Genomic DNA, 221,534 nt, shown 5'->3' with positions numbered 1-221,534 from the left:
TTTTTCTTTCTTGCTCAGCAGCTACGGGGGTAAGTAAAAGTACTAGGCAAATTCACGGGTCGAAGGTCGCCGCCACCCGAGTAATGGATGCGATGCGATCGAGGGAAAAGGGTAGGGAGGGAGAATGGAGGGCACGGAGACCGAGAATCACTCCAGTAGAAGGGTGAGAGAATGTGTGGACAGAGAATTTCCCGGAAGGTAAAAAGGTTGTCAGGAACGTGAAATTCTGTAGACGGGATCGTGGTGGTGATGGGATTGGACTGGTGAATTATTTGATTCGAGAGGGCAGAGAGAGGGCAAAACCCGCCAAAAACAGCAAGGTAGAGTTCCAAAATGAAGGATGGGGAACAAAGGGCGCGCGCGCGAGAGAGAGTATACTCCGTTCTGGATGGTGGCAGAAGGACACGAGCGGGGAGTGGCAATAATACCAGGAGCAGTCAGAACAGTGGACTTTGGGGCGGATCATCCATCCCGGAAATAGATGGTGTGGAGAAGGGTGATTAGTATTACTTCGTTTCCTGTTGCTAGACGGGTGAACTACTGCTGCACTAAAGTCTTGATGGTTGGCAAATCTCTCGGTAGCGCCGGAGAACTACCCTAAAGATCCAGAAAGCACCAAGGGTCCATGTCTGGGATTCTGGATAGTCTTCGTGGATAATTAACTCCTGGGATTTACCATGGTGCAGTGACACACGGTATTTCTTAACTGTCCTTTGGGGTTCCTCAGAACCTTACTCTATGAAGCAGGTGGTCAGTCCGTCCAAGGTACTGCAAGCGTATGAAACCCAAGTGCTGCTTCCCAAGGGATGGGGAAGCTAGGTAAGGTTGTCTGTACCCAAAATAAAAGCGAGCTCGGTATGGTAAGTAATACACCGGGATATCCTTGATGTAACCCAACCCTAACCGGATCCTGGCCCATAGGGGACTCAACATTCAACCAGCGAGGGATTCTCTGCTGCACGTGTCGCCACTTCCTTGTGTGCATTTAGAGTTCTTTTGCTGTGTCTCCCGGTGAATGAAGCTGCCAACTTTAAAAAACCATATGGAGAGGGGGAAAGCTGACCGGAGCTTTAAGCTTCTTTGATGTATTTTTCAACTCCACACAGGTTTATGTTTTAGGTAATCCGAATCCACAGGGACTCCGTCCACTATCAACATTTATGCGTCAATGACGAGCATAAGTTCTTGCACGGTGTTACATAAATTACATACGAACAGCAACTGACAACAATTCCAGGTAGGCAACCTGATAGACGATTAATTATGCATCATGAACATAAAGAGTGCAGTACAGTAATACGACTCGTAGTAGTGTAGTTAGGCAACGACTCCACCAGGCCTCCAGGTAAAACAGCGGACTTAAGATCCGCACGACATCCAGATCAGGTGGACTCTAAAACGGCAATGGGAATTGGTCTAGTATTTGGCGCACATGGTGACCCAAGGTCCAGTCCAATCCCAAGCGCACGGTAAGTTCGACGGTCTGTCTACTAAAGGTCCATCACTGCTCTCACCACTTACCCCTGACGGTTAGTTCCGAGTCAACAATGGGAATGAATATCCGTTAAAACGCTTGACTCGTGCTAAATCTAACGGGTTGTTGGTGATCGGGATTCACTGATCCCCGTTGCCCGAGTCCTCGTGTCGAATCGAAATATATATAGTCAGACCTCGATAGATAACAGATAATCGGTTCACCGTAGACCGGGAACTCCCCACAACCCCAAGGCACATCTGCTCGTCATGTATATGCAACTGCGTCCAGGTGTACAATATATATATTATAGACTGAAATATATTTGAGATATACCGATAGGGGATATCTGACCAGAATATCCGCTGCACGGATCCGACGACACCCGGTTCCTGCGTTCCACCCGATCGGGGATTAAAGTATGAATCGCATGGATGTACAGCGTGTGTAGGTACTAGGAGTATGTGCCGGCGTCGGCTTTTGCAGTGGACGATGATACGAATACGCAATTCAATATAAACACGAACGTCTGATCATGCAATATACCGTAGGAGAACGCTCCATACCTATCACCATATCGAATCAGATAAAAGTCGAACGAGATCCTTTCCCCAGAACGCGCACCTCGCCTCCCCCAAGATCCAACCTCTTATTGCCACCCGCCTATCACCCGACATCTTTTCCCACACCCTCGCAGTCCTTTCCCAAGACGGGATAAGGATCCTCGCCCCTCCGCACAGACGTGACCACACACTCCATACCCAAATTCCTCAGACGGACCGGGGGGTTGAGCACCCGAGCAAAGCCTCATTCGCCGTTCCTGACAGGTAGCACGATTGCCACACTGGAATCCAGGCGGTTGGCTCCCCACAATCTCGCTTCGGGATCTGTCCAAACCTTAAGGCTGATGGTAGGGAGGATTCGGAGAGTTTGGCGCCAAGTCGAACTCTGCACTGATGACAGACAGGTACGGGCACTTCGGGGTTGGTCTAGGCGCTGGCACCTCCAGAGTCGAATTGCGTCATGCTCTGGCTTGTGATGCCTCGGCTAACGGAGATCGACATTCCTTTTCATTACAATGCATGCTTATCAGACCGCGCAGAATGGCGTTCAATGCAGATAAATTAAAGCCAAGTCGGATCATTGAATAATGTATTAGGGTAATAATAAAAAGGTATGAAATCTATCTATATGAGAAATATACAGAACATCTTCTTGGAACGGGCGTCCTGATCAGTCTTGGCGCTGACCCCCCGCGTGCTTCATATCATCCCCGGATTTAACAGAATCCGGAGAATGTCCACACGCCATGGACCCATTGACAGCTTTCGCAACTGCGGACCCAACGGTGGTGGCGCTGTGTCCAAAGTCCACTCCACTGATGAATAATTCACTCAGGAACTCCAGGACTGCCACGAACGTACACAGGAAACTAGCAATGCAGAAGTGACTAATGGTCGTGCCAATCTCCAGCCAGGATCCTTCGTCACGGACCATGTAGAAGAAATTTAACGTCATTACGTCTGAGATGGACATCACAACCATAAACAGAGCGCTGGGGGCCACCTCCAGTCTGCGGTTGAGGATGCCCAGGTTGGCGCTGATAATCGCAAATGGGATCAGAAGCTTTAAGATCAACAAGGCGCCCTGAGAAAAGGGGTTAAAGATCGGGATTAGCCGGTACACGCTATCCAGCGAGAAGGATGATACAGATGCGATATTTCCGGTACTGAAAAATCCCGACTGAAGGAGGAAAAAGAAAAAGAGTGCCACGCGGGCATCGGAAACGGTAAGTGTCCGGTATCGGTAGGATTGGCCTTCGACTACCACAGTGCTTCCTGGACTCGGCTTTTTCGTGGGGATAGAGCCATTGGCCACGCCATGATCCTGCTCCCTAGCTGGTGCCGCTGTATGAACATAGATGGCCTGCTCCAGCCGGACCCATGCCAGCAGAGTCATGCAGAAGACGAAGTAGAATAAGCCTTCGTAAGAGATGGTGAGGATAATGAAAATCGGAGAAAAGGTAAGGAAGATAACCATCAACCGGTGCAGGTAGTGACCATTGGGATACAGACGGTGGAGAAACGGCAGAAGGAGCGAAGAAACTACATTTATTTTGTATCAGTACTGGCATGTCCTTTGGTATCCGTCGCGGGTTTAGGCGACTGATCAAATAGCCTGCGAGATGGAAACAGCGAGACTGCACTCACCCAAGATAGACCACCCAAGAACCTGGTTCCCAAGAGGAAGGCCCTGCTTGGCCTGGAGAGATGCTACACTTGATTTGGTTACAATCAAGGCAAGCAGAATCATACCGACCTAGGCAGTCTTAGTCACAATATCACAACATGAAAGTCCAAGATCTAGTGTGATTGGCATTGATGAGGGCTTCCATACCTGCGCACCCATAATAGTTCGCGAGCCGCAGCTAGAGACAGCCGAGTTTTGATCGGAAGAACGCTTCTGTCCCAAGATAGAGCGTTCAAAGATAAGATATAGTAGACCCGTCAAGAACATCAACAGAGAACCACAGGAACTGCACGTAGAAGGTCAGAGAAGTGTATGCTTGAACAGAGGCGCCTTATGGGGATCATCTCGTACATCATCATCGTGTCCTCAACTTTGTTGGCGGGCAGGAGAGTAAAAATGCTCATGAGGAAACAGCCGAGCGCCCATGATGCAGAAAGCAACTTATGCCCGCCAATGAACTTGGTACCGTAGGTTACTGGCCAAAAGCCCCCCAAGATAAAGCAAACCGTGAAGATTTCCCGGTGGAAATATGATTGCACCTGTAGGTGGTACTGTCAGCCGTGTACTAATTTATGAGTGAGGGGCAGCTAAACGCACCAATGCCTCCAATACACCCACATATAGCAAGAGCTGTATGACGAATGCAAGGTACCCGCTTACAGAATGGACATGACCCAATAGTATCTCACGGCCAGCAAGCAAGGCCTTCCGCCGTGCGAAAACCTCCTCCCAGAAAAAGACTGGAAAGAGTGCATAGAAGTAATACCTCCATGAAGAGCCTTGATACATTAAGACAGAAAAGAGAGCAACGAGGATAGATGAAAAGAACATGATACTGAACGTTGTGCGATTCGACTCGGATTTACCGTGCAGGACATGCAGATCGATTACCGTCGTCAAAGCGTACGCAATCCAACCCAAATACCCTAGAGTGACGATGGTTCTCAGGAAGAGCCAATCATATGTTTGCAGGTACCGCAAGCCGTCCAAGGCCGTAACTAAGAGCTCAGAACTCAATTGAATGGAGGCGTCGTAAGACTTGTTCGAGATTAGGGTCTTGATCCTCTCAAGACGCACCTCCACGGATGTCTCGCCGCTATCCGCAAGAGGCTCGAACGGTGTATACCGTAATAATGCATCCCGCTTTTGCTCTTCCTTAACACGATACATTTCCAGAACTCCTTGCGCATTCGCAAGCGCTGCTAACGCCTTATCTTTAGGACTGGTATCTAGATAGCTGAGGGGCAACTGTCCAACGGAATTGGTGGGAAAGTCAAGTCCAACCAAATAGGCCATGAGGGCAGCGACGTCTGCTTGTGCAACATCATTGCGCTGGACGCTATCAAGGCCCCAGTCTGCTGACACTCCATCTTCGTGTCCTGATATGCTTCCCTCTTGTGTGTAACTGGGACCGGCAACACCAGAGCCCCAAGCAACTAGCGGGGTTCTAGTATTGTCAGGATGACCGTCCCCATGGCTTCCCCAATCGCTCATACCATGATCCGCGGTGAACACAAATGACGTCTTGCCATCACCGTAGAAATTCTCCACAAGTTGCGTGATTTCCTGCACACCCTTATCTACCAGCTTGATGTTGCGCAGATACTCCTTTGAATAGGGACGGTAGGAATGACCAGTAGTATCTAGACCAAGAAGGTGCAAGAAGAAGACCAATTTATCTTCTCGCAATTTCGCATCCAACTCCGGGTCTTTCTTTGCAGATGCGAAGAGCTCCTTCACCTTATCAAAAACCCAAATGTCAAGCTTGGTCGCATCTGCCGAGAAGTCTTCCGCTTCTTCTCCGTATGTGTCTGCGTCAATCCTTCCGGGAACGGCACCCTCTTTGAACATCGGAAGAATATCTGGGCTCCCCCAGCTCCATGTATGTCGGCTTCTATTGAAGACGCTATCGAAGTCTACTGGATTGAGTTTCCACCCCGTCGTCACTGCCGAAACATCTTCATACAACCCCGCGATAAGCGCAACATGGCCAGGTCTCGATTCGGTGGGAACTCGCGTATGGGAGATGCCGAAGGTTCCATGAGAGAGAGCGCGGGATCGAATAAAAGGCGCAAGGTAGATTGGTTCTTCATCCTCAAGATCTGCAGGCACATCTGGGTCAGGTAATGCTTGAAACGCCTTATCGGCGCGCAAGCCGTCCGCCACAAATAGGACCAGGCGCTTGGCCGGTGCCTCGGATTTGGTATCTCTTTCCACACCGAATGATCTCATGCCACTAACAATCGGACTGACAAAGTATATGTCAAAGATGGAATAGGCGTACATTAGATGGAAGACCACCGCGAGGGTGAGAAACCCAACGCGGCCGACACGCGCCATGGTTTCTTTTGTCAGCTCCGGATCAATTGACGGACAAGGGTCTGTGTAGAAGGATATCGGCTAAGCATGCGATCAGATAGGGACGAATCTGAAATGAAGGACAAGTGAAGCAATGGGGAGCTGACAGGCGACAGCAGCCTCAAAGTGATCTTCCGATGAAAGATGGCACTTTCCGCGTCCCTGACGACTTGAGGAACTTGGGGATGCCCGCAGCCAATCGGCGGTCCTCAAGACGGCACGGCAGCGGCTACGGTAGACGGCACCCACGGTTTCCGCAATTGCCCCTGATACTACTACTAGTATTAGAAGAATATACTACTTCACAAAGGGGCGTTCCAAACTTCTAGACGTCCACTGAGGTTCCCATTATTTCATACCCGCAAATGTTCATAATTGCATATGTAAAAGTTGATCATCCAATTTAACACTAAACTCCTTATCCAGATGCCTTGTCCAATGACTATACGCCGTTATATTGCCTTTACTCCAACCATGCAAAACGGAGCAAGGGCTGAATCCATAATCAAAGCAAGTTGGTTGCACGAGTAAAACCAATTCCAAAGGGACTGCGTATAGGAGCAGAGGAACGATCAAAAGCTATCAGTTACTAGTGCTCGTCCGCCGTTTTGTGAGAGCGTCAATGACTCTGGTGTAAAATTTCGACGCTTGTTGACGGACAAAAGTGATATCCACCGTTAAATACTCGGGAAGGATATCAATCAAGTCGCGATCTCGATTTTCATCCAAAAGTGGGATATACTGAAACTCTGCATTCTCAAAATTGGCTGACGAAACGTGCGGTACGGCGAGTTTGAAGTGCAGTGCTATCTCCAGATTAGAGTATTTCTGATGCGGTTGGAGGTATAGATACTCACTCCCGTTAATACCTGTCTGGATACAATCATAAAGATTGTCGGAGTCTCCCTTCTTCACATCACGAATAATCAGACCAGTAAGATCAGTGTAAAGATCTTCCTTAAGCTGTGCAAACTGAGCTGCTTGCGCGGCTTCAGCATTTGCTGCGGCATTAGCACGGTTGTTACTGCCCTTGATAGCGCTTCCAGGAACCTTGGCGGCGGCACTTTCCAGACTGGCTGCTGTATTCCGAGCAGCTGCAAGTTTGGTCTGTAAAGCTTTAACCTCAGTTTGAGCCGAGGAGAGCTGACTGGTGGCATTTTCGGCTTGCGATTTCAATTGAGCAATTTCTGCATCTCGCTCCTTCAACTGTTTCTGCAGAGTCCGGCTCTGCTGACCAAGAGCTTTCTGTGCCTCCAGTTCTGCCTTCAGACCAGCAACCAAGTTGTTTGATGCTAGAAAAGTGAGTATATCACTTCGAAACGATAGGGAAGTCGGGAGTACGTACCATTCGTCATTGCTTCGCATTGTTTCCGTAATTTCTCCATATTGGCATTTGCTTCTACCACACCTATCTCTTTAAGGGTTCTGTAGCGACTCTCCAAAGTATCGTACTTTTTTGTGAGTTCTCCGATCTTGCGCCTTAACTCCGGCTCCGCGTTAGGTTTCAGTGGCGAGCTCTGCAGAGGACGTTGAGTAGATTGTCTACGCTTAGTTGGCGACATGGAGATCCGGCGAGGTTCTACCGGCTCCTCTTGGATAAAGGTCTCCTCGACAACATCTGGCGCAGCCTTTTCATCTTCTGACACCTCCTCCTCTTCTGGTTCCGACTGTGGATCAGCTTTCCGTCGCTTCGTGGATTGTTCAGCCTCTTCATCGCCTTTTACCGGTGATTTATGCTGTCGCGTATTCCTCGGAGTATATTGAAATTCGCCATCAGTCTTGACTTGCTTCTCAGCAGTCGCCTTGCGTCGTCCGCGAGTGGTTGTAGGCTTCGCGGGTTTCGCAGATCTAGCCGACCTAGTAGCAGGCTGCGATGTGACTAGCTCATCGTTAGATGCAGGCACGCTCTCCGGTACGTGAGGACCAGCGTCTTCCTCCGCTTCGTCGGGTTCCTTCTGCTCTTCTATCTCTTGGGTAACAGATTGCAGTGAGCCCCTGCTACCCCTTGGTCTCCCCCTTCTTGTGCCCCTCTTCGGTGCTACCTCCGACGCCTGTGAGGGCGCAGCTGTGGTGTCATTTTTCGATTGGGTTGGTGGCTTGAGCTCCGTCGACTTCGAGCGAGGCCGCCCTCTCGGCTTTTTCGTAGGGCGCTCATCGTCGTGTGGTTCCTGGGCCTGCGTCGCGTCCTCGTCGTCAAATTCTGCTAAGTTAGAAAGCTTGGCCGCGGCCTTTCTCTTTGGTGGCATTGCGAGAATGTATATTTATATAATTTTATACAAAATAGTAGAAAGAAAAAGCACCGCGCAACACCAGTACTGTGCACAGCGATTAGCACGACAACAAACTCGGACGAATGATCACTGGCGCGTCAGTGGGACCTTCTCCGCCTTCGACACACCGCAAACCAACCAACAGGCAGTGAAGCATGTGACGCTGTCGGCAAAGCCACGGCTCCGATCAGCGCGCCACAGCTGCTTTGCCGACCCGAGTTAACATTCAGCTGGGTTCGTCGCATAATTTATCTTCATCCCGTTGTTGGCCTTGGGCACTTTGTTGCAGTTGGATTCCTGAAGCAGGGCCGTGCTCTATACCTTATAATATAAACAGTCGTTGGTATTGAGCGCAGTTGTATCATCATGGCTTCAGCGCGCGGTCCGAGATGGCAGCAATTCTTACAGGAATTGGTGATGGTTGCCGGCACTGTTAGTGAAACTTGATCCCCCGGTGTTGCTTGGGCTAACACAGATATTCTCAGTCGGCATCTGCCTACTTCCTCATTCGATACCTCCTATCTCGTCTTGATTTCGACCCGGAAAGCCAGAAGAAAGAGGAGCAACGACGTAAGTCGGCTGCTATTCTACGGAGACTCGATGGGGGTGAAGAGTCGGATGAAGATTCACCACGTAGAGAAGGCAAGCGGGGGCGGAGACAAAAGCGTGGAGACCTTGCCCTGAATCAATACGAACAAGCGATCGCAATGGATGTTGTTGCCCCAGACGATATTCCCGTATCATTCGAGGATATTGGTGGCTTGGACGAGATCATTGAGGAGCTCAAGGAGTCTGTCATCTACCCACTAACCATGCCTCACCTCTATTCATCTACATCGTCACTCCTTACGGCCCCGTCCGGTGTGCTGCTGTATGGTCCCCCTGGGTGCGGAAAGACTATGCTTGCCAAAGCTCTTGCTCATGAGAGTGGAGCATGTTTCATCAACCTACATATATCAACTCTGACAGAGAAGTGGTACGGTGATTCGAATAAGTTGGTTAATGCAGTCTTCTCCCTAGCCAGGAAGCTGCAGCCTTCCATCGTCTTCATTGACGAGATCGACGCTGTTCTTGGTACTAGGCGGAGTGGAGAACACGAGGCAAGTGGTATGGTTAAGGCAGAATTCATGACCCATTGGGATGGCCTTACCTCCGCGAATTCGTCGGGTGAACCTCAGCGGGTTGTTGTGATGGGAGCGACAAACCGCATACAGGATATCGACGAAGCCATTCTCAGGCGGATGCCAAAGAAGTTCCCGGTCGTTCTTCCTCCAGCAGCACAACGACTTCGAATCCTCAGTCTTGTACTTAAAGATACCAAGGTAGACCGGGAGAACTTTGACCTCGACTACCTTGTTAAAGCCATGGCAGGCATGTCAGGCAGTGATATCAAGGAAGCCTGCCGCGACGCAGCTATGGCACCAGTCCGAGAGCTTATTCGTGAGAAAAAGGCTGCTGGTCTTCAAATGAATACCGTCGATCCCAAAGAGGTCCGTGGTCTTCGAACAGAAGACTTCTTCTCACGTGCTGGAGGTGTTAGGGTTATCCCCCCGCCTACACAACTGCAGGCATCCATCAAGGCTAGCTCGGAGAAAGAATGGAGCACAGAGTCAGAGGCGACATCTGACGTTGAAACACGGCCATCCGCCGAAATGGCAGAGCCGCCGGAGTGAATTGTCTGATGAACTCGTGAACTTATATTTAGCCGCCTGTCTATGTTACTTGTGTACAGCACGAAGGGAATGGCGTTCTGTTTTTGTTGTTTGAGCATATTGCCAGATATTTAATGGCCTTGTCGGATATGGCCATCATCTGTGGCAATTTCCACCTCATCCTGGTTATGAAGTCTGATACTGCCCATAGAGTATTTTTCACGGCTCTCCTGTTTTTGGTATTATCTTTAGAGGAATCTCCCAATGGATGAAATGAACGAAGCTTCACTGTATATTTGGCAGGATAGAGTATATGCATATTGTTACGCAATGCGTCATGATAATAGTGTTGGCGTAAGCAATTGCACCGTAGTGGGAGGGAACTCGCCGATCCGCGGCCGGTCGGGCAATACGGTACCGTACGGTGGCCAACTGGAGGCTGCAAGGTAACCTACGCAGGATGATAAGAACATGACAAGATTGACTGGGAAAGGATCACCTCTTGGGATGCCGATCGAATATTCCGAGCACAATTTTGTCTTTCTTTTGGCGGAACGTCCCTTTTCTCCTATTCCTACTGCTGCTGCTTTTTTTTTTTCTTTCTCCCATTATTTGGTGGTCGCATCTTTTCTCTCAATTTTCCCCTTGGCAAGGTTCTGAGCGACCTATCTAATCTCAGCGGGCGCCGCAAAGTCTCCATTCTCTTGACCTTTTACATAAGACCTGGACCCGCCCCGCCGTGAGTGGACGACGTCTGGGCTTGCTGGGACTAAACTCGGGGAGTCGTCATCACAAAGGAGGTTAAACCACTAATTTACCCTTCCTGCCACATCCCGCACCCCGACTATCCACCCCCCATACTCCCTGCTCAGCTTTCGATGGTCTCCCTAGTTCGATGTCCCTGATTCTCTGGACTGTGCGTCATATCGGACCTCAACCCACTGTGCGAAGACCATCGTTTATTGGACAGATTACTGAATTGCACTTACCCTAGCACGTTAGAACGCCGCATAAGGACACAAATGCGATAGGGACGAAGACTGGATGACGAACGTTGTGCTATAGGGCCTTCCCATGGCGCTTTGCGTTTGGCGATCATTCACCCAAAATTTTCTTCTCTTAGGAGAGCTGACGATATTCTCTCCCCTCGAATATAATCGTTATCGTCGTCAGGGATGAGTTCCAGTACCAGCTTTGCCGACACCCTCAGCCCTGGGACAAATGGTACGAATGCCTCCCGTAGGTCCACCTCAACCGTGCGATCACGCCCTCGCCGCTTGGTATCGTTCACCGACGATGAAAGTGATAATGGAAGGCAGCTGGAGCCCTCCGGGTTGTCCACCACCCTGTCCACGGATCTCCCGGTACCTCGATCTCGCGGTGCCACCCCGTCACCCTACACATCCCGCGGAGCTTCGCCAATGCCCATGAGACATCCTTCCCGTGTCACGTCTTCGCCTGGCCGCGGAGCGAATAGCTCGTTAGGCGGGTTCAGCTATACTGGCAAGAATCAAGTCAATTTCGCGGAGTCGTCGCGAGCTGCCGCTGACTTTCTGGATGCGTCTTGGTCATCGTTACAGAGCTTGGCCTCATCGGTTTTGGGAAGTGATATTGCACGGCCCACCACCAATGGCACGCCACGGACACATTCGAGGAAGCCTTCACACCCCGATTCGTACACGGGGAACCCGTCACGGACTTTGACATCCTCGTCGTGGGGACCGGCAGCTCCATCTACCTCCGCAATTGGCGCTGGAACTAAGGAAGAACGGCAAGCATTTGTACAGGCTAAGAAAAGGGAAGCACTGCTACTGGCGGATACAGAGCCGAATGGAAATCTTAATACGAAACATAAACGACGCGATTCAAGTGATCGGACGGGCCATTTGACAGCAGGTTCGAACCCGGACGAGGAAGCTCTGGCGTACGTACATCATGTCCAGCCGACGGACAGTATAACGGGGGTAACGATACGCTACGGTTGTCAGCCTGCGATATTTAGGAAGGCGAATGGCTTTTGGCCCAGTGATAGTATTCAAGGTCGGAAGACAGTTCTTCTACCAGTCGATTCTTGCTCAGTCAAAGGACGACCCATTCGACATGATTTAAACCAGGTGGATGCTGAGATTTCCAGACGAGACTCTTTGGAAGATCCAAGTGGGAGCTCAATAGCCCCGAATTCGATTTCAGGGCCTCGCGATCAACCCGAAGCAATCCCGGACGCTTTTTCAGAGGCGGAAGCGGACCAAATATGGAAACACGAGTCCTGGGTCCAGATCGATGGTTTCTCTGCGCCTGTAGAGATTGGACGCGTCCCTCGCAGGGCGTTAGGCTTCTTTCCGCGCTCAAGACGGAAATCTATTTCCTATACTGACTCCGAGAGTCCTTCGTTATCTGGACGCGAGAGAACCCCGACATTATCCTCGACTTCATCAACCTTTGAACCTCAACCCTCGCGCGTTACATCTATACCCGGAAATAGACCTCACACAGACTCGTCAGGGTCACGAACATCAGCCAAATCTAAGCCAGCCGTGCGCCATCAGCGTCAACGCAGCAACATACAATTAGCCGGGCCGGGCGTTGGCACCCTCGATCGTGACGCAATGGCCCCTGGGCCGGCTCTCGACGGTCTGAGTAAATTCTTTGCCCAGCATCTACCGAACCTTGCCCCCGCTCCTACCCCTCCGAAATTTCAAGACTCCACGGAGTACACTTCAAATGCTGTGTCCAACACTCCCACCGGCTTGGACAATATAGGCGGTGCAGTCGAGGGCTGGGTCAGGAAGATGACCAGCCGAGCCAAGGCTGGGTTTAATGAACTGCAGCAAAGCACACAAGGCCACCAAATGAACGGCACAGCCCATCGACCTGCGACGCGCGGGGTGGGCGACCTGATTGAGCTTAATGATGGATTAGAATCTCGCGACGCCTCAAAGATACTGCGGCCCGAGTACAACCGATCCAGAACAATTCTTGGCGATGGTAGCTCAGTGAGAGGCCGTTTCCATAGTCCTTCGGCAGGGACGAGCAGGACTCGTACTACGTTCAAGGACGATTGATGTCGGGTATAATATTGCTACATGCTTTACCCTGAAGGCCAAGTAGCCATCCCTTTCTCTTTCTTTTCTCTTTTCGAACATTTTTTTTTTTATCTTATTTTGGGAATCCGTTCGGGCAGCGGCAACGATAGGGACCAGATAAAGTTTTGCGGGTCTTTGTGATATAAGATACCTTCCTTCCATGTACGCTTATAGCATAGCGCGGCGCAACAGGATCATACTGTTGGCAAGTTGATGATACGTTGTAATTGCTCCTTGGATTATACAATTGGCTATTCGGATCGGTGTCTTTGCTGTGGCCACGCATTTTTGTGTTTAGCAATTTAGATTCCTTTGTGCTGGTATACTTATGGGGAATGGGCATTCGAGGTAATTAGCCATAAATCAATATAACTGCCCGTACAGTCAACATCTATCGATTCCTGCTTCATCGCCATGGGTTGTGTAGAAAGTTCGGTATTGAGATATATAATTCATTCACTTTTCTGTGACGAGTTGGTGTTTATAGTACTCTCAAGAGCCAAACAATATATAACCGACGCTTCCGGTTTTCGAGCCCTTTCAATGAGATGATGTTTTCACCAAGAGGCGACTAGATAACCCAAGACAGGGTCAATTACTAGCACTTCCTAATTGGTCCGGTAACAAGAGGTCGAGCGATTGAGAATTGTTAATTGCACTCCTTTCTGACGACCGTAAGGTTTCCGATTATAGTGCTGCGATAGTAAAGCTTACCCAGTTCGAAACCTCAAGAATGATAATATTAAATACAATATGAAGCAAATTGCCTGATTGGGTGTTCTTTTAGGGCTTCCCACTACAATACCCTGGTCGGCCTTGTTTGTTTCTTAGCTGACTTGAGCTCATGTAACAGCATATTGCTGATAACTCACCGGAGATCAGAAATTGGGACCTCAGAGATTTCTAGATGCAAATTGTGGTAGTACGACCTTTAAAGTCGGTTTGAGGTGTCCGTCAAACCTTGACCCATCCGACAGCAACTACCCCATATCTGCTTCAACTCTCTGTGTCAATTCTGACACCTCTCGGATTATATCGAACTCTATATCAGCCAGGCCAACTCATCATCAACGACATATCTAAATCACTGAAAGCCCGGCGGGGGTACTTACCCCACACTCTTGGTCCGGACGATTTCTTCGTATTAACCAATAGATTTTCCCGTCAATCATGTTGCCGCTTCCATGTATCAAAGCGCAAGGATGTTGATGTATAAAAAGTACGTTGAAGATGTTAGCATAGAAGTAAGGCTGTAATCAGTGATAGCAACTGCCATCATGGTGCTCACTCACCTCATCCTTCTAGCTACTATAGCAAAGCTCGTAGCGGCACTGCCTTTGGACAGTAACACGGCGCCTCTGTATCGCTCAGATGTTCACTTCAACGTCCAGCAAGCCGCTGCAGGCGCAGTGCCGCTGAACAAACAGCTGATGGGGCTGTCCATTGAGTAGGCTGCCATTCCCCCCTTTCACTCAATAGGGTGCTTACCCACCATCGCTTCAGATTTGGGAACACGGTAGATTATTTTGGTGACGTGGACAATCCAAACACCTTCTCAAAACAACTTCTACAGAACATCGTCGATCGGTCTCGGAGTCCAGCTATCCTACGCATAGGTGGCAATACTCAAGATCGAGCTAGCTTCTGCGAGAACTGTGATCAGACAATGAGTAGCATTGTGCTAAACGACCCCAACGACCCCAAGGGTACTGAAGCAGTTGAGGTTACGTTTAACAAGAACTTATTTAATGTCCTGACGAACAACGTGCCATCTAGAACTCCGCTCATTTTTGGACTCAACTTTCGCAACAGTATGTATCCGTTCTTCCTATTCATGTGGTTTGCTGACAATTCTCACTATCCTACAGACAGCTACTCCCTGGCCCAAGCTGAGATCGACGGTGCCTTCAAATACATCGACCAATCTCTGGTGATGGCATACGAACTAGGCAATGAAGTGAACCTGTATGGTGACTTTCGACCAGCAGACTACGACGTGAATGATTATGCCTGTCAAATGCATGAATGGATACCACGTCTCCGAGCTCGCTCGTCGGCCACTTCCAGCTTCCAGTTTCCATCATTTGCAGGCCCGGAATTATTCAAGCCGGATATGAGTATCTCGGAACTAGTGAGGTTAGACGTGCCACAGTCTATTCCAGGGATTGAATATTTCTCCGTCCATGGCTACCCCTGGAATATATGCACGGGTATGGCTTTCCCCATGTATCTATATTTGAATAATGTTTCCTCTTTCCTGCCATTATTCCAGTTCTCACCTCCCTCTAAATTGAAACAGACGAAGACGCAGCCAAAGTCGACCTAAGAAACCTCCTCGACCACAAGCAGACCCTAGCCCTCCTTGATCAATACAGCGGCGAGATATCCGCCGCAAAACCACTGGGAAAAAAGATACACATGGGCGAAACAGGCTCCGTTGCCTGCCACGGGAAGGACGGGGTATCGAACACGCTTGGAGCAGCACTCTGGCAACTGGACTACGCGCTCGCCGGCGCCACAGCTGGGATTGATCGATTCTTCTTCCATAACGGCAAAGGCGACTTCTACTATTCTACGTGGGAGCCGTTGCCGACAGATACATCGCCGGTCCCCCATATTAACCCTACGTGAGTCTCCTGATCCGTCCACTTTGGAGACATTGTACTTCGCCCAGAACTGATGCGCAGAGGGGAAATAGATATTATAGCATGCTCTTTATTGCAGACCTCGTAGCAGATCTCAAGGTTCCCAGGATCGCGCCGATAACGTCGCTTGATTCCAGCTCTGCTGTACATTTTGCTATTTACGACAATGACCAGATGGAGAAGCTTGTTATCTTGAATATGGAGTATTTTAACGAGACAAATACCCGGTCGAGTAGGGAGTTCAACGTTGTCTCTAGCCTTGGGTCCAATCTAAGGGTTAGACGCTTGACGGGCCAAAGTTCCGATGCGAGAACCGGCGTGACTTGGACTGGTCAGAGTGTCGACGCGAGCGGGGGAATCATAGGTGACTTGAGCATCGAGAATATCTCGACTGGCCTCGTAACTCTGCTCGCTTCGGAGGCTGTCATAGTAGAAAGAGGGTAATACTGACAGCTGCTATATAGCAACAACCAATGAAATAGGCAATACAAAGCATATAACGGAAAGGGGGATTTGCTGGCAGTTATCAGTAAACTAGAATGCAATTTTTATCTAGTCGATTTGACTATCGAACGCTAGGTGCAGCCAGTGGGGTACCTAACTGAATTGAAGAAAAGGACGAGATGAGGAGATTCAATTGTGATCTAGATCAAGCTTTTGATGGGTGGAAGAAGTATTGACGCACGTTGTATAGACCAAGCCGTATGCTTAGCTGGATCGAACCTGGGGATTGATTTCACTGTCATGGCAAGATGACTTAATTGTTTATGCTTTCGGAAGTAGACGTGGATTGCTCCATAATTATTAGGGTTTTGATGTCATACCTATTGGCACTTGCCGGGTTTTGACGATCTGCATTCTGGAATGTTAAACCCGCCCCCAGGAGCTGGGTTTTCTCTACAATGCCAAAAGACTGTCACAGAGTATAGGATTCTTCCCACTCCTTAGAATCTCGAGGTTATCCGTCGTGAGCTGGACAACACGATCTCTCAATTCATGGTCGTGCTCTTCTGTTGAGCTGTATCCTTCTCCCATGGAAGAGTTAAATGAATCTCGATTAGGATTTTCCAAGAAAGATTTTTCAAAATACTGCCTTACTTTCATCTCAAGCCCGATGATCTGAAAATAATCACCTTTAGCGTACATTTGAGCGTGGAAGTTGGTTGATTGACCAAGGCTAACTCTCCAGCCGGCGGGCTGGCACTGGGCAGCGATGTTACTCTGAAGAGGATGAAGAAGACTTTCATTACGTCATATATCACATGAAGGATCATAAGGTATAGGTACTAGTTATATACCATAATTATGCATAAGAATTAAAAAAAGTAAAATAAGTAATTCGAAAGTGATCCAATAAGACAGGCGGTTCAGAAAGCCGTGCATAGAACTTAACAAACGGTTGTCGCGGATTGGCGGCTAGAATCCACCGAAGGGGGCCTTAAAACGACCAAGGGTGGGTGGCCTTGAACAACTATGGGTGGCCTTAAAGGACCTTTAAGAACGCCAGGACCTTTACATCTTTGGAAGTCCCCAACATCGTCTCAGCTCTTCCCCTTTGAAGATACACTCGAATCCTCCCGATCACGCTGAACTACGACCCAACATGCCTCACGAAAACATCGAATTCCAAACGGCCGACCATGTCACTTTGCGAGGATGGTTCTTCCGTTCTTCAACAAAGCCATCAGAAACAAGGCTGCCATGTCTTGTGATGTCTCACGGGTTCTCCGCCCTGAAAGAAATGGACCTTGACACGTTTGCGGAATATTTCACCCAGAACCTGCCCATCTGCTGTCTAGTATATGACAATCGAGGATTCGGCGACAGTGACACCAAGGCAGGCCAGCCTCGCCATGAGATCCTCCCGAGTCAACAGACAAGCGATATTTCCGACGCCATCACGTACGCGCAGTCTCGCGCCGACGTTGATCCCGACCGCATCGGCATCTGGGGCAGTTCTTACAGCGGGGGCCATGTGCTGTGGGTTGGGGCAGTTGACCGGCGCGTGAAGGCGGTGCTCTCGCATGCTCCGTTCGCAGATGGATGGACGAATATGAATCGGCTCATTCGGCCCGATATGGTGGAGGCAGTGAACAAGGGGTTTCAAGAAGGTATCAGTGTTCACGCACTCAACGGTGCTCGCTGACGCTCATCATTCGCTGATTGTTACACATAGACAGACTAGCCCGCGCCGCAGGCAAACCCCCTGTGATGATGAAAGTGGTGGATAAAGACCCCCTGAAACCATCTGCCCTCCCCACTCCAGATAGCTATCAGTTCTTTAGTGCGTGGGAAGCCAAGTCTAACTGGAAAAATGAGGTCACGCTGAAAAGGTACGTTCCCCTCTTCCTCTACGCAACCCGGCCGTAATGCTGACCTCTCTGATCAGTCTCGAGGCGGCTCGCGAGTATTATCCTTCAGCGCATATTCATCGCATCTCGCCAACCCCGCTGTTGATGACTGTGGCAGAGAATGATGTCATCACTCCCACTGACATTGCTCTGGAGGCGTATTCTCGGGCTCGGGAGCCAAAGAAATTGCATATCTTCCCCGGTGGCCATTTTGATGGTTATTCCGGTAAAGGCTTCGAACGCATTGCATCAGCTCAAGCGGAATTTCTGAAGGAGTATCTGGTTTGACACCTTGTTATTGTGAATTCGTGAGTGAGATTAATGGGAAATAGTGCAATGCTTCTCTTCTGGATGAGTCCTGAGGCCCTTCTAGCAAAACAAAGCAGAAGGGCTGGATAGCAGAGACAACAAAGAGACTACTATTCTGCACAGGTCATTGTAGAGAACGTAAGATAGATACAGTAGCGCCTAAGTCGAAATTGGCTTTTGTTTACAATGAAGTGGTTCTGGACCGCCCATAGTCCATACAACCATAATAAAATAGCTATGTTTATAGGACCCCTACGCCACGTGCCATTTCAATAGTATAGCACGAATATAGAAGATCCAAAGGAAAGAAGCAGTGAGTGGTACAGTACAGCACCATATATGGTGTTGCGTAAACAATTCATTGATGGGACCAAAGGAGTGTCCGCTCGATATGTATAAGAAATCAGAGTATTCATCAGGCGGACCAAGGCTTCGACACTGTCGACAACAGCACCATTCCTCCCAAGTGGTCGTCAACCAGTGTGAACTCAGAATTTCTCCTCCGGTGCACCGATCCTGGAGAGGATCTTCAACTCCAATACTAGCCTCAGTGCATCCGGATAGCCTGCGGTCCGACAGAGAGATCTACAGCAACGATCGGCCTGCCAAGAATAAGGCCACCTCCATCGTATATGTACGATGGATATCACAATGCCCCAGAGTCCGACCCTCGTCCATATCGTAATACATACGATTTTCCCGAATATTTCGTGTGGTATTCAATCGCCTTGGTCAAAACCGTAAAACGGCGAGGCATTGTATCTGATACACGTACTCAAATATGATACCCAATATTCAACCATGCATGGCGGGCAACCTACTTATTATAATGTTGAGTCTGCTTGTGAACTGGCGGATGTTGAAGCCACGGGCAAGGGATATCATCTCTTGTACCTAAGAGCACAAAGGTTCCATTTGCAAATAGCAAGACACAGACAATCGTCAAGATCAAACCCAGAACTATGCACCAACGGCAGCATCGCACACAAGCTTGATATCGTAGTTCAGCTCAAGACCAGCCTGAGGATCACCCGCGCGGGGCACAAAATCCACAACGAGAGAATTCTTGACCGCGAAGATGCAGTCGCTCTCCACGTTCTTGTCCTTACGGTCGAAGATTTGCGTAGTGAGAGAACGGTAGCCATTGTGCGTGGCCTACATACCTAGTGTCAGAAATGAACGTAAAGAGCGGAGGGAACGTACAATGATGTGAATATGAGCTGGCCGGAAGGGATGCAGATCCATCAGCTCGATGAGCTTTCCCCCAGGTCCTATCATCGTCAGTCGCCAACATAAACCCGGTATATCTACTATATAAAGAGGAGATTGGAAAAATACCATCATGAGGAACAGGATATGGCGTCGGCCTCAAGCAATAAAACGAATATCCACCCTCCTCACCCGTCTTGAACTTACCGCGCAGAATAAACTCCTCCTACTCGGGGTCTTGCTGCTTGTACAACCCATTCGTCGAAGCCTGCCACACTTCAACCGTTGCCCCAACGAGCGGCTTCTTGCTCATGAAATCGAGTACTTGCCCATGCATGAATGCCATCTCACCATCGGCCGGCTTTGTCTTAACAATATCCTCCCCGTTCTGGCGCCATGGCGTGTCAGCGCGGAAGAACGGGCCCCGGATTGCGGTGGCAGTCGGTGCGTCGTGGGCTTCGCCGGCGAGGGTGAAATGTGATTTCGTCGACGAGACTTTCTCGGTCCCAGTTAGCCAGCATTCCTGTACAGAACATCCCTGACTTGTATATGGTCATGAGAATGAGCTACCTCTCCAACCCAATCACATTCCACAGCAGTTGTCCCTCATTCCGTTTGTCGTCGCTCATCTGCCCGGCCCAGTTCAGCAGCTCCACGCCCGCCATCCACTCGTCCACCGTCAGCTCGTTCTCGCGCGCAAAGTCGTGCACATGCCTAACGAGCCCTGTCATCAGCTGACGCAGACGCGGCGGGATCTTGGGGCCCATCGCGTTGATAACCTTGTCGGTGAAGTTGGGGTCAAAGCGGTGCGTTGCCATCCTGGGGACACAGGAGGTGATGTTAAGCTCGTTAATCGTATAAAGAGAGCAGTCAAATATACTCAGCTAGTGACTCCTTTATATTGGTGGGCCAAATGAATCCGGCGGAACGTCTTACGAGACCACTCGCTTCTAGAATAGATCCTGTATTTCACATGAGATCCATTAATGAGCTTTTACTATGGAAAACATACCCTGCTACCGAGCGCGAGGAGCAGGATAAGATCTTTGAACATAGGCTCGCCGTCAATTATGCATCTGGCCACTTCTAGAGGTTGAATAAAGCAGTTGACGGAGGAAAGGTTGATTGTAGGAGTGACGGAGTGGCCGCTATTGCTCTCCGTAGTTGATCATCTCCAAGCAAGCCTCTTGCGTCAAGCATAAGTTGCACCATACAAGGTCTCCGCGACTAGCCTTGCAAACATTCTATCTGTTTGCAGTAGTATATCTGCGAGGTTGCCTCACTCGGCTCCTACCAATGCAGAATAGAATGCAGAGTTGTTTGCTATGGCGACGCAGGTTGTATAATCCCGCTTGGGCAGCGTTCAAGCCTATCCTTAATACAACTCTTGACTGCCTGGATATGGTCTTCTAAACGGAGCCAAGTCTGATTTTGCACAATTGTGGTGGGATATATTAGCTAAATATATTAAGGTATATAGCGAATATGTAACACATAACGACATCTATTTAAGAAGAATACAATCGTGAACCCGCAGAAACAGGCTTCAAAATACCTGCATTGCCCAGATCGTCCACCAACTCCGCAAGTGCCCGATCGCAGCCTCGAGCCATCTGCAGGCCGATTGAAACAGGGAGATACTCCTCATGCAGTGTGATGGTACTGTTGTATGGAGATTCGCCCAACGGGACCACGACTTCGGGTGTGCCTGCGTAAATGGCGATATCGTCGTCTGTGAATCCGAACGGGGGACCAGGGGGGTTGAAGTACCGGTTGCGGTAGTCTGCTGCTCCAGTCGCCCAGGCGTGGACGAAGATGCCCTCTGAGCAAGATTCATTGTCAGGTCGTCCGTAGCCGGACGTCGACCACCAGTCTCGGAAGATAGTCATATTCTGCAGGGCAACGTCGTATGATGCGTTTGCACCATTTGCTTGTCCCCATTCCCAGCGTGCTAGTGGACCGGGGTTAATGAATGGGCGACGTCCGTCGTGAGCCTGGGCATAGTCCTCAAAGAAGCCTTTGGCGAGATTATTCCATTGGCCGACGGAAACAAGGTAGGCGTAGGTGGTGTTGAGAAGGTTGATCAAAGAGGGTGAGTTGTGGGTTTCTGACCAATGTTCTGTCACATTGACGATGGTGCGATTCGCATCGAGAAAATCTTCGAGCTTCCGCATGAATGATTCGAGATGTTGGTTTGCTTCAGGCGTGGTGTACTCGTCCCAGTTGCTGCGAGAGAGATAGATTTGTTTGGGGTGGGATGGATAACTGCGGTTGAAATTGGGGTACCAAGCTTGGACAGTCTTTGACCACAAAGACGCGCTTCGGGCAAAGATACCGGCTGTATCGAGCGGGGGCGAGAGTGGCAAGGCATTCTCCATAGTAATAGCTCCAGTTGATGGTCGATTACCATAAACACCCTGAACACCGGCAGGTCCGCGCATAGAACCACCGGTGTCACTACCAATAGCCAGATCTAACCATTCATACGCGGCAATGCCAGCGCCTGAACCAGACGAGGAACCACTGGGATATTGATATCCATCTCCTCGTGGGTTAAATGGACAGTGCAGATCAACCCAGTCAGCAGTAGGACGATCACCATTTGCGAACTGAACAGTACCCATCTTTCCAACCATTACAGCACCCAAGTCGAAGAGCCGTTGTACAGAGGGAGTGGTAATATTCTGCTCGTCATAGAGGTAGTAGTACGCACGGCTTCCACCGCTGGTTCTAAGACCCTTGACGTGGAAGATATCCTTCACGCCTAGTCGGAGACCAGCTAAAGGCTTTTCAGCAGTAGGGGTATAGTAGAGACGGGATGGGACAGCGACATTCTTCGTCATAACGCCCTCTGTAACTCCAGTCATGGGGATAAAGCCACCATTCTCATCGCTAATTGCGGCCGAGATGAAGGCCAACGTGTCGTCAGAGTAGAGGCGATAAGCTCTGAAAACGTGCCCTGTACGGGCGGAAGCAAAGTAAGGTCCACTCGGAAGGGGCGTAGACAAGGAAGTATTAGATTCTGTTAGGAGCATCTGATTATCGAACTGGTGCAAAACCTCGCTGCCAGACAGCTCGTTGATTTTCAAGGGTTCGTCAGAAGATGTCAAATAGACGGTCTGAAGAAATGCAGATTGAAATACATCATCCTGCTGGGTAAAATTGGTAACTGTTTGACTCAGAAAACTACTATCGACGGTGCTAGAAGTCTGGATGACCGTAAATGGGAAGATGTCGACATCGCCACTTGCTTTATTGAAAGTATCGCGGGAGAAGTTCGATATCGGGATCCCACTGAGATAGTAGGGTATGCCGTTGAGGGTGAGTGTTTGGCCGTTGGGCACAGTTTTTGCCCCCACGGCCGCTGAGAAGAGGACGAGGAGAATAGAAGAACGCATTTTAGTTTTTTCTTTGGCTTTTGCCTTCTCTCATAGACTAGTAGAGTTATCTTTATTTATACATACTGATGGCAGCCCGAGGACAAGGGAGGGAGCAGGTTGAATGCTAAAGAAACAGGAAATCGAAAACCGAATTGACTCGCCAAGAGTTGACTTTGATCTCTTTTGGCAATGAAATGCATTTGTGGAACGGAAGATCTGTGGCCAAGAGAATTTATTGACTTGACGCTCATCGTTTAAGCGTTCTCTTGTTTCCGAGGTCTGGTATGGAGTGGAGAGGCCTTGTATGTGATATCTGATATATCACATGCGCTGTACATGGACATACCCCATGGATGGATCAGGCTCACTGATTTGCGCAAAAAGAACAGCAAGTGTCGCCGCATTGATGAAGGCCCCCATATTCATTAGCTGTGTCGAAAAAATGTGTCCAATATAATGTGGGTACTCGAGACTACCGGCTTGGCCGTTGAGGGATTTTCGGCACTATCTCTAACTATCAGGTTGATCTGATCTGAATAGTGGGGCATTAGAAAATTCGGTGAGATATTATAGTCGCCTGTACGCAGTAGAAGACAAAGTACATACTCATCTTGATGTTGGCTCTGCTGAATTTGGTGGTGACTGCGGATTGCAATTGTTGCCTGCAGGTGTATAGGATATTGAATATGGACTGATGCTCTGGTCGGATATGGAATTTAGACTTTGTCTAATTGATGGCTCGGATGACGTACGAAAATAGAATGCAAACAAAACAGCATTGCAATGAATATCAATGTGATGAGTTTCATAGAACTGACTCCATTGGCCAGTTGCATTCTGCATTGAGTGTCGAGCACTAGAACTCTATCCATAAGCGAAGAGTATTGTAAAGTGTAACTGGGAGCATACATACAGAGTGCAGCCATCGCCGCACTTTTCAGCCTTTAGGATGTGCTGTGTACTCTGCGTCGGCCAATTAGAAGAGATACTGCGCGAGGACTATACCATCAGCCATGAATTTAAGAGGAGGTTCAGCGTGGATATACCTATAGCATCACCACTGTGAAATGAGAAGACGACAGTTGGGAAACCGCTAAACAGCCAGGAAGAAATGATATGACTGTTTAAGATGGATAACCCCTGATCTTGATCGACTGGGAACGTTTCGACAGGAGCACCGCTGGCCTGTTGTAGGGTTCCTTGGACGAGTTGGTCCTTCTTGTAGCAGGACGCATTAACGCCAGTCACGTGGCCCTACAAGGTTCCAGTTCCTGGACGGCTATGCAGCATTAGGGATAGATCATAGGGTTCCCATGGACCGAAAGGCAGCCCCGTCATTTTTCTTTTTCAAGGTAATTTAACAATGAAACAAGCCCACAGACCTTGCATTAATTGATTGAAATAGGATAATAAAATGTATACAAATTACCACGAACAGGAACCGCCCGACCATCTGATCCTCCCCCGATGACGTATGCCGTGTGACATCCCATGACGTATGCCACCCTCCCGACATTCATATACCAAGTTAAGTATATCAACCACAACCCCAATTCTTCTCATGCGTGGTACTGTTCCTGAGCTACCAAATTTCCATCGTGTACACCCGTGGTAAAGCATTCCCATAAGGGACCAAAAACAACCCAAGGAAAGAAAGGCAAATGGCCACCATTTCCATCAACGCTCCGGGAGCAACAGGCTTCCTATACAACAACGCCTCCGGTAAAGCGCGATTGTGCATTTCGGCTGAAACACCGGATTTCGACACGGAGATCTTGCGGAACTGGCGTGATGAGGGCTTCGATGTGATCTATGTTCCGTATGATGGTGACACCAGGGAATATGTTGCCCGACTGAAGAGTGTGAAGGAGGGACTGGGGGTGGGGGAGAACTATGCGGTTATGGGTGAGTTTCCTCTCTCCTTTGCCCATTCCTGTTTGAGTATCGGATGCAGTAGGGACATAGCTGATGTTACGCTTTCCAGCCTTCGGAGACGCTGCTTCATTTTGCTTGGACTACTACCTCAAACCCACCAACTGTAGTCGTCTTTGCGCTTTGGTCGCCTATTATCCCACCAATATCCCCGATACGCGGTCGCGTTATCCGCCTTCTGTCCGGATCCTGACGCACTTGGCTGGTGCCACTGTTGACGTGACGACTATTCCGACTCTGGTGGGACTGCAGGGCAAGAAGAAGCGGAGTACACGGCAGATTAACCCGGGCATGGGGACTGGTGAGCGGTTGAACATCGGGCATACGGCATATACATATGAGTATGTACAGCCCGGGTTTGCAGAGCATGATTTAGACGAGTATGATCGACTGGCATGTGACCTGGCGTTTAGTCGGACGTTGCAAGTGCTCCGGAGAGGGTTCAACAAGGACGTTGACCTGGAGGAGAGATGGGAGGAACATCTTGAAGGTATGTGTTCCAGAAAGCAAGTCTTTCGTCGGTCCAAATAGATCTACTAATTAATCTAAACAGCCAAATTCTTCTCCATGAACCTATCTAACACCATGGAGCCATACGTGAGCCACGTCAACCCGGCGGTCACATACGTCCCCACGGTAAGCGGCGGCATCGGAAACCACGCTTTGCGGCGGTTCTACGAGCAGAGCTTCCTGCGCCAGCTACCGCCTTCCATGCGATTGCGGTTAATCTCGCGGACAATCGGGGTTGATCGGGTGGCTGATGAATTGCACGCGACATTCCAGCATACGCAGGAGGTGCCTTGGATGTTGCCCGGTGTGCCGCCTACAAATAAAGAGGTGGAAGTAATCCTCGTCAGCATTGTCAGCCTGCGGGCGGGTAGGCTGTACTCGGAGCACGTATACTGGGATCAGGCGAGTGTTCTAGTCCAGGTCGGATTGCTGGATCCGAAGCTTGTCCCTCACGGGGTGCATGGGGTTGATCGATTGCCCGTGGTTGGACGGGAGGGTGCTAGACGGATTTTGCAGGAGAATCCCGAGGTCGAAGGGAAAGAATATCACAATCGACTGATTCGCAGAGCGAGAGCCAAAAAGAAAGGCAAGGACGGTGTGACGCCTGGAGTAGAGGAGTCTGGAACAGAATACTTCAAGAGCGAAGCAGAGAAGCCGCTAGACAACGGCAAGGGCAAGGGAAAGACTGTTCAGAAACAGCCATTGGAGCATGGACCAGAGGGCAACGAAAGCCACAAGAACAACAACGCAGAGGACAAAGGGGAAGATAAGGAAGAAGAAGAAGAAGGACAGGATAGGGCTCAAACGCCTACCCCGTCCAAGGGCTCTGCATCGGTGGAAGATGCAAATGACGAAGAATGAGTAATTTCATGATATACCCAGTCAGCCTGTGCCTAATTAGCGTAATATGGGATATTTTTCACGAATTTCACGTTATTCATATATTTGACTTGCCGCAACATACTTCACATCCCCCTCATCAACAGCATAGTAAACATCAAACCGCGCCGGCGTAATACAAGCATGCTGACGGTAAAAATACACCCTCTACCTGACTGTAAGCCTCGCTACTCGTTTACAATATACCATGCTGGCTAGTTTCCTGGGTTGATTTATTAGCTCGGCACCATACACACTTGGACAATATATAACCAGGGTAGTAAACCCCGAAAAGCAAAGAGGTATAACAGAGAGAGATGAGACATACATCCTGCAACCCTCAACCCAAATTTCCCAGCAAAGAAGCCTCCACAGAAATGGGAGGTCATGATTTAAAGGACTGCACTATATTGGGGATATCGTAAGAAAACATCGATTCGTAGGTATATACTTTGCTATTTACAGTACATTTATGTCTATTGTGCCCCCAGTATCTATTTACACCGTCTCGATGTACCGCTTAAACTCCCTATTCACTGTTAGCAACTATCCACGTTTCTCACCGGGCCATCTACTTACCAATCGGTCACGGCCTCTCTCCACACTCGCAACTCATGCTCACGAGTTGCAGTGAAGAAGTCCACAAATTCCCCATCCAGGATCTCGCGTGCAATGCTATCCGCTGCGTTGAACCGCTTCAGAGCTTCTTCCAGAGTATTTGGTAGTAGCTCTGGACGCGTGTTATCCTTCTTCATAGCTGACACAGGAGGCACCTTAATCTCCAACTTCTTCTGTACACCACGCCAGCCAGCGGCGAGAATCACACTGAGTGCGTAGTGGGGATGCAAGTCCGCGCCGGGAATACGGACCTCGAATCGCGTCGCGCCAGGCTTGCATACCGGGGGTGTGATGAGACGGATCGAGGCCATTCGGTCTTCTAGGCCCCAGCTGACATTCACGGGCGCCCAGAAGTTCTCCACTAGCCGTTTGTAAGAGTTAACGGTCGGTGCGAATAGAGGCATGATGTCTGGCAGCGCCTCCAGAATACCAGCGAGGAATTGGCGGCCCAGATCCGACAGCCCGACAGCATCAGGCCATGGCGCGTTGTCGTCCGGAGTCTCTCGAGCAAATAGGTTCTTGCCGTCAAGATCGCAAAGCGAAACGTGGATGTGGCCGGAGCTGCCTGGTTGACCTTGGATCGGCTTGGCCATGAAACAGGGCGTGATGCCGTGCTCGATGCCTATTGACTTTGCCACGAGCCTTTGGTTGTTAGCTTATACCGGAGTACTAGGGAAGGGATGCATACTTGAACAAAGATGTTCTGTCGGCCATTTCGCGAACATCGCATACTTTGAGGGCCTGTCAAATAAGCGACACATTCGTTTAGTGCTAGTCAAGGTAACTCACTGCTTCGTATACGCCTGGTCCTCCCTCGGTATGCCAGCCCTCGATTCCACAGTTTATTTGTGCACAGGTATTGAATATGTCGTAAAAGTATTTTTTAAACGCCACTGGTCGAGTTGCGCTGTAGGAGAAACTGCCTGCAGTTATAGGGCGCAGAGATCCAGGGGTGTTCTTTTCGAGGAAGGCTGCGATGTTCTGGGTTTGCGAGCCACTGCTGTATCCGTCTTCTGAAGGGGTTTGGAAATTCATGAACTCCAATTCCACTACTCTTGTTAGATATAAACGAGGCGATACGAGCAGCGACAAGACGCTTACCACCTGCCATTCCTTTGCAATTCTCTGCTGCGAGCTTATCGCATATCGATTTGAGCATATTCCGGCCATCTGCAGAGATAGTCTGGCCGTTCTGAATAAACCGCACCAAGAAAAAGGGGATGTCATCCTCCCATGGTATTCTCCTGAATGTGCTCAAATCGGGGACCGCGATAAAGTCCACATACCCAGAGTCCTTGGGCGCGACGTTCGCATCGGTGGTGTAGAGGACATCCTGCATGTCCCAGCCGAAAACTGCAGAGCTGAACCCGAATCCTTTTTCCGCAATGCCCAGGAATTTCTCCTTGGACATGACTTTGCCGCGGAGGATGCCATCGCAGTCAATGCCAGCGACTTTGACTTTGATATCATCTGCCAGGAGACTGGAGAGATTTTCTAATGTGACGTTTGAGGCCATTGTTTCTGATTGTTAGTTTGCTTCACAGATTGGATCTGAAAAAGAAGTTGGCCGAGGCAGAGCTTTTAAGAATTCCGGAGAGGACTGCGGAGCCACCGAGCCTTGATGCGACGGCTTAGCTCTCATGGCGTAATCCACCGCACCGACGCTACGTCAATGTCCACCTTCTTCATTGTGCTGTCTTGTAGGAGAGTAATCGGTGCGATATTAACCGCGCCGCCGTTGGAGAATGTGGACTGCGGAATGGTTACCGCGGACCGCGCTGCGGGGGAAAAAAGACCGCGCTTATCGATAAAGCTAACGCCCCACTTACCCTAAATGGCAGCTTACTCATGGATAGATGAGGGTTCGTGTTTATTCCTGTTACAACTGTTCTCACGTATAATTGTATGCGCTGCCGATATCCAGACTTACAATGAATTACTTCTATCCATTAGTTAAGCCATCATGACACGTATCATCCGAGTTGCTATCCTGGAGACTGACACTCCCATCGACCCCGTCCTTGATCGCTATGGGACCTACGGCGCGATTTTCAACCGTTGGTTGAACAAAGGGCTCCAAGGGCTTGGAGTCACTGATACCGAGATTCAAACAACCAATTGGGATGTAGTGAACCAATCTGTATATCCCAAGCTGGAGGACTTCGACGCACTGTTGATGACCGGCAGCAGTACGTCTTCCCAGCTAAACACAAGGGTTTTCTAACAGGTCCAGAACACGATGCGTATGCAGACGTACCATGGATGAATGAGTTGACGAAATACGTCCATGACATACACGAGCAGCACAAGAAGCCCATTATCGGTATATGTTTTGGACACCAGATTCTCGCGCGTGCTCTCGGGGCACGCGTCGCCCGGAACGATGAGGGCTGGGAGGTCTCGGTCGAACCATTCCAATTAAGTGATACTGGGAAGCAGCTGTTCTCAAAGGAGTCATTGGTAAGCTATTTGGGGGGTTCTTAGTTCCTAGCTGACCGAATTAGAATATACATCAAATGCACACGGATATTGTGTACGACGTTCCGCCAGGATTCGTCAATCTTGGGTCTAGCCCACGATGCAAGGTTCAGGGGCTATATATGCCACAGCGTGTTCTGACTCTACAAGGTCATCCGGAGTATGATGAGTTTGTGACGACGGAGTTGATCAAGCTTCGACACGCGATAGGACGCTTCGATGACGAGCTCGCTAAAGATGGATTATCGAGAGTCGGGAACCAGCACGATGGTGAGCTTATTGCGAGGGTTGCTTGTAAACTTATTGTTGGGTGAATAATACACGGTGCGCCATTGGTAATTGGTGTGGCACTTAGATAGAGATACGTCGTAAAATATAATTTTTGACAAATATTGTGAACTTGATATAGCTGTCTATCATAAATCTACGAGTATAACGGGTACAAGATGTGCAAGAGACCACCAGAATCCTGGGGAATTCAAGTGAACTGTGCAGACTCAGACTAGAGATTCCGTCGGATCCACCATGGAGAATTACCGCGCCCACCCACTTTGCGCTGTCTGGTATCGGAGCGCGCTGTTATCGATAACGTTCTACCTATATCTGAGCTGCGTAGCCGACAAACCTCTTCGCAACACAATCTCCTCACGTATCTCGAAACACACATACAACACCCAAGATGGCAAACCAAATTCGCACACTCTCCCCTGCCACAAACAAAGTCATTTTCGAGCACCCGGGGACTTCCCTCGACGAAGCTCGGGCTATTGCACAAGCCTCGGACAATGCCTTCCAGTCCTACAAGCAGCTCTCTCTTGCTGAGCGGAAGGCGATCATTATCAAGGCATTGAACATAGTGGATGCCAACAAAGAAACACTTGCCAATGAGCTCACGGCTCAAATGGGCCGCCCTATCGCCTACTGCACAAAGGAGATTGACACCATGCGCAAACGCGCAGATTACCTCCTCAGTATTGCAGATGACAGCCTGAAGAATCTTCCTGGACAGGCAGAGAGCGGTTTCAGACGGTTCCTGAAGAAGGAACCCCTTGGCGTCACGTTGATTTCAACTGCGTGGAATGTAAGGCAACATGTCCTGGACTACATTCAGCATCTGGCCACGACCTAACCATCTATAGTACCCGTATCTGATCACAGTGAACACTCTTCTGCCGGCTCTCCTCGCCGGAAACACGGTTCTTCTCCGCACATCTCCCCAAACTCCCCTCCTCGGTGAACGGCTCGTATCATACTTCCAGGAAGCTGGGCTACCCACTAACGTCCTCCAACTCCTCCACGTCGGCTCCCTCGACGTCCTTGACGAAATAGTCAAGCTTCCCCAGATCAAGCTCGTTTCCTTCACCGGCTCTACGGCTGGTGGCATCCGCCTGCGTGAAGCAACGGCGCGCCGTGTCGTCCCTGTGAATCTCGAACTAGGAGGTAATGACCCAGCATACGTCCGACCAGATGCGGATATAGCCTACGTCGCCGCACAGGTTGTCGACGGGGCCGTCTTCAACTCAGGACAGAGCTGTTGCTCGATTGAACGTGTTTACGTTCACGCAGATGTCTACGACAGCTTCATTACCGAAGCACAGAAGGAACTGAGCACGTGAGTAGAGCTCCTGTTAGTCTATCTCAAAACATGTCATGAGAGACTAACAGGAAATAGATATAAGCTCGGTGACCCCACTGACAAAAACACCACAACCGGGCCTGTGATCTCCAAGCAGTCTCTGAAGAATATCCAGTCCCACATCGACGATGCACTATCCAAAGGGGCTATTGACTCCACACCTGCCAATGCCACATTTACGTCTTTGCCCGCTGAAGGGAACTATATTGCTCCTAAGCTCCTTACTAACGTCACACATGATATGGTCACCATGCGCGAAGAGACCTTCGGTCCTGTCATCCCTGTCATGAAAGTTTCTTCTGATGAGGAGGCCGTTGCGCTCATGAACGACAGTGACTACGGTCTTACTGCTAGTGTATGGACGAAGAATATCAAGGCGGGAGAGGCTTTGATTGAGAAGATCGATGCGGGTACTGTGTATATCAACCGCTGTGATTACCCGAGTCCGGTACGTTTTGCTTTATATGTCGTTATGCCACTTGGAAGCTTCTATACTGATGAAATTGATTTTAGGATCTGGCCTGGATTGGATGGAAGAACTCCGGCCTTGGATGCACGTTGGGACCACACGCGTTTGATGGATTTTATAAGTTGAAGAGCTTCCATATCAAGGAGGAGCAGTCTTAGTTATTACGACGGAATAATACGTATATAAAGAAGTCATCCTGAGCATCAATATCCACGTAGCCTTCCGACATTACATGCAAAGGCCTTTGCCATACATCGTTCTGCATACCCTTTCCCTAAGATACATCTATCGTATTGCGTCTCTAAGAATCAACAATATTAACTAATCGTAACCCACTCATAACAAGACTAAAAGCATTAGACAATCGAAAGCCCATATCAATACAAGGACCAACCAAACAGAGCCCACCAAGCAACTAGAACCGCCGTCCAATCTCACATCAACCACAACATACAACCTTCTCAACTCTCCAAACTCCCCAAAATCCACGAAAACAACCCCGTCTTCTCAGGAACTCTCCTTGAGCAAAACTCCCTCCACTCCCAGAACCTATTAGCACCCACACCGCCACCCGTTTCCTTCCACTCCTCCCGCGGCGGATACGGCGACTTATCAAAGGACAAACGAGCCCCGTACCGTGGCGAATCACTATATCCACCTCCAACATCTGACGCGCATAGAAATCGCCCAGCCTCCAATGTGACTGTGTATTCCTTCGGCAGGAACGCCGCATCCGTCAGGAGCTGTTCATTTATGACGCGACGGTTGATCGAATCTCCCAGTGTAGTAGGACGGCGTGTGGTGAGCGTCATCTCGATGTTAAATTGGGTGAGAAGAGACGGGCGTTTGGGTGGGGTTTACGGGTAGGTCGATGGGCTGATTGAGGTGTTCTGGGTTTTTGGGCTTCCACTCGAACTCTGCGGCGATCCAGACGACTAGCTCGAGGCGGCAGATTAGCTGTTGGGTTTGTGGTTTTTAGCCATTGTGGAAAGTTGGTTTGGGAGGTTAGGAGTATGCAGCTTGGACGTACTATGCCTGTGCCGTCTTTGTTGAATATGATTTGATTGAATTCATCTGGGTCCCAGGACCAAATTTCTCCTGTCAGGATGGAAAGTAGTGTTTCGCTCATGGTGGTACTCAAGGTTGTGTTGACCTATCTAGATATGGGACCTTCTGTGGGTGGTCTATATTAGGAATATATAAGAGGTATACTAGTGACCACCCTGTCCTTATGGTATTTGGCTAGCTGCTGGCTTACGTCATGAAAGGATACAATAGAGTATGCGAATCTGGTATAAAGCATGGTGCCATTAACAGAAGAAACGTGGCTAGACATGGTCGTTAAGACTCGAGTCTATGAGGCGTATTTGAAGCCGCACGCTACTGAGACGCTATCTGAACGTAACAGGTACCAATCAATAGGAATTCTTTTTCATTCTAATCCTCTTTCAGTCGACTTAGCGTCTGCCAGACGGATCCTAAAATAAATAACTTAGATCTATAAGCTGTGTCTGGCGGGTTACACCAGTACCCTCACCAGGCCGTGATAGCATCTTGTGGTCTTCAACCTTATTCAGTAGCCCCCTTCGCCAGTTTATATATAACGGGTATTGAAGAAGTATATACTTTAAAATCTATAATACTTCTCTGCATTGATTTTCCTATGTTCTTGGTAGGTAGTCTTACTATCTCATAGCCACTAATTTTAATATCTTCTTTATTAAGTAGTAGAGAACCGGAGATTCACTATTGAATCTGCAAGCTATTCTGGTCTACCATATCTAGACTCTAAGTACATCATGTCGAGTATAGAAATTGTTACATACAAACAGTTCAAGCAGATTACATAGATTAAGTAAACTGAGTAGAGAAAGTATGGAATTCAAGGCTAGGTACATTAGCAATGTGAATGAATCCGCTAGCCGAAAGAGTCAACAAGTGTAGTAAAATGTCTAAATGCAGCCATGGCTTGCCCTGATATGTTGTAGATCTGACTTCTAGGCCGTCTTTGCAAGACACGCTCGGTTAGTTAAGAGAGACCTCGGCAAGGACGACAGAAGGAATTCATCTCTATAACTGTGGCATATAATGGCAGTAACGTCTAAGTTATAAGGAATTGGCGAGCATATCTATCTAGCCCGAGATGATGGACGCGTGTGTCAGAGTACAAAGGGACGGGGACCAACTATCTCACTCACCCTGAGAACCTGAAACCAACCCTACTGGTATTCTAGTTATCTAGGAAACGAAAGAAATATCATTCTAGCTGAGGTTGTTCTAGCTGAATGGCGCTGACGTATGATTCAGGGGAAAACCTGGAGACACCCAGGATGAGAGGCTTGGGCCGGGCCTCAATAACGGGATGATCTGCTACGATACCGGGAGAGTCTGTAGACAGTTTCAAAGTATTAACAAGGATCTGATCCTGCCTCGTATTGCAGATTTGCATGCAATTTCAGCTGAACGCATCCATCCCGCAGCAAGTACACGTATAGCTATTACTATGAATTCATACTGCATATGTACCACATGATAATAACTGGATAACCCCTCTACCTTCTATCTTAACTTCTATCTATCTTTAGCAGTAGATACTCAATTATCAAATACCAACAATAGCCTACTACTACCTCTGCTTACGGCTGTACGTATAATTGTTGTCTTGTCGGTAGAGACAATCCCCCAACTGGGGGCCAAAGTAAATCCTTCTAGAACTCTATCTGTTGTTCCACCTCACTAGAATACTGTATCGGCAAAGCCGACGCTATGCACAAGCTGCCGCTAACCCTATAAATCGGCAACCAACCGAAGCATCGGCAGCAGCCGACGTACTGTCCCTGTCTATCCGTTGTTTTAGAACCATGTATAGGAATGTAACCTCCCAAAACAAGATGCGATTTTCAGAGAAGCAAACTCCACTGCAGGCACCCGTGGTGGTATTACCCCAGTCGAAAGGAGTGCCATGAATCCTGCCAAAAGCAACGATCATACGAGGGATGATCAATTGGCCCAAAAGATGACCGGCGGGTCGAGTATATGGGCCAAAGTGTAAGAAACGTGCCGCGATTGTAACATACCATGCAGCTGCAGATTCCAGCCATGATGATATGCTTCGCCCACGACCAATATAGCACGAATTAATATCACTACAGCGATTTAGGGAGTTGCATGTTTGACATCCGCAATGGCTATAAATACAGGCCAGAGGACGCAGGAAGTCATGGATGAACAGCCTTCATTCCTCAGATACTCCCTTACTACTATTGTCTGAAATTGTCCTTCCACAATGGTCCTTATCAAAGCTCACGCCCTCTTTGCGCTCCTCGCTGGAGTCGCTCTTGCCAACCCAGTGGAGATTACTCATGAAGAGCGTGCCGCAGTATGTAACTACTATCTCTAACCTGTTGCATGAACAGCATATTAATAACTTGCCTCAGGATCTTAAGTGCACTGTGGACGGCAAATCAGTTTTAATCTCCCCTGCTGTTCGCGACTGGCTCTATCCGCTCGTTCCACACCCCGCCACTTGGAAATACCCCCATGAATTCATGAACTTGGATGGTATTACATGGGGCAACCCACGTTGCAACCCGGCGGGTGGTGCTCAGCCCAAGCTCCTTGAGTTCCCCATCATGCTTGATGCCAAGGGAAAGGCAAAGAAGGAAGTTTACAACTACAAGCAAGCCAAGCCCAGGCCCGAGCCAGGTGCTTGCCGAATCGTCACCCGGAAGAATGGCGGAGACCTCTGCGGAGTGATGTGCCATAAGAAATATACTACCGCGAAGACCAAGGAGGATAGATTCTTCGCCGAGTGCAAGTAGGGTGGATTATGTGACACTAGGCACTGGGGAAGTCATTGGATTAGTCTGTACTATTTGCATGTGTTGTGGCTGAGCTGTATTCTAAATTATATCTAGACTACCTAGGGTTGCAGAATGGAGTGGGGGTTGCTTAATAGGGTTTGAGCATATGAAATTCGGGAGGACTAAATTAGTTAGCACTGTAGTTAATCTATTCCTTGGAAAGCCTATTCTATCTAGAACAACTGTATTTAACCGTAAAATACTAGTGTATTAGAGCGAGTGGGGTGGCTCGCTCTACGTATATATAGTTGAACACTGTCCTCGATTCTATAATCGACTCGCGCACATAACCCATCTCCAGAAAATCCTACCAGCGATCAGAATGAACCCAGAAAACCCACTTAATCTCCAACGGGAAGGAGTACCAGGAGAATGGGATGTCGAAGACAAGCTTTTCGAGATTCTCACCACCTATCTTCCACCAGTTTCGGACATGACAGCAGGCCAAGCAGCAGAACAAATCAACCGCCTTTTTCCAGCCAATCGCCCCGAAGGATCCGATAAAGAAAGCCCCGAGAGTTTTCTCTTTGAGTTCTGGGACTTGATGATCAAAGTCGCCTGTCAGCTCGACCATGAGGAGATTCCTATGCAGCGCTTTGTCAACCTTCTCAAAGCCCTTCGCCAACTTCCAGCCAATGTTGTGCTGGGAGACGGCACTCCTGCTTGGCGAGATCTGCCTCACTTCTCCATGTATCTGTCTGAAGAATGGAACAGTACGCTTTCCCCATTCTCATTCGCCCTTACTCCCATATCGTGAAAGAACGGGCTGACCGGTATAGGTTTCAACCCCCGCGAATCCGGACCGGACGATGAACGGTTATGCCGCTGGATCAACTTGAATGGACTCATGATTTATCTAGACAATGGGGAGCTCCTCGATGGTCTATCCCGTGCTCTGGTCACCATCTCGCTGTGTTTGGAAAGTGATGAGGGGAAAGCTCAAGCTTCCGTCATGAGCCTGGTCCCTGCTGCCGCGAAATGGTTTAAGTTATGCGGTTCCAAGATCTACAAAGCCAGTCAAGCAGGGGAATGCCGTGATAGTGAAGTCCGCGGGCAGCTCTGGAAAGGAGATCCAGGTTATTGCATGCCACGATGGGAATTCTGGAGGACGAGACTTGCACAACTCGCTGAATACCCAGAATCAGAACAGATAACGAAAGAAATGTGTCTGACTGCTCTCTCCGTAATGGATCAAGCTGCTGGGCATTGAAAATATTAAGATGGGGCTTATGACTTTGCTGAGAGATATCAGTATACTACGCAATCTGGATATAAGCTTGATAGAAATAAGACCTGTATATGTTGTGATTTCTGATATGATAAATTGATTATATACACTTCAGGGTGAAATAGTTACAATCTCTTGTTAAACAGTTTCCTATAATAATTTAGTGTCTAAACAATCACTGTCTTTCAGGCAAAAGAGATCTAATATGACACAAGAATATATCAGAAGAAGGAAATCGGCTCGACTTGGTCCGTAAGGCCATAGGGTTATTTGAGGCCGTTGAATTGAACAAGCCCTGCTAGTGTATTATAGTACGAGTAAATCGAACCCTGCAGTTTTCATTACTTAGGTAGTAGACAACACTGGGCTCCTTAGAATCTACGTGAAGCTCTTTGAATAATCTTGGATAAGGGAATAGAAGAACATAGGCTGCAGTTTTATATAATGTGGGTATACTAGATGATGACTCGAAACACAGCCCAGCAGAAAGTAAGAGAAATGAAAACTTGTGGGATGAATTTTGGCACGAAATATCAGTCCTCATCACACTCAGTCAATTATAAAGGTCCCAACAGGCCATTCCTTTTTGGTCACTTCACGATACGCCGCACCCTCTAGGAGATCCGTCATATCTTCCCCTATGTAGTTATCATTGTCGTGCTTATAAGGCATAAGCCGCAGCAACCCAACTCTGCGATAACGTTGTGGCCCCCCACTGTTGGCTTTTTCTCTCGTCTGTCGCTGTAAAAGGAGTAGATAGAGCACTGGCTGAGTCCCTGTATTCGTTTTGGCGAGTTGGACTAGTGTGAACTCCGTGCTGCTGCTTGAAACATTGACAGAGCCGCCGGTCGTCGTCGATGCGAGGTAGTCAGGCCTCATCAGGGCGACCTGTGCTAACTTCCTCGTCCTTGGCAACGGACTGAGTCGTGTCAGGACCCTCCGTACCACATTCATAGGATTCCACAGGGACTTCGAATAGCCACCGAGTCTCAAATAGAGGTGTCGATACGGTGCATCCAATGTTAGTACCGCGTCTTCAACGGGACCAAAGTCGCCGTGAAGCTTGTCGCGAACCTCAACACCAACGACCTTTGCCAGGTAGTCGAGGGTATCAGTACTCTGCGAGGGCCAGGTTAAACCGTCAAACGTGTCAGCTCCTACCCAGCTCCACGACGGCCCGTGATTTTTGGAAACACCAGTCGGTATTGTCCTAGCAGGTAGTCTAGGATGTTTGTCATCGTAGCCAAAGAATCGAAGCATGGCGCGTCGAAGAATTTTACCAGGCGGTCCTGAGCCACCACTGCTACAGTGAAGGCTCCATAGCAAGCCAAATAGGAGATCGCCCCTCCACAAACCTGCGCAATACTGTTCTTTCAACTGAGTGTGGAAGGACTCGGCTATTGCACCGATCGCCAGCAAATGGTCATTGTCGGATGTGAGATGCCGTCTTGCATATTCTCGCAGCAGCTCGTACCAAACTTTGTGCGTAGCTGCCACAGACTTTGTGGAATCTTCGAGTTTACCTGAGCCCGCTGGGAGGTGTTTTACTTTTGAGAACAAGGTGGAATTGGGTGTGGGTTCCTCTGCTGGCTCAGTAGCTGTCCCAGCGCGGCATTCCCAGATCATCTCTCTTTTTGTATAATACAAGAGTCGTTTCGACAGGAGCTCCTCCTGGAGCGTCCAGCCGCTCGTGGCCCAACGCGAATCCCTCGGCCGGTCCTTGTTGATCGGACTTTTGCTGCTTCGAAAGATGACTGGGTATGTTTTGACGCTATCGGGGTGATCGTACCGACGCCAAGGGAAGTAGCAGTTATAATGCGGTTCCCGTTTATCCAGAAACCCGTCGTTCACCGTTTCCGCACTCGTAGCGGCAATAGTGACTACTGCATTGCTAAAAGCGCGGCTCGTTTTCGAAGCTTCGACCGCCAAATCGTTGGGATCATCTTGAAAAATGCAGAGGGAGTCGACCCATAAGTAACGAACTCCTAGTGCTCTTGTCACGAGGACAGCATCCCGTAGACTAGGCGGGAAGTCCGACAGAGGCTGTCCGCTGCGAAGATTATTAAAAGATGAAGCGTTGAGAGTGAAGTCTGAGTCCTTGCCGCCGCAATAGCTCAGTGCCACCCATTTCTCAGTTTCGCCGTCCTCGCTGACATGTAAATGAGGTGGTGTGAGTGAGTTGCCGACGTCAATGACGCGTGTGGGAAGAAGGGCTGGTTGGTCTTTGTCTGTACCGCACTCTATGTGCTCCCGTGAGCACTTAGCCAGCCAGTCGGCCGCCAGGGTGAGACACGTCTCTGAGCGCAGATCTGCGGGCGTTTCATTCAGGGCCAGACGTTCAAGGAGATGTGTGTCCCCTTCCGGGATCTCTGCCCCTATTCAACATTAGTACTACGAAGTCTCGCAGCCATCGAGTAGGTACCTACCCTTTGCAATACATATATCCAACTGCGCAACCCACGTTCCGTCCGGGCGCCCATGTTTATCATTGTCTGACATGGCTACAACCATCAACTGGGCGTAAGAATCATAGACCCCTTGGTAGATGGCCAAGCGAAACGGCCCTTGATATTTCTGACACAGGCATTTATCGCCACCATAAGGTGAATGGTCGCAGGATCGTATTCTGAAATCTGCCCAGATCATGTCACACAATTCACAGCCAGCTTCAACGGCATTTTCAAGAGCCGTGACGCTGGTGTGATGAGCCTGGAAGTGCGCAGTGGAGGAGAGATATGGGTCTGGGCTGGTTGAGACGTTCACCGAGAAGGCTTTGGAGTTGTGGAAACCCTGCAAGAGGTCTCGGATATCAATGGTTTGGCAGACATCGCATAAATTCATTGTTCAGAAAACCCACGATGGACTTGAATGAGAACTGAAGAAAGATCCTCAGCTCAATCCGAATTAGGATAACTATTTTTTTTATAGTTCGTGAGGCCTTGCGTTACGTCAGCATATCAGTGGCAGCTCCCGCCAGCGCACCGCCACAACACCGCCGAATTTGATCGATCGACACGCGCGACGCGTCATTGCTGGCCCACAAGGCAGCTATGGATTGATATTTATCTCTTGAACGTTCAAACCTCAGCTACCTAATGATGGGTGCCTGTTACTGCCAGAGACTTGTCTCAGTGGCTGTGCCGGTGGACTCGGTTCGGTAGCTCGCCGACTTTATCGGCACTTGCAGTGGCTCCGGAGATCTTAGTTCGGTCCTCAATCTTTATATTGAAGGTGATGTCATGACTGCAGGAATAGAGGCTCTGATTGACTATTTGCTGGACTTTGTCTAGTGGGCAATTAGTGTTCAGTATTGATAGTGATATATGCTGCACTATAACATGTGGAGAAAGTACTCAAAGCTGCTGAAATTCCTGGGAAAGGTTCAAATAGAGCATGGGGATCTCTTCAATTTCTATTTCTTCATCGTTCTTCTTCGATCTAGCGTGGTCATCACTGCTGTCAAACCAGAGAAACACAGAGGATTGAGTTAATATAAACTCTATCCCAGCTGAAGGTTCCCACACCGACCTTTAGTCCTTTATCTTGATCCTCTATGCTTCTAGCTCCGTATATGATGCCAGTGCACACTAACCAAAGACCCCTCGGACAATGTCACAGGCTCTATCATAGCCAAATGACCGAGAGTGGAATCGCCTACATAGCCAGTACTTTATTCAGCTCGACTCCAGCGTCCTACAACTGGGGGGGCACTCTTAACGGGTCTTTCTGGAGTCTTCCTGATGACCCTCGCCGCCTTACGCGGCTGACACTTATCTCCGTGAAGCGCTATACTCACAGCACCTTGTCGTCGATCCAGGCTCTCCAGCTCACCTATCAAAATAGATCTTCGCACAATGCAGGATCCGGCTACCACTGGAGCACCTCGAGTGATTTTCACATGGATGATGAGAACGACTTCCTCCAAAGTGCGACATTTTCCAGGGATATAAGCTACGGCTTTATCTCCTATGTGCGTCTGGAAACCGCGAAGGGAAGAATATTCGAGGTTGGTAACAGACGTGGGGAGACGAAAACGTTCAGTGCGCCGAAAGGCTGGTCCATTGTAGGGTTTCAAGCCGACCATGGTAGGATGTATAGGCTCTTCAATGTAAACGCATATCTGACTGGCAAGTTTGGGGTGATCTATGGACCTCGTGTGTGCGCTTAGGCCATTTTCGGGGCGAATGGGTTGTCTGTTGGGATCTTCAAAGGCCATATGTCATGAATCGGAATTTACTTGAATACATTGTGTCGCCTCGTCTTCTGTTTCATTTTCTCCTTTGACCCGTAGATCGTATTGTCATTGCTCAGTTCCCTCGAATCAGCGGGCCGATACGGGCGCTGCCGGAAAGAGCAGAATGCACCCACTTTCACATTCCTCCAGGAGTCCAGTTGACGTTGACAGCAAGAACAGGGCCAAAGTACCCTCGGCATGTTACATTCCGGGAGATCACAACCCGTCGACTGGTGGACGAAGGCCGCGGCCGGTTCATCCAAGCAGGGATGGCAAGCTGAAGGGAGTGTCCTTTGCTCCACTCGGTGCATACCAAACACTTCCTGGGCTGGCTGTCATGTTCCATCAATATACTTTCTGGTGGTGGGCAGCGGAACTGTCCTTCGGCCCGCTCGGCCACTACATACGGTTTTGAGTATGATCGCCGTGCCACAGCAATGTAACCTATACAGACATGACAGTTATCGGAAACCCACCACACATCCAGATGGCCGCTACAAAAGAGCTAGGAGAATAAAGGGCCAATTCTACAGCAGATTTGTATGCTATTAGAGCAGCAATCATGGTAGAAAGAATAATGGTTTAACCAGCTCTGAATCTTCGGATTCAAACACGGCGTAAGGGTTCCGGCCCACCGGACATAGTCAAAAGGGTCAAGAACGTTAGTTAGCAGGTTTTGCTGCAGCTGGAAGTCACCGGCTGCGGATATCCACCGCACAATCGCTCAATATTACCGTTGTCCGTTCTCAGACTGATGACCTCCTGAAGACATCCGAGACATGATCTCATTCCGACTCGGATGTACCATCATCTGCAACGATTAGGGTGTCTATACTACTCTGCAACGCAACACCGGACCCACCACCGTCCAGCAGTGGGAATGCTTGGTTACTCAGGCAGAGGCAGGGGGGGGCCCAAGGGCCAGCGCTCTGCACTCTTTCCAAACATGACATATATGGGGCAATTTCCAAGGCTATTCTACCGAAATCTTTGTTGGCCAGGTGTCAATCGAGTAAATGGTCGATTTGTACCGTCGCATTTTGTCATTCAACATGGACGAGGGCAATACTGTACTTCCGTTTGCACCCCATTTCTTATGGCAGTTTTCTGCATGATATCATGGCTTTTCCGGCTGATGCTGGATACGATTGAGAGCGCCTTGTGGCTAGCAAAGTTTCAATAATGTTCATGCTTACCACAAGATCCGCAGTCTCGGTCAAGAGCCCGGTCCGAATTTATTTGTATATACTGTTTTTCTTCCATCACTACAGCGAAGCTAAAGGTGATGCTCGCCTAATTCCTATACCTCTTACGGAACAATAAGTCCTCGGCTAATTCTATTATTTTACTCTTGACGACATCGTCTTATCGGAGGATCCCTCTTCGAACTGGATAAAGTGTTGTCCCAAAGATACTCATTTCGATGGTATCAGCTGCATGTTAGGGATTCCCATCTTCTCAACCCCCGAGACTGCATATTTCAATAGATTATATATCTCCACGAACGCCTAATTACTATCAGAGAAAGTGGAATGACCAGGCTTGTGTGCCTATATTCCGCTCCAGTGTGCCTTGTCTCTATACCGCTGTCGAGATCTGGTTTATATCAGGAACACTGATCCTGATTGCAGGCCGAGATCTATGTTGAATGGATCGGTATAGCAATAAATAGCCGCAATATAACGAAAGTAATTTTGGAAGACAGTTCTGAATACTCCCCTTGGAAGTGATTGGGATACGGCGGCTGGGGACTGTATTGCAGGCCAACTGCCCTTTGGACACCAAGCCGGTGAACTGACTGCTGCTGTCCAAGTGATATGGCCTAGAATGGTAGTAGATAAGTCCAACGCGGACAAAAATCATTCAGAAGAAGCTATTCCCGACAGTACCCTGCAAAAAATCTAGAATTTCCAATCGAGTTGCCACATAGGCAGCGGTAAATTGAGTCCGGATAGATTTATTTATAACTATCGCCAGATAGTAATATACAGAGAAAACACTGTGATTAATAGGCCACTCTGCAGGTATACTGGTACTAGGTAGTAGTCGAACCTATCTCCCGAATACTAATCTGGTCAACTACCACTGCACCGCATCTCTAATAAAAGGCCTAAATATCAAGACCCCAGTACATTCCTAGAACAAGATCAATATATTGCTTTGAAAAGTCTGGAGTGTTCCCCCGGTTATACTTGAGACAGTACTCAGTATATAAAAAATATAATTGATAAAAACAGTAAATTATATCCGGGTCTACCTAGCTGGGACAGTACTGAGTGTATTAGACCCGGGAAATCTTGATACCCCTTAGATACAGCTTCTCCTGATAGCAAGTGTATCGAACTAAGCCCTTTGATCTATCCTCCAGGAACGGTTTGAAATGATAATATATATAGTATGAACAAAACTATCCAGCGTGACCAAGATATCTTTAACAGCGGTGATTGTGTCCATAATATACAGTCTAACAGGAAAAATATTAAAAATATAAAAGATGCCGACCCTGTCTGCCATCCCGGCTAGCAGTTTGACAAGCATAAGTGTACATGTGTGAATCCCCACTGTACCCCAGCCCAGAAGTATCATCACGGCCGCTGCATTCTCGCAGATGGGATTGTACCGACTATGAGCTCTGCTCTGTTTTCTGGGGCAGCCATGAAAACACTGCTTAATAATATTAGGAACGGTGGTCTAGATCCGAGCTACCAAGCAGCTGCACTCCATGCGCCCCTAGATTTCCAGCTCCGCGCAGAAGAAAAAGCCATAATGCGCACCAATAAGCACCCGTCGCATGCGATGCGACGTGCCGCAGGAGCATCCTCAACAATGGGCTCTGCTCAGGAATGCAATCTAAACCGAATCCAGTAATGTGCTTGAGCGCGGTCCGGGACCGCGCGAGGGGCAGCAACAGCCCCACGCTTATCACTGCCTTATCGCAACCGAGGCAATGAGGAATTAGCTTGTTGTGGATCGTTTTCTATGGTAGGTAATGGAATGTCGATAGGTAACCGCGGTGTGGAGCGGACTTTGTGCTGCTCACCGCATTGCTGGGTATCGTCGAGATGCGGGGTGAACTTATAAAAGGGGTTTTCTGTGCTTTTTGTGTCAAGTAACTGTCTATTAACTGTTTACATTGTTCCTTGAATTGAGAAGCTTTTATTATCTACTTTTCAACGAATTATACATCCAAAGAAAACACAATGGTTGGAAGATTAGCTGGAAAGAATGCCATCGTTACCGGTGCTGCTGGGTAGGTACAATTGCTGTGAAATAGACACGGTCATTGCTGATTAGGAATGCTCTGCAGAGGCATCGGTCTCGAAACCACGATCCTCATGCTCCGTGAAGGTGCCTCCGTCCTCATGACCGATATCAGCGGACCGGGCCTCGAGAAGGCCCTCGCGAAAGTAAACGAGGTGGTCCCCCAGCGCGACGGCAAGGTTGAGTACCGCGTGGTCGACGTCTCGAAGGAATCCGAAGTCGAGGCGGCAGTGGCACATCTCGACGCCTGGGGCGGCCTGGACGTGATGTTCAACAATGCCGGAATCATGCACCCCAAGGATGGGGACTCCGAGGAGACACCTGAGGCGATCTGGGACATGACGATGAACATCAATGTCAAGGGTGTGTGGTACGGAAGCAAGCATGCGGTGAAGAGCCTCCGGAAGCACGGTAAGAAGAAGGGTAGCGTGATCAACACGGCGAGCATGGTTGCGCTTGTGGGTGCTGCGACTCCTCAGCTGGCATATACTGCTAGTAAGGGTGCCGTGTTGGCGATGACTAGAGAGTTGGCTATTGTGCACGCCCGGGAGGGCTTCCGCTTTAACTCTTTGTGCCCTGCTCCGCTTAAGTATGTTCCTCCTGCTTTGCGCTGTGTGAGTTTGAGCTAACAGCGTTTAGTACGCCACTTTTGCAAGACTGGCTGGGTGATGATAAGGAGAAGCGTTTCCGTCGCGAGGTTCACTTCCCTAGTGGCCGTTTCGGTGAAGCTATTGAACAGGCCCATGCGGTCATCTTCCTGGCGAGCGATGAGAGCAGCTTCGTGAACGCCGCGGACTTTGTCGTCGATGGTGGTCTGACGAAGGCTTATGTGACTCCGGAGGGCCCTGCCACTGAGGCTCCCAAGAACCTGGGCCAATAGATGGAAACGGAGAGAGACCTTTCTTTGGTCGGGAGTTCATGAATCATGATGTATTGTATGAATAGAGCCTTTTAATCAACCCTCATGCGAACGAGATCCAGATTTGATGTTGCTGCATTGCCCGGCAAATATTCCACGGGCCTGCCTCGTCGAGAGGCATTTGCCACATGTTTTCCAGCAGTAGAAGTGTCCGTTGCATGTTTCCAAGACCGAATGTGCTTACCATTGTAGTCAGCCGTTGTCGTAGTTGATCCTGCTGTTCTATGTCATATAAGCAGGATCCAACCACCGCGATCGGCCAGCAGAGACCGGAGTTGATGCGAGCAGTCGCCGATAGCTGGTTCAGATAAGACATTGCCTCCGTAATCGCCGTGTTGATCAAACCCTGATGCATGCCATCCTCTGTTCGGGAGAATGACCCTAGAGAGGTATATAGATAGAGCAACATGGCCTGTTGGAAGACCCGACCGGCCAAAAAGACCTCAGGAGTCACGAAGGAAAATGGACTCCATCGCATAATCTGGGACTGCAAGGACCCAAACATGGCAATGTCATCGGCTGTTGGCATGGTCGGTTGGCCGTCGAGCATCATCCACTGGCGGCCCAGATCGAAGATGCACGGGATCATGAGCAGTAACTCGAGCCAGCAGCCGCAGAGATTTCCCACATACTCCGACTCAAGGAGCTGACGAGCTTTCTGTTCCAAGTCGAAGTTGAGAAGCAACTGATGGCTGACCCGCGCATCAATGGAGATCATGCTCACGGCGGCGGTGTATGTGTAATATTCAATAACAAAGTCTTTTAGGTCCTTCGGCACGGCGGCGTCGCTTAGAGACAGGAGTCGTGTTAGCAGTGAATTTGCGGCTGATAGATGATCAAAGATCGTCCCGTTCATGTCTCCCTTGGCTGTCTATCGCAGTGTTAGCTGCCTACTAGTTTTCTTTACGTAATGGGAACAGTACCTCGGTGAAACACATCACAAGAGCCCCAACCGTGAGCATTAGCGGGTTGGACTCTTTGCCATCGATAAACTCGGTAACCCCTTTCCGAAAAAGCTGCAAAGCTTTGGTGTAATGACTCTGAGCTACCTCGTCAGCGTCGTTGCGGCACCGAAACGCCCGGTGTGCCGCACTCTGTGTGAGAACGAGTTGCAGAAGCAGATCACTGCTGAATGCCAGCGGAACGATCTGAACCAGAAAAGGGTTGACGGGAGTAGAGCCGTTGGCCATGACATCGGCTGTTGTTGCGAGGTAATGGCTCAGCAGCTGAAAGGATTCAGGGCTATAGCCCGGCAGCATAGATAGGCTGCGGGGCATAAAGTTCCCAACGCTCATCGATGTGGGCGAGGCCGGCCCCGAGATGGAGCTTCGCGGAGTAGCATGAGAATAGCCCATTGGGACTAGAAGAGCTTGTTCATCCATCGGTGGTGAGAATGCCTCCGCAGCCTCGAACCCGTTCAACAGCGCGGATGGGGACACCGCGGATCCGGATGGTGAACTCGGTGACCCCGACGAGTCACGCTGTGTTCGTACTGTGCATGGACTTCCCGGCTGGTCCGGTACAGCTTGTTGACTGAAAGTATTTGAGCTATTTGGCCTTGTCGCACTGGCGGGTATGTTGACCGGCCATTCACAATTGAGCTTGTTCCGCACGCATCCTCCACACGATGGTCGAACTTCGTCGCACTTTTTCTTGCGACGTCTGCAAGTGTAACAGCCCGTCCTGACACGGACAATCGGCTCTGTCCGGAGCCGTTTATTGGGTGGCATGATGGTGAAATGAGAGGGGTGGGTTCGCGTGGACTATGACTCGGATAGGAGTCAACGGAGAGAAGAACAGCAGACGGTGAAACGGTGATACCTTATGTGGCCAAGATAAGACCAGGTGGAGTGGGTGGAGTCCCTACGATTGGCCCAGACTCGCCGGACGAATCGCCGGGCCACTGAATTTGTGGGGTTCCGATAAGATAAGGTCATCGCGCATCTCTGATCTTATGCGTCTACGATTTCTACTAGTCGTGCCTAGTCGGAGGATTGCTCTTCCATTGAATTGGTAGTTATTGCAGCACTAACAACCTGCTGCAAGAATGATATATAGTCAATCAGACATTTATATTCCATATGCACAAAGTGACCGCAACTTCCATAGGAGTATTTACTCAGTGATACCAGACTCGGTTTTTCCGTTCTTCTATTGAAAAGAATTACATTAGCAAAGTGCGCAAGGAGATGAAAGTTCAAAAGTGTCAGCGAGGGGAGCAACATACCAGCTTCCTGCTATACTTAACACCGACATTGTTTCCACTGACAGAGTCATACGGGATAGGGCTGGTGTAGTTATAGGTGGCAGTAAGACCCTTCCACGTTTGCTGGACAATGGGCAGAATGCCATGGCCAGCAGAGCAGCTCCCCTTGGTCAATGGGACAGGCCACTCCGGATCAAAAGTGCTGTATTCTCCAGATGATAGCGGACCTGGGTATGTCTCGTTCTGCAGTAAATTGCCGGTCTCAACCTCCCAGTTGACGTATCCGGTCTTCTCGGCCAGCCAGCTGAGCAAGTTGGCTCCGCAATCCCAGCGACCCAGCGATGGGAGACCCCAGTTGGCCGAAAGGGAGGCAATGATGGAGTAGTGAGTGTAGAAAGTGTCATCCTGCTTGCCCCGAAGGTTCTCTGGAACAGCACCTCCAAGGAAGAAACTGTAGATCCTGTTTTCAATCTCATAGGTATCACTCTCGTCGAAGGTCAGGAGAATAAGCGTATCCTTGGTGAAGTACTCATTTTCCAGAAGCTCGGAAAGAAAACCCCAAGTCCAAGAGCCAGAAAAGGTGATATTGGTGTCATGGGCGTCATTGGTCATGTTTGGGGTGATAAAGCTGTATTGAGGTAAACGCTCATTCTTCAGGTCATCATAGAACGTGGTGAAATTCTTGATCTGACGTAGGCGGGTAGCGTCCTTAGTCACCGAGTCGTACAAGACCATGGGGTTATGCTTTCGGACGTAGTCATTGGCACCCGTTTCTTGATTGGAAAAGTTTTTCCCCTGGTAGCCCGGATAAGGTAGGTGCTCCTGGTACTCACCCCAGGCAATATTTTTCACATCGAACATATCAGCAATGGAGGACACATTGGCAGGCACTTGATTAAAGTCACCACTGTCCATGCCAAAGGTGTCACCTCCGGCAGAAGCGCAGTAGTTGGGTTCCGAAGGATGTGTGACTGCCCAGTAGTTTGTGAGAAGAAGACCCTTCTCGGCAAGCTTGGAGAGATGAGGATCATTTGCGGCAGACTCAAAGTCCTGGAATTAAAGTCAGAATGATTCCCGGCCACGTGTCTGGGTTGCCCGCAAGCACGAACTTACCGTGTTTTCCAGCCAAATGTTGACAAAACGGTTGAATGCAAGACCCTTGACATTAGAAACAGGAGAATGGGGCAGAACGGTAGCCTGGGCAGCTCTGATTTCTTCTAATGAGGGGTAGGGCTCCGAAGATGTCTGGGCGGCGGCGAGAGATAGACCCCCGATGAGGGCCACGAGGGATTGCCTGGTAAACATGATGCCTATTGCTCTATTGCCTCGGTAAAAGAAGGAACAATACTCCGTACAATTGATTGGTATGTGACTTCCTCTCACAGGAGTTGAGGAAGGAGAGAAAGGAAGACCGGAGTCGGACCTGTCCCCTATTTATGCATGAAGGATACCCTTACATATGAGCCATCCAGAATTGTAAAGGCGGGGATAGGCGAGGATTGGCTCGGTCAAAGGCCTTGCCTGCATGGCCCATGCGACTTCATCGATAGTACTCCGGAGTAGTATCGGGTTCTTCCGTCCTACAAGGTACATGACAATCTCAATGTAACTTGAATTTGACGACGGCATCTCCGCAGGTTGTCAATGGATGGCCGCTCACTGGGCTGCGGGGGATCATCCACTGGCGCCCAAAGAGGAAGGCGATCAGCTGAGGTTGGCAGGTGATTGGACCGAGCGGGTCCGTCCTGGTCACGTGCACAATCCATGAATCTGGCTTGTTCGCCCGGTCGCGTGCCCAATTTCCTGAAATGTCTTCACGGGAGTTTTTGAATGAAAAAGTGCCGATACGAATTCGAGATTTAGTTGCTGCCGAGAATGCATGAAGCTTTATGACTGATCTGGGAGATGTTTCCAAAATACTCAGTACTAGTTAGAATTATCTATCCGAAGCTTGCTTGGCATTGGTTAAGCTCTATGGTTTTATTTGAAATGCTTGTCCACTTCAATACCAAGGAAATTTTATTCTTTGACAATTGTTATCCTCTAAATAAATCAGGCGAATGATAATCTCAACTTGTAACACATATGTAGGTAGAATATACGTTCAAGATCCCGAGTCTCTAGAGTATAGCTCAAGCATGGGCAATGAGCATTGTATATATAGCCTACGATACAACCGCCGTACAAAAACTGTATGGTTTGATTTACGGTCCCCGAGTAAACCAGATAGATGATGATTATTTCTGTACATAAATATATCTAGAAGCACATAAAGGTTGCCTTTCAAATCAGTATACGAAGCTCTGTCTTTCACTTTCACCTCTGGGCTGTGGTGATTCGCGTAGTTCTCGCCACTCCTGGTTTAGCCAAAGCTTTTGAAAATATTAGCATGTTGTTGCGTTATTAGCATTAAGAAACCCCAAATATTGAATGGTCGGGAACACGGCCAGTAGCTGGTCTGGGTCAAGACTCGAATACAAGTTCTCAGCAGTGTTTGGGTATAAAACTTGAGAGTCTGGTGGTACTCCGCAAATTTCCTTATATCATTTGATTTTATTTCCCCTGCAAGGTTGTAATTCCAAAATTCTCCCGGACAGTATCAATGAAAGTATCACCATAATTCTTCCATTGCAACGCCCTCAAGGCAAGCTCGACTAGACAGATAGAAGCTTCTAGCCCTGGCATAAGGTCTATGGCGGATGTGGTTTGATTCTAGACCAATATATTCCTGAGACTGACCCATGCTTGATGAACCACTTGAAATCGAATACAAATTTAATCCAGACAACAATTATGGGGTGCTTTTATACGATGTTCGTTTGCTTGGATATTAAAAACGCCCGCTGCTTTAGTGGCATGGGCCGCTGTTCTACACTCGCCAAGCCTCCTTGTTGTGTACACCCCTACGCCTGGTTCCTGCATCTCTGCCTCACCGTAGCTTTTGATATCTTGACCTTTTCAAACTGAGTTAGTGGAAACACTACCACTAGATGAACGGGCGAGATATTCTTTCACGAAGAGTCACGTAAAATGAACCCAACCAGACGCTTACTGATGCGTTCGCTTTCCTCACTTTGCAGAAAGCCTTTCCCAATCCCCCGTCCTGGGCCTCTTTTACCCCCAAACGAGCCCGCGGACGAAGAAAGATGCCCAGGATACTGCTCCACGGACTTCTATCCCGCGAAGCCTGGAGAAGTACTCGCCGATCGTTATCAGATCCTCGTCAAGGTTGGCTGGGGTACCACCTCTACCGTATGGTTTGCTCGTGATATGCGGGGGTATCGTCACTCTTATCATTTATATAAATGCAAAGATTGCTAAAACTACTTTAGAAATGAAGACGAACCGGAGGGCGTTGTAGCACTGAAGATAGCCAATACCAACTCACACGCAGCTGACGTCGCACGCGAAACTGAGCAGTACATCGCCGAGACAGACTCATCCCATCGTGGACGTGCAGTTCTCCGAACATCTTCAGAATCCTTCGAGATTACTGGTCCAGAAGGAAGACATGTGTGTTTCGCATATGAGCCCATGAGGGAGCCCCTTTGGCTTTTTCAGAGGCGCTTCAAGGATGAGATGATCCCTCTTCCGACTATCAAGGCCTATATTTACATTCTTCTTGTGGGTATCGATTACCTTCATACGGAATGCAAGACAGTACATACGGGTGTGTAATTCTGCCCCTGGTCGGTCCATCAACTAATGCAAGTCAGGCTTATATGTCACGTAGATCTGAAGCTTGAGAATATCATGGTCTCATTTGAAGACCCAGCGGTGATGGGCGACTTCATGAACGACCAGTTCGACCAACCAATGGAGTACAAAATAGACTCCATAGGCCGACCGGTATATCGGCGTCACAACGATTTTGGGCCCCTGAGACAACTCCGAAATATTATACCACAGATTGTTGATTTTGGACACTGTATAAGGCTCGATGATGATAGCTGTGGTTTGTATCCTATCCAGCCAGAGCACTATCGCGCGCCAGAGGTAATCCTTGGTTGTGGTTGGAGGATGAGCACGGATATGTGGAATTTTGGTGTTATTGTGCGTTCGCACCCTGGTGCTCTTTGCCAAATAACTAACAAAATCCTAGTTATGGGATCTGATCGAGGGGAAGGAATTATTCAGTCAAGTGCATGACGAGCACGGCAAATACCAGGCAAAAGCGCATCTCGCAGAAATGATAGCCTTCCTCGGTCCCCCACCTGAAGACCTGATCGCAAGATATCGCTGGATGCTCGACTACCAATGGTCTCATCCTATCACAACGGCGGACGGTGCCATCTACAAAAGCTGTGATCAATTCTTTGGGGGTCCGTTCTTTAATAGTGATGGTAATTGCATAGCCGGGATAGAGCCAGTTTATGGATCTTGCTAACAAGCTGATAGGAGAGTTCTTATACAAGGACTTGATTCCGAACAGAAACCTGGCAGATACACTCCCCTCCCTAGAAGAGAAGGAAAGGGAAAACTTCTTGTCCTTCGTGAAATCAATGCTTGCCTGGGTCCCGGAGGAGAGGAAGACTGCGCGTGAATTGGCCGAGCATCCGTTTCTTCGACTAACATAAGCAATGCGCTGGCGCAGAGCATATCGATATCAGCAACCACAGGTATAATCGCCAACATCTGATCTCCACTTCATTATGTACTATAACTAGGGCTACTAGCTCTTCTTTCTGCTCATCCATTGGTGTTAAATCTTACAACACGCGTCTCCCCACAGTCATCAGTGTCCTGACGTAATTTTTACGAGAAGAAAGTACATTTTGTATGCATGAGAAGTTGTCAACTCGAGGCCAACCCCCGCATTACTTGGCATCCACACAGGCAAGTCTACGCAGCGGAGGCTTTCCAAACCCGAGCTCGTATCAGCAGAGACGATCAAATAAGCTTGGAACAGACTCATGTGGATCACCCCGCAATAGATGCGAGATCATTTGAGGAAAGTTTATGCTGATAGGGATATCTTAGAAAAGCCGTGGCTTCGATATTCGATTATAAGGAAGGTGTTTGCAGGAACCCCGCAGATGAGGGCTATTTGACCTTCATTTATGCGCCATGCCGCTCTAATACCTTCAGAAACCTCCAATTTCTTTTCAAAACCATTAAACCACCAACATACCACACCTATACTCAAACCCCCATAATGGACGTCCCCGGAATAGCCCTAATAACCGGCGCAGCATCCGGCATCGGCCGCGCCTGCGCCAACACATTCGCGCGCGACGGCGCCAGCGGCATCGCCCTGCTTGACCTGGACAAAACAGCTCTAGAAGCTGTGCAAGCTGAAATCAACGCCCAACTCAGCCCCGATAAGACATCCCGCTGCCGCGTGGAGATCTACCCGGTCAACGTCACCGACGAAAACCGGGTAAATGAAGTAATCCAAAGCGCAGCGCAAACCTTCGGCCGACTAGACTACGTGGTCAACGCGGCCGGAATCGCAATGAAGCATCAGGGTGGCGCGGCATTCGCCGAAACGGCCGACTGGCAACGCATCCTCGACATCAATCTCACGGGCACGTTCTTCGTCCTGCGGGCAGCGGCGCGCATCATGTTAACCCAGGAACCGATCCGGTCGAGTATTGATGGGCGGCCGTTGCAGCGGGGGTCGATTGTGAATTTCTCGTCGATCCAGGGCGTCGCGGGCATCCCGTTGTCGACTGCTTATACGGCGACGAAGCATGCTGTTATTGGGTTGACCAGGACGGCGTCCGAGGATTATGCTAAGGATGGGCTGAGGATTAATGCCATTTGTCCTGGCTATACGGAGACGCCGATGACGACCAAGTCACCATTGGTTTTGCAGGCGATGCAGGAGAGGGTGGCGACTGCTGTGCCAATGCAGCGCATGGGAGAGCCGAGGGAGATTGCGGACGGTGTGGTGTATCTCTCTGGGGGGAGGAGCTCGTTTGTTACGGGCACTGCGCTTTTTGTGGACGGGGGGTATACGCAGCGTTAGTTATGATGCTATTGTTCTATGTGTTAATGAATGGGTATTAAGATATTCAAATGCTATATGCATGGCTGGCTGTTGTTATGACTTCCTATGCTACCCTAAAAGAAGCGTCCATTTTCATTAAATTGAGCCATGTTGCACTTATCCCATTCCCACAACGCTTCTCCCGCCAGATCCTCTCAACCCGAGCCAATGTCTCCCGGAACGAGGATAACCCACTTCGCCGTGCAGAGTCCTTGAACCATTTCGCAAACGACATCTGCAGCTCCACATCCTCAGCCTCACAGGCGGCGATAAACGCAGCCCAAATGAACCCAGCGGAGGCATGCAGCACACTGGGATCTGCACAGCGCCACAAACAGTCCCGCACGGCAAACACCTTCTGTTGGAGCATCGAGGCTTCCATGTCATACACCCTGCGGTAGAAGTAGATAGACAGAGCGTCATACATTGCATCGAGCATATTGCTCACATGCTCATCAAGCTGTGCCTGACTCGGTCGCTCGAGGTTGTTAATCCGTCTTTCGATTGCCTTCGCCCGGCTCGAAAAATCTTTCAGCGTAAGAGGATTCGGCAGGTCATGGCTCTCCGCGATATCCTTCTCCCGCCCGAGTCGAATCACCAACGATAGTAACAGGACCCATGGCTCTGGAACGCCGAAGATCTCAGGGTACAGCGTCGCAGAGAAGATCCCGGGTCGTTCGAGATGCAGATCATTTTCCCCATCTTCCTGACTCTTCACCTCCAGCATCTCCTGGTCGAGATTCTCCCAGCCACGCAGCCGGAAGGAAAGATCATCGCGACTGTACTGCGCCAAACCACTCGACTCAATAGACCGACGGAAATAATGCCGCTGTCGTGAGTTCATGCCGCCGGTGAAGGTGCTCTCGTAAAAGAACCGCTCGAACGCATAGCAGTGGTGGAGGAGACGGACCTTCCTGGATTTCTTCCGCTGGAGGCCTCGCAGCCGGATCAGTCGTTCCGTTTCCAGGAAGAAATACTCCGTTTGGTCGCGGTCGACCGAAAACATTGACACATACACCATTGTCAGAAGCGCGATCATCGTGGACTTGTACTTGGCTGCCTTGGGCACGTTGTACGCGGTCCGCAGCATCAGTTTGGCGTGTTTCACCGCTTGTTGCTTGTATGCGGTACCTTGGGCGAGCCACATCTGCGACTGCGAAAGCCCGCCCAGGCTGAAGGCGCTGATTGCGAGCGTGCCGTAGAACGCTGTGAGGCTCGCGTTGTCCAGGTCTTCGCCTAGCGTGAGCGCTGCTAGACACGTCTTGGCGTGCGGGATGAAGAGAATGTGCCATGGTGTTTTGGCGTGGCGGACGGGCGTCATCAGGCTGATGACTGTTGTTGTATAGTGCTTTAGTAGGAGCATCACATCTTGGGGGACGGTTTTGCTGGTCGTTGTCAACGAGAAACAGGGGTTCGGTGGCGGTATTTGGGGTAGGTCAGCGCTCTGCAGCAGTTCTTGTTCTGCTGTTATAGGAAATCCCTGGAAATCAGATAGAGGTGCATTATTGAGCACGGCGTCAATGCGACAAAGATCCATGGCCATGTCTTCAGTATCCGGTGATGTTGTGCTGGGCGTCTGCTCCGGGGGGCCAAATATTGACTCGAGGATTCTTTGAGTACGCGGCGTTAACGGGGGGTCCGATGGGACTGTGAAATCATCGTCGAACCTAACCACGTCCTCTGGCGGGCTACTGGCAGATGGATCTGGTGTTTCCTCTGAGACCATCTCCGGCGACGGCGCGGAAGGCAATGGACTCAATCTGAACGCCCCGAAAGGCCCGCAATCCACCTGAAGATCGCGGCAAGGGGCCGCCTTCTCGCACAGATCGTCGATGCGAGTCAGTAACTGCAGGGCCGACTCCGGCGGGACGCTTGACACGAGCCATTGGCTCATACGCTCTCGTTCGGCCTCCGTCAGCAAGGGCCGACGGAAGCGTCGTTCGTCCGTCGCTCCCTCAAAGTCAAAAAAGATGCCTTTCTCATAGCCCGCACACACGAACCCGAAGTACCGGCACATGGCACATGTGGGGCGGCCTTCGTCGCATTTCACATGTCGACTTCGACACTGTATACGATAGTCTGTCAGTTCCACGCAGAAGGACAGTGGCGGAGGCAATTGTTACCGTGGTGCACCCCCCGAATGACCGTGTTCGGGCGGGGTGGGCTTGTGTGCTTTGCTCGTCAGTTGCCGTGGCCATTCTGAGGGTGGAAGGTGTTCAATCGAGGTTAACTTCCTAATGCTCAGTGTGTGACTTGGTTATATCGTGTCGTGTCTTGCATGCGGGGGGCGATAAGCCATGTGGGGAAGCTGGACGATTAGGAAGGTTATTGCGTCTTAGGGCCAAAGTCTAGATCCACATGACTCCCGGAAACCTTCCCAGAGAGCATTCGCCAGTCCAGACATGCGAGATAAGCCAACATGACTGTAAAAATAAAGGGAAACCTATACCTGCGTTGGTTTCCCCGTTGACATGGTAGCCCCGCCATGGAGAATTCTGAAAGAGGGGTGTCTGTAATAAATTAATTGGAAGGCCGTAGATGATGTGAAAGAGTGTTTGAACATTGAATCTACTTATTAGTATTAGAGACAGCTTTCGTTATACTATTTGAGTAAAGCAGTATGGCATCTTTCGAAAACAAAGTCGTACGTATCAATGCAACCACCGATTGCGGCATGTACCACTAACACATCCACTCGCACCAGATCGCCATAACCGGCGCAGCCTCCGGCATGGGGCTTGCCACAGCGAAGCTACTCGCATCCCGTGGAGCCATTATCTCTCTCGCTGATATTAACGAAGCGGCGGTCAAGGCGGCTACCGAGTCATTGACGGGAAGCGATAAGCATATGTACACCGTGGTCGATGTGCGTAGCAGCCAGTCAGTTGACGCATGGATCAAATCAACAGTAGAAAGACTGGGCAAGCTGGACGGCGCCGTTAATATGGCTGGAGTCATCACACCAGCCAAACCAATTACTGAAGAAACCGATGATACTTGGGACTTCAACTTTGCCGTGAATACACGAGGTGTCTTTTTCTGCTTGAGGGCCCAGCTGAAGGCAATGACGGCCGGTGGTAGCATTGTACGTCTGTTCACAGAGTGTCCCATAGATATATGCATCTGCTAATACTCTAACCATAGGTTTCTGCGGCTAGCGCCTTTGGCCAAATGGGTTCGCCTGGGGTTGCTCCGTACTGCGCCAGTAAAGCAGCTGTGATTGGATTAACGAGAACGGCAGCGAAGGAAAACCAGCATATAAGAGTCAATTGTGTTGCGCCAGGTGAGGGCTATATTTGTTCTGCTGTTGTTCCTGACTGGTGATGATAGTGCTAACTCGACTCAAGGCTCTGTAAACACACCCATGTCTCAGGGAGAGAACCCGGAGGATGTGAAACGCGGTCTGCAAGCAACGGTGCAAAAGCGACGCGCTGAGGCCAGTGAGATAGCTACTGTGATTGTGCATTTGTTGAGCGACGAGGCATCTTTTGTGACGGGAACTGTTTATAATGTTGATGGCGGTTGGCTTTGCTGATGTACTGGAATTATGATTTCAAATTGAATATCAGACTATAGATGCGCATCTTGGATCTTCCTTTATGCATTTATGCTACAATTATTGACCTCAAAAGATGCCATTATCACAACAAGGTTATGTAATGATCCTGGATACTGCTGGGGTGAGGCCCACCTATTGACTTCGATTGTTGATTAAGATAGAGTGAGAAATGTAATGAACAGTCCAATTATTTAGAGAATGTTACCTCTTTTGCAATTCAAACACTGGTTACCAAGGGCTTTTTAACAGCAAAATCAAGCAGTGTGGTCATTTTAACATTACTGAGGACACAATTAAAGAAAACGATTCATATCAGGTATGGTCTCATTGAAAAACGCTACAACATCCTGCGGAAACCTAGAGTGGTCAAAGCGAATAACCTCGTGCAAATTTGAACCCTTCCCAACCAGCCGCTCGAGACTGCTGGCATCGTTTGCGATATTCAATGGCACTACCTCCATATCGTGCCACACTCCTAACTGTCTTTCCTGGGACATTCGTGTTTATTCCTGTCATCCAACTATCAATCTCGTTCGATAATGCCCCCTTACTACACTCGACCACATGCTCAGTCCACATGTCTGCAGCTTCCTCAGTTGCCTCAACTAAAGTATAGCCCTCATTGTGACAGAACTGCAATAGCTGATTCACAACTCGCACTGCGTGTTCAATACTCCGTGGAATATTTCCAAAAGGTTGGTGTGGGCCAAGCACCATGAACATATTCGGGAAAGAAGGAGCCATGAGCCCAAGATAAGTATATGGCCGATGGTCAAGCCAGACGGCACGCTTTCCTGTTTCACTGTTACTGCTGGCGATGAGCGGTCGATCATTCTTTCCATGCCACTCCACCGCGTTAAAAGCACCGGTGATTGCATCAAAGCCGGTCGCATAAATCAGAATATCCAGCTCATGTTCCTTGCCGTCCGAAGTGAGGATTCCATTCGCAGTGACCCTTTCGATGGGCGTCTTTTGCAAATCGACTAGGTGAACGTTTGATTGATTGAATGCTTCAAAGTATCCGCTCTCCAGTGGCACCCGCCGCGTACCGAAGCCATGGTTCTTGGGGATCAGACTCTCCGCCACGACGGGATCATGCACTCTTTCTCGAATCTTGCTCGCCATAAACTCAGAGTATAGTCTGTTCGCTTCGCGGTCGGTGTAAGTATCGCAGAATGTGCCTAGCCACTTAGAGAAGCCGGGTTCAGCATAGAGCTTCTCCCATAGGGCAATGCGCTCTTCCTGTGACACTTCGGAAGACTTGCGAGGGTCGGGTTGATGCAGGAAGCCGGTCGGTGTTGAGGCACAGCGCTGGAAGGTAGTGTCATATTCAGCTTTCACCTTCTCCATATCTTCGGGCGTGATCTTGGTGTTTCGGAGCGGGGCAGACCAATTAGCAGTTCGCTGGAACACGGTGAGCGATTCAATACTGGGCTCTTTGGATGTTTCTGTAATAGTTTGAATCCCGGTTGCTCCTGTGCCAATCACTCCGATTCGTTTGTCGGCGAAGTCGCGCTTCATGTCGAAATCCTTTGGCCAGCGCGACGTATGGAAAGACTGACCCTGGAAGTCTTTGATACCGGGGATCGCAGGTAGTGTCGGGTTGGATAGAACACCCAAGCAACTGATGAAGAAGCGTGCACGATAGTGAAAACCAGCCTCATCCACGAAAAGCCAAGTGCGTTCCGCATCCTGCCAATGTGCCGACTTGATTCGAGTATTGAACTGAATATCCTTGTGTAAGTCGTGTTTCTCGCAGACTCGCTCAATGTATTTCAGAGTATCCGGCTGTGCGGAGAAGGTCTCTTTCCAGTCCCATTCCTGCAAGAGCTCCTTGTCCCATGAGAACTGATAGGATATTGTTTCAGAGTCAAAGCGGGCACCTGGATAGCAATTCCAGAACCAGGTACCTCCAGCGCTTTCTCCAGCTTCGAGGACTTTGACGCTCAAGGAGGGAAGATTCTTCCGAACCTCGTGTAAACTGTAGATGCCCGAAAGGCCCGCGCCGATTATCAAGACGTCGTAGTTTTGCTCTCGTGCACCGATAGAACCCATTTCTGCTGGTATGTTTGACTGATGTTCTTGTGGTAGATGAGAAATTGCCAGATGGCCTGTTGATGCGGGGTCTATATGTTGTCTTTTATACTGTGGACTCTACCTATATTCCTGGCCCACACTGAGGAAACGGAATCATGTGGCACACAACGTCAAGTAGGTGTTTGCTTCCACAAGATGGTGTCTCCTTCACTTTCCATCTGGCCTTGGTTGGGCCAAGCGGAGAAAAGATAAGACGCCAGCTCTAATGATGCATACTCGCCCAAACAGGAAGGGCAACGCAGTCACGGGATGCGGAGACTTTCTCAACGCAGTTTGACTTTTGATTGGCCGCTCAGCCATCGATCAATACAGCGTCAATATGACAGTCTGGGGAAGGTCTTAGAAGTCATGTCCTTATCAAACAAAGATAAGGTCAGAAACAAGGCTGTTGCCTCATGATAAGCTAAATCTCGTATCGGTAGAAGAGCCAGAGAGAGTATCATGCGCAGACCAGTAGATTCCATTTAAATCACAATGTAGCCCGGTCAAACAGTCCGTTCTAGGGTCTTTGACACCTATCCCTCCTCTTTTGCCTGTTTGACTAGACGTATTGTACTTATCCCTCGCAATGACTGAGACCTCAGGTCTACCACACGCTAATGAGGACAACCTTGGGAAGAAAGAGGCCCTTGGTCTTGGAAAAGTCGAAAGTTGCTCAGCTGGCCAGCAATTCCAGTATGTTGAGCAAGCTGGGGTCAAAAGAAATATCAAGTCACGCCATGCTCAAATGATGGCCATTGGCGGTGCCATTGGCACGGGCTTCTTCGTTGGTGCTGGCCAGGCACTAGCAATTGGGGGACCCGGCTTCCTCCTCCTTGCCTATGGATTGATGTCTCTTCTTGTTTACGGCGTTTTCACTGCAGTGATTGAAATGAGCACGTACCTTCCCATCCCCGGGTCCTCGATTGCATACTACTGTAGCCGCTACGTCTCACCATCCCTTGGGTTTGCCTTAGGCTGGCTCTATTTCTACTCGTTCGGCATCATAGTCGCATACGAAATCACCGCGGCCAGCCTTGTCATCAACTACTGGCCAAACAACGTTCATATCGCCGTATGGGTCACCGTCGTTCTGGTCGTCATCATAGGTCTCAACCTCTGTCCAGTGGGTGTCTACGCAGAGGCCGAGTTCTGGTTTGCGGGCATCAAAGTAGTCATGATCATTGGGATGATCATCCTATCTCTTGTTATCATGCTCGGCGGAGCGCCTACTCATGACCGACTTGGATTCCGTTACTGGAACGACCCTGGCGCAACGAACGCTTATATAGTCTCAGGAAGCGGCGGCCGCTTTACCTCCTTCCTCTACGTCTGGGTCTGGTCCGGCTTTTCCTTCTTCTTCGGCCCAGAGCTAATGGTATTCACGGGTGGAGAAATGCGGAATCCACGCAAGAACCTCCCCAAAGCATCCCGCCGATACTTCGGCCGCCTCGTTGTCTTCTACATCCTCGGAACCCTCTCCATGGGGGTCACCTGTCCCTCCAACGCCGAAGGCCTCACATCGAACACGGGCGACGCCAACGCATCCCCATGGGTCATCGCAATCCGCAACGCCGGCATCAGCGTGCTCCCCTCCATCATCAACGCCTGCATCCTGACCAGCGCCTGGTCCGCCGGCAACGCCTACCTCTACATGTCGAGCCGCGCGCTCTATTCCCTCGCCGTCGCCGGCAACGCCCCCAAGATCTTCACCCGATGCACCAGCTACGGGCTCCCCATCTACGCCGTCCTAGCCAGCAGCTGTTTCACGCTACTGGCCTATCTCAACGCCGGCTCGCAAGCCGGCGAGGTCTTCAACTGGTTCGTCAGTCTCACCAACACCTCCGGCTACACCTCCTGGCTCACATGCTGCATCATCTTCCTGCGCTTCCGGAACGCCTGCGACGCCCAGGGTATCGTCATGCCTTATCGGTCGCGAATCCAGCCCGTCGCGGCTTGGATCTGTCTGTTTGTTTTCACCCTTCTGTTGCTGTGTAATGGGTTCACTGTTTTCTTCCCCGGCCACTTTTCTGCTAGTGGGTTTTTGACGGCGTATCTTGGGATCCCCCTTTTCTTGGCTATTTATTTCGGGCATAGGTTGACCGTTGGGAGGAAGGATCCGTGGGTGTATAACCCGCAGGATGTGGATTTGAGATCCGGTGTGGATGAAGTGAATGCTGAGGCGGAGACGTGGGCTAGGATGGACGCTAGCAAGAAGGAAAGGAAGGGCACGTCGAATGTTGTTTGGAGGAAAGTTTCGTTGATATGGTCGTGATTCGGGGGTGGTTCCTTGGTGTGGTGTTTGTGTTAGGGCTAGTGTACTACTTTACTTCTATTTGTAACGAGATATGAGATTAATGAATGGGTATGCAATTTTATCGGATGAGACAACGATTCAATTAGATAAATGATATATGAATGTAGTTAGGCATAGGATATACGGGGTGTTCTTTCGGAGGTTGGGTTTGTTATCAAAAGGCTGAAGAGGGCTATACTACGACTTCGGGACTGCGGAATGGTCAATGGGTCTATAACATTGTTTAATCGCTAGCTGAATGAGAATATAAGATGCATCAAAATCGTTGCCTCCATTAGTCTTTTGAAAACCAAATCTATCTATCTATAGATCGCTTTTAAGCTATGCCCCATATCGCTTGACGAGTCTCTCTAGCATGGACCCTGTGCTAGAGACGCATTATGTTCATGACAAAGTCGTACCTTCTAGATAAGTACTCTAGAAGTTCTTGGTCTCGCCCTCCTTGAGCTTACCAGCACCAACGAGCCTCTTGGCCTCCTCGGCGTAAACGTTCTTGACAGCAGCAGCATCCTTGCCAGCAGCAGTAAGACGCTCGGCCAGACCGGCAAGCTCCTCGGCATCAATCTTGCTCATGATAAGCTCAACGTCGGTCAGAACGGAGTCGACCTGGGCGGCGGAGGCCTCGCCATCAGCGAAGTAGTTGACCTCCTTGACGGAGCCCTTGACAACACGCTTGTTCTTCTTGGTAGCGTTCTTAGCGGCCTCCTTGGCCTTCTTGTTCTTCTCACGTTCAGCCTTAGCGGCCTCCTCGGCATCCTTCTTGCGCTGTTCCTCTTCCAGACGAGCCTTCTCCTTCTCCTCAGCCAGACGCTTAGCCTCAGCCTCCTTCTCAAGACGCTTCTTGTCCTTGTCAGCACGAGCAGCCTTGCGGAACTTCTTGATACGCTCATCCTGAGCAGCACAGTCGTCTACGAGTTTACGGAGACGAGCAGTGTCCTCGTTCTTGCGCTTGCGGCGAGCGTTGGCGTTCTTCTTCTCGGTGTGACGCTTCTGGTCACGGCTTTCGCCATCATCGGGCACATCCTCATCGAGGTATTCAAACGAACGCCAGCTGTCGAAGTTGTACCAGAAGTTGTAGAAGTTGTCGACTTCCTCGAAGGTGCTGTTGTCGTCACCCAACCTAGGAACGGGCTGGATTCTGGAGAAACGGCCCTCGGAGTCGAAGACACGGTTCCACAGCTTGTAAAAGTTACCCTTGGCGGCCTCCTTCTTGGTGGGGGGCTCAACATCGGCAGCTTCATCGACAGAGTCGAACTGACGACGCTTGACGGGGTCTGAGAGCACTTCGTGGGCCTTCTGGATACACTTGAAGAAGCTGTCGTTCTCGTCACGGTCACCCAGGGCGGCCTTCTTGTCGGGGTGGTGGCGCAGAACCTTCTTGCGGTGGGCACGCTTGATCTGCTCGGGGGTGGCGCGCCAACGGTACTTGGTAATACCAAGGACGGCGTAGTGATCTTGGCTCTGTGAAAGAGATGTTAGAATATTGAACGTAAAAGGTACACACAGGCCATTGAACATACCTTCCAGTCCTTAGCGTCCCGAGACAGCATCATGGGGTCTTCGTCCTCGGAGATTTCGTCATCCTCCTCCTCTTCAGTCTTCTTGACGTTCTGCTGGGCCTGGATTCTCTCATCCTCGGAGAAAGTGCGGTGGTGACGCTTCTAGAGGGTTGTTAGCACCGATTCGATATATCGATATCTAATAGTGAGAGCCGCTAGGAACTCAACCACCAAATTTGGTAAAGTGCACACATACTCTACGAGCGTGGGCCAAGAAGTGAGGGCCAACAGGCTCCAGATTCCGCTGGGTAGCACCTGAGAGAGTACCCACGGCCTTGAAGCCCCCCTCAGCAGACCAACCCTCAGAAAGGGCGGGCAAAGAGACGTTGACAACTTGGACAGAAGTCATTTTGACTAAATCGAAGCAATTGTCTTGGATGTGCTTCGGGGAATTTAGAAGGGAAAGATACCCAGTGTTGTGTGCTGGCGATAAGAATGGGGGGCTGATGGCAGAAAATTGAGACGCCGTTTTTTATTTTTTCTGCCCCGACTTCCCGCTTTGGAAACTGCCAATCAGGCGGCGGGTGTTTCGGAGGTCATCGAAGGCGATGGATTGACCAGGCCAGGAACGAAGAACTATCTCCTTTTCCCAACTTTAGATCCCAGAGTCTGACGCTAGTTATCGATTATAGCCTTCTTCTATAAACGGCCTTTGTCTTTATTATTTGGTTGGCTATCTGTGTCGTCGCATCGACTCAATTCCGTTATCGCCAAAATTTCGAATCATACTGCGATCGCCGCAAAGCCCGGGCTTTAACACAAAGAGAACTTATCAGACGATTATAGTCTTTTCTCGAGCAGCTTTCCATTCATAATACTTTATAAACAACAAAATGGCTGCCCCATCCCTTTCCGCCCGTGGCGCCTACCGTCAGATTCTCCGCGCTACCCGCATTGCCTTCCATGGTAAGTACTCTACTTCGCTTGATAATACTTTCTAAGGCTAACTATCGCTCTCACAGAGGACACTCGTGTACTCCTCGCCGCTCGTCAAGAGGCCCGCCGCCAGTTCGACGAACATAAGCGTGTAGGCATCGATACGCCCATGCAGATCAACCATGCCATTGAAGTGGCCAGCATCTTGAAGCACAACATTGTACAAGGAGTAAAAGAGGAGGGCAACGAAGCCGCCAAGTGGGGTATGTCGTACCAGTTAAATCGCACAGTGGTTTACATGCGTTGGATATCAATTGTGGCTAACCCTTACGGCTTCTAGAACTTCGGATTCACGATGATATTGAGCGTGGTGACAATGATTCGATTAAGCATGCGGGCAAGGACATCAAGATCCATAAGGCTTGTTCGGCATAAGTGTCGCTGAGTGGAAGTTTCCTACGAAGGATGCACATGATAACACCTGCATTTTTGCATTGTATTATAGTATACCCGACTTTTCTCTCCTTCGGCGTCTTTTGGGGTATTTCGATTGAAGATATAAATGTAACAAAGATAAATAGACACACATAACAACGCCTGCTTTGAACATACAAGTAAAGCCTCCTGATTCCCAAGAACAATATAAGGAGAAGTTATGGACATGTGAACGCGTAATTAATCACCAGACATGCTGGTATATTGAACCTCGCCACTACCTGGGGGCGGGGCGACAGCGTAACTCCGGGGTTGGCCCTGCTTGCCCAGATCCTCGCCAGCAGCGGTGATCGCTTTGTTGCCTGAGCCCGAGGCTCTCACCGTCGGAGCGGCCGAGCGGCCTTCACGGGCGTACTTCATACGCTCTTCGCGGTCCATGTTATCCAATGGCTTAGGCTTTCCCCAACGAATGCGTAATGGGCAGCCCTGAATGACAGCCTTGCCCTGACAATGCTTCGCAGCCGCCTCGGCAGCTTCGCGAGTAGCAAAGTTGATAAACGCCGAATGAGCGCGATGAGAGCAGACTAACGAGCGGAGCTGTCCAAACTGCGAGAAAAAGGTACGTAAAGTATGCTCGGGAAGGTCATCCTCAACACCGGTGGCAAAGAGGGACGTAACATTAGGATCCGCAGGCGGGAGAATATCCTCTTGGGAGGGTGGCAGTTGAGCCGTGCCGGGAAACGGACGACCACCACGGCCACCACGCATATTTCCGCGTCCTCGTCCAGGTAAAGTCGTACCCCTCCTGCTCTCAGCCGTGCGGATGGGTCCTGGGCCATTGCCATAACGGCTGTGTACCACCGGCGCGTCCGTCGACGGTTTCTCGCTCTCCTCATCCTGCGGCGCCTCGAGTTGCCGAGGCTTTCTATAATAGGGTTCGCTGTTTGCTAGTCTCCTGAGGAGTTCTCGCGCCTTCTCGTCTGTTTTCTCATACGCTTCGACCGCACCGCGTCCTTCTTCGATTTCCTTCTCGTGCTCCTGTGCATAGTATTCACGGTTGATTGTGCTTTCGGGGCCCGGGGCAACCATCTTCAACGCGGCATCACGGACGACAATCGGCAGTCCAAATGACAAATCGAGCATGCAGCACTGGCAACAATTCTTCAGACGTGCGCATGTTAAGCAGATCGCGGTTCTCTTGGTGCGTGCCGTGCGGTCCGCCTTCCAGCGAAATATGGTGAAAGGGCGAGTGCACTTTTCAACTGTTAGCACAGCAGGATCTAAAGCAATGCAGAGCTCTGCAACCGGAGCTGACTTACAATTTTGCATTCTGCGCCATGGTCCTCCTTCAGCATCTGTACGTACGGATTATCGGGTAGGCAAGTTTCGCAAACAGAGGGAAAGTCGGTTGTCTCCCATCCTGATCGGTTCAAGTCTTGTTTGATCTGCGGAGGAGGCATATTGATGTGCTGCTATCCTAGCTCAAATGGCGCGGGTACCCAGAGCAAGCAGGATGTGAAGAGTTGGTGGCGTTCAATGACTGGCAAAAGAATGATTATCGATAGCAGCGTTTGTTTTAACTGTGGCTGGGTGTGGCTCAGGTGGCTACTTTGCTGACATAACGGCAGAGCCCCACGTGATAGGCTCAACGGAGCACGGAAGTTGGAAAATTTCGAGGTAAATGCGTATGTGGGGAGCTGCTCATCGATAAGAATCTATTATTGAAGATTAAGTGTCCAAGCGAACGTTGTTCAGGGTCCACCAGCAGCTGGCAACATCAAATCAAGGTGGATTCTAATCTCCATCGACATCGAATACGCGGAATACGACGGTTTCTCACATGTTCCTTCTCGAAGGGGTTTAACGCGGTTCCGGAAGAAGGTGTTTCCGGCGCGAGGGCCAGAACCCCGGATGGTCCCTTTCGGCCTAGCCTGCCGCTGCGTGGTTGGCTGGCCAGCTGATTGGCAGGGGAAGTGTCAAATCGTCGCAATTCCGCCTCCTTTCTTTCCGTCGATCTTGTTTGGTTGCTGAATTTATTTCGCTGCTCTATTTTTGACCTCTTCTTTTCTCATTTCCGTCTCTCTCTTTTTTTTTTTGCTGCCTATCCGGCTACTTGGCTTCTTCCTTCCTTTCGTTTCTTCGTGAGTATAAATCACTCAGAAGTTCCCTGATCGGTCATTGCTGTCCTGCCGCATTCTCGTCATCACCAATCCACCCCTTTTTTAAACGTTCAACACAACTGAAGCCAATTGTTCATCACCATGGCCCCCACTGCTTTGGAACAAGAAAACCATACTCGTGACGCTGAGTTCAATCGCGTCCTCCATGGAAAATCCTCCCAGGCTCAGGGCGGCTTCGCTGCCATGCTTGGAGGAAAGGACGCCGCTGCGCAGAAGGCTGCGGTTGAGGAATACTTCAAGCACTGGGATAACAAGGATGCCGCCGATGAGACTGATGATATTCGTGCGGTATGGATTACTTGGATTGTACAACTCGTATACATGTGGTCTAACGATTTTGACAGGCTCGCCGTGCCGAGTATGCCACCTTGACCAGACAGTACGTATTCCAAGCCCAGCTTCATACCACTGATCTTTCTTCTAACATCCTTCAGTTACTACAACCTGGCGACCGATCTGTATGAATACGGCTGGGGTACCTCCTTCCATTTCTGCCGCTTTGCCCAGGGCGAGCCTTTCCACCAAGCCATTGCCCGTCATGAACACTACCTGGCTCACACCATGGGCATCAAGAGTGGTATGAAGGTCCTCGATGTTGGCTGCGGTGTTGGCGGTCCCGCGCGCGAGATTTGCAAATTCACCGATGCCAACGTGGTCGGATTCAACAACAATGATTACCAGATTCAACGTGCCACCCGCTATGCTGAGCGCGAGGGATTGAGCGACAAACTGAGCTTCGTCAAGGGTGACTTCATGCAAATGAGCTTCCCCGATAACTCGTTCGACGCTGTTTATGCCATCGAGGCTACATGCCACGCTCCTGAGCTCGAGGGCGTGTATAAGGAGATCCTCCGTGTGCTGAAGCCTGGTGGTGTGTTTGGGGTTTACGAGTGGCTTATGACCGACGAATATGATAACGACAACGCCGAGCACCGCAAGATCCGTCTGGGTATCGAGCAGGGAGACGGTATCTCCAACATGGTTAAGGTGTCTGAGGGTCTTCAGGCCTTCAAGAACGCTGGCTTTGAGGTCCTTCACCATGAAGATCTGGCTGACCGCCCAGATGCTATTCCTTGGTACTACCCTCTTGCCGGATCGTTCAAGCACATGACCTCGCCTTGGGATTTCTTCACCATCGCTCGTATGACATGGTGGGGACGTGGCATCGCTCATCGCTTCGTCGGCGCTTTGGAAACGGTTGGGCTCGCCCCCAAGGGCACCCAGAAGACCGCCGACAGCTTGGCGGTGGCAGGAGACTGCCTCGTGGCGGGTGGTGAGAAGAAGCTCTTCACCCCCATGTACCTGATGGTTGGACGCAAGCCCGAGTAAATGCTTCTTAGAATTTGCATTATGTGAAACGTCTGTACAAATACCTCTTTCGTACCAGCATCCCACCTACAGACGTGGCGGAGTATCTTCTTTAATTCGGTGTCTTGTTTTCCACTGTTGACTTACTTTTCTTCCCCTTGTCATTATTATTACATACCGCCGTGGGACGCTATGCTTTTTTTGTTTTCACCTCATGTGTTGTCCGAATTGGCGGACATGAGAATGCGCCATGGTGATGATCTTTTTCACTTCGTATTTCCTTATTCGCAACCAAAATTTGTTTCCATAGCCATTGGTCTGCCGCAGTAAAATTCTTATCATGTATTCATCAAAGATCTTGACACGGGCAAGTTCCGTTTAAAATCTACCAATTTCATACTAAGACTGTGTTCATTACGTATATCTAGAAACACATAGTACTTCACAAGTGAACAGAGGATTGCGGCGACCCCTATCCAATCATTATTTACGCGCCTCTTGTACAAGCGTTTGCAACGGTGAAGGGCGCTTGGGTCATGTATGTGTGGACTTCTCTGTACTTGATCCAGTTAGTGGTGTACATACATCTATGGCATTATTCAAACCCAAATAAAGATAGGATACTCGCGTGCCTATGGCTGAGATAGTTGGTTAAAATCGTTTAAATAAAGTGTTGACCTCGAAGTGGAGAGGTTAAGCCATTAGCTTGAAGTGTGGCCCGGGATCCAGATCTGTTCCGCCAAAATATATATTGAATGTTCCTCACATGCCCTCATAGATGTTTACAAATTATACCCACCTATCCACCCTGCAGCATTTCCCTGCAATTGGTATTCTTGTTTTGATTTATCGCAAAGACCTGATAGAATATGATATTATGTAGCGCGACCAGACGGCTAGGTGAACCTCATGTGTATCCGGAGCACAGTAACCAAAAGAATGCATGTAATCACGGCACCACTACGAGGGAACCTGCAAGTCTCCTGTAGTTCCTATATCTTAGATCTGAACGTCCCAAGGTAAAAGAGGTGTGCATTGACTTGTATCTGACAGATTTACCGTGATGTCGCGTCGGTAACCCGGTGCAATCACCGATCGCCGATAAGATTGTTGGCCTTCGGGTTTTGAAGTGGAGACCAAGGTTAAACATTTTACTTTAAAGTAAGGACGAGCCGTTGGGGTTATGCTCGATACCAGCACTTTGCCGCCAGGGTCCAGGTTCATTTTTCTGGGGTTCATGATCCTTTAGAATCAAGACCGTTGTGTCTTCATTACAACCCTCAATTTATCACGTATTATTATATAGCTTGTATAATTATAGCCTATAGAGCAAGTCGAATTGTCACGGGTTCAAGCACTTGGCAAATAGACTCTCAGTACTATACGAGTTTCAATCTTTTCAAAGCTATTGGATAACGAATTCTCGGTCATTCCTCGGAGATCCACCCGAATGTAACCGTCCGTAAGCGGTATAACGCCGAAGTCGGTGGTGGAAGTATACCCAATCCTTTCTTCACCTTGACTCAGCCTGAAGAGAACTTTGATATTCCAGAATATATCCTCTGAAGTGCCTCTCCCACTTGGTGTCTGGTTTACCAATACATCCGTTTCTTTCTCTCCTTGCTCGCCTCCTCTAAGCGAGCCACCGTCCACAATGTCGCAGTCAGAAACAACACATTCGACCATCTCCCAAAGGGCACAGAGCGCCCTAGTAGCAGGCTCAAAGAACCTGATGTGGGACGTGGTGAACGACCTATGGTGTGAAAAGACGAACCCGAATGGATACGTGAATGTCGGCGTTGCGGAGAATGTTCTGATGCACGATCACTTGTTGAGTTTCCTCAACCGGCAACTCGACTTGCCTGCTAAGCTACTCACGTATAATGATGGTCCTACTGGGTCAGCAAGAGTAAAACGTGCTGTGTCCGCATTTATCAACCGGCACTTTCGCCCCTTGCATGCGGTGGAGCCCAGTCATCTGTTCATTACCAACGGTGTTTCGTCGGCAATCGAGCACATGTCTTGGGCTATAACGGAACCTGGCGAGGGAATCCTCCTGGGAAGACCGTACTATGGGACATTTATACCGGATATTTCACTGCGACCTGGGGCAACGGTTGTCCCTGTGAGCTTCGATGACTGTGATCCGTTCAGTTTGGAGGCCGTCCAGAAGTATGAACAAGCACTGTTGAGTTTTCAGGAGACGACAGGACGGAAGGTAAAGGGACTGGCACTCTGCCATCCTCATAATCCACTGGGACGATGCTACCCTAGATACGTGCTTGTGAAGTTGATGGAACTCTGCCAGAAATACCAGATGCACTTCATTAGTGACGAAATATATGCGTTGTCCGTGTGGAAGAATACCATCGACGAGAGTCCGAAGCCTGTCGACTTCGAATCCGCCCTTTCACTCGATCTGACAGGCATTATTAATCCCCAGCTCGTTCATATACTATGGGGCGTGAGCAAGGACTTTGGTGCGAATGGTCTCCGACTGGGCGTAATCATCTCACAAGCCAATCGTGATATGCTAATGGCATTAAGAAACGTTGGCCTATATTCTTATGTATCGGGGGTCTCGGAGCATCTGGTATCTCTCCTGCTCGAAGACGTCGATTTCACAGATGAATACATTCGGTTGAACCGCGAGAAGCTTTCGGAGAATTATTCTTTCGTTGTGAAGCAGCTCAAGAGCAACGGGATCGAGTATTCAACTGGAGCCAATGCTGCATTCTTTATTTGGATGAATCTGGGGAAGAAGTACCGCGAACTCCACCCTGAGGTCAAGGGCGATGAGGATGTTAGCGAAACGGTCATGGAACTGTTATTGCAGAAGAAAGTCTTCTTAGCTAGCGGCTCTTTGTTCGGCTCGGAGCATGGCGGATGGTATAGAATAGTCTTCTCACAGCCCCAAGAGTATCTGAGCGAGGCTGTGCGAAGAATTATGGCCGCGCTAGAGGCCTAAGGTGGACTCATAACGGCGGCATTACCGACCACAGCAACATGCCTCTTAACTCAATACCGATTCGTCAGAAAAGAGCCGAAGTTGCTGATCTAGAAAATAGACGAAAGAGGCTACAGAAAACCCGCCAACTCCCTCTTGCAGGTATGATCCTATACTTCGGAGGAGACAAATACCAGAGTATAAGTTAGAGGCCTTGGATGCAATAGACATTCGCAGAAACATCTTTAAATGGTGATGACTAAAGTCTAATTGGTCTCTCATCGTCTTCGTGCTCAGCATTGGAGTATTTATCAGCAATTTGCAATACGATGAAAGTTAACCCGGGCCCTACTTTCTCAGAGTAGTGGATTATTCTTGAAGATATGACCGTGCATCAATCCAACTGCCACGCACGCTGTATTTGTAAAATAAATTTATAATTACTAATTTACTATTTAGTTCTATAGTATGAGCCCTCTGTGTATAGTTCTTGATGTTCTACTCGTCTAGAAGAATAAGAGTACTTCGTCGTACTGGCCACATCCAGAAAGCAGGTGGTAGGGTGGCGAAATACTGAAAGAGAATGTTGATGATGTTTTCCTCAGTGTGCCTGTGTCCACACCGCCGTTTGGGAGGCGGTTATTCCACTGTCGTCCTGCTGTCGGGAATGAGGTCGTCGACTTGTCGTGCGGCACGTACCAGATAAATTTCCGCCCAGCGCAAATCCAATTCTTACCCGGCATACATATAGATACACTCGTATGCCAGAACTGCATGTAGGTGGGTCCTGGGAGCTGGGCTATGAGGCTGAGGGATGTACAAGCCATTTCTAAATATGCAAGTATGGTGGGGAAGTTCGTATATCGTTGTCCTTCCACGAATCTTGTCAGCTGTACATAAAATATAATCAGACCTGAAGCCTCCACAGTGGTGCTGGCAGTTCCGCAGTCCCACACACGCACAGTAAATTATAGTTATAGTGTATGCAAGGTAAGGCCCGGTGCCTAATCGCCCTATCCTGGAACACATGTTCCGCATGGTGATTAGCCCGTCATATTGTGGCTGCATAATTCCGCCAGAACTGCCGCTGGAACCGGCGCTCTCCTCGTTTTGAATAATTTCTATCGCAATGAACTATGGACGGTTGTATTCGACCCCAGGCATGTTTGTGTATAAAGCCTTGTCCTTCGTTGAGTCTTTCCTCATATTCGTCACACTTCGATTGCCAGTCTCATTCTAGCAAAAGTCGGATCGCCTCAATTATATTTACCCCTCTTCCGTCTATCCAGTGCTGTCAATATGTCATTTAATCCTTACTGCAAGACTTGGGCAGGTCCGTGGGTTAATGGGAGTAACGGCGAGAGTCATACATTCCATACTAATCCAGATGCGTTCAACATTTCTTCATTCATGTCCACGTACCCCGAGAATGTCCCTTTCCTCCCAGATCTCAACGAACTTTCAGGCCAGCCTTCACACGAAACGGGGTATACTGTGTGCTATACCAGCCATAGTAGTGGCACAGACACTTGGCCAAATAATATCACGCCTTTGAACTTTGCAACAGCCGCTCCATCTGACCTTCAGGCGATCGGCAATGAAGATCATTTCGCGTTTAATCATCTTCCCATGAGCCCCAACACTGTTTCATCCATTCGGCAGCCTTCTATGACAGTGGCAGCACCCAGGACCCGCTCTCGAAGACCGGATTCCCGTCTTCGAGGACCGAAAGCAAAGTATATTTCCCTTTCCCATCTTGGTCCTGTCTAGCCCCTGAGAAGCCTAGCTCACTAGCAGCAGTGGCGTACGCCACGACGGCATTGTTAAATGCGAGTGGAAAGGCTGCACCTATACTGGTGTATTCACCCGCAAAGCCGAATTGAAGCGGCACGTCGAGACTCAGCATATCTCTCCCAATTCCTATGAATGTCCCGAGCCGACGTGCATGAGAACGTTCAACCGCAGAGACAATCTGGACGAGCATCTGCGTCGGACCCACTTCCAGCAGCCCTCAATCATTTCTGAGTGAGGTTAGTTTGGAACCTACTGGGTGGGTTGGGCAATCCAATTAAGCATTAAATCCCACAGGGGAAACCAGTGGGCAGGATGACCGCCCCTGTACACATCTGTTTGGTAATTCACTAGCATTATGAGCTGTCAGTCTATTGAGTCATATACATGGGATCCAAGACATCACTTGAGCCATATAGTGCAACCCTAGTCTCACGGCATTATTAATCATTCCTTCTTCTTGCTCAGTCCTAGTTCCCATCAAATACAATGCTCTTGGTGCTTAGCAGATGTGTAGTATTCTGATGTGATTGGGCTCGTCTTAGATATTGGATTTTTGTATTTCGCTTAGATAGCACTGCCGCCCTCTAGGCTTGTTTTAGCAATCCCAGTACTTGCTCTGGCCTTGTTTCTGTCTAACAGAGAACCTGGGCGTGTACCCTGTGCGCGAAGAAAACAGGATGTAAGCTTGGCTTGATACATGATAAGTACAAGCCTCAAAGCCTCAGAACAAATGCCACAATTGGTCAGGATGCCTGTCCTTCATCTATTGAGTTCTCAAGGCTCAACGCCAACAGCGTCGAAAATAGAGCCGAGTGTGAAAACCACAGACGGCTCCAATTATTGTGCATTCCCGGAAGGATATACGGCAGCATTCAGCTATAAATCCTGGTAACAACTCCGATATCGAGTCTACCTATACCCTGTCAATTAGCTCTGGACTGTCACTGTATGTCCTTTTGTTCTTTGTTATGTTTCATTGCACTCGAAAGGCATACCCTTTCGCATTCAGCAGCATGATCAGTAATGATATTTCTCCTTTTTATAAAACCAAGGCGGTACATCAACATCTGGGAACAGTTGTAGAAACGTATGGCACTATTGAAGGATCCGGCTGCACTGGATAGCCATCAGGTGGCCCTTTCATAGCCTGGAAGACATCTGTCGCCAGTGAAACTCGTTCACAAATGCCAGGAGCGCCTCAAAGCCACGGCATACATGTTTGTTCATCAAGTCTGGGAAGGGTTGGGTCCAGCCTCCAACCCAGTCAAACAGAATCACGTCGACAGAGCCCTGGCATTTGATAAATTGGGCTAGGATGTCAATACAATGAGTGATATGGGCCGTGTGCTGGGCATCTGGGTTGTTCCCAAACTCTGGGTAATAGTAGTGCTCGTAGGAGATCGCCTCGCGCAGTATATCAAGACAGTGGAGGAGATGGAACACTTCTGTTTGGGCAAGGCATGCATCTGACCCAACGCCGAACTCATCGGGGACTCGGGCTGCTATTACCGGGTCTTTGCCTAGCTTGCGGACTTCTTCCGCTGAGATCAGGATCGGAAAGACCCCGAGCATCTCCTGCTCCATTCTGCATTGGCTTCTTCGCCTTGGGTATGCACATAATGGAGGGCGTCTCGGAGTCATGTAACGAGCCGTTGGTCGTTAGCATGACCCGCGGGATATCAAATCTCTCTAGTATAGGCGCTGTAGTAATCATGCTTTAGCCTGGATTCCAGTTCGTGACACTCTTCAACGGCATCAGGTCACCATAATATGAGGTCGATTTCCATTTGTCCCGATCACTGAGATGACTGAGACAGGACCGGATGGAGAGTGGTGATAGGAGGAATAAAATTGAGGCACGGAAGATCAAGATGTTCAAACATATGATCCAAATATTCCAGCAGCGAGGTCTCTTCCTTTCAGTACCTGGGCAGGACCAACACGTTTCCGACTCCATCGGCAGAGAGTCAGTTAAAAGACCTCTGAATCTCTTTCGCTGCCACCCTTGCAAAAGTTACCCTGATCGACGGAAGGCCTTGCCGTCTGTTTGAGCCGGCAGTGCGACATGGTATGTTCTTGCTTGATTGAAAGATGTGGATTATAACAGAAGAGATCAACTTCACTCGTCTTTAATTGCCCAGCCACAGGAGGAAGATCCGATGGCGCTTGCTTGTTTATTCACCGCAGCAGAAAGGGGCCCAGTAAGCATTCAAGATCCGGACTTTGCATATGACACTGTTCAACTTGAGTAACAGGAAAGGGTTAGGTGACTTCGAGAAAAGTGCCTGTTGATTGTATATGTGGTTTTCATAGCGTCAGAATTCTTGTTATGGACGCTGGAGTAGCCATCCTATGCCAACATTGACGAAATCCAGCCCTGATGGCCTCGTCCCTTACGACTTCAGCATGCCTCATGATATAAGGAAGGGGAATGGCGATGTTACTGACAGCCACACCGGTGAAAGCTCGCCTTGTATTGTCTCTTGTATGATGTTGTAGGAAAACCAAAGAAGCAGGGAAGCTGCATGTACGGAGCGATCTTCAGAAACAGGGCTCGACAGACCGTGCCATGCTAACACGTCTAGAAAGGCAGATGACCAGAAAGGGTGCTTACCGTGATTAGTATGTAGTAATTGCTGTACCCAGTCTCACGTTGCTTTGTGCTCTTCGGGAATGCATGCCTGTAGACCTAACCCTAGACTATCTCCGTATATGGCCAGGTAGCTCATATGCACATTTGTTAGTATTTCCACAGATAGATCAGCCAGGAATTGTTGACCAGTGATATTCAATACCTACTTATTTGAGATCCGCCATCGGTTTGCGTTTGCAGTCCTGATTGTGATATGATTTACAGAGTACGTTCGTCATCACACTTGTCAGACATTGACTTGATAGTATCCCAGTCTATAGAATAGTAGCGACGTGGATGAAGACTTGATATGCATGCGAATCAAATATTGGTGGGCGTCAATTAGCAATGTCTGATAGCACATAATCTGTCCTCGAAATCTGTACATAGACACCGAAATGAGAAAAATAAAAACTCTGCCTTGATGGTATCAAAACACGAAGACGCGAACCCGCCACTCTGGAACTTGCATGTAGCCCATCCGATGTAGAGCTGAACCTGAAAATCGAATCATACCTTGTACGCACAGAAAGTAGAAGTTTAAAAGAACACAGCGAGAAACAAAAGAAAAGATAATCACAAGGAAGAACGAAGGCAAAAAGTAACATTTGGATAATTAGTCCGCGAAATTAGGTGGGGGCATTCTCAGAAAGCACTGACGCTCTACATCACCATTTGGGGGTCGCAAGCCTCGTATATTGAGAGATAGAAAGGTACTAGAGGAGGGTGCTTGTCAGAGGATGATAATGATCCGCAATATCTTATTCCCCCTTTCCAGGCAAAAATGGCCAAGCAAAGGGGGCATTCTAAGCATCAATCCCAAGGTGAGGGTTGATATTATTGCTACCCTTCTCCTGATACACTCATAATATGTTATTCAAATTATCTTCATATATCCTGAGTAAGTTCTGTACGATATCCTCGTCCCCCTCTGCAGCAGAATGCAACGGTAACCAGCCTGCTGCATCGACAGCGGTCAGATCCACATGCTGTCGAAGCAGCTCGCATACAACACTATAATGACCGGTCCTGACAGCTGCGTAAAGTAGAGTGGATCCATTTCCGTTTATAGCGTTGGGATTGGCGCCGCTGGCAAGCAGAAGGCGTACGGCTGCAAGATGTCAACGGCGAATAGCAATATGTAGGGTTGTAGTCCAACTTCTAGAGTTATTTGTAGTACTAGCATCGGTTGTTTCAATGATATAGCAAAATCCTACCGTCCTGCTGGGCATGTTGGCAGAGGGATTGATGATAAATCTGGGACTTTGATAGAGTAGTTTAGCGTCGGTATAACAGTCGGAGCAGGACGTAGGAGGAATATTAATTAAAAGAAACTGCCAGGAAAGTATAATGTGTTTGTTGTGCTAATCAATTCCGTTCCCTGCGTAAGCTACGTTGTTGGAGTGCAGATACCCTTTCCATTACTACTGAACTGCGTGTGGAATGCATAGGCATCCTTATCCTCATTCGATATTGTGGCCTTCATATTTAGGTGATTACAATAGCGACATGACAAAGGGGATTAAATTCCAATACATGGTTGAGCTCTTGCCAGTGTAGCAAATGGATTCTTGACCTACAGGACAAAATATGGGTCATGCATGGCAAGTATTCGCATGTCTTCAAATAGTGCCAAGTTTGCTGTTCGACTTTTGAGTCTGTTCAATCAATCACAATATGATGTACTTGTTACAAGGGGAGCCATGTCGAACTTACTCTACAGGGGGAAATCAAAGTAGTTAAAAACGTCGAGTTTCCCTTTACTGCTTTGCTACAACTCTATGAGCTGGGATACACTTCGTACACGCGGTGTAGCGTGTCGCAAAGGGTAGCTTCTCGAATTTGTACGTACTGATCGGTGAAATGTGCACTTCGGGGCGGTGATTGCTCGCCGTTGCACTCTGCACACCCGAAAAATCAATACTTCTTGCGTGAGACCTTCTTGACGCAATGAATTTCGCACCATTCTCAATTGCTTATATCGTTGAAGTGCTTTCAAAGCACAGTGGGGTTCCCGTGACTTGTGAGTTTAAGTGGACCCTTGTATGGCAGGCTAAATTGAGGTTCCGGGGACAGCCGCCGAGCCCTACGCTATTACAAAAGGGGGTTCACTATTCCTAAATGGACACACAGGCCAAAGCTACGGCCTGCCTTATGGATAAAATAGGAAGTAGTCAAATCTAACTTGTACTTAATCATTGAAACAAAGTCTGCGCTACCCCAGGCCCAGACCCCTTGATTTGGAGACTATACTTCTTTAATACCCCCTAATTTAGGCTCTATTTTACCGTTTCCGAATATCTTTACTAATGATAATTCCAATATATTATATAATAGTATTGGGGGTCACTACTCCAGAGTAGAGTATATTAGATAATTGAAACTACCGAGAGTGAGAAATCCCTGTTATCCAGGTCTGGATTAAATTTAGATCGCTGTACAAGGCTGCATTTATGCCCTCCACAACGGGGTTTGCCGGGATTTGCCCCCGTCGAACCCCCCGGCCGAGACGTCGCCGATGAGTTTACATCCGCCATGTGGCAGCTTATCGTGAGCCCTAAGCTAGTAGAAGAAACTGTGTAGATCATTCTCGACGAAGTACATGCATGCGGCCATTGGCGGCAACGGTTGCCGGCCAATAAAATTAGTGATGCGAAATTCTTGTCAGAGTCCGAGTCGTTAGTGTCATACGGAGATTATATCCAGGAATACCAGGGGCAGGCGTGTGACCGGGTGGTGAAGATCCCTGAGCACCGCCACGATATGACCCGTAGGAAGTAAATTAACCCCCATTGCTGTCCACCGAGATGCACTGAGACCTATTGTTCTCACTTTAGCTCTTTGTCCCCCCCCTTTTGTAACTTCTTTTTCCTTTTTTGTTCTTTCCTTCTTCTTTTTCTGCTCTTTTCTGGAATGCTCATCTCCTATGAGTGTATTGTGAAGGAAGGTGGGTCTACCACCAGAATCGTACCATACACAAACGCTCGGACTGCAGAAGTTCGACCCTTAGCATTTGACGAATTACTATTATTGAACCTTCTCCAAGCCATAAGCCATGACGTAGATCCAATCTTGGCCTGTGCCCACGTCTGCATGCGATTTACCTCCTCCACATACTAGACACGCATAAAGAAGTCAGCTTGGACGAACGGTCCCTTACTCCACTGGACTTTCTCGGGTCGGCAAAAGTTTGTGTACTCAATAGGATCATAAGCTTATGCTCATGATGGAAGGCTATTTCGGTCCAGCCCCTGCCAAACAATCCTCGTGACGAAACCCACTTCTCGGCTCCGATGAAACATTAATCAATGGTATACGGCGCTACTGATCAAACAGGAAGGAGACAGCTAGCTGGTTGCTCATTCATACATGCGCTTATGATCTTATCTTCATATCCCCTGTTCGGTGCTGATTCAGATGAATGCTATTAGATGTTATAGCTTTGAAGTTTCTGACGTTCACCCATGTCGTGCCACTCTCAAAAGCCTGCACGGTGCAATGCCCTCAGTCTCAGTGTCTTGTTTACTCAACCGATAAATTTAGGAACACTATCTCCAGCAGAGTAATTAAAAGCGGTATATTTGGTCGATTATTTCTCATCGCGGTCCAGCGCGGCATATAATCGGGAAAGCTCTGCCGAGAGCATGTGTTGCAGGCAAATCATATCATCAATAACACCGGACGCAGGTAGTCCACTGCCATCTTGCCTGTCGCGTATGGATGACAATGATTGCCCCGTCAGGGTCACAATGTGATGACTCAGCTTTGTTATCTATAACTCTAGGTCAGTAACGATACTGTCAAATAGGCAAAGTTGACGTACTTTATCCAAAGAACAAGAGATATCGGGAGTCTGCTGCGTTGGTGTTTTGAACTTCTGCTCAAATGGTGGTATGGTTAACTCATGCGCCAACTGGGAGGGGGCCAGGGCCAAGCAAACCATTGTCTCCTTTGCACGACCAGCCTGTTCTTTCAATCTAAGTGTGTCTTCAATGTCATCGATTTGCTTTCCCGTGGAGGAGTTTCTAGAGCATTAGAACAGAGCTGAGATGCGGGTGGTCTATGGCCTCAGCCTCTACTTATTAATAGCTGAAAGCTGACAGACGTACCCCATTCTAGACGCATACAGCCTGAAGCATATCTAAGCTTCGATGCGCAAGGAGTCATGAGGGAGGGGAATAATGGGAACTTATTTTGTCTGATTTCCCATTTCACTAGTGATAGGTATTATGTAGGACCTGCACATGTTGTTCCGGGGCGCCAACTATTGGTGAGGATAGGCTGCCAGGCAAACATACTTAGTCCATCTCTACCTGGGTGAGTGAAATGCCACTGAAGTCCACAATTGTTTCTTAACAACTGGATCTCATGAAAAAGGGGCTGTATTTACCAACAAGAATGAAGTCTCGTTACATGTTTAAAGATACTAAAGAATGTAAAACCCCAAAGACGTATGATGCCCTACCTTAGCAGATGGAAACTTGCCGGTGATCCATCGCTTTCCAGGAGCGTTCAAGCCACTAGAACCACGATAGTCCATTTCAATCAGGCTAAACGTCCTAAGAGGCATATAGATGATAATTATCCGTTCTACTAACATACTTTAGTGTAAACGATAAAGTGATTGGTGAATCCGGATATCCAGTAGGTAAGAATCCTTACCCATAGTATGACCTTTGCCAAACTCAGTTCGCGAGGTGGGATATAGGTACAAACGCTGAGGCAGGAAAAGGCTGTTCGTCGCAGAGGACGCACTATGGCCCCTTTCCCCGAAAGCTATTGGTGGGGTGTAGTTGGATGACCATAGTGCAGAATAATAGAACAAAGATATGCTCATAGTAGCGGGATAGAGTAGGGAAAAGTAGGTGCTATCACTGAATCACCCGGATATCACTTCCTGTTCAGCTATTATTGGAGAACCAAGCTGTTGGGATCTTCGAGAAACCCGAGCACCACCTATTTATGATCTCTCTTTGTAGAAGAACGAAGCGGAGACGGACAGAATCCACATCACATCTGAGCAATCGACAGATCTAGCCCCACTCAACCACGCGAGGGGCGAATTTCCAAAATATGGTTGCCGTATTACCGATATGCTTATTACAACAGACATGTTGCTTAAAACAGGGCCTAGTGATAAATTGATACGATCCTATCTCCGCGGAAATGGCCCTACGTCTGGAGGAGCCCGAGCGTAGTTAGTACGGCCGCCCGGCCAAAATTTCTTCGTTTGTTGTATTGTTGTTGTTTTTCTTTCCTTTTCCAGGGCTCGATCGATTGAGAGATATGATAGAACAGCTGGCCAATACTACTCGGTAATGTTACCGTGATAGATACGGCTAGTGCCAGTGGCCATGAATCAGACATTCGAACATGTGTGGATGGTATGTCGGAGCTGAAATCATGCCGCCGCTAGGACAAGACTGCAGAGATCAATGTCTTTCCGTCCTTCATGGTTGGCGGATGATGCTACCATCCGAGATTGCGGATCCACAACCGTGCGCTGGGATCCAGACATGTTCAAACCGTCCGTAATTGGCAGGAGATTTGCGGCCAGGGAAAGTGGGTATTTTTGAGGCCAGTCCCAGCCTAGGAAACGGCCGAGTCGTGGTGCTTGGATACCCTCCAACGGTTCGACTCGGCAACTAGGAGTGACAAGTCACAAAAATTAAATTAGACCAAGTAGGCTCCTATTGCCGTGGGTCTTTCACCACTCTGTTCAGCCCGAGTAACACTCCACCCATTGCCATATCTCTCGGTGGTAGCTGCATGCTTAGTGGGTTCTCGTCACGGCGAGGAACAAGATAGGCCACCAGGTGATGCCTCCATACGTTAGTGGGAAGATCTCTTCAGCTCTCCTAAAATGGATCGTCAACCATATTTATAGCTGATTATCGCTCGGTACAACACTCTCGAGTCATTTGCTCAGTGCGACAAAGAGGTTGAGAAGATGCGCTGCTATCCCCCTTACCGGGAGGTATACATGAATAAATTTCTGTAATGTATATCTCCCTGGATTCAAAGCGAAGTTGACCGAAAAGGAGGCAACGGATTTTCGCTTCTTTCCGTCAGCGGCATCCTTGCCCCTTATCTTTTTCGAATCGTATAGCCCCGGCTCCCAAAGCTTGCAAAATATAACCTAGATATCAAAGTACTACCGTACGCCAAATTTATGGTCCCATGCAATCTTACAGAGGTTGAAGTGAATAATTCGAAGCTTGTAGATGCTCTTCTGATGTTCTGGAATAATATTCGTGTATACAGGGATAAACAAAAGTGAATAGAATAGTAGATAACCAACCATACTTGACAGCATATACTATTGTACCTTTTTTTTTGGCACTGATAGCGTGTACTGTGTACTAAAAAAAAATATAATCTCTTCATTAGTTAGACTATAAAAGAGGGTTACGTACCAATCACCATAATTTGTTACATATATAAATTTAACATAAATTGATACTATTTCGTATACTTCGGGGAAGTGGCTAAATATAAATCCGGATATTATAGCAGGTTCTCGAAGACCACTTTCATTACCTCTAGACCTACTCAGCCTATTATCACCTATGTAACCGCCATGACTACCACTCGAATTGCAGTCCCCCACTCGCTGGCTACCCCCGATATCTCTCTCTAGGCCAAGTGCAACGAATCCCGTACCATTTCTCTCCTGGCCTAGACGTCAGAGCACCATTCTCCGCCATCCGCACTCTCTATGATCCCTTATCCTATAAACTCATGCTGTCACCAAGCTCAATGCAATCTATCCCCGCTATGACATTTCAAAACAGTTGCAACTATCAAGACCTCTTCAGACCAGAAATTCGTAATCGACTTCTTCCAAAGCGTCTCTCTCTTATTCCAGCCTGTCTCAAGCAGTCTCTAGCTAGACACGGTCTCAAAGACATCCTGGATTTCTCCCACCCGCTCAACAGTGACTATGCCCCATAAATACTCTGCTTTCCATGTATCATCGCTGGCGCTGATCGTCTAGCCACGCACAGTACCTACAATATGAACTTCTACCTTTACAATTACGACCCTATCCCATACTCGTCCAAGACGGTACCCCTGTTTTTGGGCTCGAAGATGCAAATACGCCTGGTTCGTGGGCCCCTTTCCGGGTGATGCCACTGTAATCCTGACTGCCTGGTGCGCGGTGGTCCTGAGTGGTGACCATACTACTCTAGCTAGACACCATGTGAGAGGTACACTTGGTGTTGGAGGGGAGTATCTTTTTTTCTGAATGAAAGTGGTAGCATCGGACCTTGCTAACCCAGGAGCTATCTGTATTTACTGGGTGACTCCTCTTCAAAGTAATGAATCAGGTTTGCGTTTGAATGGCACTGATCTCACTTGAAGCCTCTAACATACATATAATAGGGGTATAACCTCTGTGGTGGGTCTTAGGCGTCCTGATGAATTGTCACAACACAGTTATTTCTCTTTAAACCTAATACCTGGTCAGGAATAGGTGAATGTTGAACCTGATGAACGCATCAAGGCCACTCTACTATCAACGGTGTACAGAGGTCCAACGTTTGGCCCCCACCCGCATACGCTGTTCGATATTAAATGGAGGGGTTTGCTAGTCTAGTCGCGTTAGTCAGTTATTAGTCGACCAACTCTACTCCGCAGCTAGCCATGACGGTAGACTTCGGAGCCTCAGCCTTATCGATGCTTCGTAGCGTCACATCACTGCACTTTTGCAACCCCTCAAAGGAGTGCCGTGTCCCTTTCGCCGTCAATTGATATATCGTCCACGCATCTTCATCGTCGCTAACGCCTGTGGACAACTCGCCAGCTGTGCCGTTTCTACTTTAGCCCCTGATAGATATAATCTTTTATCTGTGGCCTATTTGACCGTCACACGCTAGAGCACCAATATGCGTTTCCAATCCACCCGCTCTTTGGCCTCCTTGGTCACCGTTACAGCCGCGGCCGCTAGCGATGTTGCGTCTTTCCTGTACCCGGAAGGGTTGTTTTCTGGCGATGCCAAACTCATTGGCACTGTAGGTACCCCTATTCAACGCAGGAAGTACACTTCTAATCACCACAACCAGACTGGTGGGCCCCTTACTACCTTGGCATTTAACTGTCCTGAAACTGCAACCCCCACTGCTACCACTGGTGCAGCTACCCGATCTACAGCGGGGTTTGATGATGAAGATGATGACCAGTGCTGGGTTCCAGATGGTGGTTACACCATCACAGCGGGCAGCACCACCTTTGAGTTTGCCTACACCACTCCAGGCTTGTAAGTATCAAGAACTTTAGAGAGTGTGGCCCAAGAACCACAGAGAAAAGATATGAAGAAACTAACAGACGTAGCACCATCTCGGCGGGCTGCTCTTTCGACAGCACCACGTACGCATCGTGCAAAGCCACTAGTACCTTCGTCTCAGATACCGGGGTTCAGAATTTCGAGACTAGTTCCTCCATCCCCTATATCACTGTCGCCATCACTGCCACTGAATCTTCTTCTACCAGTGCAGCGGCCTCTGATACAAGGTCTGTTGCCTCGAAGACCACCGCCTCCGATACAGGTAGTTCTACGGTGGGACCTTCATCTCCTCCCACTTCTACCGCTGTCACTAGTGACAACGCGGGTATTCCATTGGCTACTGGCGCTGCTCAGTGCGTCGCTGGCGGTGCGGTTATGATGCTTGCACTGGCGATGGCTTAGACATGGGTTTGGACTGCAAAAGTAGCTCACAAGGATTGCGTTGCTTGCTGTGTGAAGGGAGCTAAGGCTTTTATGATCAATGCATAGGCATACTGCTAGCATAGTATGATAAGAAGGAGCCTTCCTGATGTCTGTGTAGGTTACGTTTACTTATGGAGAAGTATTACATAAGCTTAATGATGCCATTCTCCCTTCCTATTCTTATATTCTTGTCTGACAAATACAACCTTGTTTGAATACCCGAGGTTGGGGCCAAGAATTTCGGCGTGAATTTCCGGACATTCGGACGAGAACAGTCCTCGGCCTTGACTAAATCCGAGATAGATCAATCGTGTAGGTAATGCAGTAAGCCGAAGTGGTACGCTTTATGACAGCAGCAAAGGTTAACTTAGCTCTGAGGATTCAATCTGTATGTGAAGTGACAAATATATAATTGAGAGTTCCGTAACAGCAGGAAACGCTGCTGAGTGGCGTGATTTTCATCACTGAGAAAGTAGTGAACCAAGGGCATGACAATGGAGGGATATATATTGCTGGTCCTAGTAGACGGAGCTTAACCGGAGTTTATCTCGCGGTACGCAAAATCCGTTGGATGTTAGAAATCCGACGGGATGTTTCGATAAGACGTTGCTCAGGAGGCCTTCCGATTTGCTATCAGATAAGATCGACACGTGCTGGCCACCCGACAGATCTCACGTGACTTGTTCGGCCTTGAGAACATGGCGAATGTCCGATCCAATCAGGGTCTCGGAATCTAGCTCGCTGCAAGTCTGGATATGCCCGATTCAGAAAATATCCCGAATGTCCATTGTCTCAAACCCCGAGTTTTCTTTTCTTTTCTTTTCTTTTTTTTTTACATCAGGCGGTTGACGTGATTGGCAATGACTTGGCTAATAAATACTACGGTATTTCGCCATACGTGCTGCTGTCAAAGCCCCGAGTCCTTTTGGCTATTCCTCCATCCCCTGAAAAGTCCTGAACGACAACTCCTTCAGAGATGAGCGAAAAGACGGAGATTGGCGAAGGCAGCGACAAGGCCGACGTGCCACCGACTGCTGTCTCCTTTTTTGACCCCGCGCTGAAGTCGGCTCGACGTCAGATATTTGTACAATGGGGGCGTACAGGTGAGTGGAAACACTTATATGCTCTGAATGACAATGGTGTGAAAACTTACTAAACGTACCGTCCTATAGTTCTCACGCTCTGCGTCTTCATCCTGTGTATCCTTTCTCTATACTGGGCCGTCCAGTTTCGCGTCGAACAGAATCTCCACTCGCTAACGATCTGGGTCGTCAACTTTGATGGTATGGTCGATCCATATCTCGATACGAAACCAATCGTCGGACCTGCCGTGATGGACGTCGCAGAGAAGCTAATCCAAGCCCCCGTAACTGGCCGATTGGGATATACGATAAAGTCTCCGGATGAGTTTAACTATGATCCTTGGGCTGTGCGACAGGGTGTGTACGATGAGCATGCGTACGCCGCCATCATCGTCAATGCGAATGCAACTACCCTTCTTCATGACGCTGTCCAGAATGGAAATTCCTCGTATGATCCCACTGGAGCCGCGCAGTTCGTTGTTATCACTGCTCGCGACGAAACGACATATTCGAGTTATATCATACCGGGATTGACGGCTTTTGCAAACACCGTTCTGGCAGAATTCGGACCACGTTGGGTACAGAACATTGTACAAGAGTCGCTGAACATATCGAATGTTCCCCAGGCGATAAACCCAGCGATTGGATTCAACACTCTGGATCTTAGGCCATTCGGCCCGGCCGCTGCAACACCATCTGTGACGATCGGGTTGATTTACCTGATTATCATCGCCTTCTTTAATACCCCATTCCTGATGCCGATTCATGCACAATTTCTCAAAGGCAACCATCCTCCGCTGAGGATCCCCCAGTGGCTGCTTTGGCGTGTGTGTTCCAACCTCGCAGCGTATTTCTTCCTGTCCCTTTTCTACTCGTTCGTGTCGTTGGCCTTCCAGATCCCATTCACCAACTCTCCAGCACCAGACACGGTTTCTGCTATCAATCCAAATGCCTATGGACATGGATCCTTTGTGGTGTTCTGGATGTTGAACTGGGTAGGCATGAGTGCTCTCGGATTTCCTCTTGAGAATATGGCCATGGTCTTAGGATTCCCCTGGAGCTCGCTATTCCTGATCTTCTGGGTCATCAGTAACGTTGCCACCGGCTTCTATGCGTTGGATCTAGCCCCAGGATTCTTCCGATGGGGTTACGCATGGCCATTGCATCGCAGTAAGTCTGTCCGTTCTCTGCATATTTACTCCTAGCACTAATATAAAGAAGTTGTCGAGGCGTTACGTACCATCCTCTTCGGGACCCATTCCCGCATCGGTCTCGATTTCGGCATCCTTTTTGCATGGATCGCCGTATCTATTGCCTTCTTTCCGTTTGCTTCCTTTATCATGCGCTGGAAGATGAAGCGCGGGCTGTAATCTGTGACTGATCATTCGTGATTCTCATTGCTTCTTCCTTTATGTTCTTTTATGTTCCTTTATGTTCCTGTCTGTTTCTGTTGTTAGAAGTATAGATTAAGCCCCATAGACTAGGGAAAAGTATAGATTAGAACTGTATAAACTAATGATACCAATGTCTCCATTGCACTTTGTTCAGTTAGCAGACTAATTCAATTATGGCTGGATTGAGTCGCTTGTTACTTCCTGACTATTGAGGAAGGGGACACGAGGAATAAATAATTATATTCGGAATGCATCATAACAAGTGTCAGATATACCTTCTGTGCCTACTAGTAGTAACCGTCAGCGATAGGAGCAGCCTTACGTTGAAGGTTAAATTCAGAACGCGTAGATCACTGAACTAGGGCTGAATGGGATGGAAATCATATTTCCTTAGGCCTTTAGCGTATGTGAACTTCCTTTCCTAACACAATAATTCAGTTTCTTTGGTTTCACCATGATGTATTTCCTAGGATACGAGGAGTTTCGGAGCCAAGGTCCGTGAATCAGATTAGTGGGGTTATCGAAAAACCTTGCGAGATCAGGTCTAGAACCGCCACTGGCGTTTCTACATAGTAAAGGGACAGCTCTGGGACGCCGTATGATGTAAGACTCAGAGAAGGCCACATCCCTGGTATTTGAGGATCTGTGAGTCATGCTCTGTTGATTGCCCTATAAAATTCTGGTATAAGCACATGTCCTGACAGAAAGAAAGCACCGTGTCCCATTATGCGGGCCGCAGCCCTATGCGTGGTATTTGTCGGTCGCCTTTGCTTAGGTACCGGCGCAACATCCGTGGTTCTACGCTGATCAAATAAGACTCTTAAGAGAGTTCCAGGTTTTCTCTTTGACTCATTCCATAGGCCACTCATGAATACGATCCATACTTCTTCAAACCCTCATCCATGTGAGGGCTTCCAATTCGCAAATTCTGTATTGATCAAATGGATGAAGTCATCGCTAGTATCATTTATCCCGTATTTATAGTCTATTTTGGCTTCCGCTGATAAAGGTCCCTCTTATCTCCCATACCACCGTTCGAAGCAACGACCTAGTTCTTTCACGGCTAAATACAATCATGGAGCCTGTGGCATGACTGGACAATTACGGATTGACCTCACGTCTTAAAGAAACCTTGATTGCATTGTTCAGGAGCTCCAGACGCCACGAACGTGCAACCTAGGGTTACTGCTTCCCTTTTGGGCAACTCCTCGTGCCTGCTCTAATCTTTTCATAGCCATTCATTAGGCCATGTGCATGTTCTATTGGTGGTGAGTGTAAGCAGATTGAGGCTGTTTACAGTGAAGTTATTGCCTCTTGCTTGTATCACTAATAGCGTTTCGTTTTTATATCGAGCTATATATACTATACTTTTCTCGCATACCTCCCCCGGCGCCTGTCATCTCTCATATCCCGACTTGAAAAGTCGAATCGTAGCATTTCAGTGCACGCGAGATGACTACTTTAACTTCTGGTGGCAATTCCGCCTTTCCCAACTACAATGCTGATTTGGCTCATACCCAGGATGCAAACGAACGTCGTCGTCTTGCACTTGCCCAGATCGACAACGCCCCCTTTGGCTGGCGGCACGCTCGGGCGGTCATTGTGGCTGGTGTCGGGTTCTTCACAGATTCCTATGACATCTTCGCCATCAACCTTTGCTCAGGTATGCTGGGCATTGTGTACTGGCAAGATGCCATTTCACGTCCTGGAAAGATTCCGTATCACTCTGACACCGCCATAAAAGTGTCAACCTCAGGGGGTACGGTCCTCGGGCAACTTTTCTTTGGATGGCTTGCGGATATTGTGGGGCGCAAGCGGATGTATGGAATTGAATTGATTATCATCATTTTAACGACCTTGGCCCAGGCTCTCGCGTCGGACTCTCCTGCTGTCTCGATCACCGGTATCCTGGTCTTCTGGCGCGTACTCATGGGGATTGGTATTGGTGGTGACTACCCGCTGTCCTCCATTATTACTTCCGAGTAAGTCATTACTATCAGTGGCTGTATGGCGACTGATGGCAGAATGCTGTAGGTTCGCAACGACCAGGCACCGAGGCGCGATGATGGGTGCCGTGTTCGCAATGCAAGGGCTTGGACAGTTTGGCGCTGCTATTGTTGCTTTAATCGTGACAGTGGGCTTCAAAGGATCTTTGGAGTCTGCAGCATCCGTAGCGAAGTGTTCAGGGGTCTGCCAACTGGCCGTTGACAAGATGTGGCGCGTTGTGATTGGATTTGGGGCTGTTCCGGCTTGTCTTGCTCTTTACTACCGACTCACTATCCCAGAGACACCGTGCTACACCTTTGATGTTGCTAGAGATATTGAAAAGGCGGGCGCTGACGTCCGTGCCTATATTGAGGGAAAGCATGAAGGTCACCCGGATGAGGTCAGGCGAATCGCTGTTTTACAGGATGAAGCTGTGGTTCTGGTCACCCCCAAAGCCGGCTGGTCGGACTTTTGGTCCCATTTCCTCAAGTGGAAGAACGGTAAGGTTCTACTGGGTACTGCGGGCTCATGGTTCTTCCTTGACGTTGGTGTGTATATTGGTCTCCTTTAAAGAGTAAAATGGCTAAGGGTTGCAGCTTTCTACGGTCTCGGTCTCAACAACTCGATAATTCTCACGGCCATCGGCTGGAACGGTGGTAAGAATATTTACGAATACTTTTACCGCAATGCAGTGGGAAATTTGATTCTAATCTGCGCTGGTGCGATCCCTGGATACTGGGTCAGTGTTGCGACCGTGGACTATCTAGGCCGCAAGCCGATTCAACTGATGGGATTTGTTGTTCTGACTATTGTGTTTATTGTCATCGGCTTTGCGTATGAACCTCTCAAACGGTCGAACAACGGTTTGCTTGGGTTATATATCATCGCGCAATTCTTCTTCAATTTTGGACCTAATGCAACGACATTTATTGTTCCTGGAGAATGCTTCCCCACGCGGTACCGTTCTACTTCGCATGGGATCAGCGCAGCATCGGGGAAGGTTGGAGCAATCATCGCACAGTGTGTTTTTGGACCTCTGGCGCATAAAGGAGCCAAGGAGGGCAAGGATTCATCGGATACTCCCTGGTTGAATCACGTCATGCAGATATTCGCTTTGTTCATGCTATGCGGGTGTTTCACGTCCCTGTTAATTCCTGAGACAAAACGCAAGACACTGGAGCTGATGTCCGGAGAGGAACTTGAAACATCGTCTGAGTCTACTGGGGAGTCTCGAAGCCAGGTGGAGGCCAGGCCTGCCCAACCGAAGAATGAGAATACCACCAGTGAGGCAGAGAGACAAGCGGAGTGAGCAATGGAAAATTGGCAGACTTGTATCTCGTTATTAGCGTTTAGTTATGTCGTTAAATTAGTTAGTGTACTATGTTCTAGTCAACATCAACTGATACTATATTGTTAACCAACCTGTTGGCGACAATCAGCCCCAATATGTAAATAATCAACGTTCCACCTAGTTCATAAATATTATTCAGACGGCATAAGTAAGTCACAAATATGGAAACTGTGCATGGCGTAACTATGCTCTCATCAGTGACTATCCTAAGGCCACCACCTACCTCGACTTCCGTATACCTTCACTACCTTCGTATACAAACACCAACAACCCTCGCCCACCACAATGCCTCCATCCAACAATCCAAACCAAAACCTCCCCCACCTAACAACAACCCTCGCCCACACAATCCCCGAAGAAATTACCTCCCTCCACCTGATCTCCGACAGCATCGCCCAACAACGGCAAACCGCATCCCGCGCCATCCTCTTCCACCCCCTAACCCTAACCTTACTCACCCTCACAATCCTCCTCCTCTCACAACACCTCTACCAAACACCCCCGGACTGGCCCCTCCTCCTAACAACAAGCACAGGCAGCATAGCCACCATCCTCCTATTCACACGGTACACCACAAGAGGCTACCTCGACGAAGCAGAACGCATTGGAACATGGAGATGGCTATACAGCAACAACCACCAGTCTAATTCAAACCCACCACCCAGCCACCACCAATATCGCACTTCCAAAGACCCAGAAACTAGTGCCAGAGACAGGGATCTAATTCTCATATCCAAATTCGGGGACAAGATCATAGGCACGCTGGTTCTAAGGGCTGTTGACACCCTTTCTGAACTGGATGAGCATGTATCTATCCCCGAGAGAACGAAGATGGGTGTTCTTGAGGCTGGGACTACGGTTGGTGTTATTCGCGCTTGGACTGTAAGGTTGGGGTATCGCGGCGTTGGGGTTGGGAGGGGCTTGTTGGAGGCTGCTGTTGCGATTTGTAGGGAGAGGGGGTGGCGGGGGCCGGTTTTTTCGGAGAGACATGCGAATTCGAGGGCGTTTGGGTTGGGAGTTGGGAGTGGGGGGATGAGGGGGAGGGATAGGTGGGCTTGGGGGGTTTTGGATGATGTTAGAAGGGGGGTTGGTGATTGATGTCTGGCTTTGGGTTGGTGGGAGTAGGGGTGGCTTAGTTAGGGTATTATATTGTTTGAGGTACGGTTGGACGTGTTATCGACTATGAAGTATGAAGACGCAGCGAAAGAGGTCGGCCTTGATATATGGTGGGATTGTGGCTTCAGGGAGAGGGTTCTGTGTTACACCTTGTTTGACTGATCCTGCACACCTCCGGTTAGCTGTTCTAAGTTCCAGGATTTTGATCTCTGTTTTCAACTATTGCATATGTTCATGCAGCTTCTAACACAGTGTCCAAGGTCACTGAGTTATACCTATATCCTGAAGAGGGTTCCTTTGATACCTTGCGACTATCTATGAGTCTCGCGTCTACGCCCTCCATACACAATGTTCCTTTCATGATATCAACATTGGAACTCCCTTATAGACTGTCATCACTTATTTACATTCTAGGCACCAAAGGTGGAAAACTTCAATCAAACTACATTTGCTCCTTCCTAGACGCATACATCTGAAGAAAAAGCCTCAAAGACTCCGTACAATCTGAGACCCCCATCATCAACTCCACCATACGCAGCCCCGGGCCGCGCTGAAAGTTCTCTCTCGACAAAACACCATCAAGCTCCCCCCACGTTTGCACCCTCGCAGTAAACACAGGATATGAATCATCAGAGGGAGCCCCAAAATAAGAAGGTGAGTCAAGATACCGCCACATGGCAATATCATTATATTCTTCATTCATCCCATGAATCAAACGCTCGATGGTGTAGCCGTCGTTATTAATCAGGAAGATAATAACACTCAGTTTCTTCCGAATAATGGTACTCAGCTCTTGTGCCGTCACTTGGAAACTGCCATCACCGATGAAGAGGATTGTCCGCCCTTGTGAGCCCATATTTCGTTGTGCTAGGGCTACCCCCTGTGCGGCACCGAGCATGTAGCCGATCGATAGCCAGACACTGGAGTTTATCATGCTCACGTCTCGAGGAAAGACGAAGTCCCGTCCACCGTTGCTTGCGGTGCCGGTTTCTGTTAGGACTATGTCCCCAGGCTGGAAGAAGTGTGACATGCGCTTGAAGAATATGTCTTGTGTCAGGGCACCTGTGCTGAGGACTGATGGGATGCGCTTTAGGGCAGGTCGCTGGTCTGGTAACTGTGGGTATCGCCAGAAGGAGAGCATAGTATCCTGGAGATGGTCGAGTACCCGTCTCAACACACCTTTGGGGAAGATGTTGTAGACCCTGCCATCGATGGTGATACAGGTCTGGTCGAACACAATGGACACGTTGGGATTGGGAATTGTGGTAAAACACGTGGTATTCACATTGCTGTGGACGGGCCCGAGATTAATAATCAGATCGCAGGATTCGACATATGGCACATACGTCCCTTTTCCTAATGATGCATAGATGCCGTGAAAATTTGGTAGAGTCTCATCTGCGATGCCTTTTCCAAAGGGCGTTGTAGCAGTTGGAAATCCCGTACTTTTGACCAGCTCATCCGCCTCATTCGCTAGTCCGTAGCGGGATGTGCCGGCATCTATCAAGATGAATGGCTGCTTCGCATTACTGATCCTCTCAACAATGATATCGCACACTTCCCGCTCAGCCGCCTGGTCGTTGACAGGTGGACTGAGATCTAAAGGAGAAGCAAGAGCTGCGCCAGGGATGGGTTCGGTAATCATGTCTGCCGGAACTTGCAAATACACTGGCCGAGATTGAATGACACATTCCCGGATCAGCCGGTCAATCTGGCCAGGGGCTGTTGAAGCATCCCAGAGATTCTCTTGTGCCACCGTGATCTTAGTGTACATCTCTGCAAACATGGTGAAATCGCTTGGTTTCCCACTGCACACGGAATGGTGAAGCTTAGCCCCTCGCATCTGCATTGCACGCTTCGGTGTCCCAACAATGTGAATCACCGGAGCCATTTCAGCATAGGACCCCGCAACGGCGTTGATGGCAGATAGCTCTCCTACACCAAATGTCGTGACTAGGGCACCAATACCTTTAACTCGCGCGTACCCGTCAGCGGCATAGCCAGCATTAAGCTCGTTGCAATTCCCAACCCACTCCAGCCCAGCTGGGACAATATAATCCATCATCAGAAGATTGTAGTCGCCGGGGACTCCATGGACAGCCTGTACGCCGGCCTCGCGGAGACGTCGGAAGAGATAGTCTGTTAGATGAATCGTGTCAGACATGGTCATTTAACTGGAATACGTGGCACTGATACAGCTTCACGGCAAAAGACCTGCGTGAAGGTTTTGAAGACTGCTCCATTTATAATTTACAAACTACACCGAGCATATCTCGGAAGAAAGAACGGGTTAATCCTGAGACTATCGGAGTCATGTTCCGTGTTCCTTTGATCTTCAAATCCGCCAAGGCCCCTAAACGTGAAGGATCGCAGTCCTACTGCACGGTGTATGGGCTAGTTCTGAAAGAGGAGCCGGTTTATATTCTAGATGTATGGTACTGACACGATCAGAGTGACTGCCTACAGCTTGGAGGGGTAGTAGATAGCCTTAATTATAAGCATGTTTACTCTATTTGATTGTATTCGGTGGCCGCCGTTTACCATTAACGTTTTATACATGTATTGCCCAGCCAAGCCGACAGAGAAACTGCAGTGCAGGAATACCTTCGCCAGTCACTCCATGCAATAGAACAGAATCCTCGGACATGAATATAAAAGATGAATCCATTTGCCCATCTACTTGGTACCCCCTAATAAGAAACTCACAGCCCTACAACATCCCCACTGGTACTATAGTAATATAAGCCCTAGAACTATAGGAATAATTTTCAACGCTCCCACCATACTATGTAGTAGCGGTCAGGAGCCCTACGGCCAAAACACTTTCGAATACCCCTCCCACTATCTTCGGAAGATTTTCGGATTTTTACTAGATAACCTGCTCCATGTCTTGAACTATACTCCATATAAGGTTAACAGGAACCCACGCTAAGTGAAACTAAAAATGTGGGGCCAACAACAGAGGCCCCGAAAGCAAGGGCAGGGTTCACACCTTGGCTTCAAACCATGTCTGTGCTAGCACTGGCTCGTGGGCCCGGCCTTGCTTCTCACGGCTTCGTCGGACGTCTTGACATCCTCTATCATAACGACTCCCCTTGGCGAGTTTTGCATCATTATAGTCTCTCCATCCACATATGAAAATGGGCTCCTCGGTGAGAGCTCCGTCGGCGGGGTACAGTCTGCAGGAATAAGTCCGGCTATCGCGCTAGTATCCGCACTCCACACTTATGGCCTTGCTTTTTGGCGTCGCATGGCATCGTATGGCATGATAAATGTGGAAGCTTGCTTGGTTTTTGGTCGACTGCGGTTGGGTTATTTTGATGGTTACAGTTGTGGGCTGTGGCTTTTGGTGGCCGACGGATCGTTCTATATTCTCGGCGTTTATCCCGCGAGTTTCTGTATTGTCTTTTTGTATAGTATTAGCTCTTGGCCATGTCTTTATTCGGCTGACTTATTAACCTATCACATACAGCTTCCCAAGAGAAAGCAAAGCAAGAACAGGAATACAGGCTGGAACACACATATTAGTGAAGACTGCAGAACAGAAGTATAGGGATGCCATACAAGACTAGTTACTGTGGACCTTCTTTAGTATCCTACTATGAGCTTCAGTTGATTATCATGCGATTTTAGCGCCTTCTTCCAGAACAGGCACCACTGACCAGTCGGGCAGACTCCGATAGCTTGGTCCCCACATGAGCTTGATATTATGGTAACAGGTCTTCTGCTAGTTTATGTTGGTCTAGCTGTGTTATCTGCATGAAGACAAATAAGGGATGTCACCCTAGTGTTTAACCTTCGAGACAGTGGCTTAGCTGCATTTGGCTGACCTGTTACTACGATAGCTTTCCATTATCTGAGCCTCACCTACAACTGTAGTGCATCGAGAACGTTTCTCTATCAATTTCCACTATCATCACTGTTCCTTTTTAATGTTTATGAATATAGCCAACACTTGATATATTTATCTCTCTTATGTAATGTTACATTCTGTAGTTCTCACTGTGGTTAAAACTTCGCACACTAGTAGGGCTTTACGCAGGGCCGGTGAGTGAGCATGGAGAGACCTTGTTCTACGAAACGTAAAACATGGCCATCGTTCTCACTGGCGATAGTGCCATATCAGATGACATAAATCCTTTCTATGACAACAATAGACGTACCACAATCGGGGTAAAACAGGTAGCCGAGCTTCTAGTACTAGAAGAGATCTTGTCTCACCATAGAACTACTTGTATCGTAATTTACCATATGGATTGGTTTTGCAATATAGGATAATGGTTTGATGTATGGCTAGTCCAAGTCAATCCTATGCTCTTCTCCAATTTGGTGTTGCACGGTGACGCTTGTGGGTAATTGAGACATTCGTTAGCTTGATGACTCAGGATAGGTTTTCGACTTCTTCTAGATCATCTCCAACCTTATCATTCAGGTAATAGTAAAGATACGGTTTTCTATGGTATACTTTGGATATTAAATTGTTTCTAGTTACTGATTTACTAATTCAACATACTACGTGAACAAGCTAAAAATAATTTAGAAGGTATACTCTCAACAACTCCGAAGCCCAGAAATTATATCCAGAAGACCAAGTTTAAAAGCCATTACAGTAACCCCTAGATGATTCTCTGTTCCTATATTCGATAGCCATACATCTAGCTATCGATCTTGACGTAGCTTTCATGGGGCTATCAGAGAGCAGGTCCAAAACTTCATCAAAGATTCGACCTGGTGCCAGCTAGTCATCCTCATCGGAACAGAATCTCCCTTCGTCCAAGACAGCCCCAACTGCCCAACTAATACCACCACCAACCACACTCCCATGATCCTCATCTTGATATTCCTTGACCCGTACTTTGCTTAATTGACCACTTTCTCGCAAATGATTCGCTAGCGCATCAGCGTTGTCTTTCATCTTTCTTTCCTGCGACAAGACTTTCACTCTCCGGTATTTATCTTCGCTCCAGGAGGGGTGGCACCGTCGCTCTTGTTCCAGGCTCCCATATATAATCATTAAAGAAGGCAATGTGGCATGTGGCTCTGAACCTACACCATCTTGACGTTGCTTCAAGAAACGCTCTGCTTCTCCTAGAATAAACTCATTGTTCCACCATATTGAAGGGCTAAGGGCAATGAAGGTATCAAAGGGTGTTGTATTCTGGAACAATGCATGTAGAGTGCATAGTCCGCCCAGAGAATGGCCGATAAGGATCTCCTTTATCACGGATAGACCACAGAAAACGTCTGTAAGCAAAGTGGTCCGTACAGTACCGACAAGGAATTCAAGAAAGCGTGTTGCGCCGCCGTGAGGTGCAGTTTGCTGTTTACCATCAATTCCGCGTGGTGCTACATAAGTATCACATGGTGGGGTGTAGTCATAATGTCTTCGCGGACTGTATGGCCTGTCTTCGATTGGATACCCAATCCCTACCACAACTGCATTGTCGCTTGAAGGAAGCGTTGCGCTACGGCGCGATGCTTCGGCTGTTGTGAAGAATAGCGCATTGCCATCAAGTACATAACTAGAATAAGTGTTAGGAGTGAGTGCACTTTTCGGATACCACTTCTGAGTTTGAGAATAGCATACATGATAGAGGCGCTATGGCCCGGGGCCTTAGGATCATCCCACGCTAGAGGCCACGCCACTTGAATCTGGTAGGTATCACCATCGGAGTTCTTCAGCTCCAGTTGCAGAGTATTGGGCGCATGTGCGAGCATGTTCAAAGGTTTAGATACGCGAATTGTCGCTTCCTATATCACTAGCATACAGTGTGTGTGTTTATGAAGTACCTTTCGCATGCAACCTCAAAACCAGTGGCGCTTCATGAGGAAGTAGGAGCCAGCCTGCCGGGCTAGGCAACAGTAGTATTGTGAGGGACTGCCACGTGCAAAATGCTACACTGTGTGTCAAGCTCATTGAATGGAATTTTAGCATCTTCTTGGCTGAGCTTCTTAGTTGCTGTCTTTGGTATATCATTAGGTAAACGGTTCTTGGCTCTCGTATCTCAGCCGTTTCGTCCAACAGAAATCGTGGCTCTATATCCACTATAAGGTAAATGGCTTGGCAAGGCGTTGGAAGTCAATCTAATCAGATCATCAGATACGAGGCAGTGGATTATAAGCCGCGATATCCGGATTTATGCCGACTACTCACCTCGACAAACAGTACCGATCATCGGGAAGAATTGGAGTTAGGTGATAGTAGGGATATGGAATGGTAGATAGAATCGGTGTTTGGGATAGTGGTGCCATTCCGGGTCAGAAAAGTCTGTCTACCACTGGCCCTAGCAGTACAGGTAGACGGCAGGTAAATGTAACTGGAAGCCGTCGCCTAGCTATATTATAACGTAAACACTTCCGTGTTTCATTCTTGTTTTTATTCTTCGGCTAGACACAAAGTTTTTTGTTCTTCTGTATCACTTCTATGTCACACAGCTCCTCCCTTCCCCAATACTTTGCTTCCTTTGTTATATTCCCGGGTTTGAACGTACGCCAATGGAACAGGAAACTATATCCCAATCACAACCAAGCAGGGCTCCGGATACAATATCCAACAGTAACAAACATACAGACGATCAAATAACCGAGGTCCTACCTGAGAAGCACGATGTTGAGACCGGTTCGACCGCCGATAGTGCCCAAGCAGGAGTACAGCGAGCAGCAATACTACGAAAGACGTGGTCCAAAAAGGGCATGATAATTACATTCATGGGGTATGTATTGATCGTAACGAGGTGAAAGAAGACTGTGAGCTAAAGGATCGCCCCCTAGTATCTTCCTATATACACTCGCGACACACTTTGGAGACTATTCCAGCCAGGTTTACATTCCCTACACCACAAGTTCCTTTAAGAGCCATTCCTCGATGAGTGCTGCAAGAGTTGCTAGTAATATTGCAAGTATTACTGCATACCCTATTATCGCTAAGCTTGGAGATGTACGGCCTTGTTCTCCTTTTGTGGATTTATCCCGGTCCATCCCAATAGAAATAGGCTCCAATATTAACATCGAAAACTAGGTATTTGGAAGAGGGGAGATGTTCACCTTTTCGATATTGATCACTACATTGTGTTATGTCATTTATGCTGCATGCAATAATATATCACAATATGCTGTATGTGAGATGAAGCCTCATCGGACACTCAAATGCCACTTGGAGGCACATTTGGTATCGTGAATCATTGCAAAGTTGACTTGTTATCACTAGGCTGCCGCAGTCTTCCACTCCATCGGTTCCACTGGCTTCGGCCTCACGCAACAAGTCTTTATTGCTGATGTTACAAACCTGATCAACCGTGCTCTATGGTCAACGTTGCCCGACTCAATATCCACCATCCCAACATTATACCTCGGCACGACGATTGGGCAATCCGTGTTGGACCACTCCACCTGGCGCTGGGGCTGGGGTATGTGGGCTATTGCACTGCCTGTTTGTGGTCTTCCCCTACTCTGTTCTGTATTCTACCACCAACATCGAGCAATGAAAAATGGCCTTGGAAAAAAACGCCTTGCTACTCAGCTCGGACTACATGCCTCTCAGCCATGGTGGAAACAGGCATATGAGCTATTATGGGTTCAGCTCGATCTCCCAGGTGCTCTTCTTCTCCTGGCAGGGTTATGCTTGACTTTGATCCCTATTTCCTTGACAGGCGCGAATCGAAGTGATCGTTGGCAGAGTGCTACATTCATTGCATTACTTGTTGTCGGTATCGTACTCCTCGTTCTCTTTGCTCTTTGGGATATTTTCGTGGCCAAGAAACCATTTATCCCGTACAGAATGGTTAGGAGTAAGACGGTTGCGGCTGCATGCCTATTAGGAGCGTTAGACTTTCTCCATTACTCCATGTTCACCGTCTTCTATAGTAGCTACCTTCAGGTGGTGGGTGGCTATTCTGCTGGACATGCAACTAGGATCGAGTTAGTACACAGTTCCTCCTCTCCAGTGTCATTCTCTAACGTGTACACACCATAGTAATGCCCTGCGCGTATCCTTCCAGGTCTCAGGCATCTTCGCTGGGTTTTTTATGAAATACAGCAAGCGGTCGCAAATCTGGGTGCTAATCGGAGCTCCTATGTGCGTCCTTGGCATGGGCATTCTCCTGTATTTGATCGATATGGGAGATGGCAGAATGGGCAACGAGGCGTCATTCGTCACGGCAAAAGCACTAATCGGTATCGGTCGAGGATTCTACCAAACCGCATCGCAGGTCTCAGCGCAAGCCGTAGTATCCAAGCAAGAGATATCTGTTGTGACCGCTGTATTCTTCGCATCGATGGGGGTTGGTGGGGCGATTGGTACCAGGTACGTATTGTAGTCATTATGCAAACAATATCCTTTGGTTATATATGTTGCAATTCCATCATGCGCTGACATATCCCGCAGCATATCAGGAGCAATATGGAGAAACAACCTTCCCACAAAATTGCGGACATATCTTCCCGACGAACTGAAGCCGCAAGCCATGGCTATCTTCCAGTCAATTGTCACAGCGAAGAAGTATGCCAAGGGAACGCCAGCCCGGGACGCTATCGATCGTAGTTATCGGGAGACACAACGGCTCCTGGCGATTGGTGGTTTGTGTGCCGTATCACCAATGCTTATTGTTATGTTCTTTCTGAAGAATGTGCATCTTGACCAGCGCGATAACGTGGTCGGGGACGAAGTAGAAATGCCTGACAAAGCAGAGGGTGAATCCAGAAAGCAGGCGCTTTGAAGGAACACATGCTTGTTGTTCAACGGTTCATTGCCTTTGTCTTCTCGGTGATAGATTATATCCCACCCGCAGAATTCTCATCTTGAATCCCATTTCCTCTAGTTTGTCCTTTAACTGACCTTGTGTAATGCTGACGGAGGCCCTAACGGTGTCGTGAAGCGCTCTAAAGCTGATAAAAGTGCACTGGTGTTGGACGAGGATGGAAGGGTTGATTTCTTCGGTGAGAAATACAGCCCGAGGCTTGAATACATCACTTGAGCCAAGACACCTTTATGTGTTGGATTATTTGGGTTTTCATTTTAGATCTCTTCCATTAGCTAGAAGTTGCCTCCGACCTGTGCTTCAATCACCTACTCCCAAGGTGAGGGGAGATCGATTGAACATCCCCATCCATTCACACTGACTGCCTCGGGATCTCTGAACTTTTCTCATTCTTTGTGTTAATTATCTATATAGATAATATACTGCATTCAGTTGTAGGTATGCGTCAATGATATACATGTATGCCTCCACAATAGTCCTGATTGGCTTCTCAAACTGCGGTGTTCGTTCGTTGCCGTAAGAGGTAGTAGAAACTGATGACAACCATACCCCCAACAAAAACATGGTCCGTATCTCATTAATAAACAATGAAATATCTCCAGGACGTATGTAGTAGAAGAGAAACTCTCATTCGGAGAAAAGTAGCTCAATCACCTACACCACAGCCTTGGCAATGGCGTCGTGAAATGATCCATGTTTGTTTGTAGTTCAGGCGGGTTTCGAGAATGACTAACGTAGATCACCTACCTAAGGTCTTGAGCGGCAGCCAGGGTACGTACGCTAAATCCCCCATCGGAACTCAAAGTCCATGCCCTTCTATACCGTACTTCTTTATTACCCAATATGGATTTATTGATTCGGGAAGCACCAGTAAAAACAATAGATACAGGTTTCTCCCTGTCTACTATACATAGGCAAAGAACTAGGGAGATGATCTATGATGGTCAAACTAGGAGGAAAATACGCTCCAAGGATGGTTGTAATTCTGGACTTGTGAGAGCCTCTGCGAAAATTATTCTCTCTCTAGTACCGAAGTAGCTCAGATATATATAGTCAGCTCTGTAAGAAGGGGTGATTAAGGTATACTGACTTTGAACGCGCTTTATTTTCGTAGATGATTCAAACATCAGCTATACTACCAAAATGCCTTATACAATCGAAGCAACTCGTTGAGCTGAAAGGAAAGGTCCTATGGTATACCTAATACCTATAACTTATGCGTAGAGTTAGTTTTGGGGCGGGTTCGGGTTCAAGATCTAGGGCCCGCTCCCGACCCGGCGCTGGATTGGGTTTTTGACAGGCACCCGCCCCGAACTCGCGCCAACTGAGGTCAATCCGACCCGGAAAAACCGGAAAAACTCGCTCCTCGATCCATGAGCTGGTTAGCGTTTACTTATTTAGATAGCTGACTAACCTACCCAGGCCTAGTACAACTCCCGTTCTACCCCCTAATCCGAAAAAGGAAGCCGAGAGGTATGAATAAGCTTTCAGATATACAACCGCGCAGGAGGGCGCCCGGATATGCGACAAGCTGATTCGGCAAGATTCACAAATCTGCTCTGAATCTTTGCGCTTACCTGCTCCAATATGTTTTTCATCGGATAAGAGAACACAGCGCCACTTAAGAAGCCCCCCTTTATCGGCAGACTGAAGCAACAACTTGCTAGCATTACCTACGCCAACGAGCGCCTGCCTACACATCACGAAATGCCGCCGAGGATCCATCTAGTCCGACATGCAGAGGTGCGAGCTCTTCGGATGATTTATCTGATCCCACTTATTAAGATATGCTGATAACTTAGGGGCTTCACAACGTCGGTCGAGAGTATTGGGATCTGACAGACCCTCCTCTGACTGATAAAGGCAGAGAGCAATGTCGACAGCTCCGAGATAAGTTTGCCTTTCACTCAGAAGTCGAGCTTATAGTCTCGTCTCCGTTATGTCGCGCCATCTCGTCAGCGGCCATTAGCTTTGGGCCGGTTTTTGAAAACCAACCCAGCCAAAACTTAATTCTCCTACCTGACCTTCAGGAGATCAGCGATTATCCTTGTGATATCGGAAGCGAACCGGAAGAGTTGATGCGAAAAACCGCAAATCTCAATATTCCGATCGACTACAGCTTCGTTGAAAGCTCATGGAACAGCAAGGTATGCTCAGAACCCTGGTCATTGACACGTTGTATACGATCTATCACAGAAAGACTGCGACATTGACGGTTAACATTGATATCGTGACAGAATGGCCGGTATGGGCCCTTGATTCCAGCAATTCAAGATCGGGCGCAGGCCGTTCGACGATGGCTAGAAAGCAGGCCCGAGAGGGAAATTGTTGTTGTCAGCCATGGTGCCTTCTTGCATTTCTTGACGGAAGACTGGGAAGATAGCTTTGTGGAAGAAGGTCAGTCTCTTGCGTCTCCGAACTCGGCACTAAAAGATTACCTACATACTGACATCCTCCCTGTTGGGATAGCAACCGGATGGGCTAATGCAGAGTATCGGACGTATGACCTTCACAGGCAGCCGAAATGCCACCTCGACACGGTATGTCACTTTAATGAAATTGCATTGGTTGAAACAAAGGAATCTCGTTCTGGACGTGGCAAGTCAAACCCAACTCCACCGCGAGAGGAGCAAAATAAACTACGGTTGGAAGCCCTCAAGGTGTGGGGACAGCAAGGGTACTTGTTTAGTGCAGCTGAAAGGAAAGTTTCGAACGGTATGGACTGAAGATACTATGGTGGGGCAGTATTAGAGTTTGTCATTTCCTGAAGTGTAGTCATGGCCCAGAATGCAGTTATAATATACTGAGATGAGATGGGTGTTGTGAAGCTCAAACCTGAGTGTAGTGAAGAATCTGAGGACTATTGTGCTAATAGTCCTCCGGACAGATAGGCCAGACTGGGTCAATAGTATGAGTAATACCAACGCTTCTGCCTGATATCAACTATAACTCCGTACAATAATTTGCCTAAAGCTCTAAGGGGCACTGCAGTAAGCAGAGGAGAGAAGTCAATGAGAAAGGTTGTGGTTAACAGAATCCCCGTGCACTAACAGGGATATTTGCTGGCTGTCAAGCGCTGACATTGACATGGAGAGGTTCAATATAGAACCACTTCTGGGAAAGACGGTTGTTTATATGTAGGCACAGCTCTCACTGGCCGGAAACCTCGTCTTGATATGAACAGAGTCCCACGCGCAGTCGAAAAGGAAACAAAGCTCCACCAGGACCATAAAATTGAACCGTGTCATCCAAGAAGTAAGCCATACTTTGACAGATCTTGACTGACAGTTCCAATGGATTGTCCTAGAACTGACGTACTAGACGGTCATCAAGGCACGTATGGCTCCAAGAAATTTTGTATAAATGCATTAGCTTGTCACAATCCGTGAGACAAATGATTTTGAAAGCCCAGAGAAAATACGAACAGTAGCTGTAATCATGTTAGGAATCCGGTCGACTTAGGGCTTGGACCAATAGGAGAGACATCACCAGTTGTCTTCAGCCAGTGTAGAGGCCACTGTGAACTACCTTGATATGACTGTTCCCATTCTTCCAGTCTTGGTAATGTTGCAAATACTGGCAAATTGATGTCTTTTGCCATAGAAACCGTTTGATCTGGCGTAGAGCCCTTAAATTCCATGCCCCACTAGATAGTTCACCATTTGCCCAGTCGCTTTACTTTCCCTGATCGGGAACTGGTGCCTCAGGCAATCACCATGACATTCAATTAACTTTGTAATGTTTCACCACGAAAAATGGTACGGCCGGAGCGGAAAAACTAAGGAAAAACTTTCCCGACCGTTTCGCCCACTCATCCGGCTGCGTTATACAATACAGTCAATCCAAGAACGAAATAGAGGCATTCACCCTCTGTCGTGAAGCACCCATGGTGCCCAGATCCAGTCAGTTGACTGTGATCGTCACGACCTCCCCCACCCCGTCAAACCCCTCTACGGAACTGATCTCCTCCGTACTGCAGTCTTTCCGTCGCCATTGCACGGACTTAATCAGTGCCCGGGTCATTGTGGTCTTTGACACCTTTGACCGCGTCGGACCTCGCTCCCGCCTGAAAAAGGGGCAAGCCACGCCCGAAGTAGCTGCAAACTACGGCGTCTACAAACAAAATGTCAAGGAACTGATGCTACGCGAATATGCATCCCCCGATGGCTGCTCTGACCACGTGATGCAAGAATGGCAGGACCAGGCCGAATTTGGTCTCAACAACCTCAGCAACGTGGTCGATCTGTCCATCACACAGACCGATGACAAGCAAGTGACGTTCATCGAGCCCGCAGCGCGTCTGGGGTTCGGTCTGGCCGTGCGCTCCGCCCTGCGGGTCTGTGAGACACCGTACGTCTGGGTCCAGCAACATGACTGGGCGCTCGTCGCCGATATTCCATTAGCACCGTTACTGGAGATCATGGAGTGCTCGGACGCAGATCAAGTCGCGCCGGTTAAATACGTGTCGTTTCCCTCGGTGCGCATGCTCTCGTATGCGACGCAGCCCTATGTGGTGGAATTCCCGGCCTTGCGGGCCTTGACTCAAGATCTAACGCGGGATTTCGTCCCGTCATCACAGCCGGAGGTATCTGTGCCGTTGACGCCGCTGTATTTCTGGTTTGATAAACCGCATATTGCCTCGACGGAGCATTACCTCATGCGGGTGTTCCCGAATCGGCTGACGATGCGGCGGGGTGAGTTTATTGAGGATAAGGTTGGCCAGCAGGCGAGACAGCAGATGAAGGAGGGCCAGTGGCATAAATGGGCTTGTTGGCTGTACTATCCGAATGAGGGTAAGCAGCTCTGCCTGGGGCATTTACAGGGTAGGACATGGAGAGGGGCTGAGGGGGAGTTATTGACGAAGTATGGATATTCGGAAGTCGATACCGACTCAGCTTGAGTTTAGATATTAAATCACCTTTTGGCCTCTTCTGAATTAATGAATATATGGATTGTGCATGGATTGACGAGGATGTGTGGAATACGGGGGAAGTCACTGCACAATGGGCGTTGTACAGTGCATGCAACGGGAGCGGCAGTGACTCGTTATATTGTGGGCTTGGGGACTCGCTTCTGCCTGATGAATTAGGAAGAGAACACCTCTGCTTGGCTGACCACTGCCGTTTTGAATTCCCCCAATACGATAGGTAAACTCGGTTATTCACGCCAGTCATAATATTATGTAAATATTTACGTATGTGGCGGAGTCCAAACCGGATGAATCACGGGGTATGGAGACTAAAAATCTGAAATCTGGGACAAAGAAAGGGACCCATAGAAGGGGTCCTGCCAATAATGTGACCAGTCTGGGGCGGAGTGTCGGAGACGGTCCAGCCGTGGAAACCTTTTCCCCTGCAAAATTTTCAGTCATAGATAGGGCTGCCAAATGCCTGCGTAGTACGTATGCAAGGAGGCGCAGACAAGAAACAAGAACAACCTTGTAGGATGTACCATGAGTTGTTCTGGTCAACCACCCAACAACATGGCACCAAGTCACCTGCAGTGTACTTTTAGTCGTCTTCGCGTGTAACTTCACCGGGTCAATATAAATAAAACCCAATCATGATGGAACAACCGAGACAGGGATTGCCGATCACCAATCGGGCTCCCGACGCCAAGCCAGAAAGAGTGAGTGGAGCAAGAGGCGAGAACCAGTTAGCGTTGAGCCTGTCACTGGTTGTCAGCCCATCGCTTTCTTTACTTGAGGTAGAATAATAAATATAAAGCTCGTTTTGACTTTCCCACCCGTCTCACCTTGATCCTTTCGCCTCCTATCTTGCTCCTATCAAGCTATTCTCTCCCCAGTCTTTCGTTTTCATCTCGAGTCTACATCTTTACTCGAATACACTCGTTCAACTCAAGACTCACCCAAACAACATCCTCCAAAATGTCTACCACCACCACCTCCGTCGCCGCCAGCGCCACCGCCTGCAACACCTTGTCCTACTGGCAGGTCCCCGTCGAGGATGCCGCCTGTGTTCTCCCCAAGACCGGAAACTACTCCGACGTGATGGACAAGTGCTGTACCCCCGCCAAGGTGACCGAATTCGACAACGGCTGCGGCCTCTACTGTCTCGCCCAAGGCCAGAGTGTCGGCGACCTCAAGGACTGCCTGCGCAAGGAGGGCGCCCAGGACGGCCGCGAGTTCTACTGCAAGGGCAACGATACCGCCACAGCCACGGCCTCCGCCCCGTCCTCCACCAAGACTGGCGACAAGACCGGTACTTCCACCGGCAGCGGCGCCTCCTCTACCTCCTCCGACAGCGCCGGCTATGCCATCCAGCCTGCTGTCTCCAAGGGTGGACTTGGTCTCTTGGCTATGGTCTTCTGCTCGGCTTTGATGGGTGTTATTGCCTAGATACTTTTTCCTGGTGGTTGGCTTCTGGTAAATAATGGGAGGGATCTGTCTATGTGCTTGTTTTCTCGGCGATTCGTCTTGCGATGCATCGGGCAGGACATATTTAATACCCTTATGATATGACCTGCTGTATTATAATTTTTTTCATGGTTTGGATGTCGGTCGGGATTGACCTGGGCTATTCTATTCTAATTTCGACAAGTGAAAATTTTGATCTTTTATCTGAAACTTGACGTACTCCGTAAATATGGAAACTCGAAACCGAGGAATTTGGTGTTTTCCAGATAAGGTATGATTGACGGCTGTCGAGTCATGGTCCACTTTTAGACTTGCCGACTGCCGGATCCTCGGTCGCATTGTCTTGTCTGGAATGGAAGATCTTTGTTTCTATGGAATTGTAGAGAGTCGCACAAAGGGTACATGCAAATGTACCTGTGATACTATTTTTACTGCATCAGAACATAGCATTGGTTACTCATTCGTGAAAATAGTGTTATGAAATTTAGTCACAATATTGCCGCAACTAATACGTCACGTATAGATAGTTCTTGGTCCTGCAACAGGTAAGACTCTCATTAGTTATTTCCGAATAACATAGTCCAGACCATCTAGGAAAAAGGGTTCGGAACGAACAAACTGTGAAGATACTCGCTGTTCGTGGTCATGTAATCAGGCAGATAAGGTCACTATCTTGATCTGGACACGCTACTACGCTTACTGAAGGGGGCTGTTGTGGTATAGAGCTTTTCCCCGGTTAACTTTCTGTCTTTCAGTATTCTATCCTGGTTCTCTCTACCTTTATTATTCTACTTTTTCTGTTATCTCGGTAGCCAAAGGTGATGATGTTCCTTCTCACTCATCTACCAACTTTCACCTCTTATTTCCGAGCCCTCAGAGAAATATATAATTACAGAAACAACTGGAATTACCAGGGAACAAATATAGATATACCTGTGTGAAACAGGTGACTTCTTTTCTGAATAGTTGGATTTGTCGATTAACTTTCCTCCGACTTGAGAACCGAAAAGGATCTCAGCATGACTGATCTCCTAGGGTCTGCTCACTTGCTTAACCTGTTCAAGCGATATACACTGCCCACTCGCTTCTCAACTGTGTTACTGCAGATCAGCATCTCATACTGCGTACAATCCTCTCAAGCTGTGGCACTCAAAACTTTAATCCGACGTTATTCTTTTCCTTGTTTAGGTCAAGTTCACTTGATCAGTCGAGAATGAACTTGGCTACATTTTTCCACATACCAAGAACATAGGCCCTAGGTTAGCAGATACAAGTAGGCTCTTTGAATATCTTGTAAGAAAATAAATCTAAAGAGCTTGATAGCACACAATCAGTCCATGTAGTGTTCATATCTAGGTTAACCATAGGTTAACCATGGACGGAACAATATATCTATGCGCCATTAACCTAACCTAACCTACTCTAGCTCTACGCTACTCTAGTAAAACCAGCGTCATATAAGGGGGCGGCTACCTGGAGACTCACGTAGGTGGAGTAATTGATAAGATGTGCCGGGGTCATGGATGCGGGGTCTGTTCATCCAATCGCCCACCCCACCTAACATAAAATATCAAGTATATTTGTAGTATCCATTGGAGGTGTAAATAGTGGAGCCACTATCAAGACAAGGCTTTTTCTTTCCTATGAGATTTTGGCTCATTATAAAACTTTAAATGTGGACTAATGTCGATTGGATGGATCACTAGTCGTTCACTATACCGATGGATCTAAACATCAATCAAGTGCCTAGATGATATTATGTGATTACTATTAGATGGCTAACTTGATATATATATATCCTGCAGCAAAGTCACTCATCCTTCTCCTCGATCTTCGCATCCTTGGAGCAATACTTGATAATCCAAGGGTGCTGGCGGACATTCTCCAGGGAAATTCTCTTGTCCGCATCGAGAACAAGAAGCTTCAATGCTGTTAGTTTTGCTCAGTGGGCTGCGGGACAACAGTTACTTTACCTTTCTGATAAGGTCCTTTGCTTCAGGACTGACGGAGGAAGGGATTGTCATATCTCCCTTCGCTATCCTTCTTTGTGTCATAATAGGTGTATCCTCAAATGGAGCATTTCCAACCAAGAATTCATACATTAGGATCCCCAGGGACCATAAGTCAACGTTTTGATCATAGGGCTTATCACACTTCCTGGGATCGACCATTTCTGGGGGCAGGTAATCCAATGTTCCACATTTTGTGAGCCGGCGGCCACTCGGCGCGTGGACACTCCAGCCAAAGTCTGACATCTTTAGCTCTCCATGGATACCAACGAGGATATTTTCGGGCTTAATATCCCGGTGAATAACATGTTTGTGGTGTAAGTACTGCAAAGCGTTCGCCATTTGCGCAATGTATTGTGCAGCTTTCCACTCTGGAAAACGGTCCTCTCTTTGCAGGTGCTTGTATAGCTCACCCTTGCCAGCATACTCCAATATCAAAATTATCCGTTTTCGGTCGTGAAAGTGACCATAGAGTCGAAGAATATTGGGATGTCGGAGGTTACTCTGAATCTCGATTTCACGGGCCACCTGCTTTTCTATCCTTCCATTTTTAATTTCATTCTTGTGGAGTACCTTCAAAGCACAAACGAAACCGGTGCTGCGTTCTCGAGCAAGATATACGCGTCCAAACTTCCCTTTCCCCAGTGCACGACCGACCTCGAACATTCCCAAATGAAACACTTTAGGCAACAGTTGCTTGCTAAGCCTGACGGGGTGCTGTCCCCCAGCGGTGTTCGGCGCTTGTGATAGAACGGAGAGAGGGTGCCGAAGTGGTGAACGTGATTGCTTCGCCTTTATTTGGGCTGCATCGGAATGAGGAGGGTCTTTGGCCTTGGCTTCTGGCTTGACATCTGTAGTCGCAAGCTCATCTTCTGATTCAACAGATTGATCTGATTCTTGCGACACAACAACAGAGAGAAGGTGTCTGGTCTTGGAAGGAGTTGTTGACGGATGTGTAGTAGACGTCGCAACCTAATCTCTGTCGTTAATTGTGCCCCAAAATTAACCACAGGGTAGTTGTAATATACGCACTTTGTTTTTTTCCTGCGCTTTAGCCACACCATGGTGATCGTTCTCATCCGCTATGGCCAGATGCCTGAACCTAGCCTCGAGCGCCACAGACCCCATAGTTGAATATCTTACCCTGGCGCTGCTTGCATATTCGACAGAATCGACGATTGAGGTGTATAGCGAGAGATCAGGGTATTGTGAGAACAGTGCCGAGGGAATTAGTGGGCAGAATACAGCATCAGGCAGGAGAGAATGATTATTTGTGACATTGTCGTGCAAGTCTGATATAACATGTCAGAAGCGGCTAGACGTTGCCTTGGCAACTGGCCGATCGACCTACCCCAGATTGATTAGATCTTCTACCCCACAGATCCACCCGCAAACAGGGCCTTCGAGAAATGCAGAACGATGCGCAGCCTCGGTATAAAAAGTGATGAACTAAGCAGTTGAGGCATTAATGACTTTTATCAATCCCTTAGTCATGGTGTTTCCCCTTAGTCGCACGGTCGCGGTTGGCCCTATGGTTGGCAGGTGATATGCTAACAGGCGCTGAATGGCACTCACCACAGGTCGTGGGAACTAGGGTTACATAACAGAAAGCACTTTCTTACCAATACTGGGCATAATTATTCTAGACCCCCTCGATACTCACTTCAAGTACATTTTCAGCCCTTCACATATTCGACTGGAGTGGCTATTGTTGCGGAACCATTTATTTCTCTCTCCTATTCTTGATGGATATCGAGCTTTTGATTTAGGTCTTGAAACCTATTTCCTCTGAATTCTGAACTCGTTCTCGACCTGACACCCTTAGTTATTGGATTTCAACATCGAAACCTCTCCTCTGTCTGTCCCTACTCTCTCGCGGGCCAATGTTGGCATAATCCAACATTTAAGATGTGGGTGGTTGGATTACTATTTGCTCTACAGCAATAACCTTAGTACCTAGCTGTTGTTATACTGCAAATCTTACCGAAGGGTAAACCCTCTGTCAGGGTAAAGGCCAGGGTTGGTGCATATGCTCTAGCCAAAGGGCAGATACGCTCCAATGAACATTGCCTGTATACTGTGTTTTGGGTGGCAGAGCTCCCACAACATGAAGCAAGCAAGATGCATCGTACAGGATCCAGAGTGTCAACAGGCAGCATTCGACGGGATGGTAATAAGAGCAGGGTATACAAACGCCAAGAACGAGATCCACTCCCTCAAGGCAGCTCCCTTGTGACGCCGCATAGTCAGGCATTCAAGAAAAGAGTGAGTGCTTCTATCTCCATTCTTTTTTCTCTGTTGGTAAGAGGTACACTCTATCACCGGCTTCTTTACCGCGCACTATAGTGTCCAGTTGACCTAGATACCTTGGTCTAATGGAAATTCTCGATTGAAGGGCTCCACCGGCTCGGTATAAGAGGAGCCTACAGATGCGCAAATCATGATTGGAGACTTGAAAAAATGAGAAAACACTAGTGTTGCTCGTGCATAGCAGTAAGGCTACCATGATGGAGGGTTTCAGGGATTATTTCCATCAGATATGGAGGTGAAGCTATTTCGGAGCAACTTTTGGTCCGTGGACCATCCTTGGCGCAGTGTCGTGTCGAACCAAGGCCCTTGGGGTTTAGACTTGCCGCAAATCCTGCCTTCATAGGTAAGAGTTGCGAATGTCCAATCCACGCCAATCCTGATGCTTGTTGGAAACCGGCCACTAGCAGGTTCCACGTGAAGACAAGCAATACATATCTAGCGATGTGCAGTAATATCGGCCCTCGGCTTTCGTGACATTGTTCAAAGTAGATTCATGTTAAAATGATCCTTTCTGCCCATGCGACCATGCCTTGATCTAGGATAATCACGAATATACTTTTGACTCACCATGGAACAACTTAAGAACCCGAAAGACTCGATGAGGTCGACATGGCGCCGATGGGATCGAAGCCAGTGGACACTATCACACAAACTCTTCGAACATGCAAACCTTTACCATGTTGACCTTGATAGAAAGGTCCCCGTTCATTCAAAAGAGGAAAAGATACCTTATGTTTCAGACTGGTCTCTCCACCGGTGGATTATCTTTCACGCTAGCATCCCACTCATCGTCCACCAACTTTTTGTATACCTTACCGGCCAAAACTTCGGCCCCATCGTGGCGTTCGGCTTCTACTATTACAGTAACAGAATATTTACCAGCCGAGAACTCCGAGGACTACGCGAGCTTGGCCATACCTATGGGTTTTTAGACGGCGACAAACACGAGCGTGATGGCATCCCCGACGTGGGAGTGTCCAAGGTACTAACATCTGTCATGCTGGCCAGCCTCGTTCGCCCAATGATGATAGTCTATCTTACCTACTCGGCAAATGAAACTCCAACGTCTATGAACTGGCGATGGCTCCCCCTCGAAGTCAGTCTGTACGGCATCATTCTTGACTTTTGGTTTTACTGGTACCATCGCGTCATGCACGATGTAAACGGACTCTGGAAATTTCACCGCACGCACCACCTTACCAAGCATCCCAATCCACTTCTTACAATATACGCAGACTCGGAACAAGAGTTCTTTGATATCGCAGGGATCCCCCTGATGACCTATGTTACAATGAAGTTCATGGGCTTCCCGATGGGCTTCTATGAGTGGCACATATGTCAGCTCTACGTCCTCTTTGCAGAGCTGGCTGGACACAGCGGTCTTCGCCTCCATGCATCGCCGCCTAATCCGTTGACCTGGCTCATGCGGATCTTCGACGCGGAATTGGTCATTGAAGATCATGATCTTCATCACAGAAAGGGGTGGAGGAAGAGTCATAACTATGGCAAACAAACACGCGTTTGGGACCGTGTGTTTGGTACCTGCTGCGACCGGATTGAAGGAGTGGATGCCAACATCGACTATACGAACACCGTCGAAATGAGCATCTTCTAGGACCTTTTATTTTTTGGCTACACTTGTCTGCAAACCTAGTCTTGGTCCCAAGCATTCAGTCTTCATTTTCAAAACTTTTCTTCCTGTAAAATGATAAAGCTCCAGTCTTGGACGCCTGTGAAATGTCTTTAACTGGTGGCTAAAATATGGCCCAATAGTTTATGAAGTAGTCTAGAATGGAAGAAATGGATCGCAGAGTGTGTGGAATGACCCTGCTTCAGCAATCTAGAATACTGATACTCGATACCATGGGTTGGGGGTGGAGAACCCAAATGCAGATGCTAAGTTTGTTTGTGGCCTCCTCATTCCGGACTCGGAACTCGGAACTCCTTCCAAAAACTATGACACAGAAAGGCTTCTTGTAATTGCACGTAGACGACCAATGATACTGAGATGTGGAATAATGCTGCCTTGCGGCGATGGGACTATGGGCCTTATTGCCAATTGATGCTGACTGTTTCTAGCAAAGAAAGGTTGTACGGCTAGATGCATCCTCGATCCCTGACGGTTCTTCTCCTTCTGCCGTAAAGAATTTGCTTTGTTCTCAACTATTGTAGCATGTACCTGCACTGTCTTTCTCCCGGCCTGTGGCGCCTGTTCTGAGCCCTAAAAGCCCTGACCCAACGAAGATCTCACCACCACTCCTTATACGAGTCCTGCCATTCAACGGGCCAGTGTGAAGGCCAGGAAAGAATCTTTTTACACAATTTTAAATCACGCACCTACCAACCAAAGGAGAGGATAGAGGACTGGTAGTTTGTGCTAGACCCATTGTAGCATCTCATGAATCATGTTCATCTCCTGTGCTAGAAGCCGTGCGCCGCCGTGCTTGCGATTCCCTTCGCATCTCTAGCTTCTGTAAATCACGTTTCAGCTTCTGTATCTCCTCGTCTAGCTCAGAGGTTGTTGCAAGGCGGTACTTGAGCATTAGTATGGCAGCAGAGAGTACCAAGAATCCAACAGAAACCAGGTAAGACCATTGCCCGACTTGCTGCGGCTTTTCCTGCGCTGGACCATCGTTGTAGATAGTCCACTCAGCCCATGCCACAAACGCAATAATGGTAAAGGGGCTGATGACCATGCTGAAGACCAGACCAAGGAGAATTGCACTATCCACCGCAACTCGCAGCAATGCTCTGAGAAATATGGCGCTGAAGAATGGTCGGGCGCGCATCCAAGGTGATTTTCGGACGATGGGATTGGGGCACGTTTCTGTTTCTTTGTTTTCCAGTTGCTCCTTAGCAGTCGAACGTGCTTCGCTTAATTCTCTTTTGAGTCCTTTGAGGATGTTCTTCCTTTCTCGCCAGATCACAACCAATTTAGAGGATGGAATTTGCGACCGATAAGGAAGGAACTTGTACGCCAAGTTGACGACGTTAAGCACTAAGCAGAGGATAATCAGGCTATAGATATACCGTCTTGAATAAGCTAGTTTCGTCCAGAACTTTTGGGGATGTGCAAGCTCGGAGTCCTTGGTTGCAACCCAGGATTGAAGAGAGGTGGGTTCTCTGAGTATTTGACTGGAGTTGAAGCAAGGATTGAAACAAATGTCGCCCAACTGGCCCCAACGAGAGAAGTTGGAGAAAGTCCCCCAAACACTGTCGTTCCACGTAGATCGTCTCCATGACGGCTGCCAGCCATCGCTGGATGTTTGGTCGAATGGCGGGAGGTCTGGATAGCAGAACATATATTGTGACGGGGCGCTAGAGTTCTTTGCTGCGTATACCAGTGCACAGATAGCACCGGCAAGCATCAGAACATTCCAAAGACTGAATAGCAGATTGCGTGCTCTTTGGTGGGTCAGAATTCGAGACCAGCATTGAAGCGGTAAGAAAACAAGGTATCCCGTCACGACGATTGCGACGACCGCATCAGCGTCGAACTCCAGAGAAGCAGGCTGAACGAGAACTTGATTTGTTTCGGTAATCAGCTGAGGGAAATCGTTCCATAACGTGGTGTTCTTGGAAATGAAAGGAATGGTGACTAGCTCCGGTTCTGGTTTTTTCTGGGGGCTGGCCAGGAGAATGAATGCCTCGATTGCTGCAGTGCCTGCATATGTGGCCGCGGCGCCTAAGAAAACGTCGGCAAGCCATCCTGTCCAGCGAGTGAGACAGCTTGCGATCAGCAGCGCATAAAAGAGATAGCGTGGGCAGGTATTGTAGATTGTGCTGATTTGGTAGAAACATTGAGCCTCCTGAACGACGAACAAGGGCTGGCTGGAGGTCATGAGGGACTGTGCCGCATCCCTGGGCTCATGCTTCAAAACCAGTGCCTTGGAATATCAATTCTTCATCTCAGCAGAGGCGATTTTTTATGTACGTTAAATTTTGAGAGTGAGTGACTTTTTGACTTTCTTGGCTGCCTAGACTGTCGCTGAATCGCTGGTTGGACGTCATAGACTTCCACACTGCATTTAGTAAGCCAGCCATGGAAACAACTGGCAATCCCCCTTTTACCTCAATCTATCTTACCTACGGTAGAACCAGTCAGCGTGAGGAGGGCATGCACATAATGCAGAAGACTGTGGATCTTTACATCCATTGCGTTCAAGATCACGTGATGGATCCATGTCGCAGTGGCAGCCTCTCATGCTGCCAGCACTATAGGCAGCAGGAAGGCAGCTGTTGTGGCTACTAATAGTTGTGCATACTTGCATCGGTGGGGGTTATTATCGCATTTGTACCCCAACCTAGGGCCTCAATTGAAAGACTCGGGGCGAATTCCAGTTGAACCCGGTTAAATATATCTTATATGTTCGTATAGCATCTCGCACTTTGCAACGTTAACTTTAAGCGTCGACAATTTAATGACATGCGTTCTACAGGGCTGGAATAATTTTGTTATAGATTGGTCTTTCGAATCATCCAAAGTTGGTTTGTGATACAATCTGAACCAGTCTCCAATGAATTCATCAATTTGGAGGGAAAAAGAAATCAGCGCCATGAGCAGGACCACAAAAGAGATCCATGATCTCCAAACCAGGAGTGAGCCTGCTGTCCGATAACATGAAATTATTCGAAGGAACTGATGACAAGATTTGAGATGAGTAGTCAATATTCGGCTGAGAGGCAACGACCTAGAAGCAGATATCGATGTTAGAAAAGCAGACTTCAGAACTGAAAGGTCTTCGGCGCTAACCTCCCAGGGTATTTGTTGGCTATGTGTGGATGGATCCACGCCCAGCATTTCTGTCGTGGACTGTTCAGAAGTAGTGCCCTTGTCACTGTTTTCATTGCTGACATTGTCCCCACGAGAGGCATGGGAAGTAGAGTGAAATTGCCGAGCAATAGAGGCAAACGGCATCAGCATGGAGCCTGGTAAATACCCATTCGTGGCATATTCAAGGGCGCTGAAGTAGCCAGTCACACTTTCGAGTAAGGCGAGATTGCCGTGAGTATCTTCGTGGTTTGGATCTTGGATGATTTGATCGAATAAGATGAACAAGGCCGTAAACGGCATGAAGAAGATAACGCTGCGCATTTTAGCAAGAGTACGCACAACACAGGGCACGTAACATACAAGAACGGTGTGGACGGTTCTTGCTGAATGACTCGAGTGATTTCAATTACGGCACGCGCTGAGTTCATAATGCCAGCCATGTCCGATGACGGCCGGGGAGCAATTTGGTCACGAGTAACATGCAGCTTCAAGCGATGAAGAGCTATCTTGAGCTCATGGTAGTGGTAGTGAACCCGAAGAGCGGCGTTAAGTCCGCAGGGATGTGAAAATGCCTGCGGTCGCAACTTAACACCAGGTCGGAATCGAGGTGGGATTGCTTGACATTGTTGCTCCAAGAGCTCTTCGAACTCAGATATTGTGCTGAGATATGTCGTCCTTGAATTCTTTGTTGCAGTTATAGAGAACAGCTCAGTGAATATGCGCGAGTAGAGTCTTGCGAACTTTATTGAAGTGAAAAACCAGTCAAAATCCTCGAAGATTGCCTCTTCAATTAAAGGTATGGGCGAGCCAATATCGCAGTCGACAATAAACTGTCACGCCAGCATCAGCAAACTATTCAAAGGAGGAAAGAAAAGGCAAAAATGGCTCTACATCTCTTACCGAGGTACAACCAGTATGAAACGATACTGTTTTTTCAATGTAATATACTACCCAGAAAACACGGCTACGAATTGTAGCGTCACTGCCGGTAGATGCTTTGTTTAAGAATGCGCGCTGGGCAACCCTTGCTGCCTCGGATAGAATTTTCCCTTCTATCTGAGTGCCCGACATGTTGAGACAGAATATGGCCTGTTACAGTTGTTAAGAATGCGCTTGGAAAGAAAGTGAGATAAACTTGAGATCTACCATGGCCGTAATTGACTACATAAGTTAGATCTACCCTCGTCGTGATGAGGAATGGATGAGAATGGATGACTTCGCTTACCTGAACTTCTAGAAGGTCTGTATTTAGTAGCAACACCCTTGGGTAAAGATCAAGTGCGACCTTGAAAAGACTCCAGGCTTCGCCTTCACCAGGTGCGAATGAGCCTCCACCATTGAATTCGCAACCTAAAGCTAGCACGGTGTGATACAAAGCTGCCCAAGCCACATCATTAGCAAGATCATCATCCAAAGTGGGTGAAAATGCCCTGGCCTCGAATTCGTGACGGTCCAGAAAGGGGTATAGAGGGTGGATATTCTCAAAGTAGACTAGAAGCCGTTTGAAGATCAGCACCTGCTCCCACAGTCCAATACATGGGATGGCCCACTTTCAATGAGATGGCGTGCTCTTCCGGGTGATAGAACGGGAATCTCGCCCAGTCGGTTCCAAATACTAGACGGTCTGAAGTTGCGATTGAGCACTTGCACACGGGAGTTGACCATGCCAGATATTCTCGAAATAAGAGACCTGAGTGCATTGTTACCTAGACATGCCGAAAGAGCGTCTAATCGGCTGTCGGAGAAGAAACTCATGCTTGAGCTGGCCACTGGTGGTACAAGATTAAGCAAGACCTCGCAAATGAGGACCCAGTTTTTCTGGATGACGTACAATAGTTCTCGTCGGCCTTGAATCTAATGATAAGTATTAAGTTCGGTGAAGATTCGAGAAGGCAAGCTTACTCCTAAGATAAACGAAGCGTTCTGGGTGCGTCCGGTTGACTGCCGAGTTTGAAGCAATTGGTCCACGTAGAGAGGTCGATGTGAGAATCCTTGAACGGGATCAGGAACTCGTGTCCAGGTTAACTCGTCTCTACCATCTTGTGAAGGGTTTCCGCCGGACGGAGCGGAGGACAGCGCCGTAGCAACTCCCAATGTCCTTGTCTCCGACAGATCACGGGTAGTCCCTTGAGATTGGCGCAGGTTCCGATGCCGTGGACTCAGATCTTGAGACTTGAATCTCCTCTTCAAGGGACTGTAGATGCAAGTATGCCCTTTCTTCTATTCCACGTGGTGAGCATTTTTACCATTGGGGGGGGGGGGGATTTGCCACCTACGTGACAATTATCGCAGCCCTCTGAATGATCCGATGTTTCTGCAACAATGAGTTAGCTCTTTTACCGTAGTAAAACATTTTACATGACACTTGCTCTTGCACCTAATCTTGCGCGCCTTGCACGCATCGCAAACATGCGAGAGCCGCGAATGAAGCATCGTGAGCCGAGTGTTGGAGAGAAGTGGGGATGGGAATTCGGCAGTCGCGTTTGGTTGATGAGATGGTAGAGGCATTGGGTCTCGGCACTCGGAACTCGGTAGTCGGGACCGCCCCATCGCCTGCGCCTGTCGCCCTTCCAAATCGAGCGGACACTAGTCAATGTCACGTTGTTGAAGTAGATCTCCGCAACACCGGCCATCATGCTGTAAACTTGCGAATATATCCTCGAAGTCTTGAAAGACACACAACGTATACCATCAATTTTAACGAAGATCAGGAAAACTGAAGCCAAGAAATAGACTACTAATCTCTATATAGATCTTTAGACAATGGGTCACCTAGAGATGTTACGATTGCCTAGGAATTACGGCGATTCGGAACGGGGTTAAGGGTTCCCTGCATTTGGTGGGTAGTTTAACAGAATCATTCTCGGCCTTCGGCTGTCAGAGATAATACTTATCTCTGGTTAAGATCAACGCGAAACAATGAAAGTGGCGATTGGGTGTGAAGTTTCACTCCTCGATGACTAGATCAAAAGGGCCAGGATAAGGCGTAGATAACTTATCTCTGTTTAGATCGGACGACAGTGGGTCGCCCGTAGATATCATGGTTACCTAAGAGGCCTCGGGACTCGGGACTTAGGGCTCAGGATTCCATTGCATCTGGCCCGGCGCTGGCTCGATGACAGCACGTATCCTCCTACGTCTACGGAGGCGAGTGAAACGAGCAGCAAAAAGTAAAAAGTGAAAATTTCTATGTCTGGCGGCCCAGAGCCTTCGCGTTGAATGTGCAAATGCAACTACCTCGCTGATTATCAGGCTTCTTGCAACATATGCGTATGTCCAGGTCGGTGACAAATCATTCTCACTGTCCTTTAGAGATATCCTTGCCGACTAGAGACCACTGTTAAAATATAAGAAGTCAAGCGGAATCCCTGGCAGTTTCGAGACTTGTGTTATGCCACTGCTCCCGCCGGCGTAGAGCCCCAGAGTCAACTAGAGTCAGTAGCAGTGGTGCTGGCAAGAACACGGCACTCAAGATCGCTGCAAACGTAAGAGACCAACGCATGTTATATGGCGGATTAGCAGAGGGCCCAGCGACCATTGCAGACTGAGCAATAATAAAGACTGCGCCGAATATTTGTCCACCAAACCAGGAGATCGTGCTGCCTATTTCAGGGGAGTGAGGAAATGTTATTTCGGCCAGAAGCTCCAGTAGGACTGGAAGGATGCTAAATGACGAAAATCCCAGGATTGCACAGACTACATATGTAGGCCATATGCCCAACGCGCTGGCCGGTGTGAAGATGAGCGCGATGTACATAGCACAGGTGATAGGAAGGAAGCTCCGAATGGTGCCCATATACCATTTGAACTTATCATTCAGTGGTGAGAGGATAGCTGCTCCCACAAGCCCAGCACCAATCAGAATGCCGCCTGCGATGCCTGCCTCTTCTTCGGTGGCACCATAAGGTATAACCGCTTGGTTGAGTAGGGTGATGGTGGAATTGAATAGTGCCACGTAGATGGAGAAGGGCAAAGAGAGAAGCCAGAAGTTTCGCTTTCTAGCTACGTCCTTGAGCGCAACCAACAGACCTGTTCGGTCAACTGCAGCAGCCGTTGAAGGTGGAGTCGGTGGCTTGGACGGAATGAAAAAGGAAGGCATGATGGCCAGCGTGGACTATTGTTTGGTCACAAAGTATTAGAATAGGATTCTGCGTAGAATATTGGCAGAGATCAACCTGACTCACGATGCTGGAAATTATCAGGATCATGCGGGGCATGTCATCTGGCGTTTTGGCGAGGTACGGATTCGCAAACTGCCCAAGAGCTGCGCCCAACGGATTGGCGAGAGTGGCGATCGCAGTGGCACTGGTACGGCCCTTGTCCGTAAACCAGCTCTCACTGAACTTGCTGGGTGTTGACAGACAGAACGGCTGAGCCAAGCCAATGATAATTTGGCCAAACATAACAACTCCATAGTTCTTAACCACTGAGACTGTCCCTGCATAACGAATCCAATTCCCGACTAGCAAGAGTACAGAGGTGATCATGTTGGATCCTCTCAACCCCAGACGCTCTACTGTTTGGAAAACGAATCTGGTAGAAGGCTAGCAGTCAGCTAAGCATACGCGGAGGCGTATCCTCCGATGGCAGGTCCGACAAACTTACGGTGCACTGATACAGTAGGCGAAGAGAGTGCCCGTGCTAAGCCAAGTGATTGCATTCACACTGACATTCAAGAATACCGCCGAGGTTACTGGGACTGCTGGGTATGTAACCCACTGAGCAGTTAGATTCTCTGTTCGACCATCGCTTGTAAATAACGACTTACACCCCAGCTGACAACGATGTTCAGGAGCGCCAGGTGAGCAACACCCATGAAGCGGCGTTTATAGACTGTCATACCGATTGGCTCCTGATACCCATGACTGAGGTCACAAGAAGATGGTCCAACGTGAGTTAATGATTTGCCAAACTCAGGGCTAGTGCCCTTGCTGATCACATCGTCGACCATGATCTCAGGCTGTCAAGATGACTAGGATACTCGACTAAGCGGTTCGATATAAGTGGTATTGTTGGTAGACACAGTGGATGGTGATGAGATCACAGACACTGAAGCAATAACTTTTAAAAGTCGAAAGAGACCACTGGGTGCAGTCCGATCGATTGTGATATATACATTCCATCAGTGATCTTCTATCAGAAAACAAAATACAAGGTTAAATCAGAACTTTAACCCCGCACTTTCGAAATCCGACTTCCGCCGTATAGCTGGACCATTTCGACGTGCGTTATACATTCCACCTAGGAAATATTGCTGCCTCGTGCTTATCGTACTCGTCCAACCCTGGTCTCTAGCCTTGATACGGCTTTCCCCGGATTTCGTTTGATTGGTACAACACTGGCAGCTGTATCGCAAAGGGAGTGAGATTCCAAGGGTAAAATAAAAGAAAAGATAACGGAGCATGATAATACTAAATACAAAGCTAAATATACGGCTAACTAAAAATGAGCAGAAAGTACCGCTCCCGTGCTTGGCTGGCCTCCACTAGTTGTTGGCGTCTTGTCTGGCTACTATAGAAGGTGTGGTCAATGTCATGCCCAGTTGCGGATGGACTTCCACTTGAAATGGCTTGATTGGAAACCTCTCTCCATCCACACTGAAGGCACCACTAGCCCTGGAGGGAACGACTCGGTAGGCTGACACTTTCTTATACTGGGTCTCTGGCATTGTAAGGTGTGTTCCGTTCGCGGCTTTTGTCAATAATTGCAAAAGCTTTCTGGCCCCTATCCCAGAATCCACCGTTAAGATATCCAGCAGTCCATCATTAGGCTTTGCGCCAGGGAACACCTTGGATGTAGCATCCACAAAAGGAAATTTACCGGCGAAGAACACCCCTAGTGTTTCACGATGCTCGAGCTTCCAACTGTCTGGAACAGGATCATTGACAGACCCATATTGTAGATTAGGCAACCCTTGCTGATTTGGCTCTTGCAGCTGACGGCATGGGTGGCCATTCAGAGATTCTCTTGAGCATTGGTTAGAAGCACTATAAGTCGCCAGACTGCACTCATATATGGGAGGCTTGAGAAGACGTTGCAGAAAGCCGACCTCAAATCTCTTACCACCCAAGAACCGCATTCCCTCAGTATCAAGATCACATTCGGCCAATAAACCGAGGTTCTGTGACAGGAAGGATATGTGTCTTTTATCCCCCTGCGTAATGGACATAAGATCCACAGGATGCTGAACCCCTTTGATGGTGTAGAGTGCGGCAAGGGAAATGCTGGTAGTCCCGAACATGTTGACACACAACGCATTGCCAGAACCTCCAGGCAGCTGAACAATCGGGACTTTCCTCAAAATATACCCAGCATCGTTTCTCAGTGCAAGGCCATTGATGATCTCGTGTGGTAGACCATCTCCAGAGCAGCAGACTATAGCATCCCACGAGTCAATTTCCAAGTCCTCTCTCACTAGCTCGCCAGCATGGCCGGAGAAAGAAGTCTCTCGTATGTCCACCTGGCACTGTGCTGCGGCAAATAAGGGTTCCGCGTATTTACGGTACAATTTGACGGCGGTACCTTTGCCGGAGCATGGATTCAAAAATATCTTCAGTTTCTTTCGTGATTTCGATTCACCGTAGGCGCGGTGCAGAAGCAATTGGATCCAGGCACCTAACCGAGCGGAAGAGGTCGCCGAATTGCGTAGAGAAAACACCCTCGTCATAGGTTCCACTATCTTTTTCCGCTCTCTCGCATGTTGAATCGTAAGCTCATCGACGTTAGTCTGAGCCCAAAGCAGGTGTAAATATCGAATTCTGCATATCCTTCGACGGGTAAACGTGTCTATAGCATGGTTAGCCGACAAACACATCCGTAGAGTGACTATATTGGGGTTGCCGTAGTACTTTGATCGGGTTTAATAGTCAGTCCCTCCTTGTCGAGCTCCAATATCGCACCTTCTACCCGAAGTGTGTCCTGGCAGCGAGCTTCTTTATTCAGGGGCTCCATATTCTACGACATGAGTATCCCGGTACGCAGTTGGACTAAGGCAATCATACGACTCTTAAACAAAGGCTTTTAGAACTTGACGGGGATCCTCGGTTAAACTAAGGGGTCGCCGATAGCTACCACGGATGACCGAGTCCCGAGACGACACGAGGCAGAAACGCCACTATTGACATATAGTTTTCTAGCTTCTATTAAACATGCGCGTAAATTGCTCTGACAGCTTTAGAAAAGGCCTAGTGCGGGATATAAGCGCGTGACAATGTTCATCGCTTCCAGTATTCCAATTCCTCCACCTCTGCCAGAGAACAACTCTTCTGTACCGTCCGTGGAAATCTCGAGTCAACCGCCTCACTCGTTTCTTCAGGGGCAAGCTCCAGAAAGTGGAGCTTCTGGATTCCCTGTTCCTTCACAAATTTCAACATCTCGTGGTACTTGGCCCCAACTTGAGCGACACCATGGCTATCGTCAGAAAGACAGAATCGCCCACCCATGGCCAAGAATTCCTGTCCCCTTTTAGTCCTGTAGTGATAACGCGAGTCTCGGAAAAGGAGATTATTCTTACTTGGCAGATCTCTGCTGAAGGATACGGCATATCGAGCCCCTTCCGCAGTGCAGCTGAATTGAGTTCCAAAAGCCCTCCGTAGTTTGAGATATACTCAAGATTTCTCACGACCCTCTCCCAAACACCCGGCCATTTGCGTAGCCCCTCTGTAGAGGACTTTGTACTATCATAATGAAGTCGAATTAAATCGAAATGACCGACTACCGGGGGCTTTAAACTCTGCAACATCTCGAGATGTAAATCAAAGTAGTCTTCGAACATGCGTTCGTCTGTGCCGCCGGATATGTCCCGCGCCTTCAAGTAAAGCTCTCGGCTCCAATCAATAGGAATGCCATGAAGATGGTGGACCGACCCAACGAAAAACTCCCAAGGATACTTGGACAGTGATTCGTGTATCAGCCTCAGTGAAGTATTACTTTCAATCCATTCCGATTCGAAGCCTACGAGAATTTTGATCTGAGAGGCGTATTTCTCCCGCAATTGAATTGCCTTTGAGAAGTATCGTTCCTCGTTACTAAGTAAAAATGAAGAAGTTACGCCAGCTTTGATCTAAAATCTGTTAGACTAAAGGCAATGCAGATAACGAGTCATCAACAAGACCTACTTCTTCGTCATATAATTCCTCATCGGCACGCGGCATATGCTCGCTCAAACAAAACACCCGCATACCTTGCCTAATTGCCTCCTGGATGACTTGTTCTAAAGAATCCTGTGCATGGCTGGGGCAAAACTCTCCAGAATGTGAGTGATGGGAGAAAGGCATCTTGTTGTTTCCTGATTGACTTGAGAAGGCGAAGTTGGGAAACGGCTCTGAGATATTTTAATAATAGTAAGTTTTCAACAATGAGAAGAACTTCTAAACGACTGCAATTTTCTTATGCCAGGATGAACTTCGCACTTTCTGACATCCCACATATTCGGGGCTCGGATATGGATAAAATTCCGTTGGCTCCATTCGGCTCTCGGCTTTCGAATGAAACAACAGAATATTCAGTGCGATGAGATCATCACGCAGCCAAGCCCACTTCGAGGTATTTAATCCATGGTGGACAGGGAATAGAGAATAATGATCTTTTTCCTATTCACTTTTGACTGACTAGAGCTCAAAATAAATTCATTGAGTGCCAGTATGTCTTCTCTTACTCAGACTGCAAAGTCCTTGTCGTTGCTCTTCACGCAGCCCATGGGAACAAAGTACGATGTTGTTTCGCGACTAGTCTGCGTCTTGTTTGTCCTCCAAACTCTTCATAATGTCTATGGCAGTGTCACTTGTTATGGTGTTATCGGAAGCATGAACAGGTTTCTGGAGCTATGCTGGGGATGGATTTCTCCGAAAAAAACACCAGCCCCTCGTATCTTCAAAAGGGTGGACAAAAGTATGGACCCAATATTGAACATGATGGCGCAAAAGTTGGTCCGCCAAGGGAATGCTGCCAAGAAGAACCGTTGTCTTCCAGAAGTGGGCTGGAGCTTCGAAGAAATTGAGGCAGAGTTGGAGGAACTGCAAAATTTGGACCATACGCGATGGGAGGACGGTCGAGTCAGCGGCGCGGTTTACCATGGAGGCAGCGAGCTCCTAGACATGCAAACCAAAGCTATTGGCAAGTTCAGCGTCTCGAATCCAATCCATCCGGATGTCTTCCCTGGAGTCAGAAAGATGGAAGCGGAAATCGTAGCAATGGTATGTGAACAAATGGCCGAACCTCGTGCAAGTGATTAACATAAGGAAACAGCTCCTAACCGCTTTCAATGCCCCCGAAGATGGTGCAGGCGTAACCACAAGCGGTGGCACGGAGTCTATTCTCATGGCATGCTTGGCTGCTCGGGAGAAGGCTACAGCAGAGCGCGGCATCACAAACCCTGAGATGTAAGTTACCGTCAGCATTTATATTTTTAATTGCCCTACTGACTAGACAGGATCATTCCGAGTACTGCTCACGCGGCTTTTTACAAAGCCGCCCAGTACTTTAAAATCAAACTCCACCTTGTCTCATGTCCAGCACCTGAGTACAAGGCATCGGTCGACGAAATCCGTCGACTGATCAATAGAAACACCGTTCTTCTAGTTGCATCTGCACCCAACTTTCCACACGGCATTGTTGACGACATCCCAGAGATATCAAGACTGGCAACGGAGAATGATATTCCATTCCATGTGGACTGCTGCTTGGGATCACTTGTCATGGCTTTCTTGAAGAAAGCGGGCTTTCCCTCTCCGTACGAGGATGAGGGAGGCTTTGATTTCCGACAGCCCGGAGTCACTAGCATTAGTGTGGACACCCACAAGTATGGTTTCGCTCCCAAGGGTAGCTCCGTCTTATTGTATCGCAACCGGTCATATCGAAACTACCAATATTTTATATTCCCGAACTGGTCCGGCGGTGCATATGCGTCTCCGTCGATGGCAGGGTCTCGCCCGGGCTCACTCATCGCAAGTTCCTGGGCTACACTTATGAAGATGGGCGTGTCGGGCTATATCAATAGTTGCCGCCAGATCGTGGGAGCAGCAAAGAGGTTTGAAACCGCTATACTCACACACCCCAGCTTAATCCCTCATATTGGAATCATCGGGCATCCGATGGCGAGCGTCATCGCATTCACGAGCACAAATAAAGAAATTGAAACTTACGACATCGCTGACGCCATGGATGCTCGGGGTTGGCATCTGAATGCTTTGCAATCTCCACCGGCTATCCATTGCGCTTTTACAATACCCACATCCGAAGCTGTTGATAGCCTCATCACCGACTTGATTGAGGTCATCGAGGAGATATTAATGCGGAATGAGGAGCGAAAAGGGGAGGGAGAACAGATTGTACAGCAGCGTGGCAAGAGTGCAGCGCTCTATGGCGTAGGAGGTAGCATTGACCATTCCGCAATCAGCCAGTTTACTGAAGGGTTTCTGGATACTCTTTACAAAGCTTAGATATCTTAGAAATTTACCACTCTCCACCCATCAACTGAACTGATGTATTATGGCTCAGCTAGTAGTATGACTACCCTTGTTGCTGTGGCCATCTCGAACCTCTCCTTTCGAGAAGTAGCTTACTTGACGAAGCAACAAAATCTGCCGTATTAAAGGGTAATGGCATTGAGTTTGGCGACAGCCGCCACCGTGAGAATCTAAATATTATGGGATATCCCAGAGATGCTACTAGTATTTATAGATATACTTTTAGAAGTGGAGCTACGGGTCAATGGAGATCATTATGGAAAGGGTTCGATCATTGTTACTGTGATCTCTCTCTGGACGGGTAGTCCTACTAGTCTATACTATACTCAATATGGTCACCACTGAGACGATTTGGCCCTAATAAAGTCTTAGGTACTGAGTCATGCCTCGCGGGTCTCGAGGTTGGTCGCATGGGCCCATACTATGAGATCCGAGTGCCGATATACTGAACCCGAATCCCGAAGGTCTCAGCAAGCCCGGGGAAAGATCACATGCGATCGAGGAGGAGTTAGTTACTAATTACACCGCGCGTTCTGATATCAGTTGACAAGTAATGAAGCTCGGAACACTCTACTTCTTTAATACTGGAGGTCCTCCTTGTGAATGATTCCTCTCTCAACACCCAGTCATTTTTATCTTTGGTAGACTATTTTGGAATGGCAAACCGCCCGCGTACAGTTTTAATCACAGGTTGCTCCAAGGGCGGTATTGGACACTCTCTTGCTTGCTCATTTCATGATGCAGGTAGGTGACGTCTTTAAGTCACAATTCTTAGGGGTTAATGAATCTGACCAATGAATTCTCGCAAAAGGGCTGCTTGTTCTTGCCACGGCTCGTGAGTTAAGCTCCATGGAAGACTTGGCGACGCGAGGAATCAAAACCTTCACTCTCGATGTCACGTCGCCGGAAGACATCCAGAGAGTGCGACAACAAGTCGAGGAGCTCACTGGACATGGGCTAGACTTTCTAGTAAACAATGCGTATGTAATATCTGACAAAGGTTCCCATCCCCTGTGGTGCCATATTTCTCCAATCTAATATACACGCACGCTACAGAGGCAAGAGTATGTATCCCTGATGTCTCAATAGTAGCTCAATTCGGACCTACCGCGCTCATGACCCGTGAGAAAATCCAAACTAAGAACATTAGACTGCACCGTTCCTTGTGTCGATATTGCGGATGACGATATACAATCTACTTTTGAGACAAATATATTCTCCGTGATGCGAATGGTTAGAGAATTCACCCCTCTACTCATTCAAGCCAAGGGAACTATCATAAACATCGGCTCAGTGGCCGCCGTTATTCCTTATGTTTTTAGCGGTATCTATAACGCATCAAAGGCTGCACTTCATGCTTACAGCAACACTTTGCGACTTGAATTAGCCCCGTTCGGTGTTAAAGTAATGATTGTGGTTACAGGAGGTGTGAAAAGCAGAATAACCCGGACTAAACGGACGCTCGGAGAGGATAGCATATATCTACCTATTTCCGATGCCTTTGAACGCCGGGTTACACACTCACAAGGTATTCTCTGCTTTTTCTTGTCAGTGGTTCATCATGCTTATTTGAACCGTCTTCAGAGGGTGCTATGAAAAATGAAGATTATGCTCGCTCCGTTGTCAATCGGGCTTTACATGTGAATCCTCCCCGTTGGCTTTGGCAAGGGAACAAATCATGGATCATATGGTTTTTGGACTCATTTTTTCCTAGGAGCATCTGGGTAAGACAAGTTGAAAGGTCACTTCGAAATGACCAAGTGGTACAAAGATCTGCTTTCACTAATTAGTGCACCAGGACTGGATACTGCCTTCTTTGTTCGGACTCACTCGGCTATACAAAAGGGATCATCGCTCATGAATAAACATCCAACAGAGTCGAATATAGACAGAATGTCATATGAATCATCGGTGTCTGCTCTCATCATTATTGTTTGCCGATTTCAGGTTCAGTAAACGAAGAAAATGGAGTGTAAGGTTTCATGTATGTCCTTTCCCACCAGCAGATTGTATTCAAAGTGTTAGATCAAATGAAGGTGAACCATGACAAAAGAGAGGTGCTCGAACAAAGAAACGGCAGGGACCGCAATGGCGTTGCTGCCTCCCGACTTATCGCCACCCGGTTCATCCACATAGGCCACAGAATATGACGAATACAGAGATCAGCAGTGTAGATAGTAGTCTCGCAAACCTGCGTCTTGTTCCTTGGCAATCTGCCGAGCTGCGTTACTCAATTAACCAGCAGAATCAAGTGCTCTGCTTGTGCTGTATGTTGTCATAGTAACTAGACGAGACTGCTCACAATGCCAGTGGCAGAGCCTGGTAAGTGTATGGACAAAGGACGGTAGAATGAAGAGTCCATGAGTAGGGTATACATTGTACCTTTCTCATCAGTCCACCGCTTCTCATCCAGCAACACATAAACAGGCCCTGAGGATGGTGTTGTCCTCTTCACATCTTCTATCAGCGCCTTCCCGCTTGTGACCTGGAAGATTATTCAAGGTATTACACTTTCAAATGAAGCACATTTGATAATTGCTAACTCAAAATTTCTAGAATGTGCGAAATCCTTGTGTCCACGATGCATTATCATGGCTGTCCGTCGACATGCGACACAACTTCAAAAACTATAAATAGATGTCTCCAAGCAAGACAGAGCGGCGTGGATTGTTCCGATCCTAAGGAAAAACCACTTGGTCTGTCAACATATCCTGACAAAGGCCCAAACCACCGAGATGAGGGGTACAGTCGGTGTTAGCTGTGCGGGAAAGGATATCCTGAATGGCATTCTGCACATGCGCCGCTGAGTCAACTTGAGACAACCAACATTGTTTGATAATTTCTCCACATAGGATGCCAGAGACATCAGGGAATTCCTTCTGTGTAAACAGCCTTTCTACCTCATCACTAGGAATCTCGTCGTAGGGACTGGTACCTTGAAAAATCTCGTACAGGGTCGATCCTAATGCGAATAGATCTGTAGTCACTGTGGGCCGATCGTGCCAGTGCCGTGGAAGATAAAAGCGGGTTCCCTCAGCAGAGGCTGGTTTCGACCCATTTAGCGAAGAGCCTGAAAAGTCAATGATTTGGATGTCGAAATTTGGATCTAACAGAAGGTTGCGCGGTTTTATGTCACAGTGGGTCACCTCGTTCTTATGTAAGAGGTCGACGCCCTCGGCGACTTGATACGCCCATTTCAATTTTAGTCTTGTTGGTATTGAATCATGAGCCTGGAGATATGACTTGAGATCACCGTTTTTCATATATTCGAGCACGAGGCCATTGCTGGAATGGCCCAGTAGCCGAACAAGCCTCTTATGTGGCCCAATACGATGATAGATGTCGGCTTCTTTGGCAATGTCCTCGATATGGCTTTGAATATCCGAATCTGGAAACGGTGCCTTGAGTACAGTTCCATCATCAAGAAGCTCCACAATCCCAGTGATTCCTCCGGATATAAATTCGCCTTCAGCGTCCCGTATATAGGAATAGCCCTTATCGGGTTCAATATTATTTGATTGCTCGCCGCTTGGCTTTAATTATATATCCCCCTATTGCTGAATTGTCAGGAAAAGTTTGGTGAACAGGTCGAGGGAATATATTATACCCTTTCCTCATCGTCAACATGAGGACGCCTGATCAGGCGTGACATTGAAGACCCCCAAGAACATATCCAATTCTTGAAATGAGACCATATCGTCGGAAATCGCCACATTCGCCCAACCCAAGGACTAAATGCCATTCTGAACTTGACACTTGTCGATGGTAGAGCATACGGCTGGCCAAGATAGCATGATGCAGCCAAGGGGGAAGTGAGACCCTGGCGGCACCGCAGTACAGGCTGCAGTACGGAGGCTTTGGCCCTCAGGGGGAACTGTTGTTCCGTGACGGGATGAAAGAACAAAACAATCCTGACCACGCACAAGGAGTTACATCACGCCATGGGCACAAGTACCGCGGACTAAATCGAGCGTACGGACAATAGATCAGATTTTCGACTTTTGAAGGGGAACTCGCTCACCTCACTATCTCTAGGGTACCCAGGGACCAGGGTACTAAAACTTAGAGGTGATCCTAAGATACAGTATTAGCGGTTAAAGTGACTCTCTAAAGCGGTACTATATTACCGCCTTAGATGCGAAGGACAGTGTATTTTACCGCACCATATGGGAAAGACGGGAGGATATTACCGCATAAAATGACGAAAACGATACAGTATTACCGTCTTCAATGAGAAGGACGGCATATTTTACCGCATAAACTGAGAAGACGGTAAAATCTCGGAATCGGACTAGTAGATTATCCGGGGCATTGAAAGATATTATGATTGGTTTAAATCTATAATGGGGCGTACAGGACAGATTTCATTGGTCAAGTGATTCGTTGATGGTCCGTTATATCCAAACCTCGATTTCATCCGCTGTACCAACAAACGGTAAAATCTTACCTACTTTAAGCTCTCACAGACCCAAGTCACGCTCATACCACTTTTTTCTCGTCGTTACTTCGAACTTCTTCACATTACTATATAACCATATATTCAGCCTAGGCATCCTTACATTATATATGAACCAGAATTAGCCTGACGGTCACTTCTCTCCACGTTAGCTGACATTGACCAACATACCGTGACGAAACGACTGGTTGTATCTCTCAAACTGTCAAACACCCGAATCTTCTTGGTCGATCCCATACAATTCATCATAGGTAACCCAAGAATCGCAGGTGTCCTGCAGGAGGTCATAATCAATATCACCTATCACCTCATCAGATCTCTCCAAAAATTGCAACGCAAACCCTTCAGTAGTATGCCAGCCAATATGACAATGCATCAACCACGCCCCGGGATTATCCGTCTGGAAAGCAAGGACCAGGTGCCCGTTCGCCGGCAGCATTGCCGTATCCCGGCGAGGCGGATTTTCAGTGCGCGAGGACCCATCCCAGGCACCCTGCCCTTGGGAAAGAATGAAGAAGTCATGTCCGTGGAGGTGAATCGGATGGTCTACGGGTATGCGAGTTTCGATATCCATATAAAACCACTGGTCCGCTTTCGGCAACGAGATGACGGCACTGGAGTTTGGAAATGCCGACGAGCCATTTCGTATCTGGAGTAGTGTGGGATCTTCCCATAGAATCTCCATTGTCGTGCTGTTGAGGTACCAGCGGAAAAGCCCCTTTGCGTTACGGCGGGTGTCGGCGTCGACCATCTCTTGCAAGTCTGGGGCAGGGACTGATTTCGGTACGTGTGGCACCAGAACCGAGGCCGGTAGATCGTAACATGTTTCATCTAAGTAGATATATGGGAGAGTCTCTGGGATACTCGGTGTCTCTCCGTAGTGCAGGACGCCACGGATGTTGTTGCCACGAGCATTTTCCGAACAAGCGTGTAGTGGTATCGCGCGTATCCAGAACGAATCTGCAACCGATGCTTGGTTGGCTGTAATTATTACATCGTATCGCTGGCCTTTTGTCACGGTTAGTATATTGTCAGACCATGGGGGTGGGAGTACGAACCCATGCCGATGGTTAGACTATATGTGGTGTATGGCTCGATGGGCACCAGGTCCATCGCGATGATGGTCATTTTATGATTATCGATCATGAATTCAAAGGTTGTATCAAGAGCTGCATTGACAAGCCTCAATCTATACGACTTTCCTTCCGTCACCTGGAGCTTCAGCCGGGATCCGTCGGTGTGGTTGCCGGTATCGAGGACGTTGGTTCCGTTGATTAATCCATTATCTAATTGTGGCGGGCCACAGACCTGTGCGAATTGATACATTTCATCTGCAGTGTCATGCGTCCAATCGCTCAGAATCATCACGCCGGCGTCCTCGTCATAGTTCGCCGTAGCAGGTCCATTGATGACAATGCCACCAAAGACCCCGTTCCAGGCTTGGAGACCAATATGAGAATGATACCAGGACGAGCCGTACTGCTCGGCTCGCCAACGATAGGTCATCGATGAGCCGGGGGCTATAGGACACTGGGTGATGGAGACAACCCCATCGTGTTCGTTTGTTCCTCTTTGCCACATACCATGCCAATGGATACTGGTGCCATTCTTAGCTTCATGGAGGTGATTAGTGACATGTACGACGACATAATCCCCCCAGTCCGCATAGATAGTCGGTCCAGGGATACTGCCGTTGATAGCCATCACAGTTCGTAAATAGCCATCTGGGGCGGCAGCGATCTCGTCAATATCTAGCCAATACTCCCTAGTCACACCCGTATCAGGAACAACCTCTGACCAGTCCGTGTCGATGTCATATTCACACCACTTGGAACGGTCCTCTGGCAAGTTTCCAGCACAGGGAGTTCCTGATGGCAATGCAATTGAAGATGTGGAGGTGCCAGTGGAGTTGCTCGCTCTCTTGGCCTGCCATTTGTTGTGGTACCTTGCTGTATTGAGTGTTCGAGAGGCATCAGAGATAGACAGGCCCCTTTTGTTGTTGTGATTAGGTTGGAGAAATATCGCCGTCCCGCATAATGCATATGCCAGAAGGAGGAAGCTAACAAGCATCATGGCTCGTTCCGTTGTGAGAGCCGCGTTCACTTATGACTCCAAGTTCGCACCATATTCCAGAGTATTGGAACGGAGTATGTCACCACATTTATAAGACGTCGTAACTCCTCGGAGTCCAAGTTTCCACTCTAATAACAGGGTACCCCTATGCAAAAATCGAGAACCCTGTCAGTGAGGCGCAGTACAGATTAGGTCGAGCAGCAACCAGCACATCGTATTCGTGAACTCGCTTCCTACCGGGTTTCGGGATTGGCTCGTCAACATCATACCCAATATCAAGCTACCAACCACACCTCTTTACTACTTAGGCAACACACAAAACTTAGACAACTGATCAGCTAGCCACGCAGTGGACCACATTCTGTGTCTGAACAGTATGCTTGGCAGACGGATCGGTTAGAGAGTCAGTGTACCAGGCGTCCCTTATAGGCTCGGGGGACCATTAGCCGCCATCATATATGACTCGTAACAGGGAGGCCTGAAATTTCAGCCTCGATGTAATATGTTCTTGGCACTTGCCTGGGAGGATAGGAAGTCGTACAGAATATCGGATTGTCGCAGATGACTCGCCCTTGGTTACGTGAGGCGTAAATGAGTGAGCCAGGTAAGAATATATCAACCTGATCAATCCTCGCCTTCTACTTCTTTCCATACAAGCAGACTAATTAAGTTACCGTGAGCGGCAAAAACAAAGAAAACAACGCAATGGGGTGAGCCCGGCAACATTCTTCGATGTCAGTAGGTACTAACATGCCAATCTAGTTGGTCTCTGATTCCTAGGCTCTTCCTGATCGGTTGCTCACTGGCCAACCTTGTCTATGGCCAAACATGTCAGCAATCATTCAGACTCTATGCATATGGCGAGGGTATTGGCGGTTTGCCCGTGTTCTACGCCGATGGTGAGTGTCGAAGAACTTGTCCCCCTTGAGATTTTAAGCAAGTGATAAACAACCCTGACAGGTCAACAGGTAGCGCCGAAATAGGCAATCGATCCCTCTCAACAGCAAATGAGACGGTTTCTATCTACTGTAAGACTTTCATGAATACACATCAAATGCAAATAGAGTGCCTCTTTGTACTCACAGTTACCGTGCGCAGTTACTATCCCCGAGGAAACGCCGACGGTCTGGCGGGCACAAGCAAACCGTACAGAATCCAGGAGTCCATCTTTTGATTCTATGGTTTTTACTTTGCCATCCATATCAGGAACATCTGGCGGGAACGTCGGGTTCAAAGATCCAGATGATTCTGCCCGGTTGGATACGAAAACGCTGAAACTCTACGGCAATTATGTTCTGATCGACTCACAGAATGCGAACTTCTTCACAACACGAAGCGAGAGTGGAGTTTACTCCCTGCAGTGGAGTGCAAACGAGACAGCCACGCCCAACAGGATTCCATTGAAGCTCAGGGCAATCCAGCCATCTACCGACTCCGTTTTGGCTGGCGGTTTTAACCCCCGGGGCGAACTCTAAGCGACGCGACGAACAATCGTAGAACTAGGATGTGGTGGGCGAGATCAGTGAGGAGTGGTAGATTAGAGGATCTAGATGATATGTCGTGACACGTCTAATCAATAGTGTGCTTTCTTTACCACACTTTCCAGGGCCTATAGCTTCAATAGATGTTTGATGTAGGGTCTAGCTCGGTGGCTGTGCTGCAGGGCGACATGTCTCGGGTGCCTAACTTTGCTAGGTTCTCGGCAGATCCAAGGGATTGGTAGTAGTTTCATGCCGGTATTTCGGAGGCTTTCTGGATACGATCAGCGCCCAGCCTTACAGATACACAAAGGTCAACCTGAGGCGTGATGCCGATCTTCTCGTATCCTGCTGTCACATGGGCTATGGAGATGCTGAGAGGAGTCACGCAATATTCACTACCGCACTTTCTTTTTAACTTTGTACGGAGTACGCCGATTGGACTTGTACTACTAAAAATATGAATTCTCCGAGGAGGCTGACAATGAAGGAGTCATCGTCCTTAGATTTAGAGTTGACGATCAGTCCTGCCCTACCAACAAGCTTCGCTAGGAAGTACTGTTTTCGGAATAGAGGATTTTACACTTGTTTTATTCGTTGGAACTGTTATGCTATTTAGAGAGCATGTTAGGTGTACTGTACAAAGGGTTGCAATATCAATCCAGTGTCAGGGAAATAAACGCTTTCTCAGGCTTTCGCGCCTTCGACAAACTGCAAGTACAGCTGATTTGCGTTCAGTGAAAAATCCATCCATGTGCCTTACAGCGTAATATAGCCACTGCGTCTCAGGCATGGGATGGATAAGCTTCACTACCAGCTCCAATAAGAGTAGCTGGTAGGCTTCCGATAAGATGGGAGGATATTTTCGTCTCCCCTAATTGCCCGCTCTTTGCTGATCTCGTACTGGCCATCATTCACCAAGTCCTTCATAGTCGCTTCTGTTGTCCTTCCCAGACTCTCGAAGTCACTCAACCTGCTACTTGTGGCCTTCAGTCGTTTCTTAAACCCGTCTTCAGAACACACGGTTGAGGAACGGGCAAATTGGGGTTGTATCGGCTACCGAAAGGCGCTCTGCATAAGCCCCGAATTGGCCCTTACAATGTCAATATCGTCAGTAGATACGATCCTCATCTGATGAAGCTGGTGGACAAAGTCTGCTCGGGTCACCAGTTCCTGGGCTTTGTGTAACGGGATACCAGGAAGCTCCGAGCATGGATGTTTCTGATCTTTCTATATCTTAACCAGGGCTTTGCAAAGCCGAACCTGGAATACATCGATATCGTCATGACCGTCCAGCATAACAACATCCCGTCCGTAGATGTCTCGCATTGAGTGGACCAAGATGCTCGTCTTCCCTGTGCCTCTTTCGCCGACGATGAGCCAGTAATGTCCCGTTTCGGTGCCACGTAAGATATCATCGATGAGCGGTTGCTCTGGGCGCTGGATGTAGAATTCATCTTTGTTGCGCGGTGTCGGAATGATGGCCGGTTGGTGAGATTTTGCTGGAGAATGCGTTCTGGATCTTCGAGAGTACGGAGTTCTGGTAGTATACATGGTATGTGTAACCGCCTAGGACGTGTATTAGGCCCGTTGTTAGTGTTGTAGCTGTGTGCTGTAGAAATCTTTGGGAAAAGTGTCCTGTGTTGTTCTTAGACTTGGGATTGTCTGCTTTGGTTGGATACTATTTGTGTATGACCCGGGAGGATCCAGGTTCTGTGATGAGGTGTTGATCTTCTCCCCGATATGCGAAGTAATGAAGCTGAAAATAATATTAGAAATGGATTTACAAGATAGTTTGGGAGTAAGGCAGGTTATAGGGTTTGTAAGGGGACGTGGCATTATAATGCTTATTTATTGGAGGGTCTTGTAACGGTGGCCCCCGTTGGTGTTCTGTATGATACTGCGTTTGTCATAAACACGAAATATCGAAAGTAGATCTAGAGCCAAAGAGGTTAATTAGTTAATTTAGGTCTGGCACTATGTAATTAAGAGATTGGTTGCTGGAGATAAGTTGTCCCGATCTTTCGCAGCTTATCTTGTCGAGTTCTGTGCATAGTGCGTTTAAGAGATGCGACAATACGAACTTATACATGAGAGTATCAGTATGAAGACCTTGCAACAACTCAGCAATGGTAATAATACCAGCCTCTAGTTGAATATAGTGCCGAATTGAAATTTCAATAGAGTCTAGATTATCCTCATGATATCAGTATTTCCATTTTAAAGCCCGGGTATAGCAGTTCCAGGGCTAAAATATATAAAGAGCAAACATCTATACGTCTGAAGTCCCATGCTGCTCTTCATCAACTTTCTTTGGTAACCGTGGGAGCCCCAACCATAACAACAAAATCCCAGCAGAGAGACCAATAATAAACGGCTGCAAGACTTGCACGCCTCGAGCCTGCGCAATGGCGCCCACTACGAAGGGCAGCACGGCGGCTCCGCCTCCTCCGAATGCCGCCGCAAAGCCAATAGCACTGACGTGTAATGATCGTGGGAGCAACTTGGTGGCAACAATGACAGCAGCAGGGAAGAAGGGACCGAGAAAGAATCCCTGGAACGAAACCGCCACGGCAGATGCATAGAAATTAGGCACAAGCCACAAGATGAGCCCACAGGCTATTGCGAACAGGGAGTACACCTTGCCAAAGTTAACATGTTAGTTGATCTGGAACCGGTAAAGAGATGAAAGAGGCAGAAAAGAAACAAAGACAAGAAAAGAAAGGGATACATACAATTATGGCCATCTTTTCCCCGATTCGCGGTGTGATGAAACCGAGTACCACTCGACCGCAGGCAATGCCTAACCAGAACCCCGTAGCAACCATCCCGCTCGCAAAGTCCGCTCCATGTCGTACTCGCATCATGAACGTGACGATCCATCCGCCCAAAGCCACCTCGATCCCGACATACCCGAGGAGGAAAAATGCGCAAATCCAGGTGACCCGGGCGGATCGCTTCGTGAGGGCTTCACGCAGGCCTCCACCAGGGCCATCCTCCTGGGTCGTAGCCTCCCGTAGGGCTGCTGCTGTGGAGTCCCAAAAGACAAAAAGACAGAAGGCGAGCTCGATAGCGGCACAGCCAATCTGGATCGCTGTTGTATTAGCGAGAGTCTCGACGCATCTGAGATAACGACATACCATGATATAGTAGAAATAATACCAGGGCACCTTTGCCTCGGTAATTAAAGAAGTCGCTACCAGTGGGCTCAGGACTGCACCTACACCATATAGTCCGTGCAAGAGTCCCAGGAGCTCATTGGCATTAGCCATGTTACCAATCCAAGCGTTCCAAGCTGAGTCGGCCAACCCATTTCCAAAACCTGCGAATATGAAGGATACTACTAGTACTGGGTATGGAGGATGGACGCAATTGACAATGTATGCCAGTAAATGACACCCTGGGGAAATCCAGGCCACTCCACGGCGGCCAAGCGTTGTATGGATTTTGTTATTGAGTAGGGCAGCCAGGGTATAGCCACCGAGGGGTGACAGGAAAACTAGAGAAACAACAGTATAGGACAGGTTATAATATTCCTCGAGCTAAGGAATTAGTGGTGGATCCCATAACACGTAGAGTTCACGCTTACATATGGAATCAACGGCTATAATTGTTAGCTATGTCTTTGATCAGCTGGCAAGTGATCTTACCCCATACGCGGCATCATTCGCTCCCATCACCAGAAAACTCCAGAATGTAGCCGCTGTCTTGAGTATGTTGGACCTGGGATGGTTCCATCGTTCTGTCTTTTTGAATACCGGCTTAGCCTCTTGTGCATACTTGTCAGGGGGTGGGTTTTGCTGGGCCAGAGCATTGCCTATGTCCGGATTGGTAGTCGCCATGTTTTTATAATTTTTTTGAGATTCAGGAACTGGGATCTGGGTCTTTATATCGACCGGAGCGAGCCAAGCACCAACCAATGAAAGGGTACTAGCATACAGACTAAATGGGCCCTACAAATACTTTTTTTGCCAAGTAACGTCGGTCCGACAGTGTGAGATATGATTCATGGGTCCATTGCCACATTAACCCAGCACTAATCAGTCCATATCCCCACAGCGGTGTGACAACAGGTAGATGAGGTGTTGATCTTTCAGCATTAAAAGTGCATGCGTGATTCATCCAACATATCCTCTATGGCTCCCACGTATGCCCGTGAGTCGTCAGACTGTTTAGAAATGCATTTCATAGCGCTCCCACGGTGTACCACATATCAAAAGCCCTCTTTCCTTCAAGGAAAAGGAAAAAGACGTCAACCAGCAAGGAGCATATGAATAGCAAAGGAGGTGCAACATTAATAAGAATTAGCTTCAGCTGCGAGAAGCTTACATGCGGTCAGCCTAGTGGGAAAGATAATCTTTGGAGTCTTCTAGACGTTGAAGTCCAGCCATTAACCTGCTGTTGTGGCAGATAGATGAAGGTTTTTGATGTCGTTAACATAATCGAACAGAATGAAAATGGAAGTGATCGGACCGCTGGCGAACCTTCCCTTTCCAGTTTAGTGAGGTACAAACCGAGATCTAATCTTATTGGACTTTGGATACATATACGAGATACACTATGCCTATTGTAGCAGAACACCCAACTCCCCCCGTGATTTCCACTTGACAACCAGATCAGTCGTGATCCATCACTCCACCTCGCGCAAAACCATGGCGAAGCTCCCTTAGCCCCTATGACAATGCCAATTTGTTGCTCATGTTCAGTGCATCCCAGTTGATCTTTGGCCCGGTGAACTTATGTCTCCGCTCGATCCACAGTAGCATTATGAGGCAATACACTCCCACCAGGACAGCTGACCCACTATATCCACATCAGTACCCCGTAGGATGCAGGTGGAAATGAAAGCAATGGTAAAAGCACTTACTAGTTCATAGACCCTGCAGTTGTGGGTATTTTGGTTGGGAAACAAAACAGTATCCCGCTGAAAGTCAACCATACAGTGGAAAAAATATTGACTGCGTATCCCCATCGACCCAGATTGAATGACCGTGCCGGGAGCTTGTCCCGTCCTACTGTCGCCAGGATAGCCTGTGGAACGGTGAAACTAATGTTCAAAAAGAGAATCGACATGTTCACGATGCAGTTGAATGCTGTCGAACTGGCGATATAGACAAGACCGTATAGGAGACAGAATGAAACGGAGAGGAACGTGGTGCGTACGGGGATGTTGAACTTCGGGTCGATGAAGTTCCAATAGTGGGAGAATGGAAGCCCGTTCTGTCTGGGTTAGCATCATACACCTTAGATTGTTGGTTACACCCTGACGCATACATCTCTAGAAAACGCCCACGCGATCCGACTCGAAGTTATCCATTGGCTTGGACCGCAGGCTGACCGGTTAGTATGGTACGAGACACCCAAGGGGCATAGACTCACTCCAATACAGGAATGTCATAAAGGCTTGCAGCGCTGTGGCGCCCACCTTACTTCCAGTCGCTTGATAGTATACCTCCATGCTAGGGATGAACGCTTTGTGAACTGCATCGATGTCCTGAATGCCGCAAAGCATCACAGTGACCCATGGTACAGCTGTCATGACGCCAACTAAGACTCCAAGGTTACTACCGACAGTTAGCAGAATGTCAATATCTATCTGTGGTCAATCATACATCACGAGAGGGATCCTCCGGCCCGGTTGGGGCATTTCCTCCGCGATATGTGTGACAGCTCCGATAGCCGCATAACAGTACTGTCCCATGGTGATGCTCAGCAACCATGCTGGGGCCGTGTCCCATCCACTGGTCCCCTGGAACGTTGTGAGGACTTCGGGGTGATAATGTCCCCGTCCTGAGGCGAGCACAGCTATCAAGACCAAGATCAAGCCGGTTATAGACAGGGTAAAGGTGGTTTTCGTCAGGTAGTCATAACGTCTCTGGGGAACGGCGAAGACAGGAACCACTAGTCAAATCAGTTACCATGTTAACAATCGGACCTTGGGGCCTTACACGTCAAGGTGACCACCAACACATAACATAAGTATATCTGCCACCTCTCATGCTGAAAGTCGGGATACCAGAACACTGCTATCCCAAACGCCGAAATCCCTGTATAGATGATGCCCGATGCTGCACTCACCCACCATGCTATGACATTGGTAATGCCAACTGTGTATGCGGCAAACTTCTTGTACTTTTGTGGGGCTAGTATATATGTGAAGTGATATTGACCCTGTATGGTGTCAGCGTGGCCGAAGCATGATTAGAGAAAGGTCGAACAAACCCCTGAAGAGGGCAATGCAGAGCACAGCTCGGCCAGCCCTAGCAACACAATCCACTGCGCTACCGCCGCAATCATCACTCCGAAGAGAACGGTCGGACCACCTCCATAAGCCAGGGGTGTTCCGAACGTTGCGCCATAACCTAACCATGAGTTGGCAATACTGTGCAAGTCAGTGAACACGATCCGACGCGGCTTATAGTATAGGGTCCAACCTGAACGACAACCCAATGGCTCCCACCCAGGAAAATGACCGCGCAAGCTCGGGCCGATGGCCCTGGGCCTGCAGGACGGCATCGTCAGGAGCAAGGCTCTCGTCGGATAGTTGTTCTACCACATACGGAACCTGCTTCTTGATATCTGCGGTGTCAGTCATCTTGGACTATGGTGACGAAGACTGACAAAATCGGCTCCGAGGTATGAGGGGGGGGAAAGGGATCGGGGAGATATTAGCACTACACATGTGAAATACGGTGCGTTGCACCGCATATTAAATAGCAGCTACGCTGGTGTTAGGTCACTTGGCTATCCTATCGAGCAATAGCTTGGACCTCGACACACCGAGACGGGAAGCAAGGATGTGGAATGTCCCAGAGTGGAACCAACAACGAAGGGGGTGGGTAGTCCACCTTGGATGGAATGTTGCTTATGAGAGCATCTCGAACGTTAATGGGACCGTTTCTCCAGATCATCAGCCTATCTCTCGACCTTGTGAGCATCTACAGCTCTGCCGAACCATGCATGTTGCGAAACTATGATGCATATGATGCAACCTCATGCTCGCGGCTACAGGAGAATAAATAAGCACTTGCTTCAGACTCATATACCGGCGGCTAACGTGCGCTCCTCTGCCCCCTTGCATTGAGGCCTCCGTTTTACTCTTGCACTGGAGCTCTCCACAGTAGAAATGTCGATCAAATTGGAGATCTCATGATATACCCTCTTGCCAAATTGACCAACTTCTTTTTGCCCTCGACACCTCACTGTAGCCCTATACCATGGCCATTGCATTCCACGAATCCACGATCAGCGTGCCTTCGTTTGAATCGATAAAAGCAGGAGATATACAGGATTTACCAAACGCCGATAAGCAGGCTAATAAGAGACTTTACCAAAGCTACGATCGAGGTATGTGTCTTCTTGGAAAGCCGAAATTGCCGGCCGAGCTATCTTATTAACCTTAAGAGGAAACCCGTCGAGCTCCCAGAGCTTTAGCTTAGCTCTCAAGTGGCTAGTGCTCCCTCCCCTCGAACCGATAAACTCAGTTTCGATTAGTAGCTCGCTGCCTTCATAGCTGTAGCATTGCGGCTCGGCAGTAGCCAGACCTAGATCCCTCACATCAGCACTAACTACTCGATTAGCACGTTAAGCGGCTTGGCGGCAAAATAAAACACGACCGTACACGACCAGTCCCTGCAACAACAATAAACAACTCCGTTATCCTGAGTATATAAAACGCGGAACCCCACCCGTAGATCCTCCAAGGATCCGAGCGATAACAACATTCTCAGACGCCTAAGCACCCCTCAACCATGGCAGAAGCCAAGTCATACGCAGGAAGTTGCCACTGTGGCCAAGCCAAGTACTCCTTTTCCCTATCGCCGCCGATTGAGGAACAGGAGGTCGTCCAGTGTAACTGTAGGTTTAACCTGGCTAATCCTATTAAATCTCACCGTCGGCGATTAAACCGAATTATGGCATGCGGGATTTCCCCCTAATTGTCCCGGACTGGGGCTAATTTTATCGTAAATGACGCAGGCTCTATTTGCCATATTAATGGCTATTTGCTTGTTTATCCGAAAATAGACGATTTTGAGTTTCCGAGGGAGGATACTGTGAAGGTTGTTTTCTTTTCTTTTCTTTTTTTTTTTTTTTTCCCCTCTTTTTTTTTTTTTTTTTTTTTTTTTTTTTTTTATTTTTTTTTTTTTTTTTTTTTTTTTTTTTTTTTTTTTTTTTTTTTGTTTTTTTTTTTTTTTTTTTTTTTTTTTTTTTTTTCCCCACTCTATCTTTCTTGCTTTTATCATTATGAATGCTAAGAATCCTTGTTGCGTCATTAATTGTGTCATTTTATGCAGGGTATTATCTTGACTAATTTTTGGGCTTCGCAGGCTTATCGTTTTGGATCCGAGCAGGTTCCCCATTATTTCTGTACGAATTGTGGGACGAGCGTTTATGCGAGAAGTACTATTCCGCGTTTCAGTCATATTGTTGCATTGAATGTATTACCCCCCTGGGTTCTTCTTTTTTTTTTTTTTCCTTTTGCTCCCTTTCTCCTATTATGAATGTGGTTAATGTGGTGTCTAGGTACGCACTGTTCCCGGCGTTGAGATTGAGTCTTTGAGAATAAAGAAGATGGACGGGAAGAGCGTCAAGCTTGACACGCAGAGTTGATCTGTTGAATCAATACTCGATTGGATCTAATATATGCTACCAGTCGATGGGTGGGTGGTCTATTGTGGTTCGGGGTTGGTGTTGTGTACACTCTTGAGTTGTTTATATATTATTGCATTTCGTAGACCCGGTTGAATGCCTGGAAGGGTTTGGTTTACGGTATTGATGGGGGTACATTAGTATGTCTCGAGATGAGCCTTGTACCTAGAATCTTGAAACTTTTATATGATAATCGAAGATGCAAACATGGAGCTGCAGAGTGTCTGTCTTCTAAGCTATCTTTGCTCTTGTAAATTCTCACTACTCAGTTGAAAGAAAAATAGCAATTAGCTGCATACATGCTGAAACTTCATTGCTGTTATATCCAGTAATCGGATGGCATCTGTCATCCACGTAGTCCATTACTCTGGTTAGAAATTCCAGTCCCTGTCGTTCGAGGTCTAGGATAATGTCGACATTGTCGTAGAAAGTATCTTGAATCGATATATGGATGCCTGGGGCACCAAATGACTCGTGCCTTCTAAACAGGATACATTCTCAGTACTATTCTTAGTAATCTACAGCCAGCGATCGGAAACTCGGAGGCCCCCAAGGGATGGTATAGTACATGGCAACCACGTAGACTTAGGATTTCATAGGATCTGCAAATTAGTCTTTTGATGCGAGCACCGGCGAGCAGGGAGGATCATACCTAAATTCTCGACAGAGTGGCTACCTATTTCGGCTTAGCGTCGACTTTTAGATTAGGCTTAGTGGACTAGCACTTTGATCCTCAGGGCGCTTACGTACTTAAGAATAAATAGCAAGGTAGTTACTGGATGTTTCAAGTAGGTTGACGAGTTGATCATGAAGTATATATAACTCAAAAAGGTCTTGTAGCAATTTCATACTAGACTCCACATGTATTAAGCCTGGGATACCTCACTCAATCCTCAACATTTGCACTTCTTGGTTGTGACTTGTCTTATTTAAGGCACACAGTGACCTTAGGCTATCTAGTGCACTCCTGAGTAGGTTCTAGGGCCCGAGATACCTCTCGCGGGCAATATTGGTCTTTTGGTAAAAAAGGGCTTTGTATCACCTGATCCCTAGATTAGGTGCCTTACATATCATGACTTAGTACAAGCCCTAGCTAGCTTGCACTTGAATGTACTTGTAGACGTTGTGAACAATCATACGCTCTTGCTCTTATTGTTCGGCGTATATGCCTAGGTAGTTACTCGTTGGATAGATATAAACTTCGTTGATTATAGCACCCACTACCACATTCGATAGACCGTTAGTCACTGATTCTTAGATGTTGATTATTTCGACACACAAAAACAAGATGGCTGGCAATGGCATGCTTCGACTGCTGTGGCGGTAATTCATAAGGATGATAGTTGTCAAGATATACGAGAGAAAGATTCTTGATGCTGGGCAGTAGGTATTGTTAAATATGGGCGTCGCAGTCCCCGCAATCTAGCTTATCCTTATAGTTGGCCAAAGAAGAGTAACATATTGAAATTGTGGGATATGATCTTGGGAAGGGTAGCCATTTTGAATGTCAGCGTCCACATTTCACATGAATAATGATGATTCGATCTTTCTGGGGTTGGCATTAGTGGACTTATGCAAGCCAACTCAAGGAATAGATGAATATAATTACCTTTGAAGAAAGATAAAAGCCACCCTGCGTTGAATTTCAATCTGTGTTGGTGCCTGATAGCTATCCGATATACTCCGGAGTAGCTTTAACCTTCCCCCTTTGGAAAATGATCCATGGGTCCGCGGAGCCTCTGAGATTACTCCACAATAAAATCAGAAAGCAATGATAATGATGATGACAGCAAATATGGGTCGTGTTGATAATGAATCGCATATCGGCGCTTCTGCGATACATTAGGGTAATTGGATCTCAGCCTGACCAGTACTTGATTGGCTCAACGAGCTCAAGGAAGCCTTGGAAGATCCGAAAAGAGTTCTAGCTGGGAGTCTAACATGCAGCCCATGTGGTCTCCACTTTCTAGCAGTAGTATCGCATGAACCTTCCTATTCGGTGTCTGCAGGAACGGGTGCTCTAAGGTGAGGGACAGGAGTGGCGTTCCAAACCTAGATATAGTGATTGGGGGTAGATTCCGTTGGATGCCGCCAATTTGCGCTGCACAGGTATATAGATATAATCACTTATCTCGAGAATGCTAAGTATAATCTATAGCAGGAGATGCAAGCGTGGTGAGTCCAACTCCCACGAGGATGCTATATCCATATGGATGTAGCATGTTGTGGAGAGCTCGGCGTCTAGGGCACCGAAAAAAGTGGCGGCTTCCTCGGACAACAGATCCAATTGACTTTTGCGATGTTCACGGTTAAACTATAGCTAATTTAAAGCTCCGCATTCGTTCTTACCGGATGTCAGGCAAGGCTTGGCCACATGGCTACATGCTTGTCTCATGGTAGGATTAGCCAGTTCTTTCCACTGGTATCCGAAGTCGGCCAAAAGTCCGTTCAAGAACTATCCGTTCGATACTTGGAGATCGCTTCCTGTACTTTCCCTGAAGGGTAGGAGGAGACGAGCTTCGAACAAACCAACATCCCCCGGAAACTGTAATTGTGATAAACCTCTGTTGGAACATGGAAACATTGGAGTCGGTGAACAAGATAGCTACCGCATACGCTATATCCAAGTCATGAACCGTTAATACTAATCTTAGACGGCCAGGCCCCCATAGGCATGAAGACATCGGTGACAAGTGGACCGACAAGCCATATCTTTGGTTGTCTGGAGCTTCCCCGCATTTCCAGTGCCCCTTCCCAGACGGATTCGGCTATCATCAAGGTTCAGCCTAAAAGACGCTACTGATGTAAGATGAGCCTGAGCCGATCATGCTGGAGAGAAGACGACAATACCATGCGCTGGCTGGCCACGAGGACAAGAAACTCTCAGTATCTGACGTTCCCACCTGCGTCTTCACGCCACCGAGTTGAGATGCACTGGTATTCGCATTCGCCTTGTGTTATCGCACGGGTTGGAGATAGTCGACGGATCGACAATCAGGGCTTATCATGTGCCGCATAGACTTTCCTAATCGGGACGTGGCGAAGTGTTTTAGCTGATTGACTTTGCAGAGCTGATACCGAATCGTGTACGCATGTACGTATGGTGGCTCTTGTCGTGGCGTGCGAGTACAGCTGAATGTATGCATCCACGGAGCGTGTCTGCGGAGAGAATAAAGAGCGCATTCAATAATATAGGGGTTATATAGGATATTGGCATAGAACAAATGGCGTAGAATATTCCCTCGCATCACCATTGTTGCCGTGCGTAGAGCCGAAGATGTAACCGTGATACTGGGGGAAGAACCATGGCTCCAGTGCTGAAGGCCAGCCAAAACAGCGCCATCCCCACTTAGGATGTCCTGCCGAGAAGTTGACACAAAAAAAACCCCGCAAACTTTTTACGGTGGAAAAATTAAGAAGAAAAGGCAAAAAAAAAAAAAAGGAGTGCCCAACGTCACGATTTCTACCCGCAACTTATCATTCTTGCCTATCAATGACTGATGAAGATCGCTACCATGACCAACTCCACTGATTAAACTAAACTCCTCGATTAATCCATCTGCACCCATCCAACGCCCCCCTAATTGAGGGGGTCCGAGGGCAGAGCTTCCTTGCTTCCCCTCTCGGGGTATAGCTGACCGGTTTGATATATGAACCCCCCAGCGTCAGCTTCTTGGAAACTTTCCTCCAGAAAAAGTACGGGCAGAAAATGGACAGTAGGGTACACCACTTGCCCATCGAATTGACTTGTCCACCCCTTGGCTGAACTCTCATCATCTCGTCATACGTGATCAAATCTCCGTATGGACCTGGAATCCAACTCCGACCCCCTTAAACCGCACTTGGTTGATCAAGATGTGCAAGATGCTCATGATCTCGCGGCGATGGGCCATGACCAGGCCCTCACGCGTAAATTCGATATGTGGAGCATGTTAGCCTTGGCATTTTGCGTCCTCGGTATGGACCCTCTACAGAAGGGATGAAAGACTGTTATTGACAACCGATCTAGGAACGTATTCAACTTTTGCTCAGGATCTCAGCAGCGGTTTGACCAACGGTGGCGCTGTGGCTATTCTGTGGGGTCTGGTGCTGGTCACAGCATGTAACCTCTGTGTCGCCGTATCGCTTGGCGAGCTCGCCAGCAGTATGCCGACAGCGCTGGGCCAGGCGTACTGGGTCTTCCGACTATGGGAAACCCCCTTGGGTCGCTTTGCTTCGTACATGTGCGCGTGGATCAACACTTTCGGCTGGTGGACGTTGACCGCATCACAAATCGCCTTCATGACCGAGTTTCTTCTTGGCATGAAGGTCATGTTCGAGCCCACGTGGGGGGGAGCCGGCACCGGGTGGCTGGAATTTCTCGTCTACATCGGCTGTGTGCTGCTCTTGACCGTGATCAATGTGGTAGGGTGCCGGAGGGAGAAAATCCTCCCCTGGATCAACAATTTCGTCGGCGTGTGGTTCACCGGATTGTTCGTCATCCTGTCCCTGGCTTTGCTGATCTCGGTCGGAGTGAAGAAAGATCTATCTTTCCAACCAGCATCCTTCGTGTTCGGCAAATGGATCAACCAGACTGGCTGGAGCGACGGTGTAGTGTGGTTTACAGGGCTCGTCCAGGCCGCCTACGGTCTGACAGCGTTCGACGCGGTCATTCACATGGTGGAAGAAATTCCGGCCCCCCGAAAGAACGCCCCTAGAGTTATTTGGCTGGCTGTGCTACTTGGCGCTGTCACCGGTTTTATCTTCATGGTCGTCTGTCTCTTCTGTATCCAGGATGTGGACAGGGTGGTCGACTCACCCAGTGGACTACCTTTCATTGAACTGATGCTCGAGACCATTGGGCTAAAAGGCGGCGCAACATTGATCGCACTATTCATCTTTAACGGCCTGGGACAAGGCATCAGTGTCCTAACGACCGCGTCTCGGCTGACGTGGGGATTCGCACGCGACGGCGGTTTGCCCTGGAGCGGATACCTCAGCCACGTGGACCCCGTGTGGAAAGTGCCCGCGCGCTCCCTCTGGTTTCAGGGCGTTCTGATCGCGTTAGTTGGAATTCTCTATCTGTTCGCAAATACGGTGCTGGAGGCCATCCTCAGTGTGAGCACCATCGCGCTCACCATCTCCTATGGCATGCCCATCGCCGCTCTGCTCGTCGTCGGACGGGATAAACTGCCCCCGGGCGAATTCAACCTCGGGCGATGGGGCAAGCCTCTGAACTGGATCAGTGTGATCTACTGTGCTATTACCACAGTATTCTTCTTCTTCCCCGGTTCCCCGAACCCAGCGGCGGGTGATATGAACTACGCCATTGCCGTCTTCGGAGTGATGGTGGTGGTGTCTGTCAGCTTTTGGTTCATTCAGGGAAGTCGCACGTATCTCAAGACGGAGGATGCCATTGCGCAGATGATTGTGGCGCAACGCTTGGAGAATGAGGGGACAGTTGAGCCGGATTCGAAGAAGAAATAGACCAATTGGTTAAGTGTCGGGAAGACATTGTCATTATCCTCTACGCCGTTGTGTCAGGTATTCTATATAATTAGCGTGAAGACCAGATATTACTTTTGTTTTTTTTATCTCTCTTTAATAAATCCTCAGGATCTAGGTTCACCAGCTAGTCTCGTATTCCTCGGTTTAGTAAACGTGACGACCCTGTGGACCCGTGCCAGCCTTTCCATTTCCGGTATAGCTCCCTTACACGTCCAATGTAAACCTGCCTACGATTCTCAACTTCCATATGAAAGCCAAAGCCGCTCTCACCATCTTGGCGTGTCTGCATGACGCTGCTTTTCTCGTACCACCTTTACTCATTTAGTTGCTTGTGTCATTCTCATTACCTGTCATGAAACAGTGGTTACTGCCTCGCTTTCTCATGCCAGAATATACATGGCCGAACAATATCGGGGCCTCCGTCGAGAAACCAGATGCCAGCCACTTCTCAACCGACACGCCCGTTTCTTCGCTGGTTTTGGGGGTTTCTACATTATTACATGCGACAATTTTCTCGATCATATTACAGCTGGGTTGGAATTCCCTACGATAATCAGATTGCCCAGCTTCCATTTGTACTGATCTTGAAATGGTCCGATGGTACACGGATAGAAGAAGTCTTGGCTATGCAAATCGCCAGGAGAGCGGGTCTTCCAGTTCCAAGAGTCCTCTGCTATGGCGAGCGTCTTGACACACCACACGCACCAGTCTCGATTCTGATGACTCGCGTGCCTGGCGAAGAGTTGGGTCAAGTATACGAGACGCTTAATAACGAAGACAAAGAGTCTATTTCACGGGAGCTTAAAGGCTATCTAGAAGTGATACGAGGATGGCAGAATCCGTGGGGTGGAAACAGAATCTGCTCTTTGTTGGGCACTGCAGTCAGAAGTGCCCGCATTCCTAATCATTATGCCGGCCCGTTCGAATGCGAACAAGAATTCAACGAGTATCTCATACAACCATCTTGGTCAGGTGGCTTCTCATCTGAGATGGCATTCAACGATGCACTCGTGTGCACCAAGCTTATGCGTAAGCTGTCTCATCGCATTGTTTTTACTCATGGTGATCTTAAACCCCATAATATCTTGGTTAACAAGGGGCGGCTTAGAGGCTTCCTTGACTGGGAATCCACAGGCTGGTACCATGAGTATTGGGACTTCACGACTGCATTGAGGTTCACAAGAGAGGATTTCTGGTGGTATACCTTGGTCATCGAACTAGGGGGAGGCAAGCACTTAGCAGAACTGACCTCTGAACGCGCATTGAACTCTCTAACCAGCGCTTCTTATTACTGGTGACGCAGCACTAGGCTTTTGGTTTTCATCTTTGCGAGTAGAAACGCATATTTAGGCAATTTGGAGACTTCAGGATTCTCAGTAAGTATTCCCTTTGCTCTCAGTGGTGCCTCGAGCCTTTCTATGGCTTATCCTCACGTTTATTGCATTGCGACATCTATACGGAAGAGTCAGGAACTTCACCAGTCAATGAACCATGACGCCAGGCTTCACTGGTCGTTCCAATGGTTCGCGCTAATGTGAATATGTGCCTGGCACTACCCAGTAAGCTCCGCAATGGTTGTGCAGCTGTAGGAAAGAGAGTTGCGATCAGCTCCGAGGCACCTATGTCCAAATTTAGCTGGGAGCATGAGAATTTTGCTCAGATATCTCTCTGTTAGATGGCTGGGCAGGGTGCTAGTGCAGGACAGAGTGACCTGGACATCTGTAGGCTAAATGATGGATTGGATGAGAAAGATGAACACCACTAATGACAGTGCTATTACTGGTGTTATATACGGGCGTAAGAATTCAAGTAACACTTTTAGACCAGGGATATTGGTTCGCGAGGGAGGCCTACCTTGCCGTTAAGTGTACAATGAAAACCTCGTCATGCCTTCAATGCAAGATTCTCTAGGTATCATTTTTTTCTTTTATCATTTATCCTTGCTCTTCGCCTTTCAATACTCAATAATTGAGGGCGTGCAGAGGGTATTGAACTGCAGACGACACCGAGTAGTTACAGACGTCATCTTAGTGACAGCCATAAGAAGATAGCGTTTGTAAAGGGAATCATCGGTATTGACCGGTGCCTGCGCCTTTTCTTCGAAGTCAAGTACCATATTAACAAAGCAGAATAACACCTCCATAGTTATAGCCACATACCGTCCATTTCCCGTTTCAGTGACCTAGAGAAAAGCTGATCTCATTGAGGTTGTATGTCATCTCTCCACCTACGGACCATTAGTTGAAAGTTTACCCATCCAAGCGTGCTGTCCTCTTATACTGATCGTCGTGAACAGCCTCGGTTCTGCTGGTGGTAGGGGTCAGTCACCATCCCTTCGGTTTGACTTGTCAAATCGTTACTCGCCTCTGTAATAGGCACATGAGGTATGCTTGCGCTACTTCTTACGTAGAAGGGCCGCGATAGGCAAGACGGAACTTAGGAGAACCGGCCAAGCGTCTAGTGCTGGCCTTGTCAACATATTGCCAGCAGTCGACACGCTCAACGTCAATGTAGGACCCATTGTAAATAATCAACACATTCCAAGCTTCCAGACAAAGCCTCTCCTAAAATTTTCGACAAGAGACCTGAGTCAGGTAGTCAGTTCTACAAAAATCATGAACATAGAGTAACCGACAAATCCTGGAGTCAACCAGGGGATCCACCACAGCCCTACCTATCAATGACAGGATACCATGGTATCCACCCAACATAATGCTTATCTATTCTACTTTACACAGTCTCCATGACTAGCAAACATTGTTCTGGAAAATGTCACATCCAGTAAACTCTACTCCGTCCCAAGCCAATGACTCAACCCCTGCATATCATATCGGCAAGCCCCGACAACCCCAACACACAAACAGACCCTGAATACGAGACCCTAAATTAACGAACTGACGTTTTACCTATTCCGTACTAGGATCTTCACAAGTAGCCCGCCAACACTGAAGATCAATGGGCCTGTGCCAAGTTCGAATACGAGACGGGAAGCGAGGCACGTTGAGGCTGAAGGGCTTAAATACTACTACATTGCTAGTAGGTGGAGATCTTTGCGATTCTTTCTTTCTTTCCATCGTTTCTTAGTCTTGGGTCTATGTACCGTGGTTCCGGGCTTCATACAGCAGGATAAACTTGGTAAAGAATGTATATCGCCAGTACACTCTCGCTCCTCTTGGCTTCTGCCGCGTTCGCTGCTGCGCGGGGAGAACAAGAACAAGCGCAGGCGCTCCGGGCCCCGATCCTGGCGAGTAGGGAGTTCACGCCTATCGAGGAGGCCGGTCTGGAGAGGAGAGGTACATGTCCTGATGGTGGAGTGTGTTTTCTTGGACAGTGTTGCGGGACTGGATGTTCGCCGAATTGTTGCGCCCATGATAACGGCGGGAGTAAGTTACTTACCTTTCTTCTTGGTTTTGATGGAAATATACTAATAAGACCAAGTCGGCTGTAACCTCGCCGAGCGCTGTCAGTTCGACGGCAACGTCTTCGTCGGATGCTGCAATGGCTTTATGGGGTATTTACTTACCTATCCCCCCCCCCACAATCTCTCTATATACCATATGTTAACCCAAGACTAACCGATACAGACACTGCACCGGCGAAGCAACACGAGTAACCGTCCACACGCCAGCCGACAGCAAGATGTTCAACACCGGCGCCCCCGCAACCTCAGATGCGACTACAACCAGTGGAGACACGCGCCCCACGACGGCCGAATCCCCCGGTCTTCCTACATCCGAATCCGATTCAAGCTCCAGCTCCAGCTCCAGCGCAGACTCGACCTCTCGGTCTGCGACTTCGCCGACGACATCGGCCCAGGCAACTCGGTCTACGGCCGGGTCTAGTTCGAGATCCGCTTCGAGATCCGCTTCGAGCTCTGCCAGTGCAAATGACAGTGCCGGTACGACTGCTTCGTCCACGAGCGCTGCGCAGGGCGGGGAGACAGGGACTGTTAATGCTGCGCCTGCTATTACAGGTTATATGGGCTTGGAGCTGGGGGCTGTTGCTGTGGGGGCTTTGTTGGTTTTGTAGGGGCTGGTTTGGTAAATGTAGAGGTGGGTTGAGTTGGGTGGATTTGGATTTGGTGGGAATGAGTTATGATTCAAACTGGGTGGATGTATATACTACTGGTGGTTATTGGTGGGTGATAGTTCATGGTTTTGGTTTTTTATGATATCAGGTAGTTTTCAGTCTGTTTATGTTGTTTTCGTCTGTTACGTACAGGTGGAGGTATTCTCACGGCGATGAGGCTGAGTGTTAGTCACAACTCTTGGCTTGGAAGATTATTCAGACCAGCACTTACTGTGGGGTGCTATCGCTAATGTGTTGTCAGCTTGGTAAGACTAAGGTCTATTGGAAGATGTTCCTGTACCCCATACTTGACCCTCACGTAAGCAAACCGGGGTTGCAACCTTATTTAAATTCGTAGTGTAGGTATTTATGAACAGTTGTATTGAACACATCTAAGACACATTGTACATAGTGGTATCTAACATATCTATAGAAAACAAAACTTAGTTGCCTAGGGCAAGCTTCTTGAGCTGGGCAAAGTCGGGAGTGCCGAGGCCAGTGACGGGATCCCAGCCCTGCGTAGCGTTCCAGCTAGCAAAAGGCACAACAGGACCGCCATCAGGGGCGCCGCCGAAGCGAGAGCGGCCGGTGCAGCCAGTGCTAGCACCGAGGGTGATGTCTTGCAGGCCCTGGCGGCCGGTCTTGTACAGCCAGGGGTTCAGGAAGCCGAGAGTGGGCTTGCCGGCGCGGAGACGGGCATCGTTCAGGAGAGCGATGACAGCGCTGAAGGCCGGGGCGGAGGCGGAGGTGCCGTCGAACTCGCCCAAGGTGCCCTTGTCGTAGACGGCGAAGTTCATGCCCTGGGCCGCGACGTCGGGGAAGGCACGGCCGGAGGGGTTGTACAGACCCTTGAATGCGTCGCCGATCGTCTCGAGGTAGCTGCTGACGGCCTCATCCTGCCATTCGGGACGGCCCCAGTAGTCGGAGAAACCACCCGAGGAGAAGTAGGTGGCGCGCTCAGGGGTGGTCTTGAAAGTGGCGCCGACGGAAGTGACCCACGGGCAAGCGGCGGGGAACTGGGGAGGGAAGTGAGTCCGGTTGGTGCCGTCGTTGGTCAAGCAACCCTCGCCAACACCGGAGTCACCGGAGGAGAAGAGAACGGAGACACCACGGCTGCCGAGCTGGGCGATCAGGTTGCAAACGGTGCGAGCGTACTTCTCGGGGATTTCCTGGGTATCATTTAGTATGTGTTTCTTCAAGAATCACCGATGAGGAAGTTGCCTACCTGTTCGTTCTCTCCATAGGAGGTCGAGATGACCTGGGGAAGGTGCTCCTGGTCGAGCTTCAACACATTCTGGAAGAACTCCAGGTACGGCTCGTTGCTGTTGGCGTTGGGATCCGGCTGGGTCAGATCAGGGATGAGGGGACCACGGCCTCCGGTGCTGTACTCAGTGACGGGCAGTGGGGCGCTGACACCGAGAATATATTGCAGGTCCAGGTTGGCCTCGCCGGAATCGGACGAGGAGTTCTGATCATTGAGACCACCGTTGAAGGTCGTCACAGAGAAGTTCTGGCCCTTAGCCCAGGGAGCAAGGTAGTTCTCAAAGTTCTCCAGGTCAGCGTAGCGCGCGTACTCCTCCAGATAGCTGGCGAAGGCGATCTTGCTGCCCGAGTTGGGATCCGCCTGGTAATCACCGATGTTGTAAAGTTCTTTCAGACAGGTGGGGGTAATGACGGAATCACAGTGCGAGATGTTCTTTGCAACGACAGCAGCGGCAAGGGCGGTCACGTCCAACTGGGAGGGCTTGCTGTGGGTAACGGCCTTCTTGGGGCTAATCTTTCCGAAACGTGTTGTCGGTTGGATGGTGTTGACGTGAGGGGCGACGGAGTCGGGAATATCATACTGCAGGGTTCTGAGACGACGGACGTGCTTCACATCGCTGACGTACCACTTGAATTGAGCATTCAAGAGCTTGTTCGCGGTCTCGACAGTAGTACAGAAGTTGATCCAGTCCGCATCCTGTCTAACGTCGGTCACGCCGCCGTTCTCAAGCCACTGTCGAACGGCATCAACGGTGTCATCCCTGGGGAGAAGCATGCGCTTCATCTCATCGTGGGTGGTGAAGTGCTGGCCGTAGCTGGGGTGGTCGGGATCGGACATCTCCAAGACGGCCTTTTCGAAGCCAGCAGCATCCTTCTGCGCGAGGGCGATCTTCAGACAAACCGAGGTGTTGTCTTCAGGGGTGCTAGAGTAGTGCCATCCTAGTAGACAATTAGTATTGCGACCGAGGACTTCTAGAGCTCATGCTTATCGGCCATGAGGTGGACTAAGGGGCGCATACCCTTGGGAACGGCAGACAGCTTCTCGAAAGTCTCCCCTGCGGCGGAGGAGCTGAGCAGTGAAAGCACTGCGAGCGAAAGCGCTCCACGGGTGAAGAACATCGTGGACTGGGATTAATGGCGGACAATGGTTGTAGAGGGGAAAGACGAAGAAGGCGAATGCGGAGCGTATTTATTTCCAGACTAGACGACCAGCCTTCGCGTAATTGTTATCGATAGCGCAGTGTCATCGCTTTGCAGCTGACTCTGCATGCCATTGAGCAATCAATGAATGCACCGGACGTCCGTCGGGACCCTCCTCGCCGGGCCAGCATGATTGGATTGTCCCCAGGGGATCCGGCCAAGCCCGCAGCGCATAGTTACATGGTGCAATGGGGGAATCGCGCGCCCTGGCTTATCAGAATGCAAGGTGAGATGGGATCGTCAGGGGATGTGGAGATCACTATTCTAATTCGGGACGCGACACCGAATAGGCCAAGCCGATAATCAGGCTGCCATTTTGGGCGTGCAGGATACGTCGCTGACAACTTGCATCTTGCTCTTCGGTTCGATATAGATACCGGGTTTAAGTCATGTCGATTTGATGTGAGATGTTGAACTGTTCCCCCTTCTGTTCCTACGATTTGTTTGTCTTTTTTGCGATGTTTGTTTGTCTGGTTTGCATGCCAAGGCACCCAAGAACAAACAATGCCAACACAACAACAAAAGCATTGTTTCGGACTGCTGACTGTACTCGTCCACATTGGGGCGTGAACTCGTATTTGCTGACTATAAATACACATCATATCAATAGCCAAGTACCTTTCCTCGTCGTGTACTTCGTGTTCAACCCTTCCCTCCCCCTCTACCCACAATTGTACCATTTTCTGGCTCAATGTAACCTGAACTGCGATCCTCCGCAATATTCAGACTCGGCAGAGACTAATCGTGTCCCCGCTATGCTTCTTCGGTACAAGCACCGCCCAGCCGACGCTTCTTTCTTGCCGAGAGAAACCTGCCCTATCAATTTATATTAATTGAAGTCCGCAATATCGCGATTGCTACATCTCTATCATGAAGGCGTGATACCATTAGGTAATTAGTATACCACTCCATGAACCAGGTGGGGAGTCTGAAGTACACCGCCGGACTTGCCAGACTGAAGAATGTACCGCGATACCTGACATCGGTCTCAACCCTAGATGGAATGGAGGGAAGAACATAATCACATTGCTGCTTACGATCCGATCCTAACAACTTTATCTCGACTGCTTGGAATTGTATACGCTTCACATTATATGTCAACTAGTATAGTCCTTCAAGTACTGTGTAGAGATTGTGCAATCTGTGTTGTCGCTAGGGTAGCTTGATTTGAACTGTGGAGCTCCAATGGGTGGACAAATAGATAACGGAAACGTTTCCGTGGCTTGATTACCATGGAGACGCTCCGAAGCGGGGTGCCAACAACATTGCAGAACTTTCCATTTCCAATCCTTGATTCCTGAGTAGAAACTATAGTAGCAAATATTATGCATTATGCAATGACACCATAATTGCAAAGAGAAATTGGCATGTTCTACTTTATCAAACAGTTAGTTACCTTTTGGCAGCCACCTGAAGTTGTTCTAGCCCTGCAAGGAAACATCTATAATGTTGTGCGGATATATATCTGTACGGTCTTGGCACCGCCCACTCTCAATGGTTAAAAACTGTAAATCTTCTCTGTAGGAAAGAACAAGATAAAATGCCAAAATCAAAGAGAATACATATTTACAGATTTTATAATACTATTATTAATACTTATTCCCAAAGATGGCAAAAGGATCCCTCAAGTGGAATTCTAAAAAGCTCTATTTTGAATACTTCTAACTTCGGCAAGTTTTTAATATTTCTAAAATTTAACAATTGCCATTAGAAGAATATAGTATAATTTACAATTAAATTATCTCAGTCTTAATAGTTGTGATCTTTCCGAACCTCTGTATTCTATTATAGCTAATATTTTAAGATTTCACCTCAGAAATAGTGCCTAAAGAATTGATGGAATTACAGTTTGGTGGCTCGCAGATCTTCATCGACTGTTGTCAATTACGTTATAAAACTCCGAGCAATGGAACCCGTTCGGAATCCGGGTAAGTATTCTAGAAGACAATAGGACCAGAATTATGTTTGTCTTCAAAGGAATGTGAATTCAATACATTCTTCTCCGTAAGAACCTAGATTATGATATTCTAAATCCTTGACTCATTGTACTTGTCATCTGCTATACAGAACCTATTGATCAGCTTTTTGATAAGGCTGAGCCACCGTCAAAGTGAGCTTCTTGGTGCTGACAGTAAGCAGACAGTGGCACATACGTAATGGAATAGCATTCCTTAACACGTCTTGACCCCTGTTACGTGCTTCACCCAAAAGTTGCATTCTTACCGATAACTTTCTTATGAAGCATGTTGGAATGTGGGCCATACCCCGGCTTACCTACCTAGAGACAACGCGAATCTCAATAATCATCTTGGGTCATGAGCAAGAACAGTGATAGAAGGCCAACATGGGTACGTAATATCGCGCAGTGTTAGGAATACTATGCCTAGAGGACTTGTGTAAAGAATATTAATCCCTCCCTAACTTTCAGGAGCCAATTGAGTAAGTTTGTTTTGGATACCAAAGCCTGACGGGTGAACAGAATAAATCAATTAGTTGCATGGGTGCCACCGGTTGAGATCCCAATCCGCCAGCAGCTGTCGCCGTGTCGTGGGACAGGTATCTGCTTCTTGCGTGCTAGCGGTGTACAGGATTGAATCGATTGAACGTCAAAGCTCTTGTAGTGCTATGGATCGTGTGCAGATACCGATCTGTCACAGACCCCCGGTTCTAAAGTCTGATCAAATCTACGGCGTTGCGAAAGGCATTCTCACGTAAGCATCCAACTCAACAACATCGATAGTTTGAAATTGCTAATGCTTTGTCCTCTTTCGGCATGCTATCCTTGGCTATCTTGTGACGTGAGATAAGAAAGCATTGCCTGTGATGCATTTCTTTCGTAACTACTCTTCACAAGATCAACACACAACTGTGACTATCCTCTGCTATTTATTTCGACAACTTATGGAGTAAAGTAGTTGCCAAAGATGCTATCAGCTCTTAAAGAGCTCTGTCAAAGCCCCACTACACTACAGAAGTAGCTCACATAATCGGCATAGCTGGCCCAGTGGAGCGGATATACATGGTCCTAGGCGGAGTTGATGAAATGATAGATCCAAACAAGATTTTGAGACTAGACTGCGAGAAAGCGATTTAGCTGACCACTCTGTATATAGGCATAGGGCTCATATCTATCTAAACATCCTAACGACAGAAAAAAAACCAGATGGTCGCGGTGGACATAAGCAAGCCAAGTCGCAATATATGGAAGCGGTCTCCATCCACCGATTGGCGGGAACCGGGTGCATCCTTGCCCGCGTCTTTATTGCTATCCTGGGAGGTACTATCAGGACCTGAGCCTGCATCCGACGTTGGCTCGGCTTGGGGCTGGAGTTCAGGGTCCGTAGGGATACCCTCATTAGCTTCCTTGCCGCAGACCAGCAAATACATCATGGCGTAAAAGATGGGAATCACTATGAGCTCAATGAAAATCGAGAGGATATTCCGTGACAACGGTGGGATTTGCGTGATCTGATATCTACAGACGTAGAAGATCAGAATATGGGGTATCATAAATCCGAAAATGCGGGTGGCTTTGTGGGTGATTGGAGCCGCAGTGGCAAGGTCTTGGAACCACTGCTGTATGCGCCGTAAGAAGGACATATGTTGGCACATCAGGCGGAATAACAGCCTCACAGCGACCACAACAGAGATGCATCCGACGAAAAGAATGCATGCATAGTACGACAGGGTGAGCAGATCCTTTAACAGGCGGATGTCTAGCAAGGCATCCGCCACTAGGAGCGTCCCGGGCTGCAGGTCGCGGTGCAGTAGCCAGGTGATCAACGCCAGGTCTCCAAATAACAGTGGCCAACGGACAATTCGAGTGGCGAGGTATTTTACCCGATAGATGAGACACCGCCAGTGCCTACACTTGCACCCCGGGGCTTGGTACGTGGGAGAGAAAATCTTTTCTAAGTTGGCATCATTCGGAGGCAAGGATCGTGGATCCTGCTTGTCATCTGCCTCGGCTACTGGCGACCAGAGCCCGTATACCCGCTCGCAGAGATTCTCTGTGGTGACAGATGACGACGTATCTCTGTTCTCATTTGTCTTCTTCTTTTCATCTGCACCTTCCCGGTTCTCGTGATGGTTGCGAGTGGGCGGGTTAGCAGGCTTCACAACGAGCGTATTACGAGGCCAGTCTCGATTATAGATCAAGTCTTCATCCGAAGCGTCCCAGTGTAAAGATAACAGTTCGGCCACCATAGAATCAGCGACCAACGGTGTCACGATGATCTTGATCCATGGAGAATGCTCGGACCTTAGCAGGATCACGTACAGTGGAACTGTTCCTACTATGAGAAACGCGCGCCGCGTGAAACGCCACCACAGTTTGTGCTCGAGACCAGACGGGCCCGATGTGAAATAATAATGGTTGAGAATCATTAAGCCGGCGTGTATGTCCGCGAGGCTCAAGAGTCTCCAGCCAATTAAATCAAGGAGCATTAATCCGACCAGGATCGCCGCCTGGGATGGAGAAAGCATGAGTACGTTGTGCTTTACATTTTCAAGAAGTGTTGGGTGTCCGGTAGGTTTGATGAGAATACTGATTGTTGTAGTGAGGAGAGACAAGGTGGTAAGTACCCATGGCGCCATTCTACCCAATTGCCTCGGAATATAATCCAAGACATACAAGCGAAAGCAGTTTGGAATCTCGATAGGGGAACAGCAGTGACTGTTATAAGCATCCGAGGCAGGACGCTACGGAGTAATTTGGGGGCCAAGCAAATTTTTCCCCCGTGTTTTGAGTTTTATAGAGAGTGGCACGCTAAACTAGTTCAAGTTTTCATTAGCATACAAAAACCAGACGAACTGACGAAAGAGATATATTCTCACAATACTAGACTCTAAACTTGAATTTGAGATATTGTCGTTTCCCTATTTCACTCAATTACTAGCTGTCATTCTGTATCCTGCACTGGGAATAATCTTCATCTTCCAGTGCACTGACATGATCCGAGGCTGTATCATGTGATGCAATGATACTTTCAGTGCTTTCAGCCCCATCGTGGTCACCGGCATAAACAGTGGCACACTGCACACATTTACTATCTTCTCTCGTACCGGCATCTCGGGGGTAGCAGAGGACCTTGAGCACACCTTTTCCGGCCTGGAAGCTGGATACCGGAGAAGCAACATCGTGGGAACCAGACTCTGCCCCATGAGACTTCTTCGATGAGCTCAGCTCTAACTCCTCAGGGATTCGGGCTCTGTTCATTCCGAGGGCCAGGCTATTCATGACACGGTACAAGTTGGGGATACACGTCGTAATAATGGCGGCGTTCATCATCACTCTGCTCGGCGGAATGCAAAGTTAGCAGACCGGAGAATAAACACGTCCCGTATGGAAGGAACGCTACGAGAGAAACTTCAAATGCCGTACTGGTTGCAAGCAGTTACCCTGAAAATCGACCCTAAATGTTTGCATCAGCTAAGTTCGGATTCCGGATATGTGGAGGGAAGTTATGACGAACACGTGGGGTCGGTAGAATGTAGGTATTGTCCCAGGTGGGATATTTGGAAACCATCAACAACAACGACTCTGCTCATAATCAGTCGTAGTTGCAATGCATTTACTCCGTTTACATGTGCGTGAGACTTACACAATGCGAGACGCAAATGCTGTAATCAGCTTAACGCGACGAGCCAATGGCATTTGGACGTTCCAAAGCATGACTGTTGGTAGAGCCACAAGCGCTAGGTCGACTAGCATGTTGATAGCCACAATCGGATACATGATGGCTCCCTAGGACGTCTGAGCGTAGGGCTCGGATCCAAGATCAATTCCTCAAATTCGGCTCACCTCTCCAAGGCAGCGACTAGGAAAATACTGCCAACGTGGCGTTTGGCATTGGAAGGCGAATCCAAAGACTGCCAACACTGTCCATCCAGCAATGGCCATCTGCGTAATGTGGCAATACATCTTAATGGATTGGGTTGGGTCGATCGACAAGATCAAATTGCTCGACGATACTTTAGTAAGGGCAAGAACCAAAAAGAATATAATTTGCGCAGCATAGGTCAGCTGTGGAAATCCTTCCATTAGCTACCGCGAAAGGTGAGTCTTGAGTAGTGTTTTTAAGAAGTTAAGTGCGTCGGGGATCCTTGGATTCCTGGTTCCGACCACGCTTCAAGGTTAAAGACAGACTCACCTGGTTGTTCCTATCTAATGTACTGTTAAAGAGGGCTTCGAGATGCCTTCCAAGTCCACGATCGACGGCAAACTGTATCAGGAGACTTTGAACAAGCGCTAATATCTATTATTATATTAGCTCTACTCTGTGGAGAGTGAATCCCTTGTTGTTATTTGGAGACGGTGTTGCATGGAATGGAAGCCGCACTGTGCTGGCCCATATTGGAATATCGACGGAAAGTACCACCCGCTTTAGATATACCATGGACCAAGTCTTGATGAGGACTACGATGAATGTGACAGAAAAAGAAATAAACGTAACGATTGATATCAGGGGCCCATTGTTGTCCACCCCTGTCTCTTCAAGCGGGGGTAGGGGATCAGTCTTGATAGGCATCGTGGAATGGAATAGACAACCAAGGTCAGAGTTACGAAAATGAGGATAACATGGGGTAAAAGGTTCCATGAGGATTGAGAAGGGACTAAAGCAGAGAGAGGGAAAGGGAAAGGGGAGGGAGTGAGTGATGTGCGTGTGGCATCATGTTCTAGATGGCGCGGGATTATGCCCCTGATCGGATTCATGTGAAATCTATTTGTCCTGGGGGTATTCATTTCTTTCTTCCTTGTTCTCTTCGGATGGGATTGCGTGCAGTCGTGTAATAACAACCTATTTCCTTCCAATCTGTAGCTCGCAGTCAACGAGATGAAACGGCACAATATACTCCAACAAAGAGAAATCGATACAGCATATTAGATGAGACTATTATTGAGTGTGTTAAAACATCTCCTGGTAGGCTCTTAATCTGTATCGGTAATATTTAGTGTAGCCTTACCTCTGGTTGTGTGACGCCGCCCAGGGCTAGAACCTCGATGATCTTTACTACATGGGACTAAAGCTCAGAGGTTGGACAGGGTATCATCCATGACCATAGTAGGCTGTACCTTCAGCGCAGTCGGTAGGATGAGGATAGGTGACTTCTCTTCTCCTCTTTCCTTTCTCCTTTTTGTTTTTCAGTAAGCATTTCCCCCCATACTCTGCTCTCAACCACGCACCCCCCGCTGGCTTTTCTTTCGGAAGAACGTGCATTATACAGCCCATTCAACGGTCACAGCAATGGAATACAATGAGATTGAAATGGCCCACGGCTATGGCGAACACAAGTTGCCTCGCGATACCGTCCGTAAGCCTTCACCTTCTCAGAGTCAAGGGTCTCAGCGGAAACCAGGGCTTGAGGTATGGTTATCGAACCAAGTCCAAATTAGTGGATCTAAGTATTGGCCTTTCTAAACTATAAATAGCGATATCTCGGGTTCCTTCCCATGCTGGCCTTTGCCGCGACTCTGCAAGCCTCTTGGGAAGCGATCGGGGCTAGCATGTCTGCGGGCTTAGAGAATGGTGGCCCTGTGGCCCTTATCTACGGGCTGATCTTGACAATTATCGGGTCGCTGGCAATGGCTCTTTCGCTGGCCGAACTTGCATCGATGTTGGTGGACTGCTTGATTAATAGGTCCGGTGATGAATCCGTTTCGACTAACGTGTTGGCAAAATAGAACCCCTGTGGCTGGAGCTCAGTACCATTGGACTTACGATCTTGCTCCGTGCGCTCCTCGATTCCTGAGCTTTATGCAAGGTAAGATTCATACTTCTGTGTCGATGCATGCTCACTAAGCGCAGAACAGGATGGATTACAGTCTGGCACCCTAACACTCTGGTCTACTTGCATGGCTCTCTCTCTAACATGATGGCAGATCTTTGCTTGGTGGGCCAATACCGCCACCTCGCCTTTTTTGATTGGAACCCAAATTAAGGCCCTTGCGGTCCAGAGCAACCCGAGCTATATCCCCAAGCCCTGGCATACCACCTTGATTATATGGGCGGTATTGTTGATCCCTTTGGCCGTGAACATCTACGGTCGCCGTCTGCTGCCCGCCGTGGAAGTGATCGGTGGCATTATTCATATCGTGTTTTCCCCTGCTGTCCTGATTACTTTAGTTGTGCTGGGCCCTCGCAACTCTTCGGAGTTCGTTTGGACCTACTTTGAGAACTCCACCAGCGGCTGGCAAAATGATGGCGTCATTTGGTCGATTGGTCTCTTGACTGCAGTCTATACATTCAGTGGTATAGTCCAGCTTTAGATTCTCCCCTCATCAATATTTCTCCTAGTGGCAAAGGAAGAGAAGACAAGCTGACTGTCGTGCTGGGACAGGTTTCGACGGGGTGGTTCATATGGCAGAGGAAGTTAAGGATGCCCGTCGGACAGTTCCCCGATCCATGGTCTACAGCGTCCTGATCAATGGCATAGTTGCCTTGGGATTCACCATCGGTCTTTTGTACACCATGGGTAGCGTAGAGGACGCTCTCAATACTCCGACCGGCTATCCACTCCTTGAGATCTTGTATGCAGCCACGAAGTCGAATGCAGCTGCTTCGGGAATGTTGATGATGTTCATATTGCCGGGGTTTGTGGCCTTGCTCAATGGGCTGGCCTCGGTGACCCGGCTGACCTGGGCGTTTGCCCGCGACGAAGGTCTCCCATTTTCCAGTTACTTTGTACATATCTCCTCCTGGCACAAAATTCCCCTGCGCGCTCTTTTTCTAGTCTCATCCAGTATCGTGCTTCTTGCCTTGATCAACATCGGCTCCACTACGGCCTTCAATGCGCTCCTGTCTCTGACAACTCTGGGCCAGTATATCTCTTATCTCATTCCCATCACTTTCCTCCTAATTAAGCGCATCCGCGCACCGCAAGAAGTGCGTTGGGGCTCATTCCGATTGGGGCTTTGGGGGATCCCGCTCAACATTTTCGTCATCATGTACGGAATATACATTATCATCTTCCTCCCATTTCCCCCGAGATACCCTGTGACAGCGAAGAACATGAATTATGCTGCGCCTGTCTTTTTGGCGGTGATTTTCTTCGCTATTATCGATTGGTTTGTCCGGGGCCACAAACGCTGGCAGGGTCCCAGAATCAAGGTGACAGCAGATTAGAGTACATACATCGACGGCTGGCTGAAGGGGCCTTGGGGTTCCGTCCTCAACTTGGCATAGCCAAAGAGACATTGCAGATGCTTCCTCTAAACGGTGCAAAATTTAATATTATGTGGTGATGTGAAACAATTGCCCCGACCGTCCATTGTCCCGCTATACCGAGTGAGCGTGTGAACATGTCGTTGTTTAGAAGATTCTTGGAGATAGACACCATCATGGGTAGCTCAATATGCGATGTTCAATAGATTGAGATATCGCAGATTTGGTTAGCATCAGCTCATACCACACCACCTCACAACGGACGTGTCGACGAATCACCCTGGTCTGCTCGCTTTGCGCCACCCCTGATCCATAATTGATTTCTCCTGCTGTGAAGGCAGGTAATGACAGCTGCTCTTGCATCGTGGCTTTGGAAAATGTGATTTGCATCCTAGTGGTTTAAGAAGATGTGGCATCGACAACAACCTCTTTCTCTCCAACATGCCGACATAAGTGGGCTCCATCTGACCGGGAGGTATATGATGGCGAGGTATCGACGCTGAGGGGCCGTAAAGTTTTGCGCTAGTGTCTCACTATTGAGAACTAAGGGATTGTCTTCATCCTTCTGGAGCTGGAGCTGACTTCCAAGCTCAACAAACGCACACCGCCGCTTCATCCGGCAGCGCTCCGTGGTCACGAGAGACTTCAGACTGACATCTATGCATTTCGCTATCGAGCAGACATACCTGAATTTGATGAGGCCATTTGTCGAGTTTGATGCGGGTGTCGATAGGTATCACTAGTCTGCAGAGGAGGGTGTCAGGTACTATATGATACATGCAGGTCTACATGTCACATTCATGCGAGTCATGAGGAAGAAGCAGTTCGGCAGTGGAAATAGTGTTGTATGCGTGGCAGTTAAATTCAGCTGACAAGATCTCGGCCGAAGATCACGTGGGTCTTTGGTGGGAGGGGTTGTACAGACCCCTCACTGTAGCATACAATCAACTTACCTTCTTAGCTGCTGGGAACTTCCTTATCAGGTATACCTCCATCTATATCTACCACTCAATTACGAATAATATGTGTATAACTTCCTGTCAACCCCAGTCAAAGCTCCGTGATGCTGAAACTCTGTTCTAGGAGCTCTCGACGCTGCTACGCAAAGCTCGCCTCCTGCGAGACTTGTCTGAAAGACCTTAGATAACTTCCGGTGTGGTGATAGTGTATAGCCGGTCTGTATCCGTACTGATTTGAATAACGGGGCGGTGCTCAGACGCGATCTGATGCTCACACTCGGAGAGACCGATATGATACTGGGCATTTTATTGGGATCGATGGTGAAGAGGGTCTCAGGAGCCACCCCCCCATGTTGACAATACCAACCGTGCTCGCCCCTTTGACCCGGATAATGTGGGTTCAGTGCCTGGAACCCACACCATGCTACCAATACGATCTCGGCCCGATCACCTCCTGCCCACTTCGGTCCTTGGGACATAGCAGGTTCCCACGGCGATTGACAGTGACGACAGCATTCGGGAGAAGCTTCGGCCATGTTCCATGGCTCAGTGGGTTGCCCCGGCCCTCTCGTGGGTCCAGAAAGCACTGGGGTTGTGGAGAGTGTCCCGGCACTTTGCCATCATCCCAATCCAAGATTGTCCCAGTTTGCCACCAGTTGTTCTCTCCTATTTTTCGAGCTTTGGCTTGGATTGAGGTCCGGTATGGTGGGAGTTTACTCCCAAAGATCTATATCGTTGTCTATTTTGAACAGCTGACACTTTTTAGGGTTTTTTCGAGGTGGGTCTCAGAGTTTTTCCTTTTGTTCCATTGACAAAAAGCGACTTCGTGCATGAAAACCTTAAGCAGCTTTAGTTTAAATGTGATACGGGCGACCGATAGCGGCAACCGAAAAAAGAAACGAAAGGACGCTTATCTAATTCAACTGGTACTTTCAGAATTTTTCCAGGTGGCAGAAAAATTCGAGAACCTCGTGAGTTCACCTCCCCACCACATGATGTAATCCTGTTCTAATCAGCGGTCAAAGACTGGCGGTGACCCTCGAGTCAGCGCCCCAGCCAAAAACCCCTTTTATCTCTCGCCTCTCGCCCTTGTCATCCTTTCAATTCGTCTTTCTCTCTCTGTCCCTCTCTCTCCCTCCTCACACATTCACAATGGCTCCCCTTAAGCTCAACAGCAAGAACTTGCCGCAAATTGCGGCGGCTGGTGAAGCCCAGGTTAAAGCTCCCACCTACCAGCGCGGTGGCGCCGTCAAGGAAGGAATTGTCCATGTCGGCGTCGGCGGCTTTCACCGAGCTCATTTGGCCGTCTATGTCGACCAATTGATGGAGAAACATGGTGTGACTGACTACGCAATTTGCGGTGTTGGCTTGCAGCCCTTTGACGCCACTATGCGCGACGCCTTAGGATCGCAGGACCACTTCTACACTGTCATCGAGCGGTCGGCCAAGGGCAGCTTTGCCCATGTTGTTGGTAGCATCAATTCCTATCTCTTTGCCCCCGACGATCGCGAGGCCGTCATTGCCAAGATGGCGCACCCCGATACGCACATCGTGTCGCTCACCATCACCGAGAGCGGTTACTACTACAACGAGAACACGCACGAGCTGCAAAGTGAGCACCCTGACATTCAATTCGACCTCCAACCGGCCAACGAGAAGGCGCCACGCACCACGTTCGGCTTCCTCTATGCCGCTTTGGCACGCCGCTACCAGCAAGGGCTCAAGCCCTTCACCGTCATGTCGTGCGACAACATGCAGAAGAATGGATCCATCACCCGCCACATGCTCGAGTCCTTTGCACGCCTCCGCAACCCTGAGATCGCGAAGTGGATTGCTGAACAAGGCGCCTTCCCCAACGCCATGGTCGACCGTATCACTCCCCAGACATCCGCCGCCGATAAAACGGCCCTTGCAGACAACTTTGGCATTGAAGACTCATGGCCTGTCGTCACAGAGCCCTTTATGCAGTGGGTGATTGAGGATCAGTTCTCCGATGGCCGCCCACCCTTTGAGAAGGTCGGTGCTCAGGTGGTCAAGAATGTCCACGACGTCGAGGAGTTCGAGAAGCACAAGCTCCGCCTGCTCAACGGCAGCCACTCGGCCATCGGCTACCCCGGTCAGCTGGCCGGCTTCAAATATGTCCACGAGGTCATGGAGAACCCGCTGTTCAGCAAGTTTGTGTGGCAAATGATGCAGGACGAGGTGAAGCCATTGTTGCCCGAGATTCCGGGGGTCAACATTGATGAGTATTGCAAGACCCTCATCGAGCGTTTCTCCAACCCAACCATCATGGACCAACTGCCGCGCATCTGCCTCAACGCTTCCGGCAAGATCCCACAGTTTATCATGCCCTCCATCGCGGAGGCGATTTGGGTTACTGGCCCATTCCGCCGCCTGTGCTTTGTCGCAGCCGCTTGGTTTCATTACATTAAGGGTGTCGATGACAGCGGCAAGGAGTTCCAGGTTGATGACCCGATGCGCGAGGAGCTCCAGGCTAAGGCCCGCGCAGGAGGTACTAACCCGGCCGAGCTGCTCAGCATCAAGAGCCTGTTCGGTGACGATTTGCGGGGCGACAAGCGATTCATCCAGGAAATCACCACCGCGATGGAGGACATCGCCCGGGACGGCATCCTGAAGACGCTTCCCAAGTACATTGACTAAGCGCCATCACTACGCGCTGTTGCCTTAATATATACGGTATACCTGTGTCTGATATTTAAGTTTTCTACGATTGTGTTATATGGGAAGGGTTTTACAGGAAAAGCGGTATATAGAGATAGATAATGATAGACAACATTTAATTCTTTGTTATTCTAGCGTACAACTGAACGATGCTTAGATTACAATGGGGATCTCCCATGATTGATTCTATTTATAGGAGAGTCTTGGCAGGATATGCTGTCTTTGAAGAATTGACAGAGCTATGATGGCTAGAAGAGTCTATCGCAATGCAAACAAACCAAACACTGCGAGCGGGAATGGGCCTCAAGAATCTGGCCCAAAACGGGGCAACCGAACCCGTTCTCGTGACATCGTTAGTCGATCCACATGTGACCTTGTCCCTTTTTACATGAGTCAATGTTGACAACTAGTTAACTAACTAGTTAATGTGGCTCCTACCAACTCAGCATTAAAGCTTTCTATCCGTTCGATAAAGCTCGAATACACCGTATATATTCCGCCTATCAAAACACCAAAGATGCAGCAATTGGACCACCCTTTGACGAAAACGGCCTAGATTCCTGATGCGGTACTCCGTATGAGGCGATCAGCGATACTCTGAAAGTTCGGATGCGGCCGCGGATCACGCACTGCACCGGCGAGATGTGGTTGGTGAATGGACTGTTGATCGGCGTAAGGGGGATCCTGTCGGAGAGCGATGTACCACACAGGTCATAGAAAATGAGGGTGCAAGGGGAGAGCGGAGCACTTTTGATATTAAAAATATTCGAAATATTTCAAAATTATGGTAATGGTTTTATACAAGAGTGAAAACCCAGAACATGTCTGTTGGTGTTAAGTGGCAATTGGTTGAAACTTCCAATACTAATAGAACTATGTAACATGTCTGTACGCATTAGCCAAATACTATATTTTTCTAACTTGGCGATTCAATATGTTTTAGTTAAACTGTATGAATTTACCGAAGTAGTCGGCGGTTATTTGACAACGTCGGCTGGATATAGCTTCCAATTGCTCCGGCCGTTGGTTTCTTCTTCTGGAGATCGATGCTTCAGACGCAGACCAAAAAGGATGACGATATGTTGGAGCAAGGCTACTGACAAGACACCACCCACACTTGGAAACTGTCATCCACCCAGATTTGCGCGACAAGATGGTATATAGACATCCTTCAACCAGCCAGTTTGACCAGATCCAACGGTGCGAATAAACCACTTCGACGCATCGCATATCTCGAGGGGGATTTGCCGCTGTCCTGGTGTACTGGATGCATCATCAACTGTGGGCGCACGGGGCGATCTCACAAGACCGGACCTTTGAGAACGCCTATGGTTACGAGAACCAGCACTACTTTGTCTGTCTGCCAGGATTGCGGAATTTCTTCTTGGGCGGCCACTTCGCCGTGAGCGTGTTGTTCGTTCTGTCCGGATACGTGCTGTCCACAAAGCCGCTGGCACTGACCCAGGCAGGGGAATCCAGCAAGCTAGACGAGAACCTAGTATCTGTCTTATTCCGACGATGGCTTTCGACTATACGTGGAAATTGTAGCTGAACCACGGATCGTCTGCTGTCCGAAAGACAAAGCTGAAGTTCTTGAACTTGGCATACCAACTCCAGAGCTCGTCGCGAGGGCTTGACTTGGGGTCCGGATCTTGTACAGGTGCCACGAAGTCATGTACGTGAACGTGATAGGGATGCTGCGGAGATCAAGTCGATGCCGGTCGGATCCAAGAAAGCAAGCTCAAGGCAATCTATGTATCCAGGGGGAATGGCCATATGTTTTTAACTTCGGTAGCGGGTTTCTCTGGGGCCATCTTTGAAATGTAGTACTCAAATAACATTTTGTTGCGGGTCTTCATCTCACCCAGGTCTCGCTCCGGGGGAATCCAGCCTTCATCATCAGTATCAAGCACCTCCTTGACAAATTTGCGCATTTCGTGCCATTCTTGGTAAATGTAGAATTCCTGCTTGTGCCGTGCAATTTGTTCGTCAGTAAAATGGACCGGCAGAATTCCCGATGGGAACCCTAAATCTTTCTGGCTGAGAAAGATTTCAATCACTGTCTCTCGGAGAGGCACTAAACCCTCATCCCAAGTCTCACCACAACGACGGAATATCTCCTTTAGCGGCGAGGGAACTTGCATTCCTTGCCAAGATTTCCTGTTGTTCAAGTAGCTTGCAACTTCGTAAGCCTTCGTCCAAGTAGCCTTCGCTTTGCTGTACAACGCGAGTTCCTTTTTGTCATCATCCATGTCCTCGAAGCCAGAGGGAAGTCCAGGCATTACAAGGCCCTCTTGATAGTCCTCGGGTGGATTTAGGAAGACGGGCCATCGAACTTGCAGAAACAAAGGGCTGATCGAAGTATTCTGCCAATCAATGAAGCCAGTCACCTTTCCAGGGTCATCCTCAGAAACAAATATATTGCCCATGTGGAGATCGCTATGCCAGAGTATTGGTTGAGACTTTTCCAAAAGCTTAGAGTTATTTGCCACGGTTGGCATAGCTTCTTTCGCCATGTGAAGAAGAGAGAAATGATCCTCCGTAGAACCATACAGAGAAGCTGGCAGCTGTGTGTTGGGGTCCTGGCCGGTTCTAGAGAGTGAGCGTTCAATGAGAGACTCGCCCATGTCGCCAAGTGTTCTCCCTGTTGGGAAATCAGTGAGCAATCATAAAATTCTGAGAAGAGAAAATACCTACAAGGACCACAACGGACGCCTGGCAGAAGCTGATCGCCAGGCTGAATGAGCCAGGAGGGATCACAAGAAGGACCAATACAAAATTCACCTTTCGGGTCTATGGATGACTCCAATGGTATCGTCTCAGGATCGCCCAGTGAATTCTTATAATATAGGTTGCCGTATGCCGGAAACTGGATTTCAGAGAGTTCACGTTCCCATTGTGTGAGACGCTTAATTAGAGAGATGCGATTGCTCTCGCCCATTTCATCCCATTTCTTAAAAATCTGCACGCCGGGAACTCTTTCCATGACGATGTATTCTGCGCCCACAGCATTCGTCATATCGGAGCTCCAGGCGAGAACCTTAGGAACGGGAATCGTCGTATAGGTTCGTACTCAAACAATAAAATCCATTAGCTGAGATGTTGTGGCCGATCCCCGGAGAGTTCTTCTTACTGAAGTTTAGCACAGCAACCTCCGACTCCGTGCAGTACATAGGTCTCCCCGCATTAGGGCAAGGGATCTTGGCAATGTACTCACATCCATCCTCCGTTGTCATAAGGAGCGCTTTGCTAAAACCGCCCTCCAGCTTTTCAATTTTCGAAACTGGGGCTCTTTCAGATCCGGATAGGCTTGTAATCACGTCACATAATCGGTCAATATTGAAACGAACATAACGCTTTGAAAATTGGATGTCTTCGGCAGCAAGAAATCGTCCATTCGTGTATTTGAAAAGGTCTTCTTTCGAGATCGGATTTCCTATAATGTGATTAGTATCTCAGCATGATAAATAGCTCTGGGAATGGTTGCATAGACACCTCGACATTCAATAGAGAGCTGCCGTCTGACCAGCATAGATTTGGGAGATGGATTTGGTCGAAGGGATCGGAGTTTCAAGATGTTCCTTAAGGCCTGCATAGCTCAAAGCGCCGTGGGAGTCTGTCGCTGTGAAATAATATCGTGTACCTATCAGGCAGTAGGATTCTCATCCGGATTTATTTATCCATAGCCATGCCGGCGCTTGGTGTGTATGACTGTTATATAACTGTGATACAGGGGCGGTGGTGAGATGGGTAGGCGGTAGATGGACTTAGTGAGGAGAGCCGTTGTTGCGGAGTGGCCGCTATAGGCCTCCTTAGTCATGGGATACCTCCGCAGCAGGCCGGAACGACAAAGTACAAACTCTCTTTTCTGCTTGGCAGGGACATGGGTGCCCTATCTCCATCTCCAGGATAACTGGGGGGTGGATCTTAATTAACTGATGTCCTCGCTTCTGACCCCAGAGACAGCGACGAAGCCCTCTGTGGATATGTCTACGAATACCATTCAAGCGCCAGCATCGATTTGGAATGGACTCTTTAGAAAAGACTAGTGATCTTAAGAGAAGGGTGAATGAATGGATGGGCAGGTGGATGTGGAAAGAATTGAAAAAGGCCAGGACGGCTTTTCGTCTGGCCTAGCCAAAAAGAAGTCAGTCACTTCAATTTGAGGACTTTATATGCCTTGAGCCATCGGTGGGTGGCCGGAGGTAGGAAATTCGCAAAAAGTATTATATATAGGCAGGTTACTCTACTGCAGCCTACGAACCGATTGGTATTTAACCGTATAGCAGTGGTATAGAAGGATAGCTTCTTTAATCTTTTAATAGATCTGCATCTGTATTCTTCGAAGGGGTTTTATGAAGCAAGAAAAAGTCGCTCACAGATCATTGACCCTATATCAACATCACGAAGTACAGAATTACAATGTATTTCTGAAGACTCGGAAATTGTGTTTCCGACTCGAAAGCTCTGCCGAATTTTATATTTTCACCCGCTATCCCTTGCGCGTTGATCAGACTCAGTGAGTAGTCAGCCGGCTCCGAATGGGGCAGAGTGATTTTTCGGGACGTAGACCTGTCAAATTAACCGAAAGTCGGAATATTACGTAGTAATACCAGGAGGCCAGACCATGGAGGCATCCACATCCTGCCGTCGATATTCTGTACTCCGTAGTGGCGGGTAATATTTGATAGATTCCCGGAGATAAAACTCCCTGGACGCTAAATCCTGTCCTCACGGCTGTTGCAGGTACAGCCCTAACGTGTTTGATAACCCCGAGGCGAGTTATATTTAAATAGGAATGCCAATCGTGACTTCCAGCCACACACCACCGCAACGCTAAGTCCTACACCGTGAGAAAAAGAAAAGTCTGGAACCTAGACCGTCATGACAACCACTCTTCCTTCCCTCTCCTTCCGCGAGGCTATTGCCGATGCTCTTCACCGTGCCGTACTCGCATTTGATATAGCCGACTCGGCTCTTCTCAACTCTGCCCTTACGCCTGACGCTATCTTGGATCTCGATGGGTACACTATGAATGGCCTGGGTGAGATTTATCGTCAGTGCTACGACAGGGTCTCGAAATTGGACACGACCCACTTTGTCAGCAATGGCCGGGTCGACGTCATAGAAGGGGCATCTGTGGCATCGATGACGGCTTCTGTGCTATCACAGCATTATCAACCCGGTACTGGGAAGGTACCTGGTGCAGCATATCTCATGGCTGGCTCCCTGTACTCCCTAGATCTGGTGAGGGACGACACCGAGGGGTTGTGGAAGATCAAGCGCTGGAACATGAAGGTCATCTGGACGATGGGAGACGCTAGCGTGATGGAGTGAATGATCTGGTATGGTAGTATTTGCCAGTTTTTGTATTTCTCTCTGCAGAAGAAAGAGAAAGCAACAAAATAGAAAACACAGAAGCTTGAGCAACATTCTGGATGCAGGATCCACCATCTCAATAAAAGGCGTATCTCTTCATTTCTTCCCCTTTTGCGTTTCCCACTAGTACGCAAATGCTGATCATCTGTAAATATATCATAACATCTATCTATAGATGGATGAATCTGGCTTAGGGAACTCAGATTTCTTAGGCTTTGTAACTTGTGTGCCATTTTTTATAGTAAGAAGATAGTGTTGGGCGTAAGCTACAAGCAACCACCAGCGTTGGGTCTTTGGCCACGTGGCATAAGAAGCCCACATCCAGAGATAGTGTCCTGTTAAATCCTAGCTTTCTATTCAGAGAAGATGCCTGTTATAAGCTTCTATTATGCACCTGTGTATAAGTTACATCCTGCTGGTATAAATAACTAAGTAATAATACAGTTCGGGTAGCTCCAGAATCTAACAAATCTTCTCCAACCTTCCTATATTAGGGAAAACTACCTTTCCATGCAGCGAATCATCTAGGTGAATTTATCAGTCGTTGTCCTTCGATCTGCGCATACCGGACATGTTGTTGCGAGTCAAGGCGTGTCCAGGTATCCGACAACAATTTTGTAATACTAAGACAACTTGATAGGATATCTCTTCCTTAGTAAAGTCCCGCAGTGTAGAGGCGGTTAGCAAGGCGCATCTCTAGTTTATAGATACCATCATTTCTTTAAGTCAGACAGACAACAGTAACATCAGACATTTTAGAGACAAGGGAGAGCCCAAGTCCAATACCAAGATACAACAGGCCAGGTAACTCCACCAACGAGGCATGGTTTTGGGAAAACCGCTGGTTAGGGCAATATCGCATTACAGTAATCTAAGCCATGCCTTCACCCTGTATCAAATCGGGACGCGCATTGGGTGTGAGATTATGCAGACGGTACGCTGTCATTAAGACCCAGGAACAATTAGCTCTATTGGCTTGCAGAATCTCTGTATCAGGTTCTGTTACCCGGCACCCAATAGATAATCTCCGGTATCTCCGCTATGGCGTTCGGTGTTCGGCTTCCGAGGGAGAAGTGCCCTTGGAGGTAACATGGGGTATTGTTCGGGTTATGGTTCGGGATATTCGGGTTATCCACGTCTCGATTCCAGGCCTAATCCGACGGAGGAGTCGCGTCTGAGTACCGACGCAGTGCAATAGTGACTGCATATCCTTTCGAGCAGCTGCCTTTTATTCATCTCTTTTGTCTTCCATACCGTCGAGACCATAACTACTACTTACAACCAAATGTCGTCCACCATGTTTCCCCACCCCCGACGAATCGTCACCGGGCATAGTCCACAAGGCGCAGCCATCGTGGTGGACGACGATGTGATTCCTTGTCTCCCAACAGCAATCAAGTGCAATTTTGCTGTGCTCTACGAGACCCATCAATTCCCCGCATCTAACGATGAATGGGTTGATCCAGCTCAAAGCCGCACCACGGACCTGTCCAACAAGATGGGCACCGTGCTCCGAGTGGTCGATTTTCCAGCCAACACGGAAACCGTGAGTTGGGAACCCCCGGCTGGTGAAGTTTGGAACTGACGATATCTTCGTTACAGATCTTCCATCGGACAGAATCTTTGGATTACGGGATTCTGCATAGCGGGGAGATTACCTGGTATGTCCATGCGATGCCCATCACGTTAGACGATTTCTAAGCCAATTTCTCCGTTGCAGTCACCTTGATGATGGAGTTCGGGTGGACATGAAGGCCGGCGATGTTTGCATTCAGCGAGGCACCATCCACGGATGGACAAACTACTCCGATAAGCCTGCAAGAATGTATTTTATACTCTCTGGTACGAGGTCCTAGGCCCGACTCGCATCATGGGCTGAAGCTAACCCGGACACAACAGCAGCTCATCCGGTCACAATTGGAGAGAAGGTTCTTGGAGCCACGGGCTACTCGAAGAATGCAGTCTCCTCTGGTGGGAACGCCGACTAGAACTGGAGAGGGGTTTGATGTATTTGAGTCCGACAAGACAGGCACCACTTTCTAGACACTTCCCCACTCACTATCGTATTTAAAGAACCTGTTTGCATTCATTTTGGCTTCTGACTTACAACTCCTATGGTCTGATGGTTCCATAATCATGTAGAGTCGAGCTCATCGCCACAAGTTGTGGACTTCAAGGGTTTAAGGGGTAGACTGCGCTGATATGTGAAAATACAACAAAACCCGTACTCATGATGCTCCCTGCTGTAACAGACCTTCATGCCGCAGCAGCTCCAGAATACAATCCTCAATATGCCCGATTTGATCCATGTCAGACCCGATTATCGGTTGGTTGAAACTGCCGTCCAAAAGACAAGATCCGACAGCCTCCAGGTGTAGAAACGGGTTGATCGTAATGGGTAACTCACTACCTGCAACACCGACCTCACTCGATATCTGAGAGATAAATCCAGCAAGATTCTCTTCCGCCGGCCCGGATGCTCGAGAGTTCGCATTCTCAAGTCCAAGGTCCCCAATGTCATCCGTACCCTGCGCGGTTGAGCCTTGATCGCTGATGATGATCGAATTGTGTGTTAAAATGGAAAGCCGCGCTCTTAGACTCGCCGGTTTGAATTCCCTGAGGGCGTCGGGGGTCATGTTTTTCGGCTCACCAGCCAGTGGGAATGGGTCACTCGCGTGCACCTTGTACAGACCGCAGGCAAACCTTCCCTGTGGGCAATCCATCAGTTTCGCTAACGTAAGAGCGGAAAGAACAAGGATGATCGTACCAAGACTCCCAAAAAAGCCCAGTGGTTTCCCAGGATCTGTAGCGTCTTCAAACTGGCCAAAATGCTAGATACCGCGCGCTGCCTGACATTTGGCTGCGAGCACCATATGAAGGGAGTCAGGATAGCGCAGGCAGAGTAGGCAGCATACCCGATGAAACTCGGCATTCTTCGACAGTCCCAATCTAGCTCTAAGGAGGCACGTAGAAGCGCGGACACAGAGTTGGCGTGTTCAAAAGCCGTTTGTGCAGATAATTGTTGCGCGTACGCAAAAACACCTTCACAAGGACTCCAGGAGAAGAGTGGGACTATGGACGAATGCAGGGAGCAGAGGCATTGATGATAAATCACATGCAATAAAAGTAATTTTGGTAATTCATGGGAGGGCACTGCCCCCATTCGAGTGCATTCCAAATGGAAACACGGGTCCAGCTTTGACCAGGCCTCGTGAATGCGCCCATCCAGAGTCTGCATCTCGGCCAAACGGCTTGCTAGGGAGAGTCCCGTCTGCTTGATAAGAAGGACGACGGATGACCACAGGGCCATGGCCCTTATCAGCTCGGCATAAATGCTCTGCGTGCTCTCTACATCCTTTAACGTGACACTCGATTGAGGATTTCCCAGTTGAAACTCGGACTCGCTACACGGAAGTCTGATGTTCAGCATGCCCTCTGTAGGTATCTTCGGAAAGAGTGTGTCAGCCTGGAACGAGCATTGTAGGTAGCATGCCCAGAATCGCCGCCGTTGCATCTCGGAGTCTAGAGAACTCCCGTTGCTTTTCTCGTCAGGAGGAACGCCCAGGACCCAAGCGGTGTTTGACGCACAACCTAATTGCGAGTTAAATAAGCGTGTACGTGCTTTGTATGTCATGAGACTGAATCATGCAATGAGACGTACCGGTAAGCATATTTGACCGTCGAAACTGGCCATGGCTATACCAGAAGAGAGCTAGGTTGAGAAACACAACGACATTCTCAGATTTTGGGGACTCCACCTCGCGAAGAGCCATCCGACCCGCTGCCTCGGCCCATTCGCGATCAAAGTGACTGTCAAGCAGGACCGCCGCACCTTTCGAGTCCGTGTAGAACCTGGCGATAAATGGTTAGGACCGAGGGCGATTTTCAGGATAAGGAAGCAGAGGTCGCATACCGAGAAGCCAAGGCGCATATACTCAGCAGCACATCAGTTCGGATCGTGTCCAGTTCGAGAGCTCGAGTCAGGGAAGGTCTGTACAATAGGAGGGACGCATTGTACAGGTGAGTATAATATAGGTCTATCAAAATCGGGAGCAACGATGTGGGGACTCCAAAGTACCGCTTTTCCGGTATGTAGAGACGCGAAAGAGAAGGCTCAGACAAGACAGGCGACGGGGAGGAATGCTGGATACCACGAGCAGTGAGCGAGCTTGCTGCAGTTGTTACTTCTGCTGCCGCCGCCGCCGCTGCTGCAGTTGTTGTCCTCCTCGGCCGATAGATGCAAGGCCGGCCAAGTCGCCTGCATCTCTGGCAGGTAGGTTTCTGGCCACAGCATCGCAACTGAGCGATGCATTGACATCAGATACTTCACGCCCATAAGGTACGGTTTAGGACCACGGAGACTCACTTTCTGAATGCTACAGGCGTCACACGATCGTCTAGGCCTCCCAGACATCGGACAGAATCAAGAGACCAAGTGTCGCTGGCGGTGAGTTCGTTCGGGAAATGACGACGAGAGATATTCGGGGAATGTACGCTCGGTAAATCACCTGATGTTCCGTCCAACGCCGGTCAAAGCGTGTATTTTATGTATACGATACACGGCCCGGGCTATATACTTCCACGTACCGCTCCCTAGCTCCCGCCAGGATCAAGCGGTGGCCAGCAACGAAAAGACATAGACCATGACTCCATTCACCATTGATAATCTCCCGTACGGCGTGATCTCCACCCATGACAACTCGAACAAACGCTGTGCGGTCGCATTCCAGCAGTTCGCCATAGATTTGGATCTACTCTACCGCCATGACTTCTTTGCATCCATCCCAGAACTAGATGTCAATGTCTTCGCCGAAGTGAGTCCCTTGAGACGAACTATGCCCGAGATTTCAATCAGGGCATGGGGACTGACGCAGTCCAGGACAATTGGAACGTGTTTGCTGTTTTACCATTAAGCACTCGAGCGACCGTCAGGGCCCGAATCCGATGTGGTATTTTGGATAAGACCATCAACAAGGCGTTGGTTCCACTGTCCAACGTGGAAAACCACCTACCAATGCATACACATAACTTCTCCGACTTTTACTGCTCTCTCGAGCATGCAAAGAACGTTCGTTTACCTCTGCTCCCTTCCTCCTGCGAGTGGCTAATACTTGCCAGTGCACAGAGGTCATGAAGATAAAGATGTCGTCCAACTGGTTCTCCATCCCGTCGGTGTACAATGGTCGCACCTCAAGCCTTGCAGTTTCAGGTACTCCCGTCACCCGGCCTTACGGTATGTATCCCGATCCTCAAACCGGGGTGGTCTCGTTCCAACCCGAATCCAAGCTCGACTTCGAGTTAGAAATGGGGGTGTGGCTGTCGACTCCCGTGCCACGAGGGCAGCGACTGGACATCGCCAAGTCCAAGGAGCACATCTTTGGGTTCACACTCCTCAACGATTGGTCGTCCAGACAAATCCAGAATTTCGAAATGACGCCTCTAGGCTGCTTCCATTCCAAAGGCTCCTTGACGTCAGTGAGTCCCTGGATCGTGCCGATTGAGGCTCTGGAGCCGTTCAAGTGCGAAAGAATGGTGCAACAAGACCCTCTGCCAATGCCTCATCTGATGCCTCGGGACGATGCGGCACTGACCTATGACATTGACCTGTCTGTCACGTTGCTCCGTAAGTGATTCCAATATTTCCGCTATCTTTTCGAGAGACCAGCAGGATAATGGTACAGTTTGCAGGAGATGAGAAGCCGTATAGACTTTGTGAGAGCAATCTCAATACGTTGTACTGGACGCCCATCCAACAGCTGGCGCACTTGGCATCGGCCGGGGAGGGATTATTAACAGGAGACGTCTTTGGAACCGGGACAATATCTTCTAGCGTAATGCCAATTCGCTCTAGGCCCTTCTACTCTTGGATTTAGTATCCACTAACGTTGCAATACAGACCACGAACTCAGATGGTGAAAAGATAGGTCTTGGCTGCCTCGTCGAGCGGGGTCTTCCTCGGACGATGCTCAAGTCTGCGCCTTCAGACTTACATGAGACCTTTTTGCAGGATGGTGATGAGGTGATTATGGAAGGTTGGTGTCGGAGCAAGACGACCGGAGAGGTGGTGCTTGGGTTTGGTCAGTGCAGAGGCAAAGTCCTAAGTGCTATCCCGAGTTGTATTATATAGTGACAGCAATAATTTACAATCTGATATCGTGATGAACCCGCTGTGTCCCGTCTTAAGCATAGATTTATCCATTCTGATCTAATATCCATTCAGAGCTCCGAACTGTATGAGGGGAAAACCACCCTTTGGGAGTTTAGACAGAGGATGCTACCTTACGTCAAGTGTACACAAACACTGAATTGATACCCTTGCAGGATAATCATCAGCTACCGGCATCGCCCCACATAACGAGAGCGGCGTTTGCGGGCGGAGATAGGGTTAAAGTAGGCAGGGGATCGAATGCCGAAATGCCGAACCCGAAGGCCTCTGCCGGTAAATCATCTCATTCGCTGTTTGCTGCATTCTGCGGAACAGTGGACGGGCTCAGAACTACGCCAACCAGGGCATTGATTGCTCATTGACTTATATAGGTAGCTTTATAGCCAAGTCGCATTCATGGAAGAAACAGAGCACCACAAACAGCTCAAGTGAGTCAGTCCAACGACACCAGTTCAGAATGGCGGCTCAGGCGAACGATGCGTCGTCGGTTGATACGACGTCATATCCATACATTTTCGAGAAGAATATGTCTGTTCCCTTAAAAAACCGGAGCTTCATCCGCTGCAATGTCTACCGGCCAAAAACGTCGGACCCGAGTGGAAAGCACCCGGTTCTTGCCACATATGGTCCCTATGGAAAGGACGTGCACTATCACTAGTAGGTTTCAGCGGCGGCACATCATGTTCAGTTTGGTAACCAAGTTTTGCAGCTTCAACGGTCCGAGTTATGCAGACCTTAACCCAGACCACAAGACGGAACACTCAGCTTGGGAGACGCCAACTCCGAGCTACTGGACCAAGCATGGCTATGTTGTCGTTAGGGCTGACGAGAGCGGCTCGGGTCAGTCTCCTGGTTTCCTCGACTGCCTCTCGCCAGCCACGATTGATAGCTTTTGTGAGCTGATCGAGTGGGCCTCCGAGCAAAGCTGGAGTAACGGCAAAGTCGGTCTCTTGGGAATCAGCTATTTTGGTGCGACCCAATGGCAAGTCGCGGCTCGGAGACCCAAGGGTTTGGCTGCCATTGTGCCGTGGGAAGGATTTTCTGACTTCTACCGCGATGCTACCCGACACGGTGGGATTCTCTGCAACGCAGGTATCGACGGAATCTTCAAGAGACAGATTGGTCCGAATCAGTATGGCCTCCCGGGACGAGCTGCACGAAATCGGGGCGATGACACTATTGAGGGGTCGTTGTCCGAGGCTGAATTGGCCACGAATCGGGTTACCCTTGTTGACCGGGCGCGAGAGTCACGGTTTCGAGATGGAGATCACTACGCGTCGGTAAACTTCAACCTTGAAGACGTTCAGGTACCGTTGCTTAGTGTTGCCAATTTGGGAGGGATCCTGCTGCACCTTCGCGGCAATGTGCAGGGCTACACCCATGCGGGCTCGGATTTCAAGTATCTCCGTTTCATTGTTGGACGGCATGACCTTCCTTTTTATTATGCTGAAGAAGTCGAGATTCAACGAAGCTTCTTGGACGCCTTTCTACTGGGCCAGGATCGTGTAGGTTGGTCGAGGAAGGGAGCTGTCCCACCGGTCGATTTAATTCTGCGAAAAGGAAACGTGGGGTACAATGATCCTCAATCTGAGAGCAAGTTCTTGAGGAGGAAGGAGAATGAATGGCCTATTGCCAGGACGCAGTATACGCCTCTGTTTCTCCAATCTGATGAAACTCTCTCGTGGACCAAGCCGACAGATCTGACGATGCCGCACAAGGTGGAGTATCATGCATTTGGAGACGGTGACAATTGCCGTCCTTCCGTGTCCTTTACATCACCCCAATTTGAGTTGGAAACAGAGATCACCGGCCACATTGTGGTCCGGCTCAACGTTTCCATGAGCCGCTGTCGCTGGCAGTCGACCACGCCTTCCGATATGGATTTATTCCTGTCTCTCCGTCACATCGCATCGTCTGGTGAGGAAGTATTCTACACGGGGACTACGGGAGAGCCCGCTCCGATTACGAAGGGCTCCCTGAGGGTGAGTTTGCGACGGACGAACCCTCAGCACCCTCGGCATCGCCCTTGGCTGCCTCATCGCGATTATCTCTCTACCGATGTCCTTCCAGTGATCCCCAATGAGGTCTACACCGTGGATGTGGAACTGTGGCCTACAAACGTTGTGGTGCAAAGAGGTGAGCGCCTAGTCCTCGATATTGGCGCATCTGAACTGGCTGGCAGTGGTCTATTCCAGCATGATGATCCAAGTGACAGGTAAGCTATGACCGAAGAATTATGTCAATGATAGCGGATGGATAACTAACACCCATTGAACAGGGCAGAAACCGTTTTTAAAGGCAACAATTATGTGCACTTCGGGGCCAATTACGATAACTGGATAACTCTGCCCGTCATTCCCAACGGCATCTGATCCATACACTGCTACATTCCCTTCGAGTTCCTCGCCACTACTACTAGGTTCTCACAAATGGGGAGATAGACTGCATGGTCAATCATTCTTCTGGCATATATAACATGTCCATATATTTTACACTTAGTTCCATAGCTAAATCACTCATTCAATTCAACTGCTTTGGCTCCTCGGATTTCACCAAGCAACACAACTTATAGCAGAATAGGTTTGCTTGCTGCAGAAAGCAGCCGCTAGCCTCGAACTATTTGGGCATGGGTAGCTCGGGCTATATAGGGAGGGCTTTCGTGACATGTAGTAATCTAAGAAATACCAGGTAGAGTTATACCAGGATTAGTGATTTTCTCTATCTGGAAGCCTGGGGTATCATGAGATTTTTGGCTACCCATGGGTATTATCGCTCCTCTGTGCCATCGCATGCACAGTTGACTGTCTTACTCAACCATGGTCACATTAACTGTTGAATATGCCGAGTCATAGAATACAGTTGAAAAGACCTAGGAGAACTATAGTTAAAGAAATTATTGGCCCCAATTTGAATATCTGAGGTAGACAGTAATGCGCCAGTTCGATCGTACGTTCTTATATAGTCGATTATAGCGTCATATTGCGCTTTATTCAAGTGTTGCTGTACAGGCTTTCGAGTTGATTTACTCCCTATATCCTTTGGTTGACAGTTCACACTAAAAGATCGCGCCATTTGGGCCACATTATCAGTTTCTCGCGCTCTGCTGTGAGCTTTTGGAGGAGTAAGAGGTGAGTATATCCCCCAAGAGTCAAAAAAAGTGTTTATTTCAAGGCCCTTGGTTCTCACCAAAGTTAGTGGTAAAAGGCTCCGCAAGGATATGGTGAGGAAAATAAATCAAATCAATGTAAAGCACAAAAATATAGTAACAGTGGCTTGTATTCGAGGAAACTATATTCAAAGCTGTCTTTATTTACTTATTCCAGAAGAAATGTGACATTGGTCTGTGTATCCTGCCTTATAATAAAGCCCTAACTTCCCTAGATAGATCAACCCACTTTAAAAGTTTCATGAAGCCCTGAATCCCTACATAGACTGCGCCGACTTGCAATCCTTACCTTCGGTAAGTGTGCTGATGAGAACGCTTTGGGATCAATGACATTAACTCTTTGAAAAGGGAAGTTGTATGTGTTTTGTTTAGGGTGCTGACCGAGATCAAGGAGATGCCAACCCTGTTAATACGCAGTCAATTAATCTGACAGTGCTGTACCCCTAAGGAGTGATATGGGCCACTGAGGTTGTAGTTTGTATGTATTATAAGCTTTTGATGGGGCTCTTTGGCGGTCGGAGCCCCAATCAACAGGCGATCCATGGAACTAGTAGCTCAGGGGGCACTATACTAGATTCTGACAAGAAGTGCGACTCAATGCAATTCAATGGATAAAGAACCCAGCTTGGCTTCGGAGGGGTGTGAGGTTTCATTTCCCTGGTCTCGAATTGGATAAAAGCACCATGAATCCCGTACGGGAGAAATAGGGCTATGACGTGTTCGTAAAATACGTTGACATTCTCTTGCACAATGAGGGCAGCCCTCCGATTCACCAGTATGACATTATCCTAGGATGTTATTGAAATACCTCCTATGTCTAATGGCTGACTGTTCTTTCCCCTCGTTGCTGGTGTAATTCTCGGCTGGGTTAAAAAACAGAACTTCTCGATCTCCCTGTATTTAGAAATACATTGAGTATATGCATCACCCTTGACACTTCACAATTGTATCATTTTAAAGAATCCATTGTTCCGGCATCAAGGCGAAATATATCCTGGGCGACTGTGATTGGGGTAAACTGTAATATCAATAGTAAATACCTATAGCCAAGGATATCCCTACTGTCACTGTCAAAGATGAGCTTCTTTCTGACAGGTCCACAAAGCATGCCTAGAAATCATCAATGATTCGGACGGACCATGTTAAAAGGTTGCACATCCATGTAGTCCGAACTCAGCGCCTCTCCTTAGCTATTGTGCAAGCCATATTTCATAGCTTTAGTGAGAAACGACTGTCACATACGACCATAGGGTGTGGAGAACAGGGCTTCCCGTCCGCTCAGCCGTACTTAAGCCACACGCCGGGAGGTTAGTAGTTGGGTGGCTGACCACCAGCGAATCCCTCCTGTTGTATGTTTTTTTGTCGTATCTTGTTCAACTTCACCTCGTTCAGCCTCCTTCGCCTGAATGCTCCCTTCGTTCAGCGCTGAAATGTAGGTAAACATACAGACAATGATGCCTCAGCTTCCTTGCCTCGCCCTAAAGGTCCTAAAAAAGTCACCTGTAGCACACATCTGCATTGCTAGATTTTTGGATTTACTCCGTAAACTGAAATATAACTAAATAAAAGCTTCTCCTTTTCATAGGACTCTAAGATGTAATAAAAGTGCGCTGGCTAGAAACAATAGCCTTCTCTTTACTCCGTGGTCATCAACTACTCACAGCTCACTTTCTTCTATATCTTGATAGGTATCTTGAAGCGCTTTAGGGTTAAGAATATGTATGAAGGTAAGGAAAGAATCATAGAAAATACAAGGTTTTTAATGCTCGATATTTTGTTTTCATTGTGGTACACGTAGCGTCTGCTGCTCGTTTCAGCAACTAAATACCGGCACATGGTAATAATCGAGGTTGACTGATATGCTTATAATATAAAAGGACCCTCGTACAACGCGAGAGTCAACCATAATACATAGAAGGAAAGAAAGATACTATAGCTACTGAGCGATTTCTTTTCCCTTTTCTATTCGGCTCGAATCGTTTCCAATTCCATATCCTCGCCCAGCATGAGTGATACCATTGCTCAAGTGGGATTTCTCACAGACAACAAAGTTTGGGCCCTCGCCCATTTTGTCTGACTGGTCCATGTCTACACAATCAGCCCCTGCCTACCGGGAGAAGCTGTTAGATATCTTGAAGAAGCCATAGCTATCTAAAGACACTCCGCAGGATCGGCAGCCTTATGTAAATAGGCCTTCAAAGCACTCATCTTTGCGTTCCCGCTTAAGAGATACCGAAGCAGCTTTGCCAATGCGGATATAGCTTCAAACCAGTCTTCTCGCAAGGACAAATCGTAGCCACGCGTGAACTGTAACTCAACCGTGTCATCCTGTGTACAGCCCTTCACATGTACCCGTGAAATCAACTCTTTTCCAAAAAGTCCCCGAGCAATATAGATACATCGCTCATAAAATCCAATTACAAAGACTTCTTGGTCCTCATAACCTCCACTGAGATTTCTGGCAAGTTGTCCTAGCATTATGCTGAGGATTTCTGCCAAGAATTCGCTCCACGTCTGTCCTTCTTACCACTAGATATCATGAGGATGATTATAGTAAGAGAAGATGGTGGCGGTACATACCCCAGCAAAAGAGATAATCGGCAAACGTCGTTCGCGCGGTCCAATCATAGCTGCTCCATCTGGTATACTAGAATGTCGTTGACCACCTATAACATATACCTGTTTAAAACCTGACACGGGGAAGCTTTTTAAGAACTCTTAGTTGACAAGTGATACATTGAAACAATTGGCAATAGCTTACTGAATTTTAGACTCTTGCGCCTGGCCATTTTCAAGATTATGATAAATAGTCCCCATCAATACCCTTAACATCATACCCTGTGATCTCATTAAATGTGCAAAGTACTCTCTACTCGAGACTTTCCAGTTTTTCTTGGGCAATGAGATCGTCTGGGATGCATTCATATCGCACACTATGTCCTTTGTACCGGGCTCGTTCAATTCAGTGTAGTAGGAATTAAGAAGCCAGAAAAAATCTCTGAAATCACCGCTTTCCATAGGCCAGTGCTCTGTACAAAACGTATCCGCGATATGAGAATTTTCGAATATCCAAGGAGTAGGAATCTTTATCTCGGTATCTATAATGTTTATGGTATTAATGACACTTGCCTGGAACAGTAGCAATTTTTCCCTACCTTCAATACCCTCCGCGCTTGGGATAAGCACATCAGAATCAACCACTTGGGAGTGAACAGTCACTAGCATGATGCCGGTACATTCGCGTGTTGGGAGTGATGGTTATCAGACACGAGAGAAAGTAGCAGGCTTAACTAAATTTACCATCTCATAGAAAGTGTTGTGCTGATAGATACCCAGCGCCAGGCTCGATGTGATCGTCGATTCTGGGAAACAAAGCAAGGGATCAGTCCTGGAATGGAAAATCCTTCGGCATGACTAAACTGAACACTGCCACTGTACAGTATATCACGTGAAGCTAGTCGTACAAATTGGTTCCCTTAACTATCGGCTGATATTCAAACACCAATCTTGCCCGTGATTGAGGCTGCTCTTCGTTGCCCTAACTTCCGGCTACGTAGCCAAGATCGACAGTTTAGGAACGAATGGAGATGCTTTGACATCAAGCAGGCTACAATACCACACTAGTCGCCTCGAGCCAAGACTCTTCGTTGAGACAGCCAATAGATAATAGAGCCATTCAGCTTAGTACATGTGGGGGAGTGCCCCGTATTCAAGCTCCGCCACGCCGTCCACTTTCCTGGTGGGTCTCCTCAAATCCAACAAGAATATGTCTGGGGCAAGACAGGTTACGGAACGGATACTAAGTCACGGACGACGTCAACTGCGATATTTCTCAATTCTAGTATGGGCTCGGGGGGTTAATACAACTATCGGGCAGCGAATCTCCTCTGTATTCCAGATCTATTCCGATGGCGCATTCAACCACCAAGTAATAAATGTATCATTCGACATGGAATCATATAAAATGGAGAATTGTTTCCGATTAGGCTTTTTGGGTAAGAGTATCAGGGATAGAAGTTGGTAGCCTAATAAAATTAGAATTAAATGTCGAATTTATCTAATGTTTGCTGGCTTCTGAAGGGATGGAGGTGTGAAGCTGGGTATCATCAGGAACATAAAACTAGAGATTGTCTAAAGCCTCCCTCTCATAAATTGAGGAGGCAAAGGTGTTAGATAATTGTGATATATTAAGAGTCTTGAGGCCACGGAAGAGTAGAAGACTTGCAAGAATTATTATTTTAACGTTGATTGAAAGCATTGGCAAGCAGCGGGGGGTGGAAGACTCAGCTCAGCTGAGGAACCTGTAGAGAGGATATCATGTATCGAAATTAAATGTCCATAATAATGTAGGTACAGTTTGTATTATTCTTGGTGTAAGCCTGAGGGTTATTACGGGTGACCCGCAGACTTACCCTCAAAACCCTCGGTATTTGGAGGTAACCTCAACGCCTATACTAGAGTGAAGAGAAAAGGACATATCATTACTACTCTAATCAAAAATACATCTTTAATCTTAAAAATAGGACTCTATCATAACTTTATTTAAGAAATTCATTCAATTTTCATTTTACATAAAATCAAAGAAAATGATTTCAAATATTTTCCAATATAAACTATTTCATTAAAAATAAAACATTAGCATTGTAACAAAAGCAGACGTAAGTAGAAGTAAATTTAGAGATGAATCATCATTTTTCTCCATCCATAAGGGGGATAGTGGTAAAAAGTTATGCAAATGAGGGTTGCTGAGGGTGAGGCTGAGGTTTTTGTCAACTTCTACCCGACCCTCAGAGGCTTAGGGCGAGGGTTTCGCCGCAGTCCGCCGGGGGGTGTATGGGAGAGTCAAACCTAGTAAGCCTTAAACTTTCTAATATACATTCATTGAGCTTCAGTAACGATGGTATAGATTTCCCAAATAGATTTCCGGGATTCGATAAGAATGGCTAAGACTTGTACTAGTAGTAATCCGTCGATGGGTCTTGGGTTTTCAGTCTCATTCAACATGGTACATTTGAAGACGAAATACAGGCCCGAGGGTCCTGTTCTGCACAGTAGCAGATAATAAAGCAAATCACCACGGTCGCCATAGGAAGGATCATGTGAGATGGAGACTCAATTCGGAAAACGTTGAGCTGGTCAGACTATGCTCAATCGCTTCATTTGATTGCTCACAATACAACAGACCTGTGCGAGAGAATATTGATCATCATCCCAAACAGGTGAATTTGCGGGGGGCTATGGTGTGTCGATCGCGACTAGTCATTGGATTAATACGAAGAATAAGGCCCACTCAGGCGGCTGCCAGCTCAGCTGAACTCTTTTCCGAGACTCTTTCACTGGTTTCCACTTCACATTTCAATCGTAACAGATTATTGTTCTCGGTGGACTAGCTCTAAGGATTGTTCATGTCCAACATGCTCAAGAGTCTACGGGAAAAGTTGTGCTGTGGCAAGCCAGATACCGCTGACGACCATGAGCAAACCTCCCACCCTGTGGAGGTTCCCCACAAGGCATACAGTCAGATAGAGACCACGCCAACGCCGTCAAATGTCAAACCCAAGGTTGCCACCGTTGGGAATCCTGTCAAACGAGATCTGTGGAAAGAAGCATTCATAAGCTTGCCCGACGACCGCAAGCGGTACTTGATGGTGAAGGAGGGATGTTCTACAGTAGATGTGATCAAAAATGTTATCAAAACCACAGAGCAGAAATACAAAGAGTGGAAGGAAGGGGGTCTCAAGATTCGCAGGCGGGATGGGAACGATTTCGACGTTCGTGATTCAGCGGAGAAAATTCTCCATTGTGCGTTCCAGGCCAGAGACCTTATTTCAAAGGCAGTTTCCCTTGATCCTACCGGACATGGTGAGCTTGTTATCTCATGGCGGGGAAATACAATACTTGCTCACGCAGGATTTAGCATCTGCTGCATGGTCAATTGTTTCAGTAGGATTGACGGTAAGGACATAGTAATGCACTGTTTGCATTTGGTCTAGAGGCTAAATGAGAAAGATGATCCAAAATGACATTCAACGTCGAGACGCTGTTTTCGCAGCATCGGAGTACCTCGCTGACACGCTGGCCTATTATACCTCGATTGATGCGCATCATCGAGACCAGAACGTCGATAGCGACCAAAACCTTGATAATGCTCTTCTTGGGGTCTATTCGGCAATTCTAGACTATTCCGCTGAGGTGAATAAGGTGCGGGAGCAGAACGCTATCGGTAAGCCTATAGTGCATACATCGGGATCAAGACCGGCAGCAGATCCAGGCTAATGACTTCAAAAGTTCGCGTAGGCATGAGCATCAATGCAATTGCCGACCAGCCACTCGAACAGCTCAAAGCAAGTGTCAAGGAGAAGGGCCAGAGTGCGGACAACTGGGCATACCTGAGCGATAGTCGCCGTGAGATTATTCGTCATTCTACCTTGTTTGAATACTTTGCTAATGGATGATAGACAATCGAAAGAAAGCGGAGGATACTCTCGCCAAGATCGATCAGTCCATTGCCATCAACAAGCACATTGAATCTAAAGTGTTGAGTATGATTTCAAGTATATAAAATGCATATCTTATACTGACTGGTGCAGCTGCGGAGGAGGAAAGAATCCTGGAATGGATCTCGACGGCAGACTATTCCAGAATCCAGAAAGAAACGCAGGAATTCAGAAACCCCAATACCCATAACTGGTTTCTTACTTCAAACCAATACCAGGACTGGAAAGATTCACCAGGACACATCCTATGGCTTTGTGGAATAGTGGGATGTGGAAAATCCGTTCTCTGGTAGGCCAATATTTCTATACAGGAAGATGCACACTAATCACAAGCAGTTCTACCGTCATACAAGACATTAAAAGCCTCTGCGAGGAAAGCTCAAGAAGCTCCTTTGCATACTGGTATTTTCAGTTCAGCAATGAAAAGACACGGAGCGTTGAAAACATGGTCAGGTCTTTAATCCGACAGTTCAGCCAGAAGCCACTGGCGCAGTCAGTAACTAGGATGTGGGAAAGGCATAAAAACCGGGGAAGCCAGCCCGATCTGGGGGAATTACGGGATACCCTTGATGATGTACTTTCAAGACTCCTGGTGAAATGTTTCTCGTGCTGGATGCATTGGATGAGTGTCCCGAGCGGTCGGGCCGCAATGAGAGAAAGGTACTACTATCACTCCTAGCAGGCCTTAACGAGAGTCATAGAAATAAGCTTCACATTCTTGCGACGAGCAGGCCAGAGCAAGATATTCGTGCAACACTGGAGAGATTTCCCACCGTTGATTTGGAAGCCCAGCTATCAGAGGATGTCGAAACATTTGTCCGCACTGAGGTTAACAATGGCCGTCTACGAGATTTCGAGGAAAGTAAAAGAGCTCGAGCCCTTGATCAGTTGCTGCGCACCCGAGACCGGTATAATTATCCTTTCTGCTACCTGAGGAAATGAGAGAATTCAGCTAACACATAACTCTGGCTAGGCGTTTCCGCTGGGCTGATTTACAACTCACTCGACTGGCAGGCTGCCATACAGACCTGCAGATAGAACATGCGCTACGAACCATTCCTGAAACACTTGAAGAGACGTACCGGGGGGTACTTGACAGAGTTGAGGGAAAGGATATAAACATAGCACGCGAAATCCTTCTTTTGCTGTGCCTCGCTCCTGTGCCGTTGGACATACGGGCCATCGCAGACGCGGTGTCATTGCGATCCCCTGATATGGTTGTTAAGATCTGTACAACCGCTCTTGTCATTGTCAGCACGGACGGTGAGATTAGACTTGCACATTTCTCTGTCAAAGAATATCTGGTGGTCTCAGAGAATTTTGACCGATACCGGTTCTCGGAAACCAAAGGCCACCACGAGCTGGCCATAAAGACGATCAACCTACTTCTTTCGAAGAATGAGACGCTGGCAGCTGAGGTCGCTATGGCGCAGCCCTTCCTCGTCTATGCAGCAAAACACTGGGGCACTCATGTTGGCGCTGCTGGGGACGTGCTAGACATACAAGGGTTGATCGACCGTCTCTTTACTGAGCCTAAGACCTACTTCAATTGGCTGCGTATAGCTGAAGATGGGGGGTATTCCACCAGTAATCCTTGGCACAAGGTGCCTGAAGAGTGCGAGCAACCAATCTATCGTGCCTCCAGCATGGGGCTAGCATACACTGTGGAAACATTGTTCGACCAGGGTTCGGATCCTTTGGAGCCCTCTGAAGGTAAATGGGGTAATGCATTGACTGTCGCCGCGAGAAATGGACATTTTGATATTGTGGAATTCCTGTTGGGCAAAGACATTACAGTCAACAAGCGATCAGTCATGGACATGATGTCCCATATTGATCATAAAAATCATGGCAAAGCAAAATTGGAAACAATCGTGAACATAATCTGGGACTTGGGCTTGCTTTTTGATGAATCCAAGACACCCGACAAGATTATTGACGAGGAAATAATCAGTAATGTAATGATAAATTCTTGTGCACTTGGGTTAATGAGGCTCCTTCTTGATCGGCGACATGAGGCCTCTATTCCTATCACTGATGAGGTGCTATGCGATGCGATAGTCCTCTGTGGTAAAGAGATGATTGAAGTGCTTCTTGAGACATGCAGTGAGGATATACACATCGGCCCTTCCTTCTTTGTCAAGTTGGAAAAAAGGTACTGCTTTGACTATACAAACTATGGCGGACTCGATGTTGTTTTAGTGAACAGGGCGACTGAGCTCGCCGTGGACGACTGTAGCGTCGCATGCTGGGCTCATAATGCAAGCTCGAAAGCTATGGGGTTAATGTTACGGACCCATCCAGATATCCGAGTGATTGGAGAGACGCTAATAGCAGCGGCCTCCAATCGGTTCGGGGCAGACATGATTCGTTTGCTTTTCGATAAGCGAGAGCCAGACACGCAGATTAGCGAGAGATTACTTCTTGCCGCAGCAGCGAACCATAAATGCCCAGAGATCCTGAGGTTCCTGCTCGATAAACTCGATCCAGCTGCTCCAATGACCCAAAGGATGATTCTTACTGCAGCCGAAGAGATTGTGGCTAATTACCGCTTTCGCTTTCAACACTCCAATAAGCGTGATGAAAGCTTTAAAGTCCTGATTGAGGAAATTAGCCCGGATGCTCCGTTGTCCGAGAAGGTAAGCGAAGATGTTGTCCGGAAGGGACTGGCGATGGTAAGGCTGGTTATAGATAAACAGCAGGCGGGCTTCGTCGTGTCCGAGAAAATGATGAAGATAGCCGCTGCTTCATGGGAAGACGATTCGGTAGAATTGCTGCAACTGCTCATGACTAACGGCGGTGCAGAGGTTCCAATAACCGAGGCTATTATATGCGCGGCAGCCGGGAATAGATTCCGTGGTGCCTCCATCATGGAGTATTTATTTCAGGTCCAGGAAGATTCCCTTCCCATCACGGAGAATGTCCTCATCGCAGCAGTGAAAAGTCCACAGACACTTGAAATAATTCTGAACAGATGTCCAGAGGCAAGGATCACAGATAGTGTGTTTGTAGCGGCGTACCTAGCAAAAGACGCAATGCTGGTGCTTCTTTCGAAACCTCACAATGGTTTGCCAGTCGAAGCTATCATGACTAGGATTAAAACAAACCGTTTTGGAACATCTGAAGTGTTGAGGTTACTTGTCGATCGTAATCTGGTGGATGTTGATGCATGGACGGTGGAAGCGGTTGCCTCCAACCCTGAAAATCTGGAGGTTCTGCTGAGTAAAAAGCCGGATGTCCTCATCACGCAGAAAGCTCTTGTACGGGCAACAGACGACCTTCGTTCAGTACGCCTACTACTAAAAGCGGAAAAGAACCATGACCTTGTTACAGAAGAGGTAATGATGGCCGCAGCAAAGCACAAAGCAAAGATAATGAGATCCATCTTGCATCGTGTGGAATCTGTGCCGCTCACAGCAAATGTACTTAAAAAGGCTCTGTGTCATCGGAAAACAGACACAGTAAAACTTATTCTCGCTCAACGTCCAGATCTGAACCTAAAAGCAAGTTTGGAGGAGATTTGGCACGATGTTGATATGCCAGGTCGGGAGAAAGGACATGCGGTCGTGGTTGTTGGAGAACTTACAGACTTCGAAGTGACGGAGTCTCTTCTGCAGGAGTATTCATACGATAGGGAACAGAAAGATAACTACGGTTTGGACAGCTTTGACCGTCTGATTTCCACGCTTTGCTTTTATCATGCACCGATTCCCGCGACCGAAGGAGTGGGAGTGATTGTCCTAGAGAGATGTCACCATGAAGTTGCTGAGAGTTTTTTGCAGTACTACCCAGAGATCCCGATCACGGACACGCTGCTTCAAGCCGTGGAGCGGAATCCAAGGGCGGATAAAGAGGCGTTGCGATCACTGCTCGCTGGCAAGAGGGGCTCAGCTTGATGTACAAGCATATACATACATGGAACCTTGACTACATTTATATTTGAAGATATACGCAAGTCGTCACGCAAGAAAGCAACACATCTTCGCAGTCTGGAAAGAGCCAGTGCTAATAGCTTGGTAGAATGAGAGATAGATAGGCAGGGATAGAGCTTCAATTAGGATGTGTAACAATTGTGCGAGAACAGAGGGAAACTCTGAATAACCAATAAGAATGTGAAAGCGCACGTTAAGGCTCCTATTGAATGTGGTATTTCGCACGGCGAATTCCAAAATCGAGAGATTAACTCATAGGCCCATGGCCCCAGGACTCTCCACTGAAATATCAAGACTTCATATGTGTTCTATAGTGTGATATAGACTATCCAACAATAGTGGATCAACCCAAAAGCCCGGAATATGCTGGACTGTACAGAGTCTAAAAACCATTCATCATGTCGATACGTACCCAGTTGCTGCGGGTGAGTAAATATCTTTTCGGCATTTTCCGAGTACGCGATTCCCGCTTATGGAGTATTTTGGTGTCGTGTCTACTTTATCCCTTTAGGCTTGGTTTTGGATACTTCCTGCCTTGTCCATCTTTTCTATATGAAGAAAGTAATGCCCCAGGCATGCTGACTCCACGGTCCTATTGACACCTATCTCGACCTCTCAGCGGATTTTATATGGCCGAGACAGGGCACGCCCATATCGTTCACCGTAAAAGGAAGAAAACGTCTCTTAACGTGTGAATTCTGATGAACCAACGTCGTTCTTTGTTCGCGATTTATTTTTTCTCCTATACTTTATCATTCTCCTCTATCTATATGACAAAGTAACGCTGTTAACTTTGCGGATAGTTGGCTACTTCGTTCTCCAAGCCCTCGAATTTGAGTCATCAACGCTGTGGGCATGCTTCAGCATTTAAAGCAAAGCCTGCTCAGGTCCACCCATTCCTCCCCAATGTCTAATAGCACCAAGCTTTGGATGGCAAAGTTCAAAGCTTTGTGGTGCTTAGAAAGGTTTTCACAGCAGCAAGCGATTTTGGCTTTCCAGTCCTCCGTTACTTGATGGACATTGCGGTTCGAAGTGTATATTGATCTCAAACCCCATTTCTCGCCACAAGGGATCGTTCTTGCTTTGTCGCTTAGGATTCTCTCTCGTGCAAGTTTCACACTGCACAGACTTGAAACCCATTCCTGGTACGGAGAAGGCCTAACAGCGGCAACTCCATTAAAACATATTGTAGCATCTCCTCTGCGTCTTGCTTGGCATGGTTCCTATTCTCTCCTGCGCGTACAGGGTATTACTGTCCGACATCGCGGGATGCGAACGGCAGGCCCTTTTCCAGTACTGTGCTATCCCGGCAGACTTCTAAACCACAAGTATCACGCCTCCGAATGTATGCAACAACCACCCCTGCCCAGTAAATGTCATGAGCTGGATATAGCGAAGCAGTGTCAACAGGCCGAAAAAAAAGCATTATAGCACTATACTAGTACTACTAGTAGTGTCCTAATTATTATACTAATCCTAAATAGGGAAGGTGGGTCACGCCCGCGCCGGCTGGTTTGGGGAAATTTCTTTTATCCGCAAGGCTTACTACAACGTCCTAGGCTGCCGTCCCGTTTTCTGGCGGGGAAGAAGAGGCTAGTTCCTGGATATGAATGACTATTATTGACAAGTGAAGAAAGTTCTGGTCAGAGGGGACAGACCCGACAAACTGCTAGTTCATTGGATTTCCATTCGTTCAGGTTGAACAACCGCCTATATATCGAGATCAAGTCCCAAGGAAATCACAACCAACAGAACAATGGCGTTAATATATGAACTGCCACACGAGATACTCCTCTTGATTATCGAGGAACTTGAGACAGAACGAGATATTAGCGTGGTCACCCAGCTTAACGGCCTCTTTTACAAAGCTTTCACTCCATACCTTTACCAGCACAACGTCCGTAAATCGAATGGCTCTGCTCTTCATCTACGCTGCACGTTATGGACGTCTCTCAACAGCTAGAAAAGCTATTGAACTGGGAGAAGCAGACCCAGATCTAATCGCCGCTAACCAGACTGTTCTCTCGCATGCCGCAGAGACAGAACACGCAGAAATATGCGAGTTCCTATTAAGTCACTACAATGTCAACGTTGATAGCCGACATATCCGTAATAACTTTACCCCTCTGCTAATCGCCGCCATTTTTGGGTATGCTCCTGTTGTCCGGGTTCTGCTGGCCCATGGGGCAGATCCGAATTCAACGGAAGGGGGAGAGCGCCGGGGCGGGCGTTCGGCGCTCTCTCTAGCGTGTGTCAGGGGTTTTACTGCGGTGGTGGATGTTCTGCTAGCTGATGCTCCAGAGTTGAAGTTGGACGGTTACTACACAAAACCAGTCAATAATGAAGTCCCCTTTCTGGCGGCAATTACATATCGCCGCGAGTCAATTGCGCTAAAACTCCTGGATCGAGGTGCAGACCCTTGTGTACCGCTTCGTGGGAGAGCACCGCATAACACTTCTGCCGTGGCGAAATTCTCCGCACAGACATTGGGACCTCTCATTGATGGCTCCCAACTAAGAGTCCTTTGAGCGATTACTGATGTGGGAAGGCCCGCAACCCAATCTCCTCGATCCGAATGCCGTGTGGGATGATACGGCCCCACTTTTAACTGCAGTGTATAATGATTGTGAGGAAGCGGTGAAACTTCTCCTAGACAATCCAAGGGTTGATGTGAATGTAATCATGCCGACGGAGCAAGTGACAGCATTGATGGCGGCGGAGTTACGACAATATCGGTCAATTTCTGAGCTTCTTCTTGCGCATGGAGCAGATCTGGACCTCTCTGACTGTACTGGTATGATCCCCCGCATGATACAGGAGAGGTCAGGGAAACAGTGTAGTTGGGTGATAGATGAGCACTCTGAAAAGTTACACCAGTTTAGGAAAGCCAGAAACGGTGCATTGAAAAGCACATCAAGAGATCGTGTAGAAGGCATTAGGGCCAGGATGAGGGCACGAAGGGCGGCGAGGGCTGCAGAACAACAAGATAGAAGCTCATCACAAACCGAATAATAATTTAAATATTCTTCTCCATTTAGAAATATAAACAATGGGTAAACATTCAGAAGTCTTCGCATACTTTTTTGACGCATATAGCAAATGTTGGGGCAGCCAGAGTGGCATATATACAACCCGAGAAATAAATATAAACGAAAGATGTTTGTAATATTAAGGCATCTGGGCGCTCTAGAGCGGCATAAGAAAGGCTTTATATCTCCCTATACAGTCAACAAGTACGTGCTACTACTACTCTGAATATCCATATCATCCTGTTGCCAAGAACCTCACAAAACCTTGTCCCATGTTAACTAGGATGTGTCATATTCCGTAAAGCAATACTTACCCCTTGCATCAGGCAAATCAATAGTTATAGTTAGTGGTTCCATTTCCGTAAAGCAAGGGCTCACAATTCACGGCGATAAATGAGCATTCATGCTTGCGAGACGAGGGAAGTAAAGAAAAAGAGGTTGTACTCACTACTCAACCTCTGCTAAATTCTTCTTCCTTCAATACACGGTTTTCACTTCACTTATTTAGAACCAATCCTTGGCTGTAGTTCACATTTTGTTTCAAGGAAATATCAATTGGATAAGATCATGCCTCTTCCCTGCCTCGTGTCTATTTTTGCATTTACCTTCGGATTTGTGCAAGCATATGAGCCAAGCAATAGTGGTAAGCTTGCTCAAAGGGATGATAATCCCGGATATTCAAAGGTAAGACATATCGTTGGCTTGTGGATGTATAAAGTAGTAAGCTAATTCTTCTAGTGCTCTGGCCGCTGTACACGTGGCTCTAGTGGTATTGTAAGATATTAGTATCTACTGTTCAAAAGAGACTATGCTAAAATCTGGAAATAGTCTTTCAAACAATGTAAAAACAGATCCTGCGAGTCGTATCCGGATGCAGATGCATGCTGGGAATAGGGTTCGAAGTCGTTCATTAGGATGTCACAATTGATCTGCCAGATTTTTTATCTACTTGGGAATGTTGCTGAGTGTTTGGATACATCATAGGGACGCTATTCTCGGGCAATATCATCGGATTGAGCATTCGTCTAGATACTACCGAATCCATAGGCCCCAGTTTCATAGTTTCAACCAACTTATAATATAACTTTGAACCAATGTGTACGACATACGTTTAAGACGGGAATTTAGCTCCTAAAAGAAAAAGAAAGAAGGAAGGAACGCTATCAAATAAGAAGGGGCAAAAGGCTCAGTCAAGAAGAATATAGTAAGCAAAATAGTAGAGGTTGATTGAAAGCAGAATTTTATGTCACATGTCACGAAATACTTGCCATAAAAATACTAAGCAGAGAAATAAACTGAATAGGAAGAGGATAGATGTGTTTGGCGTCTTAGAGTGCCCCTGACTATCTGTGTTTTTGTTGCGATGGCGGACAATTAGGTATATGGCCGAGGCCGAAACTCCGAGAGGCTGGATTATATGCAGGAGTTTGGAGATACTAGGTACTGTAGATGACCACTACAGAACTACGACTCCATAAAGCCCCTTTGACATGACTCTACCGGTCTTATCATTGGAGTGGGGAAATGCGACAAAAACCAAGGCAACACTTAGAGCATTCCAGCCATGCCACCACATACATCAACACTTTCATAATTTGTGCCAAATCCCTTTAGCTCGGGGATAATACGAAAGTAGAAATTGGCATGGTGGCCTGTCTCTACAAATCCGATATACTCGTTCATGGGAGTGGTTCTGGCATAGTATTCCCACATGCTAGCGATCCCGCTGGCCATATCAGTTTGATGCTGTCTGGACATCTTAGGCACCCGGCGCGTAGTAAAAGAGATCTTGAGACCTGGGTGATCATATCTTTTGTTGAGCTTTTCCGCCGACAGACTCTGTCTACCGATCGGGAGGTGAAGTACAGTTCCGCCATTGTCGTAGTGGTGCACAAAGATATCTTGACCGTCAGTGTCACTCTGAGCAGTAGCATTGCTGACCGGTCGCAAGCCCCGGATCAGGAACCGCTCGAGCAGATGAGGCTCGTCTTCGCTGCGCTTTTCGGGAGCCTCCTGTAGCGGTGCTGGGTCGATGGCTGTATACTCGAGGTCACTCTGTGACAACGCAGCAGTCAAGGATGCCTGGTAACTGGGTACTTTCATGGCCCCAGGTAGCTCTGGCACAGGAACAGGGTCTGCGCCTGAGTAGTCTGCTGCGGCAGTGAAGATAAGACCCATAGTGAACAGGACGGCTCCTCCAACCTTGTCACATTCATCATGCCCGGTAAGCCCACATATCGCCCACGCAAGCCCGCTGCCATAGACAATATAGGCAAGCCTGTAAAGAACAATGATGGGTGAGATTCATTCTGCGGACGCTACTGTGAAACTTACTTATGCCGATTGTGGCCAATTCTTCTGATAACTTTATTTATTGTTTCGCACGTTGCCCGCTTTTCAAGTCTTATGAGAGCGTGATGCTCCTCAATCATGCTCTGTGCCAGCTCTGGCAAGGAGCTTGGATCAAATACTGCAATCTCTCCACTTGGGCGAATATTCTCTTCCGCTGAAAGTGCGCGCGCAACCTTGGACGCGGCTAAAATGAAGAAAAGGGGGTTAAGGACTTTCATGGCGGTTGACGCATCTGATGCTGCTAGAGGAAATGATTGAGATATATCTTCGCTGTTTCGTATGTCTTTAGTATGCCACTCGGGAAATGATGTTGAGTGGATATTCCTTTCATACCTTGACCGGTCTGCTGTCTGGTAATAAGATATTGCAGAAAGAATCTGTACCACAGCAGCCTTTAAGTAGCTGAGGATATTGCGGATTTCTGGCCAGAAGTACGTAACTGCTCTGCTTGAGGAAGGTCGACTCGGCCTCGTCTCTGTGTGTTGTAACAAGGGTGCATTTTCGGAATCAGATGAGGACTCGTGCTCCATGTTGACCAATCGGGGAAGATCTCGTATAATGGTGGTGCCTAGGCAATCTTCAATATAAAGGCAGGGAGAGAATTGAGGGAAGCTGTGCTCGCATACTAGTAAGGTTGACAAGGAGCGATCAATACTTTGAGCGAACGCAGTAGTGTGATCCGATATTCTGACTGATGTAACGTAGTAAGGATCTTCAGCGGCTTACGGCGGTTTTGAGCGGCCACCCCGCAGTTGACTTTCTTAGTATTTAAATCCATTCTGTCATATGCAGTAAGTATTATGGAGATTCCCCACTGTTGGTTGCATTCTCATAAATAATTCGCTCCCTTGTCACGAGGACAATTAAAGCAAGGCTGGGATCGTAAACGCCAGAACAACCTAGTGAAAGCTACCTCCTTGAACTAGTGTATAGGGCTTTCTAGTCACAGCCTGTCTCGCAAAAGATTCCTGGTAACAGCTTTGAAATATAGCCAGGCGGATATGACAGGATGTTACCTTTTTCTTTTCCCTGGGTATCTTTGTCATAGACCTCCGACGAGGCATTTGCTTACATGCCCCTCCATTTTCTCCTTGTAAGAGCTTTGCAAGCATGCCTGTTAGATTCCATTGCTTCTGACAATGACGTACGTGGATCTCGCCCATACGAACTCAAGATCCAAGATACGGCGTAAGTCTGTTGGTTTGAAACGGCAGCGATAGATCTCTTCCGAGACATATTCCCGGACATCAACCCCCATTCTTTACATCAGGCCCATAGACACTCCGTACCCAAACCTCAGGTGAGGCATATATCATGAACTACGTCAAATGTCAAGGTCAGTTCGATTGCTTGACACTTGAGCTCAATGGGTAAGCCGGTGAGTGGAGTCGGGTTATCTATGCCCTTGGAGAATTGCCTCACGAGCCCGGAGAGGAAACGGCGGTGGTTATGTGCGACGACCTTGTAAACAACAAGGATGGGGTGAGAACTGTGCGCGAGGTGGGGCACGCAAAGCTATGCGGCGAGGGGCCTTTCTCGATGATGACCATGGCGCAGTATGCGTACGACATGAGTCGGTCATACGGCCGTCTAACGACTGAGGGGCATTGGGACTACTAGGTGTCCAATCCAGCCCTCACCTTGTCACCTGTCGGAGAGACCTACTTCGATTTAGCGCTCCATTGCATCAACACAAAGGGAAATTTCAGGGGAGTTTTCCCGGCACTTACTCAACCAAGGTCATCCCGTCTTGTCGCTGGTGAACAAGGACGCGCAGCGGATTTCCGATAGTAGAGAGTATCACGAGAGAACTAAGCGCATGGCCGGTCTCGTCGCCCTGTTCGAGTCCGCTCTGACTAAAGGCCGGTCTCACGACTTGGATGTGGCATTGTATCGCCTCATCGCTGATTGCATGCGCCACCAGCCGGAGACAAGGATGAAGGAAGACAGAGTACCTCCAGAGCCTCAATAAGGGGACATCAACTTGGGATACGATCCCACCCGAGCGTCGCGGCCAAGCCGCGGAGTTCCAGGAAGCGGGCAACATGAAGGTCCAAGACTGGAACCAGCATTATGCAGAGGCATCCCGGAGCTAACTCCCGGCCAGAAGGCTAGTCGTACACGGTTTTCTGAATATAACTAAACGCTGGCCATGCTCAGCATACTTGAAAAATGGGATAACTTAATGTCTACCTGACCGGTAGTACGGCACTTGAGACACCATTTTATTTGCTACATCTCATGTAATGACGGAAAAAGCAAGATTAGTTATTGAAGTCTTATTTCACCACAGCCATTAAGTATCCGTCGTAGCCTTTCTCCGACACCTGCTGCATCAAACAGGCCTCCACGCGGGGGCCCATCCCTGTCCTTTCAATCACCTTTTGAGCCCCGTCTATATCGACTGTCTCGGGTTCAGTGTCCGCAACTTTACCACATTAAACGACCTTATTGACAATGATATTCGCGCCAGGACGTGAAATACAAATCGCTTTGTTCGTGTAGTCCCAACTATGCTCCAGGTCCGCGTCAATGAAGGCAAACTCATATTGCGGGCGCTATCCGCCATAAACTTCGGCCTCGACATTGGGCAGTGTCCCCAACGCTTGCCCCTCGATGATTTCAACTTGACTAGAGACTCCAACTTTGTTGATATTTTCGCGGGCCACCTGAGCATGGGAGGAGTCGGCTTCCAATGCGGTAATGTGGACCTGGGGGTTCATAGTGGCAATCCAGGTGGTTGCGTATCCACCGTGGAGCCCAACCAGAAGCACATTCTTCACTTGGCCCGTGCGGCATTGGAGGGCGAGAAACTTTCCAAAGGCTGGAGAGATGGAAGCATCGGGCAGTCCATCGCTGATGATGTACTCTAGTGCTAATTCAAGACTCGAGGCGTTAGGGCGGTCATTTGGGTGCAGCTTTGCTACCCCATAGGAATCGACCGCTCCCAGCGAGGGTCAGTAGAGGATATCACGAATGTAGGCTGCGGAGGTCCGTGGTATATCTCTGTCTTTGCTACTTTTGCTTCAGGAGTCTTGCCCCACGAGAGTCAAGTAGGGAATAAAAGAAAGGTGAATTTTAATACTAAGAAAAAGGGAGTTCTTGGTCACTTGTCGGGGTTTATATATTGCACTGAGAGACTACCGGGTGTTCACGCTCACTCAGCTGAGGCAATAGCGGGTGGAGACGTCGTTTGAATTCATCGAGTAATATGGAAGGGAGCATTGTACTATGAGATGCATTGGTCAAGAGCGAAGAGCAAGAGTGTTTATCGAAGCGCGGGCCTTTCTACAGGGCAATGATCAGCCATCACTTCCAGTGTGTCCAACGTAGATCCAGCTGCCCCACAATTCAGCTGGAGAGATCAGACCCATTCTTAGGGTCAACAACGGATAAGCAAAACCCCTCACTAACTCTTAGAAGTAAGTTACATGGTTGATCTTTTAACGATTGATGTTTCTCGGAACTCCTTCGACTTTTATTCGTCCCAAAGCCGAGAGGAACTTCGGTTTAGATCATGTGATGGTTAATTGCCCTCCTTCTCGAGTGGGTACTAGCCAACACTTACAAGTTACTCCACCAAGACTCCGAGGCAACAGCCGCCTGCCTAAACCAACAACGCGTCAGAATCCCTGATGCTCTCTTGATAAGTAACATCGTCGTAGAAGACACAGGGGATTAACGCTACTCAGATCACTTCGTCGTGCGAAATTGCGCTCAATAACCATGGAGTCGACAAACACACGCTTCGACTTACCGGGTTACTCTATCCCCTTGAACTACATAGATGCTGATGAGATGTTCCCTAATGCACTGGGGAACTACAGCACGGAGTAAGTGGTTGATTGATACAACAATTGGTTGCTTAAGGGCTGAGAATGCAGACGCCTGAATACCCACCGGGAAATCTTGATGATGCGAGCACTCAACTCCATCACTGACAAATCGGACTGGGAGAAAAAGGTGCTTTTCCTTCATCCTCCAATAGGCATAACTGACATTACATTCAGGTCTTTGATGAAGAAATCACCACCAAATGGCGCAAGGAAATCATGGACACCGGAGATGATATAACTCCGACCATGATAGACTGGATTATCAAGGAGGCGCAGTGGAAAGCCGAGGTCTTCCGTGATACCAAGCGTGTCGTTGCATTCGACGCTGGCGTGGTCAAATCCGATACAGCCATTACGAAAGACTTGCGACAGGCGCTGAAAGAGGCGGTTCGGCCCCTGGAGGATGTGCCGGAGGAGTTCAAAGACTACCACCCCGGATCAGATGACAAGGTGGTCGACCTGGTCCATCCATCTCTGTTTCCGGTCGTCTATGGCCGGACTCGCGTTCTCCATAGGAAACTGATTGGACTCGAAGACTTTGAGAACAGCATCGGGGAGGGCAAGGTCCTTGCGGTTCCCACAGAAGAAGAGACCACTACTGTGGACGATGACGATGACGACGACGACGACGACGACCAATGGTCAAGCAGAAACATCACTCATCAACCCTACAGTCGCAAATTCCAGTGGCTTCCATGTGACGTGCATTTCACTGACACTAGCGAGTGTCGCATTGCGTCGTATATTAATAACCTGCATCCGAAACAGCATGGGCCGCTCTACCAAGTCATCGAGAAGATCCTGGCTCAGACCATCCCTCTATGGAATATGACCTTAACCCTTGTGCAGGATCATTACAGCAGAATCCCCTACGATAAGATTGAATATGACGAGCACCCTGAAGCGGAGCCCCAGGCGGCAAACGAGGAGGAGGAGTGGAGTGAAGAATATAATGAACGATGGGAGAGATGGCGTCAACGAGAGCCCATCCGACGCCCAGAACCGGGCAAGTTTACTCCCCATGTAATCGGAGCTGAGGGTCAGGTCAATCTGTGCGAGGATTTTGCCCGGAACGGATTGCAGGTAATCGTCAAGCTGGCGAATATCGAGCTAACCCCGGACAAGCCCGAGTACAACGGCGGATCGTGGCATATTGAGGGACAGCTGGTATACTTTCTTTTCTGTTGGAATGCCTGGACCATATACTAACTGGTAATAGAATGAGCACATCTGCGCTACGGCCATCTATTACTACGACAGCGAGAACATCACTGAAAACAGGCTGGCGTTTCGGCAACGAGCGGCTAGAAGGATCATTTCGGACATGCCCTATGAGCAATCACGACATGAATTTCTCCAGGCGATCTTTGGCTTAGATTCTAAGTCAGCTTACACTAAGAGCAACATCACCCAGGTTCTGGGCAGTGTCGACACTCGTCAAGGACGCTTGCTCACCTTCCCGAATAGTCTCCAGCACCGGGTATCGCCGTTTACGCTAGCGGATCGGACCAAGCCGGGCCATCGCAAGATCTTGGCTTTCTTCCTTGTAGACCCTCATCTCTCAATTATTTCTTCGGGGAATGTGCCGCCTCAACAAGAGAGCTGGTGGAAGGAACGGCAGGAGGTTGTTGGCAAGTTGCTGAACGAGAGGCTCCCACTTGAGCTGCAGAATATGGTCAAGAAGGACATCGACGCTACTCCCATAACCATGGAGGAGGCGAGGCAGTACCGCCAGGAGCTGATGAAGGAGCGCTCCAGCAAGTCGAAGGCACAGAACCGGGACTTTGAGACGGGGAACTTTAACTTGTGTGAACATTAGCAACATTTGCATGTACGTGTTCATTCTCGTGCATTATACCGCCTTTCTAATTAGGCTATTCTGCCAGGCAAACCCCTCCGAGAACACAGCCCTTAGTATTTAGCATACCAGCCATCTGCCTCGATGAGTACCTGAACTCGGTGAGGCATAGTGGTGGATAAAATATAGACTGGTACATATCTGCGGGTACTTGATAGCAAATTATATATATATCATGTCCACGCGGATAGGGATAAACTGAACGTAATTGAGCATCCTTGTGGAGTAACTTGGGTAGATAGATTTCCATGACAAGTTGCCCGATCTCAGTAAATATATATCGTTCTGCTTATACTTCAATGACAAACAATGTATTACACCACATGCATCTCCCTGACACTCAATTCAATCTCTCACTGCCTTTGTCCTGAGTTGTGTAGCATAGCCTTTGCAGTACCGTATTATTCTAAAATATCTAAGAGCTCCCAAAATCTGTACGTGACTATCTCATCTCTAACTCCCCAATATCCCTTTTTGTCTAAGTCGTGAGATGGGATAAAGCTTTTCTGTAATTACAGCATCAAGGAATTGGAAATCCAATCATTACACTATTACCGCAGTACAGATAGACGTAACTCTAGAATATAGCTTCTGTATACAAAGAGAAGAAAGAAAGAACACAGCTATCCCCTCAGACTGGTATGAAAACTAGCCTAACAGGCTGCGTCGACCTGTGGTTTACTTGCTTCTTCCACAGCGCGAAATTGGTATCCATTATCATATGGTGACTTATTAGTTCTGCGCAACATAATATCCCTCACAAAATGTATGATTGTCAAGAGCTTCTATTTGCGATCAGAAGGACCCTGGCATCGATGGACGCGATATTTATTCAGCATCAGCCGTTCCACGTCAGGGTGCTTTTCATGTAGAACTGTCGAAATCTCGCCTTCAATTGCCCTCAGCTGCGCTCCTTTAGCTCTGGACCTGGATTACTACGTCATACTGCATCTCGGCCATTGGATACGCGAGAATTCCCGCCCACCTACTTTGCAGTAGGCGAGTGCTAATATTGGAAGATATCCACACCCTGTATACAGAGAGAGCGCGCCAGTACCGCATTCCGCGCGGCGCGCTTTTCAAAACACTACAGAATACTTCCGAATTGATCCACTGTGGATAGCTTTGAATCTGGATTTGAACCCCAAGGCCAAATCGCACTGCATAAGATTCGCATTCTGGGCTATAGCAAAGCTAGAATCTCCCTTGGCGAAGAAAGGGTCAAGTGAAATCAAGGAAAAGCGATCACCCCAACCATCCAAAGAAGGGAGCCGGCAGGGCGTAGACCACCGTGCAATATGACACGTAGAGCATACCGAGTGTTTATATAATCTGTTCTCCCTAACAGAATCCTACTTGTATATAGCTTCAGTCAGCTCTCTACTTCTATTTCCCATATAAATTCAGTGCGGATGATTACCATAGATTATCTGCCGATGAGACTTTAAACAAGCTCAAAATGAGCCAACTCAAATACAGCGGAAAACTCAATTGACAAAAAGTATAAAAGGGCATAAGCGAAGCACAAGGTTTCTGCAACATTTCCAGAGCCTGCATTGTTTCAATAGCGCGAAAATCTCCCGCACGTTCTATTTGTCAGCTCTGCGTATGGCTGGAGCTTGATTTAGCTTTATCTCGCGTCCAAAGATCTCGAGTCATAAAATTCCACGCAGAGTAGACTGAAGTGGAGAGAGATTGAGCGGTTTTCCGCCTTCGCAGGTCTATAATTAAGCATTGAGCTAGGGTGATAGTAGGTTCATTTGAAAGCGGGCGTGTGGTGCGAACCACATTTCGTTCATTGCAATTATGTTGCAAAGTGCAGACGCAATCAACAGCTAGCAAGCATAGATAGGACGACTAGAGGATAGCAAGGGGCAACATGGTAGCTGTCACTGAACTCGAAAAAATGTGGCATTGCTGAACGTCACCGGCAGAATTTGGGGAAGAAGTACCGAAGAACCGGATTTCTATCTTGACACCGGCAATTGCAACCAGCAAGGCTCGTTAGTCCTTCATATCTCCTACCAGAAACAGGGTGCTGCAAATTGCTCCCCCTTCAATGGCAGGGGAAGCATGTTGGTATTCAGAGGTGGGTCCAAGAATGCAACTCCTGTGTATCCCTTGACATAAGCAAAACTTGTATAGCAGCACAAATCTATAAAAGCCGGTATAATCGCCAGCTTTAATGATCGTATCATCGACAATCATTCAGTCATTTCGACAACAGGACACCAGTGCCAACCCTGCCCTAACCTCCCATCCACCGCCCATCCTTCCAGAGGCCATCTATTCCAACGTGACAACACCGTCCCGTATTTAGCGTATGTGATTCCGCATCATCAGGGTCGAGATATTTTACCCCGTCGCTGCAATTACTGACAGCCTGGTTCCGAACAGCGTCAAGATGCAGTTCACCACTAAAGCTCTGGCTATCTTTGCCGCTTCCCTGTTTGCATTGACTGCCTCCGCTCACCCCAGCTGTGAGACCGGGGCCAGATGGCCTGACCAGCGCGATTGCCACAACTTCTACGAGTGCGCTGCTGGTGGAGTTCCCGTCCGCAAGACCTGTGGACCCGGAACAGCATACGATTCTCGGTTCAGCATTTGTGATTATGAGCACAAGGTTCCGTCCTGCCGTGGGCATGGTCCTATCGGTCACAACGAGCCAGAGGGTCATGGTGAAGTGAAGGACCACAACAAGGGCGAGCAAGAGCACGGTGAGAGCAAGGATCAGGGAAATGGAAAGCAGGAGCAGGGCAAGGGAAAGCAGGAAGAGGGTCATGGGAAGGATCGGGGTAAGGGAAGGCAGGATCAGGGCAAGGGAAGGCAGGATCAGGGCAAGGGAAGGCAGGATCAGGGCAAGGGAAAGCAGGAGGAGGGTGATGGGAAGGAGCAGGGAAATGGCGGGCAAGAGCACGGTGAGGAAAATGGCCAAGGCAAGGGCCAGCAGGAGAACGGTGAAGGAAACCATTAGTTGTACCATCGGTACTTTTCCCTCGCGCAAAGTTCTCATGTTCTAGTACCATTTGTTTTGTATTTTAGTGTCAGCGATCAGTCGATTTCTTGTAGCCAAATACACAACGTGGCACGCTCAGATCTTTATTGTAGGTAGTAAGATTGTAGAGAAGGGATGGATGTTTGGTCAACAATTTGGCCACCCAATGCAGGAATGCAAGACATAAACTTACGGCATTGCTTCTACCCTAATGCAATAAGCCTCAAATGATTCCTGTCCATTCTTTTGAAGACCCGCCTGTAAACGACCTAAGGGACGTATATAATGTATTTCGACGGTTCTAATAATTCCTCAATGTCAACGAATACGCCGCTACCTTGATTTGTTTCATATCGAGACAGCTACTATAACCTATTCTTAGAAGCTATCTGATTACCCTTATTGAACGACACTGGATAAGTATACTACATATATCTAATCTACTAAAAAGTGAAGAACATAGTAATTCAATTTAAACCCAATAAAAATAACCTCCGCGGATATAGATTCCAGATGCGAGTTTACCCTCCAGGCAGTAAGGGTTACTTTCTTCCATATTCAGCCGCGGATCATGCACTGCATGATTTCTGGATGAAACGCTCCCCATAACGTGACTCCGTATAGTGTTAGCAATCTCTTAAGCTTAATCTGGAATAGTGAAGCGAGTTCAAGGGATTAGGTGTCAGGACTCTGATTATTAACTATTATTTGGCCGCCATAGCGTACTTGAGTGGCTCTATCATAGTTGAATTATTGAGTATTCTGCTTTTCTTCGACATGGGTAATTATTTAAGACGCTCGGTTCTAAAAGAATATGTATTGAGTGGTGTAGCCCGTGTTGCGAGGACCCCAAGATAGGTTATTTCGATATCTTACAGATCTCATATCCGATGTTTAGCATCAACCCGATGTCTACGTGCTGCGATTCAACTTATGAATGAGAACTTGCGCAGGAGGTCCGCATGAACGGACATAAATACCATAGTCATGGGGTGGAAGACAATACTTTGAGCACAATCAAGTGGACCCATAGCCACCCGAAGAAGAACCTTCAGAAGATGATGAAGAGATACTCTCAACAGCAGTTGCGACTTATCAGAAATGTCAACCCTCAAACATCCAACGTCCTCAAAATTTGTCACGCCACAAATCTATTCCTTGAGTCCATCACAGCGTCTTACCGACCAACGCCAACCACATCGCCGCATTCTCCTGTACAGACAAAAGGGGGCTATTACCCGAATCAAGAAATCCTCCATCTGGCGTCGGAATACCCTCTCGGCACGGTCTACGTTGAAGCCCAACTGAGAACACACGCCACGTGTCCCACAAAAGAACCCCAAGACGTCGAAATGGCCGTATATCTCGCATCGCGGCTGAACTTGGATTGCGCCGTAGCAGCTGTCTGCTACATGCGGAGAACGCTCCGGTCTGCACTGACGACTCATCACACCTATCCGCCCCGCGATCCCAGATATTTATAACGGGAGTACTCTCCGGTACCGGTTGAGGGCTCCAGATGAGGTAATTCTCAAAGCAGAACTCAAAAGACGTGAATAAAGGTATGGGTGTCTCCTCCGGGAGATCCCAGGAGGCCTTTGAGGGCTCCTGCTGTGCAGAGTCCCCGTAGGAGGGATGTAGTCCTAGGTCCGAGAGAACTGCGGCCACCGTCCAGATATATTCCTTCCTGGGCGTCCACATTTCGTTCCGGACGGCGCACGCATATATCCTTTGTACCGAATCAGCAGGTAATTCCCGCGCAGCCTCACAGAGGATAGAATAGTAGACCAGATGCCACAGGGCCCAGTATACCCGGTATTCCTCAACCCATGAAAAAGGCTCGCTCGCTTTCTGTGCTCGAACAGCACCACTCAGGGAGCCTGTGGCAGTGGTCCCCACTGCAGAGATAAAGTTTTGCCGCATGGTAGAAAGGCATACACATGCTAAACGCTGGACCTGTGCAGCAATCTGAACTATTCGAAAAAGTTCAGCAAAGCTCATCTGCGGCGGGAGAACACTGGATGTGCTCTCACACATTACCCCCATATAGTGGTCCAGACTGGCGCGATGTACTGTAGGAACCAGGGCGATGTTTCGGAGTAGATTTTGAATTTCAGGCATGGCATTCACTGGGTTTGACACTATGAGATCCTCCGTGATTCTGTGCGGCTGCGCCTCGAAAACAGCATGAACCCATGGTGAAACTACCAGCAGACTCTCCGTGCCAACAAAATCAGCCGCATATTGAATAATGCGAACAATGATTTCAGGGGGAAGTTTTTCAAAGGTACCCATTATTATTTCAAATGCAGTAGATAGGGAGGTGTAACAGAAGAAGCTCAAGTCAACGGTTGCAAGGGAGGAAGCGTCTAACTAAATTAGTTGCATCCATGTCTGCCAAGCAAGCAACAGGACACAACCCACTTAATTTTACGTACTTAGACTGAACTCTGCACTCCATCCTGGTACTCCTATTTTGAAAACTTTTCTTCCCCCCACCCCCGGCTCAGGACTAGAGAATATATTCCCCTTGTGTCTGAAAGGCTTTAGGCGATCTAGCCCGCCCCCCTCCTACCTTTGTTTACTTCCTTCCCCTCCGTTTCTTTTTGTGAACAGGGCTGATTTCGAATAGGAAATGGACCCAGTCCTCTGGCTGGTTGGTGTCGGCATTTGTGTGTCCAGTAGTCTTGAATACCGTCACCTTGCTGGGGGCCTTCACTCCCAATTCTAACTTGTGGTCCATGAGGAAACGGGCTACACCGGCACCATTGGGAGTCCCTAAAATCGCTTTACCATCGTCAGTAGACATGTCATAGGATTTACCCGGCCATTCTTCCACCATGCTCGTGTCTCTAGGCTCCTCTTTCTTTCTGGGAGGAAGAGGTTTTCCACTGGCCACCTCCAGAGCAACATCCAAAGAGGCGTCGTTAATCACATGGTGGCGGACAAAATATTTGATATTTCTCAATTTGGTCTCTGACTTGCCTGCCGCTTCCTTCCAGAGTAAAAAGTAAACGTCAGATAGCCTAGCCATGGTTGGAGGCGGCTGTGTCATCTTATCCTTAGCAATAATATAGGCTGGACTTATATTTTCTTCCGCGGAAATGTAGCCCGCCTGGGTGCTTATAGTGGCCCTGTACCAAGCATGTGTAGGCTGAAAGAAACCTAGTCAGCGGCGCCATAATCTACTGGCTTGGTGGTCTCTCAGCGACGTACCCTATATGTTGAGCCACCAACTGTATATGACTCAGCCTGGTGATAGATAAACCCCTCCAGACCTCGATCTCCAATATTAATGGGCAGACCTTTTGCCGCCATGGCCACTGGAATTACTGACCCTGTATCAGTAGGGTTGCCGTTGCTCACTCCATAAGGCTCACGAGACCAATCCCTGTTGAGCGTTTCAAAATCCGTGAGCTCGGAAGGTAAATCGATGGGTTCTATATCCTCTAACTGGCACATATATCCTCTGCCTTTCTCCACTGCCTCAGCTCTGTTCTTAGGAGCGGCACGCTTTGATAGGAGATGAAGCTCAGTACTAAGGTTCAGCCGGGGATGAATGGTGGCATCATCAGGCAATGATCGCTTAGCATAGGTGGTAAGGCGGAGATTATCGGACTGAGTGCCATGGTAGATGCATAGGAGTGCAACAAGTGCAAAAAGGAAAAAGGAAACGAAACGAGTGACTGGTGTTGTCGGAGCCATTATGTCGATGCCCCGGGTGCAAAAAAAGAGAGACAGAGAGAGCGAATGAACAATATGAGAGAAGGTATGCCTGAAATGAGGGACTGGTACTGAGTACAAGGCAGTGAGTGACAGGAAAGGCCGAAAGAGTCGCTGAGATGCTGGCCCTGTCCCTTTTAAAAGAGGAAGACAATACTACATCTTTCCAAGGTGACTACACGGTTCGAAATACAGACAAGAATTATGGAACAGTCCATCAGGCTCCTAGAATGGGTATTCAGGGGGTCAGGAATAACTGCTACAGGGTATTTCTCTGCCTTCAGCGTTGCTATGCCGAGCATTTCTCATAATATCTCGTATAGTTGGTATAATAAAAGCCCGGGTAACTATTGGCCAAGGCAGTAAAAGCTAGTCTTCCAGGAGATGAGAAGCTGGCTTGGAGAACGAGGTTGTGGAGCCTCCGCATGCGCTATTACAGCTGAAATTTCCGCCGGAAAAGACGGCGCCAGAGAGGCACTCTGCCTCACCAATAGATATCGCAGTATAGGATGAGCACTAGCAGGGATTGTGAACATATGGCATGTCGTGACTCTTGACTATTGCTTTGTGACGTTATGGATTCGGTGGGTCTATTCTGTCTGAGCTTTCATTCTGGAGGCTACACGGGTCTATCCGCCCTCACATCATTCGGCTCGGGTGGAAAAAACGTTTGGGTTCCCAGTTCCCCATCCTAATGCTACTATGCTACGCCTGAATGGGAAACAGATGAGGGATATTTGGATAGTGCTATAGTGGGGGCCAATCTTATTATGTACGGGGCCTGTGTGACGCCAAGTGGTAGTTTCTACTAAATGCTGCTGGAAGACCCACCATCATTGGCATGCCCCTTGTCTAATGTCTAATCCTTTGTTACACCTTTTTGTCCACGGCTGTAAAGTCTTGCTGTATAAGCAAGTGCTACTTAGTGCCTACCTATGCTGTAGATGCTAGGTTTGTCGTTATGGACTAGGTCCATGTAGGCAGTGTGCGTCCTGGGCCCAAGTGTGGAGAATTTGATGTGATGTGGGATCATTGGGCGTTCCTAGGAGCATGCGCATGGGTGGGAGGCTGAATTAATTATGTGGGGGAGGCTAGTGCGCAACGTTACATAGCGAATGGACTTGCTCCGAGCTAGCAGGAACCATCAATTGATAATCCAGTGGGGAAAGAGGCCCGTCTATCTCGGAAGATCGTTCTAGGTCTTGGTGAGCCCCGTTCATTGTAATAAGGTTCCGCGGTCTAAATTAACGTGGAAATCTCAATGCGCCAAGCCGTAGTTAAGTAGCGCCATATTCAACTCGTATATCATCGGCCTTTATATCTCTTTTTCTAAAGATCAAAACCCCGTACTCAGCAACGGGAGGGGAAGAGCCGACGACATAGACAACTGGGACGTCTATAAGCTCCGGCAGATCCATTATTTCAGTGCTTCAAGTACCTAGCATTGCACGACAGACCTCCCAGGCGCCCGGTTTCGGCGGCTGGTAACTACCCCGGCTATAGAAACGGCCCTAAATGCAACGGCTTCAGGCAGCAGTCAGTATTACGTACAGGATAGAAGAGATACTCCTGGGTTTACTTTAGGGGTGCAGCCGCTAGCTAGAACAGAAATAGTTATGGCCAGGGGATAATTGCATCGGACCACTACTATCAACTTGTGGAATGGGTTGCAGCGTTCATCGGAGCGGTTAGTTTAGGTACTCCATAGCACTTTGGTCGATGCTTGGCAAAGTGACTCGTGCCCTCATGATCGATTGGAGAGGATATGTGAGGTGAAGCTCATCTTGTATGCGACATAAAACGAGGCTTGGTCCCCTCAAGAGCTCATACTTCCCTATCCCATCGTTCATTTCCCAAAGTCTGTTTTCCTTTCTTTCATTTCTCTTTCGCTTTTCTCCAAGTCGCTCTCTTTTTTCATTCGGGGCATAATGCCCTCGCCATTCCTTTTCCTGGCTCTGTCTCTGTCTCTGACACATTCCATCCAGGTTGCTGCAGAACCCAGTTTTGATGCCTGGTCCCAATTGTGGAAACCCTGCCCAAGGGCCTGCAGCGAAATCCCATCTCCGGCCGAATGGGCGGTTTATCGCAATGTGGATCAACTGGCCACTTGCAATCAAACTTTGCGTCTAGACTTTTCTTTGTACAATCCCTCGAATCCGGCCATTCGCGCCTGTTCTGCGTCTGAAGATTACCCAGCTGCCAAGGCCCCCCAACCTCAGGCCTTGGTCTCATCTGGGTTCACTGATCAAGAAGTCACCCTGCAAATTGGCTGGTGGAATACGGCTTCGTCTTTACCATCTGCAGGCGTAAAGTCCGCGCTGGAACATGTCCGAAAGGCGCTCTTGGCCTCAGAAAATGACAAACCAACAACTGCGTATAGCTACCATGGGAAATCCATCATTGGAGTGTACGCTGGACGGGGGGTTCAGCACTCGGACGCTGCTACCACTGTATTCCAAGAGTTCACAAATCATATCGCATCCCAGGATTTGGTCGGCCGAATTGCCCTGCAGTATTGCAGAGAGAATTCCAACAAAGCGATCGGTATCGTCGTCGATGCCAGCGGCGACCTCGCGGCTGTGCAGCGCATTGTCCGGGGCTGGGTCGACGGGGAGTGCCAGACCGACTTTGACGGTGTGAAGGAGCTCCCCCACTCCATCCTGCATATGCAAGATGATGCGGCATCGGGCCCCGTCTCCGAATCGCGGAGTCGAGGAGCTGCCGAAGAAGGCCACTTGCATTCTCCTCAAGGGCGGGCTCATTCTCACCATCGACGAGCTATTTGCCGCACGATCCAGGTTGCTCCTGGAGACTCCTGTGGGGCGCTGGCCGAACGGTGCGGACTCTCTCCGGCGGATTTCACCAAGTTCAATCCCGACAAGAAACTCTGTTCCTCACTGCAGCCGGAACAGCATGTGTGCTGCTCAGCGGGTACATTGCCCGACCTTAGGCCCAAGCCAAACGGGGATGGCACTTGCGCCTCGTATGTTGTCCAGACGGATGAATCCTGCCACAAATTAGCAGTTACCAACGGCCTCAAGCAGGAGGATCTGGAGAAATTCAACAAGCACACCTGGGGTTGGAGTGGGTGTAGCCGGATTCAGGCCCAGCAAACTATTTGTCTCAGCGAGGGAACGGCTCCCATGCCCTCTATTGTCGACAATGCTGTGTGTGGTCCGCAAGTGCCAGGGACCGCAAGGCCAAAGGACATGAATGATCTTGAGGGTCTCAATCCTTGTCCGCTCAACGCGTGCTGTGATGTCTGGGGTCAGTGTGGTATTACCGATGAGTTCTGCACCGAGAGCAAGTCTTCCACTGGGGCCCCTGGTACTGCGGCCCCTAACACGAATGGCTGTATCTCCAACTGTGGTACTGATATTGTGAATAATAAAAAGGGGCCAGATGAGTTTATCAGCATTGGCTACTTTGAGGCGTGGAACGCTGAGCGTGGCTGTCTGAATATGGACGTTACCAGCTTCGATACAGCAGTTCACACTCATCTCCATTTTGCCTTTGCAGAGATAACAGAAAGCTATGAGGTGGACGTGTCCCTGGTTCATACTCAATTTAATAAGCTGAAGAACATGGGCTCCGTAAACCGTATTCTGACATTTGGTGGATGGTCCTTCTCGACAAGAGCGGATTCCTTCCCGATTTTCCGCAAAGGCGTGTCGGCAGAGAACCGAGAGGTCTTTGCCACGAATGTGGCTAACTTCATTGTGGAAAATGGACTTGATGGAGTGGACTTTGACTGGGAGTATCCTGGAGCCCCTGACATTCCTGGTATTCCTCCCGGTGACCGCGATGATGGAAAGCGATATCTGGAATTCTTGAAGATGGTGCGGGAAAAGCTACCCTCTGATAAAAGCCTGGCGATTGCTGCCCCGGCCTCGTTCTGGTATCTGAAGGGCTTCCCGATCGAGGAGATTTCAAAGGTGGTAGACTATATTGTCTTCATGGCCTACGACCTCCATGGGCAATGGGACTACGGAAACAAGAACTCGATGCAGGGATGTCCAGATGGAGATTGCCTCCGCTCGCATGTTAATCTCACCGAGACAAATACTGCTCTGTCCATGGTTACCAAGGCTGGGGTGCCATCTTCGAAGATCATTGTTGGGGTGAGTAGCTATGGCCGGTCGTTCAAGATGACTGAGCCAGGTTGCTCCGGTCCCATGTGCAAATACGTCGGGCCCGAGTCCGCCGCGAAGCCTGGGAAGTGCACCATCACAGCCGGGTATATCTCTGACGCAGAGATCAATCAGATTTTGAAAGACGATCCGACTGCCAAAAAGACCTATGATGCGTCCAGCGACAGTAGCATCCTTGTCTACGACTCCACGCAGTGGGTGGCTTACATGGACACTGAAATAAAGAGAAATCGCACCGAGCAGTACCGACAACTCAACATGGGCGGCATATCGGACTGGGCGGTTGATCTTCAGTCATTCGCAAACAGTCCTCGGGGTGGCAACAACTCTCCTGAGAACCAAACCGTTGTCTACGTAGATTCCAGCATTTGGGGGGATGAGAACCCGCAGGTGACATGCCCGGCACCTTGTGCTCTCGTCCTCCCCGACTATCCTCTTGGCTCCACCACCGTTATCACTCCTCTCCCGCATGTCACCACGCTGGATGTGGCCTGGCCAACTCCGACGGAGATAACCAGGGCCAACGGGGAGGTTATCACCACCACCACCGTCACACGAATTCTACAGGAGACCACTATCATTGTTCCGCCAGGTAGGGCTTTTTACGATTGACTTGGAATGCGACTTGACTAATGCGATGACTCTCAGTTACGGTGTCCGAACTGCCCATGGCCAATATCAATATCACTATTCCACTCGACGAGGACGAAAAAGTGACAATCACGCCGAAGCCTCGGTTCCCTCCTGTGATTGTCACTATTACTAATGACCCCAACCCATTGTCTCGCACAGGTGTCTTGCATCCTCCAGTGACACGAAGCGTGACTGTGCCTCCCTGGCCCCAGACCACCGTCATCTATGTCCCACCTAAGGGGAACACCGATGATGAGGACGACAACACAGACAGAGATGATCAAAACAAGGACGGCAAAGACAACGACAACAAGGACAACGACAACAAGGACAACGACAACAAGGACAATGACAAGGATGAAAACAATAAGGATGACAAGGATAAGGACAACAAAGACAACGACGACAAGGACAAGGGCGGTAGTCATCACAGGATCGAGTTCCCACATATACCCACCATCACGGTGACTCACGGCCCTGGGTCCCCTATTTGCAGAGGACAGAAGTGCGGCCATCTGTGCGCCGATGACTTTTGCGGGTGCAAACATGGCTGCGGTGGTGGTGACAACGGATTCTCCGATCCAACCGACCCCAATCCTCCCCCAGTCCCCCCGCATCCCCAGGACCCCAAGGACAGAGATTCATGCACTAGTTCTTCGGTTACCAACTACTGGGTCTCATGCGACTCCAAAACTGAGGGCCCGACCACAACCTCCTGCACTACCACTAAAAGTCTGGTGGCTGTAGGATGCGATGTCACCGCCACAACAACAACCACCGGTGTGGAATATTGCCCTACCGTGGACCCAAATGATCCCCAGGGAGAGGACGGCGGCAAATCTCGGGCCAAGCGCACTAATACTTCGAAAACCAAAGAGCCGCCAAAACCTACCAGTCCTCCAGAGCGACCCTCCTCCACCTCTTCCAAAACGACGACCACTACCAAGACCTCGAAGACATCCTCCCTACCGTCCGCAACGGCTGCCAGCGGCTGTAGCAGGGTCGGAAGCGGCCGCAGCTTGACCCGCCGCTGCTGGAACAAATGCGACCCAGGCACGGGGTCGCCCGTTGGCGGCGACTGGGCGGAGAATGAACCCTGGTGTTGGATAGCTGAACGCGGCAGCGATTCGTATGCCAATTGTTTGAAGCAATCCGATTGTCCAACCGACTTCGAGTGCGCAGAATCATGGGGCTGCGTTGTTCCACTGTCCGGTGGGTGTGCGCCTCAGGGCGGCAGCACCGGATTAGCCAAAACTTGCTGGAGCAGCTGCAACGAGAAAACCGGGAAGCGGACGAACGATAAGTGGGAACAGGGTATGCCGTGGTGCTGGCTGCAGGATAGGAGATTTGCTAGATGTGACGAGGACAACGACTGCAGTGCCACCACGGAGTGTGTCCCTGACCATTGGACCCACGGCGGATGCAATACGAGGAACAAGACCTAGAATCTGGATGAAAGGATATACTAGTGATCATGATATGGACTGTGCTTTGGGTGGGACTTGGTATATGGTCAATTCAAGTACTTCATAGATTTTACTCCGTAGATGTATTGCGATATCAACCATAGACCACGATCTGTATCTTGATCCGGCCCGCGCGGATCGATCTGGATTACCAAATAGGACAAACATAGGAAATCCCGTCATTTACATATTTTACGTCGACTTGGACTGTATTTTACAAATCGAAGACAATATATACTCCCATGCACTATCATCTGTCTTTGAACGCTTTGCAGATCGCCCTAATATACGTCCCAGAATTATAATATCGGGTAGCGGGATTTCATCCTCATCTCCAAGCTCAATCAGAGATGGCCTTGTAAGATACTCCTCTATGGAAGTATGATGCCCACTTTCAATGTTACAGCTTGGTGTACCGTACTGCTAACAAGACTCCATTATTTCAGCCTAGCTAGACCATCAAAAATCAATCTCGATGTTGCGGAGAGAACGCGCGGCTATCTCCAATATTTATATGCCATAGATCCACGCAGGCATGCCTTACCTGCAAAGACTGCAAAGATCTCTCATTTTGAAAGCGAAACTAACCGTGAGCCGGGCAACTCGATCACTCAGATACGTAGCCTGGCTCTAGGCAGCATCCCTACTCTTTGGGAACAATTAAGGGCCAGCCGTTGTAGTTCTCGTCAAGGTGTTGATAGAGCCCGTACTTGACCTGACTCCCACAATAACTCTATGTGATTTGAGCACCGCTCTTCAGACGACAGACGAAATTCTGGAGATAAATCACTGGTCAGTAAGAGCTCTTCTATTCTACGGGGGAATGGGACACCAACAGGATTGTAAATGAATGGCCGAGCAAACGTAGGTAGGTCAATCAGGCCCGTTCGCACAAAGTCCTAAACGATAGCAAAATCTCAGTCATACAAGATAATATTCTCATATTAGATACGGATGAACGTTGAGACCTCGGCACATGCGACTGTGAGTGACGTTACAAGTTACAACGTAGGGCTTCCCGAAATTATTTTCTTCTAACTCCTTAAAATTTGGACATGGAAGTGACTGGGGCTGTAAAATGCTGGTAAAGATCAGCAGGGGCCCCAGGTATTACGCAGAACGTCTATGAATTGGCTTTTCTCTAAGCCAACGAGAAGAATGCAAGCTTGCTGTTTATAGAAATGAGCTAAACCTAGGTGGACATAAGTTAGGGTAGGATTGACATCGTGACTCAAGGTGGGGACGCTCCTCACTCGTATTAGCGCACCGCCACTGCCGTGAGTCACGTTCAGTCATCATGAATCTTGGGCTCTGAAGTGGAGACTGTTTCCAGACCAACTCTGCTCCACGCAAACAGAGCTTTAATAAGCTTAAATAAATATCTCTTGATGGGGAACGTTTTCTTGTCTTCCGTTCAAAAGCAAATCGAGTTGTGATACTTTACTTTTTCGTTGAGCAGTTCAGTTGCGCAGTCCGGTTTAGCATTCTTCTTGGCATCTTTGAGCGTGTTTTAGGATAATATACGATACCCATGGCTTCTAACGACGAAAACCGAGCTATACCCCTGACGTCATACGAAACAGCCCTTTGTGTGGTTCCTCCGGCGCATTTAACCGGAGATATTGACCGTCTGCGAGCACTATACGACAAAGCACATGGAAGATGGCCACCGCACGCCAATCTAATTTACCCGTTTGTGCCTTCCGAGGCACTGCCCCAAGCATTCAAAGTGCTACAATCACTGCTAAACAAGAGAAAGGAAATTGAACCCATCCGTTTACGGTTGGATAAGTCAGACTTCTTCTCCCACAGGCGCAGTAACACAATATATCTTACGGATAGTGGAAGCGACGGATTGAAGGCCCTAACACAGGTACAGGGAGATCTTGTGGATGCTCTTGGTGGCCAGACAGGGGCATCTGGCCAGCTGCATCTTACAATCGGTCAGAGTGAGGCGGATAATTTGGCAGAGAGACAATTCTTACTAGAGAAAGTCGGCTTGATTCCCGCCGTTGAGTGGGAAGTAGAAGAACTAGTAATTCTGATCCGGGATCGATCCCAAGGGTTGGACACTGCTTCCAGCCCAATGGTAGTATGGGGAGCTGTTTCGCTGTTCGGTACACCGTTGCCTAATCCTCAAGCTCTTGAATATTCCTCGCCGTCCTCGTTGCCGGCCCACTCAGAGACTACATTTCAATTCTCACTTGCCAAGGATGATGGCGAGGAAGGAAAATGGAACGCTATCCCAAAGTCAGCTTCACAGCCAACAGCAGGCCGGCAGATAGAATCAGCAGTGACCGTTGCCTCGTACAATGTTCTCATCGAATCTCCACATCCGCCTCCCACGGAGAGGTATCCCCTACTCCTCCATAATCTGCTCTCCGACGCTGCAAATGCAGATATTCTCATTCTACAGGAGGTAAATGATGGCTTCTTGTCCTTCCTCCTTCAAGACAAGGATATCCGCCTCCGCTACCCCTTCGCAACCCATGGACCACCTGACCAGGCTGAAATCGGTCCGCTAAACAGCCTCCGAAACATCGTCGTGCTCAGCCGTTGGCAGTTCCGGTGGGAGTGGCTACCGTTCGACAAACGACATAAAGGCGCCGTTGTGCTTCAGCTAGAGGACCTGGGTACCTTCCACGATTCTAAATTCTTTCCTCTTGTTGTGGCAGGTGTGCATCTTAGCTGTGGTCTCATTGATAGCTCTATCATGGCGAAACGGTCCCAACTTCAAACAGTACTCAAATATCTGTCCGGGAAATATCCCGATAACAACTGGGTTGTCGCGGGAGATTTCAATATTGCAACCTCATCTTACACCATCGATGCTGCTTTGAAGCGCAAGTCGATCTCTGCGCAGGGCGCGTCGGTGTTGGCATCTCTGGACGGTATGTTGACTGAGGTCGGCCTATTGGATTGTTACTACGCTAGTCGTGCTAGCAGTACCGCCAGTAGTGGCCTAGGGAGCCCCCAGAGTAGGTTAGATCTGGGAACATTGTATGAGGGCGAGGAAGGCGCAACATATGACCCAACTGAAAACGAACACGCCGCACGGATTACGGGACAAAGCTTTCACAGTCGGCCTCAACGATATGATCGGATTCTCGTACGGGGCGACGAATTTAAAGTTCTATCATATAACCTCTTCGGATTCCCCAGTGGAGACGAAAGCCAGCTGGCAAGTGATCATTGGGGAGTGAGAGCGACACTCAAGTTGGATGGCCCGTGTTCTGGAGATCTGCAAAGTGGAAAGGCCTCTATCATAGTTGAAAAGGCACCATCGAGTCTTGGCGGCACCGATGGCTTGAAGAACTGCCTGAAAGACCATCAAGCCTTCCCATCCGATGCGGAAATCGCCCAGAGGAAAGAGGCTTTCGAGTTGATCAAACAGCTCGTCAACCAGCGTGATGCAAATCTGCCAGCTGATACCAGACTAGATCTCCTATTTGCGGTTGTGCCTGTTGGCTCATATGGCTTCGGCGTGTGGAACAGCTCATCCGATATGGATATCCTGGTCATCGGACAAGTTAGCCCACGAACATTCTTCGCCCTTATTATGGCGAAGCTACGGCGAGCAACGGACGGTGAGGTTGTGCTTCTCCGCAAGGTGAAGGCAGCATCCGGAACCATGTTGGAGTTGGAGGTTCGTGGTATACGCGTTGATTTACAGTATTGCGCAGCAACTCGTGTTGCTGAAAGGTAAATCCTACATCAGCGCATAAACCCCTTCACGCATCATGATAGCTAACGCAGTCAATAGCTGGCCACATGCCTTAGAGCTCCCAGCAGGCGACTCCACCTTTGACCTCCCTATGCAATCATTGCTTAAGCTTAACTCCCTGCGTGACATGCACTATCTGCAACGAACAATCCCAGACCTAGCGTCATTTCGTCTCGCCTATCGGTTTATTAAAATGTGGGCCCAGAGGCGCGGGATCTACTCGTCCAAGCTGGGTTATCTAGGGGGTATCCACATTACCTTACTCCTGGCGCGTGTTTGTACGCTCTCATTCCGTCAGGCTGGCACCATCTCAGCAGCGGACATCATCACCACGTTCTTCAAACACTATGCACAGTTCGACTGGGAGCGAAATGTCGTCTATGATCCCAGCTTCTACAAGTCACCACCGCGATATTTCCGACCTCAACGGGAGCCAATGGTGATCCTTAGCCAGCACCAACCGAAAGTCAACGTTGCGCGTGCAGCTTCTATCCCGTCGACGAGGACACTTGTGCAAGAGTTCCAACGGGCAAATGACCTTCTCTCAAAACAGGATGTTACCTGGGAACAGTTGGCTAGGTCTGATGAACATTCCACCGGTGCAGAGGAATTCCTCAAATCATACCGAAGCTATGCAAAGGTCAACGTCCAATACTGGGGAGGTGCAGCAACAAAGGGCAGAATGCTTGTTGGGTGGCTGGAATGGCGATGCGTGTCGCTTCTCGTTGGTGAGTTACATCTCTTCCATGTCCCCCACAGCCATGGGCTAATCATAAATAGATATTCATCGAAAGTTCCCCGATATCCACGCCCGGATCTGGCCGGCTCGGTTCACAGATATGGAGGAAGTGGACGAGACCACTAAAGAATATCAAGGCTGCTATTTGATCGGTCTGGCAAGGCAAAATACGCCCGGGGCGAGCCCATTAAGCGATGCCGACCGACAATCGGCCCAGATCTCTCTCCTGGCTGTGCTGAATGCCTTTGCAGAGCAAATCCGTGAAGACGGGAACTACTTTGACGCTTCCTCTAGCTGGGTTGACGTCGGCCTAGTCCAGCCCTCTGCACTCGGCGATCTCCGGGTGGATAATTCCAACTGGGGAAATGCAGCTTACGACGAAGCGTCATTTGACGACGATGGTGATGAGATTGATCTTGAGGGTGACGAGGATGAAGACCTAGCTCAGCCACGCCAGCGGACGATGCCTATCCGTGGGGCAAAGGCCGTTGCCGTGCCCGAAGGGACAAAGCTACGGTCTGCTAGTGATGTCCTAAACCGGCTTCGTTGGGATGCCGAATTTGATATTGAGGATTACATTGTCGGTTATGATGATCGCTTCCTTGGGGAGAGGGAGATGCCAGTGGGGCAATGGAAGGCAGATCTGACGGACGAAGCGTTTATCCCCATGCATCGGATTCTGTACTTCAAAAGGAAGAGTGATGGAGAGAAGGTCTGGGATCGAGAGACTAGGACGGACCTGCTCTTTGGTAGTGGTGTGTCAAGCAAGGTCCAAGACTAAACGGGGGATTCTCGACAGAATGTTGAGTCACTATATTCAAGGTATTACATAAAACATATCTACCATGTATAGTCTAATTGACAAAGGATATCATCAGTCATACCGAAAGTAGCCTGATAGCCGAATAGTTAGGTCAAGGCATATAGGTAACCGTACAATAGAGATTGGCACATACGGGCTGTCTCTGGAAAATGGCTTCGAGTGTCTGACGTCCAGCTGACTTCCCTGGGGTTGCTTGCATCTTGAATCAAGGCACCGCCACCAACAAAGGTTCTTGCAACACGCATTCTGTACGACGCGAGAGAAATCGTTCATTCATGCTCCTTTGTCATGATTATCGTTATTATGTGGCTGAAACATAGGATAGCCTGCGCTAACAATCGATGCGTTCGTCGTCCTGCCTGTTACA

At 48.5% G+C, this 221,534-nt stretch overlaps 84 protein-coding genes across 84 annotated transcripts; 47 read left to right on the top strand and 37 right to left on the bottom strand.

Moving 5' to 3' along the window:
• Positions 1–2,707: 2,707 nt before the first annotated feature.
• BDV37DRAFT_284859 (mannose-ethanolamine phosphotransferase MCD4) lies at positions 2,708–6,064 on the bottom strand (the record flags this gene model as incomplete). Its single annotated transcript, XM_032087594.1, has 5 exons — positions 2,708–3,579; positions 3,685–3,793; positions 3,872–3,937; positions 4,003–4,263; positions 4,322–6,064. 5 exons carry the CDS (start codon positions 6,062–6,064, stop codon positions 2,708–2,710), a joined length of 3,051 nt encoding a protein of 1,016 aa, XP_031939695.1.
• A 600-nt stretch (positions 6,065–6,664) lies between these two features.
• On the bottom strand, positions 6,665–8,328 carry BDV37DRAFT_284858 (putative chromosome segregation protein (Pcs1); the record flags this gene model as incomplete). The annotated part of the gene is made up of 2 exons (XM_032087593.1): positions 6,665–7,374; positions 7,428–8,328. 2 exons carry the CDS (start codon positions 8,326–8,328, stop codon positions 6,665–6,667), a joined length of 1,611 nt encoding a protein of 536 aa, XP_031939694.1.
• A 237-nt stretch (positions 8,329–8,565) lies between these two features.
• On the top strand, positions 8,566–10,517 carry BDV37DRAFT_252700 (protein-degrading AAA family ATPase MSP1). Its single transcript, XM_032082473.1, has 2 exons — positions 8,566–8,784; positions 8,838–10,517. Exons 1-2 carry the CDS (start codon positions 8,719–8,721, stop codon positions 10,023–10,025), a joined length of 1,254 nt encoding a protein of 417 aa, XP_031939693.1. The 5' UTR covers positions 8,566–8,718; the 3' UTR covers positions 10,026–10,517.
• Positions 10,518–10,597: 80 nt separating this feature from the next.
• On the top strand, positions 10,598–13,452 carry BDV37DRAFT_252698 (putative LysM domain protein). Its single transcript, XM_032082472.1, has one exon. It carries the CDS (start codon positions 11,180–11,182, stop codon positions 13,064–13,066), a length of 1,887 nt encoding a protein of 628 aa, XP_031939692.1. The 5' UTR covers positions 10,598–11,179; the 3' UTR covers positions 13,067–13,452.
• Positions 13,453–14,364: 912 nt separating this feature from the next.
• BDV37DRAFT_295505 (glycosyl hydrolase family 79 C-terminal domain-containing protein) lies at positions 14,365–16,628 on the top strand (the record flags this gene model as incomplete). Its single annotated transcript, XM_032089909.1, has 5 exons — positions 14,365–14,534; positions 14,591–14,898; positions 14,956–15,297; positions 15,387–15,714; positions 15,795–16,628. 5 exons carry the CDS (start codon positions 14,365–14,367, stop codon positions 16,174–16,176), a joined length of 1,530 nt encoding a protein of 509 aa, XP_031939691.1. The 3' UTR covers positions 16,177–16,628.
• Positions 16,629–17,033: 405 nt separating this feature from the next.
• BDV37DRAFT_252695 (alpha/beta hydrolase) lies at positions 17,034–18,826 on the top strand. The gene is made up of 3 exons (XM_032082471.1): positions 17,034–17,843; positions 17,909–18,065; positions 18,122–18,826. Exons 1-3 carry the CDS (start codon positions 17,336–17,338, stop codon positions 18,369–18,371), a joined length of 915 nt encoding a protein of 304 aa, XP_031939690.1. The 5' UTR covers positions 17,034–17,335; the 3' UTR covers positions 18,372–18,826.
• Positions 18,827–19,352: 526 nt separating this feature from the next.
• BDV37DRAFT_272982 (Intradiol ring-cleavage dioxygenase) lies at positions 19,353–20,419 on the bottom strand (the record flags this gene model as incomplete). Its single annotated transcript, XM_032084985.1, has 5 exons — positions 19,353–19,547; positions 19,596–19,663; positions 19,731–19,827; positions 19,879–20,100; positions 20,189–20,419. The coding sequence occupies 5 exons, from the start codon at positions 20,417–20,419 to the stop codon at positions 19,353–19,355; spliced, it is 813 nt and encodes a 270-aa protein (XP_031939689.1).
• Positions 20,420–20,903: 484 nt separating this feature from the next.
• On the bottom strand, positions 20,904–23,293 carry BDV37DRAFT_161452 (amidase signature domain-containing protein). Its single transcript, XM_032079170.1, has one exon. The coding sequence runs from the start codon at positions 22,997–22,999 to the stop codon at positions 21,110–21,112; it is 1,890 nt and encodes a 629-aa protein (XP_031939688.1). The 5' UTR covers positions 23,000–23,293; the 3' UTR covers positions 20,904–21,109.
• Positions 23,294–24,462: 1,169 nt separating this feature from the next.
• On the top strand, positions 24,463–26,697 carry BDV37DRAFT_252684 (dienelactone hydrolase). Its single transcript, XM_032082470.1, has 4 exons — positions 24,463–24,886; positions 24,966–25,403; positions 25,467–26,524; positions 26,630–26,697. Exons 1-3 carry the CDS (start codon positions 24,643–24,645, stop codon positions 26,282–26,284), a joined length of 1,500 nt encoding a protein of 499 aa, XP_031939687.1. The 5' UTR covers positions 24,463–24,642; the 3' UTR covers positions 26,285–26,524; positions 26,630–26,697.
• Positions 26,545–28,646, bottom strand: BDV37DRAFT_252683 (glutamine synthetase family protein). The gene is made up of 5 exons (XM_032082469.1): positions 28,022–28,646; positions 27,710–27,969; positions 27,609–27,661; positions 26,882–27,562; positions 26,545–26,831 (listed from the first exon to the last, which is right to left on the bottom strand). Exons 1-5 carry the CDS (start codon positions 28,434–28,436, stop codon positions 26,801–26,803), a joined length of 1,440 nt encoding a protein of 479 aa, XP_031939686.1. The 5' UTR covers positions 28,437–28,646; the 3' UTR covers positions 26,545–26,800.
• A 237-nt stretch (positions 28,647–28,883) lies between these two features.
• BDV37DRAFT_272978 (Aldehyde/histidinol dehydrogenase) lies at positions 28,884–31,661 on the top strand (the record flags this gene model as incomplete). Its single annotated transcript, XM_032084984.1, has 7 exons — positions 28,884–29,109; positions 29,154–29,380; positions 29,425–29,685; positions 30,078–30,479; positions 30,538–31,010; positions 31,071–31,482; positions 31,548–31,661. The coding sequence occupies 7 exons, from the start codon at positions 28,884–28,886 to the stop codon at positions 31,659–31,661; spliced, it is 2,115 nt and encodes a 704-aa protein (XP_031939685.1).
• A 303-nt stretch (positions 31,662–31,964) lies between these two features.
• BDV37DRAFT_284846 (uncharacterized protein) lies at positions 31,965–32,315 on the bottom strand (the record flags this gene model as incomplete). The annotated part of the gene is made up of 1 exon (XM_032087592.1): positions 31,965–32,315. The coding sequence occupies one exon, from the start codon at positions 32,313–32,315 to the stop codon at positions 31,965–31,967; it is 351 nt and encodes a 116-aa protein (XP_031939684.1).
• A 2,474-nt stretch (positions 32,316–34,789) lies between these two features.
• On the top strand, positions 34,790–35,324 carry BDV37DRAFT_284845 (Ribonuclease/ribotoxin; the record flags this gene model as incomplete). The annotated part of the gene is made up of 2 exons (XM_032087591.1): positions 34,790–34,882; positions 34,941–35,324. 2 exons carry the CDS (start codon positions 34,790–34,792, stop codon positions 35,322–35,324), a joined length of 477 nt encoding a protein of 158 aa, XP_031939683.1.
• A 364-nt stretch (positions 35,325–35,688) lies between these two features.
• BDV37DRAFT_284844 (DUF3632 domain-containing protein) lies at positions 35,689–36,576 on the top strand (the record flags this gene model as incomplete). The annotated part of the gene is made up of 2 exons (XM_032087590.1): positions 35,689–36,079; positions 36,146–36,576. 2 exons carry the CDS (start codon positions 35,689–35,691, stop codon positions 36,574–36,576), a joined length of 822 nt encoding a protein of 273 aa, XP_031939682.1.
• A 567-nt stretch (positions 36,577–37,143) lies between these two features.
• BDV37DRAFT_272977 (HET domain-containing protein) lies at positions 37,144–39,093 on the bottom strand (the record flags this gene model as incomplete). Its single annotated transcript, XM_032084983.1, has 2 exons — positions 37,144–38,969; positions 39,021–39,093. 2 exons carry the CDS (start codon positions 39,091–39,093, stop codon positions 37,144–37,146), a joined length of 1,899 nt encoding a protein of 632 aa, XP_031939681.1.
• Positions 39,094–40,228: 1,135 nt separating this feature from the next.
• On the top strand, positions 40,229–40,762 carry BDV37DRAFT_284842 (uncharacterized protein; the record flags this gene model as incomplete). Its single annotated transcript, XM_032087589.1, has 1 exon — positions 40,229–40,762. One exon carries the CDS (start codon positions 40,229–40,231, stop codon positions 40,760–40,762), a length of 534 nt encoding a protein of 177 aa, XP_031939680.1.
• A 3,141-nt stretch (positions 40,763–43,903) lies between these two features.
• BDV37DRAFT_161350 (oxidoreductase, short-chain dehydrogenase/reductase family) lies at positions 43,904–45,010 on the top strand. The gene is made up of 3 exons (XM_032079169.1): positions 43,904–44,078; positions 44,136–44,678; positions 44,729–45,010. Exons 1-3 carry the CDS (start codon positions 44,029–44,031, stop codon positions 44,967–44,969), a joined length of 834 nt encoding a protein of 277 aa, XP_031939679.1. The 5' UTR covers positions 43,904–44,028; the 3' UTR covers positions 44,970–45,010.
• BDV37DRAFT_161347 (Zn(II)2Cys6 transcription factor) lies at positions 44,885–46,809 on the bottom strand. The gene is made up of 2 exons (XM_032079168.1): positions 45,932–46,809; positions 44,885–45,879 (listed from the first exon to the last, which is right to left on the bottom strand). The coding sequence occupies exons 1-2, from the start codon at positions 46,736–46,738 to the stop codon at positions 45,052–45,054; spliced, it is 1,635 nt and encodes a 544-aa protein (XP_031939678.1). The 5' UTR covers positions 46,739–46,809; the 3' UTR covers positions 44,885–45,051.
• Positions 46,810–46,955: 146 nt separating this feature from the next.
• Positions 46,956–48,858, bottom strand: BDV37DRAFT_252673 (putative acid phosphatase). Its single transcript, XM_032082468.1, has 3 exons — positions 48,328–48,858; positions 47,236–48,264; positions 46,956–47,159 (listed from the first exon to the last, which is right to left on the bottom strand). Exons 1-3 carry the CDS (start codon positions 48,517–48,519, stop codon positions 47,124–47,126), a joined length of 1,257 nt encoding a protein of 418 aa, XP_031939677.1. The 5' UTR covers positions 48,520–48,858; the 3' UTR covers positions 46,956–47,123.
• Positions 48,859–50,188: 1,330 nt separating this feature from the next.
• BDV37DRAFT_295499 (kinase-like domain-containing protein) lies at positions 50,189–52,071 on the top strand. The gene is made up of 5 exons (XM_032089908.1): positions 50,189–50,492; positions 50,547–50,884; positions 50,948–51,267; positions 51,317–51,557; positions 51,613–52,071. The coding sequence occupies exons 1-5, from the start codon at positions 50,245–50,247 to the stop codon at positions 51,789–51,791; spliced, it is 1,326 nt and encodes a 441-aa protein (XP_031939676.1). The 5' UTR covers positions 50,189–50,244; the 3' UTR covers positions 51,792–52,071.
• Positions 52,072–52,369: 298 nt separating this feature from the next.
• On the top strand, positions 52,370–53,185 carry BDV37DRAFT_295496 (SDR family NAD(P)-dependent oxidoreductase; the record flags this gene model as incomplete). Its single annotated transcript, XM_032089907.1, has 1 exon — positions 52,370–53,185. The coding sequence occupies one exon, from the start codon at positions 52,370–52,372 to the stop codon at positions 53,183–53,185; it is 816 nt and encodes a 271-aa protein (XP_031939675.1).
• Positions 53,186–53,249: 64 nt separating this feature from the next.
• On the bottom strand, positions 53,250–55,404 carry BDV37DRAFT_295494 (Zn(II)2Cys6 transcription factor; the record flags this gene model as incomplete). Its single annotated transcript, XM_032089906.1, has 2 exons — positions 53,250–55,271; positions 55,330–55,404. 2 exons carry the CDS (start codon positions 55,402–55,404, stop codon positions 53,271–53,273), a joined length of 2,076 nt encoding a protein of 691 aa, XP_031939674.1. The 3' UTR covers positions 53,250–53,270.
• Positions 55,405–55,826: 422 nt separating this feature from the next.
• BDV37DRAFT_295492 (SDR family NAD(P)-dependent oxidoreductase) lies at positions 55,827–56,741 on the top strand (the record flags this gene model as incomplete). The annotated part of the gene is made up of 4 exons (XM_032089905.1): positions 55,827–55,850; positions 55,911–56,291; positions 56,351–56,489; positions 56,554–56,741. The coding sequence occupies 4 exons, from the start codon at positions 55,827–55,829 to the stop codon at positions 56,739–56,741; spliced, it is 732 nt and encodes a 243-aa protein (XP_031939673.1).
• A 381-nt stretch (positions 56,742–57,122) lies between these two features.
• On the bottom strand, positions 57,123–58,820 carry BDV37DRAFT_295490 (flavin-containing monooxygenase; the record flags this gene model as incomplete). The annotated part of the gene is made up of 1 exon (XM_032089904.1): positions 57,123–58,820. One exon carries the CDS (start codon positions 58,818–58,820, stop codon positions 57,132–57,134), a length of 1,689 nt encoding a protein of 562 aa, XP_031939672.1. The 3' UTR covers positions 57,123–57,131.
• Positions 58,821–59,430: 610 nt separating this feature from the next.
• Positions 59,431–61,116, top strand: BDV37DRAFT_284833 (amino acid permease/ SLC12A domain-containing protein; the record flags this gene model as incomplete). The annotated part of the gene is made up of 1 exon (XM_032087588.1): positions 59,431–61,116. The coding sequence occupies one exon, from the start codon at positions 59,431–59,433 to the stop codon at positions 61,114–61,116; it is 1,686 nt and encodes a 561-aa protein (XP_031939671.1).
• A 248-nt stretch (positions 61,117–61,364) lies between these two features.
• BDV37DRAFT_252669 (putative ribosome associated DnaJ chaperone Zuotin) lies at positions 61,365–63,151 on the bottom strand. The gene is made up of 3 exons (XM_032082467.1): positions 62,914–63,151; positions 62,679–62,819; positions 61,365–62,619 (listed from the first exon to the last, which is right to left on the bottom strand). The coding sequence occupies exons 1-3, from the start codon at positions 63,064–63,066 to the stop codon at positions 61,576–61,578; spliced, it is 1,338 nt and encodes a 445-aa protein (XP_031939670.1). The 5' UTR covers positions 63,067–63,151; the 3' UTR covers positions 61,365–61,575.
• A 136-nt stretch (positions 63,152–63,287) lies between these two features.
• Positions 63,288–64,139, top strand: BDV37DRAFT_161317 (LYR motif-containing protein). The gene is made up of 3 exons (XM_032079167.1): positions 63,288–63,623; positions 63,680–63,856; positions 63,934–64,139. The coding sequence occupies exons 1-3, from the start codon at positions 63,551–63,553 to the stop codon at positions 64,026–64,028; spliced, it is 345 nt and encodes a 114-aa protein (XP_031939669.1). The 5' UTR covers positions 63,288–63,550; the 3' UTR covers positions 64,029–64,139.
• On the bottom strand, positions 63,834–65,773 carry slt11 (Pre-mRNA-splicing factor ECM2). Its single transcript, XM_032082466.1, has 2 exons — positions 65,348–65,773; positions 63,834–65,282 (listed from the first exon to the last, which is right to left on the bottom strand). Exons 1-2 carry the CDS (start codon positions 65,486–65,488, stop codon positions 64,269–64,271), a joined length of 1,155 nt encoding a protein of 384 aa, XP_031939668.1. The 5' UTR covers positions 65,489–65,773; the 3' UTR covers positions 63,834–64,268.
• Positions 65,774–66,046: 273 nt separating this feature from the next.
• Positions 66,047–68,102, top strand: erg6 (sterol 24-C-methyltransferase). Its single transcript, XM_032082465.1, has 3 exons — positions 66,047–66,496; positions 66,553–66,587; positions 66,643–68,102. The coding sequence occupies exons 1-3, from the start codon at positions 66,290–66,292 to the stop codon at positions 67,535–67,537; spliced, it is 1,137 nt and encodes a 378-aa protein (XP_031939667.1). The 5' UTR covers positions 66,047–66,289; the 3' UTR covers positions 67,538–68,102.
• An 849-nt stretch (positions 68,103–68,951) lies between these two features.
• On the top strand, positions 68,952–70,704 carry BDV37DRAFT_252664 (putative aminotransferase). The gene has a single exon (XM_032082464.1). The coding sequence runs from the start codon at positions 69,171–69,173 to the stop codon at positions 70,482–70,484; it is 1,314 nt and encodes a 437-aa protein (XP_031939666.1). The 5' UTR covers positions 68,952–69,170; the 3' UTR covers positions 70,485–70,704.
• A 1,058-nt stretch (positions 70,705–71,762) lies between these two features.
• On the top strand, positions 71,763–72,492 carry BDV37DRAFT_284827 (uncharacterized protein; the record flags this gene model as incomplete). The annotated part of the gene is made up of 2 exons (XM_032087587.1): positions 71,763–72,199; positions 72,264–72,492. 2 exons carry the CDS (start codon positions 71,763–71,765, stop codon positions 72,490–72,492), a joined length of 666 nt encoding a protein of 221 aa, XP_031939665.1.
• An 825-nt stretch (positions 72,493–73,317) lies between these two features.
• Positions 73,318–74,324, bottom strand: BDV37DRAFT_272962 (oxidase ustYa family protein; the record flags this gene model as incomplete). Its single annotated transcript, XM_032084982.1, has 5 exons — positions 73,318–73,404; positions 73,440–73,842; positions 73,874–73,958; positions 74,022–74,183; positions 74,276–74,324. The coding sequence occupies 5 exons, from the start codon at positions 74,322–74,324 to the stop codon at positions 73,318–73,320; spliced, it is 786 nt and encodes a 261-aa protein (XP_031939664.1).
• A 4,154-nt stretch (positions 74,325–78,478) lies between these two features.
• BDV37DRAFT_284825 (uncharacterized protein) lies at positions 78,479–78,832 on the bottom strand (the record flags this gene model as incomplete). Its single annotated transcript, XM_032087586.1, has 2 exons — positions 78,479–78,661; positions 78,713–78,832. The coding sequence occupies 2 exons, from the start codon at positions 78,830–78,832 to the stop codon at positions 78,479–78,481; spliced, it is 303 nt and encodes a 100-aa protein (XP_031939663.1).
• A 3,946-nt stretch (positions 78,833–82,778) lies between these two features.
• BDV37DRAFT_284824 (uncharacterized protein) lies at positions 82,779–83,578 on the top strand (the record flags this gene model as incomplete). Its single annotated transcript, XM_032087585.1, has 3 exons — positions 82,779–82,904; positions 82,956–83,149; positions 83,224–83,578. 3 exons carry the CDS (start codon positions 82,779–82,781, stop codon positions 83,576–83,578), a joined length of 675 nt encoding a protein of 224 aa, XP_031939662.1.
• Positions 83,579–84,496: 918 nt separating this feature from the next.
• BDV37DRAFT_252662 (SNG1 family protein) lies at positions 84,497–86,089 on the top strand. The gene is made up of 3 exons (XM_032082463.1): positions 84,497–84,702; positions 84,772–85,851; positions 85,903–86,089. The coding sequence occupies exons 1-3, from the start codon at positions 84,576–84,578 to the stop codon at positions 86,049–86,051; spliced, it is 1,356 nt and encodes a 451-aa protein (XP_031939661.1). The 5' UTR covers positions 84,497–84,575; the 3' UTR covers positions 86,052–86,089.
• A 1,438-nt stretch (positions 86,090–87,527) lies between these two features.
• On the top strand, positions 87,528–89,370 carry BDV37DRAFT_272960 (phosphate permease; the record flags this gene model as incomplete). The annotated part of the gene is made up of 3 exons (XM_032084981.1): positions 87,528–88,057; positions 88,110–88,609; positions 88,658–89,370. The coding sequence occupies 3 exons, from the start codon at positions 87,528–87,530 to the stop codon at positions 89,368–89,370; spliced, it is 1,743 nt and encodes a 580-aa protein (XP_031939660.1).
• A 327-nt stretch (positions 89,371–89,697) lies between these two features.
• Positions 89,698–90,461, top strand: BDV37DRAFT_284821 (uncharacterized protein; the record flags this gene model as incomplete). The annotated part of the gene is made up of 2 exons (XM_032087584.1): positions 89,698–90,294; positions 90,363–90,461. The coding sequence occupies 2 exons, from the start codon at positions 89,698–89,700 to the stop codon at positions 90,459–90,461; spliced, it is 696 nt and encodes a 231-aa protein (XP_031939659.1).
• Positions 90,462–90,970: 509 nt separating this feature from the next.
• Positions 90,971–92,692, bottom strand: BDV37DRAFT_284820 (alpha-keto acid decarboxylase family protein; the record flags this gene model as incomplete). Its single annotated transcript, XM_032087583.1, has 1 exon — positions 90,971–92,692. The coding sequence occupies one exon, from the start codon at positions 92,690–92,692 to the stop codon at positions 90,971–90,973; it is 1,722 nt and encodes a 573-aa protein (XP_031939658.1).
• A 2,574-nt stretch (positions 92,693–95,266) lies between these two features.
• On the bottom strand, positions 95,267–96,246 carry BDV37DRAFT_272958 (alpha/beta hydrolase; the record flags this gene model as incomplete). Its single annotated transcript, XM_032084980.1, has 2 exons — positions 95,267–96,050; positions 96,116–96,246. The coding sequence occupies 2 exons, from the start codon at positions 96,244–96,246 to the stop codon at positions 95,267–95,269; spliced, it is 915 nt and encodes a 304-aa protein (XP_031939657.1).
• Positions 96,247–97,023: 777 nt separating this feature from the next.
• Positions 97,024–99,242, top strand: BDV37DRAFT_272957 (major facilitator superfamily domain-containing protein; the record flags this gene model as incomplete). The annotated part of the gene is made up of 6 exons (XM_032084979.1): positions 97,024–97,241; positions 97,300–97,465; positions 97,547–97,642; positions 97,736–98,445; positions 98,501–98,830; positions 98,912–99,242. The coding sequence occupies 6 exons, from the start codon at positions 97,024–97,026 to the stop codon at positions 99,240–99,242; spliced, it is 1,851 nt and encodes a 616-aa protein (XP_031939656.1).
• A 1,749-nt stretch (positions 99,243–100,991) lies between these two features.
• BDV37DRAFT_295481 (phosphoglycerate mutase) lies at positions 100,992–102,035 on the top strand (the record flags this gene model as incomplete). The annotated part of the gene is made up of 4 exons (XM_032089903.1): positions 100,992–101,027; positions 101,087–101,431; positions 101,522–101,681; positions 101,754–102,035. 4 exons carry the CDS (start codon positions 100,992–100,994, stop codon positions 102,008–102,010), a joined length of 798 nt encoding a protein of 265 aa, XP_031939655.1. The 3' UTR covers positions 102,011–102,035.
• Positions 102,036–103,081: 1,046 nt separating this feature from the next.
• Positions 103,082–104,437, top strand: BDV37DRAFT_252657 (uncharacterized protein). The gene has a single exon (XM_032082462.1). The coding sequence runs from the start codon at positions 103,171–103,173 to the stop codon at positions 104,182–104,184; it is 1,014 nt and encodes a 337-aa protein (XP_031939654.1). The 5' UTR covers positions 103,082–103,170; the 3' UTR covers positions 104,185–104,437.
• A 456-nt stretch (positions 104,438–104,893) lies between these two features.
• On the top strand, positions 104,894–106,075 carry BDV37DRAFT_252656 (uncharacterized protein). The gene has a single exon (XM_032082461.1). It carries the CDS (start codon positions 105,172–105,174, stop codon positions 105,640–105,642), a length of 471 nt encoding a protein of 156 aa, XP_031939653.1. The 5' UTR covers positions 104,894–105,171; the 3' UTR covers positions 105,643–106,075.
• A 1,395-nt stretch (positions 106,076–107,470) lies between these two features.
• BDV37DRAFT_295480 (aurora family serine/threonine-protein kinase) lies at positions 107,471–108,797 on the bottom strand (the record flags this gene model as incomplete). Its single annotated transcript, XM_032089902.1, has 3 exons — positions 107,471–107,581; positions 107,634–108,641; positions 108,702–108,797. 3 exons carry the CDS (start codon positions 108,795–108,797, stop codon positions 107,471–107,473), a joined length of 1,215 nt encoding a protein of 404 aa, XP_031939652.1.
• Positions 108,798–110,547: 1,750 nt separating this feature from the next.
• Positions 110,548–111,723, top strand: BDV37DRAFT_295478 (sterol desaturase family protein; the record flags this gene model as incomplete). The annotated part of the gene is made up of 1 exon (XM_032089901.1): positions 110,548–111,723. The coding sequence occupies one exon, from the start codon at positions 110,548–110,550 to the stop codon at positions 111,592–111,594; it is 1,047 nt and encodes a 348-aa protein (XP_031939651.1). The 3' UTR covers positions 111,595–111,723.
• Positions 111,724–111,953: 230 nt separating this feature from the next.
• BDV37DRAFT_252653 (uncharacterized protein) lies at positions 111,954–113,914 on the bottom strand. Its single transcript, XM_032082460.1, has one exon. It carries the CDS (start codon positions 113,819–113,821, stop codon positions 112,376–112,378), a length of 1,446 nt encoding a protein of 481 aa, XP_031939650.1. The 5' UTR covers positions 113,822–113,914; the 3' UTR covers positions 111,954–112,375.
• Positions 113,915–114,439: 525 nt separating this feature from the next.
• On the bottom strand, positions 114,440–117,184 carry BDV37DRAFT_252650 (fungal specific transcription factor domain-containing protein). Its single transcript, XM_032082459.1, has 11 exons — positions 117,123–117,184; positions 117,030–117,067; positions 116,656–116,973; positions 116,585–116,600; positions 116,304–116,522; positions 115,979–116,244; positions 115,900–115,914; positions 115,654–115,842; positions 115,114–115,583; positions 114,733–115,066; positions 114,440–114,670 (listed from the first exon to the last, which is right to left on the bottom strand). Exons 5-11 carry the CDS (start codon positions 116,506–116,508, stop codon positions 114,506–114,508), a joined length of 1,644 nt encoding a protein of 547 aa, XP_031939649.1. The 5' UTR covers positions 116,509–116,522; positions 116,585–116,600; positions 116,656–116,973; positions 117,030–117,067; positions 117,123–117,184; the 3' UTR covers positions 114,440–114,505.
• A 924-nt stretch (positions 117,185–118,108) lies between these two features.
• Positions 118,109–119,704, bottom strand: BDV37DRAFT_284810 (major facilitator superfamily domain-containing protein; the record flags this gene model as incomplete). The annotated part of the gene is made up of 4 exons (XM_032087582.1): positions 118,109–118,867; positions 118,938–119,286; positions 119,359–119,471; positions 119,522–119,704. The coding sequence occupies 4 exons, from the start codon at positions 119,702–119,704 to the stop codon at positions 118,109–118,111; spliced, it is 1,404 nt and encodes a 467-aa protein (XP_031939648.1).
• A 534-nt stretch (positions 119,705–120,238) lies between these two features.
• Positions 120,239–121,567, bottom strand: BDV37DRAFT_295477 (ATP-NAD kinase-like domain-containing protein; the record flags this gene model as incomplete). Its single annotated transcript, XM_032089900.1, has 1 exon — positions 120,239–121,567. One exon carries the CDS (start codon positions 121,565–121,567, stop codon positions 120,239–120,241), a length of 1,329 nt encoding a protein of 442 aa, XP_031939647.1.
• Positions 121,568–121,841: 274 nt separating this feature from the next.
• Positions 121,842–123,029, bottom strand: BDV37DRAFT_295475 (histidinol-phosphatase; the record flags this gene model as incomplete). The annotated part of the gene is made up of 3 exons (XM_032089899.1): positions 121,842–122,207; positions 122,267–122,815; positions 122,871–123,029. The coding sequence occupies 3 exons, from the start codon at positions 123,027–123,029 to the stop codon at positions 121,968–121,970; spliced, it is 948 nt and encodes a 315-aa protein (XP_031939646.1). The 3' UTR covers positions 121,842–121,967.
• A 353-nt stretch (positions 123,030–123,382) lies between these two features.
• On the top strand, positions 123,383–125,192 carry BDV37DRAFT_295473 (pyridoxal phosphate-dependent transferase; the record flags this gene model as incomplete). Its single annotated transcript, XM_032089898.1, has 3 exons — positions 123,383–123,947; positions 124,000–124,133; positions 124,184–125,192. The coding sequence occupies exons 1-3, from the start codon at positions 123,396–123,398 to the stop codon at positions 125,190–125,192; spliced, it is 1,695 nt and encodes a 564-aa protein (XP_031939645.1). The 5' UTR covers positions 123,383–123,395.
• A 638-nt stretch (positions 125,193–125,830) lies between these two features.
• BDV37DRAFT_161183 (SDR family oxidoreductase) lies at positions 125,831–127,280 on the top strand. Its single transcript, XM_032079165.1, has 6 exons — positions 125,831–125,963; positions 126,031–126,199; positions 126,276–126,283; positions 126,370–126,747; positions 126,804–126,943; positions 127,018–127,280. The coding sequence occupies exons 1-6, from the start codon at positions 125,876–125,878 to the stop codon at positions 127,078–127,080; spliced, it is 846 nt and encodes a 281-aa protein (XP_031939644.1). The 5' UTR covers positions 125,831–125,875; the 3' UTR covers positions 127,081–127,280.
• A 617-nt stretch (positions 127,281–127,897) lies between these two features.
• BDV37DRAFT_272945 (kinase domain-containing protein) lies at positions 127,898–128,961 on the bottom strand (the record flags this gene model as incomplete). Its single annotated transcript, XM_032084978.1, has 2 exons — positions 127,898–128,752; positions 128,827–128,961. The coding sequence occupies 2 exons, from the start codon at positions 128,959–128,961 to the stop codon at positions 127,898–127,900; spliced, it is 990 nt and encodes a 329-aa protein (XP_031939643.1).
• A 919-nt stretch (positions 128,962–129,880) lies between these two features.
• Positions 129,881–131,748, bottom strand: BDV37DRAFT_295471 (Cupredoxin; the record flags this gene model as incomplete). Its single annotated transcript, XM_032089897.1, has 2 exons — positions 129,881–130,683; positions 130,734–131,748. The coding sequence occupies 2 exons, from the start codon at positions 131,746–131,748 to the stop codon at positions 129,881–129,883; spliced, it is 1,818 nt and encodes a 605-aa protein (XP_031939642.1).
• A 705-nt stretch (positions 131,749–132,453) lies between these two features.
• Positions 132,454–133,223, top strand: BDV37DRAFT_284804 (uncharacterized protein; the record flags this gene model as incomplete). Its single annotated transcript, XM_032087581.1, has 4 exons — positions 132,454–132,458; positions 132,511–132,647; positions 132,717–132,776; positions 132,847–133,223. The coding sequence occupies 4 exons, from the start codon at positions 132,454–132,456 to the stop codon at positions 133,221–133,223; spliced, it is 579 nt and encodes a 192-aa protein (XP_031939641.1).
• Positions 133,224–135,498: 2,275 nt separating this feature from the next.
• BDV37DRAFT_284803 (putative MFS transporter) lies at positions 135,499–137,068 on the bottom strand (the record flags this gene model as incomplete). The annotated part of the gene is made up of 5 exons (XM_032087580.1): positions 135,499–135,867; positions 135,962–136,312; positions 136,367–136,768; positions 136,816–136,830; positions 136,877–137,068. 5 exons carry the CDS (start codon positions 137,066–137,068, stop codon positions 135,499–135,501), a joined length of 1,329 nt encoding a protein of 442 aa, XP_031939640.1.
• Positions 137,069–137,899: 831 nt separating this feature from the next.
• BDV37DRAFT_295467 (amino acid/polyamine transporter I) lies at positions 137,900–140,095 on the bottom strand (the record flags this gene model as incomplete). The annotated part of the gene is made up of 8 exons (XM_032089896.1): positions 139,687–140,095; positions 139,449–139,640; positions 139,175–139,397; positions 138,839–139,127; positions 138,606–138,790; positions 138,501–138,559; positions 138,094–138,446; positions 137,900–138,029 (listed from the first exon to the last, which is right to left on the bottom strand). Exons 1-8 carry the CDS (start codon positions 139,819–139,821, stop codon positions 137,900–137,902), a joined length of 1,566 nt encoding a protein of 521 aa, XP_031939639.1. The 5' UTR covers positions 139,822–140,095.
• A 5,228-nt stretch (positions 140,096–145,323) lies between these two features.
• BDV37DRAFT_252631 (putative amino acid permease family protein) lies at positions 145,324–147,396 on the top strand. Its single transcript, XM_032082458.1, has 2 exons — positions 145,324–145,832; positions 145,885–147,396. The coding sequence occupies exons 1-2, from the start codon at positions 145,679–145,681 to the stop codon at positions 147,339–147,341; spliced, it is 1,611 nt and encodes a 536-aa protein (XP_031939638.1). The 5' UTR covers positions 145,324–145,678; the 3' UTR covers positions 147,342–147,396.
• Positions 147,397–147,796: 400 nt separating this feature from the next.
• On the top strand, positions 147,797–148,771 carry BDV37DRAFT_295465 (aminoglycoside phosphotransferase family protein; the record flags this gene model as incomplete). The annotated part of the gene is made up of 1 exon (XM_032089895.1): positions 147,797–148,771. The coding sequence occupies one exon, from the start codon at positions 147,797–147,799 to the stop codon at positions 148,658–148,660; it is 864 nt and encodes a 287-aa protein (XP_031939637.1). The 3' UTR covers positions 148,661–148,771.
• Positions 148,772–150,504: 1,733 nt separating this feature from the next.
• On the top strand, positions 150,505–151,391 carry BDV37DRAFT_284799 (uncharacterized protein; the record flags this gene model as incomplete). The annotated part of the gene is made up of 3 exons (XM_032087579.1): positions 150,505–150,745; positions 150,801–150,873; positions 150,947–151,391. The coding sequence occupies 3 exons, from the start codon at positions 150,505–150,507 to the stop codon at positions 151,389–151,391; spliced, it is 759 nt and encodes a 252-aa protein (XP_031939636.1).
• A 482-nt stretch (positions 151,392–151,873) lies between these two features.
• BDV37DRAFT_295464 (S53 family peptidase) lies at positions 151,874–153,812 on the bottom strand (the record flags this gene model as incomplete). The annotated part of the gene is made up of 3 exons (XM_032089894.1): positions 151,874–152,599; positions 152,656–153,632; positions 153,713–153,812. The coding sequence occupies 3 exons, from the start codon at positions 153,810–153,812 to the stop codon at positions 151,874–151,876; spliced, it is 1,803 nt and encodes a 600-aa protein (XP_031939635.1).
• Positions 153,813–156,955: 3,143 nt separating this feature from the next.
• On the bottom strand, positions 156,956–158,588 carry BDV37DRAFT_252625 (uncharacterized protein). The gene has a single exon (XM_032082457.1). It carries the CDS (start codon positions 158,487–158,489, stop codon positions 157,035–157,037), a length of 1,455 nt encoding a protein of 484 aa, XP_031939634.1. The 5' UTR covers positions 158,490–158,588; the 3' UTR covers positions 156,956–157,034.
• A 1,639-nt stretch (positions 158,589–160,227) lies between these two features.
• On the bottom strand, positions 160,228–160,683 carry BDV37DRAFT_161116 (uncharacterized protein). The gene has a single exon (XM_032079164.1). It carries the CDS (start codon positions 160,636–160,638, stop codon positions 160,357–160,359), a length of 282 nt encoding a protein of 93 aa, XP_031939633.1. The 5' UTR covers positions 160,639–160,683; the 3' UTR covers positions 160,228–160,356.
• A 663-nt stretch (positions 160,684–161,346) lies between these two features.
• BDV37DRAFT_272937 (putative amino acid permease) lies at positions 161,347–163,018 on the top strand (the record flags this gene model as incomplete). Its single annotated transcript, XM_032084977.1, has 4 exons — positions 161,347–161,510; positions 161,578–161,674; positions 161,776–162,145; positions 162,234–163,018. The coding sequence occupies 4 exons, from the start codon at positions 161,347–161,349 to the stop codon at positions 163,016–163,018; spliced, it is 1,416 nt and encodes a 471-aa protein (XP_031939632.1).
• An 870-nt stretch (positions 163,019–163,888) lies between these two features.
• Positions 163,889–164,790, bottom strand: BDV37DRAFT_252621 (uncharacterized protein). The gene has a single exon (XM_032082456.1). The coding sequence runs from the start codon at positions 164,550–164,552 to the stop codon at positions 164,070–164,072; it is 483 nt and encodes a 160-aa protein (XP_031939631.1). The 5' UTR covers positions 164,553–164,790; the 3' UTR covers positions 163,889–164,069.
• A 43-nt stretch (positions 164,791–164,833) lies between these two features.
• BDV37DRAFT_161048 (mannitol dehydrogenase family protein) lies at positions 164,834–167,164 on the top strand. The gene is made up of 3 exons (XM_032079163.1): positions 164,834–164,987; positions 165,042–167,050; positions 167,121–167,164. The coding sequence occupies exon 2, from the start codon at positions 165,169–165,171 to the stop codon at positions 166,675–166,677; it is 1,509 nt and encodes a 502-aa protein (XP_031939630.1). The 5' UTR covers positions 164,834–164,987; positions 165,042–165,168; the 3' UTR covers positions 166,678–167,050; positions 167,121–167,164.
• Positions 167,165–167,694: 530 nt separating this feature from the next.
• Positions 167,695–168,316, top strand: BDV37DRAFT_252619 (uncharacterized protein; the record flags this gene model as incomplete). The annotated part of the gene is made up of 1 exon (XM_032082455.1): positions 167,695–168,316. A coding segment is annotated over exon 1 (281 nt), but the record flags the coding sequence as incomplete, so codon positions are not given.
• Positions 168,317–168,405: 89 nt separating this feature from the next.
• Positions 168,406–170,293, bottom strand: BDV37DRAFT_295462 (aminoglycoside phosphotransferase family protein; the record flags this gene model as incomplete). Its single annotated transcript, XM_032089893.1, has 4 exons — positions 168,406–169,342; positions 169,396–169,770; positions 169,832–170,134; positions 170,194–170,293. The coding sequence occupies 4 exons, from the start codon at positions 170,291–170,293 to the stop codon at positions 168,450–168,452; spliced, it is 1,671 nt and encodes a 556-aa protein (XP_031939628.1). The 3' UTR covers positions 168,406–168,449.
• A 1,289-nt stretch (positions 170,294–171,582) lies between these two features.
• Positions 171,583–172,035, top strand: BDV37DRAFT_284792 (nuclear transport factor 2 family protein; the record flags this gene model as incomplete). The annotated part of the gene is made up of 1 exon (XM_032087578.1): positions 171,583–172,035. One exon carries the CDS (start codon positions 171,583–171,585, stop codon positions 172,033–172,035), a length of 453 nt encoding a protein of 150 aa, XP_031939627.1.
• Positions 172,036–173,374: 1,339 nt separating this feature from the next.
• On the top strand, positions 173,375–174,065 carry BDV37DRAFT_284791 (cupin domain-containing protein; the record flags this gene model as incomplete). Its single annotated transcript, XM_032087577.1, has 4 exons — positions 173,375–173,623; positions 173,680–173,738; positions 173,798–173,919; positions 173,977–174,065. 4 exons carry the CDS (start codon positions 173,375–173,377, stop codon positions 174,063–174,065), a joined length of 519 nt encoding a protein of 172 aa, XP_031939626.1.
• A 38-nt stretch (positions 174,066–174,103) lies between these two features.
• Positions 174,104–176,459, bottom strand: BDV37DRAFT_252615 (fungal specific transcription factor domain-containing protein). Its single transcript, XM_032082454.1, has 4 exons — positions 175,991–176,459; positions 175,739–175,929; positions 174,845–175,668; positions 174,104–174,785 (listed from the first exon to the last, which is right to left on the bottom strand). Exons 2-4 carry the CDS (start codon positions 175,848–175,850, stop codon positions 174,306–174,308), a joined length of 1,416 nt encoding a protein of 471 aa, XP_031939625.1. The 5' UTR covers positions 175,851–175,929; positions 175,991–176,459; the 3' UTR covers positions 174,104–174,305.
• A 260-nt stretch (positions 176,460–176,719) lies between these two features.
• BDV37DRAFT_295459 (uncharacterized protein) lies at positions 176,720–178,204 on the top strand (the record flags this gene model as incomplete). The annotated part of the gene is made up of 5 exons (XM_032089892.1): positions 176,720–176,891; positions 176,957–177,145; positions 177,196–177,700; positions 177,766–177,908; positions 177,974–178,204. Coding segments are annotated over 5 exons (1,240 nt in total), but the record flags the coding sequence as incomplete, so codon positions are not given.
• A 496-nt stretch (positions 178,205–178,700) lies between these two features.
• BDV37DRAFT_295457 (Alpha/Beta hydrolase protein) lies at positions 178,701–180,647 on the top strand (the record flags this gene model as incomplete). Its single annotated transcript, XM_032089891.1, has 3 exons — positions 178,701–178,900; positions 178,953–180,458; positions 180,522–180,647. 3 exons carry the CDS (start codon positions 178,701–178,703, stop codon positions 180,613–180,615), a joined length of 1,800 nt encoding a protein of 599 aa, XP_031939623.1. The 3' UTR covers positions 180,616–180,647.
• Positions 180,648–183,459: 2,812 nt separating this feature from the next.
• Positions 183,460–184,742, bottom strand: BDV37DRAFT_295455 (uncharacterized protein). The gene is made up of 4 exons (XM_032089890.1): positions 184,565–184,742; positions 184,171–184,507; positions 183,990–184,113; positions 183,460–183,923 (listed from the first exon to the last, which is right to left on the bottom strand). The coding sequence occupies exons 1-4, from the start codon at positions 184,632–184,634 to the stop codon at positions 183,561–183,563; spliced, it is 894 nt and encodes a 297-aa protein (XP_031939622.1). The 5' UTR covers positions 184,635–184,742; the 3' UTR covers positions 183,460–183,560.
• Positions 184,743–186,823: 2,081 nt separating this feature from the next.
• BDV37DRAFT_295452 (uncharacterized protein) lies at positions 186,824–191,802 on the top strand (the record flags this gene model as incomplete). The annotated part of the gene is made up of 11 exons (XM_032089889.1): positions 186,824–187,271; positions 187,327–187,364; positions 187,419–187,632; positions 187,698–187,814; positions 187,868–187,951; positions 188,000–188,195; positions 188,243–188,402; positions 188,492–188,814; positions 188,880–190,370; positions 190,494–191,525; positions 191,571–191,802. 11 exons carry the CDS (start codon positions 186,824–186,826, stop codon positions 191,800–191,802), a joined length of 4,335 nt encoding a protein of 1,444 aa, XP_031939621.1.
• A 1,610-nt stretch (positions 191,803–193,412) lies between these two features.
• On the top strand, positions 193,413–194,790 carry BDV37DRAFT_252610 (ankyrin repeat domain-containing protein). Its single transcript, XM_032082453.1, has one exon. It carries the CDS (start codon positions 193,749–193,751, stop codon positions 194,364–194,366), a length of 618 nt encoding a protein of 205 aa, XP_031939620.1. The 5' UTR covers positions 193,413–193,748; the 3' UTR covers positions 194,367–194,790.
• Positions 194,791–195,673: 883 nt separating this feature from the next.
• BDV37DRAFT_284786 (uncharacterized protein) lies at positions 195,674–197,749 on the bottom strand (the record flags this gene model as incomplete). The annotated part of the gene is made up of 4 exons (XM_032087576.1): positions 195,674–195,751; positions 196,446–197,145; positions 197,202–197,489; positions 197,553–197,749. 4 exons carry the CDS (start codon positions 197,747–197,749, stop codon positions 195,674–195,676), a joined length of 1,263 nt encoding a protein of 420 aa, XP_031939619.1.
• Positions 197,750–200,869: 3,120 nt separating this feature from the next.
• On the top strand, positions 200,870–202,886 carry BDV37DRAFT_252607 (DUF4246 domain-containing protein). Its single transcript, XM_032082452.1, has 4 exons — positions 200,870–201,052; positions 201,104–201,182; positions 201,230–202,222; positions 202,275–202,886. The coding sequence occupies exons 1-4, from the start codon at positions 200,946–200,948 to the stop codon at positions 202,872–202,874; spliced, it is 1,779 nt and encodes a 592-aa protein (XP_031939618.1). The 5' UTR covers positions 200,870–200,945; the 3' UTR covers positions 202,875–202,886.
• A 2,431-nt stretch (positions 202,887–205,317) lies between these two features.
• On the top strand, positions 205,318–205,887 carry BDV37DRAFT_284783 (uncharacterized protein; the record flags this gene model as incomplete). The annotated part of the gene is made up of 1 exon (XM_032087575.1): positions 205,318–205,887. One exon carries the CDS (start codon positions 205,318–205,320, stop codon positions 205,885–205,887), a length of 570 nt encoding a protein of 189 aa, XP_031939617.1.
• Positions 205,888–207,075: 1,188 nt separating this feature from the next.
• Positions 207,076–208,203, bottom strand: BDV37DRAFT_284782 (uncharacterized protein; the record flags this gene model as incomplete). The annotated part of the gene is made up of 1 exon (XM_032087574.1): positions 207,076–208,203. The coding sequence occupies one exon, from the start codon at positions 208,201–208,203 to the stop codon at positions 207,076–207,078; it is 1,128 nt and encodes a 375-aa protein (XP_031939616.1).
• Positions 208,204–208,489: 286 nt separating this feature from the next.
• BDV37DRAFT_295451 (uncharacterized protein) lies at positions 208,490–209,613 on the bottom strand (the record flags this gene model as incomplete). Its single annotated transcript, XM_032089888.1, has 2 exons — positions 208,490–209,062; positions 209,125–209,613. The coding sequence occupies 2 exons, from the start codon at positions 209,611–209,613 to the stop codon at positions 208,490–208,492; spliced, it is 1,062 nt and encodes a 353-aa protein (XP_031939615.1).
• A 1,946-nt stretch (positions 209,614–211,559) lies between these two features.
• BDV37DRAFT_295449 (uncharacterized protein) lies at positions 211,560–215,935 on the top strand (the record flags this gene model as incomplete). The annotated part of the gene is made up of 2 exons (XM_032089887.1): positions 211,560–214,374; positions 214,431–215,935. 2 exons carry the CDS (start codon positions 211,560–211,562, stop codon positions 215,858–215,860), a joined length of 4,245 nt encoding a protein of 1,414 aa, XP_031939614.1. The 3' UTR covers positions 215,861–215,935.
• A 208-nt stretch (positions 215,936–216,143) lies between these two features.
• BDV37DRAFT_252605 (uncharacterized protein) lies at positions 216,144–216,987 on the top strand. The gene is made up of 2 exons (XM_032082451.1): positions 216,144–216,656; positions 216,718–216,987. Exon 1 carries the CDS (start codon positions 216,263–216,265, stop codon positions 216,593–216,595), a length of 333 nt encoding a protein of 110 aa, XP_031939613.1. The 5' UTR covers positions 216,144–216,262; the 3' UTR covers positions 216,596–216,656; positions 216,718–216,987.
• Positions 216,988–217,229: 242 nt separating this feature from the next.
• On the top strand, positions 217,230–221,221 carry BDV37DRAFT_252603 (uncharacterized protein). Its single transcript, XM_032082450.1, has 3 exons — positions 217,230–219,583; positions 219,645–220,333; positions 220,386–221,221. Exons 1-3 carry the CDS (start codon positions 217,413–217,415, stop codon positions 221,123–221,125), a joined length of 3,600 nt encoding a protein of 1,199 aa, XP_031939612.1. The 5' UTR covers positions 217,230–217,412; the 3' UTR covers positions 221,126–221,221.
• Positions 221,222–221,534: the final 313 nt, after the last annotated feature.

This window comes from Aspergillus pseudonomiae (genome assembly GCF_009193645.1).
Source record: "Aspergillus pseudonomiae strain CBS 119388 unplaced genomic scaffold BDV37scaffold_52, whole genome shotgun sequence".
Taxonomy (NCBI): domain Eukaryota; kingdom Fungi; phylum Ascomycota; class Eurotiomycetes; order Eurotiales; family Aspergillaceae; genus Aspergillus; species Aspergillus pseudonomiae.
Note: the sequence above shows the minus strand (reverse complement) of the source record. Positions and strands in the feature narration are given on the sequence as shown.

What these genes read in the sequence shown, in the direction of transcription:
- BDV37DRAFT_252700 (XM_032082473.1), top strand. Translation starts at nt 8,719, where the DNA reads ATGGCTTCAGCGCGCGGTCCGAGATGGCAGCAATTCTTACAGGAATTG. An exon ending in TGGTGATGGTTGCCGGCACT is followed by an intron (nt 8,785 to 8,837) that starts GTTAGTGAAACT and finishes AGATATTCTCAG; the next exon opens with TCGGCATCTGCCTACTTCCT.
- BDV37DRAFT_252698 (XM_032082472.1), top strand. Translation starts at nt 11,180, where the DNA reads ATGAGTTCCAGTACCAGCTTTGCCGACACCCTCAGCCCTGGGACAAAT.
- BDV37DRAFT_252695 (XM_032082471.1), top strand. Translation starts at nt 17,336, where the DNA reads ATGCCTCACGAAAACATCGAATTCCAAACGGCCGACCATGTCACTTTG. An exon ending in GAACAAGGGGTTTCAAGAAG is followed by an intron (nt 17,844 to 17,908) that starts GTATCAGTGTTC and finishes TGTTACACATAG; the next exon opens with ACAGACTAGCCCGCGCCGCA. An exon ending in AATGAGGTCACGCTGAAAAG is followed by an intron (nt 18,066 to 18,121) that starts GTACGTTCCCCT and finishes CTCTCTGATCAG; the next exon opens with TCTCGAGGCGGCTCGCGAGT.
- BDV37DRAFT_161452 (XM_032079170.1), bottom strand. Translation starts at nt 22,999, where the DNA reads ATGCGTTCTTCTATTCTCCTCGTCCTCTTCTCAGCGGCCGTGGGGGCA.
- BDV37DRAFT_252684 (XM_032082470.1), top strand. Translation starts at nt 24,643, where the DNA reads ATGGCCACCATTTCCATCAACGCTCCGGGAGCAACAGGCTTCCTATAC. An exon ending in GGAGAACTATGCGGTTATGG is followed by an intron (nt 24,887 to 24,965) that starts GTGAGTTTCCTC and finishes TACGCTTTCCAG; the next exon opens with CCTTCGGAGACGCTGCTTCA. An exon ending in ATGGGAGGAACATCTTGAAG is followed by an intron (nt 25,404 to 25,466) that starts GTATGTGTTCCA and finishes TAATCTAAACAG; the next exon opens with CCAAATTCTTCTCCATGAAC.
- BDV37DRAFT_252683 (XM_032082469.1), bottom strand. Translation starts at nt 28,436, where the DNA reads ATGGCCTCAAACGTCACATTAGAAAATCTCTCCAGTCTCCTGGCAGAT. An exon ending in GACCAGGCGTATACGAAGCA is followed by an intron (nt 27,662 to 27,709) that starts GTGAGTTACCTT and finishes CTTATTTGACAG; the next exon opens with GCCCTCAAAGTATGCGATGT. An exon ending in GACAGAACATCTTTGTTCAA is followed by an intron (nt 27,563 to 27,608) that starts GTATGCATCCCT and finishes TAACAACCAAAG; the next exon opens with GCTCGTGGCAAAGTCAATAG.
- BDV37DRAFT_161350 (XM_032079169.1), top strand. Translation starts at nt 44,029, where the DNA reads ATGGTTGGAAGATTAGCTGGAAAGAATGCCATCGTTACCGGTGCTGCT. An exon ending in ATCGTTACCGGTGCTGCTGG is followed by an intron (nt 44,079 to 44,135) that starts GTAGGTACAATT and finishes AATGCTCTGCAG; the next exon opens with AGGCATCGGTCTCGAAACCA. An exon ending in TTGTGCCCTGCTCCGCTTAA is followed by an intron (nt 44,679 to 44,728) that starts GTATGTTCCTCC and finishes AACAGCGTTTAG; the next exon opens with TACGCCACTTTTGCAAGACT.
- BDV37DRAFT_161347 (XM_032079168.1), bottom strand. Translation starts at nt 46,738, where the DNA reads ATGCCACCCAATAAACGGCTCCGGACAGAGCCGATTGTCCGTGTCAGG. An exon ending in TTGTGATGTGTTTCACCGAG is followed by an intron (nt 45,880 to 45,931) that starts GTACTGTTCCCA and finishes ACACTGCGATAG; the next exon opens with ACAGCCAAGGGAGACATGAA.
- BDV37DRAFT_252673 (XM_032082468.1), bottom strand. Translation starts at nt 48,519, where the DNA reads ATGTTTACCAGGCAATCCCTCGTGGCCCTCATCGGGGGTCTATCTCTC. An exon ending in ACATTTGGCTGGAAAACACG is followed by an intron (nt 48,265 to 48,327) that starts GTAAGTTCGTGC and finishes CTTTAATTCCAG; the next exon opens with GACTTTGAGTCTGCCGCAAA. An exon ending in TTAAGTATAGCAGGAAGCTG is followed by an intron (nt 47,160 to 47,235) that starts GTATGTTGCTCC and finishes TCTTTTCAATAG; the next exon opens with AAGAACGGAAAAACCGAGTC.
- BDV37DRAFT_295499 (XM_032089908.1), top strand. Translation starts at nt 50,245, where the DNA reads ATGAACCCAACCAGACGCTTACTGATGCGTTCGCTTTCCTCACTTTGC. An exon ending in TGTGGAATTTTGGTGTTATT is followed by an intron (nt 51,268 to 51,316) that starts GTGCGTTCGCAC and finishes ACAAAATCCTAG; the next exon opens with TTATGGGATCTGATCGAGGG. An exon ending in TCCGTTCTTTAATAGTGATG is followed by an intron (nt 51,558 to 51,612) that starts GTAATTGCATAG and finishes ACAAGCTGATAG; the next exon opens with GAGAGTTCTTATACAAGGAC.
- BDV37DRAFT_252669 (XM_032082467.1), bottom strand. Translation starts at nt 63,066, where the DNA reads ATGACTTCTGTCCAAGTTGTCAACGTCTCTTTGCCCGCCCTTTCTGAG. An exon ending in TCTTGGCCCACGCTCGTAGA is followed by an intron (nt 62,820 to 62,913) that starts GTATGTGTGCAC and finishes ACAACCCTCTAG; the next exon opens with AAGCGTCACCACCGCACTTT. An exon ending in GGGACGCTAAGGACTGGAAG is followed by an intron (nt 62,620 to 62,678) that starts GTATGTTCAATG and finishes TCTCTTTCACAG; the next exon opens with AGCCAAGATCACTACGCCGT.
- BDV37DRAFT_161317 (XM_032079167.1), top strand. Translation starts at nt 63,551, where the DNA reads ATGGCTGCCCCATCCCTTTCCGCCCGTGGCGCCTACCGTCAGATTCTC. An exon ending in TACCCGCATTGCCTTCCATG is followed by an intron (nt 63,624 to 63,679) that starts GTAAGTACTCTA and finishes TCGCTCTCACAG; the next exon opens with AGGACACTCGTGTACTCCTC. An exon ending in CAACGAAGCCGCCAAGTGGG is followed by an intron (nt 63,857 to 63,933) that starts GTATGTCGTACC and finishes TACGGCTTCTAG; the next exon opens with AACTTCGGATTCACGATGAT.
- slt11 (XM_032082466.1), bottom strand. Translation starts at nt 65,488, where the DNA reads ATGCCTCCTCCGCAGATCAAACAAGACTTGAACCGATCAGGATGGGAG. An exon ending in ATGGCGCAGAATGCAAAATT is followed by an intron (nt 65,283 to 65,347) that starts GTAAGTCAGCTC and finishes ACAGTTGAAAAG; the next exon opens with TGCACTCGCCCTTTCACCAT.
- erg6 (XM_032082465.1), top strand. Translation starts at nt 66,290, where the DNA reads ATGGCCCCCACTGCTTTGGAACAAGAAAACCATACTCGTGACGCTGAG. An exon ending in AGACTGATGATATTCGTGCG is followed by an intron (nt 66,497 to 66,552) that starts GTATGGATTACT and finishes CGATTTTGACAG; the next exon opens with GCTCGCCGTGCCGAGTATGC. An exon ending in TATGCCACCTTGACCAGACA is followed by an intron (nt 66,588 to 66,642) that starts GTACGTATTCCA and finishes AACATCCTTCAG; the next exon opens with TTACTACAACCTGGCGACCG.
- BDV37DRAFT_252664 (XM_032082464.1), top strand. Translation starts at nt 69,171, where the DNA reads ATGTCGCAGTCAGAAACAACACATTCGACCATCTCCCAAAGGGCACAG.
- BDV37DRAFT_252662 (XM_032082463.1), top strand. Translation starts at nt 84,576, where the DNA reads ATGAGCGAAAAGACGGAGATTGGCGAAGGCAGCGACAAGGCCGACGTG. An exon ending in TGTACAATGGGGGCGTACAG is followed by an intron (nt 84,703 to 84,771) that starts GTGAGTGGAAAC and finishes ACCGTCCTATAG; the next exon opens with TTCTCACGCTCTGCGTCTTC. An exon ending in CGCATGGCCATTGCATCGCA is followed by an intron (nt 85,852 to 85,902) that starts GTAAGTCTGTCC and finishes AATATAAAGAAG; the next exon opens with TTGTCGAGGCGTTACGTACC.
- BDV37DRAFT_252657 (XM_032082462.1), top strand. Translation starts at nt 103,171, where the DNA reads ATGGTGCCCAGATCCAGTCAGTTGACTGTGATCGTCACGACCTCCCCC.
- BDV37DRAFT_252656 (XM_032082461.1), top strand. Translation starts at nt 105,172, where the DNA reads ATGTCTACCACCACCACCTCCGTCGCCGCCAGCGCCACCGCCTGCAAC.
- BDV37DRAFT_252653 (XM_032082460.1), bottom strand. Translation starts at nt 113,821, where the DNA reads ATGACCTCCAGCCAGCCCTTGTTCGTCGTTCAGGAGGCTCAATGTTTC.
- BDV37DRAFT_252650 (XM_032082459.1), bottom strand. Translation starts at nt 116,508, where the DNA reads ATGAGTTTCTTCTCCGACAGCCGATTAGACGCTCTTTCGGCATGTCTA. An exon ending in AGCACGCCATCTCATTGAAA is followed by an intron (nt 116,245 to 116,303) that starts GTGGGCCATCCC and finishes AACGGCTTCTAG; the next exon opens with TCTACTTTGAGAATATCCAC. An exon ending in GAACCGTCCACACCGTTCTT is followed by an intron (nt 115,067 to 115,113) that starts GTATGTTACGTG and finishes TAAAATGCGCAG; the next exon opens with CGTTATCTTCTTCATGCCGT.
- BDV37DRAFT_161183 (XM_032079165.1), top strand. Translation starts at nt 125,876, where the DNA reads ATGGCAAACCGCCCGCGTACAGTTTTAATCACAGGTTGCTCCAAGGGC. An exon ending in TTGCTCATTTCATGATGCAG is followed by an intron (nt 125,964 to 126,030) that starts GTAGGTGACGTC and finishes TTCTCGCAAAAG; the next exon opens with GGCTGCTTGTTCTTGCCACG. An exon ending in CCGGGTTACACACTCACAAG is followed by an intron (nt 126,748 to 126,803) that starts GTATTCTCTGCT and finishes AACCGTCTTCAG; the next exon opens with AGGGTGCTATGAAAAATGAA.
- BDV37DRAFT_252631 (XM_032082458.1), top strand. Translation starts at nt 145,679, where the DNA reads ATGGACCTGGAATCCAACTCCGACCCCCTTAAACCGCACTTGGTTGAT. An exon ending in CTTGGCATTTTGCGTCCTCG is followed by an intron (nt 145,833 to 145,884) that starts GTATGGACCCTC and finishes CAACCGATCTAG; the next exon opens with GAACGTATTCAACTTTTGCT.
- BDV37DRAFT_252625 (XM_032082457.1), bottom strand. Translation starts at nt 158,489, where the DNA reads ATGGCGCCATGGGTACTTACCACCTTGTCTCTCCTCACTACAACAATC.
- BDV37DRAFT_161116 (XM_032079164.1), bottom strand. Translation starts at nt 160,638, where the DNA reads ATGAATACCCCCAGGACAAATAGATTTCACATGAATCCGATCAGGGGC.
- BDV37DRAFT_252621 (XM_032082456.1), bottom strand. Translation starts at nt 164,552, where the DNA reads ATGGCCGAAGCTTCTCCCGAATGCTGTCGTCACTGTCAATCGCCGTGG.
- BDV37DRAFT_161048 (XM_032079163.1), top strand. Translation starts at nt 165,169, where the DNA reads ATGGCTCCCCTTAAGCTCAACAGCAAGAACTTGCCGCAAATTGCGGCG.
- BDV37DRAFT_252615 (XM_032082454.1), bottom strand. Translation starts at nt 175,850, where the DNA reads ATGGCTCTTCGCGAGGTGGAGTCCCCAAAATCTGAGAATGTCGTTGTG. An exon ending in ACGGTCAAATATGCTTACCG is followed by an intron (nt 175,669 to 175,738) that starts GTACGTCTCATT and finishes ACTCGCAATTAG; the next exon opens with GTTGTGCGTCAAACACCGCT. An exon ending in GGGCTTTTTTGGGAGTCTTG is followed by an intron (nt 174,786 to 174,844) that starts GTACGATCATCC and finishes GATTGCCCACAG; the next exon opens with GGAAGGTTTGCCTGCGGTCT.
- BDV37DRAFT_295455 (XM_032089890.1), bottom strand. Translation starts at nt 184,634, where the DNA reads ATGCTAGTGACTGTTCACTCCCAAGTGGTTGATTCTGATGTGCTTATC. An exon ending in AAGCGCGGAGGGTATTGAAG is followed by an intron (nt 184,508 to 184,564) that starts GTAGGGAAAAAT and finishes TAAACATTATAG; the next exon opens with ATACCGAGATAAAGATTCCT. An exon ending in GCGCAAGAGTCTAAAATTCA is followed by an intron (nt 184,114 to 184,170) that starts GTAAGCTATTGC and finishes GTTCTTAAAAAG; the next exon opens with CTTCCCCGTGTCAGGTTTTA.
- BDV37DRAFT_252610 (XM_032082453.1), top strand. Translation starts at nt 193,749, where the DNA reads ATGGCTCTGCTCTTCATCTACGCTGCACGTTATGGACGTCTCTCAACA.
- BDV37DRAFT_252607 (XM_032082452.1), top strand. Translation starts at nt 200,946, where the DNA reads ATGGAGTCGACAAACACACGCTTCGACTTACCGGGTTACTCTATCCCC. An exon ending in CTGGGGAACTACAGCACGGA is followed by an intron (nt 201,053 to 201,103) that starts GTAAGTGGTTGA and finishes CTGAGAATGCAG; the next exon opens with ACGCCTGAATACCCACCGGG. An exon ending in AATCGGACTGGGAGAAAAAG is followed by an intron (nt 201,183 to 201,229) that starts GTGCTTTTCCTT and finishes CATTACATTCAG; the next exon opens with GTCTTTGATGAAGAAATCAC.
- BDV37DRAFT_252605 (XM_032082451.1), top strand. Translation starts at nt 216,263, where the DNA reads ATGATGCCCACTTTCAATGTTACAGCTTGGTGTACCGTACTGCTAACA.
- BDV37DRAFT_252603 (XM_032082450.1), top strand. Translation starts at nt 217,413, where the DNA reads ATGGCTTCTAACGACGAAAACCGAGCTATACCCCTGACGTCATACGAA. An exon ending in GCAACTCGTGTTGCTGAAAG is followed by an intron (nt 219,584 to 219,644) that starts GTAAATCCTACA and finishes CGCAGTCAATAG; the next exon opens with CTGGCCACATGCCTTAGAGC. An exon ending in ATGCGTGTCGCTTCTCGTTG is followed by an intron (nt 220,334 to 220,385) that starts GTGAGTTACATC and finishes AATCATAAATAG; the next exon opens with ATATTCATCGAAAGTTCCCC.